The 272,559-nt window shown below is 45.7% G+C and overlaps 84 protein-coding genes across 84 annotated transcripts in view; 44 read left to right on the top strand and 40 right to left on the bottom strand.

Moving 5' to 3' along the window:
- Window positions 1–2,205, top strand: part of GLAREA_00590 (uncharacterized protein) — a gene marked incomplete at both ends in the record, with an annotated part of 3,241 nt that extends 1,036 nt beyond the window's left edge. Inside the window, one exon of the mRNA XM_008085348.1 lies at window positions 1–2,205. This exon is cut by the window's left edge and continues 954 nt beyond it. Within this exon, the coding sequence (XP_008083539.1) occupies window positions 1–2,205 (2,205 nt within the window).
- Window positions 2,206–2,714: 509 nt separating this feature from the next.
- Window positions 2,715–3,554, bottom strand: GLAREA_00589 (uncharacterized protein; the record flags this gene model as incomplete). The annotated part of the gene is made up of 1 exon (XM_008085347.1): window positions 2,715–3,554. One exon carries the CDS (start codon window positions 3,552–3,554, stop codon window positions 2,715–2,717), a length of 840 nt encoding a protein of 279 aa, XP_008083538.1.
- A 1,949-nt stretch (window positions 3,555–5,503) lies between these two features.
- GLAREA_00588 (uncharacterized protein) lies at window positions 5,504–6,471 on the bottom strand (the record flags this gene model as incomplete). Its single annotated transcript, XM_008085346.1, has 4 exons — window positions 5,504–5,743; window positions 5,799–6,172; window positions 6,231–6,333; window positions 6,385–6,471. 4 exons carry the CDS (start codon window positions 6,469–6,471, stop codon window positions 5,504–5,506), a joined length of 804 nt encoding a protein of 267 aa, XP_008083537.1.
- A 1,312-nt stretch (window positions 6,472–7,783) lies between these two features.
- On the bottom strand, window positions 7,784–8,264 carry GLAREA_00587 (Protein kinase-like (PK-like); the record flags this gene model as incomplete). The annotated part of the gene is made up of 2 exons (XM_008085345.1): window positions 7,784–8,080; window positions 8,154–8,264. 2 exons carry the CDS (start codon window positions 8,262–8,264, stop codon window positions 7,784–7,786), a joined length of 408 nt encoding a protein of 135 aa, XP_008083536.1.
- A 406-nt stretch (window positions 8,265–8,670) lies between these two features.
- Window positions 8,671–8,853, bottom strand: GLAREA_00586 (uncharacterized protein; the record flags this gene model as incomplete). The annotated part of the gene is made up of 1 exon (XM_008085344.1): window positions 8,671–8,853. One exon carries the CDS (start codon window positions 8,851–8,853, stop codon window positions 8,671–8,673), a length of 183 nt encoding a protein of 60 aa, XP_008083535.1.
- A 998-nt stretch (window positions 8,854–9,851) lies between these two features.
- Window positions 9,852–10,928, top strand: GLAREA_00585 (Calcium-dependent phosphotriesterase; the record flags this gene model as incomplete). Its single annotated transcript, XM_008085343.1, has 1 exon — window positions 9,852–10,928. One exon carries the CDS (start codon window positions 9,852–9,854, stop codon window positions 10,926–10,928), a length of 1,077 nt encoding a protein of 358 aa, XP_008083534.1.
- A 736-nt stretch (window positions 10,929–11,664) lies between these two features.
- GLAREA_00584 (P-loop containing nucleoside triphosphate hydrolase) lies at window positions 11,665–16,071 on the bottom strand (the record flags this gene model as incomplete). The annotated part of the gene is made up of 6 exons (XM_008085342.1): window positions 11,665–12,731; window positions 12,873–13,821; window positions 13,873–14,025; window positions 14,081–15,212; window positions 15,308–15,602; window positions 15,720–16,071. The coding sequence occupies 6 exons, from the start codon at window positions 16,069–16,071 to the stop codon at window positions 11,665–11,667; spliced, it is 3,948 nt and encodes a 1,315-aa protein (XP_008083533.1).
- A 1,585-nt stretch (window positions 16,072–17,656) lies between these two features.
- On the bottom strand, window positions 17,657–19,588 carry GLAREA_00583 (uncharacterized protein; the record flags this gene model as incomplete). The annotated part of the gene is made up of 2 exons (XM_008085341.1): window positions 17,657–18,892; window positions 18,953–19,588. 2 exons carry the CDS (start codon window positions 19,586–19,588, stop codon window positions 17,657–17,659), a joined length of 1,872 nt encoding a protein of 623 aa, XP_008083532.1.
- Window positions 19,589–21,442: 1,854 nt separating this feature from the next.
- GLAREA_00582 (uncharacterized protein) lies at window positions 21,443–23,383 on the top strand (the record flags this gene model as incomplete). Its single annotated transcript, XM_008085340.1, has 5 exons — window positions 21,443–21,801; window positions 21,855–22,149; window positions 22,205–22,362; window positions 22,417–23,124; window positions 23,182–23,383. 5 exons carry the CDS (start codon window positions 21,443–21,445, stop codon window positions 23,381–23,383), a joined length of 1,722 nt encoding a protein of 573 aa, XP_008083531.1.
- Window positions 23,384–24,938: 1,555 nt separating this feature from the next.
- On the top strand, window positions 24,939–27,282 carry GLAREA_00581 (Alkaline phosphatase-like protein; the record flags this gene model as incomplete). The annotated part of the gene is made up of 2 exons (XM_008085339.1): window positions 24,939–26,745; window positions 26,795–27,282. The coding sequence occupies 2 exons, from the start codon at window positions 24,939–24,941 to the stop codon at window positions 27,280–27,282; spliced, it is 2,295 nt and encodes a 764-aa protein (XP_008083530.1).
- Window positions 27,283–28,801: 1,519 nt separating this feature from the next.
- GLAREA_00580 (uncharacterized protein) lies at window positions 28,802–29,059 on the bottom strand (the record flags this gene model as incomplete). Its single annotated transcript, XM_008085338.1, has 2 exons — window positions 28,802–28,897; window positions 28,949–29,059. 2 exons carry the CDS (start codon window positions 29,057–29,059, stop codon window positions 28,802–28,804), a joined length of 207 nt encoding a protein of 68 aa, XP_008083529.1.
- Window positions 29,060–33,821: 4,762 nt separating this feature from the next.
- On the bottom strand, window positions 33,822–36,461 carry GLAREA_00579 (PLC-like phosphodiesterase; the record flags this gene model as incomplete). The annotated part of the gene is made up of 3 exons (XM_008085337.1): window positions 33,822–33,999; window positions 34,420–35,927; window positions 35,973–36,461. The coding sequence occupies 3 exons, from the start codon at window positions 36,459–36,461 to the stop codon at window positions 33,822–33,824; spliced, it is 2,175 nt and encodes a 724-aa protein (XP_008083528.1).
- Window positions 36,462–37,183: 722 nt separating this feature from the next.
- GLAREA_00578 (RmlC-like cupin) lies at window positions 37,184–37,541 on the top strand (the record flags this gene model as incomplete). Its single annotated transcript, XM_008085336.1, has 2 exons — window positions 37,184–37,266; window positions 37,340–37,541. The coding sequence occupies 2 exons, from the start codon at window positions 37,184–37,186 to the stop codon at window positions 37,539–37,541; spliced, it is 285 nt and encodes a 94-aa protein (XP_008083527.1).
- Window positions 37,542–38,268: 727 nt separating this feature from the next.
- On the top strand, window positions 38,269–40,895 carry GLAREA_00577 (uncharacterized protein; the record flags this gene model as incomplete). Its single annotated transcript, XM_008085335.1, has 2 exons — window positions 38,269–39,581; window positions 39,629–40,895. The coding sequence occupies 2 exons, from the start codon at window positions 38,269–38,271 to the stop codon at window positions 40,893–40,895; spliced, it is 2,580 nt and encodes an 859-aa protein (XP_008083526.1).
- A 5,715-nt stretch (window positions 40,896–46,610) lies between these two features.
- On the bottom strand, window positions 46,611–49,348 carry GLAREA_00576 (TPR-like protein; the record flags this gene model as incomplete). Its single annotated transcript, XM_008085334.1, has 2 exons — window positions 46,611–48,954; window positions 49,080–49,348. The coding sequence occupies 2 exons, from the start codon at window positions 49,346–49,348 to the stop codon at window positions 46,611–46,613; spliced, it is 2,613 nt and encodes an 870-aa protein (XP_008083525.1).
- Window positions 49,349–58,701: 9,353 nt separating this feature from the next.
- Window positions 58,702–60,551, top strand: GLAREA_00575 (Amidase signature (AS) enzyme; the record flags this gene model as incomplete). The annotated part of the gene is made up of 3 exons (XM_008085333.1): window positions 58,702–59,073; window positions 59,126–60,450; window positions 60,500–60,551. The coding sequence occupies 3 exons, from the start codon at window positions 58,702–58,704 to the stop codon at window positions 60,549–60,551; spliced, it is 1,749 nt and encodes a 582-aa protein (XP_008083524.1).
- A 4,540-nt stretch (window positions 60,552–65,091) lies between these two features.
- Window positions 65,092–65,775, top strand: GLAREA_00574 (Class I glutamine amidotransferase-like protein; the record flags this gene model as incomplete). Its single annotated transcript, XM_008085332.1, has 1 exon — window positions 65,092–65,775. One exon carries the CDS (start codon window positions 65,092–65,094, stop codon window positions 65,773–65,775), a length of 684 nt encoding a protein of 227 aa, XP_008083523.1.
- Window positions 65,776–66,117: 342 nt separating this feature from the next.
- GLAREA_00573 (WD40 repeat-like protein) lies at window positions 66,118–67,629 on the bottom strand (the record flags this gene model as incomplete). Its single annotated transcript, XM_008085331.1, has 1 exon — window positions 66,118–67,629. One exon carries the CDS (start codon window positions 67,627–67,629, stop codon window positions 66,118–66,120), a length of 1,512 nt encoding a protein of 503 aa, XP_008083522.1.
- A 492-nt stretch (window positions 67,630–68,121) lies between these two features.
- Window positions 68,122–70,319, bottom strand: GLAREA_00572 (Subtilisin-like protein; the record flags this gene model as incomplete). Its single annotated transcript, XM_008085330.1, has 4 exons — window positions 68,122–69,153; window positions 69,209–69,701; window positions 69,749–70,012; window positions 70,105–70,319. 4 exons carry the CDS (start codon window positions 70,317–70,319, stop codon window positions 68,122–68,124), a joined length of 2,004 nt encoding a protein of 667 aa, XP_008083521.1.
- A 1,233-nt stretch (window positions 70,320–71,552) lies between these two features.
- Window positions 71,553–73,458, bottom strand: GLAREA_00571 (alpha/beta-Hydrolase; the record flags this gene model as incomplete). Its single annotated transcript, XM_008085329.1, has 5 exons — window positions 71,553–71,774; window positions 71,838–71,898; window positions 71,947–72,022; window positions 72,080–73,253; window positions 73,387–73,458. 5 exons carry the CDS (start codon window positions 73,456–73,458, stop codon window positions 71,553–71,555), a joined length of 1,605 nt encoding a protein of 534 aa, XP_008083520.1.
- Window positions 73,459–74,620: 1,162 nt separating this feature from the next.
- Window positions 74,621–77,916, bottom strand: GLAREA_00570 (RNA-binding, RBD; the record flags this gene model as incomplete). The annotated part of the gene is made up of 9 exons (XM_008085328.1): window positions 74,621–74,657; window positions 74,822–74,874; window positions 75,370–75,840; window positions 75,959–76,583; window positions 76,788–76,801; window positions 77,003–77,223; window positions 77,279–77,506; window positions 77,561–77,666; window positions 77,716–77,916. The coding sequence occupies 9 exons, from the start codon at window positions 77,914–77,916 to the stop codon at window positions 74,621–74,623; spliced, it is 1,956 nt and encodes a 651-aa protein (XP_008083519.1).
- A 1,453-nt stretch (window positions 77,917–79,369) lies between these two features.
- Window positions 79,370–80,132, bottom strand: GLAREA_00569 (Zn-binding ribosomal protein; the record flags this gene model as incomplete). Its single annotated transcript, XM_008085327.1, has 4 exons — window positions 79,370–79,409; window positions 79,501–79,685; window positions 79,738–79,830; window positions 79,917–80,132. 4 exons carry the CDS (start codon window positions 80,130–80,132, stop codon window positions 79,370–79,372), a joined length of 534 nt encoding a protein of 177 aa, XP_008083518.1.
- Window positions 80,133–80,547: 415 nt separating this feature from the next.
- On the bottom strand, window positions 80,548–80,898 carry GLAREA_00568 (uncharacterized protein; the record flags this gene model as incomplete). Its single annotated transcript, XM_008085326.1, has 1 exon — window positions 80,548–80,898. One exon carries the CDS (start codon window positions 80,896–80,898, stop codon window positions 80,548–80,550), a length of 351 nt encoding a protein of 116 aa, XP_008083517.1.
- A 661-nt stretch (window positions 80,899–81,559) lies between these two features.
- Window positions 81,560–83,622, top strand: GLAREA_00567 (Cytochrome P450; the record flags this gene model as incomplete). The annotated part of the gene is made up of 4 exons (XM_008085325.1): window positions 81,560–81,683; window positions 81,743–81,839; window positions 81,886–82,478; window positions 82,526–83,622. 4 exons carry the CDS (start codon window positions 81,560–81,562, stop codon window positions 83,620–83,622), a joined length of 1,911 nt encoding a protein of 636 aa, XP_008083516.1.
- A 484-nt stretch (window positions 83,623–84,106) lies between these two features.
- GLAREA_00566 (P-loop containing nucleoside triphosphate hydrolase) lies at window positions 84,107–86,981 on the top strand (the record flags this gene model as incomplete). Its single annotated transcript, XM_008085324.1, has 7 exons — window positions 84,107–84,181; window positions 84,240–85,442; window positions 85,493–85,848; window positions 85,909–86,209; window positions 86,324–86,380; window positions 86,438–86,752; window positions 86,799–86,981. 7 exons carry the CDS (start codon window positions 84,107–84,109, stop codon window positions 86,979–86,981), a joined length of 2,490 nt encoding a protein of 829 aa, XP_008083515.1.
- A 593-nt stretch (window positions 86,982–87,574) lies between these two features.
- Window positions 87,575–91,612, top strand: GLAREA_00565 (uncharacterized protein; the record flags this gene model as incomplete). Its single annotated transcript, XM_008085323.1, has 1 exon — window positions 87,575–91,612. One exon carries the CDS (start codon window positions 87,575–87,577, stop codon window positions 91,610–91,612), a length of 4,038 nt encoding a protein of 1,345 aa, XP_008083514.1.
- A 395-nt stretch (window positions 91,613–92,007) lies between these two features.
- On the bottom strand, window positions 92,008–93,395 carry GLAREA_00564 (Winged helix DNA-binding protein; the record flags this gene model as incomplete). Its single annotated transcript, XM_008085322.1, has 3 exons — window positions 92,008–93,014; window positions 93,081–93,163; window positions 93,214–93,395. The coding sequence occupies 3 exons, from the start codon at window positions 93,393–93,395 to the stop codon at window positions 92,008–92,010; spliced, it is 1,272 nt and encodes a 423-aa protein (XP_008083513.1).
- Window positions 93,396–93,608: 213 nt separating this feature from the next.
- On the top strand, window positions 93,609–95,046 carry GLAREA_00563 (WD40 repeat-like protein; the record flags this gene model as incomplete). The annotated part of the gene is made up of 3 exons (XM_008085321.1): window positions 93,609–93,611; window positions 93,660–94,449; window positions 94,502–95,046. The coding sequence occupies 3 exons, from the start codon at window positions 93,609–93,611 to the stop codon at window positions 95,044–95,046; spliced, it is 1,338 nt and encodes a 445-aa protein (XP_008083512.1).
- An 847-nt stretch (window positions 95,047–95,893) lies between these two features.
- Window positions 95,894–96,475, bottom strand: GLAREA_00562 (IgE-binding protein; the record flags this gene model as incomplete). Its single annotated transcript, XM_008085320.1, has 1 exon — window positions 95,894–96,475. The coding sequence occupies one exon, from the start codon at window positions 96,473–96,475 to the stop codon at window positions 95,894–95,896; it is 582 nt and encodes a 193-aa protein (XP_008083511.1).
- A 1,891-nt stretch (window positions 96,476–98,366) lies between these two features.
- GLAREA_00561 (PRTase-like protein) lies at window positions 98,367–99,760 on the bottom strand (the record flags this gene model as incomplete). Its single annotated transcript, XM_008085319.1, has 2 exons — window positions 98,367–98,744; window positions 98,792–99,760. The coding sequence occupies 2 exons, from the start codon at window positions 99,758–99,760 to the stop codon at window positions 98,367–98,369; spliced, it is 1,347 nt and encodes a 448-aa protein (XP_008083510.1).
- Window positions 99,761–100,297: 537 nt separating this feature from the next.
- GLAREA_00560 (HRDC-like protein) lies at window positions 100,298–100,921 on the top strand (the record flags this gene model as incomplete). Its single annotated transcript, XM_008085318.1, has 2 exons — window positions 100,298–100,498; window positions 100,559–100,921. 2 exons carry the CDS (start codon window positions 100,298–100,300, stop codon window positions 100,919–100,921), a joined length of 564 nt encoding a protein of 187 aa, XP_008083509.1.
- Window positions 100,922–101,823: 902 nt separating this feature from the next.
- GLAREA_00559 (uncharacterized protein) lies at window positions 101,824–102,267 on the top strand (the record flags this gene model as incomplete). Its single annotated transcript, XM_008085317.1, has 1 exon — window positions 101,824–102,267. The coding sequence occupies one exon, from the start codon at window positions 101,824–101,826 to the stop codon at window positions 102,265–102,267; it is 444 nt and encodes a 147-aa protein (XP_008083508.1).
- A 1,019-nt stretch (window positions 102,268–103,286) lies between these two features.
- GLAREA_00558 (uncharacterized protein) lies at window positions 103,287–104,117 on the top strand (the record flags this gene model as incomplete). The annotated part of the gene is made up of 1 exon (XM_008085316.1): window positions 103,287–104,117. One exon carries the CDS (start codon window positions 103,287–103,289, stop codon window positions 104,115–104,117), a length of 831 nt encoding a protein of 276 aa, XP_008083507.1.
- Window positions 104,118–104,216: 99 nt separating this feature from the next.
- Window positions 104,217–106,129, bottom strand: GLAREA_00557 (P-loop containing nucleoside triphosphate hydrolase; the record flags this gene model as incomplete). The annotated part of the gene is made up of 2 exons (XM_008085315.1): window positions 104,217–105,914; window positions 105,959–106,129. The coding sequence occupies 2 exons, from the start codon at window positions 106,127–106,129 to the stop codon at window positions 104,217–104,219; spliced, it is 1,869 nt and encodes a 622-aa protein (XP_008083506.1).
- A 251-nt stretch (window positions 106,130–106,380) lies between these two features.
- Window positions 106,381–107,177, top strand: GLAREA_00556 (NADH-ubiquinone oxidoreductase; the record flags this gene model as incomplete). The annotated part of the gene is made up of 4 exons (XM_008085314.1): window positions 106,381–106,400; window positions 106,470–106,697; window positions 106,846–106,978; window positions 107,088–107,177. The coding sequence occupies 4 exons, from the start codon at window positions 106,381–106,383 to the stop codon at window positions 107,175–107,177; spliced, it is 471 nt and encodes a 156-aa protein (XP_008083505.1).
- Window positions 107,178–107,682: 505 nt separating this feature from the next.
- On the bottom strand, window positions 107,683–111,015 carry GLAREA_00555 (PLP-dependent transferase; the record flags this gene model as incomplete). Its single annotated transcript, XM_008085313.1, has 3 exons — window positions 107,683–107,783; window positions 107,835–108,341; window positions 108,390–111,015. 3 exons carry the CDS (start codon window positions 111,013–111,015, stop codon window positions 107,683–107,685), a joined length of 3,234 nt encoding a protein of 1,077 aa, XP_008083504.1.
- A 497-nt stretch (window positions 111,016–111,512) lies between these two features.
- GLAREA_00554 (uncharacterized protein) lies at window positions 111,513–111,835 on the top strand (the record flags this gene model as incomplete). The annotated part of the gene is made up of 4 exons (XM_008085312.1): window positions 111,513–111,525; window positions 111,576–111,601; window positions 111,668–111,740; window positions 111,798–111,835. 4 exons carry the CDS (start codon window positions 111,513–111,515, stop codon window positions 111,833–111,835), a joined length of 150 nt encoding a protein of 49 aa, XP_008083503.1.
- Window positions 111,836–113,348: 1,513 nt separating this feature from the next.
- GLAREA_00553 (P-loop containing nucleoside triphosphate hydrolase) lies at window positions 113,349–116,768 on the top strand (the record flags this gene model as incomplete). Its single annotated transcript, XM_008085311.1, has 7 exons — window positions 113,349–113,685; window positions 113,788–114,518; window positions 114,568–114,928; window positions 114,982–115,565; window positions 115,628–115,857; window positions 115,913–116,253; window positions 116,308–116,768. The coding sequence occupies 7 exons, from the start codon at window positions 113,349–113,351 to the stop codon at window positions 116,766–116,768; spliced, it is 3,045 nt and encodes a 1,014-aa protein (XP_008083502.1).
- Window positions 116,769–117,766: 998 nt separating this feature from the next.
- Window positions 117,767–121,160, top strand: GLAREA_00552 (uncharacterized protein; the record flags this gene model as incomplete). Its single annotated transcript, XM_008085310.1, has 5 exons — window positions 117,767–117,841; window positions 117,904–119,366; window positions 119,416–119,876; window positions 119,929–120,585; window positions 120,643–121,160. The coding sequence occupies 5 exons, from the start codon at window positions 117,767–117,769 to the stop codon at window positions 121,158–121,160; spliced, it is 3,174 nt and encodes a 1,057-aa protein (XP_008083501.1).
- A 494-nt stretch (window positions 121,161–121,654) lies between these two features.
- On the bottom strand, window positions 121,655–123,587 carry GLAREA_00551 (WD40 repeat-like protein; the record flags this gene model as incomplete). Its single annotated transcript, XM_008085309.1, has 3 exons — window positions 121,655–123,201; window positions 123,253–123,430; window positions 123,483–123,587. 3 exons carry the CDS (start codon window positions 123,585–123,587, stop codon window positions 121,655–121,657), a joined length of 1,830 nt encoding a protein of 609 aa, XP_008083500.1.
- Window positions 123,588–124,200: 613 nt separating this feature from the next.
- Window positions 124,201–125,707, bottom strand: GLAREA_00550 (uncharacterized protein; the record flags this gene model as incomplete). The annotated part of the gene is made up of 4 exons (XM_008085308.1): window positions 124,201–124,925; window positions 124,979–125,087; window positions 125,139–125,428; window positions 125,485–125,707. 4 exons carry the CDS (start codon window positions 125,705–125,707, stop codon window positions 124,201–124,203), a joined length of 1,347 nt encoding a protein of 448 aa, XP_008083499.1.
- Window positions 125,708–126,061: 354 nt separating this feature from the next.
- On the top strand, window positions 126,062–128,814 carry GLAREA_00549 (uncharacterized protein; the record flags this gene model as incomplete). Its single annotated transcript, XM_008085307.1, has 2 exons — window positions 126,062–126,204; window positions 126,255–128,814. The coding sequence occupies 2 exons, from the start codon at window positions 126,062–126,064 to the stop codon at window positions 128,812–128,814; spliced, it is 2,703 nt and encodes a 900-aa protein (XP_008083498.1).
- Window positions 128,815–129,110: 296 nt separating this feature from the next.
- GLAREA_00548 (S-adenosyl-L-methionine-dependent methyltransferase) lies at window positions 129,111–130,446 on the bottom strand (the record flags this gene model as incomplete). Its single annotated transcript, XM_008085306.1, has 2 exons — window positions 129,111–129,857; window positions 129,907–130,446. The coding sequence occupies 2 exons, from the start codon at window positions 130,444–130,446 to the stop codon at window positions 129,111–129,113; spliced, it is 1,287 nt and encodes a 428-aa protein (XP_008083497.1).
- Window positions 130,447–131,702: 1,256 nt separating this feature from the next.
- GLAREA_00547 (uncharacterized protein) lies at window positions 131,703–132,839 on the top strand (the record flags this gene model as incomplete). Its single annotated transcript, XM_008085305.1, has 1 exon — window positions 131,703–132,839. The coding sequence occupies one exon, from the start codon at window positions 131,703–131,705 to the stop codon at window positions 132,837–132,839; it is 1,137 nt and encodes a 378-aa protein (XP_008083496.1).
- Window positions 132,840–133,389: 550 nt separating this feature from the next.
- Window positions 133,390–135,391, top strand: GLAREA_00546 (MFS general substrate transporter; the record flags this gene model as incomplete). The annotated part of the gene is made up of 6 exons (XM_008085304.1): window positions 133,390–133,588; window positions 133,649–133,743; window positions 133,801–134,124; window positions 134,178–134,336; window positions 134,382–134,743; window positions 134,794–135,391. The coding sequence occupies 6 exons, from the start codon at window positions 133,390–133,392 to the stop codon at window positions 135,389–135,391; spliced, it is 1,737 nt and encodes a 578-aa protein (XP_008083495.1).
- Window positions 135,392–135,813: 422 nt separating this feature from the next.
- On the top strand, window positions 135,814–136,982 carry GLAREA_00545 (LigT-like protein; the record flags this gene model as incomplete). The annotated part of the gene is made up of 3 exons (XM_008085303.1): window positions 135,814–135,922; window positions 135,990–136,280; window positions 136,420–136,982. 3 exons carry the CDS (start codon window positions 135,814–135,816, stop codon window positions 136,980–136,982), a joined length of 963 nt encoding a protein of 320 aa, XP_008083494.1.
- Window positions 136,983–137,499: 517 nt separating this feature from the next.
- On the bottom strand, window positions 137,500–140,137 carry GLAREA_00544 (uncharacterized protein; the record flags this gene model as incomplete). Its single annotated transcript, XM_008085302.1, has 2 exons — window positions 137,500–139,165; window positions 139,215–140,137. 2 exons carry the CDS (start codon window positions 140,135–140,137, stop codon window positions 137,500–137,502), a joined length of 2,589 nt encoding a protein of 862 aa, XP_008083493.1.
- Window positions 140,138–140,220: 83 nt separating this feature from the next.
- Window positions 140,221–141,777, top strand: GLAREA_00543 (uncharacterized protein; the record flags this gene model as incomplete). The annotated part of the gene is made up of 4 exons (XM_008085301.1): window positions 140,221–140,727; window positions 140,777–140,994; window positions 141,048–141,411; window positions 141,460–141,777. The coding sequence occupies 4 exons, from the start codon at window positions 140,221–140,223 to the stop codon at window positions 141,775–141,777; spliced, it is 1,407 nt and encodes a 468-aa protein (XP_008083492.1).
- Window positions 141,778–142,377: 600 nt separating this feature from the next.
- On the bottom strand, window positions 142,378–144,487 carry GLAREA_00542 (Ypt/Rab-GAP of gyp1p; the record flags this gene model as incomplete). The annotated part of the gene is made up of 6 exons (XM_008085300.1): window positions 142,378–142,638; window positions 142,690–144,019; window positions 144,067–144,198; window positions 144,281–144,290; window positions 144,371–144,386; window positions 144,446–144,487. The coding sequence occupies 6 exons, from the start codon at window positions 144,485–144,487 to the stop codon at window positions 142,378–142,380; spliced, it is 1,791 nt and encodes a 596-aa protein (XP_008083491.1).
- Window positions 144,488–144,933: 446 nt separating this feature from the next.
- On the top strand, window positions 144,934–147,916 carry GLAREA_00541 (RNA-binding, RBD; the record flags this gene model as incomplete). The annotated part of the gene is made up of 5 exons (XM_008085299.1): window positions 144,934–144,977; window positions 145,091–145,336; window positions 146,362–146,402; window positions 146,458–146,621; window positions 146,714–147,916. 5 exons carry the CDS (start codon window positions 144,934–144,936, stop codon window positions 147,914–147,916), a joined length of 1,698 nt encoding a protein of 565 aa, XP_008083490.1.
- Window positions 147,917–149,145: 1,229 nt separating this feature from the next.
- Window positions 149,146–150,146, top strand: GLAREA_00540 (Clavaminate synthase-like protein; the record flags this gene model as incomplete). Its single annotated transcript, XM_008085298.1, has 2 exons — window positions 149,146–149,434; window positions 149,485–150,146. 2 exons carry the CDS (start codon window positions 149,146–149,148, stop codon window positions 150,144–150,146), a joined length of 951 nt encoding a protein of 316 aa, XP_008083489.1.
- A 764-nt stretch (window positions 150,147–150,910) lies between these two features.
- On the top strand, window positions 150,911–151,794 carry GLAREA_00539 (uncharacterized protein; the record flags this gene model as incomplete). The annotated part of the gene is made up of 2 exons (XM_008085297.1): window positions 150,911–151,115; window positions 151,169–151,794. 2 exons carry the CDS (start codon window positions 150,911–150,913, stop codon window positions 151,792–151,794), a joined length of 831 nt encoding a protein of 276 aa, XP_008083488.1.
- A 790-nt stretch (window positions 151,795–152,584) lies between these two features.
- GLAREA_00538 (NAD(P)-binding Rossmann-fold containing protein) lies at window positions 152,585–153,649 on the top strand (the record flags this gene model as incomplete). Its single annotated transcript, XM_008085296.1, has 1 exon — window positions 152,585–153,649. One exon carries the CDS (start codon window positions 152,585–152,587, stop codon window positions 153,647–153,649), a length of 1,065 nt encoding a protein of 354 aa, XP_008083487.1.
- Window positions 153,650–158,145: 4,496 nt separating this feature from the next.
- On the top strand, window positions 158,146–159,802 carry GLAREA_00537 (uncharacterized protein; the record flags this gene model as incomplete). The annotated part of the gene is made up of 2 exons (XM_008085295.1): window positions 158,146–158,791; window positions 158,838–159,802. 2 exons carry the CDS (start codon window positions 158,146–158,148, stop codon window positions 159,800–159,802), a joined length of 1,611 nt encoding a protein of 536 aa, XP_008083486.1.
- Window positions 159,803–162,881: 3,079 nt separating this feature from the next.
- GLAREA_00536 (uncharacterized protein) lies at window positions 162,882–164,192 on the top strand (the record flags this gene model as incomplete). Its single annotated transcript, XM_008085294.1, has 3 exons — window positions 162,882–163,183; window positions 163,231–163,592; window positions 163,642–164,192. 3 exons carry the CDS (start codon window positions 162,882–162,884, stop codon window positions 164,190–164,192), a joined length of 1,215 nt encoding a protein of 404 aa, XP_008083485.1.
- Window positions 164,193–164,891: 699 nt separating this feature from the next.
- Window positions 164,892–166,970, top strand: GLAREA_00535 (MFS general substrate transporter; the record flags this gene model as incomplete). Its single annotated transcript, XM_008085293.1, has 4 exons — window positions 164,892–165,206; window positions 165,348–165,664; window positions 165,709–165,928; window positions 165,978–166,970. 4 exons carry the CDS (start codon window positions 164,892–164,894, stop codon window positions 166,968–166,970), a joined length of 1,845 nt encoding a protein of 614 aa, XP_008083484.1.
- A 1,252-nt stretch (window positions 166,971–168,222) lies between these two features.
- Window positions 168,223–169,274, top strand: GLAREA_00534 (ADP-ribosylation; the record flags this gene model as incomplete). Its single annotated transcript, XM_008085292.1, has 2 exons — window positions 168,223–168,519; window positions 168,579–169,274. 2 exons carry the CDS (start codon window positions 168,223–168,225, stop codon window positions 169,272–169,274), a joined length of 993 nt encoding a protein of 330 aa, XP_008083483.1.
- Window positions 169,275–169,438: 164 nt separating this feature from the next.
- Window positions 169,439–172,986, bottom strand: GLAREA_00533 (P-loop containing nucleoside triphosphate hydrolase; the record flags this gene model as incomplete). Its single annotated transcript, XM_008085291.1, has 8 exons — window positions 169,439–170,121; window positions 170,221–170,670; window positions 170,738–170,804; window positions 170,938–170,969; window positions 171,016–171,220; window positions 171,270–171,576; window positions 171,626–172,829; window positions 172,881–172,986. The coding sequence occupies 8 exons, from the start codon at window positions 172,984–172,986 to the stop codon at window positions 169,439–169,441; spliced, it is 3,054 nt and encodes a 1,017-aa protein (XP_008083482.1).
- A 799-nt stretch (window positions 172,987–173,785) lies between these two features.
- GLAREA_00532 (Pseudouridine synthase) lies at window positions 173,786–175,337 on the bottom strand (the record flags this gene model as incomplete). The annotated part of the gene is made up of 3 exons (XM_008085290.1): window positions 173,786–173,868; window positions 173,975–175,016; window positions 175,068–175,337. The coding sequence occupies 3 exons, from the start codon at window positions 175,335–175,337 to the stop codon at window positions 173,786–173,788; spliced, it is 1,395 nt and encodes a 464-aa protein (XP_008083481.1).
- Window positions 175,338–175,684: 347 nt separating this feature from the next.
- Window positions 175,685–178,006, top strand: GLAREA_00531 (uncharacterized protein; the record flags this gene model as incomplete). The annotated part of the gene is made up of 1 exon (XM_008085289.1): window positions 175,685–178,006. The coding sequence occupies one exon, from the start codon at window positions 175,685–175,687 to the stop codon at window positions 178,004–178,006; it is 2,322 nt and encodes a 773-aa protein (XP_008083480.1).
- Window positions 178,007–179,505: 1,499 nt separating this feature from the next.
- On the top strand, window positions 179,506–182,233 carry GLAREA_00530 (S-adenosyl-L-methionine-dependent methyltransferase; the record flags this gene model as incomplete). Its single annotated transcript, XM_008085288.1, has 4 exons — window positions 179,506–179,886; window positions 179,944–180,267; window positions 180,320–182,070; window positions 182,119–182,233. 4 exons carry the CDS (start codon window positions 179,506–179,508, stop codon window positions 182,231–182,233), a joined length of 2,571 nt encoding a protein of 856 aa, XP_008083479.1.
- A 1,732-nt stretch (window positions 182,234–183,965) lies between these two features.
- GLAREA_00529 (uncharacterized protein) lies at window positions 183,966–185,294 on the bottom strand (the record flags this gene model as incomplete). The annotated part of the gene is made up of 3 exons (XM_008085287.1): window positions 183,966–184,301; window positions 184,351–185,166; window positions 185,268–185,294. 3 exons carry the CDS (start codon window positions 185,292–185,294, stop codon window positions 183,966–183,968), a joined length of 1,179 nt encoding a protein of 392 aa, XP_008083478.1.
- A 921-nt stretch (window positions 185,295–186,215) lies between these two features.
- On the top strand, window positions 186,216–187,308 carry GLAREA_00528 (uncharacterized protein; the record flags this gene model as incomplete). Its single annotated transcript, XM_008085286.1, has 3 exons — window positions 186,216–186,480; window positions 186,537–186,765; window positions 186,816–187,308. 3 exons carry the CDS (start codon window positions 186,216–186,218, stop codon window positions 187,306–187,308), a joined length of 987 nt encoding a protein of 328 aa, XP_008083477.1.
- An 824-nt stretch (window positions 187,309–188,132) lies between these two features.
- GLAREA_00527 (uncharacterized protein) lies at window positions 188,133–188,972 on the bottom strand (the record flags this gene model as incomplete). The annotated part of the gene is made up of 1 exon (XM_008085285.1): window positions 188,133–188,972. The coding sequence occupies one exon, from the start codon at window positions 188,970–188,972 to the stop codon at window positions 188,133–188,135; it is 840 nt and encodes a 279-aa protein (XP_008083476.1).
- Window positions 188,973–190,264: 1,292 nt separating this feature from the next.
- GLAREA_00526 (ITPase-like protein) lies at window positions 190,265–191,149 on the bottom strand (the record flags this gene model as incomplete). The annotated part of the gene is made up of 2 exons (XM_008085284.1): window positions 190,265–190,876; window positions 190,925–191,149. The coding sequence occupies 2 exons, from the start codon at window positions 191,147–191,149 to the stop codon at window positions 190,265–190,267; spliced, it is 837 nt and encodes a 278-aa protein (XP_008083475.1).
- Window positions 191,150–191,421: 272 nt separating this feature from the next.
- GLAREA_00525 (HLH, helix-loop-helix DNA-binding protein) lies at window positions 191,422–191,801 on the top strand (the record flags this gene model as incomplete). Its single annotated transcript, XM_008085283.1, has 2 exons — window positions 191,422–191,536; window positions 191,599–191,801. 2 exons carry the CDS (start codon window positions 191,422–191,424, stop codon window positions 191,799–191,801), a joined length of 318 nt encoding a protein of 105 aa, XP_008083474.1.
- A 497-nt stretch (window positions 191,802–192,298) lies between these two features.
- GLAREA_00524 (Class II aaRS and biotin synthetase) lies at window positions 192,299–194,080 on the bottom strand (the record flags this gene model as incomplete). The annotated part of the gene is made up of 1 exon (XM_008085282.1): window positions 192,299–194,080. One exon carries the CDS (start codon window positions 194,078–194,080, stop codon window positions 192,299–192,301), a length of 1,782 nt encoding a protein of 593 aa, XP_008083473.1.
- A 255-nt stretch (window positions 194,081–194,335) lies between these two features.
- Window positions 194,336–195,115, top strand: GLAREA_00523 (C2H2 and C2HC zinc finger; the record flags this gene model as incomplete). The annotated part of the gene is made up of 3 exons (XM_008085281.1): window positions 194,336–194,543; window positions 194,597–194,734; window positions 194,820–195,115. The coding sequence occupies 3 exons, from the start codon at window positions 194,336–194,338 to the stop codon at window positions 195,113–195,115; spliced, it is 642 nt and encodes a 213-aa protein (XP_008083472.1).
- A 5,073-nt stretch (window positions 195,116–200,188) lies between these two features.
- On the bottom strand, window positions 200,189–201,570 carry GLAREA_00522 (P-loop containing nucleoside triphosphate hydrolase; the record flags this gene model as incomplete). The annotated part of the gene is made up of 5 exons (XM_008085280.1): window positions 200,189–200,533; window positions 200,585–200,843; window positions 200,906–201,063; window positions 201,171–201,358; window positions 201,456–201,570. The coding sequence occupies 5 exons, from the start codon at window positions 201,568–201,570 to the stop codon at window positions 200,189–200,191; spliced, it is 1,065 nt and encodes a 354-aa protein (XP_008083471.1).
- Window positions 201,571–202,663: 1,093 nt separating this feature from the next.
- Window positions 202,664–202,849, bottom strand: GLAREA_00521 (uncharacterized protein; the record flags this gene model as incomplete). Its single annotated transcript, XM_008085279.1, has 1 exon — window positions 202,664–202,849. One exon carries the CDS (start codon window positions 202,847–202,849, stop codon window positions 202,664–202,666), a length of 186 nt encoding a protein of 61 aa, XP_008083470.1.
- A 990-nt stretch (window positions 202,850–203,839) lies between these two features.
- On the top strand, window positions 203,840–205,333 carry GLAREA_00520 (S-adenosyl-L-methionine-dependent methyltransferase; the record flags this gene model as incomplete). Its single annotated transcript, XM_008085278.1, has 4 exons — window positions 203,840–203,870; window positions 204,193–204,521; window positions 204,580–204,820; window positions 205,056–205,333. The coding sequence occupies 4 exons, from the start codon at window positions 203,840–203,842 to the stop codon at window positions 205,331–205,333; spliced, it is 879 nt and encodes a 292-aa protein (XP_008083469.1).
- Window positions 205,334–205,814: 481 nt separating this feature from the next.
- On the bottom strand, window positions 205,815–206,758 carry GLAREA_00519 (Carbon-nitrogen hydrolase; the record flags this gene model as incomplete). The annotated part of the gene is made up of 2 exons (XM_008085277.1): window positions 205,815–206,653; window positions 206,704–206,758. The coding sequence occupies 2 exons, from the start codon at window positions 206,756–206,758 to the stop codon at window positions 205,815–205,817; spliced, it is 894 nt and encodes a 297-aa protein (XP_008083468.1).
- Window positions 206,759–207,925: 1,167 nt separating this feature from the next.
- GLAREA_00518 (MFS general substrate transporter) lies at window positions 207,926–214,400 on the top strand (the record flags this gene model as incomplete). Its single annotated transcript, XM_008085276.1, has 3 exons — window positions 207,926–210,070; window positions 210,106–213,108; window positions 213,165–214,400. The coding sequence occupies 3 exons, from the start codon at window positions 207,926–207,928 to the stop codon at window positions 214,398–214,400; spliced, it is 6,384 nt and encodes a 2,127-aa protein (XP_008083467.1).
- A 717-nt stretch (window positions 214,401–215,117) lies between these two features.
- GLAREA_00517 (uncharacterized protein) lies at window positions 215,118–215,946 on the bottom strand (the record flags this gene model as incomplete). The annotated part of the gene is made up of 2 exons (XM_008085275.1): window positions 215,118–215,741; window positions 215,788–215,946. 2 exons carry the CDS (start codon window positions 215,944–215,946, stop codon window positions 215,118–215,120), a joined length of 783 nt encoding a protein of 260 aa, XP_008083466.1.
- Window positions 215,947–217,719: 1,773 nt separating this feature from the next.
- Window positions 217,720–219,735, top strand: GLAREA_00516 (uncharacterized protein; the record flags this gene model as incomplete). Its single annotated transcript, XM_008085274.1, has 2 exons — window positions 217,720–218,089; window positions 218,156–219,735. The coding sequence occupies 2 exons, from the start codon at window positions 217,720–217,722 to the stop codon at window positions 219,733–219,735; spliced, it is 1,950 nt and encodes a 649-aa protein (XP_008083465.1).
- Window positions 219,736–222,655: 2,920 nt separating this feature from the next.
- On the top strand, window positions 222,656–224,035 carry GLAREA_00515 (Glutamine synthetase/guanido kinase; the record flags this gene model as incomplete). The annotated part of the gene is made up of 6 exons (XM_008085273.1): window positions 222,656–222,691; window positions 222,749–222,795; window positions 222,848–222,893; window positions 222,961–223,477; window positions 223,528–223,949; window positions 223,997–224,035. 6 exons carry the CDS (start codon window positions 222,656–222,658, stop codon window positions 224,033–224,035), a joined length of 1,107 nt encoding a protein of 368 aa, XP_008083464.1.
- Window positions 224,036–224,544: 509 nt separating this feature from the next.
- On the top strand, window positions 224,545–225,399 carry GLAREA_00514 (uncharacterized protein; the record flags this gene model as incomplete). The annotated part of the gene is made up of 3 exons (XM_008085272.1): window positions 224,545–224,637; window positions 224,699–225,243; window positions 225,324–225,399. 3 exons carry the CDS (start codon window positions 224,545–224,547, stop codon window positions 225,397–225,399), a joined length of 714 nt encoding a protein of 237 aa, XP_008083463.1.
- A 775-nt stretch (window positions 225,400–226,174) lies between these two features.
- Window positions 226,175–228,754, top strand: GLAREA_00513 (Protein kinase-like (PK-like); the record flags this gene model as incomplete). Its single annotated transcript, XM_008085271.1, has 5 exons — window positions 226,175–226,539; window positions 226,597–227,507; window positions 227,553–228,195; window positions 228,242–228,411; window positions 228,462–228,754. 5 exons carry the CDS (start codon window positions 226,175–226,177, stop codon window positions 228,752–228,754), a joined length of 2,382 nt encoding a protein of 793 aa, XP_008083462.1.
- Window positions 228,755–230,461: 1,707 nt separating this feature from the next.
- GLAREA_00512 (uncharacterized protein) lies at window positions 230,462–233,068 on the bottom strand (the record flags this gene model as incomplete). The annotated part of the gene is made up of 3 exons (XM_008085270.1): window positions 230,462–232,484; window positions 232,535–232,941; window positions 233,003–233,068. 3 exons carry the CDS (start codon window positions 233,066–233,068, stop codon window positions 230,462–230,464), a joined length of 2,496 nt encoding a protein of 831 aa, XP_008083461.1.
- A 1,133-nt stretch (window positions 233,069–234,201) lies between these two features.
- Window positions 234,202–235,044, bottom strand: GLAREA_00511 (uncharacterized protein; the record flags this gene model as incomplete). The annotated part of the gene is made up of 3 exons (XM_008085269.1): window positions 234,202–234,463; window positions 234,526–234,795; window positions 234,848–235,044. The coding sequence occupies 3 exons, from the start codon at window positions 235,042–235,044 to the stop codon at window positions 234,202–234,204; spliced, it is 729 nt and encodes a 242-aa protein (XP_008083460.1).
- A 2,845-nt stretch (window positions 235,045–237,889) lies between these two features.
- GLAREA_00510 (uncharacterized protein) lies at window positions 237,890–238,356 on the bottom strand (the record flags this gene model as incomplete). Its single annotated transcript, XM_008085268.1, has 3 exons — window positions 237,890–237,946; window positions 238,013–238,295; window positions 238,331–238,356. 3 exons carry the CDS (start codon window positions 238,354–238,356, stop codon window positions 237,890–237,892), a joined length of 366 nt encoding a protein of 121 aa, XP_008083459.1.
- Window positions 238,357–239,226: 870 nt separating this feature from the next.
- GLAREA_00509 (Glutamine synthetase/guanido kinase) lies at window positions 239,227–241,621 on the bottom strand (the record flags this gene model as incomplete). Its single annotated transcript, XM_008085267.1, has 7 exons — window positions 239,227–240,300; window positions 240,346–240,931; window positions 240,979–241,098; window positions 241,146–241,288; window positions 241,339–241,404; window positions 241,476–241,548; window positions 241,611–241,621. The coding sequence occupies 7 exons, from the start codon at window positions 241,619–241,621 to the stop codon at window positions 239,227–239,229; spliced, it is 2,073 nt and encodes a 690-aa protein (XP_008083458.1).
- A 3,753-nt stretch (window positions 241,622–245,374) lies between these two features.
- GLAREA_00508 (Glucocorticoid receptor-like (DNA-binding)) lies at window positions 245,375–247,004 on the bottom strand (the record flags this gene model as incomplete). Its single annotated transcript, XM_008085266.1, has 4 exons — window positions 245,375–245,587; window positions 245,642–245,983; window positions 246,034–246,895; window positions 246,973–247,004. 4 exons carry the CDS (start codon window positions 247,002–247,004, stop codon window positions 245,375–245,377), a joined length of 1,449 nt encoding a protein of 482 aa, XP_008083457.1.
- A 4,916-nt stretch (window positions 247,005–251,920) lies between these two features.
- GLAREA_00507 (uncharacterized protein) lies at window positions 251,921–252,160 on the top strand (the record flags this gene model as incomplete). Its single annotated transcript, XM_008085265.1, has 1 exon — window positions 251,921–252,160. One exon carries the CDS (start codon window positions 251,921–251,923, stop codon window positions 252,158–252,160), a length of 240 nt encoding a protein of 79 aa, XP_008083456.1.
- Window positions 252,161–272,559: the final 20,399 nt, after the last annotated feature.

Here is a 272,559-nt window from a genome sequence, read left to right as displayed (position 1 = left end):
AGACTTGAGTCGAAGCTCGAAGAACGCGAGTTGAATGCCCAGCGTAAAATCCAAGCTGCTCGCCAAGACCAAGAAAGGCGGTTGGATGGGTTACAAGCGGTCCAGTCATTGAACGAGCGAAAGGCGAGTGCAATACAAGCTAATGTTGAACGAGTACAAGAGGCTATGGATGCAGTGAACGGGCTGGTGGCCCAGGGAATGGACTGGGTGGAGATCGGCAAGCTCATTGAAGTAGAGAAGAAGCGAAGTAATCCGGTTGCGTCCATGATTAAGCTTCCGTTAAAGCTTGAGGAGAACACAATCACCCTTCTGCTTGACGAGGAAGTTTTTGACGAAGACGAAGACTCTGCATATGAAACTGATGACGCGCCTTCCGACAGCGAGGATGAAGTCACAAAGCAGAAAGAGCCCAAAGAGAAAGGCGTTGAAAAACGACTAACTGTCGATATTGACTTGGGACTGACCCCTTGGAAGAACGCTCGAGAGTATTTTGACGAGAAACGCCAGGCTGCTACAAAAGAACAGAAGACTCTGGAATCTTCAACGAAAGCTCTTAAAAGTCAGGAGGCGAAGATTGCTCATGACCTGAAGAAGGGGCTTCAACAAGAGAAGGCTGTGCTGCGTCCTGTGCGAAGACTTATGTGGTTTGAGAAATTCATCTGGTTTATATCCTCAGATGGCTATCTTGTACTTGGCGGTAAAGATGCGCAGCAGAACGAGATGCTCTATAAGAAATACATGAAGAAGGGCGATGCGTTTCTTCATGCCGATATTCAAGGGGCAGCGACGGTAGTGGTTCGGAACGATCCAAGAACACCTGACGCCCCAATCCCACCTTCTACTCTTTCTCAGGCTGGTAGTTTGGTCGTATCGTGTTCAGTTGCGTGGGACTCAAAGGCAGGAATGTCAGCTTGGTGGGCTAGTGCTACACAGATATCAAAAGCTGCCCCTAGTGGGGACTTCCTTCCGCCCGGGAGTTTCTCTGTCAACGGCAAGAAAAACTTCTTGCCACCGTCGCAACTGCTCTTAGGTTTTGGAGTTATCTTTCGAATCAGTGAAAGCTCGAAGTCAAAGCACTTGAAGCATCGCGTGTCAGATGACAGAGATCAAAACCGTCATTCAGTTGAAGAACCGAACCAAGACACCCCTGAAATTGCCGAAAGTGAAGTAGCGTCGGAAAGCGCTGTTCCTGAAATAGATGATGGACAGGACAGTGACGATGGTACAAGTAACGCCTCTGATGCCGAAGAAGAAGAACAGAATACTCCGTCAAATCCTCTTCAAAGGCAATCAACTGCAACTGAGCCAAAAATTGCTGAAGTCAGTAATGACGACCTAACAGATGGGATAGAAGCTCTTGAAATAGACGATACTCCCAAGATACCCCACACAGCGACTCCTAACGATATCGACTCCAATTCAGAGAGCGATGATGATACCGACTTCAACCAAACGACAGGCACTCGAACACCAAACACTGTTGCTGACAATAGGAAAGGAGGTCCTGCCACCAAAAAGCGCGGGAAAAGGGGGAAGGCGAAGAAGATCGCGAACAAATACAAGGATCAGGATGAAGAGGACCGACTCGCGGCTCAACAGCTCATTGGCGCATCTGCGGGTGCAGAAAAGGCTCGAGTTGAAGCGGAAGCGAAAGCTCAACGTGAGGCCGAACTCGCTTTCCAGAAAGAACGGAGGAAGGCCCAACATCGACGGACACGAGAAGAGACGGCTGCACACGAGAAGCTAAGGAGAGAGAAGATGGAGCGGGGGACCGACGAAGTTGACGAGGCTGAAGAAGAACAAATGGCTGCAATCGACGCGCTTGTCGGTACTCCCCTTCGCGGTGACGAGATTCTCGAGGCTATTCCCTTTTGTGCTCCCTGGTCTGCTATGGCGAAGACAAAATACAAAGTCAAACTTCAACCCGGTACTCAGAAGAAAGGGAAAGCGATTAAAGAGATCATCGGAAGATGGTTAATTGCTTCACAAGCCAAAGGTGTACTCGACGAAAAGAGCGAAGATCCCGAGAGGATGTGGCCGCGCGAAGTTGAGCTTCTGAAGGGCTGGAAGGTCGAGGAGGTCACCAATACTATACCAGTGGGCAAGGTCCGCGTGATGATGGCTGGAGGTTCGACGAACTCTGCATCAAAGGGATCGGCATCGCAGAAGGGAAAGGCGGGTGGGAGGGGCTCAAAGAAGAGATAATGTGTATAGTATCATATAATTATGACCATTCTATCCCTAGCATATTTCTCCCTTTGACTTGCCAGTAAGAGTCAGTGTTAAACATCCGCCTCTACTTGAACACACTCATGTTTTAATAACGAAAACTCGGTCACTTTCGAAACGAAATCACTTCCATGCCATCACCATTTCCATCTCCATCAGCGATGACCAGCTATACGCTATCCAATATTCCAGCTATTCTCCAGATATACACGACACCTATTGATCAACAGTTCACTAAAGGTCCTTTCAAAACATTACAAGTCTTATTACATGGGTTCCTATTACCTAGTGCTTCCTATTACGATGAAGGTGTTTCTAGGTACAAACAGGCGCCTTTCGATTTCTTCGCCCAAAGTCCAGCCAGAAACCTTTTAAGCGCCAAAACCCAATATCCATATTCCCCTTACAAAAGCCGATTCCGATGCCCGACCTGAACACCTATGTCTCCTGCGTCAACCAAGACGTGTTATCCTTCCGTGTTGCCTTTACAGGTCGCGCTTCATTGCTGCGATCCACGCGGCCTCCAGCTCATCAATGTTCATGTTGTCGATATCTGGCTCAACCTGCTCGTCGAGGTCTTCGTATTGGCCTATCAGAGAAAGCGTCTGGAGCTTGCACTCTTCCAAGATCTTCATGTGGAACTCTGACATTCTGTGGAGTAATTTAGCATCAGGATGTTGCTCGTTGCGTGGCGATTGATCATGAGAGACGTCAAGGCCGGTGTCTGGAAGTGCACCGCGCCAGCAACTGTGGCGCCAAACAATCATTTGGGCTGGAGACTTCTTGAATTGGGCTGGTGGTTGGACGTAACCGGGCCCGTTTTGTGGCATACGAGCGTGAGAGGCATCGACTTTGGTGGCCAGAATCTGTGCTTGGGATCGATTGTGTCCGGGTCCGGCAGATTGGGCTTGCTCTGCGTTATCCGTCGACTTGTTTTCTTTGATTTGAAGCTCGCGTTCGTAGAGCTCGCGGTGAGTTGCAGTTATAGCGGTCTTTCCGTTGGCTGCACTCCTGAGGCGTTCGAGGTCCTCGTTATCAGAAATCGTGAGGCGGTCAAAGGAGAGATCTTCGGCGACGTTGTCGGGCATGATTCGAGATTGAGAGCTCCCCGAAATTCTCATATCCTCGCAGTGACAAACAAGCGTGTGGTGAGCTTGGAAAGAGCAGGTGGAGGAGCAAGTGGAGGAGGGAGAGGTCATGCTGTTAGGTCTGGAATATGGCGAAGAAGAAGGAGTGGAGGAGGACGGGTTGGTATACGTGTCCGTCGCTCCTTCCATTGTTGCAAGGGCTGAAAGCGTTGTGGCAAAGGCTGAAATCACGCTCATTGTGTTTAATGATTGAAAACCCGATGTTGAGTTACCGCGAGTTTGCACTGATTGAAAGCGAGCGACTGAAGAGAAAAGAACGTAACGTAACCTATCAGCGACTGTCGATGAACATATATATGACAGAAATTAGTGCAATCACGCCCCGTCTGGTGGGTCGACCTTCACGAGATGGATTTAGTGTATTTCAGTTGAACGTTTACACACCGGCTGGCTTGGCTCCGTGATGAACCGCAGTTATGACTTCAGAACTTTTGACGGCCAGACGCGTCGCAAGCAATGGTTTGATACTGCTCATCAAGGTGTAAATCGATCACTTCATTTCCATCAGCCATGTGACCATGTTCGCGCGGCCTGCGTATAGGCATCATAACTGTTCCGAAGCTACCTTTTGATAAGTGAGTCTTGCAGATATAAATAGTCTCCTCTCAGCCTTTATCACAGGTGATGCTGTCAGCGGATATAGCCTTTGACACGCCATCCACATTCTCCCAACTGCTGTATCGTCCGACGACCCTACATGTCTGAACAACTGACCTCGGAATAGTATAGATTCGTGTAGTTCCTCGGTGATATCATATCCTCATGATCCATAGATATTACTCTTTACAGCTCTGGTGTTTAACTTTGGTGCAGTTGTGGAGCTCGCGACTTGGCTTTCTGCTGAGTTATTGATCCATGGATCAGTGCCAAGTTTAGAAACCAACTATCTCATCATACAGGGATGGTTGCAGGAAAACTTTTGTAGCCATAAATGAGCAAAGAATATAGGGTTTTCGGCAAGAATAGCTGGCATTTGAATGCTCCTCAGAGTACTATACTAGTATTCTATACCAAAACTGTTTCTACAGGTTTTGAAAAGGCTGTCGAAGAACAAGATCCAACTGTCATGTTCAGATGAATATGCTGGTGAGACCTTTGAGTATTCCTAAGGACTGTCCTGACCATCGCATAAAAGTTATGGCGTCATGTCGGCTTAGTGGTGTGGCAGAGAAACATCTTGAAGAAAAACTGCATGCAGCTGGAAATACAATATATGCCTGGTAAATAGGTATATTGTCATTCTCAGTTGTGTCTATACTGTTTTACGCGGGCAAAATGCGTGTTATTCGTGAATTGTTGGGAAGGTGCAACTCCCTGAGATTTCGCGCGCGTCGTCATCACTTCATAAGTTGCCCTGGCCTCATAATCTACTATGTCCATAACTATCTACCACTCTGAGACGACACCCTCGCGTGGCACAATAATGAATGGTAAACCGTATCTCCAAGCGATGAAGTAAATCTTGTTGTAGACATAAGTACGCTTTATTGTTGATAAAAGTTTCTATAGCTTGAACGTTGTAAATAAGCGAGAGCGTCGCCAGACCGACACCACTGCACGTGATCTACACGGACCCCTCTGGTCGGCGCCCAGACCCCAGCGCGGCCCCGACAAAAACAAACTCTATTAGAATTCGTTTCACGATGGTCAATTTCCAACAACAACAACCATTTGACATGAGCTGTTAATGGCGATGCAGCTCACGTTTAGCGCCAAATGAAGCCAATAATTTGGAGGAGAACCTTCTTTTCCTCCAGTATGGTACAAAAATCACCAGCTGGCTATTTTTGATTCGGCGCTTTCGAAGGCCAATTCTCTTTGCGTTCCTGGTAAGTTAACTATCATGTCACAAAATTAACACCTTCATAGGAATATAGTCCACTGACTTCAACCCGGTTGTTCATTCCTTTGGGCGTACAATCGTAGACTTAGCTTGCGGTATCTTATCAAGTTCTTGACAACATTGATTTACAACATCACTGGTATTAGTAGCAACAAAATGAAGAGCCAATCAAATGCAGAAGAGTCTCCATTCAATTATATCTATTCTGGAAGCAAGATTCTAGGTCTTTGCTAGCTTTGGAACTCGAAACTCCAAAATCCAAGAGAGTCTCAGCGGAAGATCCTCAAATGATCAGAGCCGCAACACCAGCACATAACAACAATAACTTAACCGCATGCGGAGGTAGCATTGAAGCTCCTAAATTGGTACCCGTCACACCAGCCGTCGCCTCTGCAACCCTTACTGCAAAACTGGTCCCTGTTACGACGCTACCACTCGTGGTGGTAGTATAAGTTGAGCTACCCGTCGTTGTTGCGGTACAAGCACTCCAGGTAGTCCAAGGTGCGTTTGTTGACCAGGGTCCCTGACAATTGTTAATACATGATGGTCTAACGTCGAAGGCAGAGCTTGAGTCTTACGCTAGTCCAACCACTCCACGTCCCAGACGGGCAACCGTTGTTACCCTCCCACCACGAAGTCCATGGGTTGCTTGTCCATGCTCCAGTTGAGCCCCAAGGACCCCAACCACCGCCAAATGGGCCATGGCCAGGCCCTGGACGTCCACCTGGGCCTCCTCTGGAATATGGTCCGGTCGTTGGCCATGGCCCCGTCCCAGTCCAGCTCGACCACGGACCAGAACCTGTCCAGCTTGACCACGGACCATCAGTACCTGTCCAAGGTCCCCAAGCTCTTTTCATTTCCTCGTGACTGAGTTCCGTTGGAACACTTGGGGGCGTCGTTGTCATTGGAGGTTGAACCACTTCACAGCCCTTTTGGACTATTTGATAGATGTCTAGTAGAACCCATCAGTAAGTTTACTGATTGGGCCCTCCTTTCAGAGCAGCATTTACCATTTTTCTGTCGTTCAGAACAGCTTGTCTTGTCCAGACATGTCTCAAAATCTTTCACGGCCTCTTGTCCACAGCTTATTTTTGTTATATCAACACATGATTTCTGTAGTTACCGTCAGTTTCGATTTGGATATGTAGCATGAGGAGATCCTACTGCACAACTGTATGCCTCCACTTTATCCTGAATACTGCTAGCGAGTGCTGTCGCAGCAAACGCTGAAAGAAATAAAGAGCTCTTCATAATGTATGTTCGAAATTGAGAATAGCTCTCTGGTTGATCTAGTCGTATGATTTATGTTCCAAGACGGTAGACACTCGAGCATATATACCCTCAGGTTGACGGACACTTAAGAGCCCGGCATGTCTGAGTATGGAAAGCTTCACGCGCGGCCCTTGACGTATTGCGGCGTGGTAAGCATCGCGCCAAAGGGGTCTCATTAAGCTCCACGAATCTGAAATACATTTCGTACAAGCGAGTCATTTTTAATCGGTTCTTGATTGGGTACTCCCGAGTTGGTTCGTAATCGCCGAGGAATTCACTTCCGACGTTTTCGTAGTTCATAGGAGTTCATGCTGACGGCAGATAGTATCTCGAATTGATCGCCCGGGGTCTACGGATCACACTTGGAGACACCGACCATGTCGGTGTTCATTGTTGGGTACAATGAGCAACTAGAAACATTCTACGTATCATTGAACCCTTCCACAAGCCTTCCTTTTGTCGTCATCGAATGTTAAGGTGATAGTGGTTACACCGAGTGGTGTGATATACCCCGCAAAAAGGGTCCCACACTAGAAATAATGCCCGTCTCGGCGAGGCTTACGCTAGTCTACTCGTGACACCAGTATTATCCAACAACAGACACGTCAGAGAACGAGAAAACAATTTTTCGCGAAGCAAATAATAATTTCTGATTCGTCAAGACTATCAGGTCCTTGGTGATCCGGGTCTCTGAGTCTGATATCCAATGAAAGGACGCCCAGAGACATCCACTGTGTCGCTGCGTCGTTTGGCTAGTATTAATCTCGGAATTCATTCAAAACTCATCTGCCCCAATAACCATTATGGGTTTGCTCTCGAAACTAAAATTCTAACGACCCTTGATGTTCAAAAGTCATCACGAGCTTGTTTCGTGAATGAACTTGAAAGCAATCAAGTTATGCTAGACGTAGCACACGCGAGGACGTTGGCGGTTTTAAGTTGTATCGTTGTTTCATTATCAGTTTGAATGTTGTCTCGTAAATACGAAGCTTCATTTTTCTAGATACAGCAGGAGTTTAAAAAGATTCTATCCTAAAAGACGGCTAAACTCCTGCGCTCCCCATCAACCCCTCCCCGATAACCCGTTTCTACACATCGTGATCTTCTCAGTGCATAGGACTTGGAGTACTAATATTAACCGATTCGCACTGATCGTCAGCCCATGCAGCACATGAGGTAGCCAAATAATAGATGAGAACCCGGCCACGGACCTATCTCGAGGCAGTTCATTAAGGTTTCGTTCACTTATCGTCAAACTATGTTGATAGTGTCATATCTGAGTTCCTCGGCATCAGAGTGGAAGACAGTTGGCATTCATGATACTTAACAACTCGTCCTCGTCATGTGCCTCATCTCCTAAAGCTACGGACGGGCCTGGTCTCCTGAAGTACATGCCTTCGAATTCTTGGGGAAAGAATCCTGCGTACTCCCAGTCAAGTATGGCATTGACTTTGAGAGTTTTTGGGTCAACCAAGACATTGTGAGTCGAGAAGTCGTTGTGACAAAAGACAAGGTCTTCAGAGTCACGTATCTTCATACTCCACAATGGACGGGCACTGTTGTTCAACACTCGATAGGGCGGGACCACCTAAATTACAACATCAGACTCCTGCGTTTTAAAGAAGTTATACTAGGCACTAGAATCTTTTGATTTTACTTACAATACCAGAAGGTCCTCCCCAATGACGAGATTTCAGATTCCGCATCGTAGCTAGATGGCCCTCAAGTTCCTTCTCCACGATCTGACGCTCTTCTAACTCTAGCTCGTCCATAGTGACTCCCTCGACAAATTCCATGACCAACTAAGCAGCTTCATCGTCTTCGAAGCAGCTGTAGAATTTCGGCACAGGAATGTTTGTATGTTGGGCGATGAACTCCAACGATGCACCCTCATTTCTAATTCGCTCCATACCGAACCGTGGAACGAGTAATGTTCCGCTCATAGGGTTAACCTGCCACTCCTTGGCTTCTCTTGATCCAAGACTTTCCAACCTTGAAGTATTTTCGCTCCGTGGTGATGCCACGACAATCGTCTTCGTGCCTTGCGTTTATCATCTGGTTGGTGACTGGAGGCATGGTGAAAGTATGAACTGCTATAGAATGAAGATGGTTCTCTCAGTATGAATGTTAAAGACGGGATTCAATGACTCTGGAGCAATATCTAAGCGGTGACCAGAATTAATGCAGGAGACTTATAGCTGTGGGTGGTAGGCTTCCACCTCTGCGCCTCACTCGTCTAACCTCGCCAGTGGCGAGACCTTCAAGGGTAAGCTCCCCAATGTGGTATTGGAGCATTTCGGGCATATAGTTGTGCAATTCTTTTGGAGCACTCTCTATAGCATAAGGAGTTGCCGAAGACATTAATGACGAGGCATTCCTAGTAATTCAAGCAGTGCTACCCAAGTGCGTAAAGTTATGGTTTTAATTGCACGCTTACGAAATCATGGCATCAGAAATTAGAGGATGATAATGGAATTTTCTTTCATTTCAGGTTGTAGAAGTGAGTTTCCTGCTGTGCCGAGTCCGGTGATGAAGATACTTGGAGCCACGAATTGGTGATATGTACTTGATTCTTGGTAAAAGTGGTGGCAGCTAGCATTGTATAATAAGCAATCGAACGCTGCAATTATGGTTGACCCCATGAAGTATGAGGTCCCTCTTTCAGATCAAAACTTTACTCAATTCACATCCCTTGTCACTTAGCAGTCTGCAGCGTTCAAATTGATGTAGTTCGTCCCTGTATTATTCTTATTCCGGTATCCCTTCATTCCGTCATCAATTACGGGCTTCGAATTTTTACAAGGTCAATACCCAAAAGCTAATGCAGCTGCGCTGACTAACAAGATTTTCGTATAACATAATCCCAGTTAGCTGGACTGGCTAATCTCAAATATTCGCTATCAGCTAGTTACTAATCACATACGAGACACAAGTACTTCATTATCTCATGAAAACCATATCCGTATACCCCGCAGGTTGTATGCAGGTCCGCAAAACTTTAATCTGACATCGCAGATTTGAGAAGGGTCGAGTGTAATACTGTGATTACAAAGACTGAGTATAATCATGGGACAGGAATTTGGGACATTTGAGCAGGCATATCCTTCCACATCGACCAATGAGAAATCCACTTTACGAAGATCATTTCTACACCGCTGAAGCTTTCCCTCCCGGATGTTTCAAGGGATATGTACGCGGGTCTCTTTTCGAAAGAAGACATAGATACTCACTTGTCTAGAAAGCCAAGAAACACACATATATATATATAAGACTTCATTCCCGTGGATTTTGGATTGCAAAGTTGTCAGTTGAACTCTGAGATTCTTGTCGTGCGAGCTCGTGAGCAGTGATTTTTCAAAATGCGTTTCTCCATTTCCATCATAGCATCTCTGCTGCTGCTAACATCAACGTACGCATTCCCAACTATCAACAAACCAAAACAACACCCAACACGATCCACTCCAATAACAACCCACACCCTCCCACCAACCCTCCTCTACCAATTCCCGAACAACACTTGGCTCGAAAACTTCGCCATCCGTCCCAATGGCCAACTCCTCATAACCCTAATCACCACACCCGAAATCTACCTCTGGGACCCCCTTTCCCCTTCAGAGGTAACACACATCACAACCCTCCCCTCCTACGTCTCCCTCCTAGGCATCGCCTCCCCAATCCCAGACATCTATTACTTCGTAGCCGGGAACTGGACATCAGCAGCCGGCACCGTGCCCGGAACCTACGCCATCTGGAAACTAGACATGCGCGTCTCTAGTCCAAAAGTAGTCAAAATTCTCGATATGCCAAAAGCACAGTTCCTCAACGGTCTCGATGTCTTGAGTCCCTCAGACGGCACACTCCTAGTCGCCGACTCAGTCCTGGGACTTGTCTGGAAAATCAACATCTTCACACGCACCTACGACGTCTTCATCGACGTCCCGGAGATGAAAATAGCTGTAAACTCAACTTTACAACTCGGGATCAATGGTATCCACATCTTCCAAAATGCACTGTATTTCACATCCATGACGCAAGAGCTTTACTGCCGCATCTCCCTAAACCCAACACACAATTCCTCCCACGGCGCGGTAGAAACATTAGCCACCGGTATTTTCGGCGACGACTTCACGATCGATCGATTTGGGAATTCGTGGATCACGCAGGATCCGATGGATTTGATGACGCTTGTGATTGGCGAGGGGAGTCGAAAGGGAGAAGTGTTTACGCTGGCTGGGAGAGAAGGTACGAAAGTGACGCAAAGTGGTGTGCCGTATGTGGTTGGAGCTACCAGAGCTGCTTTTGGTGTGCTGGAGGAGGATGAGGATGTGCTTTATGTGGTGACCAATGGTGGGATTGCTGCTGCTAAAAATGGGGTTGTGGGTGGTGAGATTTTGAGTTTTGATACTGCTGGGTTTTTGAATCAGATATTGGGATGAGGAGGTCTGGGAGGTCTCGATATAGACTCGATTGTAATTTCTACATAGATAAGAAGTTAGTCAAAGTACACATATAACTAAAAGTTGGATACAAGTGAAGCAATCCTCAATGCGCTATTATACAAAGCCATTCAACTACCCTAAAAAAGGGTTTCAAGTCTGCTTCCATCGCACGTCAAATATGAAGGTTGGAAATTGGAGCCCAACATCCCACTTCAACCGTCCATCGCTTTCAACACATCAGAAACAAGTACAGAAACAACAATAACAAGTCATCAAGTTCGTAAATTACTCTAATAGTATATATAACGGTACAAATAAGGTCTCTTAGTCCCATACATACATTATAGCATCCCAGAGCGTGAGCTCAAACAGTTTAGTAGATCTAGTGCAAACAACCTCCGAACCAATCCCAAGCCAGCCGGCCAGCCAGCCCAAAACAATCCTTCTGAAAATGCTCCAGGTATCTTGCTTTGATATGGCGTTACCGACGCATACCATTTCCCAACTTTTTTTTTGGCGCCGTGTCGTAAAAAAGACCAAGTAAACAGCCAAACATTAGTCTTCCGTAATGGTTGGTCTATTGCAACCATGACAGTGATCTGGCAATAATCGATGATTCCAATACCAAAGAACAAACCAAAAGCCCCCCAAAACTCCAGATCAACTTGAGAACAACAATATACTATACAGTATAGTACGAAGATGTAACTGAATATCGATATTTTGAGCGTCCTCAACGACCACCGACACCAAAGAGGAATGCTAATTCACGTGCCCCGAGTCGGCCAAGTTGTTTGTTAGCGGCCTCATCAAGAGCAGCGTTGACAAGCGTTCGTTTCTTCTCTTGAAGTTCAACAATCCGGTCTTCAACAGTGGACTGAATCAGGATGCGATGAACCTCGACAGCGTTTTGTTGACCAATACGGTATGCGCGATCAACGGCTTGCATTTCGATGAAGGGGTTCCAGAATGGGTCGAGAATGATAACCCTGGACGCCGCAACCAAATTAAGACCGGCATTACCCGCTTTTAATGAGATAAGCATGATTTTGCAATCAGGCTTGTCCGTAAACCTGTTGATAGCATCATTGCGTTCTTCTCCACTCATAGCCCCGTCATATCTTTCGAATTTCCAGCCATTTTCCTCAAGGGGAACTTGGAGAAGGTCGAGTAGTGAGACGAATTGACTGAAGATAATCGTCTTTCTACCTTCTCTCTGAAATTGATCCAGTAGCTCCACGCATTTGGTCGTTTTCGCCGACGGTTCCCATCGCTTGCGAAGAAATCTCATATACTTTTTCCGCCCTGCTTTGGTCTTGGACAGCTTCTTTAGATAAGCTATTCCGACTCCCTTGGGGCCTTTCTCCTCCTTTTTCTCCTTGCCTTTGCCCTTTCTGTGTTTCTTTCCATGCTTTGCTTTGCCTTTGGATTTCTTCTTAGATGGCTTTGATGCAATATTGTCCACCCCGGGCAAGTCATCTAAGCCAGAACTCGCCTTACTATCCTCAGCCTCGTCTATACCATCTGGGACAATGAAGTCCCGAAGATCACCATCGCTATTAGCGTCATCCTCAGATTCCGATTCGATGTCGGACTCGGTTTCGGAGTCGGTGTCAGAATCACTTTCCCCATCGCTGTCAAAAAGACCGTTCGCATCATTATCTGTAGCTTCGCTAGGTAGGTGGACTTTCTTGAAGGTGTTGTAGTCGATAATTTTGTTCATGTCCACTTTACCTCGACATGTAGGACATTTACATCCACCACCGCCTTCATCGCCGTTCATGACTCCTGCCTGAGCAGCTTGATCGTTAATCTTAGTTAAACACTCGGCACAAGTATCATGTCCACATGGAATAACAATACTAGGGTTGGATACACCATCATAACAAACAGGGCACTACTTATGATTAGAGTGTGCTAAACACGCGAAAAGACATTTACTTGCCTCAAACGCAGCATCTTCAACGGCGAGCAAACGGCGCACGACTGCGGGATCCAGGCTTTTTGCAAGCTCTACCATAGTCTCGTTGGAAATGTCTGCCCCAGCAGGTGCTTCTTCGTAATCCGTTATGAGGTGGGGATGGCAACAACATTGTCTAAGACGTAGAAGTAAGACTAAAATGTTGGAATAGTTCTTTCCGATTGTATTCGCCTTCATATACTTGTTGAACTGGATTTGTGTCTTGGTTTCAAGAGCGCTGTAAAATGCTTGTTCGTCCTCGTTGAAAACTACATGCTGAATCTCCTCGGTTTTTGGTGGAAGTGAAATGATCGGCTGTCCGTCGATCTTGGATTGCTTAGTACGCCGAAGGAGAATAGCTTTCAGCACAGCTTGGAGCTTTTTCATGGCTCTTTGAGCTTCGCTGTTAGTTGCATCCCCTCTGCTGAGGCATTTGAATTCGGTTTGGAAGGTATTAAAAACGTTGTAAGGCCCGATTCTAAGGAAATGTATTAACGAGTAGAGCTCCCCAACATTGTTCATCATTGGTGTGCCTGTGAGACATAGTCTGTAAGTGCCATTTATTTGACAACAAGCTCTAGCGGACTGCGTATTTTTGTTTTTTATGCATTGCGCCTCGTCGAGAATAACACGATGAAAGATACTCCTGGGGCCAAGAAGGGGGAAAAGCTTCTGCATAGGAGCTTCGTCATAATTTCGCCCGTATCGAGTGGCTTGTTCCGACTGCCATTTTATCATGCGCTTATACTCTGCGCCAAGGGTTCCGTAAGTGGTAAGGACGACATCGAAATTACGTATAGTACTCCAGTCATGCTTTTTGTTCCCGCCGTGTACCATCAGAGTACTAAGCTTGTGACTTGCCTTAACCTTGCTGCGGATCTCACGCTCCCATTGTCGTACCAAAGCAACAGGTCCAACGATTAACGTGGTCTATAAAGGATTAGATCACATTGAGAATGCTGTCATCAGTACGAGACTTACCTTTTTGCGAGCATCTACAGAAGACCGAGTAAGAATAAGGGCTAGAGAGCTGATAGTCTTTCCCAAACCCATATCGTCAGCCAAGATACCGCCCTTATTGGTTCCATCCTCCATTTGCTTGAGCCACGTAAGCGCAACTTTTTGATGCTCGTACTGTAGCTCAATTAGCGACCCGCAAAGACAGAGAATAAAGAATTTATAGGCTTACAAGGGGGTACTTAAGGCCGTCTGGAGTTCCTTCTCTATTCTCTTTTGCCAAATCTACGTCTGGCTGAATGTTTTCTAACAAAGATTTGATCTCATCATTAGTCTTCCGAGGATCGTTCATGATGTAATCATACTGCTCAGCCATGTGGCCGGTATAGGCCGATGGATCGCCCAAACCCCCGTATCCGGGGAAATTGGCCATCTTGTTGATATCTGTGAAAGGGCTATTCCCATTTGAACCAGCAGATAGAGCATTGAAGTCCGAATATGGATAACTAAGCGAATGGCCGAAGGAACTAGCCGTACTAAAGGGGAAATGATTTAGTCCAGGTCTTGTGTTTTCATTTTTAAGTCCAGTATGGGCGACCCCGTTCCCACGAGGAGATTGAAACGTCAAGGTAGGATCGGGGACATAGGCACCAAATACATCAGGCATGTGATCGAAATAAGATCCAGGGTATACGTACTGTCCCGCGGCTTGAGGCCCCTGGGAGGAGTCCATCCATGGGGGCTGCTTTGACTGTCCGCCCCATAACGCGTGTGAAAGAGCAGATGACTCTGTTTTCATGTTGGGAGATGGCCCTAGCCCACCAGCTTGGTAACCAAGGTTTCGTGCACGGGAAGTTGGTTGATGGCGGCCATTACTACGAAAATCAGTCGGTGCAATAATCTCTACGTCCGAATCACTATCATCCAACAAGCTGACCTCACTGCGCGCTTGACTAGTACTTGAAACAGCAGTATTCGATCTGAAGCCAGTTTGGGGGGCTGCTTCGCGCTTGATATTGTTTTGATTTGGGATAGGCCTGCTATTGAAAGTAGGAGGAAGCGTTCGTTTGAAAGAGCCAGCTGGAGGACCGCTCGACATAACATGGGCGTTGGAGTGTGGTTGAGAAGGTCGAACTCCCGACATTCGTTGGAAAGCATTCGGTCCTGAGTTCGGTAATGACGATTGACCTTGATTGTATGAGGATCCAGTGTTTGACGCCTGTGGTCTCTGGGATGGATGGCTCTCTTGTGATAGTAGCCGCCGAACGAATTCTTCGTCGTCCCGCTGAGCACGTTTCCTCTCTTCAGCCGCCTGTTGTATGGCTTTTTGTTGCTGTAATACTAAATCATCGGAGTCATCATCACTAAACACAAATGTTAGCTTCCGCGAACAAATTGTGTCATTTTCTTGAGACAAATAGGATCATTCAGAGGGGGCAAAGTGAAGTTATTGACAAACAAAGCGAGGCTGAAATAACCATCACTAAACGCGGGGTCTGCGTACTCGGAACTTATCCCCGCCGGGGTTGCTGGATTTGTTCCGTAGGAGTTCACGTATGGACTCGGCGATGCTCGTCTTGATTTCGCAGGACCGTCACCGGAAGTTCGTAAAACCCCATCGAGATGCTTGCTATAGCTTCGCTTTCTAGTTGGGAGGTTCATCGAGGAAGGGCTTAGTAGATCGGGAAAGGAATCCAGGGAGTTCGGCGTCGAGGCAGAGGAAGACATGCCGGGCTGCTTTTGAGAATTCGACGCTGCCATGTAGGTTAGTTGGCGTTTGCAAGACGGAGACTTTGAGTGAATTGGACGCGGATGCAGCACAAGACATGCGGCTCAACGCAGATAGGAAAAAGCAATGCAACACGACATACCTGGAAGTCGGTTCATATTTGGGGGAGACAACCCACTAGCGCCACTGCGATTCCTACTTGGGCCAGCCTCAGTCGTAACGTCCGCAGGCCAACTCCCGGGCACTGAAGACGTTGGCGGACTAGGCTGCGATGACTGCGAATGCGAATGTAACTGTGAGGCTGAAGAGCCCGCTCTCGTCCTTTGCAAAGCCTTCAACTTTCTCTTCAATGCTTTGATCTCTTCTTGCACTTCTTGTTCCGCTTGGTCTCTGTTGAGAACTGAATTGTCGATAGAGGCAAGAATAACTCTCTGGAAGGCCAGCTCCTCCTGGATCTCGGAAATGGCCTCATCTTGGGTGGCCGTGGACGCCATTATGTTGTACCGTTGTGCCGTGGCAAGGCTGGAAATCGGTAGGTTTTGGGTGGAACGAGGAACGAGGAAAAGATCGCACTCCTCGCTGATTGTGGTGTGCCAATGGTGGTATTACAGTCGGTAGTAGCACAGAGGGAACTGGATGCATTCAATACATCCGGAAGTGTACATATCAGGTGCAGGGGAGAGGCGATGAAAAAGATGTCAGTCGGTCGTAGGATGCGATGCGATGCGATCGATTCTGGACGCGCGGGGAAGTCGCGCTCGACTTTTATCCTTGCGCTCTTTGCCAAGAAGGCACCGTCACCCAGCTAAACAGGGCTGTCGAACCCTTCCACCAGCACTTTCTTTTGGCCGTGAGACAGAACTGAATTATCATCTCGACCAAATTTTCATGCGAGTCTGTATTGTCGCAATGCTGCCTCTGTGAACGCTACTTGTGAAGCTACATCCTCAAGCCTCAGAGTGAATGGCGTACGCAGATTCTAAATATAACCATGTCCAGGTGCTGCCGAAACCCTGCGCTGCTGCAGCTTTGGTGGCGTTCCTACCCCAGACCCACCCAAAATTCCAGAACTTTGGAATCCGACAAAATAGTGAACGATGACGATGCTGCGATTCGTATGTCGAACAAGAATAATGTTTCCAAATTATTGCTTCTCAGATTTGTTTTCCTGCAATTTCCAAAGATTCCACAACCTATGTCCGCCTCGCTCTACGGAAGAAGCACTTTCATGGAAGCGAAGAAGAAAATAATTAATCGATTCCATTCGCTAAAGTCACCATAACACCAACGGTAGTGTCACTGTACTAGTGGGCGACCTATGGATTATGAGGGCCAATATGCTATGGGACCTGACCACTACCCAACAACAAACTATACCCAATTCACCAATCCCATTCATTGCTCCTATATCTTGCGTCAAAAAGCATATAACCCTACTGGGTCACCGAATTCGTTGAGGCTATACACGGCATGATTCCATGTAGCGAAAATCGCCAACCAACCAAGAGCCCAACAAAACTTGTCGAATAAAACAGGTGGGAAAAGTTCAGGTACTCTTGAAATATGTGATTTTACGTACACTTAGTCGCTTGTAACTTCCAGCTTACATGAGTTACGCATAATCAGCCTAAGAAGTTTCGAAAGGTATACGAGGTAGTCCTGGGGCGAGGTTGCAGGTCGTTCTCGAGGAAACCAATGAAGTTGTAACCGTCCACTGTTGCTTTGATAAAGCATGCAGATACGCCAACCTGCATTCTGTACTGTGCCAACCTAGAGGAGGATCTAGCCCAAGTGACATGTTTCACCAGTGTCGTTGCATTGTGGTGAGAAAGAACTATGCGGACCGGCGGATCCTACTCAGACAGCAGCTGCGGCCGCTCTTACGTTAAGTCATTTTCAGCCCTTTATGAGCGAGACATTATCGTATGTCGACTGTGATGGCGACCTTTCCGAGCCTCAAAGCCTCTCCTTGATGTCTAACTCTGTGACTGTTTCAGCACGCCAATTGCTTAAACAGCCTGTGGAACCTTTTAGCCTTCTAGGCAACGAAAATCTTTTGTCAACGAACCCCAAATTGCTTCAATGGATTTCGAAAATTTCCTTCAACAGTCTGCCATCATCTGCTGCTTGTAGCGCCTTGCCATCCATATATCCATCAACATAGGCTTCGCCGATCAGTTTGTAGTATCCATTAATTTCTCTCAGGATAACAGGTTGCCGGCAACCCAGAAGCACCACTATCATGTCACCCTCCGTAGCGTCCCAAGGCGCCAATCCAACGACACCATCGCTCGACACAAAGAATCGTCTCCTATTCATAAATGTACTTGCTTGGATAGCAACTGCGATTTGCTCCTTGTCACCAACATCAATCTGGTCATCATCGCTCTCATCAACTAGCGAAACAACAGAGCTAGCAAGTGAAGTATGTGGCGGTGTGTCTATCCTTAGAACGTCATCTCCCGCAAGCAAAGCCTCTGAAAGATTGAATATGCTTCGTAATTTCTCTTCGTAAGTTCCATCTTCCTCTTCAAATGCCCAATGACCACAAGATATAGACCTCGCAAACGTAGCCTGAGCACTCACAGATTGCGGATGAGATAAAGATGCCGCAAATAAGTTCCACCAATCGTGGAAGACGTGAAGAGCCGGTTCAACACTTGTAGCTGCGCCTTTGTGTTTATATATCATTCCTACAGTTGATATGATGTCCACCTTGAAGCCTACTGCTTGTAAAATATATCCATCTTTCAGGAATTCGTATTCTGCAATGCTATCACCAGCTGCAGTAAACTTTGGCTCTCGATGATGCAACCCGAGTGGTAGTCTTATTCCACCCAGGGTGCTCAAAGGCCGGGCCCAATCAGGCACCCAAGTTGGCAAGCTTTCTCGTACATAATCATTCTGCTTTACACATATGACATCAAGCTTTTGTGAAGAGGTAATAATATGTCGGGCTGTATGGGTGTAAATTTGCTGCACGGATTGCGAATAGTCGATAGGTCCAAACGATTCGCGAGATTGAGAGATCCCAACTAATGCAATGACCTTGTCTTTCGGATCAGTTGACTTTTTACTCTTATGGGTAAGTAGTAGCTCCAACAAAGGAGGAGCTTGGAGATGTGGAGAGTAACGTGATAATTGAAGACCTCGAGGACCTCCATAGATTAGAGTGCGAACAAAACTCGGCCGCTTGTAGAACAGATCGAGGAGGAACTCTTCTTCTTCTTTGAAGATATCACAAATTCGGTCAAGCTGAGACCAAGTGATAGCTTCAATCCCACAGTAGACCACAGCTTTCTTAGCAACAGAGACCTAGATTTTTCTTTAGCGAGTGTGACGGTATGAGTGGATGGAAGGCTTCTCTTCTCTTACTTCCTGAATGACCCATATACGCCACCAGTACTGTCGTCGAAACAAGGTAACAAGCGCTACTAACGCCGACTTTTTGTCCGGGTCTCTAATCAGCCGGCTGGCTTCCTCTTTATTACACAAATCCAGCCGTCTTGCAAAATGCAACGCTAGCTTGGTGTCAGAGCCACCTAGGCCAACCCAGACAGCCACACTCTCAGCATTCTGATAAATGGTCCGCATCCTCGACGTCTGGACGCTTCTTTCGGCAACATCTGTCTGATTGATGCATATCGCATCTACCCATAATATCAAGGGCTCTCCGCTTCGTGGGCGTATCCGTTGCAAAGCATGCCACAAATTTGATTTCACAGGTGCCACCTTATCTCGCACAAGTATTTGTTTCAAGCCTGAGTGATCACCCCAGGTATAAGATAGGGCAATGTAAGGAGGTGCTTGGTCCAGTGTAGTATGAAAAATGTCACACTCCATCAGATAATCATCGCCTTTAGACGGGAAAAGTCGCAGCAGGCGTATGGATTGGGTAGAAGGGTCTAGCGGGCTATATTCGTACCGCGGAAGAAAATTGTTGAATGAATTTTGACCAGGCTGGGCTCTCATGTCTGCTATTTCTGAGGGCAGTAAGCTACTGGAAGCCATCGCTTGCGCGGGACGGACAACTGATTCATACACCGGTGTTGGACTGAACAAACGAATGCTCTGGCGGACGATGATGCACCCTCTTGGAAGGCTTGTCGTGCGCCATTTGGCCGCGACGCGAATGAGCATTGATCTCTTTACCACAAGCCTCCTCAGGTACCGTATTGTGGGGAGGCGGGGTAGCTATAGTCCCTGATCAACTTCATCTCTGCTCATTTTCATGTTATCGTGAGGTTGGAACAAAACACGTGATATACTCAGGCAGCAGCAGTTGTCGAAATGTTTGAAAAGTGGTCGCAGAAAGAAGGCCACTTCCATACACCGCAACTCGATCATAGAGGGTTATCGAGTCAGCCAGAATAGTGGGTCATTCAACAATTGTTTGTCACGTGGATATTGGACAAGTGATTGTCAGAACGTCAATGCAGAAAGATAATTCAATAGAAAATCAAATTTCGCAGGATCGTGCGATTCCAAGGTTGTCTTTTGTTTTGCTTTGCCACGGTTCCAATATATTCCCGGATGGTGAAAATATTTTCTCTATCGGAAACTTTTTGATCCATAAGGTTATATCTCCAGAAGACAAGCTATCAGCTTATTCAAGTGAGAAAGGAGACCTAGGAGAACATCCCAGGGCTCACAATGATGATTTAGTCTTTTGTTGAACAGAAATTCTAAATGATTTACTGAGCGGGTGTTGCAAAAGCAGTTAAAATCACGTGCATCAAACCCAACACTGCTTAGTAGATTCTCATAAAATATCCTGTCATGAACATTATGAAACAACCAAACACAGTCTTTAGCCACGAATTTGAGACTATAAGTTGTACACTAAAGCCTCACTATCAACGGTCTCAATATTACCCCAAAGAAGCAGAGCCCCGCTTGAAACGCGTCTTGAATGGACCCCTCCTAAATTAATCCCCGTAAACAAGCCAAGCCAAGGAACTTTGATGTCTTATCCGTCATAACGTAAGAGAAACTTCCCCACATTCTAATATTCTGATTAGGTATGTGCACGCGACATGAGAGCGTTGAAAAATACTTTCTATGAACGCACTTGTAATTCTTTTCGACCAGCATTTTGCTACTTGTAACGTGGTAATGTGCCTCGATTTGGAACACATGACGTACGGTGCACTCAAGTAATGCCATGCAGAACACATACCTACAGTACCCAGGTAGTCATATACCTGTAACAACGCTTCAAGCTTTCACAAAGTCTCAAATTACCATAAGATGGCAATCTTCATTGGCCCACTTAAACATCAAGCTTGCAGGCTGCGCAGGACGGTTCGTCATAGGCGAGAGATAAGCGTATCTTTACGTTGACGGAATGAATCCCGAAGGGTCTTGAAAGGTATAGACCAATCAAAAGCCATAGAACTCCAGGTTTGCACGCCTATCATACAGCCATAGCTTGAAGCTGTTTAAGATGTGGCGGATGAAGAGGAATTGAGAGATGAAAAGGTGGTAATAAAAGAAGAGGCCAAGATGAAGTGATTGTAAGCTTAATAACACAACGAAGCTCCCGCGTCAAAACTGTTTTGCTCAAAAACCTAACCTTTCCCTCTTGTTCTCATCAACAAATGAGCAAGGTGGTAGAGGTTATACTTTCCCAAAGAAGAGATAGACCCTGATAGCTGCCGCTGTCCACCCTTGTAGCTCCACGATTTGATGGTAGCACCACGAGGCGATCCGCAACCCTACACCCGATAACTGTCGCACCTCACATTGCGATCCTCGAACGAATCGTATAAGTAGACGACGACGTCCACCTCGTTCCCAAGAAGCCGCCAAGCTGGTGAGACCAGACCACAATACATCCAGAACCGGAGAGGAACACAGCACAACATGTCTCTCCTTCAGGAACGCAAGGCGAGCGGTACCCCGCAGTATGACCCTCGCAAGCCTTCAGTAACTTCGATATTGCCAAATGGGGATATTCCAAATTTCGAGGGCCTCACAGCGGACGAGGCTGCGCTCGTTGCGCTTGGTTATAAGCAGGAGTTCAAACGAGAGTTTTCGTTGTGGACAACATTTTGTGTATCCTTCGCTGTTCTGGGACTGTTGCCGAGTTTCGCGAGCACCTTGTACTATGGAATGGGGTACGCTGGACCGGGAGGTATGGTTTGGGGTTGGCTCATCTCATGGTTCTTTATTCAGTGTGTTGCTATGAGTATGGCCGAGTTGTGCTCAAGTATGCCAACAAGGTATGTTGAATGCGAGCCGTTATGGATAACTTTCCTGACTGGGTGACGAACAGTGGTGGATTGTACTATGCGGCAGCGGTTCTTGCTCCTCCAGGATATGGCCCTTTTGTGGCGTGGATCACCGGGTGGTCGAACTGGATGGTTCAAGTGACGGGTGCGCCTTCTGTCGATTATGCTCTTTCTGCGATGATCTTAGCCGCAGCATCTATCACTCATCCTTCTTACGTGCCAACGGACTACCAAACCTTCCTGTTAACGGTGTTTGTGATGTGTATCCATGGGTGTATCTCGAGTATGCCTACGCTTTGGATCGCGAGGTTCAACTCTGTCGGGTCAACTCTAAATATCGTGAGTCTACCTGCTTCCAACCCTCCCACACATGAACTTACTGGTCCATTCCTAGATCGCTCTTTTAGTGGTCATTATCATGATTCCGGCGTCTGTAACTGGATCGGACACTCATCCCAAATTCTTTCCCTCAAAGGAAGTCTGGTCAGTTCAAAATGGGACGGACTGGCCTGATGGAATTGCAGTTCTCATGAGTTTTATTGCAATAATTTGGTAAGCACTCTTTGGATGTTTATGTTTGATTGTCTATTTATTCATACATCGCAGGACAATGTCAGGCTATGACGCGCCATTCCATCTCTCAGAGGAGTGTAGTAACGCAGCAATAGCAGCACCCCGTGCCATTGTGCTGACTTCTGGCATCGGAGGTCTTGCTGGGTGGGCTCTTCAACTGGTAGTTGCCTATACTGTGGCAGATATCCCAGCAGTTCTAGAATCGGATCTCGGCCAGCCCTGGGCCTCTTACCTCGTCCAGGTCATGGGTCAAAAGACGGCGCTAGCAATATTGTCGCTCACAATCATGTGCGGTTTCTTCATGGGCCAAGGGTGTATGGTTGCAGCCTCTCGAGTTACGTTCGCGTATGCAAGAGACGATTGCTTCCCATTCTCCTCTTGGATCAAGCAGGTAAACATGCACACGTTTACACCTGTCAATGCCGTCTGGTTCAACACGGTTATCGGTTGTGCTTTACTACTCCTTATCTTCGGTGGATCTGTGGCCATTGGAGCAATATTCTCGGTGGGGGCCATTGCGGCCTTTGTCGCCTTTACCATCCCGATCTTCATTCGAGTATTTTTCGTCGGCGACCGTTTCCGAAGAGGACCATGGCACCTAGGCAAATTCAGCAAGCCAATCGGTTCGATGGCCTGTGCTTTCATTCTTGTGATGATGCCCATACTCTGCTTTCCGTCTGTTAGAGGAAACAATTTGACCGCCGAGTTGATGAACTGGACTATTGTGGTGTATGGTGTTCCGTAAGTACTACTTGTTCGTGCTATTGCAGGAGTGTTTGACTAATCTCTGTCTTTCAGGATGTTCTTTGTTATTGTCTGGTGGTTCGTGTCGGCGCACAAATGGTTCAAAGGCCCGAAGGTAAACGTTGAACACGCCATTCATGAAAGGGAGGTGGTGGAGGGTATCGAGCACTCTTCAACGAGTGATGATCACAGCATTCCCGACAAGAAAGCCGACTTAGCATCGGGTTCGGCACCGGCCCCGATGGAGCTGAGATAATACAACCTGTAGGATGTATAATTAGCATTGGCTTAATATCGGAATTGGATAATGTTTTTGTTACGGGCTGAATTGAGACGTTATAGTAGTATAAGCGGCCTCGGATGGACAATGGCCTACCCTCCTTACAAACTTTGCCGTCAGTAAGCCTCTCCAGAACAGGGTTCTTCGCAATTATCGCCCGCGACTCATAGTCCTTTTTCATGGGAGATGTTCTTGCATTACAAAAACTGAGTCATGATCATGCTGACGACTAGTGATACCCCCATCTATAGTTCGTCAAGAAGTATTTTGAGCGTGGTTTTGAACATGCATGTGTGTTGTAGGGATACTATCGGAATGCAGAAGCAATGAGATATGACGACTTACAATGAAGCAAGAGATAATCTCCATTGTGACTTTGACACAATATGTAAGGTCTGGGCGAGAGCTTGGAGCGGGCCCTTTGGTAGCAGAATGCTCAAGTGTAAAGATACGGTTGCCTATCAACGGAGCTTGAACGCTGGAATCTGAAGTATCTGCAAGAAGGGTTCATTCTACTGTATGAATCCATGGGAAGACGAGGGTTTTGTAGTGCCCAGAACAGCTGGAAGTGGGGTTGAGACATTTTCCCATGGCCGGTGCAATAATACCTCAGGTGCTATCAGGGGTCGTACCAGGCAGCAATAAGATAGGCTGGAAGATACTCATAAGTTACTTATTGTTGTGATATGTAGTGCAATGTTGACCAATATACTTCGTATACCCATGAATAAACACCAGTGGGTCTTCTAGAACTTACGGTAAACAAGGATTTCTTGCCAATAAGGAGTTGATGATTCGACTTATCATTACTATAAAAGGTAAAGTCGAGTGTAAAGCACAGACGCCCCACCGGTGTTTATTCATGGTTATACGAAGTAGAAATGAGATACGTCCGGGGTTGCAGTCGCAAATTTTGTCACACATCGATCCCTCAGGTGCCGTGGGACGAGAAAGACATCCACGATGCTCGGTAAGCCATATACGTAAGAAATGAAGATCAACAGGTAAATTGCTTCACGGTGGTGGTTGATTGCAATATTACAAGATACGCATGATGCGTAAGTGTGCGAGTTGTCGTAACCGTGGATATATCGATGTTCAACCTGTTCGGCGAATCGAGTTGGAACTTGGTGGTGAAGGAATGATGTTGAGAGCCTAACATGGCAAATTTTAAATAAAAAGCAACCTTGCCATGATGCAAATTTTTAGAAGAGAGTGGATGAAACCCCGGTAGCCTGCCTTCTTTTACCTCGAATTGAAAAGGATGGAATAAGATTACATTCGTAGAAACGAAGAGTCGCTAACAAGACGTAGCTCGGCTCGCTTGTGACAGAAGAATGGCGGTGCCACATTTATTTTTAGCAAGGATCATTGTGGGGTTGACACCGCAAATGTGAGTGGCACTACTTCCTGCAGTCGTCCAGCCCATAACCATATTACCACGAGGCTTGAAACTATCCATCCAGACACAAAGACATTTGAATCTCACATCAAGAAAGAAGTGTGACTAATGTCGCAAACATAGCCCGATATGCCGCCTCCTCGAGACACATCTTCCGCTTTTCTTGCGCCGCAAAACTACGACGACGATGCATCCAGCATACACAGTGAGCGTAGTGACCAGGACACCGACAGCGAGGATGACGGTCTGGTAGGAGCACGTAGCAGTGCTGACATTCGCGCTCACGATCGGGGACTGTTGATTGAAGAGGAAGAGCGAGATAAGTTGCTAGAAGATAGCAGAAGACGTGGGAGAAGGGGGAGCGCGATCGCAATTACCGGTCCACTCAAAAAGCTCTTCTCCAAAAGCTACAGTGAACTGCCGATGCCCGAAGGCCAGAGCGAAGTTGGAGAAAAGGAAGCGGAAAAGAAGCACCGTCGTACCCGCAGAAGACAGAGGAGAGCGAAGAGAAAGGGCCAATTGATGGCCGATGCACAAAACGGAGAGGATGGTCAGCTCATGTACGAAATGGAAGAAGGCAGCATGAAAGAAGGCAGCGCAACTGGAGATAGCAGCGAGACAGAAGGAAGCGATGAGATTGACCGTCGCGGTCTACGTGGTCTCCACGACGATAAGGTACAAACGCACAGGAAGTGGAGGATGTGGTGCTTTCTCCATCTATTAATCGCAGTTGGTTTCTCGATACTGGTGCTTGTGGCTTGGAAGTTGTCCATGAGACGTAATGGAATCAAAATGAATCAAAAACTGATTAGCAATGGGACAGCTCTGTTTGCTCCAACGACGATATTGATCAGTCTAGATGGCTTTCGAGCCGATTTCTTGAATCGAGGAATTACACCTAGACTTAATTCATTCATCGCAGAAGGAGTATCACCAACATATATGAACCCGAGTTTCCCGTCTGTTACATTTCCCAATCACTACACGCTGGTGACGGGGCTATATCCAGAGTCTCACGGGATTGTTGGAAACACTTTTTGGGATGTAGAGTTACAGGAAGAGTTCTTTTACACAAATCCTTTGGCTATGTTACCAAAATGGTGGGGAGGGGAACCGCTCTGGGTTACAGCAGAGAACCAAGGGATTCGAACAGCTATACACATGTGGCCCGGGAGTGAAGCCCATATAATGGACGTGGAACCAGCGTTCCTTGATAAATTCAACCCAAAGGAGCCGTTGTCAAACAAGGTGGACAGGATTTTGGAATTGCTTGACAAACCTGGCGAGGAGAGCGAAATGGCAGAGGTTATTGATATGCGACCTCAATTGATTGCTGCGTACGTTCCCAACGTTGATCAAGACGGCCATCTCTACGGCCCAAACAGCACAGAAATCCGCACAACCATTGCCGAAGTCGATAGCATGCTGGACAGTCTCTTTAAAGCTCTTGAAGCGAGAAATCTGACAAAAATTGCCAATGTCGTTGTTGTGAGCGATCATGGAATGGCCACGGTATCCAATTTTATACAACTCGAGGATATTATCGATACGAGCTTGATTGAGCACACAGACGGTTGGCCACTCTATGGACTTCGTCCTAAGGATTCAGCGCACTTGCAGGGAATATATGACAGTCTGAAAGCAGCTTCTTCTGGCAACGACAACTATGAGGTATACCTTCGCGACAAAGATATGCCGGAGCGTTATCATTTTTCGAAAAACGAGCGTATTGCGCCCTTGTGGATAATTCCCAAGGCGGGCTGGGCCATTGTCACGAAAGGCGAGTTTAACGTCGTGGAAGCGAAAGAGAAAAACCTTGTGTACCATCCCAGAGGACTTCATGGCTATGACCATGAGCATCCACTGATGAGGGCTATTTTTGTTGCGAGAGGTCCAGCATTTCCCCATGCGCCCAACAGTCGCGTAGAATCTTTCCGTATGTTCTGATTCGTACTGTCATAAGTTTTATGCTAACGTATGCAAAGAAAACATTGAAGTTTACAATATCGTTTGCGATTCTTTAGGCATCGACCCAAAACCCAATAATGGTACTTTGCGACTGCCTCTCAACACCATTGGTCTGCATTCTCCAGAAACAACCCCAGCTGAACCTATCGACCCACAGGTTCCGGAGCCAGAAAGCGTTGCTTCCCCCGTTCAGATTTTTACACAGTCTGCACCTCCAGCCACTTCGGCGTCCGAGATCTCTAGTGCCGACCCAGTCATCGAAATATCTCCTATCGAAGCCAGTTCTGCGGCCGACCCGAATGTTGTACCGCCCACAATGGTTGGCGTTGATACTCCTGAGGATGCAAACGTCGATCGTCCTGTTGTAGGGGATGATAGTGTTGTCTCTGAAGAAGAGAAGAATTTTTGGTCATGGTTCACCGACGAAATTAATAAAGCTAAAGGTTGGTTTTCGGATATTGTTGGCCATGGTGAAGTCAACGAAAACGATGAGAAGAAGTTTTAGTGTTTCGCGTGGTCACTGTAGACTTTCGGGTCGTCTGCGATTTGGGAGTTTGGCGCTAGGACCTTCCTCTTAGGTGTTATTTTACATTAAGGAAGCTATGTTGGAATGTACCATTAATATATACCCTCTTGTTATGTTGCCAAGAGATCTTTCTGTAGAAGATTTTAGCCTGAAGGTACAAGTCCTCGCGCCGTCCTCCTACAGCCACCTCAGGTACCAAAAACCGCAAACTACGAAGGTTGACATGCCTGAGGATTGCTTAGCAAATTCTGGCTGAGACATACATCGGAGTCGACAGAACGTGATTTCGCTGGTCGATCCTTCCTGCGCTGCTCTCTAGCAACAGTCATCAACTCCAAAATTGAGTCGGTAGATCTTGGTGTGAACATGACACACCTGCTTTGATTGAATTACGAATATCAAATCGATATATCTCAATTCGCAAGCCGTTGCAGCTGCTCCCCGTGGATTGGTCGAATCGGTTAGCCGCATTGCCAGTTATGAACAACACCGAGCGAAACTCCTTGACGCCACCAGGGTCAGCAAAGGACCCTGCATAAAGGAGGCAATTCGTTCACATGCCTAGAATTCCTGTTCCAAAACCACAAAAACGACGAACACCATTCTTTTCACGGAGGTATGTCCGGGCATGATCTGAGCTGTCAGAAACGGCCCTTGTTGATCGAGACTTGTACCACCGCACTCTCTCTAGAATTGGCTCGGGGATTCGTGTTCGCAAGAAAGAAGATGGAATTGGTCAATCTTGCACCAGATTCGTCGCACAGGTCTCGACTTTACCAACTTCAAATAAACAGGGGTAAGCCATTCTCATTATCAAAAGAGTTTACTCGCGCTAACATCTTTACCATAGTCACCGAGATAGGATTGTGCCTATAAGACAGTTTTATCCTCGATTTAACCGCTTCACTCCTCTAATACTTAAAGACTCATTCCCACAATCCAGGACCATGGAACCTGGTATTGTGGGTACTGCCGCTGCAGTACGACGTTTATCTTTGTTGTCATATTAGGTGCAAAAACTCATTTCTATTCATCAAATACCAATCGTGCCTACTCACGAGCAGAGACTATTGTCGTTTGCATTCCATTACACTACATGCTCGTTCATGATCACACCTCCGGCAATCCAGGCGACATTACATCGACTATCGATCGTGAACGCGTGAGGGCTCCTGTATGTGTAGTCTGGTTGAGCATTTGGTTTACCATTCCATATGAAATATTGTCTACTAATGTTTATTACACAGACACACCGAAACCGCAACTTTTCCATGGATTCAAAATTTAAACGCCAAATCCCTTCTGAACCATCACGCCTGAAAACGTTTATCATCTATGGTGCGATTCGTAGAGCATGATCAATGTTGTCTTGGACATCCAAACTACAAGCTGAGCACTTGTTATGCAGTTCAAACTACTGGCCGACTACCTCTCGCGTGTCCTGCTGTCGGTCAGTCACATACACAGTCGTGCGGGTCGTTTCAATTCTTACCTGCGCTCAACAGTTGGTACCACAATAGCCACATGCGCGTCCTGGAATGACCCAACTCTCTTGTCCGTTGGCGGTGCAGGTTGGGCATCTTACTCCGGTCATCTACGTATCAATTAGCTGGTGAATACCTTTACGCTAACGATGATGGCTCACAGGGACGACTTTGATCTCTGGATTCAACGGACCAGCTGCGGCCTGGCGGGTATTGGCGAGACAAGAGGTCTTGTCGTTTCCGGCTCTACACGAGACTGAGTTGCAGACCATGATGAATTCGAGTGGCGTATCCGTTTCTTTGAGCTTTGCGAAATGAGGAGATGTCACGCTACGGTGGATTGTTGAAGTGAAGTGTTGGTTTATTGTCGATGAGTATTGGACATGGAACTGATGAATGATAAGTCTGAGATCTGTCGGTACATTGTGGGAGATAGCACCAACTTTATACCCGAACGATTGACAGTGACAGCAGCAAGGCTATAAGTCAAATGGATACTAGAAACTCTATCCGGACGATCTGCCAGCATCCGTTTTGCAATTCACTCAGCGGCCTGAGTACGACCTACTGGTGCGGGCAAGCACAGTCAATTTTCTTTGTCTGTGGTGAGTGATTTGGAGGGATCCCTGAGTGAAACCTGACGAGGGTCACAAGAATTTATGGGTATTTATTTTCTAGGTGAGAACTCAGGAATTGTGGTTTTAGATGGGCATGACTTGTTGGACTTGAACTAACCGATGTAGGCGGGACAGAGGTCATATCGGCACCACGGGAGCCTACAGAAGACGAGCAAGCCGATTCGATAGAGCCACACGGACTTACAATTCATGGCCCTGAAGAGCAGATGATTCTTGGACTTGTCATAATTTGCTTTTGGTCCCACTGCTACGGGACCTGCTATCGCAAGCGAAGATCTTCGTTGACGCCTCATAGGGCTTGTTCAACATATCGGATTACTCGTTTTGAGATATCCCTAATTATGCGGTATCAGAATCATAAGACCTCTGCTATATAATCTCGGTCATGTTGTGATGGCGGCACAATCCAGTAAGTCACTTTAGAGTCTTCATCGGGAACCCTCCTGATAGCTTCATTAGATAGGCGGAAGCTAAATACCTCCTGCCTGCATTGAGGATTATGTTTGCATTGCAAACACTCAATCTCGGCTTCTACAGGCAAGGATTTGTTTTTCTTCCCCGGAAGAATAATAATGAAGCCTCGAAAATGTTTGTTTGAGGTGCTTCCCCTCCCGCATCCGGGGGTCGTCGTCAATTCGCCAACGCTTTGGCCGCCACTTCTCTCAGGTCAATTTCGTAAACTCCACGACTCCTAGCTCTATTGCCTTTCACCGACTACTACTGACTTCCAAGCGCAACGCCGCGCATTATCAATTGATCATCGGAAATAATCAACAATGCAACATCGAGAGTTCAACAGGGATGCTGGCATTTGTTAGTCGGCGCAAGTTCGAGCTAGCCAAAAACGCGGTTGAGGTTCTGTACTTGAAAAGCGGACCGTGCAAAGAAATCCATCTTTGTTATAGTTTACCTGCTAAACCGTCAAAGTTTCCACTCTAAACCGCTAAGTTCAGCTGCAATGGGAATCGTCCAGAGGCTTTACATCAAATCCACGACCGTATTCGGCAACTCACGCTTTGCGGGCCCGAGAAGATCATCATATCTCCGCATCCCCCCAATAAATGTCCACGCAAGCGGCGCGTCTACGCGAACGCTTTTTGGAGCAGTAATACAACTTCATCCAATGGCCGACCGCAGTAGAATTAGCATCGTCAATAGCGAACAAACATTCTCAACATACAAAATGTGAGAAGTGAGTAAGTTTGCCCCGACGAAACGGATCTGATCCATTGTGGGCCCATATTGACCAAATTGTTGATGCGGACAATAGGATCTACTGGATTTCAGCTATCCACTCGACAAAAAACAAATACTTTGTACTTCATACAGCTGAAGCTTCGAGACCGAACAGTCCCCAATTGGTCCATAGAAATCACATCAGACCACCTTATCGACGGAATATCAGCTGCTTTGAATGCCTGCATATCAAGCCATGTCTACGAGATGAAATTCAAAGGTTGTTACGAAATGTTCACTGCTGAACACGAGACTGACGGGACCTTATATTCACACAGAAAGTGGTCGCAAACACCTTTCATATCACAAAGGAAAGATATCTCGGGCCTGAATTACTTTGTGTTTCATCCAAAACTAAACGAAAGTACTATCATAATCGATTAGTCGAAGGAGCTTCAATTGCCGCGATGTCACCTATATTGGATTCAAAAACTCATATTCGCTGCTGTATCACGGCCAAACATCGAACAGATCACTCAATACCTTGTCACAAAAGCAGGCCTCGACACATTTATTTTTACGTCCCTTGACGTCGAAAAGCCACAAGAAGATCTAATGGTCAGCCGTTCCCAGCATCGCGGAAGCAACCCCGGGTGCCATGCCGAAACCTTGCCCTGAAGCTAGTCAGTGCAACGCTGTACCCTTGACGGAGCCCCGAGGAAAGGGAAGCCCTTGCGAAAATGATCGACCCTAAGGGGCTTTTTCAAAGGTTAGTGTGCTGAAATTGATTAATTAGAAAGGTTCCTGGGTCGACAAAAAAATATGGACGGCGGGCGCAACCTGGTTTGCACCTTGGAAGGAGCGACAAGCGAACTCGAGATGCGGATATCTCAACGTTCCCCAAGTTCTCGTACGACGTAGCTTTGTACCTCTGTACAGCTTACTCTTTTTCGGAGATTTCGCAGATTATTGCGGTAGTCTATATTGCCCTTCGTCAAGGGAGTTTGGACCGTTTCTGTGAATGCATGAGTCTACCAAACGACTTCCCTCTCAAAAGTTGATGCTTGTTGTTCCATACTGCCTTACCTTCGACAAACTATCACGAGCATACGAAAATGCGACAAATAAAGAGAACTCGCAATCCCAGATGATCCATCGACTGCTACCTCGACAGTTACATTTTCGATGACAGCTAGATCTATGCTTACCGGGTCCATACTGTCGGAAATCGATACTACTGTCGATCTCAGATCTCAACCAGCAATTTGACTGGCTAGAAACATACGTTGCAACAAGTGGCGTCGATGCGGGAGACTTGAATTCAAGTGGTCAATGTCCTTCACAAACATCTAATTGCTTTTGTTGCTCACATATTCGACGCCGTGGTCACACGAGACCACTGAGTGCGACCCTACCGCTCATGTCTCAGAAACGTCGCCAGCGGCTGGCTTCAAATCACCATCTGCAATCATCCACCTGTGTCATCGGAGTAATTCAAAGCACGCCAGTATCTCCACGATGTTTGTTGGCATTCTAATACTATGAGCTGTGCAAGTCGAATATGACCATCTGCGCTTTCGGCCATAGACATGTATGCGATCAAATCGCCCGGTAAGCGACAGCCACAACCGCATTGTTTCGACAACTTCCCGTAATTCCATGTCGGCCGCAGGACAACCACTCAGGCGAGTACGGGAAGATTCCTTGCGCCATTTCTGCACATCCAGGGCCGAATTGCACTTTGAGATAGGCCTCTTGTCGGACACCTTGCTTGGTATAAATGAATCTAGATAATCACGATATCTACAGTCGGAATCCGGATGCACTGTTCCACACGGCTTGACAGTTTATGAGGCTTATATCGAATACACGGGTGCGTTCTGTAGCACAAACCTCTCTTGAAATTCAAGTCTGGCGGCTACTTGAATACTCATTTATTCATTCAAGTCATTCTTTTCTTTTCTTTTGCTTCGAGAGTGCTTTCTCTCACCGAGTATATGCAAGCAGGTTCCCATGAGAAGTTTCTTTTCCTGCATCAAACGACGTGCATACTTATCGATGTTGAACCTCTTGACTCGCAAAATGGACTGACTTATATGGTCCGCGTCTTTTTTACTGGTGCAAGACTCCACATCCATTGGCGAGGTAAGTCATGAGGATCGGATATTGTATTCGGAGGCCTGAATGGTTTGACATTCACTAAACGCAGCATCTAGAAGGCAGCTGTCATTCTTGAGAGAACCTAGGAGATATAACAACCAAACCATATGAGATATTGTCTTGTCTATCCAGGACCACTCATCATCATTCCCCTAAACTCCTCATACCTCTCACCTCACACGCTCCGTCATAGCCTGGTCCGACCCAGAAATCACACCACTACCCAAATCCCTACACAAAGAATGGCAAACACGTTTTTATCCCTCCTCACACAACCACAACATCCGATCACGTTTCACAATTTTTCGTGCTCTGTGCTCCCTTCTCCAGAAGCCTCATTCATGTCCTTCGTTTCTGTCTTGTCCTCCCAGAAAAATCTTTCCCGTCTCTCTTTCTGTAGTACAGAAAACATCTTGGTGTAACCAAATAGGCGTGGGGAAGTGGCACATTGACTGGCTTGGGCGTGTATGTTGTGGTCAGGCTCTCGTGGTGATGAGGTATGTCGTCCCACTGGGTCTTGTTGTACTATCGATCAAGGCAAGAGATTTTATTGTAGTAGTGTCTTTGCGACTATTTTGGCTAAATGAGCATTCATGACGAAGAGAAATCTAGCATATGTCCCTTGCCAATGCAAAGGTAGCAAGCACTAAGCGCTGGAAAGTATCACATGTTGATCATAGGAGCCAGCGAATAAGTAGGGTCAGGCTAGAGTAACAGCATCAGAGTACTGTTTGATATCTAGCGTTCGGGAGATCTACACCGCCTCGTCATTTCATGAACACAAGCAATTTCTAAGTTGAAGACGGAATAATAATCTCAAATATTGCTAAACCCGTGCTAAAATGATAAAGACTTCCTGCACTACCATGAACTTTTAGTGCCTCGTCTATATTATAACTCCGGGGCAGCCTCTTGCTATGCTGCCAAACGCCGCCCAAAAAGGGGTATCCTTCCATTGCTCAGGGAAACATCTTTCACAGCACAATCCCTCCCGTCCATGCAAAACGCTCCCACGTCCAATAAACGCTAACAAAAATACGCGTTTCCACACTCATAGACCTCAGTATTCGGAAGGCCTCAGCCGTTTATCAATTTTGACGAAGATCATACCAGGCGTCATGCTACCCTTCACATCAAACAAATGGATGAAGCGGTAACCCTGCTGTAGACGATCTAGCCGAATGCAAGCCCATGCAACTAATTCGTCTTTGGTGTAATTTGCATCTTCGACTTTGAATCTAAACAAAAAGGTTAGCCGCAGCTCCAAATATGTAAATCGCAAATGTCAAAATGGGGTTCAAGAAATAGGTTCCGCTAATAAAAGTTTTCTCAGAAACAGTTCAGATGTAGCGCCGGCGGCACCCGCTCATGTGCACCCGGATTAACACAACACTGATTCAGTTCGAAGCTACCAACACGGGCCGTTGCGCTGAACCGCAGGTTGCCAGCGCACCCCGGAAAAGTAATAGAGAAGTAAATCTTCCATACGAGATTCGGACCCGGTGGTCGGATTTGAAGCGGTGATGAGGTGGCATGATTGAACGTTGATTTTTTCCTGCTGTCGTGTAGGCCAAGGCAACTAAAGAAAGTGACCTTGGCACACTTGGCATTGAAAAAAAGGGGTCAAAGGAAATCCATTGGGAATACGGATAACGTACCTGACAAAACTAAGTTCTTCGACAACGTTTGGTATGTCCCGAAACGTCAAATGAACGCCCTCAGGTCCAAAGTCCGGGTGGTCTCCCTTGAGGTGATCAGTCTTTTCTTTGTAATCGCCTTCTTTCGCTCGACTCTCGCGGACTTTTGGTTTATCATCCGAGATGGCTGAATCCTCAGGTTTTTCTATATGCAGCTCGCATTTGATATATGGATGTAGACTTTTAGCCGTCGTCCCTGACGGAAGTGGAATATGCTGCCCAGCGTAGACAATTATGTCCAGATCCAACGTCTTAATCTGGATCGGCTCTGCTGGATCACTGCGATATCCAGGAGGCTTCAACACCCATCCATGCTCACCAGCAAACATTCCTTCATTAAGCATCATGCCTTCGTCGAGTTTCTGCCAATTCAAAGCGACCATTTGAATGCCTTTCCGCCAAAACACAGAAGGATCAAGATTTGAAGAGTCGATACGGAACCCAGCCGGATAAGCTCGCATAAAATAATCTCGGTTGTGATTAAACATGTCGGATTTCCTAGTCGAGTGCAGGTCCATGATTTGGTTTTCACCAATTGAGAAAACGTGTGGTGGACTCTTGGCTGATAGAGTGTCGAAGCTCTTAAAATGCTCACTATGTGTGTAGATTCCCAGATTGCTGAGTTTCTCACAGATTTTAGCTCTCTTTTTGATCGCCTTTTCATCCTCGGAGCCCGACTGGTACGAATCCACATCGCTTTTTGTAATGGATGGAGATAACGTAGAGCTTGTATCGACCTTTTCCGGTGCAGCTTTCTTGACTTTGATCAAAATCTTGTTCTGAAGTTCCTCGAGACGCGGAAGTCTCTCTTGAGGATCACACGTTTCGTGGGCTTCGTCGATAAGGTATCCCGCCCATTCTTCCATCATTATATCAACCATCTTCTCCTGTTGTTCCATATCTGCATGAACTTCTAGGCTGACGATGATGGGGAGACTGCTAGTGAGAAATGCGCTCTCGCGTATCGATTTACATACAGCCCGGAACCCTACCGGAGCAGTCAAAGTCCAGCCATGTAGGACGAGAGGCTCGCCATTCCTCATGGATCTTACTGAAACGGGCCGTTCTGTAATATGTCCAGTCTGCAAAGTCGACGAACGCCCACGCTGCTCTTCTGAAGCCACTTCCTGGGACACTTCTCGGTCCTTAGTGTTTTCTTGCTCTATTTCCTTCTCCCTTGATTTCACTTTGCGTACCCCTTTCCCTTTATCTTTATCCTTCTCCGACATCTCCGATAGCTTCTGTTTTGCAGTAGCATATTTCTCGCTTGCCTTTTCAAGCGCAGCAGCAGCTCGACTTGACAGAGTACTCCCAGATATGTGACGTTTATGCTCCGATTTCGTGGGGGATTGGAGAGAGGATTTAATAGGGGAGCGGCTACCATCAGGAGCAGGGCTTGGGCTCTTTTGTTCCGGTAGCTCCCCGTTGTGGACATCAATCTCTATGCAGCGACATCCACGGATGAGGACCTGGTTGATTAATTAAAGATGAATAAAAACGATCGTGATGCTTACATTTTTGTAGGCTTCGGTAGAACTTTTGGAGGAAAGTTGGTTTCCCATAAGATATGTGTTGTGGCTACTGCTGATATAGTAGTTACTGATAGGTCTGGTGAGGTCCTTCTCTGCCGGGTTGGAGTGTTTGATGGATTCGAGCCCGTAACTGTAATAGATAGCTTCTAGGAATAGCTCAAACGTGTACGAGTCCTTGTCGAGATTCTGGATTGTATGGTGCTGGACCTCTTTCAGCCACACGAGGAATTTGTCGCGCGAGAGATTCGCATCTTTGCCCCGCAACCCGTCGTAAACTCTTCGAAGATGTTCCTGCACATCGTGTGAAAGGTACAATTGATGCAATGGAATATCGGATTCAGCATCTCCTCCGCCGGCCTGAATCAAGGGTCGAAAATGTGTATTATGGGTTGGGGATAGCATCGTCGACATGGCCATCAGTTTGTGGAGAGAAAATTGATTGCCCGAGGGCGCCAGAAGACCTGGAGGCATTGCGCTTGAGATCGCAGTCTTATACGACTACAAACAGGGTCAGTGACTCACGTCCACAAGGCTGTACGAGTGGCATTTGGAAGAATGAATGTGGTTGCGGGCCTGCCAACGAAGCCCAGCAGAGATGGTGAATCGCCTTGATTTGAGGGCCGCTGACGTGGGTTGATGCGGGGGAATACCGTGAAGATGGGTTTATATGCGGGTATATTGTGTATGTGTGTACGCACCTTCGAACCAGATCAGACGTGACATGCGGACCAGAGCGAGGAAAGGCTCCTCTGCGGATGAAGTTATATTTCGCAGATGTCTGGAAAGAAAGGGTTGAGGCTGTGAGATGGCCGTTGGGTACAAGGCTCCATTTTGCATTCAGCTGTTCGCTGACGGTCGTCGTGGGGGCCGAAGATCATTCCAAGGGTCTGCCAAACATCGAGACAATTCGAAACACATGTCGATGCAGGAATAGGCGGTGAGATTATTGGATAAAGTACGGTAAATACAAAAGTATGGAAATGGTCAATTTTCTCTGGATATTGTAAATAGAGTGTAATGTTTTGTTTGGTTTGGTTGGTTGAGTGCCTGAAAGAAGAAGCTGGAGGGAAATGTTTTTAGTTTGCCGAGGTGTTGCCAGTTGGAGCTATGTCATCGGCGCAACCTTCTTTCCTCTACATCTCCACTCAATCTTTCCAATAAATACATTGACACCCTGAATAAAGATCACCATCATGGCAACCAAATCGCAACGCGACTATGAAAAGGAAGTCCGCTCGTGGGGTTTTTCTCACGTCTTCACTTGGAGTGACAGCCCGTGAGTGTGCCTCCATCCATAGGGGGCACTCAAAATGGGACGACCACCGTTCGAGGCTGACAATTTGCCACAGACAGGCCCATTACAGTCCGCACTCTCACCGGGGTCTCACCACCCATTTGATCCTCAAAGGGCAGCTCACAATTACATATCCAAAGGACAAAGATTCGCAAAAGACAACCTACGGGGTGGGAGATCGCATCGACGTCGATGCTGGGAAAATCCATGAAGTTTGGATAGGGAACGAGGGGTGTACCTATGTCATTGGGGAGTGAAATAGTTCGTCGACAAAGTGCCATCATCTTGGCTCACATTGCCATGCAAATAAGTTGCAGTTATATGTTCGCCGCCGCCGCCGTTTTGCTAAGGTCCGCATTTGAAGCTCTGCCTTGAAGTCCCAACTATTGTGTTCATTTCCTTGATCCAAAATGCCGTGGTAGCTCTGGAAGTCCTCATCCCGCGCTCCCAATTGGCGAATATCTACTAGCTTAGAGAATATCCGGATCCATTTATTAAGCACTTCCTTCAATCCAGATCTGTTTATTCCGAGTAAAACGACTCAGGGCAATCGAAAGACATTAGTGACCGGGCCGGACCGGTCGGGGATATGTCCGGAGAGGACGGACCATGCATTCTACCGGTTGGACATTTCAGGGTTCTTGCCGGTCATCGGATAATTAATAAGAAGCTTACTCCGTAGCTGAGGCTGATCCCGATTCCGAATGGGGGTTATTTAGAAATCATCCCTCTACCTCTCCCTCGAATATCCATCCGTCTACGAAGAGCGCTGTCCTTAGTGCTGTCATACACTTTCACGCCCGACTCGCAGTGCTTGGCATCAGCGAGGCTGAATCTTTTGCATCTGGCAGACTCCTCGTTATTGATGGCTAGAGATCACTAACACCCTCAAACTCCCATGAAATTGCCTCATTGTTCGCAATACTACTTGTCGGCTTCATTCTTCTTACTTGGAGCTTCGGTTCACAGGTTGAAACGCTAGTGATGGCTCCCACTGCGACTGAGCAACTTTTGCCCGAACTTGAAACTCTTCTCGTCGACCTGTATGATGCCTTAGATGATCTGGAAAATTACAGTCATGCTACACGACTCACTGCTGGTGCCGGCACAAGTACCGCTGTTGTTTTTGAAGCTGAATTATTGCGCGACAAAATCGAGATATTCTTAACTAGAACAGAAGAACATATGGCGGATCGTCTTCTCACGAGGACCTGGCGGAACTTCTGGGGAAAGACTCCGGTACAAGTCAAACGTCCCGGAGAGATTTCTGAGTTTAGAGCAATGAAAATGCCGTTGACACGACTTGTTGATGGCATGAAAAAAATTTCGTCCAAATATCTTAAAGGCTCCCGTCCAAACATTTTACGCCAACACAGTTGGATATTTGTTGACGAGCTTATCGACCCACCACAATTGAGACGTAATACAATCCTCACTCAAATGAAACGCCATTTATGGGTGTCCGATCGTCACAATCAAGAATTCACACGGCATAGTCCTTCGCCGCCGCTGAGAATTCACGCAAATGTAGATTCGGAAGACTCTGAATTATCGATGGATAGTAGCAGCGAAACAGGGAGCTCAACAACGAGCAACTCAGCGGAGGAAACACGCGTCTTAGATACATCATCAGACGAAGACAAGCATGGAGAAAACCGATTGTATATGCCCGGTGTGCAGCGGAAACTGATTGATCCTGCCTGGATTGATATTGAGATGTTGGGACATTGGCTTCGAACCTGTGACTCTGAGCACGGTGAAATGTGCAGTCGACCTCTGGGGGTTGATTCGTCGACCCTTGCACGGCCTGCTCTTCTCATAGATGTTAAAAAAAAATGCTTGACATGGACTGAGTCTAGTTTCCGCTATGCATGTCTAAGCTACGTTTGGGGGGGTTCCGCAACTCTCAAGACAGTGAAGGATAATCTACAATGTCTTCTGGAGCTGAACTCCTTGAAAGATCGTCAAGACGAAATTCCAAGGACAATAAGAGATACTATTGGACTTGTGGAGCAGCTCAACATTCAGTACCTTTGGGTCGACGCTCTGTGTGTTGTACAAGATGATGTAGAATCCAAACATACTCAGATCCAGGCGATGGCCGGAATATACGCGAATGCTTATTTGACAATCGTCGCAGCAAGTGGTTGGGATGCTGATCATGGTTTGCGTGGAATACAAGGTGTTACGGAACCACGTCAAGTGTCTTCCTTCTCGAAGGGTGATTTTCAAGAGAATCTTCAGCCTTTTGACAGCATATGGTATTCTAGAGGATGGACCTTCCAGGAATTAGCTTTGTAAATCATACTTCTGAGTCTGATCTGACTGGTGCTGACTATAGTAGATCTCCTCGAAAGCTTATGTTCCAATACAAAGTAGCCATCTGGGAGTGCAATAAGTCTGCTTGGAATGAAGCTTCGCTATTAGCCAACCAGGCTAGGCACTCAGGTTCACACATAGCTCAATCTAGAATAAGTCCTTGGAAACCTATGTCCCTGACAGAATTTCCGGACATTGCTCTCTATATTCGGCTTGTATCTCGTTACGTAACCAGGAAACTGACCTACCCCTCTGACGGGTTGCACGCTATCACGGGCCTTTTGTCACTGCTCAGTTCATCATTTCCAGGTAGATTCATCAGTGGTTTACCAGAAATGTTTTTTGATGCGGCTCTACTCTGGCAGCCTGAAGAAGTTATGCAACGACGTCGTGCGCCATCACTGGTTGAAAGTCCGCCCAGCTGGTCGTGGGTAGCTTGGGAGGGGAAGATAGACAATTCCGCGTGGCTCCGTCACTTCGTCCACCGGGAAATACATTTGAATTTTAACGAAGATCGGAAGCAAGGCCGGGATCTCTTGAGGGCTACCCAAGTTCTTCCACTAGTACAATGGTACGCTGGTGATACACTCGAAAACGCAACCCGAATAAAGACTGCTCCTTGTTCATGGGAGAAGTTTGATGCGTTTCCGAAGGGCATGGATCTGCCCGGCTATCTGCACTGGAAAAAGTATTTCAACAACAATTACGTCTATAAGGAAACTAAAGTAGGGAATACATCGACGTCAGTGGGCTGTAGCACTTATCCACTTCCCTTATCCGAAAGTGAGACAGAACCACCTATATCTGCGCGATACCTTTTTGGCCACGTCAAGAGGTGTTTGCTCAAGGTCGGTCGAAAATTGGGTGCCACAGATCATTTACTTCCTCATTATATGACAGTCGCGTTAAATAATGGCAAGGGTGAAAGATGTGGCGCATTGAACCTGCTACTTAGTCCAGACGACATTGGAGGCGATCTCGCTGGAAAGACCTTTGAGATGGTAGCGATATCAAGAGGCGAGCTCTTGTGTCCTAAAAGGTTGGACCCAGAAGATTGGGAAATGCGGTCTCGGGAATTGCTTGATTGGGGTAACTTTCGTGAAGCTAAGTCCTGGGAACACGACCGACTTACTTCGTACGAAAAGGCTCGACGCTTCACGATTATTGAGTTTTATTATGTTCTCTGGATCGAGTGGGAAGATGGCATAGCCTACCGAAAAGGACTAGGCCGTGTTCTAAAGGAAGCTTGGGATGGAGAGGGTGGGGATGAGATTGATCTAGTTCTTGGTTGAAGTTGGCTATGCGTTGATGTACTATTTTTATTGAGTCTCTCATCACTTTATTGGGGCGAGGGACCGGAACACAAGAGTTGTAGTCTCAGTCAGAAGGAGAAAGGAATTGAGGGTGTACTAACAAGGGCTAGAAGTGGATTTCATAGGGTGTTAAGATACTCAAGTTCCTGGCATTGATGAGGTGTACTTGTGGCTGAACCGCTTGAACATCTCAATGGGTATCGAAATTTTCCTAGAAAAATTCTTGTGCTGGCATTCGCTCATAGAGCCCAAGCAATCTCTTACGCTTTACACCACTAGTGTTCAAAAACGAAACCCAATATAGTTCTAGCTCTACTACAAGCTGAGAATGCTCGCAATGACAACTGCACTTTTAGTAGTAGCGAGAACTCTGTCTTGTCAATTAACTCTCTCGGTTGGTGAAGTCTTCCCACGAGGGACGACGGTTTCCAAGAAAGACAAAAGGTAACCCCTCCAGTGGTTAATTCGGAAGTTCTCTTTTTGAAGGTACACATCGTGGTAATATGCCGTGTTGAAGTTAGAGTACTGCCACTCGTCCTATTCGCTGCGAGCCTCGAGGTCATGTCGATGCGGATCACGGTATGCCGACGGAGAAGCTTTGTGACAACAAAGAAAAAAACCCCGAATGACATGAAACATGACGGGCGCTTGACGTGAGATATACTCACTTCCCGAACGACCGACCCCCTTCGTCTCTACCGATCACCGTTTACAAGCCATCGCCTGAACTGCCCACATCCTGCGCCTATTCCGAGAACGAACGACTTCCTCCTCCCTCCTCCCCCCCTCCATCAAAGAACTTACCTACTTTTCCGTTCGCATACAATAACGTCCGTATTCGAGTTCCCTGTCTACTACACGTCACTACGCCGGTTCAGATCACTTGTGAGCTAGCCTCAGGCTCGAATCGAGGGCCCGACCGACAGCATCATGTACAGCACTTCGGCTCTATCTGGCATGAAAACACTCTGATAGGTTAAGAACGGGTGTCTAGATTGTGGCGAGGTAGCTACGCCCGGTTTCTGTCAGTAACGACACCTCCAACAGTTTGCTGCAGGTCAGAGCCAGGTGTACAAGGCATACTTGGTAAAATTCCGAGTATCTGAAGAATTGTCCAAGTCTTGGATCTCCCTCGTCACGGTGTTCGATTTTTACTACAAGAAAGTATGTTGAAAGTGTGACTTAAAGGGCTCACTCAAACATAAATCATATAGCTTAAAATGCAGCTGCTTTCTTTTCTCAAGCGGTCAGAACAGCACTCACCCAAAGAAAGTCAGCCAAGAGCCATAAGCCACTGCAATATGCAGCGTTATAGTATTTTGCCGAATGTGGGCAGAGAGGCGTCTTACATCTGTTGAAATCACTTTCTGATTGGTCGTCAGTTTTACCACTGTTCTTGATTGGATGAAGCCGCTCGGTGCACTTTGCCCATTTATTGCCTTATCCCGCTTGAAATGCTGAGTGTGGGGAGAGAAGGGGTGAGCTTCAGTGTAAGGTTTGTTGCTCACAAAGATGCGAACCGTTGCCTTATCGATGCAACCCACAACGCAGAGCCTCATATTTTCTTCTCATATACGATGTTTTTCGCACTATGAAAAGCTGTTTTGAAAATGGCCAAAACATTCCTATAATTCCAAACAAGTCTACATCCAGCAACCACCCACCTTTCTAATAGAAGTCTGCTCATTAATACAACCCTCCTTCGGAAGTCGCATTGGCATTCGAAGCAGTACCATTTATTTATATCACGTGTTTATACATTGACCAATCTGTCTTGTCACAACATACATCTGGATTACACATTCTCCTTACAAAAGACTGTTCTCAAATGCAAGAAGTCATCTCTCGAATTCGATACTATCACAGCCTCCGAATCTAATTGTAGCGTTACCAATTCTTCTCATCGGCCAGTCCTTCTTCCTCGCTTGTAGAGCAAATCTATTCCTGCCCTATCACTTGTTACATATTATAAGTCAGTACAACTCTTCTCCCGCCTTTACAAGACTTTCTTACAAAGTACTTATAACATTCTAGTATTCATATCCCACAACTCATCTCATCAGGACACATGGCAGGAGAATTCGCCGCAAACATTGTTATTGGGACGATACAGGTGGTCATCGGAGTACTAGCATTGATGCAGCGGGGTGGTATTTTTCGGAGGTTTCGTCTTCGTCGCTTTAATCGCCGTCGCAGTAAGTACTCTTGCCTGTATCAAATGTACGATGAGAATGGTTTGCCTAATTGCTGAATAGGAATTGAACATAGAGGCGTAGTTTATATCCCAATTGAGGTGCTACATTTATAGCTGGGGTATACGGGGTTGCATCCTTGTATTGCCTTGTATTTTCGGACCAAAGGGGTTTAGTGAACATCGTTGGATATATTGTGACATGACGGAGCAGACTGGTAAATTTTGCTCAATTAAGCGCTTGGAAATAGTCTCCAGAGATTTTGATCCTTCATGTCGATCTTTCTTCACGCGAAAAAAATTCTTTAGTCGTAAACACCTAGGTCACATGTTTTCTCGCTTAGACAAAAAGGGGGGTGGGCCGCCCGCCCAGGGACAGAAATGGTCCATTTTGTGTACACAAGATCAAGAATTTCTAACCTGATACATCTGGTCGTATATTTAATATTTACGTTTTAGATGTCAGAATTATACTAGCATTTAATTTCTGAATTTGCGATGACTTGGTCGACTACTTGGTGACGGATGCAGCTGCCTTTCAGTTGCCTGAATAATATAAACGAAGGAGGATTGGAACACTTCAAAAAGTTTCGTTATACCATAAAACACATATATGATACTAATCTGCAAAGTGGTATGATTAACCATCACCGAATATTGAGGTCGTGTACAAGAAGTGATATTGACATGGAGCTGAAGCGGGCTTACGCAAGTGACTCTACAGCGAACACTTTCAGGTCTAATCTTATGACATACTATCAAATAAGAACCCACATAACCAATATGAGTTTCTCATACATATGAGTATCTGCCTCATCAAAACCTTAATAAATGACATTGTTATCTTACTGCGGCGGTTTCAGAGAAACTAATACCTGAAATAGTGCTTGTACCGCTAAGAAGCGACCTTTTCCGGTTCTTCTACATGAATTCTATTGAATATTGTATTCATAATAAGTCACATGGACCACAAGTACTTATCATTTATAATCCTAAGTTACAGATCGAGATTACGTATGACTAAATCAGGCAAGTGCATCAGGAAAATCAATTAAGAGTGAACCGAGAAATATCTGGCTTTGATTGTGTGTTTTGTGGGTTTAAAATGGCTCCACGAAACATCGGAATAACCCCGCGCCTACTCCTGATGTTGCTGTAAGCTACCTCGAGCTTTTTTGTCCGCGTTCCCACAAGTCATGGATGGCGTTCGTCGAGAAGCTCAGCACCAACCGTTCCCCACATCCGCATACGTTGCAACCCCCAGTTCATTTCTCGGCCGCCCATCCAGGCCGCATCAGTATAGCCTTCCCCAACTTCGGGTCAGACAAATATCACTTTTCACCAATGATAACTTCTTTTCGGAGGTAGTGTTACCACAACTCACCAGCGAGTTGCATCCAGTTGATATTCTAAGGTTACGAAGCAAGCCACCAACCGCCTGAACAGCTTCTGATTCGTTACGACTCAGATTCCACAATAACCTCTGCGTCGCAGCCAGATCCCATCCCATGATAGCCGGTGGCAGGTTTGAGTGCCGCGTTGCATGGCTACCGAGTACGACGAGTACTACTACTACCCACCCAGTCACGACAACCTGAAGCGGCTGGCAGGGGCGTGGGCTGATGTACGAAACGGCCACTCCCCAAGAGGATCTTTAAACAGGTCCATTGCTGGCCCGCTGGCCAGATGCATGCTCTGCTCTTATTCTGCCCCTATTGGCTGAATTTCAGACCCTCGCTGCGGGAGGGAGGAGTGGCGCTTTATGATTGTCAAACGAAGTAACCCCCAATCTGAACCTGTCCTTCTACCGTACAAACGTACTGTACAGTCCGTGCCAGCAACCATGATAACATGACGGTGCTAAACAAATTCGACCAATCCGAGAAGCCTCAAGCAGCCATATCTTCAATTGTGCGTAAGGCTTACTCGCTGTAAATGTGAAAGTGATCGCAAGACATATTCCCTGCTTCCCGATCAAGGTCCCTCTTCCGTAGAGGCTCACAATGTTTCTATATATGCTCGAAGGCCCACTTTGTATCTTTAAGATTGAACTCCAAATACTTCAGAGTTCACTTGGCGGGATGATTCGGTATATGTGATAAGAACTACATGAGCTACTTTATACTTTATGCTTTCACAATCTCATCACCTACCCAATCTAAATCCGGAAACTTCACCATAGTTTCTCCACTATCGTCGCAGACAAAGACTTTGTGCATCCAGAAGACTTTATCATCTTACTGGAAAATATCGGCTCATCCCAAACTTCGATCCTATACCAAACCATCGACTTCGACGAGAACATGGCAGGTGAACTAGCCGCAAACGTCGTCATAGGAACTCTACAAGTAGTAATTGGAATCCTAGCACTCATGCAAAGAGGAGGCATATTTCGTCGGTACCGACTTCGTGGCGTAGCTCGTCGACGTAGTAAGTCATTTTACCTTACCATGCTAGTTGCTGCAATGAAGTGTCTATTGACAGTTGATCAGGACGAGAACACGGGAGAAGGGTGTAAAGTTTGATACCTACATGAAGAGCCTGTTCAGAGTTCAAGTCAATATGGATAAATCTTAAACGGGGTCGTGGTTGTTTCCGAGTGTCAAGAGATTTTGACGCATGTTGTTATGATATAAGAAGAATACAGACCTGAAAACATTCGAGAAAGGAAAGACAGTCTCGGTAATGAAGTGAAAGCAGCTTGTCTCGCTCTCCTTCGCAGTTTGTAGCGAGTAACGAGGGGTCAGGAGTGTAAAGTGTACATATGTTTTGACAAATACGAGTTTGAAGATCTGCTCGTTCAACAATGAGAAGGGGGGGTTCAATTCGGCCGGAAGATTTTTCGACTGTATAGAGCATGAGTACGATAATCTATTAGTGCGTTGCTATGCGAAAGGCTTGAAGATAATAGTCTCACCAGCAAACAGTGAAATCAACATTACTGGAGTGGCCTCCTATTTCTTCAGATATTAAGTATTCATTGTCATATATGGTACAGTTTGTTCCCCAAGTCCCAACGAGGCGAGCACAGCCTGAAGTGAAGGAATGGTGGAAATAGACGTAAAGGGAGTCGTACTCCAGACGGGGCCGCCCCCAACGTTGTGATGAAAGAAACTCGTAGAAACATTAAAATATGGCTCTGGGCCAAGCCAGATTAAGGGATAGATGACATGAAGCCATGGAATCCAACGTAGAATATTTACAACAACTGCCGCCTTTTCTGGCTGCCAGCTGGAATAGCATTCATATTGCCGCGAATTGGTGCGACAAGTCTTGCCGACAAAGCAGATTTTCAATTTTGTTGACTCTTGTACGAGCTTATTTTCGTCCATAGGATCTGATGGCCTGTTAGTGGTTACAATGAGGCACGATGAGAAGAGTTCTTACATTGAGAGCTCCCATATTTGGGAACAAATATTGTGAGGAGTTGAATCCACAAATGCATTCCGTCAGAGTTAAATCTGTCCCTACTTGCAGTACCTGTAATCTTTGACAGCACAGACTCAATCATGCGCAGTAAGTTCTGTCGCATGCTCCGTGGTTGGGGAAGACATGTCTTTTTCGACGTCAGACTTTTCACCATCTTGAGATTCCCAAGTGCCAGTTCTATCAAAAGTTCCCGACGTAGCGACAGAAGTGAAGGTAGAGACTCTTGAAGGTACCAAGTCATCCTCTTCACCACTCGACGGCACGGAAAACCTCTTGCCATCATAGATAAGCCACGTCCCAAGAGAAGCAATACGACAAGCCAGCCAGAGTATTCGCTCTTTGCGTTGAGATGTCATGGATGCTCGTTCATGATACTTTTCTTCCTCGTCGATCTTCTTCTTAGTGAAAAAGTCTGCTGGGAAGTAGCCTTCAGTCCACAGAAGCCCGCGGACAGCAAAGTCTTCTGGAAATGGACGAGGATCATCTTTCTCAAGCACAGGAAAAGAATCATCTGCAATACGGTCGGGTTTCGGGAATGACCCCAAGATTGTGTTTAGCATAATTGCCAAAGACCGCCATGGAAATTCTGCTTCTAAGAGATTCATAGCCGCGGGGTGCCGTGCCATGAAGAACATAAAGACAAGAGTAACATGAATGAATGGTAGAACATTAGGATCCCCAACACGTTCTAAGACGATTTCTGTAGTGGCATTACTGAGACGCTGCGCATTCTTGAACGTCATCATGGATTGAGATACCGCGTCTGAAGTATTTGCCATCGAAATATCTTCAGTATCATGATCAGACGAGATCGCTTTCATCAAAACATTATCTTTAGCGGCAAACCCAACCATAGCTACGCTGTTAGCAACTGAAATATGGTATCCTTGTTCCATAAATTTTCTCGTAACGCGTCCGATTTGAGTGTCAAGTAAGCCGAGAAATTCTCTCACTGCAGGATCAAACTTCTCGAGGTCTCGATTCGTAAATAGCAAACCATGTGCTTTGACAAATGCAGTGTCAAGTGGTGGAAGTCTGTATTGCCCTTGACCATTATCTGCATTTAAAACCGGTTCGAATAACGTCAAGATCGACTCTCGGGCTGAGGTAAAGGGTATCGCGACGCATAAGGATTTGGCGTAAAAGAACAGCTGTTGGAGAGCATTCGGTCGGGCCAAAATGGCTAAATGATGATATAGACGACCCGTGGTAGGAGAATTGTCCGAAGCAATGGAATACCAATGTCTCGCGACTCCAGTCCAGACTTCACGATCCCTGATATCATCGTCTTCTATTGCCATTCTGTATCTGCCTAGATCCCCCAGACATTCGACCCATGTGTCCTTGAAAGCTGAGACCGTTTCGTACAAAAGGGCCATCATAGAATAGGCCAAATAGATAAATGCCAGCATATGGTCAAGAGAAGCTGGTAGACGATGCCTTAAGAGTTCAAGAAAGGAATGAATACCGTGTCGCCACATTCTAGCTGGCATCGCATATTTGGAGGCTAATCGCCGCAAAGCAGGACTCGCAGAAGGATGCTGGGAAGCTAAGAAAAAGTCGTGATGTTCGTGAAGGAGCGTTCTGTGAAGAGCGATCAGAGCCTGCCATTGCTCATTATTTAGCTTTGGCGGGTTTCCAGCATCAGCTTGAGCAAGAGCTGCTTGTTTGTTATCGACTTCGATACATTTGGCTTCAACCATTACGAGCCCGGCGTAGATACCCTTGACCTCCGCCACGAGCTGCTCTTGAGAGATTGGCCTCGTTTCTGGCTGTAGCATAATGTCCAGAGAGTCTTCGCGCATCGAGCCTTGAAGCCCCTGCGATGATCTTCCGACCGTCTTTGGGGGCGATGACGCGGTTTGCGCCAGGGTAGGTGTCTTCGAGGCGGTTTGGGTCGCTGGAAAGGACTTTCGATGCTTGTTCGGTTGAAGGACTTGGGCTCTAGATCGTTGTGCCTGAATCGAAGCAATGTTGGAGGGGTCGAACGAGGATCGGGATAGAGGTGCATCTTGTGGGGTCCACAGTTGTTTCTTCTCAACATGCGGTCGTTGCGTTTCGAACATATTCTTTTGTTTGCTCTCTGATCCTGGAGCCGACGTTGGCCGGTCTCTTGTACTCTCTGGAGGAGGCGACAGCGACGAGTCGCGGAAAGGTGAGGCGGAGCCGGCGCTGATGCCTTCTCCAACCGCAGGTCTCTTTCTAGGCTGCTCGGGGGTCTGACTGTCCTCCGAAAGATCTTGCATGCCATCTTGTTCACTGCCTCCAGGTGTGCGTATTTTTAACTCTTTGAGAAGCGACAGGCTTCTACTGTTGCCGGCAACAGCATCGCCGCTCAAAGGACGCTTCGAGGGTGGGGGTTCTGCGGAATCTTGTAGTTCGTTCAGAACGGGGTTTCTTTGCTGCCACTCATCCTTTCTGCAGGCACAATCAGATTCAAGCCCGAACGAGAGATGCTGTGGATGATGGTAGTCTCGCGGGAAAGGCAGTCAATCGGCGACAGCCTTATCTACGGTTTTCTTGGAGGATTTTCAACAACTAACCGTTTCGACGGACTCTCAGCGTTCCGTTTTGAAAGTGCTTCTGCCTCAAATCTTGAGCGGTATCTCCTCCTTTCGCTTTCGTCTTGTGGAATTTTGTCCGAATGCCGCTGCAAACAGTGCTCCCATAGCACATCAGTATTCGTGAAAATTGGATGTTCCGCGCAATGCGTACACGCCCAGGACTGCGAGGATTTGTTTATGAGCCTCTGGTGCTGCGTCCACCGCTGGTCCAAGGCCATCGGCGTAGTTTTGGGTTGCTTAGAGCTCATTGCTGCTCTCGGATTAGACACGTTTCCTGGTTCTGCTTTTGGGGGCGGAAGTGCTCACTGGGACGACTTCTCGCGCCGAAGTCTGATACCACGTTGGACTGGCGAGAGGAGGAACAAAATCTGGGACTTCAATGGCTCTGGCAGCAACCGGACCGTGAATCAAGCCGTGAATGGCAAGGAGGGCGAGTCAACGGCGATGTATTCACCCCAAAATGGTGCGAAAGACATTGTATTTGGGAAGAAAAATGAGGCTCTGCGTTGTGGGTTGCCAGAACAAGGCAACAGGTCGCGTCTATGCGGACTACAAAAGGGTATAGGAACCCATCCCCGCCTCTGATTTCCAGTATTCCCTTCTTTCTCACCGAATGCCCACACGTCCCGTGGTGGCCTCGCACAGTCGACGCGGGCGCCTTAGGCATTCACACGAAAGTGAGGCTGCCGACGGCCTAGCCTTCCTTCATAAATGGCTGTCTCCGTCCAGGGCTGTCCACGACCTCTTCTAGCCTTCTAGGCAGCAAACAGCATACCTAGGTCGTGCGAGTAGCAGCTAGCTGCCAGATCTGGACACCGAACCTGCGGAGTAGTCGTTCAGCAGCACCCGAAAAGAGTCAAAGGACTGCCCATATCAGACCTGGAACAGTGGAACACGATTGGAGCACAGGACGTCTTATACTTGAACCTTAAACATCTCCGGGTCTCTGCTCACGTTTTAGCAGAATTGCGACCAAGCCAACGACTCTGAGTCTGCTTATATTGTTGACAGGAGAGCCGGGCTGGGCCGGTGACAGCTGGAGCAGACGCAGTGGCACATGTGCTACGACTCCGAGCGATCAGACCGGAAGAAAAACAACATTCGCATTGACAATATTGCAGTGTCAGGCGCGGATCCAATTCCTCAATTTCACGTCTATTAATAACACAGTTTCAGTCAAGTACAGCCAGCTTCAGCCTAAGGTCCCAAGCCGTACTATCATAACCGCAGTACGGAGTTACATGCATCCAGGTTAGACAGTGTCTGCCCAGACAGTGTTCGTGTCGATAACTATTATGTACATGGCGTGAAATGTGGAATTGCAGAGCCTCATGCATTCTTCCCCGAAGAATGTCTTCCGCCGCTGGAATCCGAACCACGTATTAAGGCTTCGATGCCTTTGTTTCTTTTCCCTGACTTGGTTTCTATAGCCTTTGTCAATTCAGGTTCTGTCGCCCGAAACTCCTCAAAACGCCTGGACAGCTTGACACTTGAATTCTCTTCTCTTATCTGCCCAACTCTGTCTGCGGCTGCCTCACAGAATCCTCCAGTGCAATCAATTTGGGGCATGAATCTCTAGTTGAAACGTTTACGCGCCACCAACATCCATTCAAGTGTGTCTGATTATTTAGGTTTTTTGTCGATATCTTCTATGGACTCAGCAAAGATGATGCTGACTAACACCTCAATCGCTTCAACTTCTTGCAAAGCAAATTAGTGAGCTGGAAAGACTGATTAAACGTTTAGTCATTTCTAGCTGGAGGATACCATACCAATTATGAGAAGAGCGCCTTCTGACGGCCCGAGCATTCCCGATTACGAAGAAGGCTGATGGATTGGCTGAGGGTGAGCCCTGACGGAACTCCCTACATATATCTCATATGTATGAATACCCGTCAAAGTTTCAGTCCCAATAGGATTTAGGGAATATCAGCCTGGATATTACTCTCTTACGAGAAATGACGGGCTCAAAGGTTAGTCAGTATTCAGCAATTTACAACGGTGACAATGTCAAATATGAGGTGACCAATGACTTTCACCTTCCTTATTACGCTGTCCAGGTACGAAATACTGTATAGAACGTAGCTTTCAAGGGGACTCAGGGCTGATCTTGTCAACAGCTGTTTTAATTCCACTAAGCGAGCTCTTGGAGTTGGCTCGCTTCAGTCCAGACAGCTTTTTATCAGGGCTGCAATCAACTCATCCATGCTCCGAATATCTTGAATCTGGCTATAATGTCCGATCATATAGGAGAAAAGGAAATGGGGAGTGCATGAATCTAGGCAGGATATTTAACGACCCGCTTTCGACTGAATGGATTATGAATGGCTCTCATTTTCAAAAGGAAGTCTTTCAAGTGTATTTGATGCATTTGAAAGCCGGAGAAATCTCAAACAGGTCGAGTTAACAGATAACAAGCACATGCAGTTGACCCCTTCAAAAAAGGCGCAGCATTTTGGGTTGAATCGTAGTCCAGGCAGTGCCATTGCATTGTCTAAAAGATGTCTGTCAGCTTGCGCAAGTGATTACGATCACTAGGAGATGCGCTTCCAGAAGAAGCTCGAAGATTTCTAAGAAATGTGCCAAGCTAGCAACACATTCTTCTTCCCTTTGAATGAAGTTTCGCAGCCGAGCTTAGAGCGAGTACACAGAAGCTGCATATATTCCTCGAACGTCACAGTTGTCCTATAATGAAGCCACAGCCAGTCGCGGGGTCTTTGCTGTCTCGCACGTCACACCTCATTGAATGAACCAGATACGGACTCGTCCCCATTCATTACTGACGCTGTTAGCAGAGACTTGGAAACCTAGTCACCACTCGTCGGCATCTCAGCTCCTCGTCACTAGCAACACAGAGGCAACACTGATGATCTGCCATAGATGGCCACAAGCAAGAGTATTGCGTTTTGGTTGACCCTGAATAGGCGGTGACTTAAAGGTAAGTCTCCTTGCATTGGTGAATAGCTCAAAGCAAGTATGGTTCGTCAGCCACTTTATGCGACCTCACTGCCAATCATTGTTCTAACGTCTATCACTGAATGAATCGTTACAATATCTTTATTGAGTTCTCGATAGGAAAGAATTACGTACCGCTCGCAAGCGCCAGATCTCTCTATGTTTGTAAGCAGTCACGGCGGCCTACAATACTTTCGGTAAATTTAATCGTGATAAAGCACGAGACCGTATCTTCAAGCCTGCCTAGGCACATCAATTTATTCTCGATCTGATTCAATACTTTGCTCGGATTAAAGAATGAATTAAGCCGACTCGATATCGTTGTGCTTTCAATCGGTGCCTGACCGTTGACCGGGGCGTTCCTCTCATATCAAACCCGAGTTGGAATTCATTTTCATGTTTATTTTCGTTCCATAGATTATATCCACCAATCTTTAAAGTATTGTACATGCTCCGTGATTGGACTTTTTGGTACAGTATCAGCAGGTTTTATGACGGTAGCTACCTACGGGTACCTAGGTACTGTCATACGAGTTAAGCGAGCCAACGGCTCCCCCGAGTGGCTGTGCTCAAGAAACGTTGCGCGTCGAGCAACGTATGGATTACTACTCCTGGATGATTTGTCGACATTCAAGGAAAGATTAATTCAGCTCGTATTGTTTTATTTTCTGCTGCCGTTAACAAGCTTACCTACTGCTAAGACCGGCATCCATGGGACAACAAGTACTAAGCGAGCACGAGAAGAAGTTCTACGAAAGGTACAAAACGAAGTATATCGCCACATGATTCTTTCCAAGGTTGGTTCTTGCCACAAACATGCCATTCGCTGGAGTACGGAGCGTTCTTCTTAAACATATGGTCAGACGATATGCAATGATAAGTCTTACAGTCGTGAGTCGCACTACATCGTCGCAATTATTTCATCAGACCGCTAATCTAAGCCAGTAGAAGAACCTGTTGGCACCAAGCCTCAATATTTACCTCCTGAGAACTAATATATATTAGAACTCCGAGCTCAATTCGCCCCCATTGTCAGGCGGACAGGCCTCGTTGTCCTCTCTTTCCGAATACTTGGGCAACGTCTCCAATGTAAGAGCTCACTTTCTACGACCAGGCAGCCGTCCTCACGTAACACCTCTGAGCTATCTGCTTATCGATTACTCTCCTGTTTGGGGCAAAATTTTCAGGCGAAATCAAAGCTGCAATGCAACGCACAAGTCATTGAAGATTTAGTGGCCAGGAGTCATTCAACTCAAGCTGACCGCGACAAAGGGTACAGTGCCAATACCAAACATTGAAATGTGGTTGGACAAATCATGATGGACTTGTAGGGCAAAATATGGAGAAATCCCTGTCAAATCCACAAGCCTAGATATGGCGGCTCCGTTGAAGTTCTCTTCATGTCGATAGGCCCTGGTCGACGATGGGTTAGCACCACATTTTTCGTAGCCTTGGGAAAGACGGTGAGTCAAACACCCTTGATCAAGTTCTCTTGAAGAACATTGATGATCCAGGAGTTGTCTTCTGATCGATAGCGGTGCCACCTTTCAGTTGTGCAAGGTCACTTATCTATTTTCTAAAGACGACACCTGCGGAGAGTCAGTTGCCTCGTTTCGTTACTACAGCTGTATTTCAGCTTTCCTCGTTGCCTGCCTCCCTTTGCATGGCTCTGCTTATAACGGAGACTCTCGGGCGTATTATTGTGTCGGCCCAAGATGGAAGCTCCCGTCGCTTCCCCTTACTTTTTCTATTCAGGGGAGAGCCAAGCGAAGATAGTGAGAAATAGTGCGTGGGGTTTTCCAGTCACTCACATTAATGACTACTGATATGCAGAAGCAAGTGTTTTCTGGATCATAATCTTATCCTATGGCCAACGATGGACGGCAAGATGACGGTAGTCGGCGAACTCAACTCTGGGGCTTTTATTCTCGCTTAATTCCTCAATAGTTGAGGCAATTTTGTAAGATTGACTCACTCTCCCGCGAACGACTGACATCACAATATTGCACCTTCAAATAGTACACAACATCGTGGTCTACAGCACAAATTTCTTGCGCTACTCGACGACGTCGAGCCGAGTCGGGGATAAGTAACTCGCCGATGACTGGGCCAAGCTCGCTTAACCCAAGCCGTATTCAGGGGCGACCAGGCTGCCTTCACCAAGTCACTATTCACACTTCTTCACACAAGTCTAACGCGACAGCATTATTCAACCAACAGAAAATTCTACTTTCGCCTTCACTGTGTATGACTCTCTCATGCATCATTACTGATGACGCATCCTACAATCTATCTTTCTAGGAAGGTGAAGTGGACGGGTGGCGCCGATGTGGCAAGGGAGGCGAGAAACCCGGCCGCAGCACGTGACGTTGAAAAACTCAAGGAATATCTGGTCTTTACGAACGGAAACATAAATCTGTCAACTTCCTAAACTGTCAAAAAGATCATGAGGCGTTTGGTATGGAAGTTGGGTTTCCGATACTATGAAACCGGAAGGATCACGTGTAGTATATCCCCTATATTAACCGAAATTAATTATAAATCCTTTCAGCGTCTACATTCCAAGCACCACATAAATCGGTCTCTTAGGCGCCCTATGTGAAGGGCAATGGTATACAGCGGCTGTCTTTCGGGTCTCATAGGGTCTTGTGTCCGATTTTATGTCCAATATTGCCCGCCCTAGATTTGCCTCGTCTGCTTTGAGAGACAGGTATGTTAATCAGTACACCACGGGTCTATCGTCTTCGTTTGATCATAATTCTCGGTAGGGCTGTTACTGTTGATCAAATGGTCTTGGTTGGACGTCGGATCGATGTCGGGTGCGGCTGAGATTGGCAAATGTGGTTCAATGGCGGTCGCATAACCCGAGGCCATGGTCGGCAATGTTGATCGTGGTTTGTTTATCTTGAATTTGAACCAATTAATAATGAGGCAACGAGAATATTTTAGTTGGCAATTTCGGTGTGCTCTGTTGTGAACAGGAGTTGAGGCGTCAATTTTGCTCGCTGAGTAGTGTTGACCCAGTGATGAATTGATTAACTTTAATTTGGAACCTAACCGTATGTTGGCTCGCGCTCGGCCCAGGTGATTGGTTTGATATGACATATGGGCTTCACCGAAAACTAAGCTTAAGGATCATACATTTGTTGGTAACATAGGACTTGCAGCACTCCGTTCAATTACGGCTACGTTGGGCCACGCCGACTATACGTACATAGTCATTCGTGTTTGTTTTCGTTTTGCCTTATTTTTGAGTGAAGCTATTGGTACTTGAACGTACAGGTGATGATATTCGGTGACTGCCCGACTTTATTACATAGCGGCCGCGACAACGAAGAACGAGTTTCTGATGCAAGGCTGTAGAAGAAATATGCTAGATCCACAATCTGGGAAAACATAACATGCTTTGGCATTATCAGTCCAATAAGTTGTTGGTAAGGATTTGTGGATATTACTTAGCGGAATGTGTGAGTCTTGAGATTGGCTTGGGCACCAACAGACTTTGCAACTCACATACTAGGCGGGAGATCCACAACCTCATTGGAAAAGTGAGTATGCTTTGCAGCTCACGAATATTGCCTTGAATGAAGGAGAACTTGTATACAGTTAATTGGAAGCCTTGCTGTTGTCTAACTGACTTGCGCGAAGATTGTAAGCACGTAGGGTCCCATTTCAATGCGTTGTTCTGAATCACAATGCATATCACGAGTTTGCAATACCATACAAGGACCGCCCTGCTCCTCTGAAATATTTGTTAGGCCGCAATGACAGCAAGTTGAGGCTGCGGACATATGGAAGGTATCCCCGGATGCTGCAGCATCACTTCTTAGTTTCTGGTCGAAATATGTTGCTAACCCCTGTACAAAGTACCATCCGAACCGGCGCTAGAAATGTAAAAACGTGAAGCTAATTTATGTGCATCGTACTTATGTGGCAGTGAAAAGCTTTGAGTTGCTGGAACCGACAAATTCGAGCTTGTCAGAGGCTAGCCAAGCATGCAGAATAAACGGCAGTCTCTTACAGCGGGTATGCGAGTTCGAGTCCGTGTAGCGGTGTGATTGGTAGTGTACAGGGGCAACCATTAGCGCGCTACTTTCAATCGACGATTCAGCACTGTTGTTTGTGGATATGGAAATGGGTGTAAGTGCCAATGGGAGCGGTGAAGTGCAGCCAATTGCAGCCGCGAGGCACAAATGCTAGACACCAAGAAACAGTAAGTTTCAACTTTTTGACCAGATATTAAAAGTGATTTCTTTTGTATAAGGAAGAGTGCGATCGTGAAAGTATGTGATGATATCTATGTTAGTACATTGTTGTAAATAGGGTCCAATGCTGTGCTGCGTCGCTAAGGTATATATTAGCACCACAAACTACGATTCGCCCATTCGAGTAACACGGAGTCGTGTCGCCGGAGATATCTCCTTCTCTATCTCACGGTAAAAATTCCACCGCAGCAATTGAGATCCAATATTCGTCGCCATTTAAAGTGTGGTATTGCAGAACAAGGATGGAGAAAGGACATGTACAACAGACCCCGCCTCATCATTACCCACCTCCTCCATATTGGACCGTCGTCGTTAGACGAGGCTGAAATGGTTGAGGCTATAAGATTCAGCAGACCCAGATGATGATGGTCACGGAATGGATGTGTTGTTGTGCTGTGTTGAAATATGACAGAAATGCTGACAGAATACTTGGGGGATCCTCAAAGATTTGAGATTCTTTTTGGAGACTTCTGCTGAGAGGAGAATGCTAAAAGAGATACAAAGAACAAACAAGTTCTAAGAGATAGAGTTGGAGAGTATTGAAGTAGATGCATGCTAGGCGATATGCGTGAGAATGACGGTTATCTAGGATATAATCTCAGGGTAGACACCTCCCAAATGCTAAAGAAGGGTCACCACAGATCTTTATTCGTCGGAATGCTTTCCCGAATACCGGGCCGTGAGAAGAGTCTACTATGCCTGTGCCACGTACCACAATCTGCCCTCTGAGCAAATTATAGGAGGATGATGACTTTGGGAGGCTCCCAGTGGTAAATTTAGCCGAAATATCTTCAACACGCCTCGCAAGATACCGAAGATTGTGCCCAACAGAAACGTGATTAGAGATACACACTCTACTGGTAAGAGTTCGCGATAAAGGCTTCAATTAAAAATCTGAATGAGATGTGGGTCGACTTTGTATAGCCAGTCGGCAAGCCTCAAATTTTCTGATGTGGACAAAGTTCGAAACCCTATAGAAAACGGAAAGTCTCATTAAAAAGGGTATTCAGGCAATTAATGCTAACAAAAAATATCAGCTGATCAAGAAGGTCCTCAGACCATCGTATATCAAACGTTCCTGCTGCAAGCTTCAGTTTCTGATCTGCTTTGTAACGGCAGCGGAAGCAACAATATCCATGTGTGACGAGCCACACGTCAACCCTGGTTCAGACAAAGCTTCGCTGTTCGGGAAAGCGCCAAACAGTATCAGTCAGATGAGACTCGGTAGTTCTAACCGCTACTGCGAGCCCCAGACTGCGACACAGATAGGGATCATGATATCTGAAGCATAAGCTAATGTAGATTAGTGCTGGAGACAGCCATGGTAGCAGTACCGCAACTGAGGAGAGGGAGGGGAAGCAATATCTAGAGTATAAGTCGTCTATCCTTCGCCAGCCTTCCAACTGTACATATTACGAATGAACCAGCGGCACTTTCCCCATTGTGTTGCATTTCTTTCGGAAACGCTATTTTCGTCGTTCCGAGATATTCTCGTTCATGGCGAGTAAACATGGCAGCTGAGTAGCGGATTAGAGATTCAAGACACAGAAGGCTGATACTGTTGTCGTATGAGCGATTGCCTTGCCAAAGTCGAGTCTCAATGGCTCATATATGTGTTTGCTAAACGTTGCGCGGGTGCCATTTTGGGACAGCTGCTGATGGTGAGTAATCTCATTCGGAGCGACAGATCCTCCATTACTGTCACTGTCATGAGAATCGACGTGTGTTAAAAGTACGTGTTTCGGCTAACAGTGTGTCAGTATTCCAAGTCGGGAATGTCGAGCGAAATCTTGCGAAGTGATGTCGAATTTGAATTGGAAGTGGAGCTGCATGGGTGGAGATGAAGCCCTTCATCCTCAGGCATTTATTCGCCGTCGCTTCAATGCTTCTCACATCACATGACCAAGTTATCAAGGAGAAATTTCGCGACGACGCGTTTCTTTCGTCTCATGAATATAGACCCATACATATATTTACACCTGATTGCCACCCGCAACATGCAGTCGTGTATTGAATCTCCTCCTGATAATACATAAAGAGGCCTGTAGATTTATCTAATTGTTTAGAAAGCAATGTTGGGACCTGCTTTTTCCGGTTTAGCTCTGCGCTGGCGTAGTTCGATGACCCTGATGCTCATCTGCGAAAGATGAGGAGATATCCTCATCATTTTACACCTCATTCATATTAATTTATGAATTGCTAATAATATTCAGTTTCATCTTTGACCACCGCTCCATTTCTCCCACAAATATCTTGATCCGCTGCTTGAGAGTTTCCAAAATTTTGTCGCAGTGGGGTGCGTCAATCTATATTCATCAAGGTGGCGTGAATCGGAGCTCGTTTGAGCAAGATTGAGTATAGTAAAGGTTTTCTGATAAAGGATGGCGACTGCTGGCAATCCAGACGGTGGCTCTTCGCGAATATGTTCAAAATCCCTTGCTTCAAAGCAGCTGCCTCACGCCACTCCTGAGAATTTCCGCAATCCCGATAGGCATAAAGGCCACGGCTCAGGACGTGAGAATTCATCTTTCAAGCGCTTTTCTAATATTTCAGGGCTTAAAATGTCATTCTTTTTTGCAATGCTTGTCGCTTTGTTTGCGTTGTGCTGGCTCCCTCAATCTTTAGGCTTGCCATATGCCAACTTTCCCAAATCAGCAATTCATGCTTCCTATCCAGATCTCCTTGATGCCTCCGCTGAAGAGCTGGTGGAAGGGCTGGAACGCCGACGTTGGAATAGTGTCGATCTAACCAAGGTATGTATTGTCTCCCATGATTCTTTATAGAAAGTTACTAATCGACTACGAGGCTTACATACTCCGTATCAAAGAAGTCAATCCGACTCTCAACGTCGTCAACGATATTAATCCTATTGCCCTGTCTATTGCAGCTGATCTTGATGCCGAACGGGCTAGTGGAAAAGTCCGTAGTAGGCTGCACGGCCTACCAATGCTTCTCAAAGACAACATTGCCACGATGGACCAGATGAATAATACGGCAGGTTCCTACGCCCTTGTCGGTGCTACGATACCCCGGGATTCAACGGTTGCTAAGAAGCTACGGGACGCTGGTGTTATTCTCCTCGGGAAAGCCAACATGTCCCAATGGGCTTATTTCAGATCATTCAACACTTCAAGTGGATGGTCTGCATATGGAGGTCAGGTGACTGGCGCATATTACCCCGATATGGATCCCAGTGGAAGCTCTTCTGGGAGTAGTGTAGGAAGCTCCATTGGTCTTGCATGGGCTTCTTTAGGTACTGAGACCAGTGGAAGTATTGTGTCTCCAGCCAGTGCCAACAATGTTGTCGGTATCAAGCCTACGGTTGGATTGACTTCGAGATCGCTGGTCATTCCCATCAGTGAGCGTCAGGATACAGTTGGACCCATGGCCCGTTCGGTCACTGATGCTGCCATGCTTCTGTCGATAATTGCTGGTAAGGACCCGGACGACAACTACACTCTTGCGCAGCCCTTCGACAGTCCTCCAGACTACAGCAAGGGACTGAAACTTTCTAGTCTTAAGGGTGCACGCATCGGCATTGCAAGGAACGCGATCGGAACCCTTGGCGTGGTGGATAGCTCCGCAAAACCAATTCTGGACGCCTTCGAAAAAGCTATTCGGGTTATGAAGAAAGCCGGCGCTATCATTATAGACAACGCCAATTATACGGCACAGCAAGAACAGATAGACGACCAGGATCGCGTCTTACTTACTGTTCTTGGAGCGGACCTCGTGTCCGGGCTTCCAAAATATCTCTCAGAACTTACCAACAACCCCAACAACATAACTTTACTGAATGATTTGCTCAACTTTACACAGCATTCTCCAGCTGAACATTATCCTGAGAGAGACACACTCATATGGCAGGCGGCTCTTGCCGGGCCGAAACAGTCAGATCCTGAATTTTGGGAAGCCTATCAGAAAGGACTTCGTTGGAGCGGAGAGGGCGGGATTACAGGCGCTCTGGCACGGTTCAACCTTGATGCATTAATTTTGCCGACGAACTATGCGCCAGATATGGCCGCCTACGGAGGTCTACCAGTAATTACAGTCCCAATGGGCTCCTACCCACAGAGCAGCATAGTCCAAAAGTCCGTATGGAATCTGGCGGAGACAGCACCAAATATACCGTAAGGACTATCCCCTGACGTCCTCTTGACAGATTTCTTTGCTAACAAGCCAAGTTTCGGTCTGTCGTTCTTGGGACCGAAATGGAGTGAGCAGACATTGATATCCTTTGCGTTCGCGTATGAGCAGCTCACTCGCTCGCGGTCAAAAGTAAAGCCATACATCACCCCGAGAACGCAATTGAAAGATGTTATTTCAAAATGACAGTGGGTAAAAAACGCCTTCGCTCTCTGTCAAGATGACTTGAAAGAGGTCGAGGCGTAATTTATATGTTCTATATATAGTAATTATCAGCAGGAATGGGTTCTTAGTAGCACAAGGAAATCTCAATTTCCTCCTCTCAGGATTCAAACCCAACTTAACATATCAGAGGTTTTTGCTGCTTGTCAGTGCATAATTGCAGCCAGTGCAATACTTCCATTATGAAGTACAAATGCTATGTCGCATCAATTTTTCCACAGTCCTCCAATCATTCACTGAAGTAAGTATTGAGTATTGAAACTGTCGGAGTACCGGTAGATAATGCTCTATTTGCAACATCAAAGTAGTCGGTTGATAGACTTTTAGACCAGGACTCCAGATAGATGGCCTATCTCTGACCCATGATCTGGTAGGGAACGTGGGGCTTGATAAGGCTAAACCTGGCACTTCACCCCTCTCTCATTAGCCGTCAAAAGAAATGCTATCAATATTCAAGATGTTGCATCTCAATGCGTATCAATCTAAAAGTGGTATGGGAAGAAGCTCCGCACTCATATTAGGTTGTCGTTCTCGTTAAGCGAGTACGCTCTGGTTGCCTCACTTCTTGAAGTTCTTGCCTTGTCCAGCTGGGGGCCACATACCCTAATTAATTATCATACATAATGATGTGATACCACTGCATATATCTCAAAGAGGAGCTTCATTCTCCACATCTGCGGGGTTAATACCACCCTCCATAACTGAATTCACATTGCAGATGTATTCCGCCAGCAACTGAACAGTGCTCACTGTTTCAGACTGTGGATGGATCGCATTCATTTTCTATATAATAATCACCCACCCCCCCTTCAATTCTAATACTGTCTGTTCAAAAAAATCAGTTCCGCTTGATTGAAGTCGCTACCGTCGGTAATTTCGGATCCAAAACAAAACAGGCTATGAATTGTCGTACATCTCTCTCTTTGTTAGGCGAGCAAGGCAACCAAACCCACCTGAACTGCAGAAATTCATTTTGGTCGCCACGACTAATTGGCTCACCGGACTGAAATGATGGTGGGGCACACCTTCCACACAGTGGCTTCCAGAAAAACCGAAAGTCCGGACCAGATAGCTGTCTACCCGGCCTTGCTATAGCTATTTCAAAGTACGTGTACTGTTCTTATCTCTGTCAATTGACTCCAGTGATTGGCAGATACGCCGGGCTCCGAGCCTCGCATGAAGGAAGATGCAACACCCCAGGGTAGCTCTTTCCTCTCCTGTTCCACCCCCTCTACGGCACGTGTGAGGCTGTGTGTCTCGTGTCAAAAGTGTGTTTCCCACGTTCTGCTGGCTCACATCTCCTTGGATATACGAAAATCATGTTTCAAGTTCCTTTTTCTGGGCGATCAGCAATGCGGCTGATGTCAGTCATTTTTCCATCGTTATCTCTTCATATCAGACAAAATGACACATAGCAGAGAATTTCTTGGTTCGGCCATTTATTGATGATGGTGATGTGCCCAAATGTTTTATTGGCCAGGCAATATCTTGCAGGAAGACGTGGGATACTACATCTGCTAGGAAGATGGCCTTCCAGAAGGCATCCAGTAGTGTCCTTCAAACACAACCATCGATTCACGAAGGCAAGAATACGCGAGGGTCATCGAGATCTAATTACTTGCATCGCTCAGAGCCTTCAAATCTCGATGGCCTGTTTGCTTCACCGCGTGTAGCCAACCGTAAGGCTGCTGAAATATCAGGTGATGCATAAGGCTGAGTGTGAACTCTAAATAATGGTGTATGAGAATGATATAAATCTGCTATCTTGAAGAAGGACTGGCTCTCCTATCTTGTAGGCAAACAACAGCATGACCTGGGTGTTTGAGATGCCCTGTCCGCCTTTATAGGCAGAGGTGAGCTGGGAGGGTTTGAGACAGCCCTACGAACCTCTGATGCGCGAGAGCTGAGCTTATATATGTCGGTAGTCGGGCACACTTCGAATAAGCGTATACGACTAAGATTACGTCCTGCGACTCTAGAGAAGTGATTGGGAGCACAAAGTGGCCCGTACGACTCAATAGCCACCCAGTCTGGACAGCCAAAGAACTGTTATCTCTTACATCCGTGTAATGTTCCATCAATTGATCAATCATATACTTTCTGTCGGATTTACTGGATCCAGTTTAGTGGGATGCAACCCTAGTCTAACCTCAGGATTCCGCTGACTGAAAAGTATCGACGCCCACATGCAACAGTGTAGTTGACTCTCACCAGAAGCATCATCTGACAAGTTGACCAGTACACATTATATGTACTAATGCACATCACTGCAGCCTCATCTTTTCGGATTTCTTTTTCCAAGTCAAAAGGCTGCTTGCCTAAGCGTCTAGACGTCACAGTGGCTTACATTCGGGGGCCGAACGGCATATTCAATACTAACAGATTCTCCGTTTTCGGACGTATGGATGACGGGGTTTCGGCTACATTGTGTTCAATAAGCACCTCGCGACTCGCCCCACCTTTTTGGGAAAGCGAGATTACTTATAAAGTGCTTTACTAAAATTCGAAGAGCTATTCCTATACTCGGACGATGACAAACTTCAATAGTAGGAAGTTTGCCTTGTCCGCCTCGCCGTATTCATTCGTGGACTCGCTGTTATCAATCCTCCGTTTCACCGAGGAAAGTAACAGTGAGTTATTATTCACATCAGCCTTGAAAGCCTCAATGATTGTGGCTATTTGTAACTACTTAGTAATACTCTCATGGGATGAGGTAGTAACAAGATATGTTTAGGGGTTTTACATGCCAATATCTCGCTATGTCTAAAAATGAACACGTTGTCTCACATGACAAGTTAGAATAGAGAAATTGATGAGAATGTGATGACAAGAAGCAATGATTTCAGCCATCATGCTATCTATTAGTACTCAGGGGTCCTGTCTCTGTGACATAGATCCTATTGCTGAGATGTTGCCAGTGTCCGAAGTATATTTGAAATTAATGAATTGAAATGTTTTCCAGAAAAGTGCTGCCGTAATTTAAAACACAACCCAATGGAATACTTAAGACGCATAAAAGAGACTTCATCATAAATGGAATCAAGTTTGAATTAAACCAAAATAAATTAACTCAGGTCCTGATAGAGAGATTTATTTAACTCACTAGTGACTCAGTTCAACAAAATCCAACATTTTGTTCCGGCCAATTTTAACACTTCACGAAATAGGGGAAAGAAAATGGGTCTGCACTATCCATTTTAACAAAGAGTTAATACAACAGATTATTACCATCTTTCAATACAATCCTAGCTTAAAGAGGGCAAGTGTATTGTAAGTCAAACGTACACTATAATATGTAGACTCGCTTAAGCGCATGTTCTTGAAATATCGAGATTTACTAACATAAACCGAATTCAGACGTTTCAATATTGTTTTTTTAGAAGTACTAATGAGAAATTGACCGTAAATCACGATGGACTCCAAGCACTTAAAAGTTACATTAGTGCCTTAAATACATGATTGTTGCAGTGCTCTCCATGCTCTTTCTCCGGCAAAACGCAATTCGATTGCAATTTTCGTCAAGTTGGGTCCATTATCTGACCAAATGTGATACGCAATTCATATCTCCATGATGCCGAAAATGATAACCTCATTCTTCTAGATTTACTGCAGTGTCAGAACGAAGATAATAGTCCACGTTCCATAAATAAAATTGTATATATGTGCTGTTTGGAACATCTCTGTCACATGCGGCCACAGACTAAGGAGAATTGGGCATCCCGTCCGCTCTGCCATACACAAGCCTTAGATCGGCAGATTAGTAGTTGGGTGGGTGACCACCAGCGAATACCTGCTGTTGTATTGTTTTGGTTTTCTTTTGCTTATTCCAACATCCGCTGCTAGGTCTAGAGACATGAATTCGAGAACATAGTCGAGCTAAATACACATTTAGTTTGTTCTTGTCAAGACGTTATCTAATGTCGCGTTGTGTGGGGAAAATTTCATTATTTATTTGCAAGGAACCCCCAGAAGAGTTTACCCGCTGTCATAAATGGGTGGCAATCTCAGAGTAAAATCTTTAGTTGAGAAGCACATTTAGCGAAACTTGTTGCAACTACGAATAAGGAGATAGCAACATGAATGTGGCATGTTTGAACTTTTCCCCAGCATTTCTAAAAATTTATCTCCGTATATCCGATTCGGGATAATTCAGTCCGGGTGAGAATTCATATATTTACATCCGTTGGTCTAGGTGTTGTGCCGGTCAACAAATGTCTGGAAAGGGCGTATAGAAGAACGCATGGGATGTGTGACTCACATTGATTGCTGCAATGTAGAAGTGCTTGATGGAGTAAGACTATGTTGGATATTTACTATATAAGCAATTGAACGGCCATCGAAACCACAACGACCCACACTCTCTAACCACTTCAAACATCAACTTCGTTGACCTCTTCGCAAAGATGACAACTCCAAGAGTTCTTAAAGTCCTCTGCCATGTTCATCCCTCATTCGACCCAATGGACCTAATCGGCCCCTACGAAATCTTCTCCTGGGGCCGTCACGGTCCAGACTCCAACCCAGAGCTCCGAACGCCCGCGTTCGAGAACTTTATCACAAGCGGCGAACCCAATATCATCGCTCACTCCAAACTATCCATCAACATAGACCTCACGCTCGAAGAGGCATACGAAAAATTAGCCGAGTTCGACATCCTCTTGATTCCCGGCGGCGGAAGCCAGAACGTGTTGCCTACAAGAGCGGAACCCATTTCTCTTATCAAAACTTTCAGTGAGCTGCCCAAAAGAGAGGATGGCGGTGTGAGGACTTTGATGAGTGTGTGTACTGGATCGTTGTTTCTTGCTGAGTCTGGTGTGTTGGCTGGGAAGAGCGCTACTACTCATCCGCTTTACACCGAGAAATTGAAAACTATCTTGGAACCGCAAGGTGGGAAGGTGTATCATGAAGAGAGATTCGTGGCGAATCCGATTGATGAGGAGAAGGGCTTGAGGATTGTGACTGGAGGAGGTATCAGTGCTGGCATGGATGCGGCGTTGTTTGTGATTGGGGAAGTACTTGGGAAAGAGAAGATGGAGAAGGCGGCTTGGACTGTGCAGTACAATCGAAGAGAAGGGGTTGTATTGTGAAGTAACATGGAAGTGAGTTTCTTGGACGAGGCCAACCGTGGTATGGCTGATCTGATGAAGAAGATAATATGATTGGATTTTCATCATTCTCAATCTGAATTTGACGATACTATGGCCATGTAGCGAGAAAGTTATCGTTGAACGCCCGAGAAAAGATTAGCGGAGGGTTTAGATGCTTAGCAGATGTACGTCAGAATCGTGTAGCGAGCTTATTTCCATGATTTCCGAGTAGAAGCTGAAATTAACAAGCCATATTATGCGCAACGATCGGGTATTCCAATTTTTACTTTCTATAAACAAATAAGTCTTTCTCACATTTAACCAACAAATAGCTCATACACCTCAAGCGACAGGTGAATCAAACACCAAGCTAATTCCATCATCACCAGCGGTGATAATTCTATTGCCATCTCCTTGAACAAATCCTAAAACACCACCACCCTCTCCATCTCCTCTATGGCCTTTCCATTCAGCAACAAAGCCCGAATTTGCCATACCAGTTCCACCTCGTGTATCCCATCTCCTTACAACGCCATCCATACCACAACTTGTGAGGAGCCAGCCTCCTGTCCGCTGATTTTTCACGAAGTCGACCTTCACGATAGAGTGTTCTTCATGAGCTTCTTTGATATGTCTTCTCACTGCCCAGCGATGCGCCGAGTCGAAAAGAGCAATTGACCCATCAACACTACCCGCCGCGAGCAGAGTAAGAGGCGGGGGAGCAAACGAGAGAGTCTCAATTCCATCGGTTTGTGCTTGAATATCAGCAAGAATTTGGCCAGCTTGTCCCGCTGATGCGGAAGCATTTCCAGCGGCCTTGCCTCCCTTTCCTTTCGCCTTCGAGCTAGATGCGGCGTTTCCAGAAGTAAGCCGAGGCAGTCCGACTACTTTGATAGCTCCTCCCGCACCACCCACAACAACGAATGCTCCTTGCGGTGCGATTGCAACACTAAATAATCCTCCTTCGACAGCAAATCTCTGATCTAATGCTGTGAGACCAACCACAGTCTGCCCATTGTCTTGAGTCAATCCTGCAGCGGATGCTTCTCCGAACACATCCCATACATAAAGCGAGCCGTCTTCGCTAACAGTCGCCAGAAGCTTGCCGTCCGCAGACCAAGTTCCAGCTGTACATGATTCGGTATGTAAAAAGTATGATTGGACAATCTGCAGAGGCGCTGAAGGATCTGACGAGATAGTATAAACCCAAACAGAGCCATCGTTTGCTCCAAGCGCTACAGTGTTAGCATAAGTCGGACTTGGACATGGCGCCAACCAATTAATTTCTTCAACTTCCTGTGCCTCGGACAGGAACGACCAGTTTCCCTTCTGCTCAGCATATGCTCTTAGCTTCCCATCTAGCCCCCCTGAAACCAGAAATTCGCCCGCAGGAAATGTGAAGGCAAGCGCATTGATCGAATCCGTATGTCCCTCTAATGTAAATATCGGCTCGAGCCCTTTTCTCTCCACCCTTTCGTTTGGATTACTTTGATATGAAGCTGGCAACACCGGTGAAGGCTCAGGCGTCGAATCGAAGATATAACCAATACCACCAGCATCTTCACCTTCACTTCCACCAACAGCCACTATATTTTGTAATTTGGGGTGTTGTGCAATGGTGAAAATGCTATCTTTAAATTTGTCGAAGTGCGCGGCGGAATCGTTTTGTAAATGAATTTCCTGCATTATCTCGTCCTCCCCGCCATCTTCCGAGCCAGAGTCCATAGCAGCGTCCCCATCGTCAACAATTTCCTCGGCAGCATCGTTTGGGTCGAGCATTGCCTCCTCTTCTTCATCATTCTCGTCGACCCCGCGGTGGGGATCTTCATCTTGGTGGGGGTGGGACGAAGACATTGCGATGAGGTTTGGAGGGAGTGCGACGTCTGCTATAGGTTGCAGACAGAAGATTGACAAACTGGATTTCTGTGTGGATTTCTGTGCTTCTTATGGAGATCTTTGAGTCGGCGGTTCGCGTCGATTTGTTCCCTTGTCTTCGACTTTGATTTGAAATCGTTGTTGATGTTCAAGGAACCTTGGAACTTTTTTTGGCTGACAAAACCGGAGTTCTTCCGTGGCGAAGACTTTGTTCTTGGCGACAATCACTCAATAACAAGCCGGACAACATTTGCTCACATGTTCGAGATAATGCTACACCCTCCTGAAGGATGCTCATTATGGTCAAGGACATGTATTTCGAGGTTTTTCCCTCGATAGCCTAACTTGAAACTCGACTTCCTTGCAAGAAGATTGAAGAGATTTTAGGTCTACGAAGTAAATTTCAAACAGGGGGCATCACGTTCTTCATAAATCATGGAATTTCTTGCTAATTGTTTACATCTACAAGGATTATGGCAAGCTCAAGAACAGCTTCAGTAGAGATGGGTATGCTGGTGTTCCAAGACCCGTCACAGGATCCCATCCATCAACCGCTTTGAAACCAGAACTACCACATCCCGGGTTGCTACCATTCTTGATATCGTTAAAGGCCCACGGATTAGCATAAAGTACCGGATTAATGAATCCAACTGGACCTTTTCCAATAGCTGTTCTCTCTTCATTGATCAACGTCACGATACTACCCCAGATTGGAGCCGCAAGACTGGTGCCGTAGAAATGTAGATCTGAAAGATCATTGAATGCGCGGAAGAGCGCCCCGTTGGCAGAGACATCTGGGAATCCACGACCGGCTCTGTTGTAGACCCCACCACCTTCACCAATGTTTGTGGCATCAGCATTCGCGACGTACGATGGAAGCCCTGGGTTGTGGTATTTCAAGTAGTTCCCAACTGCTACCTTCTGGTACGACGGAACTGGGAAATAGTTCGCAAATCCACCAGCCGATGCGAATAGAGAAGCAGACCCTCCAAGGTTTGCTTGAAGTGCAGATTCTGGATCCAAAACTGTCTGATTCTCGTAGAGTCGAGTGGCACCAACATTTGTGACGTATGGACAGGTAGGGAAACTGGGATTGTAGACCTTTGAATCGGTACCAAGACATCCGTTGTCGTTGTCATCTCCGGGGAATGAAGCAACTCCATAATCTCCAGATGCCCAGAGGAAAGTCACACCTTGAAGACCTAACTTGAGAAGCTCGTTACATTGGCGCTTTGTGTAGGCCACCGGAGCGTCGAATTCAGAGACTCCGTACGAGACACTGATTACTCGGGTAGGTTTAAAGGCACCGCATTGAAGAGGGCCTTTGTAACCTCCTGGCGCTGGGTCCGGGTAGACTGCATCTACACCAGGCGAATTTCCGGTGATATTGTATGCAGTGTATGTGCAGTACGAACCATCGAGCGCATCGAGGAAAGTATTGAAACCACCATCTGTGAAAGCTTCAACACTGTCATCCACTTGGTAAAGGGTGATCTTTTGTGGCTATTCGAACTGATTAGTCTCATTTGAACTCTTACGACTACAGGACGAGACTCACATAGATCAGAGAGTAGGCGATATCCATATCAATATCACTTTCTCCAGTGTTGAAATCGCTGTTAGGTGCGACCGGAGCTTGACCTCCATCAATGGAGTCCAACTTTGGGTGAGTTCCTTGTGGTACATTTGGGGCGTATTTGGCGAAGAACAAATTCAGATCCTCCTGCGAATAGGTATCACCACTTTCGTAAAGTCCCATAACATTTGCTGGATCACTCCGATGGGCATCTGGGATTTTGTATAATGCTTTCAGACAAGCTGGGGTAACATTTCTATCACAACCTTGCAGATTGAGGGGCAGCGAACCTGCTCCTGGTGGTTTTGGCCACGGGTGGCCTGTCCATTTCGGAGGTTGCTTTTTGAACGGACCTGGTTTGTAATGTCCCTTGTGCACGTCGCGCTTTACTTTACTCTTTGTCAAGGGAGCGGATAGTTTGACACCGGGGGTGACATAGTCGATATGTTCTCGAATATGTTCGGGAATATAGTAACTTTGGCAAATTAGCATTGTCCTTCTTGTTGTTGGTTTGTCACTTACTCGTCGCTACCAACAGTGACCTTGCCAGATGCAGAATGAAAATGCTCATGGTACTCGGTGTGGAAGAGCTCCTCCGCCTTCCATGCTGGAATATCGAAAGCTAGCCATCCTTTATTCTCGGAGTGAACGATCACAGTATCTGCTACACCAGATGATACGAGCCAATCGCGAACCTCTTGGACAACGCTCGTAGATGGAGCAAACATGTCATGGACTTCCTCTTGCGTCCAGTGCTTGCCGTATTTTGGGGATGATGGATGCGAACTGTCTATTAGTTAGTCTCCAGACCCATCTCAATTGGAACGTTTCCGATAAAAGGAGGCTCCATGCTGGATAGGTACAAAAGGTAGACTTACACTTCCATCAGTAGATCCTCACCAATCTCAAGATTGTTTTGCATTAGTCCGACCCGTACTGGGAGAATTGCATCTCTTTCAACACGATTACTTCTGACCCACGGTCTAGGCAATGACGTTCTCTTTTCGTGTAACACATGGTTTGAAGGAGTAGGAATTGCATTGCCAGATGCCACGAGGACAGCAGCCACAACGGCGAAAAGAGCGGTCTTCATTTTGACACACTTGGAAGTTGTACAACAAGCAATTGACCAAAAGCCAAACCCCGGGGCCGCTCATCCTTTTGTAGGCCAATTCCTCGACAACATACCCATCGCAGATCCGTCATTTGGCCCATAGCTATGGTTAATCAACACACATCTGCATGATAAGATGCAGCAGGACGGTACCCCCTGTACGAACTCCTTGATCAAGCAATATAAGCGAGATCGGCATCGAACTTGTGCAGATATTTTTGAGAAAAGAAACACTTAGTGCGGGGACTTGTCAGGTACAGCGTCGTATCTGGCTCATAAGCTTTGCCGAGGAGGGAGACTGAAGCTTGGTGAAGCTTGTTTCCCCGTTGACTGGCCCCGGGTAATGTGGCGACCCATGATTGCTAGACCGCTTTAGGAAGCTTCTCAACTGTCACCTTATCATGAAGAAACCATTATTTTGAACGAGTAATTGAGTGCTCAGATAATTATCGGCATTTAGATTTCGGGTTTAGGCAAAGATGGGGTTGTAAGTGGAGGCGTTAGATGTCTGGCTTTCTTTCGCTGTCTAATGAGCGCATCGTTCATAACTGGTTTCAAAAAAACGCACTTCTACAGTAAGCAGTTTTGGGAATCAAAACAGTATGCAGCAAACCGCGGGTATGAATATTTATTGAAAAATGAGTACATTTTGATCAAGTCCTACCTGCACGGCAACCCGCACGGTGATTGAGACATGGTACTTCTTTTTTTTTTTTTTTTTTTTTAGATACAAGACATAAGAAACATCACATCAAACTCTCCCCGAAATTAAGCTCATTCTAGATTTTCCTCGCTTTTCATTTGCCATTAAGTCATAAAAGGGGATTTCAGAGAAATGTTTTTGTTTTCTCAGGCAATACAAACAAATAAGCTTTTCGTATCTTACCAGGCGAATCCATTACACTATCCCTGTTGGTAATTGAATCAAATTGAAAGTCGAGTTTAGTTTGAAGTTGTAGAAGGTAGCTATTTCAAACCATTACGGACTTCATGGTCACCCCGGACCGAATGTGGGATTAGAGAATATGTCTTCCCGATCTTTAAGTCATTAAATCGTCTAAATTCTAGTACAAAAGCCACTCCATCTCTGATGATTACAGCCCATGATTTCCAAATCAAAACAGAGTACATTTAAGCCACACCAAATACTTTCCATTTTGCTCCAAGGTACTTTTACAACTCCAAACCCACTTTTCGATCGCGCATGCTCAACTAAGAGAAGTCGAGCGCTCTGTAAGTCTTCAATCTTAGCGCCCTCAATCTACCCAAGATGCTTCGATACGCTCCATTATCCTCCATTCTCATAGTGAGTGTTGTATCAAAGGGCCCATTCCCTTCTTCAAGTCCAACACAGAAATTGTCTGCACCAGGCATCGTGCCTTCTTGAAAGTAAGCGCGAGTTTTGGCTTCAGAACATTTGTTAGCAGTGCAATGCTGAAGAGAAATTAGCTCAACTGTTGCACGATGACTTCTGTTAAAGTTTCTTGGAGAGCTCACCCCTGGTTCATTTACTATTAAAACCTCTGACTTGCTGAAAAGTGTTGTTCCTTTTAGTGCGCTGTTACAAGTTAGAGGATTTCGAAGTCTAATGACCGCTATAACGTACTTCATAAGAGGTGTGATGACATCCCAGGAGTTGCCGATGAATAGAATTGGTGTCGCTGTTTTACCGCCCCACGCACCTGCAGAAGAGTTAGACATCAGATCGGTTTGCTGTGCGGGTCGGTCGAATGACTTACCAGTGAATGTCTCAACAGCCTTGATAGACCAGCCTACGCATTGGTACCAGTTGGCCACGTAGACCTCTCCACCAATATAACTTTGTTGCATCAAAAGATTCATGTATTGAATGAACTCTTGGTCAGTCACGTTATAAGCAGTATTGGAATTGTCCGTGCAAGTAACACCCGACATCCACGAATCGTCTCCCTGTATGACCCGCGGCGGCCTTCCCGCGCCGCTCAAATCTTGGGCCACCGCACTGAGGTTATGGGCTTTCAAGTGAGTTTCCATGTCAAGCAAAAGAGTCGCAAGACCTGGAAATAATGCTTTGGGGCTGTATAGCGCGTCAAAAATTGATCTTTTCAACATGTATAGATCATTTTCAATCTCTGTCGCGTTCGCCCAGTCCAATGCGTTGGCAATGTTGGTGTCCAGTCGAGAAAGAATCCACTCAAAGCGTAAGAAAATGTCCCCCGGGTTGCTATCTGTGTAGAAGGCGCACTTGTCAGGACCCGCGAGGTGACAGTAGATGAAGAAAGTTGCAAATGCATCATCGGTCGACACCAAGGCCCGAAGTGGTAGACCGACAGCACTATCCTCTATATCGACAACTCCATCAAGTACCATGCGTCCCACTCTGTCCGGGTACATAGATGCGAAATTTTGCCCAATCACTGTTCCATAGCTGTATCCGATGTAATTAAGCAGTGCTGCATTTTCAACGTTCGCAGCTTCGGGAGACGCTGCGTATGCCTCGAGTATTGAATGCAAATCGTGAGCAACGGTTGCTGTACTCATGTGCTGGCCAGCCTGATCCTCCCCACCAATAACAGACTGACAGACTTCGCCAATCAAGGCCGTGGACTCCCTAATATACCTATTGTCGAAAGGAACTAACGGACCATGAGGTAATTCATATCTCCGCCCTACCGCGTTGGGATCGGTTTGGTTGCAGTTTGCTGATGGAATGCTGTATCCGATTCCCCGCGGATCAAAAGCGACGATATCATAATTCTCACCCACCCTTCTCTGCATCTCTTTTCCCATCCCAGTAAACCAATCCACACCCGATTTACCGGGCCCCCCGGGATTCAGCAAGACCATTCCTTTCGTAGGTGCCGCCGTAGACTTGAACCTCAATAAGGGAACGTAAGCTCGATATCCGTCAGGCTTGTTATGATTTAGAGGAACCTGTAAATCGGAATCAGTCGCGAATCATGGAAACGATAGACCATAGAGAATTTATTATAGAAAGGAATGAACAAGGAGAAATATCCAGCGTGTTGTGACCAGCATCATATTAGAGGGTCTACAAATTACTTACATCGAACATCATGCAATCATGTCCATCAGTGTGGCACGGCTTAAATGCTGCAAACGAGGTAGAGGGATGCATCTGTAACACTTATTAGTAAGACAACATTCGTAAAGTGTCCTGGGGAATGCTTGCATCAGAAAATGGTATCCATTTCGAAACTTCTGCCTCTTGTCGTGACTGAAGGGGAGGAAGTCGAACACAGGCTGCCAGGGACGGCAAGAGAAGTAACAAAAGAGGTTCCGGAAGTAACATGATTGCCGTTTGTTCAAGTAAAACCAAGCAGCGGAATAGGCTTTTCGAGGAAGCTTATAACTCCATAGGAACACACTGTGGCCCTAACGCTACAAGAGACTGGCGGATTCCTAGATATTTATCACAACGCCAAGAGTAACATCACCAACAATTTGAGATGAATTGGCTGAAGCGAAATTTCCAACAGGTCGTCGTTCAGCCCTGAGCTCCCTGAATTTGCTTCAGAACTGCGCCGGAGAAGTCAGCCCCCGTTGCTGTACATATGTTGGTACGAATACCATAGCTCGGCTCGTACAGAAGCTGTTGGTTACTGCACCGTTCGATGTATTGGATAGTTGCATAAATTTTCCTCATGGTCGCCCTCCAAATCTTAATTGCAGAAGCCAGAAGACCCAAAACACCTGATCTTTATTGAGTGTAATTGCCCCTTCGATATCACGTATACAAATGTATGAAACTTCGTGAGGTCCAGACCACGTGTGAGACGAACCAACATCCCAGGCCAATTGGTTATGAAGCTTCAAATGATAATCGATGTGGCGCATGGTACCTGACAGCGCATCTGCGGCGTTGTATATTAGGCACATGTTATGGTCTCGGAGTAGGTAGAGAGAGAAGGCATAGGGGGTCAGATGTATTGAGGTACTGAAACTAAAGAAGGAGAGGAAAGAGCTAAGTGAGTACAAGAAGTCCCTGACTATATAACCCTTATCCCCGACGCGTCTCTTATCTCCGATCATGTGCTCTTAACAGCACAGCAACATCGATGCCGAATGGGTACTTAAGCGCGATGGGGCTTATATCTTGGCAATTGTGAGACTGTTGGTCTCAGGGAAGTAATGGTACCTACGTACAATATGTTAGAGGCTTGATGCCAACAAGCATGCATAGTATGATACCGTTGATGATGCAAACGCGTAAATCACCTACGATTGTCCTTTATAATACTCAAAAAAAGTAGTATATGAAATGTGAATGTTATTGATGGTCAAATAACCCATTCATCGAGCAGGAAAATAGCGTTTCTGTTAGTCATTTGGGGGTCATACTAAACATTTGGAGCTCAGACTGGTGGGTCACGTCGTGGACTCAACGACAGCTCACCTGCTCTAGAGGTGTAATTAACCAATTTAACAAGTAACCAGCTACATAGAAAAATGAGTGAAGCGAATGACACAGGTGGACTAACCTTGTATTAAATGCATGAGACACTGGGTTCAACGTGCTCGCGAACTTCTTTGTCTGGATATAATTTATTAGGATTCTGTTCTACCGATTTTACCATATCCTAACAGAGTTTCATCGATCAAAGTATTTGTGCCACGACAAGTCTCTTCTACACATGGATAATCTTAGCGCCGATGGTGTGATGTGCTGGTATGTTTATAAACTCAATTGCAATATGGCGTCCGATCGAGAGGCATTTCAGCCAGGCTCGGGGTCGTTCGCAGCGATGTTCAATAGGACCTCTGCGAAGTATTTGATGAGGGACCTCGTCACAAGGTACCACTGAGCTCCATTTCGGATATCCTCTCTGGTCCATAGAATCGAAATCAGGCTGGTAAAATGCCTTTCTCTTGGGGTGGGCATAATGTTCTTGGTGTTGCCGGCACCGCCATCTGTCATAATAGAGGTGTTTCTGCCGGGGTCAAGTATTAGTGAGGTGATAGGATGGACGACGGGTATGAAATTTCTCGGAATTAGGGGCATGAAATGCTACCCGAAACATTTGCTTACTGAGGGCGGCCACCTATCAACTCTGTCAATTTTAGCCATCTTTTTGAAATCCCATGGCTCATTATCCACGGGCAACTTGTCCTCGGCCATTTTCTTTAGAAGAGATCTTTCTGCTGCTGCTGATTGCTTGTCCCATTGGAGCCAACCTCTTTGTTCATAGAGTGTCTTGTTGTCGACGACGGTGAGAGGATCCAGCACAATCCTGGTGCCTCGAAACATCTTCTCACGAACTCTTGCAAGATCTTTGAGTTGGCCTCGCTTCATGACGCCCTTATGGCCCTTTCCGATAAGACTCTGGCCAACATTATATGTTTTCCTGTTGCGTATACCCTCGTAATACAAGTCCATGAAGTCAAGACCGAATTTCTCCTCGCCTGGCATGTCAATTCTCATAATTAAGCCTTTTCTGCGAAAGTATTGCTGATCCCATACAGCCGCTATATCACAGATGCAATCTACCGAATAGCCAATCTAATACGCGGAACAAAGTCAGCAGTGGCGCTCAAATTATTGCTGCTGTTGGTACATCATCGTGCTAACGCAAGATTCGAACGGGGCTGGAAAGGCAACAATCTCGCGGAAAACTTACACCCACTCCATGGCCGCGCCATCGCAACAAAGGACTGATAAGCTCATATTGAAACATTCTCCAATCAGCCCTTCGTATTCCATGGGAAGCCAGAACTTTAGGATATGGAAACCCCTGGGAAAGGTCGTCCGTGCAGTATGCCCTTACCTGTAGTCCGCGAGTGATACCGTTTCTTGATTTGCTGGCTCTTTTGTGGTCGAGCGAGGGGAACGTTGCTCTCCTCTTCATGGCAGGCTTTCTGGCAGATGGGCCATCATGATTAAGGCCCCCATTATTTATTGCTTCTAGCTGAAAAGATTTGGAAGCCTTGAGTGGTTTTGCGGTTTTGACTTGCCTGGTTATATTTGGCTCAAATTGTATCCTAGAGGTATTGATTTTGGGTGCTTCAAGTGCAGAACGTTTTGGAGTTTTCGGGCTTGTCGATGCAGGTGGCAGGGCCTTCTGCCGAGATTTCTTGCTTTCGCTTTTTTGCTCCTGTTTTCTGTTCTTCTTCAAATCTTTCAAATAGCCGCTATGTATGCATCTCTTGCTATTCGGATCTTCCCATAATCTACCACAGCCAGTAGAATCTTGAGGCAGTGGCTTGAGGAGATTATCAAATAAGCCTGCAGGTGTTGTCATTCTTCTGTTTAACAGTTAGAAGCGTAATGTAATTAAACTTAAGTGGAGGTGTGTACTTTGGTAAGTGTTTCACAGTGCGATTTTGTGTTTTGACAATCTGGATATAGGTATTCGTGATAAAGATGTTTTTGGCAGAAGGAAAAGAAGGGGAACAGGGAATATTGGCCTACATGGGTTGTCTGAGTCAGAAAAACGCTGTACAACGTACCTTCCAAAACTATGCTGGATATATCAAGACAAAATGTCTATCAGGATCCACAAAAGAGTAAGTAAAATTAGCAATGCTTTCAATTCTTCGGAAGCTTTTGATTTAGACGGACATTTCGTCGCATGACCCGGATACGTAATACTCATACAATTTTCCTTCCCCAAACGCCTGCGCTTATATCAATTTCGACACATCCATTTATCGGCGGTTTCTACCTCCACGGCCTCGACTCCTGCTTCTACTTCTATCATCATAGCTGCTGTAACTGCTATAGCTCGGACTTCGTCGTCTCCTGGTGCCACCAGCATTACGTCCTGGGCTATCGCGCCGACCACCCCCTCCACGCCTTCTTGGCGGCGATCGAGATCTGGATGAGAATGACCGCGATCGAGTTCTGTGGCGCCTAGGGGACCGTGAGCGCGAAATTGATCGTGGTCTGTATGTATCGGTATTGCGTTCTGGTCTTCCATAACTTGGAGGTGGTGATCGACGACGATGAGCTGGTGGCCCACGGAAACTTGCTGAAGGCGGGCCCCTAGGATCAATATTTGCGCCTCGTCTCGCAAGTGGCGGTGATGGAGAAAACTTGCGACGAGGAAGAACAATTGAGACATTTATGACAGCCCCATCTATCTGCGATTCGTGCATATGAGCAATTGCTGCTTCGGCGTCGGCTTCAGATGTATATAATATATAAGCTGTACCACGATTCGTATTGACTGTGCGAATTAGCGACGGTACGACTGAAAATGGCAAGTCCAGAGAAGACTTACATTGTCTATTCAAAGGCATATCCAGATCTCGTATCTGACCATATGAGCCAAATATTTCTCGGAGATGGTCTTCATTTACATTCTTGGTAAGCTTCTCCACCACAACCTGTAGAAGGTTAGATCATCGTCTCTCACTACCGGGTGGCTCATCTAACCTTTGTGCTTCTGATAGGGCTCGGGCTTCTTCCACGACTAACACTTCGACTTTCGCTTCTATATCTGCCATTCCTTCTTGGACTGCGACTCGCAGATCTGGGAGAAATCGATCGTCGTGCATCAGAATATGGTGACCTTGACTGGGGTCTTCCTCTTGACGGTGATCTGGTCGGTGATCTGGATCTTGAGGGGGATGGCATATTGAGGGTTGGGGATTGTGATGGTGGATGCGAAAGTGTTTGACGATGCGTCTGTCGCGTCGCAATTCGCGACCAGAAGAATAGTTGTGCCGGCTATAATTCGGATAAAATAAGTCACATCTATTGCCAGGGAGAATCTAAAATTTAGTTTTATATTTATGCACAGTATAATTCTAGACGTTCATTGTATATGTAAGGTAGTCAAGTGTCTCTGAAACTGGAAGTACAGATACATGTTTGATCAGCACAAAATAACAGCATTTGCAAAGGAAATGTTCTGAATCGAGATCTTTGTGTTATTGAAGTCCTCCCCATGGGATGTTCAGGGTCCATGCACGGTCACGTTACTGAATCTCTTGCTCGGCAAAGCCCGAACAATGAACAAAAATTTATTAGATATTAGAGACTGGAAAGAGCCAAAATATATGAATTGTAAGAACAAAAGATGCAAAAACAAATGCCCTCGGACGGAATCGAACCGGCAACCTCGTCATTACATAATCTTCAAGATTACTAGTGACGCGCTCTACCATTGAGCTACGAGGGCGTTGATGCTGATTTGATGAAAGTATTTTTGGTTTTCAAAATTATATTGTGCGCAAAATTTCTATTTAGGTTCCCAAAGTCCCGAGGCCACTACGAACCCCACCTCCGCTGCAGTGGGGCCAGGAACTAGAGACCATCAGCTCTGTATCCGTTCTCCCTTCGACTCTACAAAATTCACAGATATTGTTGAGAATATTAAGTCTTGCATATACTAGCTAGTTAGAAGTATTGGTCATACATTAAGAGGCTTCACTAGTAAATAAAAGCATGTACTATCAGCAAATGGATTATTGCAAAACCTATAGTCGTGCTTCTTATGCTAGGTCTTGCTAAATCAAAAGCTAACCATTTGACAGCTGAAAATGATTTCTTGTCTACAACAATTATGGATATTTGACGTTTCAAACACATCACCGTAAATACCACTTTCAATTACATGCCGCGTTTTACTCTTTGGGCTTAGAGCATGCAATGCTCTATTTTTTGTAGGTACCAAAGTAGATACCGCCATGTCTTAAAATACTCATTTATGAAATGCTCATTTGTCTAATATTGTTCATCTACGATCTAGAACAGGTACGGTTCGCGAAATTGATGTTATTGTGTGATGGCAACCCCATAAATCATATATTTAATAGATGGAAACGAATAACATGGTACCATTAGAGTCACAGTCTACCTGCCACTCGACCACCACAAACTCATCGATCAAATCTCACAGTATCATTCAAAACGTTTGCTCATGATGTTCAGCGAAGTTTGCTATGTTTCCGCGGCCATGGAGAATAAGTTACAAGGACCCTGTCTATGCTGTCCCTTGCCATTTCGTCTCGGCCATTCCAAGCACGCAAAATCCACCGTGCCACGCCATGCCCATATGAAGAAGGAAGTCGTTGCAAGAGAACATCTAGAAAACAAGCGCAGCACCCTTGGTCTTCTTGTCACCACTGTAATAATTGTATTAGTCCACATGAAATAAATGACGGGATCGATTTCCCTCCCGGCCTAGAAGAGGCCCGTATAAAAATGGAAACGTACCCAAGTTCGAAATGCTTGCATCGCTTCAACGCCAATTGTGCCTTTGTCTTGCAGGATGTGCATTCTAATCTCAACACGACCTTCTTCGTTGTCTTCGCCTTCTTGTGGAACACGGGTTTTGTCTGACCACCATAACCGGATTGTTTACGATCATAACGACGCTTTCCTTGGGCGAAAAGGGAGGCCTGGCGAGTCGAGTCAGAATGATTCTTAAATTCTGGGGGAACCTTGATGTACCTTTCCTGCTTTGTACTGAGTGACCTTGTGTTGTGTGTGCTTTCTGCAGTCCTTGCCCTTGCAGTAGGTGCGTCTAGTCTTAGGAACGTTGACCTGCGGAGAGTATGAGGTTAGCTTTCATCCTGGTCTTGAATCTTGAGCCGCCCAAATCTTCTCCTGCCCAGGCGTTCATTTTCAACCATCCTCTGGTCTGCGTATGGTGACGTGTGCCAATCGCACAACTCGATTCTTGTAGGTGTATATTTCGAGTCGATTTCGTGGTCGGATTCGCCGCAGTGATCGAAAGCATTCGTGATTTCGCCGCAGTATGCCTCGCAGGTAAACCCATCAGATCCGACATCAACCTTCTCCTCTCGCATTTCCGCACAACTTCTAGGAAAGACATTGCCTACCATTTTGACTGTTCTTCGTCCGGTGGTCGTGTGGAAAAGTTGTCGTGATGTTGGTCGTCTCGCCGCTAAAAGGTCCTGGAATTTCGATGCGGATTTCAGAGTGCGCTCGCTTAGGCCGCAGAAGCCATGCGCTAAACCTGGCAACACGTGACAGTTGCCATCCACCTTCTAAAGATTCTAGAGTTTGGATAATATTTACCACTGTAGGCTCTGTTTGAAAGACCATCCACTCAAAATGTTGTTGCGATGGTGAGATGTGGAACGTACAATCACTGGCAGGACTAGCCAAGCAAAAAGATTACATCGAACAGCTTCTCTCATACCTCGAAGTAAGTCAATGTCCACCAGAGGCTGACTTGTATGCACAACAGAAGGGCTCCACCCGACTATTAGGTGCAACTTGGTTAGATTTCGATCATCAACTTTGAAGCACCTGCTCTGTCTGCTCTGTTCTTCCCGAATGAGACATTACAATAGCAATAGCAGTCTTGGCCCTCCTCAATTGCTCGAACTCGATGCGCCCGTCGCCACTTCGTATTCGTGTCGATGAATTCACATGAGAGCCAAAATCTCCAGCATAATATTTTCGACCCAGCGTGGAAATGATACGGACTGTATTGGCATTTCCTTCACGGAGAAAGCTTGGTCTTATTAGCAACCACCTGCGCGACTCTAATTCCCGAACAGCACAAGACCTTACGGCAATTGACCTGGCCGGTGGTGACTTCAAATATCGCTTGCGGTACGCAAAGTTGGCTTTGTTATACATCGGTCCCTAGCGAGGAGGCCAGTCCATGAACGTGTCATTGAAAGAGCCATTCTGCAGAAGCGGAAGATGAGGAATGAGGAACACTAAATAGGAGGGTTGTGCTTTCTTCAGAAACAATTCAATGTTTCGACACCAAATTGTGCGGCAACTTGGGCAACCTTATCGCGTTGGGATCCACGATAAAGCCGCCTTGACGTCGTATTCGAGTACCCGTTTGATCTGCCAGGGGGATGTGCGAAGGAATTCGGCGCACGGAAGTGTCGTTTTCATCTGCTCTTGATTGGCCGCATCACCATGGTTAAAACGCGGGTGGTCGTCTTTGCGTTGCCGAGGACGTGGAGGGGTCCTTTCTGGGCTCGAACTGTCGAGTCCACTGTTTACCCACCGAACCAACTGTGGCAGCGTACCCGTCATCACTTTCGGAACGAACCACCTGCAGTCGTCGCAAAGAATCGTCCATCGGATAAATGTATCAGCTCCTCAATAGAAAATGCATGTGCATTCCAATCGTCTCCTCTTTCACTTCTTCTCCTCTGCGTAGTCGCATGTTGAGCTCTCCTACCGCGTAGTTAGGTAGTTCCAACATCTTCCCATCTTCTTCCTCAGTCCCACCCATTCACCATCCACATTCGCCCAACCTCTTTGCGTTGGCACAGCCAGAATGGTTTCAGTCCTTGTCTTGGCCTTGACGGCCGCGGCGGTTTACTTTGTATATGGGAATTTGTCTGCTTTGAGGAAGAATATTGCACACGCGAAAAGGTCTGGCATACCATACATCGTAACACGTAAGTTTAGTACTTCACCATTCTGAGTCCGAGGGAATCGCTGACAGAACGGGATCCAGCTTTTGCGACATACAACTTAATTTGGCTTCTCACACAAAAGATTCTAAAACCGTTGCTTGATCAACTGCCCCAAAGATGGACGGAGTCCTGGTTGCCGTAAGTTGACTTAGCCATTTCCTGTACGCTGCTAAACCGTATATAGTTTCCTTACAGCCGACTGGGTGTACGAGCTATGCTACGCGCCCATGAAGAAAACAGGAGATGTCTTTATGACAGTGTCTCCTGGCGCAATGAATCTCTGGGTTTCCGACGCAGAAGCCGCTCATCAAATCACCTCTCGACGCGAGAACTTCCCAAAACCTCTGGAAAGCTACAAGATCTTGACCATCTTCGGAGAAAATATCATCACCACGGAAGGAAACGAGTGGAGAAAGCACAGGAAGGTTTCTGCGCCTGGATTCAATGAGAAAAATAACGTCATGGTATTTGCGGAATCATGCAAGCAAACGCAGGGGATGTTGAAGGGATGGCTTGGGCCAGATGGTAAAGGAAACAGAACCTTGAAAGACGTACCGGGCGATGCGTTGAGATTGACTTTACACATTATTTCCTTGGTCGGTTTTGGCGTTCATTTACTTTGGCCGGGAGAAACACCTGATTCGAAGCATGGCAAAGAAGAAGCCATCTTCAGTAGCAACGAGCCAAGTGGTGGGCACACAATGAGTTTCGAGCACTCTTTGGAGAAGTTGCTTGAGCGGATGATTATTGTTTTGCTACTCCCAGAATGGGCAATGAGTAAGATTCCGAAGCTCGTTAACCATTTGCTACGCTAACTTAGTCAGAGCTTGTTCCGATCAAAGTATTCAAAGACTCGTACGAATCACTTATCAACTGGCGCCAGTATATGAAGGAACTTATGGCACTAAAGATTGAAGAGGCTCGCGCTGGTGAGAAGAGTGCAGGTCTTGACATTTTAGGGAATCTAGTCAAAAGCTCCTACGGCAAGGGGAAGGAGATTGATGCCGAGAAAGCGCATACTGGAGCTAAACTCTCAGACTCGGACATTTTAGGCAACGCATTTGTCATGATTGTCGCAGGACACGAAACTACAGCTAACTCGATTCATTTCTCTCTCATACAACTCGCAATAAACCCACGTTCTCAGCGCTTGGCTCAGCAAGAAGTTGAAAATATTTTTGGAGACGCCGAGCCAGAGACTTGGGACTACGACTCGACAATCAACACCCTCTTGGGCGGCATTCTGGGTGCAATTTTGAACGAGGAGCTCCGACTCATGCCTCCCGTCATTGCCATTCCCAAGTCAGTCGCAGAAGATGCCGACCAGGAATTGGTTGTTGGTGGAAAGAAATTCATGGTGCCAGCAGGCTGCCGAATTGCGTTGAACACAATTGGATTGTCTAGGAATCCTAAATATTGGCCTTCACAGCCGTCTAAGATTTCCGAGAAAGACGAAGACTTGGACGATTTTGTCCCTGAAAGATGGCTTGTCAATGATCGAAAGAGTGCCAAAGGTGGAGCAGAAGACTCGGATCATGATGAAGATGAGTTTGGAGGGTTTACTGGCAACAACTCCTCCGGAAAATTATTTCATCCACCTCGAGGTGCTTTCCTTCCATTCTCCGATGGCCCACGATCGTGTATCGGACGCAGATTAGCACAGGTGAAGGTCATGGCTGCGCTAGCGACCATTTTCCAAAAGTACTCCATCGAATTGGCAGTAGACGAATGGGCAACGGACGAGGAGGTGGCAAAGATGTCACAAGAGGAGAGAAAAACACTTTACAGAAAAGCACAGGACAAAGCCAACGCAACATTGAGAAGTGCAACCACAAGGATTACATTGAAGCTGCACGAAGGTCATATTCCAGTCCGACTTGTCATGAATGGGGAAGAGCGCTTTGTCAATTTCATAGAATAAGATACCCACACACGATAGATGATGTATTCGCAGGAAGATATTCAGGATTTTCCGGTACTGTAGGAAGGTCATATCACTCGATTTAGTTCTAACGAATGTCTGGCTCTCTTTACTCCAACCTACTGCCTGACAACTATCTCGTCGCACCCCTTTCCAACGTAATTCTATTTCAAGTTATGTTATCTTTTTGTTGACTTTTCGAAGCAAAGACATGGACTGATATTCACACTGCTTTCCAATCATTGCGGTAAATCCTTGTCTCGAACCTTTTTGGGATGGTAGCAAGCCACAGCGCTTAACAGGTTGCGCCTTACACACATAGAGCAAACCTGCTCCTGCTCGCTTATTCCAGTAACTCCAGTCCAGCCTCACTTTGCTTTCAGCCTCAATAGTCTTCTAACCCCAGCCTTGTAGTTGAGAACGTCTAGGCCCCCCGGAACCCACAATGCTTTAGCATGTAGATTGCCATCCAACTGATGTAGTAATGGCTGGTATGGTCCTATACAAACTGGTCGTGTTAGGGGATGGAGGCGTTGGTAAATCGGCATTGACCATCCAGGTAATTAGACTTCCGCTGAGATTCCAAATAGCGAAGCAATTAGCTCACCTATACATAGCTCACCTTAGAACACTTTGTTGAAACATACGAACCGACTATTGAAGACTCTTATCGTAAACAGGTCATAATCGACGGAAAACCCTGCATGCTCGAAATATTGGACACTGCCGGTCAAGAAGAGTATACGGCTCTGCGAGATGCATGGATCAGTGATGGTGATGGCTTTGTGCTTGTTTACTCTATCACGAGTCGATCCTCATTCACAAGAATAAAGAAATTCCATCATCAAATCAAGAGCGTGAAGGAGAGGGACGCACATCCAAACCTCACGATCACAAGTCCAGTATGCCTGGTGGGAAACAAATGTGACCGCGTCACAGAGAGAGAAGTTTCGGTGCAAGAAGGGCTTGCACTAGCCAACGAGCTTGGATGTAGCTTTGTGGAGGCATCGGCGAAGAATAATTTCAACACTGAGAAAATGTTTTACGATACCGCCCGTGTGATAAGAAGCGAAAGGATTAAAGTGGCCTCCAGCCAGGCCCGGTCGGGACAATCAACATCTCCGCGAAGTTCCCATGGGACATCATATCAAGTCAGGCGAAGTTGGTGGAGAAAGAGCATTTTCATAGAACCCAACGAAGGCCAGACCGAGGCAGGCCGGAAGAGACTGACGTATTCGCTCGTTGATGCAGCTAAGTCGAACCTTGAGCGAGAAGTACTTGCTTTTCTTGACGCTGGGGCAGATATTGACGGTCAGCCTGGACCAGATGGAGCTGCCATACATGCGGCATCCGTATCTGGGCATGCAAACATTGTCAATATCCTAATCAAACGAGGAACAGCTATCAATGCTAAAGGTCCTCCCGGAACATCGCCGCTCCAGATTGCGGCAGCAGAAGGCCATTTGCCTGTAGTTAGATTACTGATTCATAAAGGTACTCAAATCGATCAAACAAGTCAACTCCATGGCCGCGCACTTTCTGCTGCGTCGTCTCGCGGACGGCTCGAAGTGGTACGGTACCTCCTCAAAAAGAAAGCTGATGTCAATGTTGACGGGGGACCATATGGTAACGCTCTACAAGCAGCTGCTTGGGCTGGAAAAGCACCTATAGTAGAGCTCTTACTCGGATCTGGTGCGGACATCAATGCCAGAGGTGCGGGAGGGTGTACTGCATTACAAATCGCTGCTTTTGGAGGCCACTCAAGCGTGATTCGCAGCTTGCTCAAGCTCGGAGGTGCAATTAATATAAATGCGCAAGGGGTAAGTATGGATGTGCGTGGAAGGCGGCAAATGATCATGGCCACTTTGAGGCCCTCATGATTCTGATTGAATCCGGAGCTCGTGATCCTTTGAAGTCTGTGGAGGATAAACTCGGCCAAGAGAGGAGTGATAGTGAAGCCAGAAAGTCATTACAGGCTAGTAACAACTCAGCAGTGCTTAGACAGATTTCTGGAACTAAGGACTATACACATGAGGAAGTTGTCTCTGTGGCACCGTTGATCGAGGCAAACGATATTACTATTCCCGTCGTTGAAGTACTTGCAAAGTCTATGACCAGATCAACGGCAATTGCAAAAGACCCAACTTCCCAACCTTCGGTACGGCGGCCGCATATTAACTCGACTGGCTTTTCACATATCTTCGATCCTGGGGACGCCGTGGTTGAGTAAGTCTTCACCAAGCCCGCTGTGATATTATAATGTGTGCTTACCTATACACCAATAAGTATTATATTCGTTCATGGTCTTCAGGGACATCCTGAGCAGACATGGACCTACCAGCCACAGTTGTTGAAGAAACGGTTCTCCCTATCATCAACCTCGAGACTAACATTCGGCAACCAGCAAAATGTGTTTTGGCCATATGATCTTCTCGCTCATGAAGACTCTTTTGCTAAGGCGCGAATCTTGACTTGGGGTTATGACAGTAAGGTCATTACCGAATTTTTCGGGACAAGCAACCAACACAACATATCACAGCATGGAAATGATCTTATGATTGCGTTGCAACAAGAACGTAAACACAATGTAAGTATTGACCGGCATTGCTGCCTTCAATTCGATGTTTGATAGATCATTGCACTCGTCAGCTCCAATCACTTTGTTAGATACTACCAAGTGTCAAGGACTAACTCATCGTAGCCATCTCGTCCCCTTATTTTCGTGGCACACAGTTTGGGGGGTATCCTGGTCAAAGTGGTAAGACCTCTAGGAGGGTTGATAGCTTCCCTAACAACTAATTCAACGTCCTTGTAGGCCTTAGATAGCTCGAAGCGATCAGTACATCAACCTCAATATTTGCCAATATATACCTCTACCAAAGCGATTCTGTTTCTCGGAACTCCTCATGGCGGAAGTACCTCAACAAGCTGGGGGCTTTTAGCAAGTAATCTGACCAAATTTGCGCTCCAGAGCCCGTCTGAGAAGGTCTTAAAAGGCTTAAACGCAAACAGCGAACTGCTCGAGAATTTAAGAAAGGTCTTTTTACAGATGCTCGAGGACAACAAGTTCATGATCCACTCATTTTTCGAGACGAAGCCCATGTCAGGACTGTATGGGCTTCAAGATAGGGTATGCTATATTGCAATGATGTAAGACGGCGCTCACACTGTTCCAGGTTGTACCCTATGAATCAGCCCTAGTAGGTCATGCGAGACAGGAGATTGTACGAGGAATTAATGGGAACCATTCCGAAATTTGTAAGTTCAAGGACGCAACCGACCCTGGATATAAAGCCGTTTCTGGCGCTCTCGAGGACTATATTTTGGCGCTTAGGCAGGAGGTAGGATTGGTTGTGTGATACCCAACAGAAAGACCTCATTTTTGGGGCCATATTCGTATACTATGTTCGTGAAGGACAGGTCAGATCTTTTCGGCCAAAAAGAATTTGAATCTGTGTAGAATTTGATGTCAAGAAATTAAATAAGGGGTTCGCTTGTCCGAAATGATTGAAAAATTTCTGGCAGTGTCTGCCTGAACAATTTTTTTTGGTTGCATAGGCTCAGCTAGCTTCTAAGATCACCTCCAAATCACCGAATTTTTTTCCGGAGAGTCATTTAAATACCAAGGAGATTCAGCAGAGTCCACAGAACGTTTGTTTCCGTCGAGCAAGTGAGGACACGCTTTTAGCGTGGCCGTTGCCGAGACAAGTCCAAGCTTCAAGCTAACCCGCATAGGGCAATTCAAAATAAACAGTCAGGTTTCAAACACAACTTTATTCAATGTGGGTTATTATGCAGCACTTGAATACACAAACGCACTCATCGTCCCCTCATTAACATACGCGTTGACGCGTTCATACACTGTCTTCACGGCGATTGCTGCTCTATTTATCAAAGATATTTTTATTGTAACTCCCGGGAAATACGGCTCGCGGTTCTTCCTCTGGACGCGATGTCTTCTTCTCCCGATCCCCTCAATGATTCTCCAACTTTTCACGGCCATCTAATAGCGCGACGCACGTCACTGAATGCTCGTAGAGGTTCTATATCGCCCTCCAAACAACATAATAGTTCGCAAAGACCAATACGGCACTCATCCCAGTTAGAGTTGCTGGGGAGTTCGCCCAAGAAACAAACATTCGAGTTGGATGTTGGGGACCGCATCACTCCTCATAAGATCAGGGTCACGGTCGAAGCTGGGAGCTCTGATGGAGAAAACGGGCGACCTGAAGATGTCTCGCCAATGCCAACAAGAAGGGTCAGAACCACAACTACGAGGGTTCCAGTCAAAGGGCTCGAGGACGAGGATGAAAATGCTGCCACGCCCAAAAGAGGGCGGGGAAGGCCAAGGAAGTCAATGGGAACACCGATTCCGGTAAAAGCGCGAGGGCGAGCAGGCACTCCGAAGGGGAAAAGAGCAAGGAAAACGTTTGGGGGAGGAAACGAGGAGGATGGTAGCGCAATGCTCGAGATTGGAGGCAATGTCGAGGTTGGAAGGGGACAATCGAGATCGGTGTCTCGAGCGAGGAAAGCGCCGCATCGCAAGGCTGGCCCTTTTTCAGATGACATCTCAACTACGATACCGAGACCACGGCGGACCAGGAGGAAGAGCATATCCAAGGACCACGACGTGATATCAGAAAAGAATGGGTCGAGCTCGCGTAGTAGTGTTGACGAAGCTGTCTCGCGGTCAACACGTGATACCGACCGTTCGACATATCCTGTTGTAGGCTCATCCGCCATAGAAGATGCTGAAGTTGGTGATGTTGTGATCGCCAGATTTCACCCTGGCGACGAGACACCCCGGCGGACTGGATGGTCAAGTCCAAGGATAGCTGATCAGTCGAATATACCCTCTCAGTCAAACGATCAACATATTTCGAATCTTTCGAACGACATATATGAACAGAACGAAGAAGAATCAACTGCCGCTTCGTCGCGGCGTGGCTCAATTTCATTGCACTCAATCGTTGATCAAGGTATGGATGATGGGTACGAGAAGGAACTAGAGGTCGAGGAAGAGGCTGATGATGAAGCGCCACGCGAATTTGATACTATCATGGAGAGCGAAGGCTTCAGCATGATATCTGTGGACTCTGTACAATCCTTGCAAGAGATTCGTAGCAGCCCTTGGATTCAAGCCGACGTGCAGCAACCGGAGAATCTAATAAGAAATAAGAGCCTGCTTTCTATAGTAGAGACGCATGTCGTCGAGGAGAATTCATTCAGCATAATCCCCGAAGAAATTTTAGAGGCAGCAAGTCCAAAGAAGACCCAGAAAACCAGGGTACAGAACACCACCCATGAGATGAGGAATCTTCAGTCAACGCGTGAGCCGGACAATTCGACGCGCAAATCCCATGTTTCCAGATTACTGGCAAAGAAGGCCACCCGTATGGAAGATTCTTTCTCTAGCATTGCGCCAGAAATTCTCGAAGCAGCTACTCCAAAGAGAGTAGTTCAAAAAAAGGCATCAATGTCATCAACTATCAAAAACGACCCATTATACGAAGACTCTTTCTCTGCAATCCCAGGCTCCATCCTTGAAGCTGCCACACCTGCAGCCAAACGAACGACAATCTTCGAGAAGAACGGCTCGACACAAAAAACAGTGGCATCTAGTAATCTTATTGTCACTGGTTCAAAGAAGAGTTTGTTTCCTTCCCAGGTTGTCAATGCGACGAGTCCGCGACTACTAACTCCAGAAGAAACTCCATCGCCGACGTCCGATTCAATGCCTAGTAAGGTTGTTGGCTCAGCTACCGAAGTTTCTATTCCGGATCAAGAGCTTTCGGCCCACGGAAATCCCTCTGGAGAGGAAGCACCGCCCGCAGACTCATATATGGCATCGTCACCTCCGTCAGTAGCACCGAGAAGATATACATACACTGCGCATCTTCGCCAACATCGAAATATGGACCGCGAAATGGCTGAGACACCAGCTATTACTTTCTCCTCCCCCTCTTTACCGCCACCGATCCAGCTTCCTAAACTTCAGACTGGACTTGCCCATGGTCTCCCAGAAAGCAGGCGCCCAACGTTGTCTCCCATCGCTAGGACTGGTCAGATTCTCCAAGATGTAATTGTTCCACTTTCGTCCCCACGATCACGGTCGCAAAGCTTGGGAAGCCCATTCAAAAGTCCAGCAGCAAGCAGGACATCTTCAAGTGCCACTCGTGGTTCACAAAATTCCCCATCTCAACAAGAAAGAGATCGGCCAAAAGTATCGCTATCCGCAAATATTGCTACACTTTCGTCACACAACTCAAATTGGACCCGTTCTAGCAGTCACGAAGATCCATTTAGTAACTCGACCCGCGCCCATCGATCCCCGTCGCTTCACGACAAAGAGCAATACACCCTCGAATTGCCATGTAATAGAGTTCCTCGGGATCAAACCGGTGGGAGTCAAAAATCAAGATTCGAATCTCTACGGAGTGAGGACGCGATGAGCTGGCAACCAGAGGAAGAGATCGATCTATCGAACAGATCTGCTGCAGCCATGAGCAAGCTGACTTCGGAGCAAAGATGGGCAGCTGAGAGAGCGGAAGTGAGCAAGCAAATATCTTCTGCCGATAGGAGGAACGTAATTGTGATAGGTTCTGACGTGGACGACGGACTAGTTTCAGGCCACGATGAGGATGAGGACTTTGATCTATTATTAGAGACAATGGGCTCTTCTTCGCCTCATCAATCACCGGATCCCCCCCAGGAGACTGTGCCACACGCTCCTGAGAATCTAGAGAAGCCAAGAAGAAGTAAGATACCCAGCCCGTGGAGGAAAAATAGTAAAAGGCTAGTGTATAGCGACGAGGTGTCGCAGTTTTCAGAACTTGTTGAGAAGGAACACGCCATCGCTGGGAACGTCATTGAGGATGCCGACATGAGACCTGTGACAGCTCGCCGTACTATCATTCGTGATCAACCCGTTGAAGATTCGGATCTTGATCTCTCAGGATGGCAGATCCCTCAAAAGTCAAACTTCAAACCTCGAGGTCGCTCCGACAGCGGCGCACCTAACCTTTCTGTTCTGCTTGGGGGTGATTCACCACCAAAGTTGCCTGTTATTTCTACGCGGTCCTCTCAGGTAGAGAGGAAACCGAGCAGTTCTTACAACAAGAGTGGCAACGATGATACTGTCGAAGCGGAAACTAACCAGCAAAGAGACAAGGCATCGTTCACTCCAATACCTCAAAAGATGGGTTTCGCACCTAAAACTCGAATTGAAGCTTCAGCCGTTCAGGAGTCCTCGCCTAGAAAGTCAGTTCTGTTTGGTGATGTTGCTCAAAAAGAGGCAAACCCTTTGTTCCAAAGCAGAGCCAACATCCCAGTGGTAAATGCCACAATCTCGGGCATAGCTTCATCCTCACAAGGACCATACGACGGAAGTTCTTCATTAAGATCATCTGTCGAGAAGGAAAATCGAGAGATCGGTAAAAGGACACTCAAATGGACCGAGACCATCCAGCTACCATCCAACCGAGTGACTTGCGCAACCTCACCATCTAAATCATGTCTTCGCTCCCCTCTTAAAACACCCACCGCGAGCCGCCCTTCACCCTTCGAGTCTCCATCAAAAGCTGTAGCATTCGTGTCGTCATCTCCAGCCCCGCGATCGCCGAAACAGCCTCTCTCTGCGACAACATGGTCCAAAGACCACTGGCTGCTCTTAGAATCGATCATGAAAACCCATAAGCCAAGTAAATCTCCCAATTCGGGCTCTGGCTCATCAGATGTTTCCAATCAGAGTCGGAGAAGGAACTCAACTAGAGTCATCTCAAAACTGCTCGGCAGAACAGTGAGGTCTGAAGGCGAGAGCTTGGTTTTGGAACAGTGGCATCTCGAGGTTGTTGACGAGTTTAGGGGTCTTGTGGCTGGCTGGGAGGAGAAGGTCGTTGCTATGCGGGTCTTTGCGCTGATTAAAGGTGGCGAGAGGAGAGACAGGACGACAGAGGGGGAAGTTAGAGGGTCGAGGAGGGTAGTTGTTTGAAGTCTTTGGACAATTAAGATCTTGGAAAGTTGAATAAACGAGGTCTTGGAGTACCACGAAGGTGTAGGAATTAGGAAGCGAGTGGGGAATTGCAGGAGGTATGGACTGTTAACGGTATTTGTGGCATCTCAAGTTGTACATTTGAAGTAAAGATAGTTTTTTGGCTTAGGGTTGGTTGTCTAAAGACGTTGTCAGTCTTATGTTGAGTTTTCCAGTAGGATAGCGAATACCCAAATTGTTCATTTTCACCAATATCATGTTTTGGAACTCATTATTATACTTGCTAGAAAATTCTCATTGATATCACATTCCTTGACCCCAAATAGGCGCCTCTATGTTACAATTGGACCTTTGCCAGTCACCATAATTGCTTTTGTTTAGCCACCGAACCCGCTTTACTCAAGCATAGATGCCTGGTTGGTATACAATACATCCACCACACTGCTCAGCTTCTCGATTGTGGCAAGCGCAGCATCATAACCCTCATCCCTCTCGGTCTCATCAAAAATGATGAGACACCCAGCACCTTGATCCAGAACTCCAATAATTACTTTGTCGAGAATCATCTGTGATAATTTACGTTCAACCTGTTGGGTATCTAAACCGACCATCTTGGCGATATGGTCAATTTCCACCCGCGAGAAAGGTTCAATCACCTTGATTAGATTCTGCTCCAACATAGCATCGTACAGTCTTCGAAGATGGTTCCTGATGAAAGGATCGCTGCCCAGCTCATGGCGATAGTCTCCAAGCGCTTTCTCGTATTCTTCCAAGGATCGATTGGAGTGGGCGCGAGCTACAGCCTTCATGGCTTCGAGGTTCTTGCCGGCGTACTTCAGAGCTTGCTTTGAAGTCATAAGCTGGTTTACATCGTCGGCTAAGTTAAGCATGATTTTACATAGTAACATGTACTGTAATGCTGCTGTCGCCTTTTCTGGCTCGTCCTGGGTATGGTATCCGTCCAATGCCTCAATGAAGTAAGAGAAAGCAGTGTTGAAATCCTTGTCCTCGGCATGGAGTTTTCCTGATTGCATATCTAATCCAGCTTGTAGAAGAGGAGGTGTATAAACAGATGCTGCACTCGTTCGGGCACTGGTGAGTGCCGCTCGACCCTTTGCGACATTCCCTAATGCGTGGTACACGCGCGACTCCAAAAGCTGGACTTCGACCAATACGAGCTTGTCATCAAGACGCTTCAGTTCTTTGAGTAGATTGTTGATGAGGGTCAACGCATCATAGTACGATTGTTTGACCATGTAAAGCGCGACGAGGCGGGTCTCGAGGTTTTGCCGTAAGAATCCTCGTCGTTCGGAGGTCGCCCATTCGATACATGACTTCGTAACGGATATCTGGGTGTCTGTGGTTTCGGGAATTGCGTGGAAGAGATCGAGAAGCTGTCGAACTGAAGGAATATCATCATTAGCACGGGATTACCAGCGCTGATAATTAGGTGCTCGCAGAACCATACCTAGCTTCGCAGTCTTCGCTTTAGCAAATGACGATAACACTGTCCGGCTTTTCGTAATCAGATCTACTAGATCATCTACCCTCCTGTATAGAGGTCAATAAGCGCTGATGTATGTCCCAATGAGTTATCTCACTTCTGATCTCGATATAATTCTCCCAAACTGACCAGCGCAGTCTCATATTCCCGTACTGCAGCGTCCGATGTTACTGAAGGTGGCTTCGAAATGATTTCATTGTATTGTGATTCCGCCTTTTTTGGTTCTGTCTTTTCCAGCTTCTTCGCCTCTACAATTCTTGCTGAATCTGCCGGTGCCATTGTTTCGGATGGGGATATTCGAGGAACTCTGGAATTGGTATGTTTACTGAGAGCAGCTTGCGCTTGCGTGTTGAGCAACGCCTGAAGCTCACATCCACCCCGGTTGGCGCTAGGGTAATACTTGATCCGGCCGACAACTTTTTTTATGGTTCCGCCTCGCGACTTTATTCTGCAGATTTTCTAGAAAGAATATCACAATAAAATGAGCGCATAATGGTAAGAAGGTTTCCCGAATTGTTTTTGCAATAACTAAATGCTAAACAGAAAATCAAAGCTCTCAGTCGGCCGGTCGCATCTGCGCAAGCTCCCGGGTCTGATGTCGCAAGACAACCCCGCAACCTCGATCCAGCGCTTCATCCTTTCGAAAGAGCGAGAGAATATACTAGAGCACTCAATGCCACGAAAATTGAGCGCATGTTTGCTGCGCCGTTTATAGCGCAGCTTGGAAAGGGTCATGTCGACGGAGTTTATACTTTAGCGAAAGATCCAAATTCTTTACAGAGATTTGCCAGTGGAAGTGGTGATGGAATTGTGAAAGTCTGGGATTTGACTACTCGAGAGGAGATATGGAATACCAGCGCACACGAAAACATTGTGAAGGGGATGTGTTGGACAAGAGACAAGAGGCTTTTAACATGTGCGAGCGATCGCTCAATTAAGCTATGGGAACCATACAACTCGACCGCTGGCGCGCCACCGACTGCTACATGGCTAGGAGAAAACGCTTTCACAAGCTTGTCGCATCATCGATCGAAGAACGCTTTTGCAGCATCATCCGGAGTTATTTCAATATACGACTTGGAGAAGAGCTCGGCACCCCCAGATGTTATAAAATGGCCCAATGCTACAGATACGATCACTTCTGTCTCTTTCAATCAGACTGAAACTTCTATATTGGCTTCGACTGCGACAGACAGATCAATTGTGCTTTATGATTTACGAACATCCATGCCTTTGGCCAAGACTGTATTAAATTTTGCTTCGAACTCGATCTCTTGGAATCCAATGGAGGCCTTCAATTTTGCTGTGGCCAATGAAGACCACAACATTTATAGTAAGATTCTTACCTTAAAGCTTACTATACTTCAAGTACTAACATACTCTAGTTTTCGATATGAGAAAGATGAATAGAGCGTTGAACGTATTAAAAGACCATGTTGCAGCGGTTATGGATGTAGAATTCAGTCCCACCGGAGAAGAACTTGTCAGTGCATCGTATGACCGTACTGTAAGACTGTGGAGCCGAATGAAAGGGCACTCGCGGGATATCTATCACACGAAGCGAATGCAGAGGGTCTTCTCCGCCAAATGGACACCAGATAACAAGTACATTCTTTCCGGATCAGACGATGGAAACATTCGATTATGGAGAGCTCAAGCTTCGAAAAGAGAGGGCATCAAGTCAGCCAAGCAGCGACAATCCCTAGAGTACAATGAAGCGCTGTCGGAACGATACGCTCATATGCCTGAAATCAGGCGGATCAAGCGACACCGACATATTCCAAAGGTGGTCAAGAAGGCCGGCGAAATTAAGAATGAAGAACTCAAGGCGATTAAGAGAAAGGAAGAGAACGAAAGGAAACATACCAAGGCCCAATTCAAGAAGCGAAGGAATGAGAGGGAGAAGATGGTTTTGGCGGCTGAAAAATAGGGGTGGCTATGATTTGCAAATGTTGGCGTATATGATAGGAAAAGGGCGTTTAAAGGATGCAAGCATTACTGTGGCGTTTGGTAATCAGATCAAGTCGGATGGGTGCTTAGTAAATATACCAAAATGACATGTAGAAATACATGTACGAATTGCAAAATCCAACACATGATCCAATTCAGCTGTGTATGTCTCGCATATCTGACGTTATCTTAGAGATATTTAGGAAAGCACAGACAGAAAGTCTCCTTCAGCCTCCTTGCTCTATAAATTTATTGAAGTTTTATCAGGTATGGAGAATTTGGTAAGTCGACTCTCTTCTCCTGGACTCAACGTTTCAATCCAATTTTTTGTAGACTATTATACTACCATAACTTAAATTGGCCATCCTTAGTAATGAATACAAAGTCTTAGGTTTAACTCACTGTTTGTAGTTTCTTTAAGAGACATGTCACTAGCAAAAAGGAACTTATTGATTTCGGGTTCTTGATTCATGAGTCGTGACACTGGTGCCAAAGTGGTACATGATTCTTAGATATCATACCTTACCAGATTCATTGATCAAAACATCACATTCTCGAAACTAGAGCGTATTTGTAACAAAGTTATAACCATTTCATTATCTATTAAGGAAAGTCGTAGGGTATTTGTAATATACACATGCAGAAATATGGAATAATCCCAAAACCCAAAGTCGCTACTCATGCTGTCCAGAAACATTAAGGAAAGTCGTATCATAGTCTCCTTTAAACCCGAGACCAAGCATGCTCGCTATAAAACTTCAAAGCATCCCATTATCCTCCTCGATATCATACAGCCGGTGGTGTGTTGACCGTGAAGTGAGAGTCGCTTAGATGTATTGCCAGACTGGAGCAGAGTCAATGACAGAGGTCGCGAGTCCAACACCGATGCATCCCTCAGGAGCGACGAAGCCTGGATATCCAGCGGCGAAGATCTGGTAGACGCTCGCTTCTGCGGATGGGCAGGCGAGGAATCCGTTTCCGTTGAAGGAAAGTTGGCCAACGGTGCCTTCGGAGGCGGCTGGGGTGTATGAGAATGGACCGCGGAGTCCGTTTGTGCCAGTTGAGCCGGAGTGTGCTTGGGTGACGGAGAGAGAACCGTCGTTGGCGACGTATGCTTGTTGACCTCCTGGAACCTCAACGTTCATGGAGATGCCTTCGCTGTCGGTAGAGGCGATGAGCTGAGTGAAGGTGCCGTTAGGGCAGTTGGTTACAACTTCGGATGGGCAGTATGTTGTAGTTGGTTTTCCGATCCAGAACTTGAGACCGTTCTCGTTGATGCTTCGGAGGTGAACGTTGATATCACCGCTGTGAGTTGCAATGAGACCGAGGACATCGGCTGTGCTTCTGGCTGTTGGAGCAGCAGCGGCGAGAGTAGCGAAAGCTGCAACGAGGATGTTCTTGGTATACATTTTGAAGGTTGTTTTTGAAGTAAGAGAGTTAAAGTTGACTGTTTGATTTGTGTTGATTGAAATGTGGTAATGAAGTGTTGTAGTTGTTGTTCTTGTTCTTGTTGTAGAATGAAGATGAAGATGGGTGAGTTGATGATGATGATGAGAGACCTAATGGGGGATATTCCACAACCATATATACCCTTTTCAACAAAAGATCAACGTCAACAAATGTTCGTATTCTACATCGTAGCCCCGGCCCTTCTCATTTCGACATACTTTGGTACCCGCCGTCTCCAGAGTAAAGTGTAAGTCTTGGCATACGTCTGAAAGCTCAATACGAGAAGAGTACAAGCAGAGCAAAACTTTTAGCTCTGAACCCCTACTTTTGGGCGGCTACGACCGAGTGGCACTGCACACTGCATAGGTACGATGGGGCTCTACCTACGCTTCGGATCGGCATCTCTAAAAGGTAAAGAGTACAAATCTCAACCACTGCCTCGGATCAAACCTCGAAACCTAAACGTTATTGATTTATTAGCGAACCAACTGGCAACCTTCCACGTACATCTTGTGTAGCATGTTTCCAAAAACAAACAACCTCTAGAAGAAACGAAGAACTCACCATTGGAATTGTCGTGACGATCCTCAGCCATACAATCATACACCGACACCTCCCGTATACTAACCCACTCGCTAAGCCTCCAAATCGGCACTTTGCTGCATTTTAGCCTAGGGATCACCTCTCGTATATGCTTCCGATCTTCAAGAGGAATGCCGCATCCGTTATGCGCCCAAATCCGGGGTTCCCTTACCATCACCAAAAAGGCAATCAGTTTAAACCCATCGCTTGCAACAAGGAGGCTCCTTTCCTCTCCGGACAGACCGAAATAGAAGTCACACTCACCACCTTCCAGTCAAAGCTTTGCACATCGTGTTTAAGCGAGACCTATACGATGACGGAAAGCGTAAATGGTGTGCATATGCTCTGCAAACCGGGCAATTTCTTTTTGGAAAACCCACGCAGCGGATAAACTTCGTTTTCGTGCAGTATTGCATTGGATAGACTGACGCTTGGCGTGGACTTGAAGGTGATCGGCATCTATACGTTTCATGGTAATAGTCGCATATACCCCCATTTATCGTCTATTTGGGACTCAGAAGACAGGACTCGGGCTCTTGAGATGATCCACGTGAAGAAAAGCGTCTTTTGCGATGCTGAATACGAGATCGGACGTCATACTAACTCCCGGTATCGAAAATGGAGATGGAAACCGTCGTGTTAACAATGCACGAACTGCAAAGCAAGCGGTCAGAGAGTGTGATGAGAAATACGATACTACTTACCATGCTGTTGCATCAGGTGGCAAATTGTAACGTGGTAGTAGACTAATATATACCGGCTGACAATTGCGCGACTAATGTCGTACCAATAGCCGCGAGAATTCCGATCTGACGGTGGATTTGAAAATAGACAGCTTTGACCAACAAGACGTCATGTTGTCACTACGATCACAAAAATCACAGTTCACAGGTAAGCGAACGCATGAATCCAGGAGAACAATTACTCGGTATTTTGAGCAGTAGTTGCCAACTGAGACCTTCTATTCTAACAACTCTCTACAATCAAACAATATATCGCAAACACGCCTTGATCCAGCACTTGGGAAAGCGTTCAGTGGGAAACCATATAGAACTTACTCTATGTCTCCCATAGATCATTGAAATCAGTATGATCCGCAGAGCAGTTTATGGGTATAGCAATTGTATCTGGCATAGCGGTAGGCAAGGCATAGCGCAGAGCTTACTACCACAGATAACCAACACCCATCTATTCCATTGAACGCCAGAATGAATGCAGCCCTCTCCAAAACATAACGAAATCCCGTAAGAAACGCCTACAGCCTACCACCTAGTCCCAAAAGAGGGCGCTGATAGATTCTCCATGATGGACTCGGCGGATCGCCTCAGCAAAGACACTACCAACCTCCAAAACTTCCAGCTTGGGGCACAAGCGAAGGTGCTCCTCTTGTGGTACGCTATTAGTCACAACAACTTTGTCGAGAGCAGAGGCATTGATTCGGGCGATAGCATCTCCACTGAATATGCCGTGGGTGAGCAAAGCATAGACGTGTGTCGCGCCCTCTTTTTTCAGCAGCTTAGCGGCCCTGGTAATTGTGTTTGATGTATCGGCCAAATCATCCACGAGAATGCAAACACGGTTTGCGACATTTCCCACCAGCATCATGGTAGCATTTTGGCGGTCGGTGATACGAGTAGGTCGACGTTCCTAGTGGATATGAGTTTGCGCAGGCAGAGGGTTCTAGGAAGTATTACCTTATGGATCAATGCAAACTCAACATTGAGATCATCTGCGATTGCGGTCGCTCGCTTTGCGCCTCCGGCGTCGGGACTCACAATGACCGCATCTCTGAAATTGGGAATATTAACCTGAATATATCTCTTCAAAATGCTTTTGCCGTATAGATTGTCCACTGGAATGTCGAAATATCCTTGATATTGAGGATCATGGAGATCCATGGTGATGATGTGGTCTGCCCCAGCACAGGTCAAAAGATCGGCAACAAGCGTTCCAGCCTGTGCAACCCATTGTTTGTATCCTGGCTTGGGATTGAACATGTTCCTGGCAACCATTGCTTGATTCTCATAGTCATGAGTTGTGAAAGTCGGTTGACCAGAGCTATACCCGTTTTGCGAGCTTGTAGACCCATCACGCTCTCGACCATTTGTCAGTGACTGAAGGGAATCAGTCGTATCCGATCGTCTGGGGGTTATTCCATTGGTGTAGGTGTGTCCGTTCTGTTGGTCCATTGAGGTCTTCGCCAACTTCTTATGTAGTGCCTCGGAGCCATTGCCATTAGCAAGGCCTTGACTTTGTGGATGGCCAGGGCCTGGTGTTGGTGGTCGACTCTCGAAAGTAAAATCGTTTCTGTTGACATCGGTGGGAGCTTTGGACAGGGGAGCTCCAGCCTTGTTGTAAGGTACATCCGGTTGTCGAGAGTACGGGAAAAGAGGTAGAACTGCTGTGACGCGCTTCGCGGATCCGGTTTTGCATGCAGATATCATAATGCACAGATCGATGAAGTTATCGTTTACCTTCCCACCTCCAGATTGGATTATGTAGACGTCCTTGCCGCGTACGGAATCTTGAATCTCCAAGCGGCTTTCTCCGACCGAAAATTTCTTGAGGATGCGATTGCAGGGGCTGACCCCGAGTATGTCGGAAACGGTTTGAATGAGCTGAGGGTGGGAGTTGCCCCCAAGGACGACAATGTTGCGAACCATGATGGTGTTTGAATGGAATTGACCTTACGATTGACCTGAGGAATGGATAAAAAATGGTGAGGGTGCGGGATTTCGTTAAGTGGGCGGACAAGAGCCGCGGCCGTGACGAAAGCGAGAGCAATGGCGTGCGCAAGAGAGGCTCTGCGGCTCGAATGATCGCGAACGTGCGGTGAGAGAAAAGGGGAGGTAAGATGCCGGGTCTTATAATATAGGGAGGAGAGTAACGAGCTGGCCCTGAATTGTATACTCCATTTGAGTTGTGGTGTTGCGAATGTACAAAGAACTGAAAATCGTTTGTGTCGTCGAGAGCTTCAGAAAAAAAAGGTTCAAAGCGGGCGAGCTTAGGCTAAACCCGGCTGGTATTAGCGGCATGGTGGGGTAGTTTCGGTTCTGCAAGGCTACGAATATTTTCTCTTCGCGACGTCGCGTGCAGCTTTGGCAGGCCAGCAATATTTCGAAAATCGCTGAGGTTTAAGCATTGCTGACAACCAACATCGGCAACATCCTGTCGAGAGTGCGCAGCCCGAGCTTATCAGCATGAAGATTCTGGAGGCTCAATCAGCAGTATTGACAAATTATGAGGTGTACTGCCATCTGGTCGAACAAGAGGAGCGTTATGAGCGTCGAAAAAATGAAAGAATTGAGCGATTAAAAGAAAAGAAAGGGAAAGGAGGCAAACTAGTAAAGTTCGATCCATCGGACAGGCGGCCTGGAAATCTTGCGACGCTATCAATTGAGGTATCAAGATCTTGGACCATCAAACAATCTTGCAACGACGTATTTCTAACTTCTGTCCAGCTCCTCGAATACCTTCGCGCGCCGCCATCACCGCTTGGCTCAAGTCCTTTGCCATATGATCAAGGAACTATTAAAAGACTTCTCGAAGGGTTGCGACCTTGGGACTTCACAAAAGGAGAGATTATAATGATCTTAAATCTGCGACCTACAACAGCAGCCAATTTGAATACAATCGTCGAGGAAATGGTTGACCGTTTCCCTGACGAGGCAGATCAAGAGGCTATACTGAATGTCATAATAGATGTGCTCGGCCAACCAGACCAGAAAGCGGAACGAGAAGCCATGGACGAGAGTAAGGATAAGAACAAGCAAGCAGAAGAAGCTCATGAGGCGGCTAAAGATGAGATGGACGTTGGCGAATAGCTTTCGGAGCTGTACGTACGACATACTGTCTTCGTTCCTGTTTTAGGAGTTTGGGCAGGGTTATATCCGGCGTTTACATAGGACCGATATCCACAGGAACGCAGGCCACGACTTCCTCCGTTCTTGATTAAGAAATGTCTGGACCATTGCAGCAGCAAGAAGACTGTAGAGTGCCCCAGATCTTTTGATGTTTACCTTTACCGTTTTTTTGCATGGTCGCACTATTATTTGCAATGCATGCGTCATAATTATGATGGACATGTGGTTGACCGTAGAGTCAGTGGGCCATGAGCAGCCGAGAATTCTATTTCCATACCCAGTGGATGTCGAATGAGTGCCCATTTATGCATACTCAAGCAGTTAGGAACAATTAGTATTGTTACGCATTGCACGTGACGAGGGCTGATCATTCTCATAGTATCTGTGCGTAAACCACTATTTTACTTTCCAAATCGAGACAAGTGGCTCTATCTATGTGAAAACAGTTCTGCTTCGAATCACCTTTGATGTCAACGCTAACGTTCGCCTGAGCATCAGCTACACGCTTAGCTCTTGAGGGGAGTAATATCGGCACAGCGATGTTTTCTATTGGTCTTTCGAAGCTTTCTAGCGCTCGCGGATCGTCCCAGGCTAGTTAACAAACTTTGTTGTTTCTTTGGAACTGCTATTATAGACACAAACAGCATCAATGACGTTTCTCGTCGTTCGGGATGCCCAGTTAGGAAATCCCCTGCTCAAAGTTTTACAAGTATCTTCAAATGATGTATAAATCCACCCTCTCTCGGAGTATCTAGGTGGCAGCATCTTCATTAAAACAATCAATCAGTCAGAGCGGCTTCCGGAATTCACACTCAGTCGGAATAGTTAAAGGTTCAAAAGCAAATTACCAACATTTCACAACCATGTTTTCTCTACTTTCTACTCTATCATTTTTCCTCACTCTAACCACCGCACTTCCAACCACTACCCCAGCCTCACCAGTTTCCGCAAGGTTCGCCATTTCTGTCGTCACCCCGAACCTCCCCAATCTCTCTCTCAACGTCGATCCGTCTGGTACCGTGGGCATCTACAAGTTCATTCTTCAACGTCCGACTGCGTATCCCGGTACGCCGGCCTATTTCCAGGGTACATACCTTGACTTCGACACCGGTGAAGATTCTCCATACTACATGCACATTGAAGATGGCGAAGGAGTAAGAGACGTCCTTGCCATCTTTGGGGCTGGCAGTGGTTCTACTGAGTACGGTCTTGTTGGCACAAAAGTCAACGTGACTGGGGAAGCCGCTGGTGAGAACTTTCTGGCCTGCGAAACGACAGCATACGAGGGTTATAGCATTCTGGGTTGAAATGGGGACCTGCCACGGGTGCAGAAGGTTGTGTTACTGCAGAATTGGTACAGAATTTTGTCTACTAAGTAGAGAAAGGACAAAAGAATCCTACGCGACGCCCTGAAATTGAGTAGAATCTCAAGCTCTTGCTGTAGTATTTCGCGGGCAGTAAACAGTCGATGTTGAAGATAATATTGGTAGCCAGAAGTATCTTTCTTGTTCATAATGTAATGTAAGATTCCAAATTATAGTCGCTTTCATGGACTCACAGGATTTACGTCTTTGACTTCTCTTTTTTTACTCGCGAGATGGACAGAGGTAAAGTGCCCATGAGAGTGAGGAAATTGAGTTATGTCGTAGTCGTGGAGACGAAAAATGCAGTATTTCTACATGGTTTGTACCATGTTCTCAAGCTTCATGTATACAGGCAATTTGCAAACAAAATTTTCGATATTGCATTCCAATTTCTAGTAAATGTAATATCGATAAAGAGGCCCTTAAAGGAGGGCTATACCCGAGTTATGTCTCAACCAATCATTGCGGCGAACGTCTAAAATGTATAGAACAAGAGAGATCTTACAAACGCCTTACCAAGATCATACAACATTTTATACTCGCAAATATCTTACATAGATCTTTACAATAAATACGGCGTAGAACTTCTGAATCAGTGAATTGTAACTTACGTCACTACAAATAGTTGTGGTGGACTTGTGATCGTCCCTCTGAGGCTAGACTCCGACCTCACAGAGTTTGTACCTCCAACACCTACCTTTTAGCCATAATAATTTGAGACCGCGGCAACTTTCAGCACTACAGATATAAGCAGAGGTATTGCGACGCCTTTAGAGTATACTTATATTCCTCAATTATTGCCCAGTATTGTGCCCCAATCAGCTGCATCTCGCGGTTTATTAAACCTTCCTCAACCTTGCACCCTAGACCCCTCCTTGATACTATCCATACGAGCTCCAGCCCCCAACGTCCAGCACGGCATTGGCATGCGAACTCTGCATACTCTAATTCGATCTGTCGAAATGTCTGAACCGGGTTCAGACGACGAAGCAGCCGCAATGGCTGCGGCAATGGGGTTCTCGTCGTTCGGCGCAAGCAAGCAACCACACAAAAAACGCAAGTTCAACGCCGCGACAGATGCATTCGTAGACGGACAGGAGTTGCAGAAGATAGATCGCGGAGGAAAGAAGGGGAAAGGCAGCGGTGGAAATGATATCCCATTAGGGAAGAGCAGAGTTCTGGGGCAGAAGCCCGCATTTGTCCCACTAAGGAGTAATGATGCGGAAATACTGCTCGACGACGACGAGGAGGAGGAACAAGGTGGCGGCGTTTATCTAGGCTCTAGGCCTGATCAGGATATTCCGGTCGAGGGAAGGGAGATTGAGCTTGAGGATGATGAGGATGGGCCGCGGTATTTGGATACTTCACAGCCTGCGCCGGTGGAGGTACAGATACAATCGAGCGAAAACAAGGAGGCACAAACACAGATTGACGCAATACTGGATTCAATACAGCCTCCGCCTTCAAATACTATATCATTGCCACCAGAGCTACCGTCTTTTCCACCTCCAGCTTCACTTCCGCCCGGTGTTGCGTCACCCCACATCTCGAATCTTCCACAGAGACCTCCGCCTGGTTATAATGATTTTGGTCGAGGAGGCTTTGTGGGGAATAGAGGGGGTCGTGGGGGTGGTAATCATGGAGGGCAGAGGAATCCAACGTGGTATATTGATTATTATGATCCTACTTTCAATGAGAACCCGTGGGCGGATTTAGAAGAGAAGCATGGGCTTAAAAGCATAGGGACTTGGCTGGAAAAGGGACATTGGCAGAAGGGGAGAGGCGGCCATTGAAATTTAAAGGAAATCAAAGCCAAACTCGAGGCGAACAAGATCAAAATCACACAGAGGCGAGGTAGCAAGTCATTAGATACCCATTTTGACATTATTAATTTACTCATCAAAGCCATTCCACTCCTCATGAGCCTCATCGTCAATCCTTTTCCTTTTCACCTCCTCGATTAAAGCTTGCAGTTCTTCCTCCTTCTTCCTCTCTTCGGGTGTCATCTTCTCCAACCGCTCCGCCTCTCTCTTCCTTTTCTTTTTATCCCTTCTCATTTCTTTGACATCCTGCTGTTCGTGCTTGTGGCTCCAGGCCTCTCTCTCCTTCCTCTTCTTAAGCATTTCTTCGCTTGGCACAAATGGTGCCTTAGTTTTCTCTTCTTCCATAGCTAACCTTCTCGCCTTCTCGCGCGCTTTATCCTTATACGCGTATTCTGACATACTAATCTTCACACCCAGAGATTTATCTCCTTCCCACTTTTTCAGCTCTGGCATTTTTGGAAGTTTAATAAGTCCCCAGGCGTTGCCAAGATCTGTCCAGTCAAGAGACGAAACTTGGAATATACTGCTGGCTTGATGCTTCGAATAAGCCTGTACCCAGCTGACAAAAGCCCGTTGACCTTTATCATAAAGGGCCCGGTCGGTTAGAACTTCAGATCTGATCTTTGAAGTCGTCGATTTAGCGTCTTCGTCGGTTACATGTATTACTGGCTTGGTAAGAGGTGTAATCGGCGTCTTACGGATATCCAGAAACGGAATGTAATCCTCTTCGTCTCCAGGTTGAAGAAATATAACACTTAGACCACGGCGACCAGCTCGACCGGCTCGACCGCAGCGATGGAGAAAGACTTTTGGATCAGAAGGAGGATCGATTTGAACAACGAGATCAACTTGGGGAATATCCAATCCTCGTGCTGCAACATCTGTCGTAAGGAGAATTGTAGGTGTGGTAGCTTGGACATATCTCGAAAAGTTCTTCTGGCGAACATTCGGAGGGTGTTTCCCGTGTAGTGGTATTAATGAAAAGTTTTGTGGTAATAACGCGGAGAGTATGTGCTGAAAGTAGTCGACAGCAGCACACGTCGAAAGATATATGATGCTTTTCTGGGGTGTCGGGTCTAATTGTTCTAAGAGAGAAAGAAGCGCTGGAAATTTATGGCTCGCAGGTGTTAAAAGATAAGACATCTGTAAACTCGCTGGCGTCCTCTTGTCATCTCCGGAAGCACTTTTCACTTTTACAGCGATTTTGACTGGGTTCCTCAATCCAACCCTTACAATTTCCCCTACAGCTTCACTAACACTCGCACTGAACAAACCAGTCCTTCGCTGTTTTGGTAATCGTCCTATTATCTTTTGCAAATCATCCTTGAATCCTAAATCCAAAAGTCGATCCGCTTCGTCTAGAACCAATACTTCAAAAGACGACTGAGGGCAATGGACATGAGGAGAAGACAGAAGCTCGAGCAGCCGCCCAGGCGTCGATATGAGTATGTTTGGACTGTTTTTTAAGAATCGACTAAGATCTTGCGCAGGTGTTGTCGTGCCGCCGAGAAGAAGTTGGGGTAAGACAGTAAGTGCAGACGTCGGTCGTCTCTTTTCGCCATCTTCCAATGGTTTCAGCGCCTCTGCCGAAGGTTCGTGGAATGCTAATAAGGAGAGTAAGACGGTATGTATCTGCGTTGCCAGTTCACGTGTAGGCGAAACAATAATCGCGCCGACATGATGCTTTTTGAGTGGTTCTTCCAGTCGCAGCAATTTTTCCACAACCGGTATTAGGAATGCCAAAGTCTTTCCACTACCGGTAACAGCCTACTTCTATCAGCGTAAGTCGGGCGCTTTGAGGTTTTTCATACCTCGACGACAACGTCTTTATTCCCCATAAAGAGGGGAATTGTCGAAGCCTGGACGGGTGTCATTTTCGCAAACCCCATTGCAGCAATTGCATCTAGAATCCACTCCGCCAATGAAGGCGTAAGAGCATCCCAAGCCCTTGGGTCCTTCTTTTGTTCCGGCACAGGAACCATCGTGTATGGTCGCAGATGGGTTCAATGGTCGTAGGTTGTCGCAAGTTTTCGATTGTCCAAAAACTTTTATCGCGATAAGGTTGATCTAATCGCCGATGGTTCTTTTATCGCCGAGTGTTTGGCATTTGTCGATTTGCAGCCTCAGGCCCAACGGGAGCTTGTTCCTGCAGGTCCAACCTCACGTCGAAGCTCCAGTATCCCAAATCCAATTGAACACCCCACAGCCTCCTAAACCCCTCTAAAACTCCATCATGGCAGGCCGCGAAGCCAGGTAGGTCTTCTAAGTCACATCTCATTTGGCTTATCTCCTGTGGCCATTCCCAATACTAACTGCCCGCAGGTTCAATCAAACCACCCTCGTAGACACCACTCCCCTCCCAGCTTCGATCCCAGCGGTGACAGAGATTGGAGCGAGTTCCGCCCCGTTATTAAGTGCAAGTTTCTTCATCGGAGCGAGGTGCAAGGCATATAACGATGATTTCATGCAATGCAAGACCGAGAAGCCGGGAAGAGGAGAATTGGACTGCCTGAAGGAGGGCAGGAGGGTGACTCGCTGCGCGAAGAGTGTGTAAGTAAAATACTCGCTCCTGCGCGTTATTGCGTGTAGGGAATCTATCGTCAGAATAGGGGGCTTTTGATGGGGGGATGGACGCAACCTCGTTCTATGGAGCGAAGTCACAGGTTGGATAGGATTATGCTAATCGTGAGATGAATAGCATCGAGGATATAAACACACATTGTCTTGCTGAATTTCGAAAGCACTGGACATGCTTAGACAACAACAACCAGCAGTTATGGCAATGTCGGCCAGCAGAATGGAAATTAAACAAATGTGTATTCGATAACCTGGTAAGTCTATCCCAACCAAAATAAATACCTCTTCTTTTGTAGCACTTTCTGAAAAACTCTTTTTCATGTCACCTTCAAATTGATTCTGCTAACATCATCTGACCCTCAGAAACTTGAAAAAACTATCCCAGATGCACCTAAAGACGAGGTTCCGGTACACCTCCGGAAGAAGCAGCAATACTCACATCACGGGCCATAGAGGTCCTTGTTTGTGGAAAGGAAATGCTGGTAGGAAAATGGTAATTGAGATGGTGTACATAGTTTGTCAAAATGGAGTATTTCTACTTCAAGCGAATTTCATTTCACGTGTTAAGGGTACAGCGTATATATGGAAACATGTAACACATATTTATTGTTGTAAATGCGCATAAACCCCCGCGGTACGCATGTGTCTTTCCAGTATTGAAAGCTTGCAGCAACAAGATGAACGAAAAAACAAGAAGTGTGTCTTCGTAGGTCATAAGCCTCAAAGGACCATCTCTGATTTGTCATTTATATCATCTAAACTGTCTAAAATTTTGGCAGTTGAAGCCATTTCCAATATCTAAATCTCAAACGCCATGCAAGAAATCTCCAAGCCACCTTGCCTCGATTCGAGGACTTATTCACAAAACGCCCTCGCTAGAATAGTCTAATGTTGAAATTATTTAAACTCAGCAAGCGCCCACTTTTTGTGTGTCCGCCGAATCTATAGTGCAATTACATTATGTAGGGTTCGGAGCCGAAGCACCGGTGATGCCGTCTTCGGACTCGTCAACTGGCTCTACAGGCCCACAGGTACAGAAGAGATTGAGATCTCCATAAGCTGATACAATGTTAGAGTGGTCAAAGCAGCAGTTACTTAGAAGAGACTTACCATCGTCCAGTCTGGTGACAGTTGGCCAGAATTTCTTTTCTTTCAGCCAAGGGAGCGGGTATGCAGCTTGTTCGCGAGTGTATGAACGATCCCATTGACCGATGAGTAGATCTTTCTGTGAATGAGGCGAATTTTTGAGAACATTGCCAGACCTCTCAACCTTTCCGTCTTCAACAGCCTGGATCTCACCGCGGATTGAGATCAAAGCATCAATGAATCGGTCGAGCTCCTCCTTACTCTCGGATTCCGTAGGTTCAATCATGAGAGTATTAGCAACTGGCCAACTCATGGTTGGTGCATGGAAACCATAATCTTGGAGACGCTTTGCAACATCAATGGCTTCAATTCCAGCAGTTTCTTTGAATCCTCGAACGTCCAAGATGAATTCGTGCGCGCAACGAGAATTCGAGTTGGTATATAAGATCGGATAGTGTGGGCGGAGCCGAGACATGATATAGTTGGCGTTGAGCAAGGTTATCTTGGTTGCATGTGTCAATCCTCGACCACCTAATAAATGTAAGCATTATACTTGTCCACTAGTAGAGTCTTACTTACCCATCATTTTCACGTAGGCCCAACTGATAGGCAAAATACTGGCACTACCCCACGGGGCAGCGCTCACAGGTGAAATCCCCTTGTCCCCTCCAGTTGCTACCAATGGATGCCCAGGAAGGAATGGCGCGAGATGTGATTTCACTCCTATGGGTCCAACACCTGGCCCGCCACCACCATGAGGAATACAGAAAGTCTTGTGCAAGTTGAGATGACACACGTCCGCTCCAATTTCTCCTGGTGAGCACAATCCAATTTGGGCGTTCATGTTCGCGCCATCCATGTAGACTTGCCCTCCATGTTGATGAACCACTTCGCATACTGCCTTGATTTCAGGTTCAAATACCCCAAAAGTGCTAGGATATGTGATCATAATGGCGCCCAATTCTTCGCTGTATTTCTCGCACTTTGACTTGAGATCCGCCATATCAAGGTTACCAGATTTAGTATCACACTTGACGGTTACAACACGCATTCCAGCCATGGCTGCAGAGGCAGGATTTGTTCCATGTGCAGAGACAGGAATCAAACAGATATCTCGTTTCTTCCCTGGCTGTTGTTCTTGGAACTTACGAATGACTCGCAAACCCGTGAATTCGCCTTGCGCACCAGAGTTTGGCTGTAATGAAACGGCATCAAAGCCTGTGATCTTGGCTAGGTCCATCTCCAACTCATCGATCATAGTTTTGTAGCCTCCAGCTTGTGCAACAGGGGCAAACGGATGTATAGATGCAAACTCTGGCCAAGTCACGGGCGCCATCTCGGTGGTCGCGTTAAGCTTCATCGTACATGATCCTAGCGGAATCATTGAATGAGTAAGAGAAAGATCTTTGGATTGTAAGTGATGGATATATCGCAGAAGCTCGGTCTCGGAGTGGTGAGAGTTGAACACTGGATGATCAAGATAACGTGAAGTTCTCTTGAATACTTCCGGGATGTCAACTTTTCCTTTTCCAGGTAGTGACTCCACAAGCTGATCAACAGTAATGCTTTGCTGCGAACTGTTTGAATGCGAGCTGAAGAGTGCGAGGATGTCATGAAGATCTTGGTAGTCTACAGTCTCGTCAATGGTGACACCAACTCTCCCATCCTCAAAGTTTCGTAGGTTGATGTTGTGCTCCTGCTCCGCACTCTCCAAAAAGGCGGCCACCTTGTCCTCTCCAACCGTGACTACTACCGTATCAAACAGAACTCTTCCGTTTTCATCTTTGCCTCGTGTTCCCGTTTCGTAGCCAAGCTTGTTAACGCCCTCTTGAATGATTCTCGCGCCAAGTATTGCTCGCTCTGCAATATTCTTTAGACCTTGAGGCCCATGGTACACAGCGTAGAAAGCACTCATGTTCGCAAGCAAAGCTTGGGCTGTGCATACATTGCTCGTTGCCTTCTCTCGCCTAATATGTTGCTCGCGAGTTTGCAATGCCAATCTCATAGCTTTGTCACCCAATCTGTCCTTCGATACACCTATAAGACGGCCTGGAATCTTCCGCTTATATTTTTCGCTGACAGCAAAGAAAGCAGCGTGAGGCCCTCCGTATCCGAAGGGTACTCCGAAGCGCTGAGCATTTCCAAATGCAATATCTGCACCAAATTCACCTGGTGGGCTGAGCACAGTCAGAGCGAGCAAGTCCGTCGCAACGCTGAAAGTTGCTCCTTGCTTATGAATGGTTTCCCCAAGTGCCTTGAAGTCCTCAACACCACCTTCAGTATCTGGGTATTGCACAAGCACGCCTATTAAATCATTCCCTAGCTCCTTGATCCGTTGCCCTCCGTCGGCAAGTACATCTCCAATCTCAATCTTGATGTCAAAACCATCTGCTCGACTTTGCAAAACAGCTTTAGTCTGTGGGTGAACCAAGTGGCTAACAAAAAAGGTCTTGTTCTTGCTCTTCTGTCGAGCCATTGGAAGTGCGTTCATAGATAAAGTCATGGCCTCTGCAGCAGCAGTACCTTCGTCGAGTAACGACGCATTCGATATTGGTAAAGCCGTGAGGTCGCACACCAGTGTCTGAAAGTTTAACAATGACTCCAGTCGACCTTGACTGATCTCTGGCTGGTATGGTGTGTAGCTGGTATACCATCCTGGGCCTTCCAAAACATTTCGTTTTATGACCTCCGGAACTCGAGTTCCCGCATATCCACATCCAATGTAGCTTCTAACAATTTTGTTCTGAGAAGCAATTGCGCGTAGTCGTGCTAGTAATTGCGACTCTGTGAAGCCCTCCTCGCTACCATTATTTGTTGAATCGATGTCAAGATCGGAGGAGGACAAAATGTCGCTAGGTAAGACCTGCTTGACAAATTCATCTAAACTGCTGACTGGTGGGTCTAAAGCTTTCAACATCTGCTCCGTAGCATCTGGCGTAGGGCCAATATGTCGGCGAGCGAAGGTGTCTAAAGGCGGATAGGCTCCTCGTGCATCCACCACACTTTTCTCTATATTTGACCCATCCTTGGTAGAGCTTGACCAGAAAGTCCTTGCACCATTATTCTTAGATATGTAGGTCGGCGGTGGGCATCGACACGGATTCGCAAGAAGAGTTCGGTGGGAGCTATTTCGAAATGTCGTAGAGGTTTTCTGGGATGCAACTCGTCGAATCTGCGTTCGAACGGCAGAGCTAGAGATTAACATTGTAATAACATGCAGTCGTGTCGAATTCAGAGAAACGTATGAATTGGCAGTCGCGTGTTAATTCTTTGACCGTCGTTGGTGGGGGTTGGCGCAGGAGGGTAGGCGGTCAGCGTCCCATCATAATGTGATTGATAACCTGTCAATCGTGGAGCTCCAAGAGCAAAGAGCAAATTGGGCAAAGAAAATATTTTATCTGAAGTTTTGATTTCAATCAAAGATGTCGGGCAATTAGGTCGGAAGATACTGTACTCGGTCCAGAATCGAGATAGAAATATAAATTTAAAGCTCGGCAGCTTTCCCTCTTACGGAGGGGCGATAACGGAACCGAGCTATCTGCATGCATAATTGGGGTCATCTCGGTGGAATGATTTTCCGATTTGCCCGAGCCGAGATGGCTTGCGCTGTATTTTCAGTTATTCCCGTCACCTCACAAGCCTGTCAAGCCTCATTTGCAACGACAAAACCAAAAATAATCCTATTCTTACCCGACTGCCATCATGTTTGGAGGACGTAAGTAAATCTACTCTGCTGAGACTAGACGAATGCTGACATCTGTTAAGCACCACCGTCTTTAAGTGCTGCCGAGGTTTGTGACGGCAATTCTTGATTATTTTCTTTGCTGGATCTGTTGACTGACTGAGGTGAAATTCAGCTGAAGGCGCAGGAGGATGAAGCGATCGTGACAGTGCAAAGAGTTATTGTTGGAGCCGTTCTGCTGTACTTGTGTAAGTCGAAGATACACAGCAGCCTTGAATGCAGTCTTGCTAACAAGTGATCTGCAGCACCCTTTGCGATCGATGCAATCAAGAAACTGGTGTAAAGTCGAGAGTTCACGAATCCAGAATACCGCTGGCTAGTCACGTCTATCTTACGATCGTGAATGTACGATAAAGCATTGTCTATATTTGGAGTTTACTGGTAGAGGAATTGTGCAAGGAGCAATGTATAATTAGGGGGAGATTGGAAACAACTAGGTACTCAGCACAAACGTATAAATCGAAACTTTGCGCCGCTCATTCGAGTTCTACAACCTTGCCGGTGCGCAGAATGTGGCATGAAACCTAGTCGTTAGGCTTTCGAGACGTCTATATCATTGGGGTGCTCCTATTAGGACGCAGAAACCTCCATTTACTAATCATTTTCTAGACTAGCACGTCCTGATAATCTCTGGGGATCGTGGGTTATACTAATCTATCTCAGGACATTCGGAGTTGCTGCTCGGCAGTTTAAGCTGTGTCAAACCTGTCATTCGGCTGTTAAGCAACAGGAGCTTAAAACTGATTTGCGTGGGCGTCTATAATCTACGGGTCCTCAAGAGTAAGTGTGATTGTGTCTTCCCACCGATGATAGTTTGACGCTTCCTGAATTCGACGTTCTATACAAAAAGTCGCTAATCTATAATGCGGTCCTCAGTTGTACTTAATGAAGACCAGCCATCGATGATTCATTTCAGTAGGATGAAAAACTGGGCGATCGTGTTCTGACGTGTTTTGGTTGTGTTCTATCATAAGGAGCAGCAGGCACATTCCAATGTCGCATCGGGCATTGGCTGTATCTCTCTGTTTCCCCAGATTATCCCATGTCATTCTGCGATCTTCCTCTCGTCTTCGCTTTCTTTTAACATGGTGGTTATCTTTGCTCGCCCACTACTTAAGATCCAGACCTAAGAGCTATCAGCAGCTCACCTTCGTAGAATCGATTCAAGCAGTGTCAATTACATCACATCCTGACGCTTAGTTTGAATCGAATAGTCCCGCGATACTACACTTACCTTCCTATATTTCTTCCTCAACCCAACGCTCAATTGATCAGTCCTGCGTCTCGGCAAATATTCGACATCCCTTATTTATCATCTCCAAGGTGTTATCTTCTCAAGTCTCCTTAGCCTCATTGATTTGTCCATATTTAGCACCTCGAACACGATTTACAAGCGTTCGCCGTTTCAGCTTTGGAGATAGAATCTAGCACTCAGTTCACATATCCTCGCCTTCACTATTCAAATTGCTTATTCGCCGCTTCTACCTTGCGGACCATACGCACTCCTTATCGATCTGGGAATACATACTTTTTCTTTTCTATATTTGAGATATACTCTATAGTAGCTTTGGGGAAGCTCCGCAATTCAAGGTTGGGGCCCTTTCTACCATTATTTAAACTTCCAGCTATATCACAACAATCTAGCAATTCGAATACGGATTTGGGAGTATGCCCTCACCTTCATTCTTCCCTTAACATCCCACCTGACTTACGCATGGAAGACGTCAAGAAGCTAAGATCGGCCCATCGTCAGAACTCATCCAATATCCCGCGAAACTCCGACTTACGTTACAAAAATGGCAAACTGCAAGATCAAGGAAGAATTCAATTCGGCACATGCCGCTGAATTGAATGAACCAGGAACATTCGATCAAACTGTCAACTGTGAATCAAACATGCTCCCCAACACAGCTCCAGATCTGCTTGTCAATGCCGATCTTGGACAAGAACAACTTTCCAACCGAGAGGTCAACAAACCATTGTGGCAAAATTGCGAGGATCTCGAGCGGCTTCAACAAATTGAGGTGAAAGAAAGAGCTGTTGATGATAGCTTAGCCTGTATGGATCGTATTGAAAAGATTCTTCATAGCACTACTGGTATCAAAAGCCTTGCTAGGCACATCGCAGCAATTGGTAAGTCTGAGACGAGAAAATTTCTCAACCCAGTCTGCGTTCCTCCCATGCCCTTTACAGATCAAAATCGGTTCATTGACCAGAACTAACACTCTGTGGTAGAGAAGATCAGAGAGAATCACAAGAAATGCAGATTACTCGTTGGATTTTTAGGGGTGTCCGGTGCCGGCAAATCATCTCTCATCAACGTCTTACTAGAGCACGAAGATTTACTCCCAGCAGATGATGAAAAAGCTTGCACCGCCAGCGTGGTCGAAATTTCATTCAATGCAGAATTAGAGTATGAGGCTGTCGTGGAACGCATCGACAAAGAAGACTGGCAAAGTGAGTTGAATCAACTTTTTAAAGATCTGGATGACCGAGAAAAAGTTGCCACTTGCGAAGACGAAGAACCAGATCTCGAGCGAGAATATCGAATCAAGACAGCATTTTCGAAAATCAAGTGTGTATATCCAGAGATCAAGAATCCAAAGGACTTGCAAGACTACACTGCGAAAGGTCTCTTATCTCACCCCAACGTCAAAGGTATTCTAGGGAAGGACCACCAAATAATTCACAAAAACAGAGATAAGTTTGCAGCAGAAATCAGGCCATTTATTGCCAGCGGTGCTACGAATGGTGGACTTGGTAAAACTTATGCGCAATGGCCATTAGTGAAGCTTGTACGCCTGCGAATCCCCGCACCACTCCTCGAGCATGGCTTAGTACTTGTGGATCTGCCTGGATCTGCCGACTCGAATGTAGCACGAGGTATCATCGCTGAAAAATACCAAAAGAATCTTAAAGTCACTTGTGTTGTGGCACCTGCAACAAGAGCAGCAACAGACAAACCGGTAGGTATTGCCAAATGTACCTTAATTTACACGTACTAATTATTTGCAGGCTCAAGATCTGCTGGGGAAAGCTCTACAGCTAAGTTTGCAGCTCGATAATCGCTTTTCTACCGAGAACTTGTGCTTTATCGTTACCAAAACCGACGCTTCGATAAACGTCAAACGTTATCTTCAGCAAAATCCTGATGTTGAAGCGGCCATTGCGGGCGAGCTCCAGTTACACAAAGATTATTCCGAAAATCTGAACACATGGAAGATATATTTTGGCGAAGCACAAGCAACATCAAGGTCTGAGACAGAACTAGGAAAGTCGCTCCGTAAAGAGCATAAGCAAGCCTCACGGGCGTTGGGTGCTCTGCGAGGAAAATCTTCAAAGAAACGCAAGCGCAATGATGAAGCCGAAGCATCAGGTAAGATGGTTCTCTTTATCGCTTTGACTTTCAATTCTAATACTATATTATAGCTGTAACCTTACACGGGGTACCGGGGAAACCAGAAGAACAAGCTATGCGAAACAATCTGATGGAGTTGGAGGCAAGAATAGCTGCACATGAGAAGCAGGCCGCTAGAACTGCCAGATTTCTTGTGAAGTCGAATGAGCATATAGAAACACTCCAATATAACCTCGAAGTTTTAGAAAGCAGACAGAAAGGAGCTTGCATCAACAAGCGTAACGAAACATCGACGTTTGAGCTCAGGCAAGACTTCGAATCTGTCCCTAATCCGCTTTCGCCGGCTGCTGGTAGTTTGCTTCAAGTATTTTGCGTGTCTTCCACCGCACACTCACTGTGGCGTACCAGCTCGGATCTTGTCCCAGGATTTCCCAAGAGGAGCGATACGGGGATCAGTAAACTTCGCCGATGGATGACAAAGACAACACTAGACACCCGCAATGACAATGCAGTGGCTTTCTTGGAAAGCTTCAAGCATTTTCAGATCTCTATGGGACCTTGGCTATCGGACAGTTCAATCGATTCGAAACTGAATGGAGCTGAGAAAGAAGCCATATGCAGAGACTTTGAGTCAGCCTTACAGGATTTGATCAAGGTATGTATTCTGATGGATCATTAGAAATGTTGGGGAGTGCGTTTTCTAATCTTCGCGGCCAGCATTTCCAAATTGTTTTACAAGATCTTATCGACTCATGCGAGGAGCTGATTGCTGGTGATTTCTCTGACGCTATGGAAGAGATTGAGCGCAAGGGAGTATCAACTGTTCAACTCACCGTCAATAGATGGGCACAGAAGCCTGTCCACTGGGCAAGCCATAGAGCGTGCAATCGCGCACTGGGAACTTGGACTACTAGTGGGGGTCTGCAACTCAGCTGGTGCGACGATCTGTAAGTTTTGATTGCCCCTCTGTAATTTGGTTACGTACGATAATAATTGTATTAGAGTTGGGATTTATCTTGAACCTTTGACAAATCAATGGTTGAAAACAATTCATAAAGCAATTCCCGCACTGAAAGGGGGTTACGATAGTAAAGTCGCCGAATGCATTGAATCGTTTGTTACTGCCCTTCAACAACGAATTCTTGTTCCTTATCCTCAGCTGTATGATGCTTTTCAAGACTTGAAGGAGAGCACGCTGAGAACGCCAGCCGCTCTTGAGAAGAACAGTGCGAGAATATTCGCTGAAACAATACAAGAAGGTGCTCGGGAAGCTCATCGTAAAGTCAAACCTGTTGTCAGAACAGTTTGGGATAATACATTCGTTCTGTGCGGTGAGCAATATGGTAAGCTACAACTAAAACGTTAATACTTGAGACTTTCTGATTCCCGACTTATAGGAAGAGGTCATTTCAAACGGAATATAGATACTCATAACGAGCATGCGAAACAATCAAGCGACCGTATGCTTAAAAAGTGTAGCTTGGCAATCAGAGAAGATTTATCTCAAGTCTGGGCTTCTCTTCCCGACGAGTTTGCCAAAGGTACAGACCCAGTGATTGAACAGGCGCGGGCGGAGTTCGAAGAACTTACGCTCAACTGCACTAAAGAAGAATGCAAGAGCGAAGAGGAGCGGCTCAGAAGCCATCTGGAGGTAGAAGTAAAACGGAATGTTAGGAGGTGTTTTGAAGAGCTCATGATTGCTTGGGAAGCACCACTTGATGGTCCAGAGGAAGAGGAAGACGAAGTCGAGCTGATACCTCGGCAATACGAAATGCCCGACGACCCGACTAAAATCGATGACACTAGTGACGAGGACTACTCTGACGGTAGCGGTGTTGGGGACGACAGTGATGGCTAATCAAATCCGAGGCTCTTTTCAATCGAAGATCCTCTCTTCACTGTTAACTGGCCTTTGGACTCTTGACTCCAATTACAAGATTGGCAGAGAGCAATATTCCAAGGGCGCTTTCAAGTATGAAAGAGCTACAGTTATACAACTCCGAAGGACTTAAACTAGCATATCATACTTGGCTAATTAGTCTGAATTTTTCGGTGATTCGAGCAGGAAATTCTATTCGCATAACTGTTTTGTCGACTCGGTGGAATTGGTACACATTGCATCGTGGAGCAGATGGGATGCAAATACTATTGAGCACCAGTGTTTAAAAAGGTACCTGGCATTGAAATCATTTTAAGAAATCGGGAGCAGAGCCAGGACGACTTATATCATGGCACTAGGGGAAGCATATTAAAAGAGGTCCTAATATCGGTCAATCTTGTCAGATAACTATACTTCAGCGATCGACGCCCCAACAGAATTCATCCCGTACTTCTCATTGCATGTTAAAAAATTGCTACTTAATCCTAAATTTAGGTGTGTTGGCCACATGCTTTTGTTAGTGGGATATTAAGTCAAAAACACCTTCGTTTTCTCTCACGTTTGTAAGTGACTGCTTTCATATGCCCGTATGTGACGTTCCCTTAGATGAAGTGATCCGTCTCCACATTGAGAAGTAGAAAGAAATCACGTCTAGCCACTTTGATTAAATTCTTCCAAGTCGCTATAGCATCGAACAAATAGCTGAAACATGACAATGTTCAGAACCTGCTTCGTTTCTCCCATCATGTCGATGTTAGGCGAGTGGATTAGGTTGGTAGATTGCCAAGACATAGATGATGACAGGGGAGCTCTTGCAGCCGCCAGAATCCGGGGAAAAGCATGGTTGTCATTGACCACGCATGTCCAAGATCAACAACACCAGAGCTATTTTATGTAAAACCTGCGACCCCCATCATCGTCATCAACAACAACACGCTCATTTACAGCGCGAAGTAGAAGAATATGCGAAAACAGAAATGAGCTCCCCGTCAGCTCTAGACGGCCCATCGCCTCCCACAGGGCGAAGATTAAGTCGTTGGTCACGACGAAACGTTAGTTCCAGCTTCGATCAAGAGTACAACCGCTACGGCTAACACATTGGTGGGATACACAGAAGCCTAGGAACGGTACATTCATACTACCTGCGACTGGTGAGCGAGTGCGACGGCAAATAACATTGCGAAACCCAGCGAACTATTCGGGACCGTCCTCGATCGACGAAAACGATGGCGAAAGCCACTTTCCACCTCTGCGCCGGACTTACTCGAGAGCTGGGACGTACAGAAACGCCGTAGAAAACACTACGGCTTCCGTGAAAGAATTTTGGCAATGGCTTCAAACTCCTGTCGCGAAAGGCGTCCTGAAATGCTCTTTGGCATATTTGATCGGAAGCATGGCAACATTTGTGCCTTTCATTGCTAGCTTTCTGGGTAAACAAGATGGCAAACACATCGTAGCGACCATCACTGTCTACTTCCATCCTGCAAGGTCTGCTGGCTCCATGGAGGAGGGGGCTCTACTCGGAATAGCTGCCTTTTTGTATGCGACATTCATATCTATTTCCAGTATGGCGACTTCAGTGTTCTTCGAAACCCAGTTAAATCAAATCGAAGTCGCATACGCCCTGGTAATTGTGGTATTTTGTGGCGGAGGTCTCGGCTTGGTGGGATGGCTGAAGCAGAGGTTCAACTCGCCTTTGGTAAATGTTGCTGCGAGCTTGGCTAGTATTGCCATCATCACCGTATTGACGAAGGAGAATGCCATCGTGACTGGCGTGTTTTCTGATGACAAGATAGTTCAGGTTCTAAAGATGGTGATAATGGGCTTGTCTACATCTTTTGTGGTTTGTCTCTTGGTATGGCCAGTCTCAGCGCGGACTGAGCTTCGCGAGACCATGATCAAGACGACCGACTCACTTTCATCTATGCTCACGATGATCACCAGGGGATTTCTCAGCGGATCTGAAAGCGACCTACGATCATCATCCTTCAACAAAGCTTTGGGTCAGTATAAAGCAGTCTTTACACAAATGACCAAAAATCTCAGGGAAGCTAAGTTTGAGCATTATTTTCTGGGCAGAGAAGAACAGTATAAACTGGAAACTAAGCTTGTAAACTGCCTGCAAACTCTTGCACAATCTATAGGTGGCCTTCGCAGCGCTGCAACAACCCAATTTGCACTACTACGAGAATCCGGGAACGGGGGCAACACACCCTATGAGAACTCCTTCTCGATTCCAAAAATGCAAGGCTCGGTCTCCTCTACAGTCAAGCAAGATCGTTTTGCCATATTGACAGCTATCGAAGAGGCATCTGAGGAAGGCAGTGGTGCCGAAGATCAAGGGGAGCAGCCGCGTCCCCAGCAGGTGCGTAGGCAAGGGAGTACAACCAGTAGTCTATTGCCAACTGTACGAACACCTTCCGAAATATTCTCTCAATTTATCATGCAGCTAGGCCCTTCTATGAAATCCTTGGCTTATACCCTCTCACAAATCCTCGACGAACTACCGTTTGGAGAAGGGCCAGCGTACGAAATAGCTATCAATGACAATTTCCAAACCAGTTTGACGGAAGCTTTGTAGGTCTGAGTTTTTGTCGTATGTCTCCAATGTTCTGATATCTTCTAGGAAACTCTATAGTAGTGCTCGCTCCGAAGCGCTAAAAGAACTCTACAAATCTAAGGAGATGGACCGTGATAGACCGGCCAGCGTTGAAGCAGATTTTGAGGAAGTAGCTGCTAGTTGTGGGCATTTCAGTTTTTCACTTGAATCTTTCGCCGAGGAAATGCAAAATTTCCTTGGAATTCTTGAGGAGTTGAAAGATGTTATTAAAAACCGACCGCAAAGGTCGTGGAAATGGGTGCGATTTTGGCAAAATAGTCAACCGAGCAAAAATCATCAAGATCCAGAGCAAGAGAATCTTATAGATCAGAATGCTGAGACCTCAGTACCAAAGGACTTGCCTAACTTGGTTCTTCAACGACGGCAATCAAGATCTTGGAAATCTGATACCGAGGGACAAGAGAGTAGCACAATAGGGATTTACCAGTGGCTGCTGTCTATTGTAAGATTCTTAGAGAGAGATGACAGTGAGTGTTGCTCCCATTTTGTACGCGTTCGCCGTCACTGACACATAATAAGTACGTTTCGCTATGAAGGTTGGCATTGGCGCCTCACTATGGGCACTCTTCGCATTCATTCCCGAGACGCGGCCTATATATCGACACTGGAGAGGAGAATGGGGACTGCTATCTTTTATGTTGGTGTGCAGTATGACTATTGGAGCATCAAATACTACAGGATTCGCTCGTTTTGGTGGTACCTTTATTGGTGCTATTGTTGCTGCTATAGTTTGGGCCAGCTGCCAAGCAAATCCATTTGCACTCGCAATTTGTGGATGGCTCGTCAGCATGCCTTGCTTCTACCTTATCGTCGCGAAAGGTAAAGGACCTCTCGGTCGATTTCTCCTCCTGACTTATAACCTCTCGTGCTTGTACGCTTACAGTCTTTCTGCACGAGAAGCTGAATACGACGACGATGAGGGTGGAGAGACTCCCGCGATCGTAGAAATCGCGGCGCATAGAGTTGTGTCTGTTCTGCTAGGAGTGGTGTGGGGTTTGATCATATCAAGAGTCATCTGGCCGATCTCAGCGAGGCAAAAGTTTAAGGATGGGTTATCTTTACTTTGGTTACGCATGGGTCTTATTTGGAAAAGAGATCCTTTATCTGCTCTCATCGACGGAGAGTCTGCAGAAAGCTATATGAATCTTCGGGAGGAGTTTGCACTGCAGAGATACGGTAGGCTCTCGCTATTCTTTCTCCTGATTTTCAACTCTCAATTCTAATTGTGTATAGTTCTACGGCTCGAAAATCTCAAAAACTCCGCGGCAAGCGAATTTGAACTTCGGGGACCCTTTCCGCTCAAAGCATATGGGAGAATATTAGACTCTACAAACAAAATGCTTGACGCATTCCACGCTATGAATGTTGTCATGCAAAAGGATCCAAACCCTTCGCCAGGCGAAACGATATTGCTCAAGTATACGGTTGAAGAACGTACCCAACTCTGCGCTCGAATCTCTCATCTCTTCCAGGTTCTTGCCTCGTCCCTCAAACTCGAATACCCTATGAACGATGCTCTTCCTAGCGCTGCCAATCCTCGCGATCGCCTTCTAACCAAGATATTCCATTACAGGAAATCTGCATCTAGCAGTGAAGATCCGAGCGTTGTGGTAGCGAAAGACGAAGATTACGAGTTGATATATGCGTACGCGCTCGTCACAGGCCAACTTGCAGAAGAGATTGGCAAAGTAGAAAAAGAAGTTGAGATGCTATTTGGGGCTGTGGATGAAGAATTGTTGAAATTGCAGTAACATTAGACACGTTTTCGGCATAGAATACGAAATGCTGCACATGATGTAGGATACCTAAGTACACGAAGAAGACATATCCCTTAAAGTAGCATAAGAACGAGTGGCGTTTAAGTTTAGGAGAGCGTTGACATTTTTATACCACCAATCAATTCGATGAAACACGAATTACTTTACTCACTTCTGATGTGCTTTGTGTGCTTGTGCTTCCCTGGTAAGGAGGTCGTTCTGTGTTTGTGGTTGATGAAGCGATCTTTTCCAAAATTACGCTTGCTGAATTTTGCGCAATCTGCTGAGCCCTAATAATTACAGTACTTGATGGGATGCATATATCATATTATAGACCAGATTCTGCTTTTCATGTTGATTTTACCTACAGATGCAAGATTCTTGCATGCGTGCCAAATCCTCAAATACGTTGCTTAACCCAAAAAAAACCTTCTAATCATAACTTTTGATATTTTGAAGCCACAGATCTAGCAAATAACTTCTAAAGTCTATTCTAAGCCCGCAACCTTCCAAATCTTCAAAGCCGCATCACCACCACTGCTAGCTACCTTCCCAGAGCCGACCCAGACAACACCATTGACACCATCCTTATGGGCATTCGCTGCCTTGACTCTCTTTCCAGGCGCTTTCAGACTCCATACGAAGACGTTGGTATCGAGACCACCGCTAACCGCGTGCGTCTCCTCGTCATTCCAGGCTATGCAGGTTACCCTAGCAGTGTGGGCGGACCAGCGATCAGTCTTCACTTTCCATGAGCCGCTGTCGAAGACGTAGATCTTGCCCGCGGAATTACCTGCAGCGAGAAAAGAGCCTGACGAGGTAAAAGAGAGGGTGGTTATCTGAGAGGTGGAAACTGTAAGTTTCTCCTTCTCTGTCAACTTATTGCTGGAATCCACTGAGTAAATATGGATAACATTCTGATCGTCGCCGACAGCTACAGTAGTTCCTGAAGCGGCAATTGCGGTAGGTGTGAAGTCTTTCGTCAGTAGAGAGCCCACTGCCTTGTCATTCGAGAATATTTCGATTCCTGATGTTGTGGCTATGAATATTCGTCCATCGGCGGACGAAACACCCTTCGGCTGGCCAGAAAGCTTTGAGGCATCTCCGAGGAATGTATTATTTGACGTATCAGCGATTCTCAACGTGTCGTCCCAGCCAACGCTATAAGCTCTACCGTTAGTTGTTGTAAATGACGATACTTGGTTGGAGTGGGTTTGGCCGTCAACAGCAGAACCAACACCCGTTTCGCTGTCCCATGAGCAGACCCGACCCTCGAAACTGCCTGTCCAGAAAGTCTGACTTTTTCCATCCTGACTGCTCCCAAATGCGGTCACACTCTTGTTATGGCCTTGAACGACCTTTGTAGGAGTAGGGGTTCCTTCCGCAAGATAGTTGAGATCACCAGCTAGATTCAGACTCACAACCATACCGTCGCTACGTCCCGCTGGCCAGACCACACCAACCTGATGATCTGGAATACTGACATTTCCATCTCCACCAAACCTCCAAGTCTGAACAGCCTTTCCGGCTTCCACATCCCAGAGTTTCACTGTCTGATCGGCACTGGCGGTGACAAATCTTTTGGAGTCTTTGGCCCAAGACACTCCAAATATGCTTCCCTTATGCTCACCCTCTCCTATCTGCGTTGTCGGTTCACCGCTCTTCCCATCATAAAGTTGAATTCTCCTGTCCGCACCTACACTAACAAGTTGACTTCCATCCGGTGAGAACCCGACACCATAAAGATACCCTTTGTGTAAACCTCCCAACTTGTTTTGGTATTTGAAAGGTGCTCCATGGAGGAAGACCATGCTACTATCATCCGCACCCGTAGCAGCTCTGAGAGGGCGTTGTTGGCGGATGGAAACGGAGTTGATGATAGCTGAGTGACCACTGATTTCACCGACAGAATTCCCGCTGTCTGCTGTTATGCAGTGGCCGAATCTTTCTCGTCCATCACCTACTGCGATTATACGTTGGGAGTCTCCGTCCCATGCGATATCGTTTATCCGGCCGGATATGATATGGTATTCCCCTACGATTGCAATCAGTATTTGCACGATTCTTACTACGGGAAAGAATTTACCTTTTGTGTTGACACCCTCAACTGCGTCCCATACTTTGACGGCCCCGGAGACATCGCCAGACGCGATATAGAACCCAGAAGGTGAGAATCGCGCAACTGTCGTTTGGGCAGTGTGAGTTGTGTACTGCTTGCTGAGAGAGGGATCATCAAGAGACCGCAGGAATACTGATTTCCCAGACTTTTCAACATGTCAACAAAAGTTAATGATGCTTAGCTGTGCTGACACTTACGGCGTATGCTATACGCTCTCCCTTAGGATCCGTGGAGAGCTGCGTTGGACGACCCCGCTCTGTGTTGGGCGAAGCTGCGAGGATTTTCTCAATCGTGACAGACATGATGCTTTGAAGTACTTATCAATCAGCGTTTCTAAAAACAATGTTCCTGCGCCTTTGTTGGATACAAGTAAAAGGGTAGTTTCGTCCTCAAACCAAGGCTGACACAAATAGCGAGGCTGAGGTGGGATGTTTGGGTGTTCGGGGTTGCAGCATGCCCCACTTCAGGGATGCTCTGTACAAGGGTGCGAGGATGCGAAGTTCGTAGGAGGTCCCCAGGCCCAGGTCTGCTCGAGATCTACCTACCTACGTACCTAGGTAACGACTGAGCTAAGTAATTACCTGGCTAAGTAGCTAATCCCTCAGAAACTATGTCTAGACTAAGCGAGTAAGATGATATACCTATATATATGTTGTATCTTTTTGAGTGTATATCTCTTTGTTAGCTATATAATATGGTAAGATTACTATCGATTCGCTTTGAAAGAACCTGCCAGGGTATCGTCCTCCATAAGAATCCCGATTCCCAGACGCCCTGCTCCGTATGCACCTGTTTATACAAATAAAACCGAAGTGTAAAACATCAGAGTACCGCGTACGCCATGCATGCCATGCAATGCAGCCTGTCCAAAATGCAATATCTCAACGCCTACGGAACGTGTACAAGAGCTTACTGTTAAGCTCCAATAGCAAGACATGAATCAAGAAGATCGTCAAGCTCAGCCTTGTCTTCAAATTCGCCACCGACCCATCCTGAATCGCTTTCAGCATCGTAATCATGGTTGACGCCGTTCGTACCGCTGACACCATTTGTGCCCCCCATTGTAGTGTCTCCGTCGATGTCTTGGATTGGAGGAATAGAATATCCCTCAAGGTAAGAATAGTCATCCCACGCCTCCAGCTCCCCTTCTCGGTAACCAAACACTATCTGCTCCATAACAACAGGCATCTGACCTAGACCACAATCACCTAGCTCGAGAGCAGTTCGAACATCTGCCATCCCCAGTGGCGCTCGGTCACTGGCTGCTTTGGCTTCAACCGGTAACAGTCCGACTTTATCTCTCTGTATCTCTCCTCGCAACCAAGCTTCTTCCTCCTTTTCGAGTTGAACACGATATTTCTGGGTTTGAATCCAAGCAGCACCACCACCTGTACCAGCGCTTCCAGCTGTTCCAGGGCCATTACTCCTCGTCTTGCTAAAAATTGAGGAAAGCACTTCCTTCAAAAATGTTTCGGTTGCAACAGACATAAATTGGGCAGCATCCGGAACGTGTCCAGAAGTAAGGCCGCCTTCATAACAGATGGGCAACATCCGCGACTCAATACCTTGCATGTCCGGAAACTCGCCTGACTCAACCGCAAGTGTCTGTGCGTATCTTTTACGAATCTCTAGGTCCCAGTCTGAAATATGTTAACATTCAGAACCTTGATGATGGGTTGAGATGATGTCTTACTTGTTTTGTTGAGCCCCCCAGCGCTGGCGGGAACTGTATCTGTGATTCTAGCAACCTTCGGTCGGCGATGTTCGCCAAAAACGATTGTAAAGGCATCCTGGGGATCAGTCTACAGGACCCATCAGTGGAGGATCAATATTCTGGGGACAAGCTGCCATACCTCGTTTAAACTAAGGTCTTTTATCCTTCTTCGATCTCTACTAGGCAATTGCATGACCTCCGTTTTCAGTCTTTGTTCGGCCGCATCGCCAGTAACTGGCTTGCTTCCCGTTCCCACCGTAGGCTTATCATTGGCGCTGACCCAACTAGCCACGCCCGCATCTGGAATTTCCCTAGTAACATTTGCATATATTGCTGCAATGAGCTGGTTATGACAATGCTCGATCTCCCCAGCTGGAGTAATCAGAAACCAATCAATTCGCTTAGATAATTCTGACTGGTCAAGTTTGCCTGCAAAACTACAGGTCAGTAGGAGCCTATAATTCAATGAGCGAGGGTCTACAAACCCAACATGAAAAGACCCAATGCTTCCTTATACGTCTTCCAATTCTCCCCAATCGCAGCTTTGAGCGCGGTATAGAGCGGTTCCAGGTCAATCCGAGGAGGGACATGATTGGATTTCGCAACCTTCGGAGGGGGAATAATTGATGCGCTGAGAGTTTTCGGAGGCAGGATGGGAGTTGTCGAGATTGGCGGCCTGCTCAGGGCCGCTGGATCTATGTCAGGCATTTTATTCAGTCGCGCCTTTGCGGCCGGCGAAGCGCGACTTGCGAAAATTTCAAGGGCCCATGAAAGGTATGGTTCAAGCCGCGCCTATAGATGTAAGATGGCGATGATCCGACGCAATGTTGGGTCGTGAGAGATGGCGCGACAGGAGCACTTTCCTACGGTTTGGTCGAAGTGACGTTCAGAAGCCCCAATGGATGCCTAAGGTTGAAGCGAGCTTCGAGGGTCGTGGGGGAAAAGCGGATCACTTGTATGGATGCTGCGCGTCAGTCGCGTATCCCACATGTACAAGGAGTATTGTGACAACAAAAATCGCAGCAAGACTGATGCTAATACACAGACTTCGAAGATGCGATTATGTCCTCCCAAGAGGCGCGAATAAATAAAGGCATCAATGGCCTAGTTCAGAAATTGCTTGTGGCTATACCTGGCGAAGATCCCGATGCGACTCACGAGAGGAGAAATAACGCGGTGGAATTCGCAAGAGAATTACTTGAGAGGTACAGTCGGAGGCATCCTAACTTTTGTTTCCTTAACTGATGTTTTCAAGCAATGCGAGGGAGCCGGCGATTGTTGCAGATGTAAACCAGGCCTCGGACTTAATTAAAAAACGACTTATACAAACAAATCCAAGCCCTGAGAAAGCACTTCGCTTTACGAACTTATACAGCAGACTTCTTTCGATCCCAGCGATCAATCAGAAATGGGCCGTGTTATACTTCTTATACCAGCTTGGGGGTGACCAACCGAGGACGACCCCAGTCCTGACGAGTCCATTCAAAAGCCCGGTGAAGAACCCCCGAGAATCAAGAAATCCCGAATTTCGGGCGCCTAGGTCACCTGGATATGGATCTCAGGTAGATGGCCGCCCATTTGAAGAGGCTTTTGCTCCAGGTGGTCTCAAGAAGCTCCCAGCGCGAGAGGGTGGCCAGAGGGACAGAAAAGAGGAGGAGCAAACATTTGCCAAAACACCAGCTTCGCAGCGTGAAGACCTGGCTCTGAAAACTGCTTTGTTAGCTGAGAACTATGTTGAGATCAACCCACCCGAAACTGCGCTTTTACGAGATTTGCCATTTACGCTGCAAGGCTTATCTTCAACAAACCTACCGTTCTCTTCCAGTGCGACCTTGAAGTTACCACCAAGCTTACCTGTACCTATCATATCAATTCTCCATACCTTGGCAGAGCCGTCATTATTGTACAGGGGACTTTCGGAATTTGTGAAGACTGCGGACGGTGGACTTCTTGGACAAAGTTTGCGTGCTGCCATATCCGGTGAACTTCGTTCATACCTTGGCTTGGTAGCGACTCTAGAAGGACAGATCCGTAGAGCATTGTCTTCGCTAGATGAAAACCAACCCCGTGGCGGAATTGGAAAGGCTGGTGTGACTCTCAAACGATGCGTAGTCTGGACCCGTGAAGCGACGATGGGTCTCCGTTTGATGAGTTTGATTAGTGAAGAGTCGAAAAGCAAAAGAGGGGGCCAATTAATTTCCTTGATCCATGGGTTCTCCTCGTCACATGGTGACCCAATGGTTGGTGCATTCGCAGAACGCTTACTGACACATGTTACGCGCCCGTTCTACGACATGCTACGACAATGGATTTACGACGGAGAGTTGTCAGATCCTTACTATGAATTCTTTGTTTCTGAGCAGGATCCCAATGTGGTGAGTAATGAAGCGCAAGATGGTAGAAGTCGTGGAGCAGCTAGTAGTGTCTGGGAGGCCAAATACAAGCTAGATGAAGATATGGTTCCAAGCATCATTACGCAAGATTTTGCTCAAAAGGTGTTTCTTATTGGGAAGTCTTTAAACTTCATTCGATACGGATGTGGTGATTCTCAGTGGGTGGAAGATTATTCAAAGGGCGCCTCGAAAGAACTACGATACGGCGATACAGCTACATTGGAAACATGGATTGACGAAGCCTATAAGACGACCATGGCTCGGCTTATACATCTAATGTCCGAGAAATTTCACTTGTTCGACCACCTGAAAGCTCTTAAAAACTACATCCTTCTTGGTCAGGGAGACTTCATTGCTCTACTGATGGAGTCACTTTCCTCCAACCTCGATCGGCCAGCAGGAGCGCAGTATCGCCACACCCTTACCGCGCAGCTGGAACACGCCATCAGAGGCTCGAATGCACAATACGATTCCCCAGAAGTGCTTCGGAGACTTGACGCTAGAATGCTTCAGTTGTCCCACGGAGACATAGGTTGGGACTGCTTCACGTTGGAGTATAAAATCGATGCCCCCGTTGATGTGGTAGTGACAGAATGGGGCAACCGACAATATCTGAAAGTCTTCAACTTCTTGTGGCGTATCAAACGTGTAGAGTTCGCCATATCAACGACCTGGCGAAAATGCATGACGGGAGCTCGAGGTGTCCTCCAAGGGGAGGACGCAAACGTCGCACAGACCTGGAAGCTCACCAGAGGGGTATTGGCTGAGATGATCCACTTTATAGGTCAACTTCAGTATTATATCCTCTTCGAAGTCATCGAGTCCTCTTGGGATGAATTACAGACTGCCATTCACAAAGAAGGCTGCACACTTGACGATCTTATCAAAGCACACACCAAGTACCTCAACGCCATTACCCACAAAGGTCTCCTGGGCGCAAAGAAGAAGACAAGCAGTGGCGACGACGATAACACATTCATGGTCCAACTCGGCGAAATTCTTCGTCTAATGCTTAGTTATCGCGACGCAGTAGATGGTCTATACAGCTGGTCAGTATCGGACTTCACAGTCAGGCAAGGTATTTCAGTTCGTGCCGATCGTCATGACGATGACGACCTTTCTACCAACGCAACGTCCCGTCGTGGCGAGTCTAGTCTGCCGGAATCTATACTGGCAAGTGATGATTCTATAACTGATGAGTTTCCGGTTCTACAAGAACGACTTCAATCGTTAGGTGGTCACTTCAAGCAGCGAGTCTGTATCTTACTCGGTGACTTGGCATACCAGCAAGATGTGGATATGAGGTTTTTAGGTGTAGTCATGAATTTTAATGATGTTTACCAGCTCAGCAGACGAAAGGTTGCAAGGCCGGCGGGCAGAAGTGAGCAGAGTCGGACTTCGAAGGATCCGAGCAGACCTTGATTTCGGCATAGCAGTATTTGAGGCGTTGAGGGTTAAGGGCGTTAGCATTTAAGATACCGGGCTGGGCGAGTGATTTTAGATTATGAAATGATGACAGTGTAAGCAATCAAGCTGGTTTGTGGTTCCACGTTACGGCTGTTTCTTTCTTCTCTAAATATCCTTGATACTTGGTAAATACCACAGTTCGAATTTTCCGTAAATCTCCCCAGCTCTCCCCTGAGCCTCCAAAACTCCAAACACCATGCTAACAATTACACTGTGAAAAAGGCTCGCCTTTTCCGTCTTAGATGAACCTATCAAGCAAAATGCAGCCCCTCTTCGTTAAATGCACTCAGCAACCGCAGAAAATCATTCTCATCACACTTTCCAGCTCGCTTATCAGCCAAGTCCGTGACATCTTCCAACACTTTTCTGATCTTCTCTTTTATGAGCTCAGCAACCCTCGTCTTCTTCTTCTTCCCTACTGTCTTAGGAAAGTTGGTTTGTTTCGCATTCAGCTCCTTGAAAAATGCTGGAGTATCATCATCGGCTTCATGGTCAGAGAATCCTTGGAACTCTTCATCATCGTCTGCCGCTGGGGTGTCGATTTCCATTTCGTCGGCACCGTTCGTAAGATCAAGCGGAGTATCATCTAGTGGGATATTATTCATCGCGCACCAGACTCTGTAATTCCGCTCACACAACCCTAACACCTCTCTGCTTCCTAACCAAGACGCTCTCATCGTCCTCCCTCTCCGTACGAAGCATATTCTCAACATGCCGTCCCACTCATCCCAGCTCACACCAGGGCGCTCGCTACCCATTTTCGGTTCTATACGCACAACGCTCGATTCGACTTGTGGCGGGGGTTTAAAGTTGTTTTTTCCAACTTTCATGATGTGCGTTATCTTGGCCCAGAATTGCGCATTCACACTCAGACGACAGTATAAGGAATCTCCAGGACGAGCGGTTAAACGGAGGGCAAATTCACGTTGGAACATGAGTACGCTGACCCGAGGTGGATTAGGTAGAGACAAAAGCTTGAATACTAATGGGGATGAAATCTAGCTAAATGTTAGCTTCGTACAGACGCACTGGAGTAGGAAGAAGTACCTGATACGGAGTATTGCTAATACAAACATCAAACTGTGGTAGCGTCTCCATCTTGATCACATCCCCAAGCAATACCTCCAACCGCTTCTGTTCTGGCTTCCCCTGCACACGTTTGGTCACTTCCGCCGCCATTCGAGGATCTAATTCGACCGCAATAACTTTCTTCGCTTTTTCAAGTATTCTGACTGTCAAGTTTCCTGTTCCCGGTCCGACTTCAAGCACTGTGTCGGAGGGTTTGAGGAAAGCTTTTGCGACTATGGCTTCTGCCACTCCGGGGTTTTTGAGGATATGTTGACCGACATTGGTGTTGAACTTGAACACATTATTGGTAGCTTTTTCGGCTTTGGCGTACGGGGAAGAAGAAGCTGCGCTGTTGCGCTTTGGGTTCTTGAGTTTCCCCATTGCTGTGGTGGTTTGAAGCGGCAATTCTCGTTGTCGATACCAGGATGCGATTTCGAAGTGGGGAGGAACTTTTTTCTGGATTATTGCAATCTTATCGCCGAACCAAAGGCCACCTGCAGGCTGCAACCAATGTGACATTTTTACCGAGGTTCACCCGGCACGAAGCACCGTACGGCACAGACGAAGGCTTCTTCTCACCTCGCTCACTCACCTCCTCTGGCTGCACCATTGCATCGAGAAAGAGTAAGAATGCATTTTACTTTCACGAGGCATTCTCAAAACCAGAGTCTTTTGGCTAGGTATCCATCATGGACTTTACACTTCTGGATATCGCGTACGATTTAGGAATCTTTCTAATCCAATTGATCCTGGCGATCCACCCGGGACGTCCACCACTGGGTTCGAAGGATGGCATCCGTAAAAATTTCTGGAAATCTTTGAAATAGGTATGCGAACTCACTTCCGGATCTTGGTTAGACAGTACAGGAAATGTTGCTGTACCTCTACCTCGTTGGCATCGTTTCTTGGCAACGTACAATGACGGCTCTCTTGCCTTGGGTGGTCGTAACAGACGACTTGCACAAGGCCAGGAAACCACGATAATGTTCTACCAAATGTCTCTAACCGACGGCAACTTCGTCAACATCCAGCTCATTGTGGGCCAACATTGCAGATCTCTCGGTAGATTTCAGGAACAGATCTAATGACGGCTCTTGTCGACTTGGTTTTCTCAGCTTCATCGTACAACTCACCTGCATTTATCCAGGTTCCCCGCAGGATGGTTTTTCAGGGCACCAAAACGATCAAGATCAACATCACCTGCCACTTGGTACCCGCTGTTCAGCAAGAATACGAGTTTCAGGGAAGTACGACTAAATTCAGGAAACAAATCTTCTAGCAAGAAGAAATGATAAGTACGTTGGTACTGCATGACAGATCAGTCCCGTGTTTTCTCACCGTATTCCAATGTTTGTTTGTGCTTTCTATTACGAATTTCTTATTACAATGTGCGCATAGGCTCATATACTCAATCGAGTCGTCTCTTGTCAGAGCGAAGATAAAAAGAGCTTCTCCAGCCTTTGCTCTCGATCCCAACAGCCCAGCAAAGTACGCTACCTGCTCCTGCTTCGAAAAGTTTTAAAGTTCCGGCTATTGCTACAATAGACCCTTCCTTTGCTCTCCAGGCGTCGTTGGACGACTGCTCATCATCATTCGCAGAATTGATCGAGAACCCCGCGGCCCACGACAACTTTTGGAATCAAGAAGAGGACGAAGATCACGGTGTCCGCTAAAAGAAAGGATTTTGGGTTCCATTTTCATCGACCTAGCGCTCTGCATCTACTCAGGAGAAAAATATACTTTCAATTCGGGACGCTCTTCTTCCATCAAGCAAAATGGGTTTGAAGTCCGTGGCTCTTCTAAGCTTGGCCTGCGACGTGCTTGCTATCGCTGTACCAAGAGAAGCCGTTCCATGTACTTTTTCTCTGACGGCAGTTGGCATGGAGAATGGCAGTATCAGGCAAGACACAATCGGTCAACCCCGAATCGGTGGCATGTATCCTAAGAACACCTACATTATCGAAAATGGTTCGCTCAAGGACTCACGCGGGCACACATGCATTATTGCTGAAGGATCATCACAACTCCAGTGCACTGCAGGACTTCCAAATAATACGCCTTTCTCTTTGTCCGACAACAACTATGTCGAACATGACCGCAACTCAAATTGGCTGGCATGCCCAGCAGACGGCCCCAGCAATGATGGCAGCAGCATTATTTTTAGTGATGCAAAGCAAGATAAAACTGGGTGTTATGCCGTGGAAATACTCGCTGGAGGCTTCGCATGCGCTGCACTTGGCCGTCCTTCCAGTCCTGGAGTATCTTCTACGTCTTCGGTGGACTCACCGGGATCGACAACCACAATCCAGGGCCAAATAACGACCCACACTACCGTCACAGTCACAACAGCACCATACCCGACCGTCGAGACAGTGGTGCGGGCTGAAGCATCATGCCCTAATGATATTCGTTCTGGCATATTTCAGTATCCACATCTTATCGTCCCAACGTCCCCTCAGAGTCCTGATCACGCCTTTGGAAATAGTTATAAGGCTTATATCTCCCCCACCAACACCACTTTATTCAATTTTGATATTCCAGACCAAGCTCCGTATCTTGGTACGTGTGGTTTGGTCTTCCAATTCCCATACCGGTCTCAGCTCGCTTGGCACAATGAGCCAACCTTTTACTTCTCTGGGCTTGAGCAGGAGGTTGGTTCAAATGGCGGTCTAAACTTTGCTCTTCTCTCGGGAGTTGCGGATTCCAGCACTACTTACAATGATATCGCCCCAGTTGATACAAATTACGGCAAGACAAAGATTGTACCTGGCAACAATTACACGATTGCAACTTTTCCTTGCAGAGCTGGAACTTTCACCTATGAAGTTTCAAGCGTTGGTGGGGTTGAATTTAATTTCTACCAAGACTCGCGACCGTATGCCGTGGGGTTGTATATTGTTCCGTGCTCGTGAACTGCTTGTTGAGAGGGTAGTGTGGAATTCCTGTATTAAACACAAGGTGGAGTTATGATTGACTGCGCAGTTGTCAATTAGAATAAGTCAAATAAGATGGAAGTTCAAAGAAATAACAATCTGATTTTTGCTTCATTTTGGAAGGTTAGAAAATACACCACAACCACCTCGCACCACCAGCTCAAGGTGGGGTGACGTCTTTCTGCAAGTGGCTGAACCGTTGACATGCAGGAACGGCCCCCACATCTGTATCTTCTAGCCAATGAACGATGACTTCGGCGGACGAATAAATCCACCGGTAATGATTATCAATCGGACGGAGGAGCTAAAACGGCATTTAGTTAGTTGTCTTATTGTCAAATAGCAACATCATCCCACTCCGTCAGACACATATTCTGACATCTAAACATGTATTCCAGACTTTGTATCAATTGCTAAAATCCACGAATTTCCTCTTTACATTGCAAAAACCTTTGGCATCCGAAGTGGGTAGCTTAGTAGGAAACTTGGCAAAAGTGGTGACATAGAGTCACGACATCACCAACTAAATATGGTTACACGCGACGCTACACCCGCGGCTGGTGAGGAAAGCCCGCTGCTGAGGGACGATGATAGAAGCTCGGGCACTTTAAGAGACTCCCAAGATGAAGATGAGGAATTGGCAGATCCGGATAAAGCGAATCAGTATGTTGGAACGGGGAGGGGAGTGCTGATTTGTCTGAGTGTTTGGGGATTGATCTTTTTGCAAGGTATTATCATTCTTATTTAACATGATTTAATTCTTGGAATATGCTGATATTGAATTGTAGCTTCAAATATGTCGGGGATAACGACTACACAATCAAAGATTGCCGAAGACCTTGATGCTTTTGCGAGTGCATCGTGGTTTACTTCCGCTTATCTAGTAAATTACTTGACTCTATCTTAATATTTTATGTTCAATGAATTAACCGAATTGTAGATAGCAATGTCCTCTATGTCTCCCTTGACAGCTCGCCTCGCTCAAATCTTCTCTCCGAGAAACTGTATTTTCATTGCGTCTCTCCTCTTCTCGCTTGGAGGAATAGTCACTTCTCAAGCTCCTAATCTTAGAGTCTTCTTGCTCGGAAGGGCAATCAGTGGTATGGCAGGTGCTGGCATCATGACCATTTCATTTATCTTAGTCTTGGAGTTGAGTGGCAAAAAGAGGAGAGGTTTGTTTATTGGGTTGGTAAATACAGGATTTACCACTGGTGTCAGTCTTGGAGCTGTTATTGCAGGTGGGCTTTTGGATGTTACTGGCTGGGTGAGTTGACTGAAACCTCGTGTGAAGTGGTGCGTGAGCTGATGTGTTGTTAGAGGTTTCTGTTTTGGATTCAGAGTCCCCTGGCTGTCATCGCGGGGGTAGGAATCTTCTTCAGCATACCAAAAACTTTCACTTCAGGACAGAAGGATATTGGCGATTTATCTGTCTCTCAAAAGTTGGCGAAGATCGACTATCTAGGTGCTGCTCTTCTAGTAAGCATTCTTAGACTCATCGTGTACACATGCTAATCAAAATAGTCGAGCACGATTTGCCTTTTCCTTTACGGCATGTCCTTCGCTAAAATACTATATATTCCAATCGTCGTTTCTGTCGCTCTCCTTGCTCTCTTTGTGGCTGTTGAGCTACGATTCGCCAAGGATCCTATCATTCCCATCTCCGTGCTCAAATCTAGAGGCGCACTTTTTTCCTGCATTGCTCAGCTCGGGATCATGGCTGCTAGATGGATGGTCTTGTTTTACACGCCAGCTTACGCGATTGCGGTGTTAGAATGGTCTCCAGCTTCAGCAGGCACGATTCTTATCCCAACAAATCTGGGATTCGCAGTTGGCGGTGTTCTTGTAGGATGGTTGCACATCAAGCGCGGAGGTTCATTCTGGCTGTAAGATTTATCCCCACCATCTTCATCCTTTTTCTCACTGACAATACCAGTCCTTGTGTACTGTCATACATTTGTTTCGCTGCCACTCTGCTTCTGCTAGCTTCAATCTCTGTTCCAACAACGGCACCAGCTCTCTACTTCCTCACGGTCTTCCTTAATGGCCTATCCACTGGCGCAGCATTGAATTACACTTTGGCTCATCTTCTTCATTTGACTCCGCCATCAACGCACTTTATCTCTACATCGTTACTCACCACTTTTCGCGGGTTTGCTGGATCTTTTGGCTCTGCAATTGGCGGCGGTCTTTTCGTTCGAGTTCTAAAGAGCGGGCTCGAAGAAGGTTTCGAGAAAAATGGAGGCCTAGCTGGTAGACAGAATTTAGTTAGAAGACTTTTGGGTAGCCCGGCTCTCGTCAGGACATTAGAAGGCGTCGAGAAGACTGTGGCAATTTTTGGGTACACAGGTGCGTTTCGAGCACTGTTTTTGTCCGGAGTAGGGTTAGCTCTTGTGATGGTGCTTGTACAAGCTGGGACAGGTTGGGCTGAGCCTGAAGAACTTCTCAAGGAGCAGACACCTAGAGAAGATGGTGGTCTCTTAGGAGTTGTTGAAGATGAGGAATGGGAGGAAGGTATGGAGAGGGGAGCTTGAAGACAATAGGCATTACGTGACCGCTGATGATTGATGGTAAGGCTAACCTTGTATAATTTTTTAGACGATAGAATTGTATTCCTTTATTAGTCCTTTTGCGAGTGTTTTGTTTTAACAAATCGAGCTGGCAGTAACTCGCGACTCGGTCAAGTATTTCAGAGTAGACTTCGCAAATATTTATTGCATGTTCAATTAGCCATCAGTCAAGTTATTCTGGATTGGAACAAGAGATCTTATATTAAACATACCCAAGAGTGAGTTTTCCTTTTCACGACAGTCATTCGAATCGCTGAAGGTCGAAGTGGATTCAGCCCTTTGAACTCGCTACCCCACCTTGCTGTACCCCACAGGGCCTCGTATTTTCTTAGATCAACTACATCTCAACTATACATAACCTCACCCAAAGACAAATAACCTGAGAAATGGTCGCCACACTCCCAGATTCTGTAGATGCAAAGAACAAGTTTGAGGATTTGTCAGGAGTGGATATCACTAAATATGAAAATCCATACGATGCTCTGATCGAAGCTTGTAAGAATGATCCGGTGAGTCAAACACTTTAGAAACATCTTCATCCTAATCATCAATCTTCACACAGCCAGACAATTGACTCAATTCATTGTGCTCATAATAACATACATCCAGGCTCAAATCCAAGCACGCTATGAAACCCACCGTGTAACCCGTAATGCACAACAGAAAGCCAAGATCATAGCTCCTGATTTCGAGGACTTGCTTATAGACCCTATCTTGAAGAAGCTTGAGGATCCAAGCATTGAACCAGGGTTTATGGACCCGAGGAATTGCCTGGTGTTCTGGGCAAGACCGCCAGGTCATATCAGGGATCTTGTGGGGAGGGCGCAGCAGGAACTTAGGAAGGTCGCGCCACGTGAGTGTTGCATCTTTTGGGAGTTAATTCTTCTTGAGGTTCATGAAATGAATTCTAGATGATGCTCGATCATAGAACGACTCACAAGACAACATGTTGCTGCAGAATGCTTGAACCCGTTGCACTAACAAGTCCCCAGACCTCTGGCTAATGCCCCTCCAAAACCTCCACCTCACAGCCCTCGAACTCTGCCATTCTCTCACGTTCCCCGAGACGGAAGCCATAGTCTCCTCTCTCGGCTCACCCGCCTACACAGAAATGACAGACTACACACTGACCCATCGTGCCCGTCTCATCAAACCAACACTCTCCTACGACACCGCAGCAATTGCACTCTCCTTCCTCCCTGCCGCCGGGAAGGAAGAAGATAACTTCACATATCATCATCTCCGTCGCGATCTCTTCAGTATAGCGAAGAGAGCAGGTGTGCAAGTAGATAGCCGATACGTGGTTCCGAGTTCGCACATCACTATTGGGCGGTTCTTGGGACAGGGTGATCATGATTCAATTGAGAAGCGAAAGGCTTGGATGGAGAAGATAGAGGAGGTTAATGTGTGGTTGGAAAAGGAGTTTTGGCCGAGTAATGGGGAAGATGAGGAGGGATTCGAGTGGGTTGTGGGTATGGAGAAGGGGCTGGATTTTAGACAGGGGACACTTTGGTATGGTGGTGGAGAGACTATTAGGTTAGGAAAGGGGTTTTGAGGACTTGGTAAAGCGTAAACAATTAAGTATTCTCATAGATTACGTTTGGATTTCTTTTACCGCTAAAACTGCTACTTTCTTCAGCTTTATATTCGGCTTCTTCTACCGACATGGTTGTTCGGTCAAACTACTGACTGTTTGAGACCGAACTTGGTGTTCTAAAACTAAATATAAATGCAAGGGGGTTATATCAGAAGACAATGCATAAATGTCTTATTGCCGGCACATATCTGGGCGGTTTGGCTCTGTTAGCACGTCTACTTTGACTTTGCCAAAACAATACATTGAAAGTGTCAAATGTGCTTTGATAAGCGTGGGTACTATAAGTTTCGATGCGGTTGTGAACTCAGAATCATATCTCGAGGCCAATTCTAGTAATTTCATAAGGGTAAAAGATCTCATGTAATTGCAATGATGACAGCAGTAATCGTTTACCCATTCCTAACCATTATACCAAGCTGTATCAGCTATCCAAACTCCTTCCCGAACCATATTCCGAATCCATTTACATCCAACCTTAAAATGTACATTCCCTAACCTTCCCCACCCCCCGACTAATCCCATACTCCACCCATTTAGCCACACCCCTCCTTCCAGGAGCAATAACAGACCCAGGATTTATAACATGACACCCCTCATAAGTGACACAGAAGGCTGGCGCATCTGGGTCCGCTAGTACCATCGCGGTAGGTAGCGGGTAGATCTGAAGCGCAGATGTGTAGTCCCAAAGGACTGGACGATGAGTAAGAGGGAATGGCGTTAGTGTTCCTTGATCTAGTAGAGTTTTGACCAATTTGCGAGATGTGAGAAGATCCGGATCCGTCAACGGCGTGATAACTTCTGGAGGAGTGTTGTCGGGGGGCGGTGAAGATGCTGAATCGACTTCCGGTTCTGGTGGTGGTGAGGCCGTAGGTGGTGGGATGTTTCCCATTTCTACGTCTTCTTCTGTTGTTTCTGGCTGTGAAGAGGAGAATTTGATGGCGGTTCGGCGGAGCCTGCTTGTCATGTTGTCTCTGAAAAGGATTATCTCGTGAGTAGGTCCAAAGAGTGACAAGCGCGACGGATTCGTCGTCCAGATTGCCTCTCCATCACCTTTCACCCCTTTCTCCTTTTCTGCTTCCGCATTTGCCGTTGTGAAGGCACGTTTTATCCTTGACGTGAACATCTCTGGTACTGCTTTCCTCGGTAAGGCGGTAGCGGCGCCAGCCGAGAATGAAGATGCCCAACCGTCATTGTCTCCAGGCACAAAGATGAAGGTGGAAGACTGGAGGAGTGTAGGATACTCGCTTAATGTTGAAGCAAGTCCGTCAAAGTATTCCTTATACTCGATACTTCCGCCACTCCCACCACGTGCCATAATAGCATGCTGGACGAAATTGCCGGTCAGTATAAACGTCATAGGTGTATCCTCTTCTGATTCTGCAGCATAGAGACCGAATAGCTTCTTCAGAGCTTGCAAAGTTCGTGGCTGATCAAGATTGACTTCTCCAATGATCACCAGTCGACCTCGTCCTCCACCATCGAGCGAGTCGATTGGGGCCCTTATTAGTCGTTGCTCGATCTTTCGCATTTTCGATCCAACAGCACGCTCACTCCCTACCCCCAAGAAATCGACCCAGCCAAACCCTCCACCAGCTGCGATATCTCCGTCACCACCCTTTCCTGTCAGGCCTAAAGTAGTTTGCCTCCGCTCGCAAGGTGGCCCTCCAATGAAGAACCCAATGAACTTGCCGCCAATAGTGCCTCCAATGCCTCCGCTTCCTCCAAGGCCACCTGCGTTATTATCATCTTCCTCATAGGTTCCATCTACCAATACGATCATACCAGGTGCGAACCATGCCCCGTCTTCAGGGATGGGTTTGGCATGAGTTAAATCTAAAGCAATACTTCCTGTTAAATCGTTGATTGCTAGATTTCCGGTTGGAGATATTGTGAGGAGGCCAAGCAGCATATGGGTTGTCCCATTACGACCAAGTAAATTAGCGATAGGGGTCAGTTTGTATGCTTGCTGTGGTGTTTCCAGGCTTGACGAAGAGCGTTTTTGTGACGTTTTGGTTGTTTCAAACGTTGGCGCCTGAAAAGACTCATTCCGTAAGAGACGTTGTTGGATGAGGTTATATCGATTCCGAAAAAGCTGTGTCTTATGTGAAGGCTGAGGAAGCAGCGAAGGTTTCGATGGATCTCTACCGGAAATGTAAGCAGAACTCTTTAAGGCTGTCACGTCCTTCATACCGATCAAAATGCTTCTTGCCAACATTATACAATAACCGGGGTTGCTCAAATGCATCTATAACTTTGAGCCATTTTCTGGGATCTTTCAAATCATCTTCGTCCTCCCCGTCTTCAACTTCGAGATGGCTCAACCCTAAGCTTGACTGGCTATCTTCTCTCCCCAGGGATATCGGACGTAGTCCCAATCTCGTGTGTGACACCTCTCCACCCTGTGAGGATCCGAGAACCAGACTATTCTGCCGACTCAATTCCCTAGAAGAAACTATTCTGCCACCTACCATACTACCCTCCAGATTCTTTAGGATATCCTTTAATTCGCTTCGGTCTCCATCGACGATGACTCCTCCATTCCGACTCTTCCAACTTTTTGCAACCTCCTCTAGCACCTTCTCGGCCAGTCCCTCTTCCCGCCATCCTGTCCCACAATGCCTTCCTATAAACGTTGCGATTATCTGGAGGGCGGAGGAGGTGATCGTTAAACTGTGCTTCTTCGTGAAGGTCCGAAATGCAAGAGGCCTCAGTGTCGCAGGTGGGAGCAGAACTGGCAAAATGCTAGCCTTTGGCGCAATCGCAGCCGGATTGAACGGTCTGATGGGATGCACTGGAGTTGCGAAAGCTGGAGATGAGGATGGAATTGGGTTGTTTGAAGCTGGAGTTTCTGGTAATTTGAAAATAGCAGCCGCGCGAGGCTTTCCATTTGGCTGTGCTTTGCTCATGATTTCGTTTCTCATAAAGTCGTTATTCGTGTTTTGTTGACGTCCAAATATTTCAGATCCGACTCGGCTGGAAGACGCGTCTTTTCGCGTTCTGGCGTAGAGTGCATCTACCACCCCTGCCAACCAAGCTTGGAGAGCTCCAAGTCTGTCGCAAACACGCTCGCTCTCCTCACGCTTCTCAAACAAATGCCCATCGTATGATTTCATAGCTGAATACTCAATTCCATCGCATATAATCCATATCCCCATCAGATTCTTCCTACAAACTATTTCCTTTCCCACCATCAACAATGGCGGAACCTATTGAACCACCCGTTACTTTCTCTGAGGTTGCGACTCCAGACGAATCATCCACCGCCACAGAAGTCTTCAATTCCGTCAAAGTATCGCTCGCCGACTTGTGCGCGAAAGGGACAGCTCAATATGCGCACAAGAATTACGATGAAGCTTCAGACCTCTTTGCGCGAGCTTCGGAGTTACAGGCTGAGCTGAATGGAGACATGTCACCCGACAATGCTGAGATTCTGTTTCTATACGGTCGCTCCCTATTCAAAGTTGGGCAAAGCAAAAGCGACGTTCTAGGTGGTAAAGCGTCGGGGGAGAAGAAGAAAAGCAGTGGAAGCGCGAAACCAAAGAAGACGGAGGAGTCAGAGCGCCAGAAGATCACCGAAGCAGGCGTAGGAATTGTAGCGGAGCAAAATGGTGGTGCGAAAACCGAGGATGTCGATGCTAAGAAGCCACTGTTCCAGTTTACAGGCGACGAAAACTTCGAGGATTCTGATGATGATGATGCAGAAGTGAGACATTCACACGATGGGCATTTCATACCGACTAATACTCTTGTAGGAAGCGGGTGACGATGAGGAAGAGGAAGAGGATGATCTTGCCGCGGCATTCGAGGTCCTAGACCTTGCTCGCGTGCTTTTCGAAAAGCGATTAGAAGCGCCAGAAGATGGTGAAGGAAAAGGGAAAGAGACTGGAGATCCGCCAATGACACGGCATCTTAAGGAAAGAATTGCAGATACTCATGATCTACTAGCGGAGATCTCTCTGGAGAATGAGAGGTAATGTGTCCCAAGCAATTTCATTCTTCGACGTGTCTAACTATATCATGCAGATTCCCAGCGGCAGTATCTGATTCTCGAGCCTCCCTTCTTTACAAGCAGCAACTTTATCCTGAAGAATCAGAAATTATAGCTGAAGCACATTTTAAGCTCTCGCTTGCCTTAGAATTTGCATCAACGACAAATGAAAAAAAAGAAGGTGACGAGGAACAAAATTCGACCGAGGATGAAGTCGCAGCTGGTCAAGCACTTCGAGATGAGGCAGTCAAAGAATTGCAAGCCGCTATCAACAGTACAAATCTCAAACTACAGGCAAAGGAAGTTGAATTGGCAACTTGTCATTCACCAGATGACAATGAAATCACGAGAGCTCAAATTGTGGATGTCAAGGAAATCGTTGCTGATATGGAGAACCGAGTATGTTGTAACCCCACCTCAAAGAGTTTCATTAACATTCTTTCTTAGCTCGCCGAATTGAAGGGAGGTCCGGTTGATGTAGATGGTCTCAAATCCGCTCTTGGAATGTCAGGTGGTAACTCAATGGGTGGAATTCTGGGAGCGACAATCGGAGAATCTCCATCGGAAGCAGCAGCTCGAATTGAAGAAGCAAAGAAGGGTGCTAATGATCTCTCGAGCCTTGTAAGAAAGAAGGACAAGAAGGATACAGTTGAGGATGACGCGACTGAGGTGATGAATACGAACGGAAAGAGAAAGGCCGAAGATGAACCTGAAGAGGACTCCGAGTCATCCAAAAAGGCCAAGGTTGAGGATGCTGCTGAATAGACCAAATTAATGGCTTCAAAATTGTAGCCTACCGGCAACTTATGGGAAGGGTTTCTGCTAAAAGTACATTTCTTGGCGTTATGATTACTGGATACCATGGGAGCATTAATGGTTTTATGGTTGAATTAGCTTGGCTCTAGCTTGGCTGAGCTTCGTACGATACTCATGGGAATAATGCAAACTTCACACAGTAAATCATTGAGGCGCATAGTGTGTATGGATTTGACCATCTTCCGAAAGCTTGATATCATCCCATTCTGTCGGCAAAAACAGCGTTTGATTATCTCACTGATGACTAGTACGATTCCGTTCTAGGTACCCATGCGGCATCGAGCGTTTACATGTAAGCTGCGGGACCGAATCCCACGGAAGCGCAAGCCAAAGGCTTTTTTATCCTCCTTTTCTTCAGTCGCTTGGAGGAGCGCGGTGTAGTGTTTTTGCCGCTTGCAAGATTGGCTCAAGGAGCTCGATCATGCTTGGTGTTCGTGCTTGAGCACTGAATGCGGTACGGTAGCGAGCGTCGTAGCTCTGGGAGTACCTAGTCGAGATGTGTTGAGGGGCAGCTTAGTTAGGCCAAGCCCATGCGTGGTTTAACCCTTCTCAGGTACCAATAGAAGTGTTCGAAGGAGTTTTATCTGAACCGCCTCTCAGGTGAGAAGCTGAGCCCTTAAACAGGGACTGCCAAATGAAAGCTTCGCTAAGCAGAAGCTCGATGTCCTTTTCAGTCCAATCTCGGGTTGGGAGGGCTTGTAAGAACATCATTACTTCTTGAAAATCCATTTTCCGTAGCTTGTCCGACCATTTTACAAGGAAGGCAACACAAACATATAGGTGGAATTCAGAAAAGCCTTGCTCCTCGGCCTGTTTGCGTTGTTAGTACTGAGCAAACAATGTACAAAGCAAAGAACTAACCATGTAGGTGTCCCACATTCTGATGGTGTTTTGAACACTTATTTCTCGCATGAGCAGGCAATTCATCCAGCGGAAGCTGAACTGTATGAACTCAACACCTTCCTGCTCAAGATGCTTCGCCAGAGCTTGGTCAATACGTGCCGTAAGATCATGGAGAGCTGCGACCTGCCGTTGTATTCCTGGCTGAGCAAATATATAGTTATCCTGGATGCCATCCAAAAGCTTGGTTAGACACCAAAACGAATCTGCTTCAACGGCATCAAGAACTGCTTTGGGTAGCTGGCCTGGATCCATTCCACTTTCCACATCTGAATCTGTTATGTAACTCGCGAGGAAGACTTGCCAAAATGGCGTTACCAGGTCATTAATCCCCTGGACATAGCCGCTTGCGGGATGCCGCACTGCCCATACATATAATATTCGTTCTAAAGACCGCTGCGTCGCTTCATATCCATATAACTCTAAGTGAGGATTTGTTCGAGGGACGTCAATGCTAATTTGATGCCAAACTGCTTCATCTAGGCCTCTGATTTTACCTGCAGGGGTGGAATTGCCCCCTCTCTCGAAAGCTTGTCGGACACCGTCCAGATACTCTTTTCTTTTTCTTTCAAGTGTGCTAACTCGTCTCTCACTGCTTGTGGGCAGATAGCCTAGGAGCAATTGCCATGTCATAGCTCGAACTTCTTCGGGCACACCAGACCACGCAGCAGAACGTAGATCCGTTAATGATATTGACGTGGCTTGCAAGATTCGCTTGAACTTGTTGATTCGGGAGATCCGCGCGCCATGTACATCAATTTCCTTAGACGTGGCGCCTAGTGGTATCGGAGGATGGTTGATGAGATGTAAAGAATTTGCAGGGTCTCTCAATATCTCTTTGTATTGAGGCCTCAAGATCTTCCCTTCGCTTTTCTTGGCCACAGGATAACTTGGCGCAGGTCTCTCTATTGCAATATCTGCACTGTTCGACATACGCCTGGGACCAAATCCTCCAAATCCTCCCTGTAAAGCTGAGCCAAATGGTGTGGTGCCACTTCCAGCCTCCAAGCTACCACCCATCGACTTCTTCTTTGTTTTACGTTTCATACTTGACATACTTGGTAACCCAAAATCGTCGCCGTCATCATTATAATAATCATCCTCATCCTCGTCGTCATCCGCTGCCATTTTCCAATCATTATTCGTGTGGGATAAAAAGTCTGTATATGTTCGCCGCGGCGGAGAGGATAGACCAGAAGCTCCTCTGTTGAGCGGCGGAGTATCGCTGCGGGTTTTCTGGGATGTAGATGTAGGTGGTGTCCGTGGCCGGGTAGAATTCGAAGATAGGTTCCTCGAAAGTACGTTAGCACCGTCAAGTAAAAGTGTGTAAGAACATACAAATTGTCAATCTTTAAGATATCGGTGTGCGAGTATGAAGCGCCCACTACGATTCCAGCTTGTGGTTGTATTTTCTTTGGGGAGGCATCCCGATGGCCAGAACTTCGTCCTCTCCAAAACGGGGATGCGGATCTGAAGTATATTGTCAGTCCAAAGCTTTCCAATCGTCTACTCTAAGCCATGCTGCTAGCTTCCTGCCTGTTATACAACGTACTCAGATCTCTCTATAGAAAGTCAGCACCATGGCGTTTAATACATAGCGACAAGGAAGCTGGCCGGAGTCTTGGGAGGGGTATCGACTGACCAACTTGGACCATCTCCTATGGAAGAGATAAATGTCAGCTGTGTCGCTGTCCAGAATAAGAAACATCTAGCGTACCTGTTGTGCCGGTTTTTTGCTACCATTCGATGAAGAAAACATGCTGGCAACCTCAGTTCCAGACTTGTTTCCTCATCCAAAGCTCTCTTTCAGTTGTGTTGCTAACTGCGGTCCCATGCTCACGTGTTTTGCAGGTGGAAGTCGCTATTATGTAAGCGTGGGCGCGACTGAAGAGCCTGAGATTCGCGCCGCCTCTGCCTGAACGAACAACCTCTCAACGAACGTATTTTCGTACGACTCCTCAAGTCCACTTCCTTCACTCTCATCTTCATTTTCATCCGCTCATTTATTTGCCATTTTCTGACAAACGACGAGACAGCTACGCATTGTACACTTGTGACTAACCAGACTGCACATTAATCAACTGCCCAGGTGCCCTCAGAGAACCCGACACGCCAACCTCCGCACATCCTTCAGCTTCAGCTCGTGCGTGGAATTAGTCTGTTACATCGTCTACACAAGCTTGAACAAAATCGGTTGCCAGCACAATGGCTGACGGTGAAGCTTTTGAGGATGATCTGTTCGCAGATCTGTACGTATTCCAAATCCACAGCATCCTTTTTGTTGGGGTTCCTTATTATCTTAACGGCTTTCTCATCCGTCAGACCAACGTCCAAAACATCAAGCAGGCTGATAAATCTACAGGTATACCGAAGACGATGTCGCGCCAAAGGTCGAGCCTACCCATGTGAAGGAAGATCCACCTGCTGTTGTTGAGCCAAAGCTGGAAGACGCTGTGGAACAACATGACCCAAATGGGAATATGGAGGTACAGACTTACGATGCTGAGCCGGACGAGGATGATGATATAGACTTCAATCTTGGTAATGGTAATGGATACGATTCCCCAGCAAACCATGACGCCCATGGGCCTGGAATCAAAGAAGACGGGTAAGACGGTTTTCCATTTTTTCTCTCACACTACAGTTTGCGCGTCAATTCGGCTTTGAAATAATGATTATCACGATGGTGCGATTCACGAACTATGCTTTTCGAGCTTTAAAGTTCATGTTTGGGCGGCTATGTTTCATAGTCGTGTTCTGGTTAGAAAGGAATCGAAAGCGTGAAAGGGGATAGGGATCTTGAATGTGTCCCAATCAGTAAGAGAAGCCTCGGAGCTAGGTTGATGCTTGGGTATCGAAATCTACATTGCCTACAGATTCGTCAAGTTTAGGTTGGGAGACGTTCATCCGGGAGATATCATTCAAGTCAAGATTGGTTGGGTGCAAGTTGGCGATAATCGGGTACAAACATGGGCGGAGCGAAGAACGGGGGTGTTTCAGAGCTAGGCATACACATTTACTGCAGAATCAGTGGCGCCAAAGTAATGAGGGAGCTGGTCAGGGAACTAGGAGTTCACCATGCACTCGACAACCACAGCAGCCATAGTCAAGAAGCCTACATAGCCTATTGTTGAGATATCTTCATAGAGCTTCAAACTTTGCCAGAACAGGCATAGAAGAGAAAGCAGCGTCTAGCGCACGACATCAGTACCTAGCATGACGATAGCAAAACATACGATTGATCTTGGATCTTCTGGTGTCAGCCTTCATTTCATGACTTCCCTGGCTTTCAATTGAATGACAACTTTGTTGTGTCATGTAGTAATTGGATGGATTGAAGCCGCGACATTGAAGTTCATCAACCAGAGCTCGTCCTCACAATAGCACGAAAAGCTTCAAATTTCACGGATATGCCCAGCTTGCTTGCTCTGAGTAATGAATCCTTGACGCTCTGGAATTGCTGGAGCGAGGACCTAAGCGAGGAGTTGGGCCATTGAAGAGCAAGGGATCATGAGCGGGCAGCAACGTAGCTGAGGAGTTGCAGCTAGCACCACTGTCATTATAGTAGAGCGAACTGTGGCTTTTTTGGGAATGCTTTAGAATTTTCGGTTGCTGACTAGTTGTTTCTTATAGGAAGATGTTCATTGGTGGATTGAACTGGGAGACCACGGATGGTAAGCATATAGGAATTCATGATACAATAGTAGAAACTGACTTGACAACTCTCAGAGTCATTGAAGGAATACTTTTCACAGTTTGGTGAGGTCTTGGAGTGCACAGTAATGCGAGATGGCGCCTCAGGTCGATCACGAGGATTTGGATTCCTCACATTTAAAGATGCTCGCACCGTCAACATTGTGATGGTAAAGGAGCATTACCTTGATGGCAAGATCGTAAGTTAGGTGTTCATAACATACATTTTGTTTATTTTGAGACATTTGTTTCATTTGTTTCTCATAAAGCCATGCTAATGTGAAATTTCAAGATCGACCCTAAAAGAGCGATTCCTCGAGATGAGCAAGAACGCACGAGCAAGATTTTTGTCGGTGGTGTTAGCCAGGAAGCGACAGAACAAGATTTCAAGCAGTACTTTATGCAATTTGGTCGGGTTGTAGACGCAACGCTTATGATGGACAAAGATACTGGCAGACCTCGAGGCTTCGGGTTCGTTACATTCGACAGCGAAGCGGCTGTTGAGGCATGTCTCGAAGGTCCTCTTGAAATCCTTGGGAAACCGATTGAAGTTAAGAAAGCTCAGCCACGTGGCAATATGCGCGAAGAAGAAGAAGCCCGTGGGAACAGAGGAGGAGGAGGTGTAGGGGGCCGTTTCCGTAAAGGTGGTAACGAGGAGGTACAACATCAACAGCAAGCGCCGCAGAATGGCGGGGGACAGATGGGCGGTGCGGGTGGTATGACTCCGCAACTAATGGCACAGTACTGGCAGCGAATGCAACAATATTTTGCAATGATGCAATCACAAATGGCTATGGGTAGAGGCATGCCTGGGATGCCTAATGGGATGAACCCTCAGATGATGCAGCAAATGATGCAAATGCAACAGATGCAGCAGATGCAGCAGCAAATGCAAGGCGGTGCCGCTGCCGGTGCTGGTGCCGGTGCTCGAAGTCAGAGCCCTCAGAGTCCTGGGGGCGCTATGGCAGGCATGCAAGGCATGAACCCTCAGATGATGGCACAAATGCAGCAAATGCAACAAATGGGGATGCAAGGTATGGGTGGAGGTGCGAATATGGGATCTGGAAATGCTGCTGGAACTAATCCTGGAGGTCGGATGGGTACGCCTGGTTACAACGCCTATGAGCAACAGATGTTCGAGCAGCAGAAATACGAACAGCAACAACAGATGAGACGAGGTGGTCGTGATCAACAGTATGGTGGTGGAGGATATGGTATGGGAGGCGCAGGTGGTCCAACTTCATGGGAGGGCATGTATGATGATGTCCCGCAACCAGCAGTCCCAAGTGGAGGGGCTAGTCGAGGAGGATTTCAGGGTGGCAGGGGAGGATCAAGTGGAAGCAATCGCGGCTCTGCACCTCCACAAAGTGGCCCAGCCAGTACCCCACCAGCTGGTGCTCCAACCGGTCCAAAGAATGCTGGTAAACCAGGTGCGAATTATCGTGGTGGCGGCAGGGGCGGACAGCGAGGATTCCACCCTTACGCTAGGGGTTAAGCAAGTGTTCTTGTTTGCAAACATGGTGTATTCAGGGGATTTGATGGCAGCCGACGAAATTATTGAGCTGCGAATGGTAAAAATTGAATCTTTGGGAAAAGCGGTTCCCCTTTTGTGAGATAATCTCACCGGTTCACGAAGCATAGGGGATACGCGTCTCTCCGGACGGGCTTCTAATCATACATTCAGTTCTCTACCGCTGTTTGTTAGTAGGAACCAATAGTGATATCTATAGCTCGTTCACGGTTCCAATACGTTTTGTAGTTAATATATAGTCATAAATCTGCAATAAGTGCATTGCAAAATTCGGACCTTGTTTGTTGAACTTCTGGTATTGTAGCATCAAAATTTACCAGCCTCATGCCCCTTTGAATAATCAGTGCCTAAGGTAGCTGGACAACAGATTCCTCTGAAATTAGTGAGATGAATTATTATTGGCCGACAGGAAGAGGAGGCTATTGTTCTAGAGCTATTCCGTGCTGCAGAAAAATCTGATTGAATATAGTGACTAGTGGTCTTGTAGCCATTTTTGATTAATACTAGCAACAAATCCCAGCCCTTTGGGATGTAGACGATAAGACGAATTTTCGAACAACGAACAAGATATCCATAAATGTGCTTATGAAGTGGGGTGGGGTTTTACGAATTAGGATTATATATTAAAGAATACAAAGTTCTTAGCCAATCAAAAGCTGATTTGGCCGAGTGGTCTAAGGCGGCGGTTTTAAGTCATCTGGATTTCGCGAGAAATTTAGCAATCTGAACACCGCTTCGGAAACGAGCCAGGGTTCGAACCCCTGAGTCAGCATCATTACTTTTTTGCATTTCACATGTGTTTGTTCCGTTTGCCCGTGGTTCTTTTTTGGTAAACGTTTTGTTTGCTACCTGCAATGCCAGATTCCAGATTGCTGTCTATTCAAGTAGGTAAGAGCCAAAATTGGCTGAAAGCTTGCGAAATGAAGCAAGCAATCACATGAGCCCAGATATGATGGCATACCAAATAGACTCCCAGGTCACGTCTCAAGTTGTTCAATTCCCCGTCAACCTCTTCCATAAAAAGGTAAGACGATACAAAATATATCTGAATACAGCGCGGGGGCTTATAGGGCTGAGTTATCAACCGAAAAGTTGCTACCGTACAACACAGCAGTACCCCACCTTTTGACTACCTTGTTACCCAGGTACAGCGTACTGCTCTATCGCCTCGTCTTGCATACAAATATATTATTATGGCTCCTTCTCGCATTTCTCCAGGCCCTCAATCTGAAGTCTCCCAAGGGCTTTCTAAAGAGCAGCTTGCAACTTTCGATAAAGATGGTTATCTACTCATTCCCGACGCTTTAGGCCCGTCGACTGTTGCCTCTCTTCTAGAAGAAACACATTCTATGCTTGACAACTTCTCACTTGATGACCATCCCATGACGAAATTCTCCACTGGAGAAGGAAAAGATGGCGAACATGTCGGCGACGATTATTTCTTGAGTAGTGGTGACAAGATCCGATTCTTCTTCGAAGAAGGTACCGCTCCATAGTCTCCCCTTACCTCTACAGACTCTAACGATGTTCAGATGCATTCGATGCCTCCGGCAAACTGACCAAACCCAAATCCCGCGCGATAAACAAAATAGGCCATTATCTTCATGTCCTCTCCCCGCCATTCGCCTCCCTACTTTCTCCCTCTTCGACGCATTCTCCCAGTGCCATTGCCCGGTCCTTGGGCTTTCGAGACCCTAGATGTCTGCAAAGTATGATTATTTGCAAACAACCTGAAATCGGTGGTGCTGTACCGCCGCATCAAGACTCGACATTTTTGTATACAGATCCGCCTTCAGCTGTTGGTTTTTGGTATGCTCTGGAGGATGCGACCGTAGAGAATGGGTGTCTTAGCTTCCTACCGGGAAGCCACAGGGGCGCAGCCATCGAGAAAAGATTTGTGAGAAAGGGAGATGGATCTGGGACGGAGTTTATTGATACGACCGGCAAGAAATTCCCGCCAGGGGAAAAATACCGGACGGCAGAAGCCGCGGAAGCCGATGGAGAATATAAACTTGGAGAGGTGAAGGCTGGAACTCTCGTGTTGATACACGGGAACTTACTGCATAAGAGTGAGAAGAATGTTAGCCAGAAGGGGAGAATTATTTACACATTTCATGTCATTGAAGGAGATGGAGCGGATTACGATGCGAGGAATTGGCTACAGCCACCGAAAGAGGGATTTACGAAGTTATAATCATAGTTAGCATGGTTCACATAACGCCGTTAGTCACCCTGGTGTCCTCTTCTCCTCTTCTCAGTAGAACGTTAGCTTTGGGGATGTAGAGCACACATCTCAGAATAAGGACGAGAACCAACACAGGAGCCAGCAACAAGCCGCCAAAGAGTATATACGGATTTAGTGACACAAAAAGCAACTTTAGGTGCGACCTTCTGAAATTTTCTGCTTCATACAGTATTGAGAGCTGGTTTCCAACACAGGTCGTAGCTTCCGGCAGAAAACCTATCTTGGGAAGTACACCTCGTGCCTGGGAACATGGTCGATATTCATGAGAGCAAAACTTGCTCCCGATCCTTGGTGTATGAAGACATCTACTGTTCGTCCTAGTGAATACTTTTGTTGTCATCGGAGTATCTGCCATTGAATTATGTTCGTTGCAGGAGAAAAGCTGGATATGTCTTCGAATTCGTTATGCGATAATTTACAAGTTCACTTGTTTGATGATTAGGATTAGTAGACGTGAATGTCTATGCTTTCACCTTTGAAATAGGGCACATCGACTTTATTGGAAAACAATCTAGTCACTGGTGAATTATCGGAGCGCTACAGACCTATCTAACAAAACCGATCTACGGAGCCTCTCCTGTCCTCTGCGCATTCAAGAACCCTCGAGTCAACCGTAGTTCTTCAGTGCATTCCCGAGATCCTGCATTCTAAATCTCAAGAAATCCATTCAGAACGTCTTCTTGAGTCAAACCGCACCACGCTCAAAAATCATAATGGAGAATTTTGACCCTAAGAATCTAGACAGTGTCCTCCACAACGCTCCATACCGCAAAGACCGAAATGGCTTGCTGTTGGGCGAATACCTCTTTATATACAACCATCATCTTCGGTATACAGAATTTCTTGTCGCTTATCCTGGATCCGAATTCGTTGGAGTTGGCTTCTTAAAAGATTGGGAATGGCATCTGAACATTCTTGGTACTCACCCTCCACCCACCCCCCCAATTCTATGGAAATGCTAATTATACCAGATCAACCAAATATTCGTCCAATCCAAAGGCGTGACCCCCATGATTTCTGCGTCTTCGGTTATATTTTCCGTGTTAATGCCAAAATCGATCTTGATTATTATGACGCTCTCAACATGCACGCGCCGCGTCTTCGAACTTGCCAGCCAGTTATGATTATACTCCCGGGTGTACGAGTTGATCCTCTGGAGGCAATCGTCTATTATGACCCTGCCAACATAGTCAGTGCCAATATGGGTGCCAAGCATACGAACGCCGAGAAACTCAAATACTTCAAGGGATTGGATGAGCTCCTGAGTATGGGCGTACCGGATTACATCCTGGAGAGGGTTTATCAAGAACTATACGGCCGCAATATCAAAGATGTTGGTGTCAATGCCGCTGGAGGTTTGCTCTCCATGGATATGATCTGTCCTGAGGATACATTGAAACTGCACAAAGATGATCAAAGGAGGATTGGCTCAATGGGGTATGATATCAAAGGAGCAAAGAATCTTGAAGTAGCCAAAGTGAAGGCATGGGTGGATGGGACGGGGAAGGATAAGTCGATGCGATCGAAGCCTACTCAAGCACAGAATACGGGAAGCGCATCAAGAGATGCAGTGAATGACAATGGAGGAGATAAGTGATGGCTGGAAAGGACGAAAGGTTTTGGCTTTGGAGAGGCGCTAAAAAAGGCGTTGGGAGTTCTGGGTTATACCACGTAGTATTAACATTCGTCCATTATGGGTTGGATGTCGAAGGGGTTGGCGCTTGATCTGGCGTTTAATGAGTTAGGGCAAGTTGTCTAGAATACCAGATATCCTGCAATGCAATTGATAAATACCTGCTGTTTTGTTTTGTGTGTCCAAAGAGACGAGGAGGGGACATGCATCCTTTCTTGGCTTGTTACATGGGGAAAGGTGTTCTGGTTGTTTTGCAGCAACTTCATAAATACACAACTACTATATAAAGCACGCGGTGTACCTCCTCCTAAATCTACCTCCATCAGCTTCCTACAACTGTAATACCCGAATTTCTTTCGAAAACTTGGGAAGGGAATAAAGCTGGGGAAAGATCTCACCGAATGTTTGGGGTGATATAATCCCTGGCCAAGAAGCACGCTAGATCGTCATTCTACAGCGTTGATAACAAGCACTGCATCTCCCGAGATCTTTTGCTTCGAAAGCCACGTTGTGAAGAAATACCGAGTAACTTGAACATAATCTGAACGGCACTAGAACGTCACTTTATACAAATTTGGCTTGTTACAACCTTGGCGTGGTATAAGGCTAGATCGTCATTGTGAGGCATATGCTAATATTATTTATATCTTGAAGGGAAGCCCTAGGTCTGTTTCGATCCCCAGAGAACTATACTTTGTGCTAATCCACCAACTTGACTTAGCTTTACTATTGTACGGACGAGCAAACTTTCGCCATGTCCAACGATCCAACCAGCAAAAGCGTCCTGGTGACCGGAGCAAATGGCTACATTGGAGGAGCAGTAGCACGCTCGTTCGCACGTAAAGGCTGGAATACATACGGTCTTGTTCGTTCAGACCGACACACGCTAGCTCTTGCACGAGACGAAGTCATGCCTGTAGTTGGGAACTTTTGCGATCAAACCTTTCCATTCCTCCACAAGCTCGCTTCTCAGGGCGTGACATTCGAAGCGGTCGTCTCAACTACAGAGCAGCTTGACAACTACGTCGCTCATTACGAGGATACCGTAAAGCTTTTGCGGAAGGCAGCTGAGTTGTCAGTCTCAGCTGGAAAGGAGAAACCTCTGGTCATATTTACGAGCGGTTGTAAGGATTATGGCTGGATGGAGGGTGTTAATGCTGAGACTCCCAACTTGCAACCTCACACGGAGACATCACCACTCAATCCGCCACCCGTTCTAGCCAATCGCACGAATTATGCTCTCAGAATCTTCGACTGTTTTGAGAGTTTCGATGCGGCGGTTGTTCGCCCGACTAATGTGTACGGCTTAGGCTCGAGTTATTACTCCGTTTTCTTCAAGAAGGCCGTCGAGGCCAAGGAGAAAGGTGTCCTCGAGTTCGATGAGGATCCAAAAACTATTCTCCATGCGATGCATGTCGACGATTGCGGCGATGCATATGTCGCTCTGGTAGAGCTGGGCTTGAAAGAACGATCCAAGTTTCGGGGAGAATGTTTCAATATTTCTTCGTACCGCTATGAGACACTTGAAGAGACTGCCGATGGTCTGGTCAGAGAGTACGGGATCGAAGGTGGTGCGATCTTCAAACCAGATGTCTGGCCAGAGGGCGATCGTCCGGATGTCAACTTTGCTCGTGTGATATTTGGGTTTGGTCAGTGGGTTGGGAGTGAGAAGTTGAGGAATCTCACGGGTTGGAAAGAGAGCAGACCGTTGTTTTCGAGGGCATTGGAGAGGTATAGACTGGCATATGAAGCGGCGCTGGTAGCTGGCGGGGCAGGCGATGAGAGTGTGAGATTGTTGAAGACGCGATTTTCTGATTAGGCTGCTGTGCAGTCAAGTCTCGAATCCTGAAAATTCTGGTCAGATTATGCTTGAAAGGGAAGGAAATATAAATTGCATGCCATAATAATTTTGGAGATCGAACTAGTCGTCTCTTCAGTTCTGTAACAATCCTTTTTTAGCAACACATACCATCAAAGCGTTCAATGATGAGGATCACTATCAATAGCCTCAAGCCATTCGATGCCCAATTCAGTAGAATCCTCCTCATGTACAGCCTAGCGTCGTCAACCAAACGTTCCAGGTTATCAAATACTCTTCTCCACTGCCGTCAATATCCGGACGGTGTCTTGTGGTTGAAAAGCGGACCTTATTCGGGGCAACGAAAGGTGAAATGGAAGCGCATGAGAGTAATATGATATGAATAGTGCCATGGTAGTACTTTTCCTTATTCCAAGGTCCTACTTATCTTGATTATCTGCCGGCGATTTGTACAAGTTAATTTTCAACAGACCTAATCTGATTTTGGAGCCTTGCGTTTTATATGTTTGTTTCGCATGTTCTATAACAACTGGAGCGCGAAAGAATTTGCCCTCAAGAGTCGGAAATATATTGATGGCTAAGAGTTGGTGCCAAAACCTCCAATGTCCCTAACAAATTCGCCATCATTTCCCTAACCTCATCCGCCATGTATGCCTCCTCATCAATCACTCGTCCAGTGCAATGTGTTCCTTCCCTTGTAGCTTATACGAATAAGAATCGCAGATCCTGTCTTCGTTCAAGCATGGAGCGTGAAGATGAGGACCAGGAGAAGGGCAATGACAACCCTAGGTCGCGAAGTTCGTGGAGAAGAGGGGTATTTGCTTCGCGTTTGGTGCTCGAAGGGAGGGTTTTTAGTAGCAGACTGTACTCCGCGCATTTATCGTCGCGTTGCTGGCAGAGCCGAAGCGTCCTCGCAGAGGACCATTTGAGGGGCAAATTTCCCAGTCTATTCTGTCAGCTTGAAGTTGGATTTGGAGCGCGCGAGTTAATTTAAAAAAATAGACTCTAAATTGCTGAAATCCTATTTACTGAAAATAATCGAAGAAATATCGTGTTTCGACTGGCACTTATCTTGCCCACCTGAGGGATCCTCGTTCGGAAGGTTTATATTCAACCATCTGGGCAGAGCTGGTAGCATGACTGTCATATATCGAGCCCACTATCGAGGAGAGGTACACATCTTAATATTCCATTGTAGCAAGAGACAAGATCAGATCGGAAGTGATGCCCTTTGTACCTAAATAGAGTGCGACGCCTCGACCGGCATAATGACGACGACGATCAGCTCTGTCCTTACTGCGAGATGCTCGTGTCCTTATTTCTATATTTTAATCGCGTCCAGGTACATCTTGATTCGGAGCCAGCTGCTGTTGGTTTCGTCGTGATCCAGGATTTCTAGATCGCGGCAGTACCTCGGTGGATGGTGAAAATTTTCAAATTGCTGCTGCTCAACACGCGGAATGATGGTGCATTCTCATCGATGGGAAGATAATACTGTGCTACTCGTAAATTATCATTCGCTTGCTCATTAGATGCTACTTGCTCCATAGGTGCCAACCGAGAACGAGATCGATTCAACGATGGCGCGCGGTGATGAAAATTCGCTGGATTTGACAAAGTTGAATCTCTCGATCTACCTCGACCAGCACATTCTTTTAAAATGGTGAAAAATACCAGCATAGAAAGAAAGGAACGCTCTTTCATGTAGTCTAGTCTCGATAATATGTAGGGTTTCGTTGTTGAGTTATTCTAACTACAAGGTCGCGAATCCGACGAATCCAACGAATCCTTTCCATAACGATAAGACCCAAATATCTCGCAGAACATCCACAGTTTCTGATTACTGAAAATTAAATCGACCAAGGGACATGACAATCAGTAGTATTCTGGAGACCAGCGTACTCTTCTGTCATTTCCTCCCCTTCATCTCAACATCTTCTTCACGATCCTGACAAGCAGAAGGCGTAATGAAAATGGGTCGCGTTACTTGGAGGCAGTGTAAGACCAAGAACACAGTGGCGAGGAACACAGGCAAGCCTGGCGGTTCTTCTCCGAGGTACAAAAATAAGTATAATCTTTGTGTTGACCGTAGTCAACTTTCAGAGATTAAACTGAAAAGAACAGATACTACACTTGATCTAAGCCAATAGGCAAAGAGAGCTAAAGAAGAAAGAAGAAAAGAAAAGGAAATGGACAGAGGGGAGCGAGATCTTTATACTTCATGGGAGGTGGATTTGGCGCTAGTGGTTTGGAGCGTCGAGGTGAATTGGGGCTTTCCATTGGACTTTGTGGACTTCGATGGGATTCGGTGGAGACTCTGATTCATTTTTGATGACATCCTAGGCCGGCGAATAGCGCGATCTTAAATGTACATTCACCTAAAATGTTTGTATTATATACACTATCCTGAAAAATGTGCTGGCGTCACTTCAGCACAGCCAATGGTACAGCACGGATGAAGGCTTTTTATGGAGTACAAACAGGCCGAAAGTCTTGGAAATACACGGTCTCAGTTAGTGGCTTGATCCACAACCAAAATAATTATTCGTTTTCGTCACCCATTCACGCGCTGGACGGATTTTACACACTCGAGATACCTCGACAACGGCAATACCTATGGCATCCAAATTAATTTACAAAACACTAGAGTACACTGGGGGGGTTCTGGTAATTTTTCCTATTTTTTTCCGATTTTCCTGGTACGTATTCACGAAATCAGAACTTTTTTATTTAACCAGGAGGTTGGTCATGCCTCGCTTAGGTAGCGAGTCATAATAGGGGCGGCTGTAACGACGAGCTGCGCACGTGCCTCACTCGTGACACTTTTCCTCACGGAGGACAAAATAGTGATTTCGATAATAAGTGGCAGTCGAACCACGACATTTCTTCAATTACGTTGACGAAATATCGTATATTTAGTGTATTAACTTGGAACATTATTACTATTTCGTCAATTGTTTTAAGAAAACAAGACTTTTAAGCTCTACTCGAAGTCGACTTATCATTCAGTTCAAGATTCGTGGGTAGGCGACTGACATACTTATTTTGTCCTCCGCGAAACCGCTCAGTATCGCCAAATCTGTTTGCGCATGCCTGATTAGAACGGCGAAGGAGACATCTCGAATCCCCTCGAAATCCTCACTTTAACTCTAAAATGAGGGGCACTTGTTCGGCAGAGCACTATGCCTACAAAAACAAACGGTCGTTCGAGCAAGGCACGTGAGTACATGTGACTGAAGAGGTCTTCAAACGACATGCAAGTCATATTGCTAAATTAGGTACATTGCCTAGGTTTGGATAGTATATGCTTTGGGGAAGGAAACTAAAAAGATACTTATTCACTCGACAGGTTTAAGAGTTGAAGTCTGTTAATTCGTGAGCGACCTACCTTCGTCGCGGAAAAGAGCCAGCCATCTTGAGACTGAATAAGTCGACTTCGAATAGAGCTTGAGCACGTAATTCATACATTTGAAATGATGGACGGATTATGTGATGGGTATACGATACTTCCTCAACTCCCATACAGCGAAGCTATCGTGTTTCGACTGCCACTTATTTTGTCCACTGCAAGCTCCGCACCAAATGATTGATGAATTAGGATTTACTGGTACACTGGCGATAAGAAATAACCTTCGATAGATTTGGAATACTTAGACCATGGATAGGGACTAAAGGCATAATTTCAACATCTAATTACATATTCCATTATCAATCCAGATTGAATTCGAATTTGACGTATGAACATCTCGTGATTAAGACCCCTGCTATGGACAAAACCCCGAGTCCCCCAGCTGCCCAGCTAAAATCCATCTCCAGTCTCTCATCAACAACAATCTCTCTCCGCATCCTATCGATAGCGACCTCCATTTATGAAATTCGGCCATCCCATCTTTGCGATTTATCTCCATATTATGTGTAAAAGCAAGGACTCAGCTTTATGTAAGTATTCCTCCATCCTCACGTGCAGCACGCTTCAACTATTACGACACGCTATTCGTCAAAGATACATGTCATCTCGCTCAGCCAGAGATAAGGTAACTTTTTCATCCAACAATTGCCTTTCAACTTACAAATATGCAGCATAGCGTCCGCTTAGGCTGCACTCGGCCGAGTCTTCTGTCCACAAAACATCGTCGTTTCCTCCATCATTTATATCATTGACCAATTTCCGTGATTCCATTCGCGGATGCGTGCCATGGTGCCGAACCACTGGGGCAAGCTTTCTTCGATGGCGAATGCAACTGCCTCCCAATTGCAGATCTTACTGGTCCTTATGGTGCGAGTATTCGTTGTTCATACCTTTACGTCTTTGTTACTACTTTTCCCTTGTCCATATTACCAAAAGTTCTGTCATGCAATCTGAGATATCATGTCCGCTGGCGGATAATCAAGATCTTCAAAAGAGACAAAGGGTGGTGAGAGTCGTAATTGTTCTACTTCCCTACAACTTCACCTTCAATTGCCATCTCAATTGATCTTGAGATCCTCCTGCAAACATGGATAACCCAAACGACTCCAAGTCATGGCTGCCAAAGTTTCTTCAGGCCAAATCCTCACCTACTTCTACCCCACCAAACGAGCGGGAACCCCTCATTCCCAAACCGGCAAACAGTCAATCAGTATCCTCCTCAGCCACCGAAGGAGAAACATACGAAGTTGATGAAGAGACATCAAAGACGAAACAATGGCTATCAGAATTCCTTCTCTTGCTTCGAGGGTCACTTCCTGTGATCCTCGCATATACCTTGCAGAACTCGCTACAAACAATATCAGTCTTGATAGTGGGTAGATTGAGTCCGGAGGCTCTTGCTACAGCTGCATTTAGTTATATGTTCGCCATGTCAACAGCTTGGTTGATTGCGTTAGGAGGATCCACCGCCCTCGATACACTAGCATCGTCGACGTTCACAGGAAGCAAAAACCCTCACGATCTTGGGGTATTGTTACAGCGATCTTTCATTGTTCTTACAGCTTTCTATGTTCCAGTTGCGATTTTGTGGGCGTGCTCCGCCCCAGTTTTTCGACTACTTGGCCAAGAAGAATATATTTGTGTTGATAGCGCCAAGTTCTTGACAGCTCTGATCCCAGGTGGGCTGGGATACGTATACTTTGAAACCATGAAGAAGTATCTTCAAGCACAAGGTATGAGACTCATTCCGTCAGTCTGATCAACGCTAACTCATATCAGAGATCATGCGGCCCGGTACGTACGTACTTCTACTTACCTCGCCCCTCAGCGCCGGTCTCAACTACCTCTTTGTCTACACATTCAAGCTCCATCTCATTGGTGCTCCTCTCGCGACAGGACTTTCTTACTGGATCTCCTTTCTCTTGCTGGTCGCCTATGCGCGCTTCGTTGCGGGGTCTCGATGCTGGGGTGGTTGGTCCCGAGCGTGCCTCCAAAACATGAGCACGTTTGCTAGGTTGGCCATTCTCGGAGTCGTACACGTTGGTACCGAATGGTGGGCTTTCGAGATTGTTGCACTAGCTGCCGGCCGGTTAGGCACAATCCCTCTCGCTGCTCAGAGCGTTATCATGACAACAGATCAGGTCATGAATACCATACCGTTCGGCATTGGTGTTGCAGCTTCTGCCCGAGTCGGAAACCTTCTCGGTGCTAGAAACGCCAAAGGAGCAGCCAGAGCCGCAAATGTTGCTGCGTGGTTAAGCATGTTCATGGGTCTGTTGGTGCTTATTGTTCTCATGGCAGTGAAAGACTTCTATGCTAAAATCTTCAATGATGATGTCAATGTTGTGCGACTTACAGCAGAGGTCATGCCATACGTCGCACTCTTCCAAATTGCAGACGGTCTCAACGGCAGCTGTGGTGGAAGTCTGCGAGGAATGGGAAGACAACATATTGGTGCCGCGGTCAATCTTGTCAGTTACTACATGGGAGCCCTTCCACTTGGAATCTGGCTTGCGTTCCATGGTTGGGGTCTTGCTGGTCTCTGGGTTGGACAATGTATCGCACTCTATCTCGTCGGTGCTCTCGAATGGATCGTCGTTGCATGGAGTGATTGGGACCACCAAGTTGACATGGCCTTCAAGCGAATGGACTGCGCTGAACAAGTTGAAGCTGGTATCGGAGAGTACCTGCCTGAGGGACAGACAAATGGCGGCGTGGGATCAACGGAGAGGCCAGCTGTTTGATACCAGAGCTTTACAAGCTCGCAGATAGTAACATATTTGGCGACGCCATGCGAAGGAGGGACTGTAACGATGCGATGACTGATGTACGAGTTTCCTTTCTCACTCATAGATTAGCAAAATTCGCATAGATGTTAAAAATTGGCGGACTTTCGGCTGATTGTCAAGTGAGTGTCGTGTCCTGCTTCAACGCTTCATGAATAGCATTGAATTGACAGCTACCTTGGGTAGCTTCTCGCTTGCAACTTTTACACTCTCCCCTTTCATCAGAAACTTCACGTACCTTATCGACTTTTAGTGCCTTAGCAGCGCATCGTATCAATGCCGCTCGTTGTGGCCGCGACACGTATACTCATGGGTACGTACTTATTTTCCGAGTCCTTCGTACCCAGCAGGCACACCACGATAACTGCCTCTCGGGGAAGAAGTATCTTCGGCGTCTAGTAAGTACCTTATGCATTTTATCACGCTAATTCGAGCCAAGAGATACTTCGCAACCAGAAATCGTTACATTGGCAATGTGCATAGGGCTATATGCAACGCAGGCGGCAGCTGAAACGGTACACAGCACTCTTTCATTGCATTCCCAATAATATGCAACCGCGGACCCCGAACGTGTTGAGGTTTGATTCCCTCAGCCAGACGCATCTAGTCTTTGGCCGATAACAACGGTCCCAAAGAAGGCTTTGAGGCTTTTCACTCTGGCGCTGAAACACTGGAAAGAATAGTGTTGTTAACTTCCCGGCTGAAAGCATGGGATTGTTCGAGGCCCGGAAAAACTGCCCTCTTCTCCAGCAAACGGAATGGGACAGGGCTAGACATACATACTGCATTGTGCTCGCTACCCCGTACGAACACGGTAGGTGCTCAAGTGCCTTGACAATTTTGGGAAGCTGGGCTTAGCACGTGGTTCGAGATGAGAGGGTGTTGGCTAGAACTAGAGGTCTTGAGATGCTAGAGATGGGGGGGCTATTTCGTGTTGGACGAGGTACGGAGGTACGGGAGCGGAGGACGAAGTGCTGTCAACCAGACAATACTCGTGCTTGTACCTTGGTACTGCCTAGTACTGCCATGTTAGGACAGTCCGATATCTGCCCGGACTTTGTGTCCAACCGGAGGCTCACCAAACTGGGGCTCAGCTAAATATGGACGTGCAATTGCTCCGTGGCCCGTGCGTTTTCCAGCAAGCGAGGAAAATCGTCAACCTCCGATCTGATCTCCAACCTCATCTCTCGCCAGCACCCTTCATCTCCAACCCCGAACGGTGATTCATCAACGCGGACCACCTGTTAGGTACAGGAGTAGCTCTGGCAGCCCAGCACATCGACAAGCGGTCAGGTTATAATGCACGAGATCGTAGACGCTGCTTGCTGGAGCTTCACCGGTGCGTTGTAAGTGTTGGTGCAATCTCTGGCCCAACCTGGATCTGGTTAAAGCTGCGGCCAGGGCTATGTGCTATCGAGTCACTAAACAACACTATTGCAGCGCTTCTGCAGGGGATCTCAGCAATATCCACTGGCATCCAGGCTATTCAGCAGGTCGGGTCAAAACAATATCCCAGCCCAGCTTCCCAATTCCAAAGTCATGGACGGGAGATCGACTGATGCGAGCAGATGTTATCCCAGATCACCAGACTTTTGCTTTCAGTTCCACTCTTCCAGAACCTGGGGCTCACGGAGTCAGGCTTTTACTGTATACGAGCTGAACACAACCGTGTTACACAACTCGGCGAAGTAACCTATAAGGAAAAGAAAAGAAAATATCTAGCCGCGAGATCTGAGGACATGGAAATCTTCGAGAATACCATGTTGCGCCCTTTTCGGACCTCTCACCCTTTTTTGGAAGCCTTGGACGGTGTTCAGCTCCTTGGGCCCTTGAAAGCCCGTGAAAAGGCGTAAGTGTTGCGAACTGCACCACATACGAGTACATACCTGGGCATGGGATGCTTTACTTATTGAACCTCGCCGATGTGTTGTGTCGGTTCCTCTGTTGCTATAGCTCGACTTGGATGACTCGTCGACTTGTTCTGCTATACGGAACCGGAATTTATCATTGGCTCTTAAATCATATATGCAGACCAAAACACCGGGGTACCGGCGCAAGCCACAGTAGCAGTAGACCTCAGAGGCTCCAGTGCAGCTGTCTAAATGTACATCGTGATCATAGGAGGGGTTAGAGTAAACTCAAACTTCAGATACGAGGTTGATGGGGAGGCACTTGGCAAAATCATGTTTGTGAGCTGCTCTCAAGCCACAACTATCTTCTTTTCACCACGGAGTCCGCGTTTTGATAGCAGCACTTGCGTTACTCTTTTCCGGCAGTCGCTGAGCATTCGGAGAATTAATGCGAAATACTTCTGATGCTTCACAGATTGACAGAGCTCGGTAACTAGGTGGCTCAAATCGGCCAAGCGTGCCGCTTTGTTGATGGCTAGCCTGCTTTCAAACACTTAGTCTTGGCTGTCGAAGCGTATGATTCCCATTTTGGCACAAATTGTCGAACACCGAATTGTTGTTGATAGAAAAGACGGTCTCTCTTGGCACTTGTTCCAAATTTAGTCGTTCCTAGCAGGGTGTTGACTTCGTAGATGAAAGCCAAATCCCAGCTAATGTCATTCAGCTGCCATGTGGACTTGACGTGGGATGCTTGCAGGTCGATTGCAACCAATCTGCTGCTGTACTTGGGTACACAATCGAACTGTATCAATAGTTACGCCAAAATGCACATTTACAGTTTTGGCTCTTACCTCTTTCGTTGGGTCGGGTTTCCTGGACATGCTTCTCAGACCACTTCTTTATCGTGTGGCAGCTTTCAGAGCCGTGTGAAGCCAGACCTGCCACGAGAACGCAGCCTCACCCGCTCTTCACGTTTCTAGACGGACCCATAGATTTTTTGTGTAAATGAGGCGCTTGCAGTGCCATTGTGGCTTTAGCTAGACCAGGGAGCAGCTCACTGACTTTCTAGGGAGTGTTTACATTTCTATAAGTGTCGGTTGCCCCCCCCTCAGTTCTCCTAATCCAGCAACGATCAACCTCATCTCGTCCCTCACCATCCATCTTAGAATACCCTCGCTACAGCTAACATGCGTTCCACCATCATCGTTTCCGCTTTTGCGGCTCTTGCTCTTGCAGCTCCTCGTCCTCAGGAGATCGAGTTCGACCAAATCGACGCAGTTCCTGACAGCACCCCGGTCGTCGTTCCAGTTGATGTCAGCGTTGACACTGTTGACATTCTCCCCAAGGCTGCTGTTGTAGCTGCTGCTGAAGCCGCAGTCACCGAGGTTGCGACGACTGTGAAACGATCTTTTTTAGATGAGGGTGATAACCTCTCCAAGAGAGGCCAAATCTGCTCTGTTCAGCCAGCGGGAACAGGTCCAGCTGTCTCGTAAGTAGCAATGCTCATTGAGAGTAAAACTCGGCTAATTGTAATAGTCCGGATGATGCCCAGACCTTCAAGGACTACCAGCTGTTTTCCGATAAGGCAAACTTCTATGCTCTACCAGCAAACGTTCCTCAAGGATACACTCTTGGTTTCAGCAACCTCAAGGCATCGACCTCAATGCTCCCATACCTAGGATTCAAGACCCTCGACAAGTATGATCCAATCGCATGTCAAGTCTACTGTGATCAGCAAGAAGGTTGCACCGCCTTCAACCTCTACTACGAACGTGATCCAACCGTGGACCCCAATGACGCTAGCTGCGACAACCCACCTTCATTGACTAACATTAAGTGTGTCCGATGGGGAGCTGCAGTTTCCACTGCAACTGTTGTCAATAAGGGTCAAACCAGAGGTATGTAACTCTCCCGGTCCACTGATCAACCCAACTAACGAAATTCCAGGAAACTTCTCGGTTGTCATTGCCGGCTCAAACGGTTACAATAAGATTGCCCCACCAGGGCCACAAGACGGCTTCAACGGTCCATCTGTTCTTGGTGGCGCTCTCAACGCACCCCTTGATCCAAAGACCAAGACCAACACCTATATGGGATACAAGTTTTTCTCTTTCACCGATTACCCGGCTTTCTCCCAGGGTGTTCTCGCCTGTACCACTGCTTGCAAGGCGCAAACCGCTTACAATGGCCGTCACCCACCTGCCACTGGAAAGCCATCCGTCTGCAACCAAGTCAACGTGTATGTTCTCTCCAAGAACAACCAACCCGAGGGAATGTACTGCTCCATGTACAGCGAGTCGTGGGCCTCTGATTATGCCACCAACCTCGGTCAATACAGAGGATCAGACTTCTACTCTGTCAGCCAGAGTTACACCTACGAGCTGGCCAGCTACGCTGCTACTTATGGCAAGATCTGTGCTGTTGGTGGATGTCCCAACGGTAGCTTCAAGGGTGGAAGCTGTGGTGGTTATGGTGCTAACGCTGATGGAACTTGCTAAGTGAGCTGTGTGGGGGACATATTTTGGATTTTGCTGGTCTACGAAATGAAGGAATGTTAATAGAAGGGGAGTAATGTAATTAATGCTTTTTACAGTATACCCAAAAGATCTCAGAGGTCAGGGATTCGAATGCTTATCGATTTTATGAACTATTAGCACGATTGCCGAGTCAAGTTATTACTTCTTTTATGCCGTTCTATATTAGCGTCATAAACAATTTAGCTTCTCACCATGCCCTCATGATGGTTTTAGATGCTAGCGCTATGTACTCTGAAGTTGTTAACAGGTTTCTCGCTTCCGCGTCGGCCCAGCCCTTGGCCCGTGCCGCTCATTCGCTCATTGAGCTCTGAAATATTTTGTACGCCGTCGCTGTCACTCCCGTTGTCTCTCACTTCCATTGACAGGCGCATGTCACATAGTGCAATTGACCGAACCCGTCCTGGAAGGCGTTGCAGTCTTCGTCAGAAATACATCGTATCATGTTACCCGTGGACAGCATATCATGTACCTGCCGACTCCATGCCGACGCCGGCCAACTCGATTGACAGGGGCATACCAACGATTCCTCATTGCGTCAAGTGGCGGCGATAATGAAGCATCCAGTTCCGTTACGCCCGTGATGGGCATCAAACAGCCGAGTTGACGTTTATTACATCTTGAAGACCGCAACGAGCTCCGTTGCTATCTCTTCTATGAGCTATGTCAAGCTCTCATCGTATGGACCGTCACCAGTCGACCGTTTCGGATAGCGGCAGTGACCGATTTGCCTCAACGCCAAACGCGGAGGGCAATGCTCAATTGTTACGACAAAAGAATGCCGAACAGGCAGGAAGCCTGCCGGGAAGTCCTCCGGATCAAAGAAACAACAATTTGTTGGTGCTCGAGATCCCACCATCGACGCAGGCTGTAGATGAGGGACAAATCGTCACATGGATGTCTCTTCCTCATAAGGGTCAACTTGCACTCCTGACGTTTGCGAGATTATCAGAGCCGTTGGTGCAGTCATCTTTAAGGGTTAGTGATGCCTGCTGCTACAAAAAACCCTGTGTCTTATAGATTGGGGTCTCGTTTGTGAGAGAATGTCAGACACGATGGCTTTACAAAATGATTACCGAGACAATAACCATTTATGTGTATCGGTCTAACATGCTACAGTCGTACATATTTTACCAACTAAAATCGTTTGACAAGACTCTGCCAGATTCGACAATTGCTACCCAGGCCGGGATTATCACTGGAGCCTTTGCTGCGGCCCAGTTGTGTACTGCAATATTATGGGGTCAGATGTCAGATCGAAGAGGAAGAAAGAGTGTGATTCTCTTGGGTCTTGCTGGCGCAACTTTGTCCTGTATTGGCTTCGGCTTCTCTACCACATTCTACCAGGCGTTGATATTTCGCAGTCTAGGTGGAGCTCTGAACGGTAACGTGGGTGTAATGAGAACCATGGTGTCTGAGATCATCAAGGAAAAGAAGTGAGTTTCTTATGAAGAAGTTGTGTCCATACTAATGATGAAAGGTTCCAGTCAAGGGCGTTCTTGATACTTCCGATGACTGCTAACATTGGCGTAATCATTGGGCCAATGCTAGGTGGGCTAACGAGTGATCCAGTGGCTGCATATCCTGGTCTCTTCGGCGGTGTTAAATGGCTTGAAAAATATCCATATTCTCCACCGAATATTTTGAGCGCCATGATACTTGCGGCTGCGTCACTTGCTGTGTGGCTTGGCATGGAAGAGGTGAGCTTTGTGTACATCCTAGCACATGGTATCCAATTGACAAGTGTAGACTCACGCAAATTTCACTCACCAGGAGGATTACGGAGTCATTTCCAGTCGCAAAATTGCGTCTCTCTGGAGAAGCCTGCTCGGCAAGCGCGGAAATGGGAAACATGAATATATGCCTATCAACGGCGACGATTCAAATACTCCTGTTGTCGAACTATCACCACTCTCTGCGAATTCAACAAAAAGAGTCTCTCCCAAATATTCGAACACTTTGTCACTTCGACGGATATTTACATATAATGTCACAAGCACACTCATAAGTCATGCTTTACTTGCGCTCGGCATGGGGACTTTTCAAAGTGTCTTCTATACCTTTCTCTCGACTCCAGTCTACGACTCGCAATCACGTCCAGATTACACACAACACCTGCCATTTGTCTTTACAGGCGGCACAGGTCTCTCACCTCGGGAAATCGGGTTTTCGATGGCAGTTTTAGGCCTTGTCGGTATAGCTCTTCAGCTTGTTGTGTATCCAGCAGTGAACACAAGACTAGGGACAGTGCGGTCCTGGCGTATATTCTTATATTGCTTTCCGATCTGTTACGCTCTGACTCCGTTCCTGGCTCTCATTCCATCAACCTCTGCACCGCCAGCGGAAAAGACAGGCTTTATTTTTTGGTTTACTCTTACCTCTCTAATACTTTTGTTTGTTCTTGGGAGAACGTTTGCAGCTCCCGCTGCTCAGATCCTGCTTAACAACTGCTGTCCGCACCCCACTGTTCTTGGGACAGTGCATGGAATCGGGCAAAGTGCATCAGCAGCGGCTAGAACCGTCGGACCAGCCCTTAGTGGATGGGTATATGGAGTGGGTCTCAAAAATGGAGTGGTTGGAATTACCTTTTGGGTGCTTGCTGGATTCGGTTTTCTCAGCTGTTTTGCTAGCAACTTTGTCAAGGATGGAGACGGCCACGAGGTTCGGCTTGACGGCGATGATGAAGCAGAGGCAGAGGCAGACAAGACAAACCGGTCGCAAATACAGGAACACGTGCGGTAGCTACTGACGACCCCACCCATGCTTTACGCATTCTATCCAAAGTCGACGGGATAGCTGATAGGCCACCTTGTACTTGGGTACAGTTAGGCAGTGTAACTTGTACTGCTGTGACTGGACTATCGATCGTGAAACGGCAGGAGCTAGAAACGGCTGAAGAAGTTCCTCGAATTGTCTGTACAGGACACGTCAAGAGCCACTCACATTCTATGTGAGCAAGTCTACAATGGGTAACTCGTCACGGGGGAGGGGTCAATGATCACGGGTGAGGGGTAGCTACATGCAGCTTGACAAGTCAAATTCATGGAAGTTGGTACCTCGCAGCTCAGCCCAACCTCGTCTCGCTCGAGTAAACAACGACAACACACCTTTGCTGCTACTGCGCTTTCAAATGCCTCAAATTAGTCAACACATAATAGAGTTTGCCACTCTGGGATTACCCGTCAATGTTGGACCCAAACAAATACCGCCAGAAGCGCTCCAGGAGGCAAAGCACGTGATTCATATCGCCTAAACGGTCTGTACACCGCTCCTTCCCCCTCCTCTTAGTTTCACATCATTCGCTCGGCCAGGCCCCATAGGATCTCTATGAACGGAGAAGAAGGTCGCACGCATCTCAGAGCGGGTCGAGCCGCGGACATTTCGAGGTCTAACTGGACCGTGGTTCATGTATGATATGCCTTCAGGCGCTTTCGCAGCATCAGTATTGCTTTGTTGTTCACGCAGACCGACCGATAATGGATCCACACCGCTTTAATAATGTATGTCTGAGTTTAAATTCTCTGGGTTTCTGAACGCGAGCAGCGCTTTACAGGATCGAAGACTCCATGTCTCCACAAGGATGTTCGAACAGAGCAAGCAGGTGCCTATGACTTGGTGCATCTTCGATGCATCTCGAGCTGGGTAAATGCATTATCTTGTTAGTTTGCTCCAAAACCCCCGTCTTGGCGCTGCTTAGGACATGGGAACAATGGTCTAAGCCAGATGAGATGGCGTTGCTTTCCTGTCTTCATCGAATTATACGGAGACAGCGGGTAGCCAACGTGTCTCGGCGTTTCCTATATATGTTGATCTTTTCTCTGCCCACTTCTGAGTACCTTTCTCTCACGGTTTTTGTGAGTTTAACTTCTTCGTTCGCACTTATTCCACTCTACCATCTCACTCTCTTCTATTCATTCGATACCCAATACCCAATATTCCAGTTTGTACACCAATTCTATACCAACGTACCGCCCCATTTACCCTCTTTTGAAAAATGGCAGCAGCAGTTATGACTCCAATGCAAGGTCTTTCTTTGGATGGCGGAATCATGGCCCCATCTCCTGTTTCTGGAAACTCTTCTCGCCATGGTAGAAGCAAGCACGGTGGCAGTGTTGCTAAGAAGGGAGGACGTGGTCGTGGATACTCAGTTGTCGAGGACCGAGAGGCTCTCATCTCTAAAGCTCTTACCTTTGTCCTGAAGAGGACTATCAAGGAAGGCGAGAAACAAGAAGAGGGTACCGAGGAGAAACTTGTAGCCGATGCAGATGGCTGGGTTGACTGCGAGGATGTCGTATGTTTACTTTGGACCCCCATGAAAAATAGCATCCCACTAACGGATTCTCTTCACAGCTCGAGAAAGAAAACCTCAAATCTCTCGAAGTAACATTCGAGGAGCTCCACTCAGTTGTAACATCACCTAAATCCCGCTTCGCTGTAAAGCTCAAGTCCGACTCCGACGCAGAAGAAGCAGACGAGTCAGACTACCTGATCCGCATGATTGCCTCCGCCATTCCTTCTACCACCCCCTCCGCCACAACCCAAAAGCTTACACCTCTCAGCACCACAACTGAGGACCTGCCAGACTTGATTGTGTATGAGACTTCCTACGCTAATTACCCTCTCATCCTACAATCTGGCGGTATCAAGCGAGCCGGTGGACAACCCCATTTGCAATTCGCAAGTATCCAAATAAATGAGGACGGAACCGAGGAGAGGAAATCCAGCGACGCCGATGTATCAATCTACATCGACCTCCGCGCCGTGATGGAAAAAGAGCCTAAAATCGCCTGGGCGAAAACAGAGAGTGGAAACGTCGTTACAGTAGGTAACGCCGAAGGTGTCCTAGAGAAAAAGTACTGGAAGAAAGCAGTTGGTCGACGAGCAGACATTGGTGTATTGTACGAAGATGGTGTTGTAAAGAAAGAAGTCCCAATCGGACTGAGAGGAAAAGGAGCAAAGGGGAAGAAGGGACTCAAGGGCAAGGGAGCCGGCGTGCAAAAGAAGGAAATGAAGGCTACTAGTGAAGATGACTCTGCTAGTGAGTAGATGTCTTGTTGTACTATTCAGGGAGGAGATTTGGTGATACCCCAAGCATTCATTATACCATGAGATGAAAGCAAGAGTCTTTGCATAGATAGCATTGGTGGCTTGAACAAATAGCATATTTGTACACACTCCCGCACTTTACCGCCTTAATTCCGGGTATATCCCTAAAGTTCATCATCTTCGTCTGATTCGGTTTCGCTTCCGATGTCAGGTCCAGCTGCGACATCGGGCGGAGTATCTGGGACTCTCGTGTCCATATCAACAATGGATACAACCCCACTTCTGTTTTCGGCTTGCGTCTCGATGCCAGCACGAGGAGGGCTGGCTGCCCGCGACCTTGACGCGCTGCCAAAAGAATCGCCAGTAACATCCGCATTATTTTCTTTCATATCCATCCCTAGATCTGTCAACCTCGCCCTCCTCCTGATATAGAATCGCTCCAAGCAATCTCTTCGTTGCTTCTGCGTCCATCCCTCCACGACCAGCGCGAACTCAGTAGCATTATCGAACCCAAAGGTCTTAGCCATTGTACAAAACTGTCTTGTCATAACATCTTCCGGTGGATGAAACTCGTATTGAATCCTGTTTGGGTCATCCCTCTGCGATTGTGATTCCGAGAAGAGTCTTTGCTCGCCGTAATCGACATCGTTACCTGCCTCTTGAGCTCGTCGACTTAATTCCTCTTCGACTTTTGAGCTCCCTACCACTTCTGAATTCTCGTGGGTGTATTGAACTCCTGCCGATGCTAGAATTGCTGCTATCGGGTCGACCTTGGTCTTACTTTTGCTAGGGACCGTCTTCAGGTCTTCGCCTTTTTCGATGAGAGCGGCGAGTTGGCTCATTGCGCCTAATGCCGGGTTAGTATACTTTACATACTTGAAATTCGAACGGGTATTCAAAAAGAATTGCCACAAGGCAGTGACAAAGCTGAGAAATGAACATTTACCATTTCCGTCGTCGTTGTCAACTTTCAAAGGATCATCATCGTCGTCTAAAAGTTCATCTGTATTGAGCTCTATCATCTCGATACCGCGCTTGGCTTCTGCAACGTTGGTTTTGTTGACGATGTCTCGCAGCACAACATCATCACCGTGGAAGGTGAGGAGATTGATCAATCCAAAGATCTCCCCCTTCTGAGTTGCATTGTTCTGAACCCCTTTAAAGTATCGCCGTTCCATTGACGCTTTGTAGCCGATATTGGCTTGTTGTTGTTTGTAAATTTGGCGTGCATATACAATTTCCTCCACTGTCCCGGCAGATACCAATCTGTATACTTCCACATCTCGAAGTTGTCCTATGCGATAGGCGCGATCTTGCGCTTGGAGATCATAACTCGGATTCCAATTTGGATCAAAAATTACTACTTTGTTTGCACTAGTAATATTCAGGCCAACGCCTGTGTAAAGCACGTTAGAGCGAGTTCTGCAGGTTATTACAATAGAAGTTAGTCGAACATGACTTACCTCCAGCTTTGGTTGATATTAGGAAAACGAATTGGTTTGGATCGGAATTAAAATCATCCACTGTTTGCTGACGATCGTTAATATTCATTTCGCCGCTGAGAAAGCTAACGTTATAGCTTGTGTTATTGAAGAGATGGTGTAGCATCTTAAGCAATCTGACACTGTGGGAGAAAATAAGAACTTTATCCCCGCTGTCGTACCATTGCTTCAGCAGCTTCTTCAATAATTTCCACTGCTTGAGTCAGCCGAAGGATTGAGCCATGGCTATAAGGGCTGACTTGCCTTTCCGCAGAAATCAGGGTTAGCTAGATTGAATAGAGATTCTCGGTTGGCGTACAACTCTCTCCAACGATCTGGTACCATCTTTTTGAGAAACTCTAGATCTCGCTCCTGCTTGTCCATTGGGTCTTTGGCGTTAGGGATTAAGAGCGCGAGATGATTTGCTAGCTTTTGGAGATTGGTGATCACTGGAAACACCAAAGCCTTGCAATGATTAGCTATAAACAATATTTCCAAAGAGCAAGAGGCATACCTTCCAACTTGTGTTACTCCCTTCAGCGGTAGTGTAGCAGCACCACCCTCGTCGTTTCCCCGAATTGCAATCACATAATTCAGTGGAGTATTTAACTAGCTCGACCAAATCGCTGTCAAGAAAACGTTCGTATGCAATCTTTTGTATTTCTGTAAGAGGGCAGAATACTACACGATCCGTCTTTTTCGGAAGCTGATGAGCGATTAAGCTCTTCATTCGTCGCAAGAAGAATTCCGGAAGTAAATTATTGACCAGCTTATCTGCTGTCTCTCTCGCCATTTTCAGTTGATGGAAAGTAGCTTCGTGGCTGTGCGATGTCAACATCATACGCATGTTAAAATTAGTGGATGACTTACGACTGCCCTCGCTTTAGCGGCCAACTTATACTATTCTCCCAGGTTGAGATCGGACCCAGTCTGCCGGGAGAGCACCAATTTAGCAAAGTCCATAGTTCTGAATACTTATTCTGAATTGCAGTGCCCGTTAGCCCAATCCGACACAGTGCATTAACTTCATTCATTGCTTGGGTTGTAGCAGACGATCGTTCTTTGATTTGATGGCATTCATCTGCTATGACACAATCCCACGGTATGAGATTAAGTTGTCCCATATGATTCCTGTAAGTAGTATAGGTTGTGACAACGGTTTCTAACCGCCCTGAAGCTGCCGCATCAAGAACCCCTTCTCTTTCTTTGGGAGTACCGTGGTATTTGTCAACATGCCACCATCCCCAGCGGTTCAATTCGTTGATCCAATTTTGAATAAGAGATCCAGGGCATACTATTAGGACTCGAGGATACCAGAGATTGCCGGCAGCTCTTCTCATCTTCCTCATTCGCTTGTTATCCCTCTCATCCCCAGTCTTGCCGAATGCCGCTATCAGAAACGCAGCCACTTGGACGGTCTTCCCCAAACCCATATCGTCACCCAATATCCCACCCTTTTGAAACACAAATAGATGGTGAAGGAACTTTACGCCTTCAATTTGATAGTCTCTTAGGTACTGTGAAATAGATGCAGGTATCACACCCAGCGAATTAGGGAGCACAACATCCTCGTAAGGTTGCGATCGCTCCAGGCTGGGAGGGAAATCCGGTCTTTCCTCAAGTTCCTCCAGTCGCTCATCGTCGGAAAATTCAATGCTATCGTAAGATGGCGGAAGCCAAAGACCAGCGCTTCCAAGCTTCTCTTGGCCCTTGTCAAACTTTCTTCTTCTATCGAGGATGTATTCGGGGATATCATCATCCAGTGGATCATCATCGGAGGCATCCCCATATACCCTCTGCTTCTTCTTCACTGGCTCTCCTGTCTGCTTTGCCTTCTTCCTATCAAGAGCGGCAGTTTTGGCTATGGCTGTGAGCTTTTTCTTTGTGGCTGCAACCTTCTTTCGCTTGGTAGTCTTTCGAGACTTAAATTTCTCGTAAACATTATCGCTATCATCATCAGACCATCCGACTTTTTCCCCAAGCAGAGACTCTGCACTTTCCCGCCTTTTCGCTCTCACTTCTGTGATTTCGACGTCTGAGTTAGTAAGATCATCGTCACGAGGGCCCACCACTCCTGGAAATCATTAGCTGAGTGATCAGAGAGATAGCTGCGGCCGTGACAAACTTTCGATATACTGGTCAGCATTCATCAATCCGCCCCCTCTACCATGTCTGTCCTCAAACGCATCATCGTCGCTCAGCTCCTCCTCTAAACCGGCTGCGCGAGCCATATGTATTGCTGTCGTTACCATGCGATTGATATGGATTGTGGGGTTGACGCGATCCCAAACGCGAGGACACACACGAAGTCACGTTACCTGCCTCGCATTTCATCGTAAGAAAAAGGTTGTTTGCTGCCTCCTTGTATGACCTTGTTAGTTATGGACTATGGACTCGTTTACACTTTGAAATTTATGTTTAAAATAGACGACTAAGGTCCTTGTGGCATAAGTCGTGACATAGCTTAAAAATAACTCAATAGCATACACTGGTGATATGTAAGAGGCACCAGCGACTAATTACTCTATGCTAGCGCAGGAGTCTTATTGCACAATATGTTAGACTACTGACTGGAAGGGTTCCTTTGAAGCCCAAAGAATAAATTCCATGTATGAAATTCTTCTATGTTTTACGAAAATTATTTAGTTACATGAAGGGACTTCCCGGGAGACTATCTCGACTCGAAAGTAATGCTTGGCTACACTCTGTTGAATCTCATATTGTACTGTGAGAGCATTTCATCGCTGCTTCGGTGCGCTCGCTAACGCTCGACACCTCGCAGCGCTTCACGCGTACCCGAATTGCCCGAACAGACACAAATCCCCGAGTGCTGTACTTCATCCATTCACATAATTTCCTTACTCAGCACCCGATTTTGTGTACACAAGTTGAGCTTCTCGTCAACAGTCGTGGAGAACTTGAACCGCTTGCGATTAAGTGCGATCATGGATCGAAGATTCGAAATCTAGCATCATAGGATTATTACATATGAAGCAGGACTAGTCAGAGTTCACCAGTCGCATATCTGTATTATGCGATTTCGGGGTTTTCCTCTTTCACGGCTATCACCAGTTCGTCCATGCCTCCAACCTCTGTCGGTCCCTCCATGCCGTCTATGTATATTGTTAGCAGTTTTCTCGATCAATAGTGTCTTTGGGTCGCAGCTTGGTTTGCAGTTTTTGGAAACAATGCTATGAGGAAGGTTTTGTTCTGACTGACCTGGAGGCATAGCCCACGTTGGTAGAGGGCTGACGTAGCTCCACGAACCGCCAGCATCTTCGTAGCGAAGGCTATGGAGCCATAGAGTAAGTTCCTGCTGCCCGGGGTCGGTGTAGAGAGGTGTCTGGCATACGTCGCAGAGCTCGCCCGACATTTTTTCAGCTTTCTTCTTTTCATACTCTTCAACCATCTCATCATGGTACGCTACAGCATCTGCGACTTCACTCTTTCCCATACGAGAAAGACGAGTTATTATGTCCTCATCGGTGTCCTGCGAGCCATCGCGATCGTTCGCTCCTAGACTCGACCCCCAAACTCTTCGATTGGCATAGATAGGATCGTTCGCGATCGGATGACCCAAGAATTGCAAGTGAACCCTTAACTGATGAGTTCGTCCGGTCACGGGAAGACATCTGACGATAGTGTACCCTTGGTCTTTAGACAGCTCGCTGTCTGGGACACGTTGGCCAGCTTTCTCGGCGATGGTGTCTATGTTCTGGACGGGCCTAGGTGGATAGTACGCCAGCTTTTTGAAAACGGTTCGAGCAGCTTTCCCGTTTGCACGTACTCTATTCAAACCCAGTTTCGGCGATATTTGTAGAATTGGCATATCACAAACGATTTCACCATCTGGAAATTCGCCTTGGACTCGCGCTATATACTCCTTTCGGACGGTTCGCGCTTGTATTTCAAGACTGAGCTTCTCTGCAGCCTTGGGGTGCTTACCAATAAACATAATCCCACTAGTCAACCTGTCAAGCCTGTTACAAGGCAATGGGTTCCAGCCATACCCTCGCTCGGCGCGCATGATTTCGACCACGGAATTATAATTATACCGGCCAGCAGGATGAACGGGCACTCCGGTCGGTTTATTGATGACTATCATATCATCATCTTCATGTATTATACCAATTGGGAGTGCGGTGACAGGAGGCTCGTGTCGGTGAAGAGTATGGGAAATAACGTCGCCATTTTTGACAATATGGCTCGTCGGGACTTGTTTTCCATTCACGACTACAACTCCGCGCTCGATTGCATCTTTCTAAAACTGTTAGCTTTTGCATATTTCCGTCCATATGAAGAGGGATCATACATAATATTCTTGCGGCCTATCACGAAATTCGCTGGAGAATACATTCAGAAGCTCACGTCCTCTCCATCTTTCTTTGCAGTATGTATTGTATGTAAAATGATACGGCGCAACACGTCGCAGACCGTTTTCAAGATAGTAGGGTCTTGGCCATGGGTCACAAGGTGTGACCAGTACTGACGAAGGTCTAGTATTCGCGGATTCGGGTTGCTTCTCTTCGACCGTTGGGGAACTTTGCGACAAGGTCGGTTGCTTGATCTCGACAAGTGCCATAGCAGATATTGAGCTCCTAGCTCGCTTTGCGAGTAGCGCAAGTACTCGAATTGAGGGAGCCAGTGGGAAGTTTAGACTCAAGGAAACCTCACAACATTTAGGAAAACGCAAACAGGTTGTGCTCTTCCACAGTGGCTTCGAACAATGGTCACTTTTTTTCCGAGTAAAGGCGGTGAGAACTGGCAGAAATTATTGTTATCACGATACGACCCCAGGGTCATTGGTCCGAGCTCAGCCCCACCTGTTACCATCAAGTCCAAAAATTTCCCAAAAAAAAAGCTGGAGAGCAGAGTTGCAGCGATCGCAACCGCAATCGCATTCATTTCTGTCATACTTACCGCTTCAGAATGGCTAAAAGCACCAAGAAATCCACTCGGAAATTCGAGAAGAATCATCTTAAAGATGTTCTTGAGAAAAGAAAAGCTGGTGCGAAAATCAAGCAGCGACAGCAAGTCAAAGCCAAACGACAGGCGCGAAATGCAAAAGATGCCGAGTTCTTGGGGGGTAAAGATGGGGAAGGAGATCAGAAGCCGATCGTACCGGCGAAGGAGGATCCGTTTGGGAAAATGAATGTTGATGACTTCTTTCAAGGCGGGTTTGAGATTCCTGAAAAGCCAAAGTCGAAATCGAAGTCAAAATCTACCAACGAGAAACTTGGCAAACGCAAACGTTCAGCAGAAGCTGAGGAACACAGCGACGCTGAAGAGTCAGACGTTTCAATCGAGGAAGCGCCTGTTTTGAGCGACAGCGAGGGCGGGAGTGATTCGCAGGACGAGACTGGTATGAGTAAAGGAGCTATGGATGCACTTGCCAAGAACGATCCAGCATTCTACAAATACCTGAAGGAGAATGACCCAGAAGCTTTGGAATTTGACGAAGATGCAGATTTGGCCGAGGTCGACGGGTTAAGTGCCAGTGAAGCTGATGAACCTCCTAAGAAGAAGAAGCAGAAGAAATCGAAAAAGAAGGAGGCCCAGGCTGAGGAGGACGATGAGACTTCGGAAGAGGATGAGACAGATTCGGCAGAGGTATCCGCAGCAATGGTTGCAAAGTGGACGAAATCCATGACTGAGCAGCATTCATTACGAGCTATGCGACAAGTGGTGCTCGCATTCAGAGCAGCCGCGCATGTAAATGAGGATGAAGGGAAGGAGTACAAGTACACCATATCAGACCCTAATGTCTACCACGAACTTCTCTTGTCGACACTTACGAATGTTCCCAAAGTTCTTGGCCATCATTTGCCAGTGAAGGAAAGTGCCGCTGGCAAAGTCAGAGTCTCCACCGACTCGAAGAAATTCAAGACGCTCACACCACTCCTAAAATCACACACTTCGTCTGTCCATCATCTCCTCACAACACTCTCGGACGCAGCCACTCTAAAGCTCACTCTTTCTTCTATAACTCCTCTACTTCCTTATCTTCTATCCTTCAAGAAAGTTCTTAAAAACATCGTCAAGACAGTTGTTGATATATGGTCCGACGCCTCGAGCTCTGAAGCCACAAAGATCACAGCCTTCCTTGTGCTGCGGAGATTGGCGGTGATTGGGGATCCAGGCCTCCGGGAAGCCGTATTGAAGACAGTTTACCAAGGGTTGATTAAGGGAAGTCGGACGACGTCTGTGCACACGGTCCAAGGAATCAATTTGATGAAAAACTCTGCCGCTGAGTTATGGGGGATCGACCAAGATGTAGGATATGCTACTGGCTTTACCTTTATCCGACAACTCGCTATACATCTTCGAAGTAGTATCACAAACAACCAGAAAGAGAGCTACAAAACTGTATACAATTGGCAATATGTTCACTCACTAGACTTCTGGTCATGTGTACTTTCCGAACATTGTAGCCCAGTAAAGGAAGCTGAGAGTGGCAAAGAGTCGCAACTAAGGCTGTTGATATATCCTACCGTACAGGTTACCCTGGGAGCGATGCGTCTTATTCCAACTGCAACATACTTTCCGTTACGCTTTCAGTTAATTCGTTCACTTTTACGTTTGTCTCGAGCTACGGGCACATACATACCCTTAGCGTCTGCTCTCTTGGAAGTTTTGAACTCGGCAGAAATGAAGAAGCCCCCTAAGGCAAGCACATTGAAGAGTTTAGATTTCGCATCGAATTACAAAGCACCCAAGTCTTATTTGCGGACGCGGGTGTATCAAGATGGAGTTGGGGAGCAGATTATGGAATTATTAGCCGAGTTTTTCGTGCTTTGGTCTACCAGTATCGCGTTTCCAGAATTGTCCCTACCAGTGATAGTCATGATTAAGCGATGGTTAAAAGATGCAGGAAACAAGAGTTCTGGGAATAAAAACAACAAGATAAATTCAGGGCTGGTTCTTCTTGTCCAGAAAATAGAGGCAAATGGGAAGTGGATAGAGGAGAAGCGAGCAAAGGTTGATTTTGCGCCAAACAATCGCGCTGGGGTGGAAGGCTTCTTGAAAGGATTCGAATGGGAGAAGACGCCTCTGGGCGCTTTTGTCGTGGGTCAAAGGAAGCAGAGAGAGGAGAAAGCTAAAGTCCTCGAAGAAAGTCGCAGAGAAGAGGAAAGAAAAAGGCAGCTTGATCGCGAAAAGGGAAAAGCCGCTCCTGAAAGTGACGGTGAGAGTATGGATGATGCAGAGGAGGAAGAAGACTCGGAGGCTGGGTTCTCGGATGATGATGATTGATTAATCATCTTCCCATGAATTGGTCGGAGTTTGGCGTAAAAGAATCATGACTGAGGCATTCCCCTCGCGGGTTTCAGGTAGGAAAGATAGCTCATGAATACCACCTGCTGTTGTACCACATTCTAGGGCATTGGTTGGCGCATCCAGGTATGGCAGACATGTGTGGATCCTGTATCAAGTCCAGTGGCCCAGATCTTGTCGACATCGATATTCTCTAAAGCAGCTCAATGATCTTATGTTAGTACCAGCGTGGGCAACTGATCCGTGGAAGTCAAATTCACATGGCATTGCTCTTGGCCCACTCTTCCTTCTTGAGTCTTCTGCTCGCGCTTCGACTCTCAATTTCTAAGCCGTAGCTCCACAGCATTGGATACCTCAACTGTCTAAAACATCAAGGACTACACAAGAGACGTATCGGTAATATGTTCCATTGTAACGGGGCAAATCTTGCAGTTTATTGCCCACTTCGAACCTATAAGACCAGGTTTAAGCTACCATCAAAAAAATAAAAGAATCAGCATAGTTGCTTGAGATACCTAGCTCGACTTTCATCCTCTCGTTAGTCTTAATGCACCACCAGGGGGGGTCCATCACGTGACACTGTATATGCCTCAACCTACATAAATCTTGCTCGTTTGATATGGCATGTTACTCGAAATATCCTCACCGGAAAAGGAATGGACGCTAATACACAATACAGAGCTTTATTTCTCGACAGATTAGCCTGATCATCATCTTGGCTGTGATACCGTCTTGGCCAATCAGTGACCGCCTACTCGGATCGTGGTCCGTATGAGTGGTCAATGAGCTCAAGCGAGATCGCTTCGTTACAACCTCATTTTGTTCAAGTCTCGACTTCAAGTCTCAATATCTCAACGTCAAACATGCGTACGATGATGTTCCACATGTTCGGTGCAGCTTCAAGATGAGCAAATGTGGGACTCAACCGAGCTGCTCAGGATCCCGTCATTCAACCACGCAGAATCTTGAATTATTGGTTGAAGACGAGAAACACAAAAACACGCACTCAAATCTTACATTTTCTCGGTACGCTGTTGGGTCTGTCGTTTCAGGTTGAACATCACCAAACAATAACTCTTTGCTCTTTTTCAAGATTTTCCGTCATGGCCTCGGATCGATCTATCGGTAGGTAACAATTCCCGATGTCGTGTCAGATGCCCCTTATTCGGCGCGAAGCTTTTCCTGGTTGAGCCAGCGGGATATTTACTTGCAGGTCCCTGCTTCCTCGAGAGACATGTGGGCTTATGACAGGCCAGAACTCAATCAACCCCGAGTCCGGCCGCTAAAAAAAAATGGAGGGGCAATGCCATAGAGATGGAGGGGTCGTTTGCACTAACTCTGGCAGCATATACTTTCTTGTGATATACTATCCATCTACTTCCTCCTGTCTTGTATTCTGTTTCAATCCACTGAATCTCATGCAAGTTTCAACCTCCTCGAATCTCCATTCCCTTTTCTCATAGCAATGAGAGAGTATCATGGATTCTCTTACCCTTAACATACTTCTGGGGCCTCATGTTCAGATTTTTTTAGTTGGAGCAACGTTGTTCATTCTCATTGGCATTATATTTGCTCGTACATTTCCGCGAACCAAGCAAGTCGAAGAAGACCATAACACCTTCACATCATTTCTACGATTCTTCTATGCATCATTCTTGAAGCCGCATACTGGTGACGAAACAGGAAATGGGCAACAAGACGCTTTGGAGAGCTTCTATCAGGCACAAGCCGGCGTGTATGATGCCACGAGAAAAAGGCTTTTACGCGGCCGCGAAGACATGCTAGAGTTGGTGGCTGCTCAACTCGTCAATAAGGCCTCAAATGAGAGAACACACGATAGCAAGCGTATATGGGTAGATGTATGGAACATCACTTCCAAAGCTCTATCTAGATAACTACTGACCCTTTTCTGACAGATTGGTGGTGGAACGGGATGGAACATTGAGGCTATGTCTGCCTTTGTTTCTGTGCCAGACTTCTTCTCCAGTGTATACCTGGTCGACTTTTCTCCATCTCTTTGCGAGGTAGCTCGCAAGCGCTTCGCTCGTTTAGGCTGGAGTAATGTCAAAGTAATTTGCCAAGATGCTAGAACCTTTCGCTTGGAGGATCACGAGCATGGCTCTGAGAGCTATGAAGCTGCTATCCCTTCACCAACCTCGAATTACTTTGGAACCCAGCGTGACGAAGGCAGTGTGGGAGGCGCAGAACTTCTCACACTTTCCTACAGTCTTTCTATGATAGTAAGAAATCTTCGCAAAACTCCTCCGTTTTCCATAGCTCATTCAAGTGTAGCCAGACTTCTATTCGGTAATCGATTCCTTGAGTAGTCTACTCGCTCCAGCTGGCGTTATTGGGGTTGTGGACTTCTACGTTCAATCAATTGTTGATCTCAGTTGCAGAAACTATACCGGGGGTGCTATCAATCGCCACGTCAATTGGTTTGCACGTCATTTCTGGCGGGCGTGGTTTGACATAGACCGTGTTGGTCTGGAGGCTGGACGGAGAGATTACCTTGAGTATCGATTCGGCTCGGTTCTCAGCGCGGATTCCCGCAACTATCTTTTGGGCTCTATCCCGTATTACGTTTGGATAGGATGCTCCAAACGTCCAAGCTCCTTTTTAGCTACACCAAGTTATCCTCACGAGATAGTAGAGCGACTTGACGCTGCCGTCACCGAATCTCCCTACCTGTCACCAATCAACCACACGAAAGCAATATCGACTTACGTCGAGCGATCAACACCTCCAGAGCTTAGATCCAAAGCATTTGATGCGGCCGTCGTTAATTTGTCTGCAAATTTACCGTTACCTTCATTCTTCTACCAAAATCACCATTGGCGGATTTACTATGACGATACTTTGAAGAAGCATGCGCAATTCAAGCATGAATACATCTATGCTTTCACCTGGGAAGACTCTCGTGTAGATCATCGGTTGCTAAAACTTGATTCACACGACGTTGTCCTTGCAATCACGAGTGCCGGGGATAATATCCTTTCCTACGCCTTATCATCGCCAGCGCGAATTCATGCTGTGGATCTCAATCCAAATCAGAACCATCTTCTCGAACTTAAAGTTGCCTCATATACCGCCCTATCATATGTAGACTTCTGGAAATTATTCGGAGAGGGTAAGCATGCGAATTTTCGCTCGCTTCTTCATTCTCGTTTATCGCCTCACCTGTCATCTCGCGCCTTCCAATATTGGGTCAACAATGCTCACATTTTCGAATCCAAGCAAGGTAGAGGTCTCTATGATACTGGCGGCTCCCGTCATGCAATTCGCGTCGTAAGACTTCTCGCCGTTGCTCTGGGTTTCCGATCGCAGATAAAGAAACTTCTCCAGGCTAAGACACTCAACGAGCAGCGAGAGATATGGCACAGCAAAATCCGTCCTCTCCTGATGTCTCGTTTACTTTCATACTTCATAGTATCCTCAGAGAAGTTTTTATGGGCTGCTCTTGGTGTCCCTCATAACCAGCTTGCCATGTTGGAAGCAGATTACCTCACCTCTGAGTCAATTACAAACACTTCGTCGTCAAGTTTGCCGCTTGGACATTCTGAAAAAGAATTGAATTCCAGCAGGGGTCAGGCCGTGTGGGAATATATGGTTCAAACTCTTGATCCAGTCATCGAGACTTCATTGATTGGCGACGACAATCCTTACTATCTCGTCTGCCTCCAGGGATCATACTCTCAACGCTGCCATCCCGATTATCTCAAACCAAAGTCACACCAAAAACTCTCTCGCGGTAGTGCTTTTGATGGTCTTCGTGTCCATACTGACGAGATCAATGAGGTGGTCAATCGACTTGCTCCTGGCACGCTTACAGTTGCAGTGATTATGGATTCGATGGATTGGTTCGATCCTGGAGCAGAAGCGGCAAATGTTCAAATATCCAAATTGAACCGGGCTCTCAAGTTAGGAGGTCGCGTTCTGCTTAGATCTGCGGCACTGAAACCTTGGTACATCGCCCACTTTGAGTCACTTGGTTTTGTCGCAAAAAGGGTTGGAGCTAGGATTGGAAACACGTGTATTGATCGGTATTTTATTACCTCGTGCATAAACAGAAACCAGCTAACAATCTCCAGAGTCAATATGTACGCCTCATGTTATCTGCTTACTAAGGTCGAGAACATCACTCCACTCACGCCAAAATTGCCAACTCGCGAGAACTCAGTTGACCTGGATCAACTTGAAATTTGACCAATCCCTAGGCTTCTACATTCTCGAATGACATGTACTGCGGGAATTCATTGGGGGGAGCAGCAAGTCATGATGAGAACTTTGTACATCGAGAGATTAACGTTTTCGATCAGATAAGCAACACAAGTAGATATGGGATATCCTATTGCTTTCCAAGATTTTATTCTGGGTTCGGCAATTGCATTAAGACGCAGGAGAATGAAACCACTTTAACCTAAGTTATGTATAGATGGAAATAGCTTGAATAGCTCTTCGCCAAAGCAAGATACTATTTCTAGACATGTGCTTTGCCACCTAGAGAACTCCCAAACAAGTATCACTTCATTGCAATGACTTCGAAACCATAAATAAATGTCAAAACACTACACGTGTCGGTACTTAAAACGAGATGAATAATTGCTATTGGTTTCAATACCAACATTGTATCCAATACAGCTTAGCGAATGTCGAGAGATGCTGGGCATAGCAGCGCCTTACACTCATGAAGTTTCGACTAAATCCATACTTGACATATCACACATATCAAATTTGTTCAGAGAGAGTTACGATAACCTCACAAATAGTATCTGATAGTTTGCTACTCGTAAATAAGCCACTAACAGATAGTCGTACATAAGAGTGTCATAAAGAACGCCAATGGCGCGGTGATATCAGTGATGTAAAATCCTGCGGTCTTCCGGTTGACATGCTTCGAGAGAGATCTTCGAGAGAAATTCAAATTCAGCTGGGCACTATAAATTTTTATTCAACACGAATCCCTTTACCTTCTCACCCCCCTTGATGAAGTCCTCCTCTTTCTTTCTCGAGAAGACAGATTACAAGGGCATCTCGTACACTAGCACACATATTTACAAAGCCATTTGGCCAGGCTTTGTGGTCTACCGACCAATTAAAGAGAGGAGGAAAGAGAAGAAGAAGAAGAAGGGCTGTCGAAAGCGCGTTCACTCCTAATCTATGAAATAGCGTTACGATTTGGAGGAGCCGATTAACGCAACCTGGCTAAGCTCGGTGATCTGTGAAAATGGTACATCATATATGTATTTGAATGATGCAGTGCGACAACCTTAGAAAATAGTTGGACACTAAGCGAGAATAAAGGGGTTAGGACTTCTCAATTGCTGACCCCATTGTCTTGCTTTGTATGCTAATTACTAGATCATTCAAGTAATTTTCTCCAGGGCTCAGTTCATTCATGTAAGAGATGCTCACTCTAGTTTCAACCTCATATGTGCTCATGTACCACAGAAGACGTTTAGTGCTTAACTCCGACTCAAGTAATAGCCAACCACAGAAAATATGGGCCGCCTTCCTGGAGGTAAGACCAGGATATCAACGTTCTATGCCCGACCTGTTATACAGAACTTGAACATGGCTAATAGTGTCATTCTGCACATAGCAGGAAGAGGCGATGTTCCATAGAGGTGGAGCAGGTCAAGCGAGCTTGGGGGTCTGTAGTTCAGGGGGGAGAAGTACATGTCACGTTAAAAAATCAAAAGCATGATGTCCCAAACAGCTGATCGCTGAAGAACTCACAGCGTACTGTCTATAACCCATTATTCATATTATACAGTTACCATGCAAAGCCATGTGCCGATTTCCCAATTCCTTCTATTATAAATACAGTAGTAATTTCATTCCCATCCCATTATTATGCCCATCACTGCAAAAATCTTGAACCATCAAGTCCTTTATCCCCCCTCTTCCGGCCCCCTCTTCCGAACCCAGAGATTATTTAAACTTCAGCAGCGGCTTTTTTGCTTCTCCTCAGACTGCCAAATCTCTTTTTTAACCCTTCTCCAACACGACGACCAGTCGTGTTACTCCGCTGGACGTTCATATCGGTTTGAGGCACGTTCAATGAGGAGCTTGTGGATTGTGCGTATTCATGGACGTTATTTCCGCTCATACTTCGCTGGTGAGCAATCTCAGGTCTCCGACGTTGAGGCTGCATCTCGTAGCCTTGACCTTCGGAGACGTTTCGTCGGTGGGAGTGTTTGTGGTCTTTAAGTGCTTTCTCAATAGAGTAAGAAGGCTCTCCTTTGCCTTTCAAGTCTTCTGGAAGATATTTCTTTCCGGATATTAGTTTGCGGCAATTTCATAAAGGAACAATTACTTACAACATGCTCCCACCTCTTATAGGCCCCACCTTGAGCGTCAGGCTCCCGCATTAAGTCGGCGCCTTCTTTGTAATTCATCACTTTCCCATCCAATCCGGCCATTCCTGGGGGAATAACGGCAACACCGGAGAGTGGAACCCTTTTAACCAGCGAGTCTTGAATCTTTTCCCTCGGGGTGGCTCTCAAGGCTTCTTCATTCGACTCTCTTACTGCCGCAACTGGAGAGCTTTGGTAGCTAGTATTTCGTGCAAGCAAAGTGGCATCATATGGTCCTTCATGGTGATAGGCACCGCCGAAGACGGAACGGTCAAGCGAGTCAATGGTATCAGCGCCTGGAATGTGCTTCTTTCGCAAATGCGGTGCTCGGTTTGCTGCTTTGTTTTGACTGCGTATTTGATCGAGTGGCCTATGTGACATATCACCCGGGAAACGTTCTCCTAGAGAACTGCCTCTTCTTCTTCCAGGGCCTTGCGCAAGTGGTTCCTCTCCGCTCAAGCGGCTAGGGCCTGGTTTGGCATAGCCACCGAAAGCAGATTGCCGATGGGACGACGACGAAGCGGAGGAATAAGGGTTTGTTGGATGGAAGGTACTTCTTGTTGGGCTTGCCGAAGATGGCGGCGTAGGATAGGCCGAAGTAGACGGTGTTATGACACCTTTTGAGGATGTGGAAACGCTTGGTGACTTTGAATCTTTCTCGTGGGCAACTGAGGTTGCAAACCCTTTGGTTACCGACGGATCTCTAGTAAAATTTGAACCAGGCCCCGTCTCGTCACTGGGTTCGGGCGCATTCAAGGGATCGAGTAGATACTTTTGCGCCTGCGAATCGTACGTATTAGCGTCTGATTCGCAACCGCATATTTATGGCCGGAATTGCGATTTGTAGCCTCGAAAAGTGTGCGAGACAAAAGGCGACTTACCCAATGCTTATCCGAAGAGGACTCCATAGTGGATGGAAATTGTTTGTTTTATATATCACGGTTCTCGACGACGAATAGAGAACGGCTTCAAGGGACAATTGATACTCTGTAGTGTACTGATACGGAGTATTGGTGAAAATGGAGTAAAGTGAAGCAGGAAGCAGGTTGAGAGAGATACCTCATGGGGGGATGCAGAGATATGAACGCCGTCAAGCAGTCGAGAGTCCGGGTGTGCTGTCAAGCAGCACAGCATCGGCAAGGGCCTTCAACGGCACGGACGAGCGTCGACTGCTGCATGACAAGGGGGGGGGGAGGGTACGTCATTCGCTGATGAAAATGCTGGGTCTTTTCCATCGCTGCCTGAACCGTTTGTATGTACAGATGAGCGTCAGACCTTAATAACCAGGCACCACTCTTCCACATCATCTCGGCAGTCTCGGGGAAGATATGGTGGTGGCATCGAGACTCGAAAGATGTCTAATAATAACTCCACTATGCGCACATCGTGCGGACTGAGCAGTACGAAGTACGAATACAGAAAACTCTAAATTGGTGTTCTTCATGTACCGAATCGCACGAGGCATTTATATGAGTTACAGCTATACTCCAAACTCAGACTGCGCTGTCAAGTGCATCCTTTACGGAGTTCCTGGCTTAGTACGGGGCTCCAAGGCCCAAGGTCGGCGTTAACAGGGCGCTCCCTCGTTGCCGGTCGTGACGTTTGCGCGTCCTTTTGCGTTGTCCCCGCCGTCCCGTGACTTGGCCCGGTCCGTGCCTAGACATTAGATCGATCTGAATTCTATCAACGGTGCCGCCGTTCTTGGCGCTAAAACGACCTCGATGCCGTTGTTGAAAATAGCAAGCGAAGTACACGTCCACGTCAAACTGGACGTCCAATAACGTGACTTGCATCTTTCATTCAAATCTCATGACCATCGTTCGAACAGCATGGCACTCGTTGATTATACTTCTTCTTCCAGCGATGAAGACAACCCCAAAAACTCAACCGCATCTAAGGACCAAGTCATAGGAGGAAAACGCAAACATGACACCAAAGAATTTGAGAATCTCCCTCCATTGCCTTCGAAATTCCATGATCTTTATGCGTCCACGACGAGGGCTAGTACGAGAGATGACCCGAGTTTACATAGTGGCCGAAAAAGAGGGACACCTCACATTGAGGGAAATTGGCCGACACATCTCTACATCGAGTGTACGTTCTCCGTCATAACCTCGCCAGATCAGGGGAGCTTCACTAACCCATGTGAGGGTGTCCTCCGACGACAGAACATATAGTAGTGAGCGACTTTTTAGCAAAGCTCATAGAAGCCACTGCCACTCAAAACGACTTCGCCATATGTTCTTTCCTGTCCAGTGACCTCGGGGCACCTTTGCCTCTTCACATCAGTCTTTCTCGACCCATAGGCTTGGTTACTGCGGACAAAGAAAACTTTGTTGAGCTGTTGGAGCGGGTGATCCGTACATGTGGAATTCGGCCGTAAGTCAATGTTCTTCCCGCAGTGTTTAGTGCTATCACTAACCCCTTAGCTTCGACGTCACCATCTCAGGCGTAGATTGGGTTTCGAATTTTGATAACACGCGCTGGTTTCTTGTTCTAAGGTTGCTGAAACCTCCTCACGACGGTTTGAACAAACTTCTTCATTTGTGTAACGATGCCGTCGGAATATTTGGCCAGCCCCCGCTGTATGCAAGAAAGCTGCCACAAGACACTCCAAGCCCAAAGAGACTCCGGAGGCCAGATGGCAAGAGCACAAGTTCGAGTAAGGCACCAACGATTGCATCCGATTGGACAGGCCTTGGGGATCCTTCAAGCGCATTCCATATCAGCATAGCTTGGGCGTTGAAAGCTCCTTCTCAGGAAACGAAGGATATCACAAGCGATCTGTTCCAAAAACACAACAGTCAATTATCCCAAATTCATGTTCCCATCAACGAAATAAAAGCTAAGGTGGGTAACGTCGTAACGAACCTGACATTAAGAGCAGGCGGGGGAGAGGGAACCAGTCTCTTTGGGATCTGAATGCTAAACGTTTATTGACTATGGCTGGTGAAAACCAATATCTAAGAACAGTCATCACATTGATAAGCGAAGGGGCTTCCTAATCATTCACGATCTCAGCCTAGCAGGCTATATCAGACGCCATATTTAAGTTAAGTTGATGGCTTTCACTTGAATATTGATCCATCTTTCGATACTACCTGGAGCAATTATGTATCTGAAGTCGCGGCATACCAATCACTTACTGTGATGATGTCGCTCGTCACAATCGACGCTGTCCTGACTCCAAATAGATAGTTTTGCTTCATGGAGGAATGGTATTAGACAGGCACTTGAGTGTTACTATTGCCTGAGCCAATACAAGCACGAGAATACTGTAGTTCAGAAGTTCTAGATGGCATCAGGGGCCTGTCGTCATAACAATTGAGTACAAAGTATGAAAATGCTCATCAGTTCAAGGCCTAGCGAACATGTTGGCACCACATTCGCCCAAGGTCTTGATAGCAGTCTTAGCACCCATAGCCATACCTCTTATGAGGTCCCAAAACCGTGTACATCGTCTCCGTCACGATGCATGCTACATTGCTGCCAGGGCTATCCTACCGAGGGATATCAATTTTATCGCTCGCTATGTTCAAAACCAGACCTTATGATCGCTTAGTACAGTCACTCATAGCCGCTTGACCTCAAAAGAAGTTTAAGTGATGATGCCCGGGCTAGAGTGCTAGAAATGGTGCTCGGCTTTGTACTATGCAGTATATTCTCCGTGCCCGTTTATGTAAGATCACGACGGAGAAGCAAAATGACATTATCAAAGCTTAAATTGTTTGGAGGATATCAAGCCGCTAACTACCTTCCTGTCGAGTGACAATCTTTTCAATTTCCAGCACCGCTGCTTCCAAAGTCTCCACAAACATTGTACTCTTCGCCGCAATCGGATTCGAATCCGTTGCCTGACCGGAATAATTCTTCACACGTTTCGGATAGTTGTCCCAATTAATACTATAATTCTCCGAACACTCCGTCTCTTTCCGTAACACAAACAGTACGTCCACCTGAGAGAAATACAGTCTCGAGCGTGGGCATTGCCAAAGCCAACCATCGAGATCTGGTAATGAGATGGCTAGATATCGTATCCCTTCGAATCTTTGAACAAGCTCGTCGTCTGAGATGATTCGTGTTGAAAACTCGGTGCCGTCACGTAATCTGTCGTCAAATGGTAAGAAGTGGATGAGGTCGTCACTGGAACATAAGATATGTGATTTGCGTCTTGATGTCGTTGGATGAGGCACTTGATGATGAAAGATAACATCAAGTGTTGCATCGCCCTTAACCGGCTGCTGCTGTTTCTCAACATAGGGGATAAGTGAGGTGTCGTTTAATTCCCAGCCTCGCTCATGGGCGATGTAATGTCGTCGGCTGAGTCTGCGTGCCTCTTGGCAGGTTTGATATATGCCAGGCGTGGAGCGTCTTGGGATCTGTAGGATATTCCACAAATCGCCCAGATATCCCTCTGGAAGAGCCCACTCATCTATCTCGTCGTCCAGCGCTGCAGCTGCGTAGAAATTCGCTGCATACATGCTAAGTTCGTAAACTTGTGATGGCGGCGGCAAGGCGTGATGCCATATTTGAAGCCGAAGCTCGAGTGGGAGCTGAGAGAACAGGGGAAATGAATTTTGTGCCATCTTGAGCGTGTAACGGGGGAATGGTTTCCAAGATCGTGTATAAGGTTGATGACAAAAGCAGATTGCGCTCTTCATATATCGTCTTCCTGTGGCTGTCTACCAAGATATGTTGTCCCCTCTTTGATCTGTTTTCTGGCTCGCTTCGCGACCCCTGCGCGGCACATCCTACTCCTCGGTACTGTGCAACCTCGAGTTTGGACGGAGATAAGTGGAATTGGGCTGTTGGCACACGACATCTTGTTACAAAGGGGTTGCTGCGGTTTGTAAATTTACGTGTCAATTGTGGCAAGCAGTATGGAGTGCATGTTCGAACGGGACAACTCGAGGCCGTTGAGACTTCAATTGGACCGCTGACCGGCCAACAACAAGCGATTGATCATAGCCGAGGGGTTTAGGGGGAAGCTCTTGTGCTTGAGATCGATGACTGAGTAAGGTGCGTAATGCGCTATGAAAGGGTTGCAGAAGACATGCTGGTACATTGTGAAGAGAACATCCGGAAAAATGCGAGAGTACACTCTATTCTATCTTTTGTCAGCTCTTTTCGACTTAGTTCGTTCGGCGTTTGCGTTTAATCCTACTTTGCTCGGCCATGGCGAGACTAAACCGATAGAAGTTGATCCTCTTCATCTCGTCTACCATCTACTTTCAGACATTACCCACTCTTAAGGCATGTACAATATCTCAAGCGCATCACCAGACTTGGCCGACTGCAAAATCTAATGCACAACATCAAACCTCCAAAGTCCGCGCTCATTACGGCCGATAAAAGATCACGTGCCATTCATTTCTCATAACTTTTCGCACCATATCGAGTCCTACACTCTTAATAGGAGCGATCTCCGGGTGACAGATACACCATTTTCCCAAGTTCTCGAGTCTCATGCACCGTTGGCGCTGAAGATTGGAGACGATGGCTTGGGCTGTTGCAACGAGATACGAACGAACGAAAGACAATGAAGATAGCCATAAGCGACCTTAGTAGCACCGGACGGTGGAGAAAGGCGACTTTCTTACCGACGAGGCTAAAGGATTCTGAGTACCTAGGTATGTTCCAGACGAAATGGAGGGAGCTCTAAAGGTTAACAGGTTGAAGGAAGAGTTTTGCCGAGTCACAACTGAGTTTCGATGAAGCGCTCATAGCCGACATAACGACATACCAAGAAAGGTTCCTCTATCCGGCCTGCAGGAAGGCCGCCACGATCAGGATGGTTGCACATTGACGCTCCTACCTTGGTCGAAAAACAAACAATTTGCCCCAACGCCAGAGAATGCAAGGCTTAGTATTATTTCGCCTATTCATCATCCGCATCTCCGGCTTCGTCCTCCTCGTCGCCTGTGTTCAAGACCGCTTTCTCAATCAAGCCTAGAGTGACCCTTAGAGGTAATCCCACAACGTTATCTGAGCTCCCCTCGATCTTCTCTACCAATAGGCTTCCCATGCCCTGCAATCCGTAGCCCCCAGCTTTGTCTACTCCTTCCCTTGTCCTAACATACGCCTCGATCAACTCATCGCTGACACTTTCGTCAAAGAACACTTTCGTCTCCTCCACCGATGTCTCGAAGTTGTATCCTGGATCTCTGGCATCCTCTCTCGGGGCTAATACTACAACGGCCGTATTGACCTTGTGTGACTTTTGATCTCTAAGCATCTTCAACATCGCAATATGATCTGCTTGACTACGAGGCTTCTCAAGTATCCGACCAGAGTTGGTAACTATAATGGTGTCCGCCGATATGACAAGTGAAGGATCCGGTATCGACTTCATAGAATTTTCCAGCGCCAATTCGTACACATCCAAGCACTTCTGTTCTGCCGTTTTCAAGACATATTGGAGAGGTCCTAAGTCTTCTTTGGAAAGGTTTTCTGGCTTTTTTGAAGGAGTGACTTCGAAATTTAACCCAAGCTAGATGTGATCAGCTTCAAATTAGGTACGACAGACACTTGGAGCTACCGGTGCGAGTATCTGTTTTCGCCGTGGACTCTGTGATGCCAGTATGCATCTCTTGCCTCTCAATTGGTTTAAAACGGGTATATCGAGGAAAAAGGGGCCGCGTTGCAAGGTGCCTCTGCGCTCTACGGATCCATTTCGTGTAGGTAATGCACCGTGTTGTACGGCTGCCGCATCATAGGAAGGCGCAGCTGTCGAGGCGTCTTTTTCTACTATCTTATCAGACATTTTCTCGGGTCGTAGACTGGTTAGGTGAATGTCTAATATTTCAGTACGGCATTCGAAACCTCGCGAAGTTGTAAAGCCTCTCCCCATAAATTAACCGTGGTTCACCCGACAAGGCTGAGAGCTGCAATTCCGTCAAGCGCATGTGATCGAAGACATCTCTGACCTAGCAGAACCACCCTCATATCGTTCGGAATTGTTCTCGTCTTGAAAAGAATGATTCGCTCACGACGGTAATCCTCAGATGATAGACGTTTACCTGAAAACGAGACATTATGTCTGCATCACCCACCCGCGAGGGATCTGCTAATGCCGGTTCTTCAAACGGCAATCTGGATGAGAAACCAAGACTTTCTGAACACGAGAAGAAGGCAAACCACATTGCATCTGGTATACACGTCTTTCCCTCGCCCTGTGGGTCCACTTGAAATTGAAGCTAAATCATATTCTAGAACAAAAGCGCCGACAAGCGATTCGCGAAGGCTTTGATCGTCTGACCGAGCTGGTTCCTGGCTTAGAGGGGCAGGGCCGTAGTGAAAGCGTGGTTCTGAAGAAAACGGTTGATTTCATGCGAGCCCAGTTGGATGAGAGACGGAGGTTGGTGGCCAAAATTGAAGAATTGGGAGGTCAGGTTGATGACGGAATGAGGCGATGACAACAAAAATTGGTGGGAGCTGTCATGGTCGGTTGTCAAGTTCGGAAGATAGACATACTACTGCGGGTTTCTTACTTTGCCAGTTGTTTAGAACATCAACGACGCAGCATACGGAGCAAACACTTGCCGATTGTACTATCAGCTGAGCGTATATGTATCAGATTAGATAATGATCGAGTTTCGACTCATTTCGCATACCCACTCAGACGTCAATGGATCACTTTAGGTACAACCTAACAGCATTGATGTGAGCTGGAGTAACAGCTTTACTAGTCTTCAATTGGCAGATTTTGAGAATACACATTTATGCTAGGTTAACATGCTATCTCTTACAATTTAGTGGCAACCTGATTCGAGACACTGATGGAGGAAAACGAGCAATCCAAACATGTACAACCCGATGTAAGTACATAAGAATTATCGAGTTAAGGTTTTCCGTCTAGACATGGTATCTTACATGTAATCTATAGTACATTGTTTTACAACTTTGGGTTTTCCTATACGTAAGCGGCTCGCAAGTCTTCAAGTATCACCCTTAAATTTGCCGGGCTTAAGTCGACATTTCTCAACTGCTTTGTGGTGAGAGGATTTGGTGGCTTACTATTTTCCGCGACACTCTTGCCGCCGTCTGATTCTAATGTTCTCTCAAGAATTTCGGATTCAGGCTTGGCCTTTGTGACCTCAAGGATTTGTTCTGTGGTTGAAGGTTCATGTGTGACTTGGGCGGACTTGATAGCCGTGCCTGATGATTTGGGTTTCGACTGTCCCTCGAGCCAAGTTTGCAATATGGGGTGGTTTGCAACATCATATTGGCTCTTGCTCAAACCTGCGAAATCGACGTTGATGTTTTGCTGATCGATATTCTTATTACCAACAACAACTATGATCCCAAATTTCTTAGACTTTGCATCAGCTATCTTCTTTTTCAATGGCTCAGGATTATTGTCTATCGCCACAGAAAGCCCGTTCACTTGAGGAAGGTTGCTATATGGAAATCCAGCGGTTGTTCGGTTGTCAGCACTTTGTATCGTTTTCTTGACTTTTAGCGCATATTCGACCAATTCAGGGGTATCGTTCAACGTTACAATGACAACCTGATTAGGGTTTAGCCAGAACGGCCAGGAAGTGTCATATCGCTCTATCATCAACGCCATCATTCTTTCAACAGACCCCAATACAGCTCGGTGTATCATGACTGGAGTCACCGATCCCTCAACTGCCAGCAGTTCCGAATCATTGGTTGTCATACCCCTCTGTTCGAGTTCCGGCGCTGGAGCTTGATATTCGAGTTCGAATCGCTTAGGAAGTTGAAAATCAAGTTGGATTGTGGCAGTTTGGTGCTCTTTTCCATCTGAGTCTTTTAAAATGATGTCAATTTTTGGCCCGTAAAAGGCACCATCCCCTTCATTGAGTGTCCAAGGAAGCTGTGTTGAATTGAGGGACTCTCGCAGAGCAGCCTCGGCGTTGTCCCACTCTGCAATTGTTCCAATGAAATGATCAGCCGGTCTTGTTGACAAAGCGAGCCTGTACGAGCCCAGGCCTAAAACGCCGTAAGCTTGTCGCACGAAGTCTAAAGATTTTGATATCTCGTCTCGGATTTGCGAAGGTCGACAGAAGATGTGTCCATCATCCTGATGAAACCTTCTACCGCGAGTTAGCCCACTCAGGGCGCCAGTCAATTCGTTACGGTGCAGCGGGCTGAAGTCTGCATAACGGATGGGCAAGTCTCGATAGCTTCGTTTCTTAGAAGCAAATATCAGACAATGTCCAGGACAATTCATAGGCTTTAAACCATACTCTTCATCCTCCCCAACCTGGCGATCTTCTTTTTTCCCCTCAGCTCCATGGCCGCTCACTGAGTACATATCCTCTGCATAATTCTCCCAATGACCCGACTTTTCCCACAACGATTTCTTGTAGATGGTTGGACTGATAACCTCCTGGAACCCGTAATGCTCATATTGCGAGCGCAGAAAGTTTGTGAGCCTATTGAATATCTTTGTACCATTCGGAAGGAAAATCGCGGATCCAGGGCTGTATTTGGATGTTGTGAACAATTCCCGTTGAACACCTATAATCCTGTGGTCTGCTGGGGGGGGTTCGAGGGGTTTTAATGTCGGAGTACTTTTTTTGGCTTTTGGCGAATCTGGTAAGCCAGCAGCGTCGCAAGCAGAGCAATACCCATAGCGATTGTTCGGTCGTCTCCATCTAAGATTCGGTTTTAATCTCGTCCGCGTAACATGTGTTTTTATTGTTCCTGAAACTCTCGAGGAGTTCATCACGGCGCAAATTCGCTTTGCGGAGGTGTTACTTGGAGTCGTGGAGCTCCATTCCAAAAAGGGAAACCAGGATCTAGGCGTTTGCACGTGATGGTCTAAATCGCGCGCCGCGGCGCAACCTAGAATTCGCGAACCTCACCGAACATCAGAAAAGAATATATCGCAATTCTATCAATCAACCAACTTCCCTAGATCTGCGAACATGCCAAAATGTAAGCCCACCGCCCGCCACGTGGTTGCGATATCTACTAACATATGACTAGTCTTTTGTACGTTTCTGTCCCTCCACAAACTCGGTCGCAATTCTATAGCTCTACCAAGCTTAAGCACGAAACGGAGGAATGTCAACTAACGATACCAGGCGATTACTGCGATGTCTATCTCACCCATGACTCGATGAGTGTTAGGAAAGCACACAACAGTGGAAGGAATCATCTGCGTAATGTTGTGGATTACTACCAGCGTACGTTTTTGTCTTCGCTACGTCGTCAAGGCCTTGTTAACGAGAGTTTTTAGAGATTGGCCATGAGAAAGCTCAATCTGTTATCGACTCGATAACATCTTCATATGCTGCCGAGGGGCAGTCTTCATCAAATCCCATGCTTGGCCAAAATCCTGGAGTCCACCCACCTCCCCCATTCGCATTTCCAGGAGGTATGTCCCCTGTTTTATTTCCGTCTTCCTTACTCGTCTTCACTGTCCATCAAACTGGCGAGATTAAACTCTAACATACTGCTAGGTGCACCTCCCCCATTTCCCATGCCGGGCATGCCGCTGCCACCACCTGGAGCTTTACCACCCGGAATGATACCACCTCCTGGAGGCCGCGGTATGCCAATGCCCCCATTTCCTGGCGGGCCAGGAGCTCCACCGTTTCCAATACCAGGCATGCCATTTCCACCACCAGGTGGCCTTCCCCCAAATTTTCAAATGCCACCTCTACCAGGAGGCTTTCAGCCACCGCCTGGGTTTCCCCCAATGCCTGGAGCGCCTCCTGGTTTCCCGGGTCAAGATCAGGGACCAGACCGGAGGTAATTGCTTGGTAAACGTGGATCGTGAAGGATAGATCTTGGTATTACCTGAAGCAATGCGTCTACATCATTATGGCAACGTACCAAAAGAAATTAGGGCTCGGCTATTGGATGGATGGAGCATTTCTCACTGGTCATGGCGTTTAAGGATGGAGTTATTGGTGAAAATGTACTCTACAATCAGTTGCAAATTTCCCGCACCCAGCTTAAGGCTTATTAGCGACTGACCTTGCTACAGCGCTTGTAATAAATTGTTCCACCACCCCAATTTCAACCATTCGCGCGAGAGCAGGTCTGACGTGAAACTCTTTAAGTCCTAATCGGAATCCTGTTGTAGTTAAGGAACTTCCTAGAACGCCACAATTTACTTTTATTTGCTTGCACGACTCATTATCATTGGCTCCCGGCCCCGTTAGGAATCCAGCGCTTGCTAATGAACGACCAGCATGTCATATTTTCCAAAAGTCGTTCAGCTCTAGACGTTGCGAACGGGGCGGTTATTGGGTTCTTTTGCTTGATGGCTTCCACAAGAACATGTTCGTAATACTGTTCTGTCCAAAATACAATCCTCTTGAAGTGTGGTTGGGGCTCAATTCTGTTACTTGAAAAGAACTAATATGCCTTAGTGAGTTGGGAATCCAGAATTATAAACTTGAGTATGTATTTCCCAGCTGGAATGAGGTATATGTTATTAGCTTTAGTGCTGAAAGTACATTCTTCGTTCCTTGCTTAGAAGGCAAGATTGTGGTCTTTTCCGATGTTTGGTACGAACCCAACGCATCTTTATTTCTCAAAAAGTCTTTCATTTTTGTTCAATTTTGTTACGATTCTTCATTGTTATAGCAGTTTCTCCACATTCATTTATATCTCCGAAAGCACTTTTTTCCTTTAATTCCTGACAATTTCTATCCTATGTGGAACGCGCTCTATGTCACCAATCAGCAATCTGAAAAATCACAGATGAAAGAACAAGAGTCGCCGCAAAGAGGCTTATGCGTAATTTGTCTTGGTTAGAATTTGACATCAGGAAATAGCATTTGATCAAGTTTCAAGTTATTTTTAAGCTCAAAATATCCCGTTGAAAGAACATGACTAGTGTGGCCACTCATATGCTTGTGCGTAGTTCACTGTGGATTAATTACGAAAGTACAAGAACTCTCTCCCAAGCATCGAGAGAAGCTCAAGTTGGAAACTTTCTGTAAAGGGAAAATGGTGGGGGTTCCATACGTGTTGCTGTAACGCAAATTCTGAGTGCCTTGGGTTGGCGCGCTTTTTTCGAGTTGTTTTTTGGGGGGCATAATTCCTCGTTGCACAAAATCATGACATGAAAACATCCTTGCATTTGGTATCTTCTTTCTAAATTGCTTTCATCTCATTGTCCAGTATAGTTATGAACTGCTTGCGGAGCTTTTTGTTTACTTCAGCTGATCAACTCCACGAATTTCATTCAACCATATCCCAAAAAACCATGACTTCACCGCTGTTTGCAGAAATACTGTGCAAATGATATCTTGTCGATGAAGGCTAAAATGATACTCTTTCTTCCTTGTTCATTTGCACAATGTCGAGTTGCTCATATTTCAATATTCTATAATGTATTAAGTGTTTGTCGGTGGAGGAAAACCCCTGATCCTCCATCTAAAAGTCATAATCATAAGCATGAATTGACTTTGAACTCCTAACCAACTATCTAGAATCTCAATTAGCGTTAATTACAGTCATGTTTGGTCTTGAACTCCTACGCGGTGTATAGAATTAGACTAGAGCCATCTTGCAACCCGCCTCATCTCATAGAATCAAATCTACCCGTCGGTCGAAAAGCATCCTGTGCTGGGCAGTGATTGTAGACACTCCTACTCATGGAATATCGGGTTGACCTGCTTCTACAATAAACAGCCTCACTTCTCCATTAGTGCATCGTATAAAAGAGCCGCATTGTTGCCATCACCCATACGAATTGTAAACGATCTTTCGGCCCAAGTCATTAGGGTAGCAATGCCCGCGGGACGAGTATAAGTAGGTTGCCTATGTAGTGGCAAGGCAAGTGTGCCAAATGGGATGACATCCCTTTAATAATCTTTCTTTCCCCTATGGATGGTATTGTCACCCTGGAGCATGATCCGCATTCTTTGCAGTCAGATGGATTGCTAAATCTACAAAACCAGCATATCAAATGGTGCAGGGGAGAGCCCGAAGACATGTTTCGGGGATATTGTGCGCCGATGCAATCACTGCTGAAAGTACCGAAGTTTGTGGTTGAGATAAGAAATATGTTAAGTCTGCGATTGGTTGTTGCTGAAGGGAATGAAGTTGGTGGTCAAGGTATTATAGATGACTGTGTTTAGGTACCAAGGATGGCTCGTTGGCGTTTTCTGGTCCTCTATATAGGACCATGTGGCTCTCTCTCTATATTTCAATTTCCTCTTTCAGAGACTGTTCCGCAGTATCGTATGCTTCTTGCTTGTGAATTTCGCTTTGTTCAAGTCTCAACTTAAGCTAAATTCCAGAGGTCATAGGATCACAAGGTGACCCGTTGTTTCATGTTTCAGATACCTGGAAACGATTTCTTTATACAAAGTATAATCTTTACTCATGTCTCAAACTAGCACTTGAGCCACCAAGGATGTCAGCAAAGGTTTCGATTAGCTGTTTCTCTGCGTTGCAGCTGGAGTGTAGACGTTACCCGCTTAGCACAATGCCACAATTTTGACGAGCAAAACTGATTTGGTATGAAAGTTGGTTTTTAGATAGCACATTCTAAAAACACGAGTTGTGATGGAATATTAACCTGAGTACCTCGAACATTCTCAAAATTTAATGCATAAGCTTCAATAGAACCATTAGTAAAATCTGCATCACAATAATTAGAATAGTAGGTTTTCCAGTTTCATAAGTTTCCCCACCCACAGTATCATTCGATCATGACACATGAAACGACAGAGTTTGAAGCGGTCAGTCTTCAAATAGAAATATCCTCCGAAAAGCTTTGACAAACACATGGCTTGCGAATGAAATAATGGAAACCAACGTCGGAATTTAAGCGAAAAATTGTCTTCGACAAACGGGCACACCCGCTCCCGCTGATCTCTTCCGCTTCTCCATCCACCTCCTCCATCTCCACCACCGACAATTCGGCGACAACAGTCCAATATGGAGTCCTCCGGCGCTTCGACGGCCGAACTGCCGCACGATGCACACCTTTGTTGGTCGTACATGCACAAAGTTGCTTTTTGCCATGGAGGATGGTTATTTGATTCCAGATAACCAAACACAAAGTCTTACCTCGTCTCCAGACGAAGCGTGGTGATCTTGCCTCTTTGGCTCGATGTATTGGTTGCGTACAGTATGGTCGAGAATCGAGATATCGCAGAGTCGATCCCCTCTTCTCCATCTCCAGTCAGCATCCCTTTGTGCACAAGCTGCTGCTGCATACCTGCGGCACAGCTGGCTGGCCCTAATCACGGTACTGAGTCTGATTGCGCCATCTTCATACATGTACCATTGAAGATCCATACCAATATTCTCTTCATTTCCTAGGATTATGTGTTGCTGCTCTTGGTTGATGTAGTCCGGCCGCTCTTCTGTTGCTAAAGACTTGAAGAGGAGTGTGAACGAAATGCCCTCACCGAAGCAACTAATATTAAGGTTACTTATGCTTGATTTAAGAAAAGTAGCACCACATCTAAAACTAGAACTACCGACGTGACCAGTCGGAGAAAACACGAGATCCATCGTTCTATTGGCTATGTCCTAGTTATAGCACGCTTTTATTATACGAAAGCATGTCTTATCTCTTCCGCACGTGGCCCGACACGTTTTCCACCGTTGAAGATCTAATGATTGGAACATCGATGCGCTCATTAGTCCGCGTTGGATAGCTGCATATTTCTTGTAAGCGATCGAGAGAAAAGCGCGCTTGAACTTGAAAATGTTAGACGTCCAAATGAAGTACCAAATAATACACAAGGATAACGTTTTCATCCCAACAAACAAACGCAATCCTTTCGGCATTATCCAGACGGTGCAGACGCCCTGCCCGACATCCCAATCGCTTGCAAATGCCATGTCCATCTCATCTCGCATGCTCGTCGCATCCCCGGACCCCAACTCACACGAAGGAATCCTTTGCTCGCTCGTACCAAGAGCGAATTAAAGCGAAATTGGACCACTAACCAACTCAACATGGCAGATGAACCCGCAGAATGGTGGCGGGGTATGACCGACCTTCTTCTTTGGGCATTGGGAAAGGGAACCATGTGTAATACATGTGTGCGGGTTCATTTAGGCAAGAACCGTTTCTTTTTTTTTCTGCAGCCTCGCGATTGGCTCCCTATCAAATGTGCAGCTGTGTTCATGCGAGTGTAAGATCTCAAGTGTGTGCTACGTTCTGCGGATGTTTCTTTAAAACATGCGGGGTTTTCCCACTCCGTCAAAAATGAGGTTTCATAAATGGGATGATTGGAAAGGGACATCGGTGAAACGTTGAATCAATTCGAGGTTCAGAATACAAGCAATTCTTTGCTCTATCTACATATGTGTGATGGGAGTTTGAAGCATTCTTTCCTTCTAAAACTATTCCTACCTCATTCATAGGAAAGACCGCCGTCTCTAAAATGTGCTCGACGTAGGGGAATTATAGCTCAAAGGATCATATCCTGAAGGGCGTTGAGCGGTAGCCTGTGCCAGCCCAACCACGTTGGAGGGAGAAAAGTGAATCCCAAATACACAGAAATCCAAAGTATGCCTCCAGTCGCTAGAAATTCGAGAAAATTGGTGGTGGTCTTTTAAACTCAAGCAGATCGCCTTGATGTACAGTATCGAGGGGAAATATTCAAATGTGGCCAAAACCTTGGTCCATCCTCTCCTCCATATCGAAATCCAAACATGTTGCATCGGGGTATTGTAAATGGCTGGTTGATGCGCCTCCAAGATTCGTGAGATGTGAGAAACGGTGCGCCACGACACAGCCGGATAGATTTTCGCGTGGGCGGGATGGTTTCGCACATGATACCCAGAAACAGGGTCAATATCTTTAAAGATATTAGAAAGCAATATATCCAAAATGATCTGGGCGTACTCAAAGTATAAGTTTTTGCAAATTCTTCTGAATGATCATATCCTGAACCGAATTCATCGTGACCTTGAGAAGATCCGTATCGGTCGCATTGGTAAAGTGTCCGTAGACATCTCTGGCCGGGTTCCGGTTTAGCGCCGTGAATTTATCCATAAAGTATTTGCTGGTTTGCTGCCAGCTGGTTGGGTCTCCCGTGAAGTCAGAGAAGCCAAAGTCGGTGATAGGGCTGGCAGATATTTTTTGCTTGAAAAGATCAATCTTGTTCATGAAGAGGATGAGCGCAGAATTCTTAAACCAGTGAGAATTCGCGATCGATTCCCATAACATCAGAGCCTCCTGCATTTGATTCTAGATGGATCGTTAGCGGTGTGCGTTCTCACCCATCGGATTCTTGCTTACGCCGTCCTTGTCTTCCGCGAGACATTGATCGTAACCGCTGATTGCTACCAAGAACAGTAGTGCGTTGACATTTTCGAAGCAATGAATCCACTTCTTTCTTTCCGATCGCTGTCCACCCACATCAAACATGCGATATTGTAAGGATCCCAGGTCAAACACGGTTTCTGTGATTCCCGTCGTTCGTAATCTCGCTCGGAGGACATCTTGGTCGGTTGGCACGAAATCTTTGTTAAACAATCGGTCGAGGTCTTCGAAGAAACTAATCCCATGCGAATCAGCATCCCGCCTGAAACATATCGAGGCTGGTGGGGGTTGTCTTACTATCCCAGATTATCGTGAAGTGCATACTCATTTCCCCTCGCCACGGCCTTTTTCATTCCCGGGTCCTTCCATAAATCCTTAAATGCTCGAAGATATTCGGTGGGTATTGGCTCGAACGGTCGCAGGTCCTTTTCTTGAATGATCACTGGTAGATGCACCTACATCGGACAAATAGTTAGCAGGCGTTAGTGGCTGGCTGTCAAGTCAAGCACGGCACGACCGTCCACAACACCGACGACATGTCTCGCATCCTGTCCTCACTCACCGTCGTGTTATCGTATTGGAAATCGATACCCATATCCTCCATGGCATCGATAATCATCCGTAGTCCATCGAGCAGGTTGTTGAAGATGATGACTCGCCATTCCTCCTTTTCGCTCTTGGAGATGCCCTCTTTGGTGTAGATCAATTTCATCTGCTTCAGGATGGTCGATTTCCCGCTTTCTCCAGCACCTGCAGCGAATTAATCAGGTAATTAGCCATGTGTTCGTCGTTGCGACTGCCAACAAAATGGCGCGTTAGGTATTGCTGTGGGAAAGCGGTGGCTCACCCAATAATAAGAGCTTGACGACCTTTGCCATCTCCTTCTCGTCCCGATGGATCATTGCATCGATTTCCCGACTCTTCTTGTACTCATCCTCACCCCTCCTTCCCCCGAAACACATCTTGATTGATTGAGGCGTGGTGAAGGTATTGGGAGCGAATGCGGGGGGAAATGGTGGTATTTCGCAAACGGTGGTGGTGGTGGTGGTGGTGATGGTTGTTGGAGGAGGATGGCAGGCTGGTTGCTGCGACGGTGATAGCGACCAGAGGCTCGAATGGGATGTTTGTGCTCGAGTCACGGCAGCGTAGAGGGTTCCAGCCGTTAATGTATCAAAGGCGACGGGGGGGCATGGGGCATATGCAGTCGAAGGGGGAGTGGAAGGGGGGGGAAGACGCCAAAATGCCTGTCAGCAGTTGCTCATCAGGTCCAAAGAATCATCATGGCCGTCCAGCGAGAATAAATATACGGAGTACCCAGGGAAGCTCTACAACACATGGACTGGGCGCGCAAGTGTCAGTGCGTTAAGACACCTTTTTATTCCGGGTTCAGGGGATCGAGCACGGTAGATGGACCCCAAGTCACCAAGTGGGACGGCTCAGTATGATATTCAGGGCAGCAGATTCGGACGAGGACGAGGCAGCGTTAGGCACTCGAATCATGGATTTCATTCATGCGAAGTAAGGCTATCCCAGACGGCGATAATTATTAACAGTATTTGGACGGCTATAGAAGAAGAAAATTTGCACTGCGTTTGCTTGTATTCACCGGGCAGAGCTGCAAGATCTCGAGCACTCTCTTCTCGCAGCTGGTGTAGTGTCGTGTCTCGGGTAGCGACGTGCGTATCCGTCCGTTGTGGCGATGAGATGGTTGTCTCCCTCCACTCCTCCTCCCAAGCACCAGCGCCGGCTATCCAGTTCAGAACTTCAGCCCGCGAAGTACCTCTGGGACTGGTGTGACGGGGGAGCCATGTATCTGATGTGTTGCGTACCACGATGTCTCGCGAGGCTCACGAGCACACTGGTTTGGCAAACAGGCTGGACGACGAAGCAAATGGCCCGCCGAAACAGCGCAGCAGGATTGCCGGTAGGCGAAGGTGGATATTACTGTAGAAATATATATATGTGTATTTATATAGAAGTAGGTATATAGGTATATATGTATTATTATATGTATTCACTATGTATATGTATTTATTACTGTATTCACGTATTGTATCAAGGAGTAGTATTACCATCAACAACTGCGTATTCATATTCAACAACTGCCTCATCCCAGGTATCAGCACTCTCATCTTCCCGTGTCGGAGGCACGCAACATAAGCTCTTGCGTCGTGCAACAGTCACTTTGGTTCTGCCGATTTCGCGGTGCAGCGCATCGACTGGACGACGGCTGGTGAGCATGAAGAAGACGCCCAGGAGGGCTGCGAAGAGCTGCGAGTCTGCGAGAGCTCAGAGCTGCAACAGATGGGCATGGCAGTGGTGGCACCCGTAAGAGACCCTGGATGTTCTGGAAAAAACACGCGGTGCTGGGGTGGGAGCACGTTGAAGGCTCGTGGGCTGCATCACTGATTGGCGCAAAGGATGCGGAGGGGTGGCAGTAGCCCGTACTGCTGCACCTTGTCTGCTTTGGACCTTTGGGGAGCTCTGCTTTGGTGAGCAGAGACAAATCTCTTCCGCGTCGTTTGCGCCATCGCCGCCATGAAAAAATGTCCTTCTCGCAGTCACTTCTCCCCAGAGACAGGGCGTCGATGCCGGTGTCAGGCTGTCAGCGCCTCACCTGTAAGCTTTTTCAACCTCCGTGCACGACTCTGATACCTCCCCATCAGTAGCTCTGCAACGGATAAAGCAGTCTGCTGTCCAACCCGCCCTATACAGTAGTACGAGGGACTCACGTAGCTTAGTCGAAGAATAAAGTGATTCGAGGCCATACTAAAAGTACGTCCCTGGTTTGGTTAGTCGCAGATAGCTGCTGGGTGCTGTAGTGCCATTAACTGGAGCTCGATTGTGGAGGTGGAGTGAACGAAGAAGGGAAGCTGCCGCTGACGGGACACGGAATTTCGATGCTGCTGCTGCTGCGTAGCTAAAAATTCTCGCGTGGGGCATGAAAATTATTCATTTTCGCAACTTTTAAAAAACACCCCACACCTCAAAAACACAACAATAATACAAAAACCTATCTTCCTCTCTCAGTCGCCGTTCTTCTCCTCGACGGTCAATTCCCTCAATCCGCTTTCGAGCCTACCCACCATTCACCCCCATCTCTTCGCTCGTGCCCCGCGCTCGTTCGCATCTGTACGCTGCTCACTTCGTCCATCATCAAGACCCCGCATCTCACTCTTCCACCACCACTCGTCAGTGCCATCACCAAAAGTTACACAAACCGCCGTCAAAATGTCAGACATCACCCACCCAACAATCAAGGGTAAGTCGAGATCGTCTTCCATTTCCCTTTCAATGCCCTAGAAAGAAGCAGTTCGTTGTGCTCTCGCCGCTCAATATTTACTTGCTTCCGCCATACGTTCGTCCTACTTTCGGCTCTCTTGCAACAACTGCCTGATCGACTGGCCGAGGGGCAATTTGGCAGCTCGCTACGGAGCAAGGCATCATCTCGAGTACCTCTTTTGCTCCCGATCTTTGCGCCGTTCCCTGGCATCTGCACCTCCCTCCACCACTTTATCCGGCATTGATTAACTTCTACACCTGAAGCCTCCCTGTATTCAAAGCTGACAAACGGTAACCCACAGATGGCTGGTTCCGTGAGATCTCTGAGATGTGGCCGGGCCAGGCCATGACTCTCAAGGTCAAGAACATCATCCACCACGAGAAATCCAAATACCAAGATGTCCTCATCTTTGAGTCCACCGACTATGGAACCGTGTTGGTTTTGGACAACGTGATACAATGCACCGAGCGCGACGAGTTTGCCTACCAAGAAATGATTACCCATTTGGCTATGAACTCGCACCCAGACCCAAAGAAAGTCCTTGTCATTGGAGGAGGCGACGGAGGTGTGTTGCGTGAAGTCATTAAGCATGACTGTGTCGAGGAGGCCATCCTGTGCGACATCGATGAGGTGGGTTGTGTTGCTTATGCCTCGTGATTGCCATGCATATCTGACATTATCCAATTAGGCTGTTATTCGATTGTCCAAGAAGTACCTCCCAGGAATGGCTGTGGGCTTCCAACACCCAAAAGTGAAGGTCCACGTTGGAGATGGATTTAAGTTTTTGGATGACTACAAAAATGAGTTCGATGTCATTATCACCGACTCATCGGACCCAGAAGGCCCGGCAGAGTCTCTCTTCCAAAAGCCCTACTTCGAGCTCCTATTCGGCGCACTCAAGGAAGGTGGCGTGATTACCACACAAGGTTGTACGTTCTCCTATATCAGCGTGGATTTGGTGATTTCTTTGTATATATATTTCTTTGCTGCTGTATTGCAACTTCGGGCTTCATGTTTTCTCGCATTATTTGAATTTCAATCGTGGCGTTGTATTGCGTTTTGTTGGAAGCGTTTGCGATCAAGCGAGGGGTATTTGGGTGCTTCGTTAAACCATCTGTCTCCTTTTTGTCCTCTCACATGTTCAGCACATGCTAACTTGCGCAGCTGAGAATCAATGGCTTCACTTGCCACTGATCACCAAGTTGAAGAAGGACTGCAAGGAAGTATTCCCAACGGTCGAGTATGCTTACACTACCATTCCGACCTACCCATCTGGCCAAATTGGCTTCATGGTCTGCTGCAAAGACGCCAACCGTGATGTTACGAAGCCATTAAGAAGCTGGACCGCAGAGGAAGAAGAGAAGGTCAACCGCTATTACAATGCCGATATTCACAAAGCTTCCTTCATTCTCCCAACCTTCGCTCGTAATGCGTTGAGATGAGAAGTCGTTACACACGTTAGCGCAGTTTGTCAAGATATATGCGAGAGCACGTTCTTATAAATGTGGCTTTGTGATACATGGTTATGAGACAGCAGGAAATTTGTGTTGGCTTTCTCCGGCCGGGAAAAAGCAACGAAATGTCTTGCTTTTTTGCTTTTGATACCATGGTTTTCGGCTGGGTGGGAGAGAGCAGCTGTGCTACGACACAGGCACATGGCAATATCCAAAAGTTATTTGCTTTTTTAGAGAGTGTCATGTTTCATTTCATGATTCTTGGGTAACCTAGCATAGAATTCCATTGAAGATCACTTCAAATCATGCCTTCCTCAACTGTGAACACATTAAGATATCTGGAGACTGGTTTTATTTTTTATTTTGGTAAATGGTACGTAATTGGTTACATATTACACTGCATCTACATCTACACCGGATTACACTGTGTTACATGCTTGAGGTTTGGATATCATCATCTTGGCGACATCTATTCTTCGAACCTGACGCCCTCCTTACTCACATCAGGATAAACATCCCACCTCCTCTGATCATAAATCGGAATCCCCTTCCTCGCACTATCAATTTCCCCACCCTCCAAATCCGCATACACGATCTCCTCACTCTCCCCGGCCTCCACCAATACCTTCGCCATGGGATCAACCACCAAACTATGTCCATACGCATGATAAGTCGCCGTCGTATCTCGCGCCGGACTGCACAAGGCCACATAAACCTGATTATCCATCGCGCGCGCCTGTCCTTGAAGCCTCCAATGTAACGGCCCCGTCGTCGTGTTAAAGGCACCTGGATATATCAGGGCGAATGCTCCGTGTCGCGCACCGATCATGGCGAGTTCTGGGAAGCGGATATCGTAACATATTGCTATCGCTACTTTTCCGTACTCGGGTAAGTCTACGACCGTTACTTTATTCCCCGGACTTAGGATGTCTGATTCCTTGAATTTGATCTTCCCTGGGATATCGATGTCGAAGAGATGGACTTTGCGATGTGTAGCGATGAGCTCGCCTTGCGGATTAAACGTCAGGTTTGTGTTATAGTATTTTTTCGTCTCCGGTTCGATCTCGGGTATTGAGCCGCCGATTAGATATGTGCCCGTTTCTTTGGCTATGGATGATAGGGCGTGGAAGGAGGGTGATTGTTCTGCGCTTGGGGGTGAGGGGAGGAGGGTTTCCGCGTACGACGGGAAGTAGTCGCAGCCGTAGGGACTGTTGAAACATTCTGGGAGGACGATTATTCTGGCACCGGCTTTGGATGCTTCGAGGACTTTGGAGCGGGCGTGGGTTAGGTTTTTGGATTTGTCTGCGCCTGGGAATGGTGTTAGATGGAGATGTGCAGAGGGAAGGAGGGGCAGTCACCAGATGCTAATTGGATTAATCCAAGCTTTACTGGTTTTTTGAGTAGATTTGCCATGCTTGTGATTGTTCTGTGGGCGTATTTACGTATTTGAGATTGAACTTGTAAGGGTGTGAATATTGCTCGAAAAGTTCGTAGTGTTCTGTACATTTCTTGGGTATGTTGTGATTATGAAGCTCACAGCCCACTATCGGTAGAGTGGGAGGTGACAAGCTCTCCGGGCCGGGACTTGGAACTGAGCTTCCCTTGCGAGATCTGCCCGTCGGCCCCGCTACGGCTGCACCCCTTGTTGGTTTTTCGGGGCAAGTGGCCGATGCAATGTTGGAGATGGTAAGCTTTTGTAAGGCTCTTGAGAAGACAAAATACTCTACACATCCTGTATAATTACTATATAATTCAATTTCTCAAGGTACTCAGTGGTGCAAGGTAACTGGAGATTTTCAGAGACCTCATTACAGATATACATTTTGATTTCGGACTGGAACATGAAAAGCAACTTTAGGCTGGGGTCTAGAACTAATGGCTTTCCGTACTTCGAAGCCCATTCGTGGGGAACTGTAATAGAAAAGGATTGTGATTTACAGACACATTTGGGCAAAGGTTTCCGAAGTGTGTTTAAACTGCATGAAATCTATATTGTAGTCCTCTGACCTCAAGCTCGTTAAGAATGTTTATCCGAACCAAGAACACCTTTCGAACCTGTCAGTTAACACTGTGCGAGCTGGGCGCTGAGCAGCCCAGAAATCCTTATATGGTATAAATCATTAAAACGTAAATCGCAATAATTTATTGATCTGAGAGAGCTCTTTACCGTTTACAAGTTTCCTTATAACATGCAGAGAATTAATTATGCTCACTTATTCGACGGCAGGAAACGTCAATCAATAGAAATGTATGCTCTGCCTCAATCATCGATGGGGTTGCGGTGAGGAGAGGTATGATCATTTCTTCCTGCCATGTCGATTACCTTAAGTGACATAATCGTCGCCTTCCAAAGATGCTCCTGCCTCACGATGTGTGTCGGCTCTCCCTTGCACGCTGTGGTATCTTTCCTTCTCCCAAGCTGTTTCTTCCACTTCATATCTATAGATAGCTTATCAGCTTCAGTCCATTCGTCTCGCTACATTCATTATTTTCCTTCTGTGCCGTCCAGTAGTTTGAATACTACGGGCGTCCACATCCGATCTCACCATCCTAAAATCCTCTTCTTCTCTCCTATGTTTAATGTTCAATCCAGCTGAGGGACCGCTCGGAGGGAGTCCCACTCCAAGAGCAGCTTCAGCAATCCCCTCGACACCATTAAGTACTCCAACTATCCGCCGAGTCGACGGCGATATCCTGTCTCGAATTCGATCTCTACTCCTAGCTCGCAACGGGCCCGAGATACCAAGAACTCCTTTCCCCTCGGATGAAACACCAGATCGTAGCTCAGAGGACTCGACCCTGAATCTCGTGGTCACTAGGAAGCTTGCTATTGCCGCTCGAAGAGAAAAGAGGTTGAGTCTCCCAGATTCGCAGAGAGCTTCCACAACCAGTGCTAGCCCTAGTATGGACATATTTGGCACGCAGAAAAATCAAGACCCGGAACCACCAGTTCTTGGATTTCCGTTCTCGTCCCTCCGATCTTCGGGTTCGGCAAATGACGTTCGAGAAGCTTTCAACCAAGACGTAACAGTCGATGTCTCGAATCTCACAGATGGACCTTCTTCGTTACCAGGCCAGAAAAAGCCACGACTGAAATTGGTTCTAGCAGATAAAGCCAAAAATAAAGATCCAGAGCTGGTATCATGTGTTGAAATCAGCTCCAACATACCCGAGAATGATGCAGAAATTCACGAGGAGGAGTTGACGTGCTGCCCACCATGTTCTCCTCCAGAATCATTGCCTTCGAAATATATAATCAGTGATGGCGAGTGGCCAAAGACGATTGAAGCTGAGAGATCCGATCTTGCTTGTTTCCTTGCCGGGTGTCCTCCAGGCGAGACCAATTGCGCAAGACATCCAAGTCCGCGTCGTGCACAATCAACATCACTTTTGGATCACCGAAGCAGACCTCAAGATCTGGTAGCGATTGGTAAGGACCCGACGTCTGACCTCGATCGCATTATTGCCGAAAATAGCAATAGAAGAAGCAAGAAATCCAGGACAGACGATAACTTTTCGGCGCCGAAAAGTAAGTCCGGGGGCAGCGGTACTTCTAGCGATGCGTTTCCACATGTTACCCAGTCCCAGAGACTCGCGGCGAGGAAGTCAAGTCAGCCAACCTTCTCGACAACCATCTTCACAAATTTCAATCTCCCGGGTCCAAAGAACAAAAGACCATCAAAATTTAGAGAGGAGCGCAAATCCGCACAAATTCCCCCGCAAGAGCTTACAGGAGAACTTGCTGATATCAAGCCTCTGGAAATGAAAACTCTTCCTGACGTGAAACCGTACAAGAAAGAACCGAAGACGGACGACCGACCTATTTTCCCTCGAAAGCGATCGGAAGTTTCAATCAAGCCAAAAAATTACACAGAATCCCTATTTTCTGTTACTTCTAAAGCGTCCAGCAAGCGTCACGCTTTACTTAAACCATCAGCGTCGGAAGTTGGGCCAGCTGATTTAGGAGCTCCGACCCCACCAGTATTGTCGACAATACCTAGCATTGGAGACCAACTAGACACTTTTATACCGGATCCAGAGCCGGAGCCAGAAGCAGACCAACTTGCTAATACCGACATTCCAGGGACAACAGCGATCGACCCTGACCGGGAGCTAAGTGCAAAAATCGATAAAACACTTCGGGAGGTAGGCCCAGGTGCGGTTGCGGGCCACTTGACCAATCTACAGAAGACCATCGAATTAGTCGACAACGTGAGTCAGAGAGTTCAAGATGCTAAGCAAAATGTCCAAAACGGAGGTGCAAACGTAGGCAAGCGAGATATAAATTCTCCACCATCTGAAGCCAACCCGGTGGATGCAGCTTACTGGGGTTTCAGTCCGGCAGTGAAGGGAGCTGTCGAGGATGCAGTCCAGGTCGCAGTGCGCAACGCAGTTCAGGAGGCCAAGGTTCCACATGGGATGCCAAAAAATCAGGCAGCAGAGGTTTACCGCTTGCTTATGGCGGATTCGCTCTCCCACGCTGCGAAAAACGCTGATGATTATCTGAAGCGGCCCTCTCTTTGGAACAGCCCAGATTCATCTCAAGCTGCCCAACAAACATTGACGCCGATAGCGAGCACGAACAAGATCGATATAATTCAAAGACCAAAGAATGCTTTCCAACCAGGAAATGATTTGGAAACTATACCACTCGACCTCAACTCAATAGTGTCACCAGAGAACCAAAAGCTAGGTCAACCAAACCCCCGAAAGTCATTCCAGATCGTGGGTCGTCTAAGAACCGTGTACTGAGCACGAAGCTGGGATCCGGTAATCCACCACGTATAAATCCAGACGCAACGCTTGGGGGTCGCAAGCATTCATTTGACCTTCTTGTCCCACAAGAAAGACTCAATCTCCAATCTGTAGCATCATCGGAATCTCCACGTGCCAGGTATCCTCTAGCAGAGTCGGCCATCAGTGCCCTCCCTTCTCGGAAGGCTTTAGACCCACTTGATGATAGAAGTACCGTCTCAAACATACCTCCCGGAAGACAGCTTGCGCGGAAGAATACGGTTCATTGGCTTCGAGAATTACTCTCCAGCAAAGGCCCCTATGAGCCGCGCTTGACTGCTCTGCCGCCGAGAACAAGAAGAGCTAATAACAATTCATCCAGTCGTGCGAGATCGCAAACAGTCCCATCAGGAAATGCGCACACAGCCAACTTAGAACGAGGGCAAGATTTTGAGGCTGAAACAACGATTGTTCCTGAGAATTTCACGAGGACAATTGATGACCTCGAGCAGCTGCTCAACGAAGCGCTCATCATCGCTCAACTAGCTGCACAAAAAGATGACGCCAAGGGAATGCCAAAGATTTTGGAGCACGCAGCGAAGATCCTGAAGAATGGCCGTAAGGGTCTTTCCGAAGGTTACCAGCCACGAAGGAATAACGTACGCTCAAGACGTACCGACACATACTCTGGCGAGGACTCCGAGCTTGGAAGCATGCACGAGAGTTTGAGAAGCTATTCTGTTGTGACAGATTCGGATATAGAAAGTGATGTCGACCGATATGCAGATCGTGCACCGATTCTATACCACGACCAGCATGGCAGAAGCATTGAGATACCACCTAAGAAACCTACACGCAAACAGACCGGAAGGGCGACACCTTACAGGCCTTACAAGGAGAGGAACTCGCTCTCACGGGATTCAGTGAATGCAGATGTTCCGCTGATGGCCAGTGACGAGAACTTCCAGAAGTTCAAACCCACTGAACCAAAGGCATCAGCAAAACAATCTAATTTTCGCCGCTCCGATACGAAATCTGTAGTAACTAATGATGATCTGGATCCTCCGGAAGCCCTTGGGTTGCTGATTGGTTCTGGGCCAGCGCCCGAGTTTTATAATCCTGAGCCGTTCAGATCACCCACGAGTACCGGAACGGCCCGGAGATTTGAGCCTGAGCGGTCTCCAAGACGTCTCAGCCCTACAAAGCAGCAGGTGCCTACGATAGTCACGGACGATCAATGCCCAATTCCTTTGCCTCATAGCAGAAACCTCTCGGGGCCATGCCCTAGTCAAGGGCACTCGGATGATGACCACGAGGCTGTCAGGTCAAGACTTGCGGCGAACGAGGTTCCTAACAAGCGAGAGGTACGTGAACATATTGAAACCTTCCGTAACCCACCGATACATCCCAGGGAAAGCTCCTTAGCTCTCAATAAAAAAGCTGAACAAGCACAGAACGAGGCCGAGGGCTATCAGTTGAGACCGGGTCAAACGTACGATTGGCAGGATGTCGATCAAGCGTTCGTTCAACCGTGCAAATTGAAGGACAAGAGGACGTCAACTCTGGAACGATCCGTGCCGTGTACATCCAGTATGGACGGCTCTGAAGATTCAAGTGGACAGGTAGATTTCTCTGTTGGCTATGTCGCCCGTGGTGCCTCTGCAAAGGCGAAGATAGGTTCGCGCCAATTACAGCAGAATCAATATGTCCACCAGGCAGCCGGAGGCTCATATGACAACCGGGGCTATTCCAGAGCACCATACGACAACCGACAGGACGATTCGAGACAGACAGATGAATATCGTGAGTACCCGTCTAGAGATTTAAATGACAATGGAGGCTATCAGACTGGGGGTGGTGGCGCTGGAGGAGGAGGTGGGAACGGAGGTGGAAATAGAGGCGGTGGGTATCCTCCAAACTCTGATGACAATGGAGGCGATCCGGGCGAGGAAAGGCCACAAGCTGGGTACGAGTTGAGGGACGAGCCAGATCGAAATCTCCCGCAAACTCAGAAAGCTCGACGGCGTAAGCATGGCAATTCCACCGAGTTCGTACTCAAAGGTAAGAACCATCTAAGTCTGCGATCCAATCAACACAAAGGATTCAGCTTTGCGAAGTCCCACAAGAAGCCTAAGATTGCTAGAGACTGGCAACTCACTCGAAAAAGATTCTGCGCTACTGTAGCTTGTATCAGTACAGCGTTGGTCGGAATTCTTGTTGGAATATATGCCGGAGAGGTCCCTGCAATTCAGTACTACATTGTCGATTTCCATCACTATACCGTACTGGGGAATGTCTTCTTCTACCTCGGCCTAGCTATACCAACCTTCTTCTGCTGGCCGCTACCCTTGCTTCATGGTAGGAAACCATATATTCTCGGTTCCATGGCTCTGGCGATGCCTCTGCTGTTTCCACAAGCTGTTGCAGTGGGCTCTATCCGGTCGCCCTATGTCAGATATTGGAGAATCGGGTTGATAGCTCCTCGAGCTCTAATGGGCTTTTGCCTGGGTTTCGCAAACATAAACTTCAAATCAACTCTCACGGATCTCTTCGGCGCCTCTCTACAATCTGAAAACCCGCATCAAGAAATCGTCGATGAGAACGACGTGCGACGCCATGGCGGTGGCTTAGGAGTATGGCTAGGTTTGTGGACGTGGTCCGCGATGGGGTCGATCGGACTCGGTTTTATGATCGGTGCTGTAATCATCAATCACATGCCACCGGCCTGGGGGTTCTATGTGAGCATCTTCATCATTGCCTGCGTATTGTTTCTTAATATCATCACACCCGAAGTCAGACGTTCTGCATTCAGAAGATCTGTTGCCGAAGTCAAGAATGGCGAAAAGGTCTCTCGCCGGCTAGCGCGAGGTGAGGTCAAAATGCACATGGTTCAAACAGGACCCAAATGGTGGGGTGAAGAGTTTCATTACGGGATAATTCTCTCCATGCGCATGATGACTCAGCCTGGTTTTCTCATTATGGCTGTATATGTGGGTTGGATGTATGCACAAATTGTGCTAATCATTATCGTAAGTACTTATGTAGCGTGTGATACAGATACAAAGAAGCTAACGCGTCGGACTAGCTCTTGGGTTCTCTGATGTCCAACAAGTACAAGTTCATATCTCCCCTTGTTGGTCTGAGTGTGATGGTCGTACCAGTAGGGGCCATGCTTGCTATCCCCTTTCAGAAAGCCTCGATTTTCAGTCGATCACGGTCTAAAGATGACACTGCCGACGACGATACGTATAAGAAGCAGAAGCTGTCATGGTCTGATCATATGGTTCGGCGTGCAATCTTTGTCTTGACTCTGCCATTCGCTGGTCTTGCATACACCCTCTCATCAACAGGTCCCCCCGTATATTTTCTTGTGCCTATTTTGTTCGCTGGATTGATAGGATTTCTTTCGAACCTGGCCATGGCAGAATGTCATGGAATTCTTATGGAAACATTCGATACCTCGGATCTCTCTCCTGGGATGGCTGGTCGTGCTCGAGGATCCGCCGGAGACAAAGCGAAAGGAAAAAGAACCAATTACTCGTCATTCCCTCGCGTGCAATCTGCATTTGCGATCACGCAAGCTATTGGTTACATTTTCTCAGCGATCTCCATTGGGATTGGAGGTTCCGTAACAAGACAGCTTGGACAACAAGCAGCAACCGGGGTATTTGCCGGAATTCTCTTGATACTTTCAATCTTGCTTTTGCTTGTTTTGGTACGCATCAAAGATGTACAAATCATCCCCGATGCGAAAAAAGATGACATGTCGAGATGGAAGAACGCTCGAAAGACCTCTGCCTTCATGCGTGCCCAGGGGGCTGAGGTGGAGGAACCATGGCGACCAATCATCATTGGAAACCCGACACATCATACAAGAAGAGTGAACATTTTGGAAATGGGAAGCCTGACCCGATGGGAAGAAATCCGTAGGAAGAATCGATTGGTGGACGCAAATAGTCTCGAGGCTATGCATCCAAATCTCGTAGTGATTGAGGATGTTGAGGAAAGATTCTTTGGCAAAAAACCACCGCCGCCACCACGTCAGATGAGCCAACAACCACCACCACTACAGGCTCAGGACGACCCAAGACCAAGTCGGGGATACCAAAGGGGTCCCAGTGACAATCAAGGTTATGTTTTGAACCCCGACAACGATCGCTACGCCCACCCAGATATTCAGCGGAGCTACTCCAGAAATCCAGAGGATCAGTTAATGTTTACGGGCAATGATCTAGGAGACCGACGTGATAGCCGCCGACTGCCCATTGAGCCTCCGGCGGGAAACGACGTGGCGCGGAGAAGGGCGACGAGAAGAGAGTAACTTTTCCTTTGCTGTTTAACGAAGTAGACGTCACACGCATGGCTCGACGCCAAGATTCGATCAGAATGGCTATGATAATGACGGATAATCTATGGAAGACGATCGGCGCAAGACATGGTGTGCAGGAAGTCGAAGATGTTGGCGAAGGCTTTAGTGGGTGGGCGTGGAGGAGCAAAAGTTCAAATTAGGGTGGATAGGTGATACTCGTATATGAGCTGCTTTCATAGACGTAAATTGAAGATTGAAAACAGTATTTCACTAAGCTTTTCAGATTTGTTGACGAGTTTCCCCAAACAACAAACTGCCTGACAGCCCCTGCTCCTCATTCTCGCGGCCTGTTATCCCTAATTTCACTGCAAGCAAAATGCACCGGGAGCTCTTGACGCGGGTAAAACGATGTTACCATGGGCATTTTGGTTCGGGGCACGAAAGTTCAACTCGTCAAATGAGTGCATCACTAGTCTCCCCCCGCAGTACGCAAGTGTTGCTCACGGAGGAGGGTACGGGACCCCAGGTTGAGAGTCTATTTGAGCGCGATCATGAGTTGCAATCTCAAGAGGTTTCCACTTCCAACAGCCGGGTTTTAAAACAAGCCGTATCCCGCTGGAGCCAGTGGAACATGCCACTAACGGAGCTTGCGTTATCGCGATTGCTATTGTGGCTCGCTTTGTTTGCATGGCATTTTCTTTGTTGTGATGTCGATGAGAGTTGGGGTGTTCATGGTGATGAGTTGGTAGGATTCATGGTCGCCTTGTCTTGATCTTCGTGCTTCTGCTGTTTGGCCTCCCACTCGTTTCTCAAGGGTTTTAATCCCTTCATTATCCACGACATACCCTTCTCTTTCCTCTTCCTCTCGCGTTGATTGACCCTCCACTCAATACTACTCTTTGAAGCGCGTTCTCCTATTTCAACCTCGTCTCTCAGATTCGAGCCATCAGTTTCCCAATCTCTCAGACCGGGAGCCCAGAGGCTTGGTTGTATAATCTGATTGAGACTGGACGCAATATATGATCGGGTGTGAGAGACAGGCACAAAGGGCCCATAGAGGGGATTGGTGGAGGGAGATGTGATATGTTTCTCATGATCGTAATTTGTGGAGGAGATGTGGAGTTCGAAGATTTTCTCGATCGGTTCTTTTTGTGGTGGAGGGGCGTTTGCAGGATCCGACGGATCCAGGGGAGCAACGGACGCTTCGATTTCTTGGGAGGGTGTTAGAGGTGGTGGATTAGGAGTTATGGTGAGGCGGTAGCGGAGCGTGGAGGAGTTTTGTGCGGCAATGGCTGCGGACTCGTCGACGAACATGGCAAGAAAGGCATTTGGAATTGGAGTTTTAGGGAAGTACTATTAGGTATTAGCTACAGATGCGAGTGATACGGGAATGCTTTACTTTGAGAGAGCGAAACATGGTAACTTCTCCGAATTGCTCGAGAACGCGCAGAACCTCGCGTCGTTCAGCAAACGTCCTGGCAGTTGGGTACATTTTTACATGGACAGTACGTTTGGCCAAAGCATGGGCAGATCTGCTAGCTTCAAGAGTTCGCTGCATTGCGGCTGTCTTTCTCGTAGCCAGGGCGCCTTGTATAGAGAACCAAACTTCGTTCCCCTTGGGTTGTTGAATGACAATATTGCAGGTGAGATTTGTCTTTTGTGTATTTTTACGGCAGGCTTTAGTCGCCAACAGCGAAGTCAATATCAGCTACCGACATCAATCATTTAGCAGGAGTCAAACGTCCCGGAAATTTACGGCCAGCAGAACAATACTCTGGCTATGAGGGATATCGCAATAGCAGCAGAGATATCAACAACGCTTCGCAAACGCGACAAGGATAGGAATATTTCCTCCTACTTTCCAAGTCTTTGGTAAATTTTGAAAATGGTGCGCTTTCTTCTTCTTCTTCCATGTCACCTTTTTCCAACTTCTCCTGTATCATTAACAGAGATGGCCCCAACTTTAGACGCTCACAGTTTCAAGACTTGTTGTCAACAACGTCTCGCATCTAGCGAGCTCTGACGCAAGACCTTTTCTCAGTTCTGTCGGCACATTGACTTTCACGTTATCTTGTCCCAATTCAGAGACAGTTCTCGGTTCCAGTGTTTGGGGATGGTGGGGGCTTGCATCTCCAAGGTTGCCAATGCCTCCCAGCCTGTGGAAATAGCCACTCCAAGATCTTTATCTTTGTTGATTCTTATCGACCGAGAACTCACTGGCTATGAGCCGCTGGGCGAATGTCCATTCTCTCGAAACGGATGAGGTTGCTTTTGGTGAAGATGTGAAGCAAGAAACGCAATGACCGATCATCAACAGTCTTCTACCTGATAATCTGAGCAAGAGCCCCTCTGTTGGTCTCTGGGACATCAGATCTGGATGTAACCACGACTTGTCGTCAAGGGCCGACGTACTCGAGTAGATGATTTCATGTTATAGATTACCAGGGATGGAATTTTTCATCTCTTTGGGTTGATGTTTTTGGGTATTTTCCCTTCAACGGACCGCCCGAGGAGGATCATGCTCCACTCGTCCTTGCACCCAATCACGGGCAAACGATTTCCCCGCAAAACACGAAATGGCATCGAGTAAACCGGCAAGCTTATCTTCGTCGAGCGCAGGCCACACATCTCCACCACAACGCGGCTCCTCAGGTCCTCAGCTTCTCAGCTCCTCAGATGGTGCAGCCTTGTCATTCGCAGACATCGTCAAGATAGCGAGCCTCCTGTCTCCCAGACGCCATGCCTCGCAGACACGGCCGCGGCGACAGGAACGGCCAGCCGCTTGCCGCATAGCTGGTGAGGTCGCGAGGTCGCGGTCGCCTGTGACGAGATCACGGCCGTACTGTTCTGAGCGTCCTAGATGGTGATACCCCACGCGAGTCTCACAGGACGACGACAAGGAAGGTCAAAGTCACGCTCCTTGGGCATGGGTACAAGACGAGGTAACCCGTAACCGTTGATGCTGCTGAGCTACTCGTCTAGGTATCCTCTGGCGGTGCAGTCCTCTCAGATTCTTGCTTCCAGCACCCTTAGAAGTCTAGAACGGCATTTACTCGTAGTTCTAGTCTCAACCTTAAAAAACCGCGTCCGGAAATGCCCCTTCAAAGATAAGCAAGCGCAACCAGCCAAGCAGACACCCAGATTGCATTCCTATCAAGCTCGTGTCGAAAGTCAATATTCGTTGCCATCCACCATCGAGCGCTGATATCGCAGATTTTTCAACAGATACCGAGTTAGTGGCTGCATGCAAGCTGGGGCCCGCTGCACACCCTGAGAAGATCTTCTTCCCCCTCTGCTTGGGACGACCCACGCCAGCTATTTATGAGTGGTCATGTCCCCACGAGAATTGGGAGGAACCAGCAAGTCAATCGCAGACAAGTTCGACATTACTACTACTGGGCCAGCTCAAGAAAGCGAAACTGCACCTCTCCTTGCGAGTTCGTCGAGGCCATCCAACCTCCATTCTCCGAGACGTCATAGTACAAATACTCTCAAGCGAGCTCCAGCGAGTCGCCAATTCATCGACGCTCAAAGGACAACACATTCCCACGACGTCCTTCATTTTCACTCCTCAGACGAACCTACGTATTTCGATTTCATCATGGAGAAGGTCAAAAACACCAAGTTGGCCTACTATGTAGACAAACTCGCCGTGGAGAGCGAGCCGGGTCTCACCAATGCCCAGCTGATGTTAAACAACCGTATGTACTGCACCAGCGTCATATGACCAAACTGCCAAACCCACAGTACTGATCTTTGCCTTCCAGACGATTTGAAACCGGTAGAGCCAGCTCGACGACTATGGGGTCCCTGGAATTTTGTGGGCTTCTGGGTGGCCGATTCCTTCAACATCAACACCTGGATGATTTCGTCGTCCATGATTGTTTCTTCCGGTCTCTCGTGGTGGCAGTCGTGGATCTGTGTCTGGCTAGGCTACTCCATTGCAGCTTGCTTTATTGTGATGACGGGACGTATCGGTGCGACCTACCACATCTCCTTTCCCGTGGTCGCTCGTTCCTCGTTTGGAATCTGGGGTGCTCTGTGGCCGGTGTTCAATCGAGCAGCGATGGCTTGTATCTGGTACGGTGTGCAGGCATGGATTGGAGGCAATTGTGTCAAGCTCATGATCTCTTCCATTTGGCCATCGTTCGAAAAGATTCCAAACGGTATTCCAAACTCGGGTACGACGACGATGGATTTCGTTGCCTTCTTCCTGTTCTGGGCTGGATCCTTACCCGCGATCTGGTTTCCAGTCCACCAAATCCGCCATTTGTTTACTGCTAAAGCAATCGTGGTCCCTACTGCCGGATTGGCCTTCTTTATTTGGGCTATCGTTCGGGCTCATGGTCTGGGACCCATCGTCCATCAACCTGCGGAGGCCAGCGGCTCCAAGTTGGGCTGGGGGATGGTAATGGGAATCATGTCTTCAATTGCCAATTTCGCAACCCTCATCGTTAACGACCCCGATTTCGCTCGTTTCGCTAAGAAACCAAAGGATGCCTTCTGGTCGCAATTGTTCACAATTCCTCTCGGTTTCGCCATTACCTCTTTCATCGGCATTATTGTGTCTTCGTCCTCTACCGTTATTTTCAAAGGCGACCCAATCTGGAACCCTCTTGAGCTCCTTCAGTCATTCCTGAACGAGGGCGGATCCAAGAATCGCGCCGGTGTGTTCTTTATTGCTAGCGCATTCTGTCTTGCCCAACTTGGCACCAATATTGCAGCCAATTCTGTTTCAGCGGGAACCGACATGACAGCCCTCCTCCCACGGTACCTCAACATTCGACGCGGCGGTTATGTCTGTGCTCTTGTCGGTCTTGTGATGTGCCCATGGAATCTTCTCTCCTCGGCGAACAACTTTACTACTTACCTGTCTGCTTATTCCGTATTCCTTTCCTCCATTGCTGGTGTCATCATTTGTGACTACTATATTGTGCGAAAAGGCTACCTCGAGGTCAAGGAACTGTACTCTGCCAGAGCCAACTCACCGTACTACTTTACCTTTGGGTTCCACTGGCGCGGTTACACTGCTTATATTTGCGGCATTCTCATCAACATCGTTGGCTTTGTCGGTGCGATCGGTAAACCAGTACCTATGGGTGCAACGTACATCTATCGTCTGAACTTCTTCTGTGGATTCATTGTTGCTTCTGGTAGCTATTGGGCACTATGCAAATTCTTCCCGGTCCCTGCCACGAGCGATGTATGGATGGAGGTTGGGGAAGATATTACCGAAGTCAGCATGGCTTACGACAACGACTCCGGGGAAGTGTACAGGGAGGGAAGCAGAGACAGTGGAGCTAAGGGATTTTCTGCCGGAGAAGCGAAGATGGATTTGGAACGATAAACAGGATGGACACGAGTTGTGAATGATGAGAATTGATTTAGCGGGAATTTTTGAAATTGGTGTTTCGTTATGATATGGAAATGGAGGTTATACCACTATGCGTACTTTTGAGCATGGCTAGAATGAGTTAGAACTGGCTATATGAATGAACTTATATCGATGAGCTAGACAGGTTTTTCTCCCACCTGCACTGTTAAGGTTTCTCACTCTTCCATGCCGCTTGGTCGATTGTTGGAAGTTGGTGGTTAGGGCCGTCTGTCACACCAGACCATCTCGTGTCAGATGAGTATGTCTCATCGCTTGAGTAGTCGCTTAGTCTATTGACCGTGGATTTTCTTCTCTGTGCTCAATGTTCGTAGGAAATACACTTTATAACAGAGGGTGACTGGAATATGAAAAGCGTCCTTGAAGTGATATGATAGGTATGCTCAATCCGGTATTGACAGAAGGTTACAGGAAAGACGGGAAAGTCCAAACCTCGATGAAGCTTTCTTGCTCCGACATTTTGTTCGGAAAGCGATCAGATGTTGGAATAGCCTTTACTCTCATCCAACAGTTCGCGACATCAGCACGTCAATACCATTCTGGACGCTCAAAATCCCAATGACTAAATTTGATCCTCTGATCTAACGGACCACTCTGCGAAAGTGACAGGTCTAATTCATCGAATGGGTATAGGTCTGGCAAAGCGGAGGTCCAACACAAAGTTTCGGACAGAATGGCTTCAAGAGTTATAAATGCAGGCATCCTCCCCAGTGTCAACCACATTCAAGCGGCGCATCCTCAACTGAACCACATTGGCGCGCTCTGGACGTTCACCGCTGCCTCAACAACTGACGAGGGCCACCGACTGTTGGTCCCACGAAGTACGACTCATCTGACGAGGTGAAACTTCTAGAACACGGGTAGTCATGTCAAAGCCGAATGTTGCACTTTTGGTGGCCTCTTTCTCGGGGAATTTTCATCTCTGTATGACTTCAATTTGCGTGTGCGCTAGCGAAGGTCCAAAACGGTAAGACAAGACAGCGACTAACATTTTTCTTACGATCGGTCGACGAAAATTGGTTCATCTCGTGTAATGTATAATAACACAAAGGAGGACGGTTCAAATGGAGTCAAGGAAACCGACACGTGATCATACGGGAACGTCCGCCAAGTCTAGACTAGCTCCTCTTTGGCTCCTCGGACACCCCGCCGTCAGGCAGAGTGGCAGAATTTAAAAACTTCGCCAGGGGCCTCACTGCCTCCCGTCCCCATTCACGGCGGCTTGACACCGACAGCTTACTTCACAGCCAATCAGCTTGTTGGTAAAGCTCTTATCGCAGCGTGGCTTACGACCCCGCTGATTGTGACGGATGGGAAGCCGAACCGATAGCTTCGCGACAGCGAATGAGACCCGTTCGGATTACCAAATATGGAGGTAATTCGATGAGGTATGAGTTGGATTATTTAGGGGGATAGTTTGGGTTATGAGTCGTAGAGTGTGGTAACTTTGGCCATGCTATGATTGAAAGGGTTGGGAAAATAATGAAGGCACGAAAAGTGGTTGGGTCGGGAGAATACTGCTTGCGTTTCGCGTGGTACAATTCGAGTGCGAGTGGAGTGGTAGGTAAGGGTAAGGGAGGAGATGCAGGAGAGGGAGGTTTTGATACGTACAGTTACTACAGTATGTTCCAACAAAGACATGGTATATAGTTTAAGGGGATTCCGGGGAGGTGTTTATTGCAGCGTGCTACTAAGAGGTTGACGTGGTTGCCATCAAAACAAAGTATCGCTACGTGGGAGTGGGGGCTCCTCTTCAACACCTGCAACCGCGATCATGTCGCAGCGTTGCGATTTTGCTACTATCGCGCTCAAATTATCATCGACTCGGGGGATGGAAATGATGCTGATGACGATGTCGGAGAGGAGGATCTTCCAACAGCACCAATAGAAAATCCTCGCGGGAAGCACAGCGACGTCGCTATTCCAAAATAGCTGTTGCTTTCCATGTACTTCGAAGTACTAGTGTCCGGTGCGCCTGGCCCCTCGATGGCTATGGCTTCTTCCCGAGCTACGAGTACATGCCCTTTGATCAATTGCTCCATTCGTCCTCCTCTCGCACGCTGCTTGCACTTCTCTTGCACCCCCTCATGGGAGAGAAGCAACGCGAAGCATGTACGGACCCCCTATCGTGGATTGTCGACGATGTATCACTGGAAACCCCATCTGCCCCCAAATATTACGCTCGGTGGCTGGGGCCCTGCATGGGAGGGTTTTTTAGTTGTGCAGAAAAGGCTCATATAAACTTCTGTACGGAGGTAATTGCCGCATGGCATCTTCCTCAACGAGGTCGTGTGCGCCGGAAAACTTTGCAAAGCTGATTCAGAGGGAAAGGTTGAGGAGAGAAGAGAAGAGTTTTCTGGTCAGCTCCCTAGGTAATAATCCATCATATGTGCCTCATCTGGTTGCGACCGAATCATTGACCTATTGCTTCTTTGACAGTGCTGCTGGTGGAACCGTGATTGGCGGCGCCATCCATTTCGTATCTAGTTTACCCTAGCGGGACCCTACAAACAGCGTCCCGATCCCACGCATCTGGACCGGGTTTTGTTGTCTCTCCACGCCGCCGCTTAATCGGTCGTCTTGACGCTTCACGAATCACACTTTAATTAGAAGTATTATTGTTGTCGTTTGTTCCTAACCTGGAATCTACCTAGCTCAACCGACGACTCGCCAAGGTCACACCACCCCTGTCGCGGAAAAAGCGGGTCCCTTATCGTAGATGGGGTGACTGCCCTTTCGCTTGATATAAACAGTCTGTCGCCGCTCAACAACTTTCCATTTCCTCTTTCAAACATCCCCCTCACAGCTTCGTCTGTATTCCCTCGCACCGTCACACACCCAGACTTCAAATTGACTCTCGCGTCAAACCGCAATCATGGCGACCTCAACCACCGTTTCCTACACGCAGAATGTAAGTTCACTCACCCCTCAGCCTGACCCCGCGGTGCAGCGACTGATGTTGGGATAGCTCCTCAAATACATGAAGCTCGACCAGAAGGGAAGCGCCATGGCCGAGTAAGTCTTTTCGCACGCGGAAATTGCCATTGCGACTAATTAGTTCGTCAAGGTACATCTGGATTGATTCTCAAGGAGGTGTTCGATCTAAGTCAAAGGTGAGTACACGATCCAACTCTCACCAAACTCGCATGGAAACCATCGCTGACCACTCGCCCGAACCAGACTCTTCTCAAGGTCCCAGAATCTGGTGAATTCGCTCTCGAAGATCTCCCAGAGTGGAATTTCGATGGATCCTCCACCGGTCAAGCTCCCGGCGAAGACTCTGATGTTTACCTCCGACCTGTCGCCATCTTCCCAGATCCATTCCGCGGTGCTCCAAACATCTTGGTCTTGACCGAATGTTGGGACCCCGATGGAACCCCAAACAAGTTCAACTACCGCGCCGAGTGTGCCAAGCTGATGAACGCCCACAAAGTTCACGAGCCATGGTTCGGTCTCGAGCAAGAGTACACGCTCCTCGACTTCTCCGATAGGCCTTACGGATGGCCAACCAACGGTTTCCCCGGTCCTCAAGGTCCATACTACTGCGGTGTAGGCGCCGGCAAAGTCTTCTGCAGAGATATTGTTGAGGCTCACTACAAAGCTTGCCTCAATGCTGGTGTCAAGATCTCTGGTACCAATGCCGAGGTCATGCCGGCTCAATGGGAATTTCAGGTCGGCCCTTGCACAGGCATCGAGAGTCAGTATTTGCCTTTCTGTTAGTCATAAATTCACTAACCGCAATTATAGTGGGTGACCACCTCTGGGTAGCCCGTTTCCTCCTACACCGTATTGCGGAGGAGTTCGGTGCCAAGATCTCCTTCCACCCCAAGCCAATCCCAGGTGACTGGAACGGAGCTGGTCTTCACAGCAACTTCTCCTCCAAGGAGATGCGTGTCGAGGGTGGTATGAAGCACATTGAGGCAGCCATCAAGAAACTTGAGGGTCGCCACAAGGAGCACATTGCTGTCTACGGAGAGGACAACACCATGCGTCTCACTGGTAAACACGAGACTGGTAGCATCGATACCTTCACTTATGGTGTTGCCAACCGTGGTGCATCCATCCGTATTCCAAGAGAGTGTGGAGCCAAGGGTTACGGTTACTTCGAGGATAGACGACCAGCTTCCAATGCTGATCCATATCAAATCACTGGTATTATGATGGAGACGGTATGTCAGCCCAGTCCTTCTAGCTGATTTTCGCTAATTTGTTCCAGATCTATGGTGGACTTGACGGTACCGAGTTGAAGAAGTAAATTGCATAAACGCCACAGGGCTTGTACACAATTGTGGTGATGGAATGGCGAATGGTCCTTTTTCTTGCAAGCGACACTTTGTTACATGGTCTTCTATATCCAGGAGTTACCTTGTAAATTCACGAGATGAAGTCAGATGGCGAATGAATGAATCGTTTTGAAATTTAGATTGACGTCTGTTCCCCACGTTTTGGCGTCATTTGAGATCGATGTTCCACCCCAATCATCGGACTCTCATCACAAGACATGACAACCCCCACCATGCTGACCCCACGAAACCGCTATTCTCTGCACACGCATCCTATAAGCACTTTGTATTTGCAAACCACGTTTCTTTCTCGTGTGTCTTCCCAGAAGTTGCTTTCAGCCTTGCGGTTCCTGAATAACTGTCAGAATGACGTGCATGTGAAGCTCATTGCCTGATCGGGAGTCCAAGCTCTGGGCTCTTCCCCAGAAATCTGAAATATTCCGTGCTGAATCATCGAATCTCTACCCGGATACACAACACTATGATCTGTTCGACATTTCGCAGAGCGGTTACTGCATCGCCGTTGCGGCAGGCCATTCGGTCAATTTCTACCTTGCAGTCAAATCCTCATATTGTATGCTAGGCACTCTTTCCCAGGATCCCTATCTCTGGTATGCCTGCTAATCAGATTGCAGTATGTATTTCCCAAATCCAGTAATTCGCATATCCTCTCTCTTCTGCCTACCAACCCTCCCACCGAAAGCCTATCTATAGGTGTTACCACAAAAGTCCCTCCAACGACCGACTCCCTAACCGAAAACCCTAAATTCCTTGCAATTCTCAACGAAGTCATGAAAGAACATTCAGCACAGGACCCAATAGTCCAAGGCCAAGCAGCAGCGTTTGCCTCGACCTCTGGATCTGCTCTGGGCTCTGGTGGGATGTTCTTCCCTCAGCAACGAAAGAAGAAGACACCTCGCGCTGGTGGTGGCGGTGGTAGTGGCGGCGACGGTGCTGGTGGAGCGAGTGCGCAAGGCGGTGCGGGCGGGGGTGGGCGAGGAGGATGGTTACATGTCAGTGATATGAGAGCGCCGCCAGACTATGGGCGAATTGCGTTTCCTGAGGACATATTTGGGAGTTTAGAGGTTGATGGGACGGGACAATTCGTCCAAGGTGAGGATGGCAGTGTAGGGAATTGGCAAAGCAGCGGGAGCTATCGGATTATCACACGGGAAGGGATGTAAGTTGAGCTTTGGAGTGTTCTTGGTGGCCGTGAGAATTCGTGCTCCTCGAGACCTATTTTGCTAACTATCATGGCAGATTGGGATTGAGCGACTACTTGAGGGAAAAGCTCATTTCGAGATTACGGGAAGAGGAAAAGAAGGGAGGTCTCTGATGAGCTCCCTCTCACTGTTGTCTATTCTCCGCAGATTGCTGGGGACACATCAGCAGCAAAGCTTGGTTCCCTTACACACCCATCAAGGTACCTTGTTCTCACCACAAGCCATACTTAGAAGATCGTAATAAGCGTAACTTACAGAGCTTGGATCGTGATGCTGGAGCAGCTTGCATATGAATTGACCAAAGAAATTACTCGTATACGTTATACAGGGCGGACTTCAACTGTACTCGTGTTTACGTTGTGTAAATAATTGTAATTAATGTACTCGAATTTGGGAAGGACATACCGCCTTCCGTCTCTACACGTGTAATTTGGGGAAGATAGGAAGACAAATGCTCAATCATCATGCTCAATAGTTTTCAAGACAGACAATACACAGTTTCCATGCACCTCAAGACAGTCAGAAACGGAGATTGATCCGTGACCTCACTCACCCCACAGTTCGGAATTTGTTAGTTGAATTCGGTTCGTGTACCGCCCGAATCGAGAAGAGGGTGAGTTTCGCAACCAAACAACCCAAGCTCTCTTTTTCCCACAAACTTGAAAGCGATTCAAAAGTAACCTATGCCACCTTCAGCAGCTATCGCATAACGTTAGCTACCACTTTGTAGGTACTCTGATCAGCGATCGCAACGCTTGAGTCCATAGGATTAGCTCGCACACGCAGACGCACGTCTTTTGGTGGGGCAGCGCATCACCTCAGGCTCAGGGACGCACCCCCTCCCTTGTGCTCAACCGCCAAACCAACTTCTACATCAACCACCCTATGATGCCTCACGGGGCTTACGATGATGGCGAGCTGGAGATCTCTCTGGCTTCGTCTGCCAACCGACGCGCGAACAATAAGCCTCCCGATGCCAGCACTCGTCGAGTCCCGAATGGCATCAACCACGGATCCGTTGAGCCCGTCCCTCAGAAGAAGGCGGAACAACGCATTGGTGCCTATCATATCATCAGAACTCTAGGGGAGGGATCTTTTGGCAAGGTCAAATTGGCGACCCATCGGATTACGAACCAACAGGTGGCGTTGAAGATTATTGCCAGGAAGAAGCTCATTAGTCGCGATATGGCAGGTCGGGTGGAGCGGGAAATAGAATATCTTCAGTTACTCCGACATCCTCATATTATTAAGCTGTAGGGCTTCACTTCAGGCCCATCCTATATTTGCGAAGGCTAACCTTCGATCTGCAGATATACAGTGATCAAGACACCCACTGAAATCATCATGGTTCTCGAATATGCAGGCGGTGAATTATTCGATTACATTGTTCAGAATGGGAAGATGAAGGAAGATGAGGCGAGAAGATTCTTCCAGCAGATCATTTGTGCGGTGGAATATTGCCATAGACACAAGATTGTCCACCGAGATTTGAAACCCGAAAATCTGCTTCTGGACGAAAATCTAAATGTCAAAATCGCCGATTTCGGATTGAGCAACATTATGACTGATGGAAATTTCTTGAAGACCAGCTGTGGAAGCCCAAATTATGCGGCACCAGAGGTCATCAATGGGAAATTATATGCAGGCCCCGAAGTGGATGTGTGGAGTTGCGGAGTCATCTTGTACGTGCTTCTCGTCGGAAGATTGCCCTTCGACGATGAGCATATTCCGTCTCTCTTCGCAAAGATTGCCAAAGGTCAATACGTGGTCCCCAATTATATGAGCTCTGGCGCAGCTGCGCTGATCAAGAAAATGCTGGCTGTGAACCCTGTCCATCGCGCCACCATTGATGAGATTCGAATGGATCCGTGGTTTGTCAAGAACCTGCCAGCTTATTTGCAACCACCTGTTGAGGAGTTTATTGATACCGGCGTGGATCCTTCCAAGGCCATTATCCCGAAGAACATTGCTCCCCACGCCAGTCCCGCCGTGCAAGAGCAGCTCCACGTTCAGGTGACGGAAAAGATCAGTAAAACCATGGGCTATGGGATCAAAGATGTTCAAGAAGCATTAGCTGCCGATGAACCATCTGCGATTAAAGATGCATATTTGATTGTCAGAGAGAACAAGCTAATGCAGGCAAATCGTAAGCATGACTCTGTTTCTTCTAAAGAATCGGACCTGAACACTCTTAAACATCCTCAGAACCTTGATTCAGATGGTTTGCGCACCAAGGCCTTGCGCAACAGTGCTAACAAAAAAACAGCAAATTTGGCTGATGAAAACGGCAAGTTACTATTTCAGGTTCCATCTCCACCAGCCTGGAATGATGGCATTAAACTTGAGGGCGTCAATTCAGCGGCATCCGGGTCCACAGCTGCGAAGGCATCAACCCAAATAGAAGAGAAGTCCCAACGAACATCACGACCAAGTCCTCTTCTGGATGCAGTGTCGCCACGTTCGTCGAGCTCAATTGGGACAGATAGGTCTGCACGTTCTTACGTTAGCAAAATCGGAATTCTTCCCAGCAGTCTCCCTTCGTATCATCGTGATTACATGGAGGCTCGAAAGAATGGAAGAGAGATTGGAGAGGGACTCTCAACAACGCACGCTGAAGTCAACGAGCCTCACGAACAAACTGAAGCCGAGAAAGTTGAGACGGCTAGGAGACTTAATCCTCACTCTAGAAGTCAGCTCAAGCTTGATGAAGCTAGTAAAAGACCTGCTGGCATGACTCCGGTCCCCCAAAAGAAAGCAAAACCAACAAAGTGGCAATTCGGTATCCGCTCGCGTAACCAGCCATTGGAGGCTATCGGTTGTATATATCGTGCGTTGCAGAAGCTTGGCGCCGAGTGGATTGTGGATGAAGATTGGGAGAAAAGCCAGAGAGAAGCTCTAGAGACCACACAGTAAGTCGTTCTGTAGTTTGGTTTAGCAAGTCACTCACCCGTTTAGCTCCAATAACGACAGCTTCGTTTCAAATGGAAGTGGCGCGTCTCTGCATCGCGAAGAGTCATTGCCCACACATGAGGCCTCCAATCTGAGGTTTAGCAAGCTAGATTCAAGCTCAAAATATAACCTTCCGGCGGATCCCTGGGTTCTTCGTGTTAGATGGCGAAAAGATGGTAAGATTTTCGATAGTGCTTACCCTAGGTTCAATGCTCATGCTCCGCAGATCTTCGACGTCAATCAGTTGCTTCTCTTAGCGGCGCCGGCGGCTCACTCCCCTCGGATCTTCCATCGCCAATTACGAATGCAGCTTCAAAATCAGATCCGAGTGGTGGCGTTATTATGCATCTGGACATTCAGCTCTACGAGATGGAACCTGGAGTTTACCTCGTTGATTTCAAATGCGCCGGCTATGAGACTCCTGATGGCATGTTGTTTGAAGAGAAAGACGTCACATCGCCATTTCCTTTCCTCGACCTTGCCTCGAAGCTTATTATTCAGCTTGCTGAAGCTGACTAAAGTCATATGGCAGATACGTGGATGGACAACAATTGCGACTCTATGTAACGGCGTTAATCGGACGATATTTATCCCGGGAATATCTCAACTTATTGATGGTTGTCTCTCACCAGGGTCTGCGGGAGGGGAACTTCTTTTTTTACCAATGTGCATCATGAAGCATGGGACAGGAAAGGAGTCTGCTCTGAGAGCGTAGGCGCTACATTGACATTTGCTTACTTGTTACCCATTTTGCCTAATTGAAATGTTTGTATACCCAGCAGATGGAAACATTGACACCTTTTGATGTCTCAAGAATTGAGGATTCTCAAAGTTTAGCATATATTTGTGGCGGTAGAAGTATAGCGAGGAAGGATAAACATATTTTTGCATAATTAATCAGACCTACCGAAATTTTGGATGTGTAGCGGTATGTGTATGTAAGGGCAAATTGTTGTACAAACGACTAGTCTACTTATCTATCTTCTATACGTCTCCAAACATTGTTGTATCGAGTGAGAATAATTTCAATCTGTTTCAGAAGTAACCCATCTCCGGATATTCGAAAATAGTGACACATAGATGAATTTCGATCAGTGCATAAGGAATCAGCTAACTACTATGACTTGTACCTGTTATCTTTCGACCAGGTCAAGACATCTTATGAGGTACAACGAACTGTGTTTGTCGACTGGGAAAACTGTGGTTGCCGTCCTATTACTTGAACAAATAGTCAATGATTAAGCGGAGGACTTTTAACAGGTTAATCTGCACATGACTCCATCGAAAGAAGTGAAGGGAAGTGCACGGATAACCAAGCCGACTCACGGCCCCCAGAGAGACAAGTAGTCAAAAGGCGTAAAGAAACAGTAAAGCACCTTTGGCTGGATTAAGTTCTAGCTCTGTCAATCGATACTTGCTCGCGCGGTTTTTTTTTTCTTTTTTTTTTCTTGGATCAGCTTGGAGATGCCTCAACGACCACAACTTTTACTAGCCCACAAACTTGAATATCAGCTGAAACATTGCTCCAGCATGCGTTACTTGGTTGATGCAAACTAACTCCTTTTTTAAATTCAACTCGGCACCGGCTGGGTTATCTACTCCATAGGACATTTATCTCGCTTAGATACAAGGGGGGAAAGGGGGGAGCGTGCGTGACCAGGTTGAGCCAGTATACACTTAGCGAAGCCGACAAGGTTCCGATGTAGGTTGTTGGAAGCCAAAAGATCGTCCATGATATTTACTAATTCAGTGATACGAGTTTGTTAGGTCGCAAACGGGGCAGTAAATGGAAATGGTTAAGTTCAGCTAAAGTCGCAAGTTCGCAATGGTACCCCCCAAAATAATATGTGAAAGAGTTCCCTAACAAAGACAAGAAACTTGAATTGTCGACCAGGTACAATGACTTAACTGTAGATATCTTTAGTTATCTAGAAAGCAAATAATAAAGTCACTTTTAGCCGATCCACTCTTGTCTTGCTGCTAATTTCTCGATGAGATTGAATTCTTCCGTTTTGAACAAAACTTTATGATATGTATACATATACCAAGCTCCCAATCAAATTGCCGAAAACCTTTGATGAAGCCCACGGAAATGACAGATGTACAAGAAGACAACTTTATACGCCACGTAATTGTGAGAAGAAACCCAATAACCCTTTGTAATCCCTACTCCAGCCTAGCCCCATCCCAGCCTTCCGGTCCTGGTATTATATCCAATACTACATATCACAGCCCTGCATCAAGATTCATGCTCTCGATCTCTCCCCTTTCGTCCGGTTCTTTCTTTTCCACTCCATTCCCATCGGAGTAATAGCCCCCAGCATTGCCTTCCCGTTCTGCGCCAACGAGCCGATATGTATGATCGTCTCTCCTCTCAATAATACCGTTCTCGTACGCCCATCGCGCAAGCAGCTTGTCGACACCTAGGCGGCCAGCCTCGCCCTTTTCCATGTGGCGGCCGACATGCTCTGTCCAGTCATCCCAACTGCCAGCACCCTCAAATAGATTCGCGCAATCAGGCTTTGGACAAGCGGAACGCTGCGGTGGTTGACGACGAATGACTAGGCAGGACGCCTGCATGTCCTTTACATGTGTTTCCCACTCAACTTGCAACTTGCTGTCGCCTTTCGCAATTGCTTTTTTGATGGCAAACGGCGCATGCATGCGGCGAAGGTGCTGAGTGAAAAGATCTTTCCGGTTGAACTCGTTGCCCTTCCCTTCCACAGTACTTTGAGGGCACGAAGAGCACCGGTAGTATGTCAAACAAAGATGCTGCGAGGCAATGTGTCGCTTCCACTCGTTTTTAGAGCCGAATGTACTCGTACAACCTGCGAATGAAAAGGCGCAAGGGAAAGGTCGAGTATGAGCGGCGGCGATATGTTTCCTAAGCGATGAAGAGTCTTTAAATGGAGCGTGACTGCAAAGGGAGCATCTGGTGTCTTGCTTAGGCCCTTGTTTCTGGACAGATCGCCGAGGCTTGGGTCGTGACGCGGGAGAATTGTATTCAGAACTGTACATCTGGTCTTCGGGGCCCGACTCTCCATGGTCCTGAGACGATACTGACTCGTCGCGAGCAGATCTCATTCCGGGCGATTCCTCTAACGGCATGTGAGAATGATTCCTTTCGTTGGCAAGGTTATCGTGACTAACATGGCGAACATGACTCAGTGCTTTAAGCTGCTCAGCAGCTTCGTGCATTTCAACCGAGTCCTCAACCTCATCTTTTCCTTCGGGAAGTGTCCCAGACCCCGATTCTGGGTAGACAACCTGGGAGGCCGTGCTCGGAGTAGCCAATGTTCTTGATTGTTCATGGCGAAGCATGACTGGTGTGGAAGAAGCTGCCTCACGCGCTTCTAGAAGTATTTTTCCATCTTCAAGCTCTTTGAATGTTGCCGCCTTTCCAATCGGTGAAATTCCCCCTATCCCGCCCACTAAATGCTGGTATTCCGTTGACATGTTATGAGAATTCACATAACCAAGAAAAGCGCAAGTTCGATCAGCAGCGACCACATTCCATACTGCGATAGGCATGGAAACAAGCAGTACTGTCGGGGGCCCGTGAAACATGCCTTCCACAGCAATCTTCGAAGCAGCAAGAGGGGTATTATGTAGCCATTGCTTAAAAGATGCCATGTCCTGGCTGGGCTCTCCGAGAAATGTTGTACATACCAAAGCCCGCATTTCCTCGAACGTAAGATCCGAGTTCGAATTGACCTTGATTCCATGTTGGCTACTAAGATTATTCTGCAATATTTGAGCTTCATTGTCCGGAGAGCCGATTGGGGATATGCCCGAGCCACCGCCCTGTTGCATGCCTTGCTGCATGCCTATAGGAGAAAGGGTAATGCTTTGTAGAGTACCAGGTGTTAACGAGAAGCAGACTGGCATTCGATCGTGAGGCGACGAAGGCTTGCTCGTTCCGTTCGGCAGCAGTGGCTGTTGCATGAGGAGCATGTTGTGTTTTTGGGAGATTATCTCCTCATGCAGACGCTGGATGCTAAACGGCCGACCGCTTCCAAGTTTGTTTAAGCCTTCTATTAGATTGTATGTGAAAGACTGAGAACCTGGTTCACGTGCCGCTTGATCAGGAGTATACGCTGCGATTACTTGCTTGACGCCATGGTTGCCAGCAGTGGGTGCATCCGCTACCGCACAAGTGTCCAGAAGTAGCAGTATATCAGACTGTGCGTCTTCCAGTAGACATCTCACACCCTCCCACTTCAGTCTGGCCGAATCCTCGCGAGAATTACTGCTCGGTAATTAGCGTTAGTCTACAAGGTCATTTACACCTGCTCCTACCAAGCCCAATAAAGGTTGTGATCAGAACCTATAAAGCTATGTCCAGCATAGTATACAATTAGGAGGTGGTCCGGTCGAGCGTATTCAATGTGCTGTGCCATTTGCATGGTGAGTTTCACGCTGGGGTTTGGACAGCTCGGGATACTCCATGTCTCTGTTCGATAATTGAAGCGCTCGCGGAACATTTTTTCTAACGACGAAAGGTCTGGCTCAACGCTCATTTCATCCTCCCACCGGAGTAGGAGTACCGTGGCACTTGTGTATGGGGATCGATTGGCTTGAGCATATATGAGCATGGCTGCGTCCTGTAAATGACGCGCAAAGGACTCGAAGTCGGTACGCTCTGGCGGGGGTGCTGCGTCTTGCACTGGTGGCATCGCCTTGTAATCATACCGCATCTGGGGAGACTACACAATTCGTTAGCATGAGAATATTGGGGTGAAAACGTCGTTTCCCTGACGGACTCACCTGCTCCTGGAGTGGCTTTTCTGCCAGTTTGGGCGCAAGGCGGCGCTTTTTACTTGAAGGTTCCATAGCTAACAATTAATTGAGAGAACCACACACGGGCGACACTCTTCTGGCGGCAATAAGGTGCTCTCACGATGCCCAAGGGCGAGGTTGTGGTGTTGAGGATGGGAAAAGAGGTTAATCGATGAGGCTGTAGCCGGATCCAAGTGGAAGGCTGCGCCGAGCCCTGAGCCTTCTCCAGCAAAACCGCCTAACTGGTTTTGGGCTGCAGTTACGGTCGCCGGGGACAACCTTTGTTGCTGAAGTGCCAGCCCGACCACGACAACCATGGCAAGGTCGACACGAGCCCCGAGTCGATAGACCATGAGTATGGGCGTTCAAAAATCTCACACACAACATATACACGATATAACATCCGCATTGCTTTGGTAGAGTCTCCTTTTTAGAAAAGTCCGGCCATCTCGAGCGAATAATGTCGGAGAGCGGCGGCTCGACAACCGTAGCAGTCGGCCTCAGGTGTGAACCTCGATGTCGTGTCGCAGGAGGGGCAAGGATGCCTTATGCCTCAGGTTCCCTCGGTTGTCGTTGTCACTTCTTCTGTTTTCTTGCGACACGAATCAGAAGAGATGGCTCCGTCCCTGGGTGCGGAAGGTACGACTGATTCGAGCAGTTAGTTACCACTTCACTCAATTGTTACATTGGACAGAGCGTCATATCTTACGGTCTCCAACAATCAGAGAGTACCTAGGTATACATAGCGGAAAAGGGCAATGTACCTACCACCGCGACTCTCTCTCGTTTCCTGTTACCATTCGTTGTAATATTCCTGTTATATCTATTATGACATTCACGTTGTGGCTTATGCTTAGGCTCACGAGAGTCCCGTTGCCTTGTGAATTGATTGACCATTTGATACGTTTTTGAGCCACTGGCGGAGACATATGGATATCTACTACACCAATTCAATCCAATTGAGAAAGTGAAACACTTCTTCTGGTATCATAGAAATTCATTGGGTATTATTATTAAAAGCGTCAGAAGAAATAAGCGTCCAATGGTATCTCCTAATGCAAGCGCCCGCTCAAAAATCAATCATGTACTAAATTGTAAAAGTCTTCCCACAAACCCCCTACACCCGATGTTTTTGCTCATCCAACTCAGTGCTATCAATGCTATGCATTATCCTGTGCATGGGCGATTTAGTACCGAGTGCGTCGGGAGCTTCTTTGCCAGAAATGTCTCTTGGTGACGGTGGTGCCATTGGCGTAGCCGGTCTCTGCATGCTTCGTAGAGGTGTGGTTTTGTCTGTGCATTCTGGAGGAGCAGCAAGTAAAGAAAACGACGATAGTGCCCAAGAATAAACAGGCCATGGCAGCCACCAACGTCCACATTCCGGTCGAGAATTGAGCGCGTGCTCCAGATCCGTCATCATTGACATGGCTCTTTATGATACCAAACAGCCTGCAAAGAGGTATCAGTAACAAGCACAATTTGTTTCAGAGCTGAAAATAAATCAAACTTACACAAAGTCGGTCGCCATCACAACAACGGTAATGATGAATGCGACTGAGGCAGTTATCGCTCCAACCAAGGCACCGCATATTCCAGAAGAAGCTGCACTAAGGAAGGCGATGAATGCCAGAGCGCAAGCAACAGGATGGAGGACCATCACGCGAGTGAGGCCCTTGCTTGTGTTGACTTGAGCGCCATTGAAGTCGGTATCATAAATGTTCTCCAAGAAAGATGCCGGGTTGTATCCGATGTGCTTTCCGGTGCAGTAGTCTCGACCATCACTAGTAACTCTGTTAGTATTCAACCATAAGTTCTTTAGGTGCCAAGACTTACGCAGCATCGAGCAGACAGTAACCAAATGTGCCCATGGTAACGTGGGTGTCGTGAGTGTTGGTCCCATTTGCCAGCTTCACGTTCATGATAGCAATATGATCCACAATCGGGCTCGAGATGGTGGTGATTACAAGCAGAACGGTGCCAATGAAGAGCAGGAAAGTACCAATATGGTGGAAGAAGCCAGTCTTCGCCATCTTGGGCAATAGGGGTGAAGGCTGGAGGCGCTTCGTGAAAGGATGGAGAGAGTTTTGCTTCGGGGGGGTGTAGTTTTGCGAGTATTTTGCGATGAACAATGTCTGGGGAGCAAAGCAAAAGATAGCAGAGTACCGTGGTCGGGGAGATGGAGAGATTTATTCAAAAGCAAGCCAGTGTCAGTTCATTGCTCTTGAAAGGCCAGGGCGAACAGCTGTTGCCGTCCAAAACAAGGAAGTGTCCCAATAAAAGGGTATGATAGCATCTGATTCGCTGCCTACCTCGTTTTCATCCTTTTCTTCGCCGATGACATACGCCCATGTCGACGAGAATCAAGGGTAGATTGCGTTCAGCGAGGAACAGGAAGATGTGTATGGGTTGCGGTTACCAGCCCAGCCAACAGAACCAGAGACAGCCAACGCATCTGTCCACGCCTAGCCTGCATCCGAGCCCAGGTGTGCGCCGACTCCATATCCATTACCGACGCGCATTGGCTCTGTGAGGTTATTCCCAGGGGTCAAAGGGGTCAAAGGGGTCAAATGGCTGTGACAGGGCTGTCAGGAGAGCACCTTAAAAGTTTAATGGCGTTAAGATTATCATGGGCAATTTCAGGGTTTTCAGGGTTCGCCAAGGTTTCTGGGGAAGCGAAGTTGGCAGTTGCAGGCCGGGTGTGCCAAGTCCTGTCTGACGTATATATGTGGCTGGTGCGCTGTGTGGCTATGCATCCCGAGGTCGGCTCCCGAGGTCCCGATTGCCCAAGTGCAAGTCGTTCGGTCAGGTGCTCACCCAACCCAGACTACCCCGTACTCCCTTTATTCTTATCTATGTCCGGTGGATCAAATTCTGGCCTATAGCATGATACGGATTCGATGAGATTGTAGGGCTTAAATTGGTGATCTACTGTTTTAAAATGAGGTTTTCGAGACTTCTTGTGCTCGGTCTTCAAAATCTGTGGAGGCCGACCAGTGAAGGAGCTTCAATAAGCCTCCGAAATGAGAATTCTATAGTTCTCACACCTCCGACCAATCCAACCCTTAACCGGACATAGATAAGGATATAGTGAGTACCCGTACAATACCTAATAGTTCCTATACAACAAGATTACTCGGTCAGTTGGGCTCCATATAACGACTAGAACAACCAATAAAAACCCAACAGCCTGCGAGAAGTGTTTCGAGATTCTCACGCATTGTCGGTCGAGTCGAGAGTTATTAGTTGACCCGAACGAGATTCGAAACCTTCCCCTTACTGTCCTAAAACTCTTCTAAATGAATTTGAAGAGGGTGTGCCTATTGAGGTAGTCTTCAACTAATTTACCTCCTCTCGGATTGATGGCTTATTAAACTGCTGGTTGCTTTGAAGGGCGGCTTGAAGTAGTTCCGTCAGAGCTTATCTAGAAACATTTAGTTCAAATGCTTACAAAGTACCAGTTGTTTTTTCTACGGTATAAATAGCACTCACGCGTAGTGTACAAGAAATAGAAAGCGTGAAAATAATTTATGAGATTTCTCAGGATAGTACAACATATATCTCCCCGGTCCTCGCAGCAGCCGGCGGCTCTCCAACAAACCTCTGGCTCCACATAGCAAGCACCAATAAGCCGGCACTTCAGGGGCGTTCCGACCACCAATTCTGCACTGGCCTCACTATAACAGGAACTGAACAGCCTTTCAGTATCCACAGCTCGTCGTCGACTTCTGCCTCTAGAAGTACCCCTCTCTTAAAAGCACCAGTTTAATGGAACTACCTAATACTCGAGCAACGTCATGAGTGTACTCGGCAACATCGACTGGCAATGCTTCCTGAATCTAGAATAAGCTTCTGCGTAATCAAGAGGGGCATTGGGATGGATGCTATTGCCTGCGTAAGTTGCGACTTGATAGCGATTCTCGACTTGTTCTGCAGATCCCACGCCGATACCTTCCACAATACCCTCGAGATGAGGTTCCAAATTCTTGGACCCAATTAACATCGTCTTATTTTCCTGAAACCATCGAGAGACAGACGATGTCTCCTCGCTGTCATTGAATTCCTGAAGAATCTGGCCAAGAAATTCATAGATGGAACTTCGATGTATGTCATTATCTGGACTCCACCGATCACCTCTGGCATACCCAACTTTTCGACCCAAGATAAGGCAGTATCCGAGGGTAAGACGGTCGAGGCTTCTCCGAAAAAACGAGTAGGTTTGAACTCCGGCCAGCACCCTTTGTCTTTGACGTTTTGTTTTAGTCCATGGGGAGGGAGTGTAACCGGAGAAGAGAGAGCAAGGGTTTTACTACAGCTGAGTATTTTGCCAAGATACTCACCACGGCAGCAGAGTTCGTCGTCGTTTGCATGTTGCAGGAGTGGATGTTCTGAGCATGCGCTCTTTTCCATGGACCTATAGATATCCACTTCTAGGGCTGTGGTACCTTGAGTCCAAAGCACTTCCCAGTTAGGAATCCAAGAAGCTGTACTTGTTGGGCGAACAAGATCAGTGGAAACCATTCTCTTCAGGCAGATCAGGTTCAAAGACTTTTGAGCCTTGGTCAGATCCTTAGTCAATTTCCTGAGAACATCCCCAATGGGTATTGTGTAATTAGGCACAGGTATCAGTCTTGACCCGGCAGATTTTATCCCGAGGAGAGCAAATATCTTACCGAGGGGGTCACTTGCAAGACATGAGTGACTCGCCTGCAGGGCCGAAAGGAGGGTTCTTCCCTTGCCATTGCGGAATTGATCGCGAAATTGTACCAACTCTACAGCGTGGTGATAACACCTTTTTGTATAAGCACGGATACTATTTATGTGCTCGTGATGTCTGACAAAAGACCTCACTTGGCGAAGAATTTCTGCTACATAATCCTAGGAGAATTCAACATCGCCATAAACGACAGCTACGTCTACTGCTGCAGATATCTCCTGGATGATACTGTAAAGCGATGGTGTATTAGTCACCGGTATCTTGTCGACACAACATTTACATACCACACTCTTTTCCAATAAGGCTGTCCGAAGAGATTCTGAAGAATGTTCCTGGTTCCGCAGCCGTATGACTTCCTTCTCCCGCCTGGGGTATTCGGTAGTTTCCAGCAGTCCATTCTCGTCATGATCAGTATTTATTGCCTGAAATACTGGAATCTTCTCTCCCCCCCAGTCGCTTATCTCATCATCCGGTTGGGTCAGACTCAGAGGTAGAATATCTTTTAACATATAGTCCAGGACCTTCGCATCATCGTGGCTGGCTTCGCCTACCCAGCAAACAACCTTGCTAGCCTGTAAGTGTATGGTTCTCAAGCTGCGTACTTGCAGGCTTTGCTCTTCTGTGTCATTCTGATTGATACACAGCGCGTCGGCCCATACGCGTATATATCCAGCTCTGCAAAAATATCTGGGTGCTGATGCCAAATTCCTTGTGACTGGGATCTTGGTACCATCGACAATGATGTTGCGTGTATCTTCTTGATTGTCCCAGCAGTAGGACAGTGCAAAATATGTGCTGCGCGATGTTAAGCTGCTATGCCCTAGCTTGCACTCTACCCTCCTGTTTTTTTCCCCAACAACTTGAGTATGCGTATTTCATGTTTGACGGCTGATAATAATCGATACTGGAGTTTGGTGAACTCGTTGCTCTACGGGTTATCATTTTTGATATTCTTTCTTTAAGGCACCATGGTTGAGTGGGGATGTGTCGACGACGAAGATAGATCTCAGCTGCATCGTCGAAGTGTTTGTATTCTCAGCCCACCGAGCATCCTATGGTGTCATGGGGGAGGCTGAGTACTGCAGCTGAGCCACACCAGAGACGGCTGTAGGATGGTTAATTAATATGGGATTCAATATATGTACTACAATGGTTCAGAATATGTTCGCTCTGAGTGATAAGATATACTACTTACTACCAGTTCATCAATCGTCAGGTGTCAAGACTAGGGGATTTGTTAGCTGACGACAGAGATTAGAGAACATTCATATAGACAATCATTGTGGAGCAAAATACATAGAAGGTTAGCTGAAGCGTGATATGGTAAATTTGCACCTTGTCTCTTTTTACGAAACATGAAATACTGACGAATGTAGGAGCATACTGTCAAAGGTAAAAGGTTCACTTCATTGGGATTTATACGAGGTAATTCATTCTAATAGTTTCAAACCTTGCCTGCCGGACGAGACTCGTGTGCGGAAGAGCCAGATGCCTCACGCTAAGGCCCTGAACTGGTTTGATCAACTATCGGAGGCCGCGCCAAGGCCATAATGCCCTCCTTGCATGGCGAAAACCCTTTTCCTAGAAGCTTCCCAGCATCCCGGATGTTCCATTCACCTTTGCCTTCCATGTCGATAACAGCGCCAATCAAATCATGATTAATCTTCTCACTAACAACGCTATCATGTTTATATTCTTCATGGCCTCGTACATAACTGCGAATCCACCTCGCAGCTGTCCAAAGAGTACCGTCAGAGCGCTTACGAATCAGGTTCAGATACGCAGTCAGCTCGCATCGCGTCTCCACATCGACATTCATGCTATCAAGGTAGCTCTCTACAATAGGGATAAGACCGGGAAACTCATTATTGGAACCGTCTTTACTTCCGTTCATGATCTCGTCAATTCCCATAAGAGCGTATTCGTCCTCCACAGGTCCTGTAGGGGTAGGAGGTCGGCTAAGTACAGAAGGTGTTGATGTTCCTGTAGGGGTGGACCTTCCATTTGCCGAATATGGTCTCGGTGCTCTTGTGGGAAACGGGTTTTTTCTAAAGTAGAATTTATCGTTCAAGACTGCATCGCGTCTGTGGGCGGTTTCCATGTTTTCGTCTGTCTTAGTAACAGGTATGTAGAAGTTGAGATCAAAGCTGAGAATTGCTCGCGTGATGAGAACAATGAAGACCGAAAATGCGGCATTTTCGAAATCCGTAATTTGAATTTCCATCGGCCTGAATTCCACACGCCACCCGATATCACTACCAGTTGGTGGGGGCTTGAAACGTATGTGCTGCCAATTGGTTGATTGCAGGTTCTCAAAGTGGTCGCTTTTCGAAAGGTCGAGCTCCTTCAAATCCTCGGCAAAAATGACAATAGGATCTCGTATGAAAAGATGGGCGAAATGAGTAGCCAGGAGCGAGTCCATGCCGCCATCCATGAGCTGTTGTTTGACATCAGCATCAACGATAAGATCTGGGTCCATGTACTCTTTTCTCAATCTAGGGTCGTTAGAGATATATGTCGAGTTTGCCGCATATCGAGATTTAGGTATTCTCCAGCGGTTGTTCCTCAAAGGCTACGGAGGTTAGCATGTCTCCCCGAGAGGTACGAGGGATATTACCTCTTCTCCTAACTCCTCTGGCGTTCTATCGTCCACAGCCGCACTTATTTGATTCCACCGAACATCCGTGTCAGCCAGAAAACCCTTATATATTGGGGTAGCTGCCGTGAGAGCCAAGAGGATGGGACCTAATGGACTCAGTTGATCGTACATGCGACGGCCTTCTGCGATACTCTTGGCTTGGAAGGTAATTTGTAAACAGCAGCTTCCCATACCAAAGGCCATCGCATCCATGTGTATAAAGTTATCAGGTGCAGCACCGTTCCGTACGTCAGCATCCTCAGGCCATTTTGTCAGGTCGTAGTTGACTGTTGGGTCTTTCCAAGGCCACGACGTGTTTGTATCCCTATACACTGGAACGTTGACCTGTACCTTGCGGCCCCTTCTAGATCTGATATTGGCCGCTAAGGTGGGGAAACGGATGTGTGGATTGGCTATTTCGTCTGGTACGAACTGTGACCGCAGCTTCTCTCCAGAGGGTGGGTAGTAAGGTGAAGTAAATATGCCAGGGCTTCCGAGGCGCGGGTAAGTTGTTAGAGTTATTGGATACTCCTCTGGGTTCATATGTTCTTTGGCTATCCTCCGTCTACGGACGATGAGATAAGAAACGGAAAACAAACAAGCCGCACTTACCTCAGTTTCATGTCCTTTTCAACATCAAGGAGATCTTTAAATCCAATGCCCCATGGCTGACCAGGGGTAGCTTCGAGCATGAATCGTCCGAACTCCGGGTGAAATATGGGGAGAGAACCGCTGCAAATCATCAGTCAGAACCATAGCCATGAATGACTTTTACACACCCTACGTCCTGTAATTCAGGTACGCAGCCTCCGTCGTGGCATAGCTTATCGTCCTGAGCAAGTGCAGTCAAGATGTCTGCCTGCCGCAGGGACAGTGTGACGTTTGGTTCTTGCTCCTTGAAGTTCACAACAAGGTACTCGATCTACACCACATACTTAGGAGTTGTCTCGCCCACGTAACTAGAGTACCAACTTCATCTCCCCAGAGTAAGGCGTCTCTTTCTTTGCCCTTGGCTCTGTTCCACACGGACAACAATTGCTGGAATCGATGTTAGCACGAAACAAGCGAAATAGCGTTTTGAGTTTTTTTTGCTCGGACAAAGGTCTTACCTTAACTCCCCATTCCCTCACATGGTTTGCATTATGCTTTGCGTCTGGCCAATCTAGCGGGGTTCCCAGCGCCCTACACCCCCGAACAGTCAGATCCTGCATTCCATTTAAGCCATACCCAAGCTGGCAACTCACAGTAGACCCATCTTGTGTCACCTTTCGCAAACGCGGTTATTCTCCCAATCGTAGCCAGATGGTCTGCTGCCAGTCATAAAGGTAAGCGTTCGATTCGCGGAAGCGCACGTCGATCTGATGGCGTGCCAGTGTAATATCTATCGCCACTGAACTGCGATCAAGTTGGTACAAGTATGAATACTGGAGGCGACGCGCGCCTGGAATTGGTAATTTACCAGTGACAAAATTATTCGCCCGCCCCCTCGCTGCAAATCCTGGTCAGTAGTTATAAACACACTTTCTGGATGCAGGCCTTGCTATTAATGCCCACGCCTGCCGCGTTGTCGATGCTAACGAGAACCCCCACCTCTGCAACCTCTCAATTCGCCATATCGGCAGCCACAACAAGGTCTGTGAAGAGAAGCACGTAATATGTACTGGCGTTTACTGACGTCTGAGGCCTGGTAGATGAAGTAGCAATATTGGGGGCAAAAAACGTGCTCCAAAAGCAATGACAGTGGTTTCAATAGGCAATAATGATACTGTGCAGCTCGGTTTTTAGGATGGAAGAGGTTTATTGAAATGATAGAATGATAGAATGATAGAGACGATCGTTGATACTGAATCGTGGAGTAGTGGGGTGAATTTTTTCTTATGCTTACAAATTTCCATGGCGCCCGGCGTCATCCATGCTCCTGCCCAAATTCCGAGGAGGGGTCGAAGTAAGGTTTGTGGTGGATCATCATGCGTTAAGCCGGATTGGGAATATCAACACCATGACAGGGCCTCGGTGGTCATTTTGAATTATGAATCCACAACCAGGCCCTACAAGCACATAGGTGCTGCATAGTGCAAAACTGCAATCTTATCTCCATCAACAAGAAGGCATGATACTGTGTCAAATCTCTTGTAATCGGATAGACAAACCGGATGATGTAACTTCAATGTGAACGATAAAGTTGAGATACAAAATTGTTCACTGTGTTCATATGGATCTTGCATCAAGAGTATTCCGACCGGATCGTTCTGCACATTCTTGAGCCCCTTCGCTGGTTGATGTTTGCTCGGGGCAACGGTATTCAAGGCAGGTTTGCCCATACAACTTCTCACATCACTCAACAAGCCTCAAGTAGTGATTTTTCAGACTTCAAGATATAACAATCAACGATAAGCCCTAGAATCTCACTTGCTCTATCTCTACCCTTCATCACATGCCCATTCCTATCCTCCTGTTCCCGTCCTCGTCCTACGAAAAAGAAAAGAGGACACGCAAGTATCCATCGGCCCCCCTCAAATGAGCTCCTATCGGCCCCTCGCATGAACCCCTCATTCTTTGTTCCCCCACACCTGGCACACCGATCCCCACGATCCTGCAACCTACCTGGGCCTGTACTTTGAGGTGTCTCTCGCTTCGCCAAGCACAAGCAACACCGTACCTACATGATCGACCCATTGCCACATCACATCTCACGTGGTATGGTTTATGGAATAGATGCGAGGTGGTCACTGGCGCTTCAAGCCGGCGGCGATGTGTTGGTTACCATTTGCTGCATGTCGTCGATGAGTTGAGACACACACATGTGTTGGAAGAAGACACGGCAGCTCCTGTAGAACGTAAGTGTATATGTTTCCTATTACGTCCGTCTAGTTGTATAGTCATCAGTGATCCTGTTCCACCCGTTGTAACACAGGCCTTGTGCTCTGTAGCGTTCAATCCAAGCAGACGCACACAATCTGCGACAACAATGTGAAAGCCGAGCAAGCTTCCTCGATCTGAACACTAAATCGCTATTCCCCTCATCGGTACCACGCCTTTGCATTGCACCTGGGTGCTCAACCGCTTGTGTTGTGTCATCGTTGTCTCCCTCCCTTACCCAGCAAACACCTGCCACGTACTTAAGGGCACGACATGACCCCTTTGTATTTCCCAGTAAAGGAGACCCTCGCTCATCCATGTCGAAACGAGAGCTGATTGTAACGAAAGAGACAGCCAGTCTGGGACGATGGTAGAACACAGGTCCGGTCAAGGAAAATCTCGAGAAACATTGCCACCTAATAACCATTCAGAGAGTCGGCAATTGACACGCAGTCGGCGTGAGAAACAAGCAATTGAAAAAGAAACCCTCGTTTCCAAAACCTCCCAAGCGTCATGTGCAACCCACCACATCGGATCTCGCGCTCGGAATCTTCAGGTGCTCGATCTCGACCGAACTGTTACACAGATCCGCCTCACTCACCCAGCCAACTCCCTTACTGTGCGACTCAACTCGCTTTGGTCTCCGTCGAGTCTCGAGCCCCGCCTCAAATGAGCACCAAGTTCTTCTCATCACACGTAGAGTCGTGCCACATTAACTGACCATTACCACAACGTCGCTCAGCGACATGCTGAAAGAAAGGTGCTATAAGACCCAGTGGTCAACACCATGTCCACCCGGGGAGTGCTCAGCCAAAGAATATCATTCCTTCAGTTCCAGCAAGCTTGTATAATGTCAACCCATGCGCATCACGCAAAGTGACCATGTACTGGACCGTATCATAGTTCACACCCGCATGTGTAATGGGTCATTTGAATCTACTCTGACATTGGATTCCAGAAGACCGCAGAAGTGTGATTGCAAGAATGGAACAGTGACACCCACTTTGCAAGTGGATCTTCACAAATGTAAAATACTGAGAGCAGATCGAGCTGTGTGCTCACACCAGCCTTGAATAATCTTCAAAAAAAGAAAAAAAAATTCTATGGCAGAAGGACGGAAGGATGAATGTCATTGTCTCGGCACCGAGGTGGCAAACAGCTTTCTAGTCTTCTGCAGTAGTTAGTACCAGTGACCGGCCGGAAGTTGGCTCTCATGAGGATGGAAATACATCAGATTGCTGCAAAATAATTTGCCCAACACCGCATGCCATTGAAAGCCTGACACAAGTGAATCTGAACCATATTTTATTCTTAGTTTCTAATGCCCGTGAGCTAAGTATTCCTTCCTTGTCTGCTTGCCTTTCCTAGCCGTTCTGTTCATTCAAAACTAGATTCCATTCCTTTGTAGCACCCCAGACGACTCGCTTCCGATACCGTTGAACACGCCCTCCATTACACAGATCGAGAAAATAACTCGGGCTCTAGGTCTGCTGGTGACATACTATGCCCCGCCCTTGAGAAGTGTATGATGCCGCCCTTGAAGCATGAACTGCGATGGTGCAGGTAGTGGAGTCGTCTGGCATAATACGGGACAAACTCAGCCTTATGCGAAACCGTCACTCTTGTGTATGCGTGGAAGATCGAGGCGGATGACCAGAAGGGAAAAGCGAAATTTTGCGAGGTCAGTAAAGCGTAAATTTTGAAATAACGCCGTTCAATGCATGGCAATCGTGCCAGAAATTCATTGACTCCCATGCCACGTCCTAAAATCAGCACAACTCTGAGTTGCGATCGAATGGTCCATAACGCCTAAAAGCGGAGCCAGAGCTCTCTCGAATACTGTTCTCTCAACACCCGTGAGATCGGCGAAAGCCGATAAACCAAGCATGAGACATCTATCAGCCCTGATGCCCAAAAAAACACAATGCTCCCTGTGTATGCCATTGTCCCCTGAAAGGGAGTCTATAAATGACGCCATAAAAGGCGTGCCAAACATGTACCAAGTTGAAATTCCTCTTCAACTCTCCGAACTTTCCGACCAATCTACTCGACCGTCCTCCGAAGTAATTTTAGTATCATCGAGTTTCGGTACAAGACATTATCTATTATACAAAGAATTTGTTGTTGAAAATTCTCGCAATCGGCGTTCTCACAGTGGTCGAGGAGAAACACCGTCCATGGACTTGGGGCGTATAGAAGAGCCGTTAGCCATCTGCGACTGCTTCATGGTGTTTTTCCTTGTCAGCTTGGCGTAGTGCAGACCGCACGCATTACAGAGCGTTCGCGCGCCATCTGGACCTCGTCTCCATTCCGGAGTTTCTGCTCTGTTGCAGCTATGACATCGACCGGGAGGGGCCGCTCTCTATCTGCGCGTTAGAACTGATCTATTCTTTGGATTCCTTTCGTATGCACATACCCCGCGACGCTTCTTGCTTTCTGGTCCCCCAAACACCTCACCCTTAGGATCATGCATGTACACGTTATTCTGCGCTTCATGGTCGTAGTAGGCTGCACTTTTACCAGTATTTTCTCGATGTTGCACTTCGAGCATGGCCGTCTGCTCATTTTGCTGAGATATCATATCTCTCATCTTTTCCAGAAAGATTCGGATCGTTTCTTGATTCTCAAGCATTTCATTACAAGAATCCAAGGAAGGCATACGATCGGGAACAGCCGGATGATCCCGAGGTTGTTGCTCTTGTGTTATGGTGTGAAAATGATGTGACCAGCTCTGTATGTTGCCCGAGGAAACATTGATCTACTCAGATCGTTAGCAAAAAATCCAAGACGCCGCAGCAGTTTACGTACAGCAGAGAGGTAGTTTTCAAAGTCCCAGACCATGTACCGACGTTTCAACCCTTGTTTAAATGGAGAGATTTTGGTCCTATCATCTTCAGTATTTCCTTTCCACCCCTCATCAACCGGTCGAGGGTCATGAGGATATCGAGGCTGATTATAAGAGGCATCGTGGGGACCGGACATCTGGTTCGAGTTAGGAGGATAGCTATAAGGACCCGTCTGAGGCTGATGAGAATAGCTGTTAAGGGGTCTTTCTGACGCCTGACTGTCTGGGTCGTACCGAGGAGGATCATGTCGGTGACTTGGGTATTGAGCGTGAGAAGAGGGAGCCGCCGGTGCGGTGGCTGCCGGATGTCGCTGCGACTCCTGGTAGTTATTTTGCGGCGGATCAACGTGAGAGAAGGCATGGGCTTGTTGTGGATGAATCGGGCGAGGTGGAGAAGGATGCCTTGTCTGCGATAAGCATATATGAGTCGAATACGGCGCGTGATCTGAAGGGGGGTATGTTCGGGGAATCACAGGGCCCTGGGAATATGGAGCGGGGTGGTGCGCTGGTGGCAGAGAAGCGGATACAGGAGACGTATAAGATTTCGTATTGAGAGCTTCGTGTATTGATGGTAGCGACTGTCGATGGGGTGGGATGGTTTGAAGAGGCGGGGGAGCATCTGCCTTGTTGTCCGAGGTTCGCCGCGACTCCGGCGGGGAAACTAGACCAGCTGCTGGCGCTGGCCAGTTTGAATATGGAGGAGGGGGACCATTCGAATATATCGAGGCGGGACTCACAAGTGTGGCCATTGTGGGAGCGGAGGTATATGTTCGATCAGTGTTGAATCGGTCAGCACTCTCGCGGTTGGTAATTGATAGAATCCCACTAGTGATTCAGTGATAGTTAGCATCAGCATCTCAAACTCGTTGGCCATGGATTGGACTCTTGTTGGGGGAACAAACCTTTGCCTGTTGGCAGAATCTGCTGCCTCCATAGTAGAATCTGGAGGCTGGTACTCAATCGTTAGATTCGGAACGCATGCGTGGTCGGCGGACAGATATCGTGCTGTTCCCCGTTCCGAAGTGTGTGTCCCCGTCACACTATTCACCTCACCATCTGGGACCCTCCTCAGCTCAATCGAGTATGGTCTCCAGATGGGTACGATGGGGAAGTTGATTATCGGATCAACGAAGAGAATCGAGGGAGACGCGCTGAGCAGAGGTCGGTGTAGATTTGTAGAGTATGGAATCCATCCACCAGCGTACTGATTATCGTCAGCTCGAATTATATGAACCTGTGTGGCGTCTGGAGGAATCCGTACGCTTCCGCTCCGAAGGTCAGATCTCGAGTCGATTGTGGCGATCGGTTTCGCTAAGTCAAGAGGAGCGAGTTTCCCGCACAACAAGGATGCGACGAGAGTGATCTCTTCTGCTAGGGAAGCCTGTGTTCACTGCTCCAAGTGATCGAACACGCCGCCAGGAGACTGGTGGCTCCAGGAGAAGGGGAATGATGGTATCACAATTGACCTGTCCAAGAGGGCAACGTGCTGGACAATGAAGGACAGAGTCCTGTTCTCCCTCAAGGCGTCCTCCTCTACGCTCCCTCGTCTGTCGACAATCGAGGATTCCGTTGTAAGGGCAGCGTTGTTGGAGGTGAGACCGCTGGCACAGGCAGGCGGAGAAAGCAGGGCAGCACCGAACGAAGCAAAAGAGAACAGCTGAAGAATTTGGCGACGAGGACAGTCGGCGCGGCTCAGATGTCGTCTAATAACAAGGGATTGCTAATCTTCTCGTACGGAATACGCTCGTGGCCGATGAGTTGTGTGTGGTGGTGGCAGTTGGTGGTGCAGCGAAGCAAAGGGTTTGGTGGTTTGAGGTCGTACCAAGTCGCGGCACAAGGCTGTCCAGCGGATCAGACGGTGGGTGCAAAACACTAGTTTCCCGCGGTCAAAGGCAAATTCCAGATCCTGTGGTGGGAGTGCCAGATTTGGCTGACGCTTTTGATGGAAGCAACAAAGGCTGGATTGTTGCAAAGGTGTAAGGTTACGAGAATAATCGTGAACAATGACAACCAAGCATCAAGGCATCTTGCGTCCGCTCTGCTTCTGCTTACTCGATCTCAAGCTTGCGCTAAGTCGATGGATGGGATGATGGTACGGGGCGCGGAGCTGGACCAGATGGCCGTAGTGGATCTCTGACGGTCGGGTTGGCTGAGGACCGTGAGGACTCAGGAGGGAGGGGAGGAGATGGTGGTGAGAAGGCGAGGGGGGTTGAGGATGATGGAGGTCCCGCAGAAAGAACTACAGTAGCCGCGTGGAGATGTTTTGCGGCAACATTCAGGATAGGTTCGTAGACCTACGGAGTACCTTTTTTTTTTTGAGAACATTGTCACCGTACAGTACAGTACTCTGTACTTTTACTCGGTTTACTGCACCATCTGGCGACTCTGCGCCGTCTGCCGTAGATGCAAGCACCGATGCTCCCGACCAACATCACTCAACAGGGGATTTATGGTGTGGACAGGCCTCCGTGCTTGGGGCCCTGGTCTCAGTGGTCTGGCTCTCTAGGTACTCTACGGCGAGGTATCGATATGAGTGCGAGCCTGCGAGGGTGGCAGGCACAGGTATGTAGGTTTACGGCGGCCGTGGCTTCTAAACTTTCGAAGATCTTTCCAGTTCTCGGTTTAGTTCTCCGTACTCGTACCGTACATTGTTCCTCATCACCGCTCGAAGCAGTTTGGCAGATCACCGAGCAATATTCATTACGCCGCTACAGCTTTTTATTGTTATTATGATCATCGTTATTATTGCTAAGTATTCTTCTTCCTCTTCTTCCTCTTCTTCCTCTTCTTCCTCTTCTTCCTCCTCCTCCTCCTCCGAATATTTCTCGTCTTCAATAATACTCGGTGCACACAATGATCAATGGCATGCGGTAATCGATCCTACATCAGCCCTCGGTTCCGACCCCGCCCCGCCCATCGTGAAGCTCTGCGCCATGGTGACAGCTGCGGCTTGGCGATTTGATTGCTTCTTGAATGGGATGGGGATCGATGCCAAGAGTATCGAGCCACCCAAGGGGATTAAGCGTGTGCGATATCTGCTAGGTTCCAACGTAACACAAAAGGAGAATAGCTACCATACACCAGTTTGCCCGAAGGCGGTACACATTTGTCTATTCTATAATATATACCCTTGTACCAAGAGTCTACCAACAGTAACAGTACTACTTACTGTACTTTGGCACTTCGCGGTACAGTACCTAGTAGGTACCTAGGTATTTTGCATGGCTGAATCCGCCATCGATTCCGTCTCCGTCTCCCGCTGTCGCTGCCAATCCGTAAGCGAGAGAGAGCAAGAGTGTTCAGAATACCACCACCAGGCCACCTGCACACTCCGCAGTCCCTGACTCCCAGACTCCTAGCCCACGTCTCCACCAGTCCACTCCACAGATCCTCGGAACTCATGACATCTCGGTCCAGTAATGTGCTGGTCACCATGAGATCATCAGATCTGGGTGCACTTCGTACAAACGACAGGTCAGCGTACTCCGTATTCCGTGGGGTATCTCGCCTTCGCTTTCTCTGAGCGAGCTCTCGAGCTCTCCTCTCGAACTCTCCTCTCGAACGAGTCTGATCTCCGCGCTGGAAGAGAATGATCTAGCCCCAAAGGAATTCGCTAGGTCGTACCGGTCGGTGGTGCTCCTTTTACATATCGCTGTAACGACTACCTAGGTACCTAGCACGTGCCTAGAGACGATTCTCGACTGTCCAGCACCCAGCCTAGGGACGGAGAACACGTTTCGAGCACGCCGACCCGTAGGTCGTTTTAGTCGTTTTAGCTCTAGTTCTAGGACTAACGTCTACCTCCGTCGGTGGGGATGAGATCAAGTAAGGTTGAAGATGATCGTCCCCATAATAAGCATCCAAGCAAGAGCGATGGACGGCGATGCTGAATCTCGATGACCCGTGTGTCGGACGGCATGATTTCCACCCTTGCGAGCTGCCCTCCCTGCACTTGCATTGGGCGGCCACGACCCAGCACCGCTGCCAGTAAGGGAGAAACAGGGGAGCGGGATGGATCATGACCCATGGACGACGCGGGACGCGGATGTGCCACATTTGGATGTGGGTCCCTTGTGCAGTGAAGTGTGTTCATCTCACGAAGATGCTCGGTGGGGGAGACGATGTGGGTCCGTCTATCTGGTCAGGAGATGGGGATCTGACGAACAATCTAAGCAGCGGAAGATGAAAGAATAACAATAATCGTGGAGATGAAAACGAAGAATAATAGATACGATATGATTATGTCCCGGTACAAGTATCAATTCACCGGTATTTTTTTTGGGGAAAGTGGAACACAAGACGAGGCCAGTTGCGCTGAAGGAAAAGGGGTGCTCTGCCGAGCATGCTCAGGTTCATGTGAACTAGAACACATTATTGGTCTGTAATCCAACCTCGAGGATCCTGAGGTCGACCCGATTTTCCTTCGATACATCGTAAAACCACTTATGTGTATGATTGTATGAACTCACTAAAATTCGTATGTTTCGCACCCACATCAAGACGAATCCCAGCGTTCAAGTCATCCGCGACCCTCGTGATGATGAGGATATAGGAGATATATTTCGGTTCGGAAACCGTTACATTTGCCACGTGCGAAGTCTTACGCTTTTCTAGCTCGAGGATAGCTTTTTCCTATCTGGCGCCAAACTTTTGCAAGTTCGAGGTTAGATGCGGCAGGTCTCTCGTGTTGCAAAAAACTTGCAGAACTGCTGTACTACTAGCATCACTGCGCCGTTCTTTTTGAACACCAACGGAGGCTAAATTTACACCTACGGCACGCCCACAGAGGATCGTACACTACTGTTTCCTGGATCATGTTAGAGCGGTGAAGAACGGAAAGTTACTGTTATTGTGTTGGTAACGAAATAAAAGTTGGAAGAGCAGCGTCACTTGACTGACGTGCCGTAAGTGCAATCCCCTATGGATATACGGGTAGAAAAGTTATCTCAATCATCCCCTGCGTGAGAATCTGGGAATCGAAATGAAGCGAAGATGTTGTGTTCACACACAATACTATAATAATGATGTTGAACGCCTGCACGTGAGCGACCAGGTCGTTTCCCAGTGTGGGGCCCGTGGAGGATGATTCGAGTCAGGTTACGAGTATGTTGCTCAAGTTTTGGGTGGGAGACTCAGAGAGTGACGATGCTGTTCTTGTGTACTGCTCAATAAGTATCGCTGTTACTTCGCACTGCATGATGTGGGAACGGGGAGAATGGTAATCATGTACCGAGCGCTTTTATATTGAATAATGTAGCCGCAGCCCACCATTGCGTTGCAACGATAAAGCACTCTCGATCACCACTATCGACGCCGGCAGCGGATCAAATATCGAAGAACGTTTGGCATCCGGGTGCCGAACATATCGCACGTGGGGATCTGGGAGAGGTTGACCCAAGCCTGCAAAGGCTGTACCACCACAATCTACGACATATATTTATGATATCTGCCATTATATTAATTATATATCACCCGCGCGCTTGTCACTTCACAAGTCAATACATCTTGCAAGCTTAATAAGTGGAGTAAATGAATACAGATCTGGAGATGAGCGAGTTAGAATTAGCTATTATTATCTTGAAAGAACATGTGTGTAACGCTCATCCAATTATTTTGAAAATAATCCGGGCCCTGGTTTGGATGTTTGGATTTTTGGATTGCAGATCTGTGAAATTCGCCGTTCCACATCTAACTTCTCCCATGCAGTAGGGGGCCAAGGTTCCCGGATTCGTCGACTTTCGGGCGCCCTCACCAGTATTAAATGTTGGTAACACGAATGTGCCGTCGGCATGCGACTCACAATCCGTGGATATCACTCCACACCCCTTGCAATTACAAAAAGCAACCAGCATGTCGTATTTTCTCAAACCGGTAATCACTGAACAAGCTGTAGAAAATATTGACCAAACGCGGGAAGATGGCGAGTCACAAATCTCATTGACCCCCGGGCCTGTATGTAGAGAAGTCAACGACACCTTACCTTCCCTCCTAACCGCGGTTTTGCGAAGTCTTTCGCATGTACCAAGTACCAACACCAATGATCTAGCTTTGGCGCTCTGCCTTGTAATGATACTTCGTATAATTGTCTAGATGATTCAAAATAGCAATCCAATGACGGCGTTTGAATACAGATCTGTGCAATCGATAAGGGACGCAGGGCTTTGCACGTCTACGAATTGGATGTGTCCATTCATATCCTCATTAGTATTGTCCTTCTCCTTGTGATTTTTGAAGGACCAGCCCGAGCACCTGCCCATATCGTACGATGTCGAATCCCGCACAAGGCCTGTCCAGATCTAGAATCTCCTTTTGCTTTGGCCAATGCACTCCCGTGTGAACATTGGTAAAACCAGCAGCAAGATCAACAGTGGAAAATGACCTGGCCTGTAGCTTAGATTCAAGTCCCGTCATTGTAAGATCTTACTATCGTTGCGCCCTCAATTCTTCTGATGCGTTTTGTCCGCGGTAGAGCTCAACCTTATGCCTTCCTACCCTCTGTACAAATGGGCATTATTCGCAGCTATTTCTATTCCATACATTTATAGCACGTTTGATTGGCTTTGATTACTTGTGTGTTTCGAAAATTTAACTGTCTCAGCAAATAAGGAACAATTCGCATTATTTGCAGCCCTACAAGTTGTGCCTCGGCCATTATTCCCCAGGCCCCAGGCATGCTACCAAAAAGGGAACTCCAATCGCCCGATCGTATGCATATTAAAACCCTGATCCCTACGATGCAGATTTCTCCTAACCCATGCACACTCCCCTGAGCCCCTATAAATCTGAATCTCTTACTATTCCCCCCCTTATTAAAGTAGTAGTAGTAGTAGTTATTTTCGACTCGTCGGGCAGCCAGAGGCTGGACCCTTAAAGACCTCCTAGGGGGTACTGGAGTCGTGCCAAGCTCTGGAATTATATATAATATTCTAAAAGAGAGCCTAAAAACAGCTCGTCTAGAAGGACTCCTTAGGGTACCTCTCTAGAGCTTTAAAAAGAGCTTCCTAAATAGACCCGGGTCCCCAATCCCGCGATGTTACAGTACTATTAACAACCTAAAGAGAAGACATTTCGAGTAAGAAAGCAAAATAGTATACCGCCGGTCTTCCGCCGGTTAAGGTCCGACTATAGACAACTTAGAATCACCTCCTCCTTAACTAAGTAATAGCCTTTCCTCCCCGAACCTCTAGACGGCTAGCGAAGCTCCCTCCCCCCTTCTTTAAGGCTATCCTCGAGCGTTAGGTAGTATAGAAGGGTTGCCCCTTATACCGAAGGTATAAATCGTCGTAATCGTACTAAAAGTAGGATTAAAAAGGTAGCCCAAAAAGCGAAATCCTCCCCCTTTTTCTTCCCCCTTTATCTCTAAGTATATCCTTAAAGCTCTTTAGATAGGTCGGTCTCTCGAATAGAGGTAGTGTTCGGAAGAGTATTCGTCGTTATCTCGAAGGGCCCGAGTTACGTCGAAAAGACTACGTTAAAGTATCGGTTCTCGATCGTAGCTAATCGTTAGCCGTAAAGTACGGTACGACAATAATAGCTAGTTAAACTACGTATTTCTTTAGCTCTATAGAAGTAGTTAAGTAGTTCTATAGGTTCGTAGCTAGTACCGCGTATAGGTAGGAATTCGTCTTCGCTAGCCCCTCTCTTATAAAAGATAATATAGTAGGTAATATAGAGCTTAATAGATAGGTAGAATTTATTAAATCGAGAGAGACTTATATATAGTTTATATAGTAAAGACAAAAATTTAGTATAGATTCTATAATTATATAGCTCTCTAGCTAGTTAAATTATAAGTCTACTATATAACCTTTAATAAGAGAAGAGAATAGTACTCTCTCTAATTGTTAGTCTATATTTACTCTTAAAACTTATCTTTAAAGAGAATAACTTCTATATATTTTTAAGAATTATTAAAACTACCTTTTTTATTAGTATATAATATTATTTACTTAAATAAATAGCTAATTTCTTTTAATATATATTTATAGTTTCTTATAATAGTAATTTTTATTAAAACTATCTTAATATTAACTTATTATATCTTAATTTCTTATATAGTATAGTATAAATATTATAATATATTATATAATTATAATAATATAAGTTTATAAATACTAAGATAGAAATAAATAGTTATATATATTTAGTATTTTATTAAATTATACTAGATTTAATATTAAGAATATAAAAAGATAAAAAGAATATATTAAGAGAAATATACTAGCTATATACTTAAGATTTTAACTTAAAATTAATTTAAACTATATTTAACTCTAGTACTTTTAAGTTTTATTTATATAAACTCTAGACTCTCTTTCTATATAAATATATAATAGTATACTATTATATTTCTCTTTCTTTAAAGTAAAAGTTTACTTTAAACTTTTTAGAATTAATTTAAAAGAGTATTAGTTTATATTATAATAGTTATAATATTAAAAGTAAAGTAAAACTAATAAAGAGAAAGTTAATAATAAAAAGTAAGTCTATTTATACTTATTACTATATTAGATTTAATAAATAATATTATTTAGAGTTTACTATTATATAGTTATCTTTTTAATAAAGTAAAGTTATTATATAATAAACTTAACTAAAAATAGTAAAACTATTTAAATTATTATATAATAATTCGGTTCTACTCGGGGTAGACTAGGGTTATTATAAGGTTAGTATATTAAGAAGTAGGCGTAAGATTATTACTTATAGATTTAGAGATCTATTCGTTATAATAAGAGTAAGTTAAACCGATAATATACTATTACTATAAGTAGTTAAGTACGAAGCTCCTATCTAAGGAAATTACAATTATTATATAGAACCTTTATAGTAGGTCGGTCGACTTAGTCGCTAGTCGACCTAGTCGATAATCGCTCGAGTCGCTAGTCGACCTAGTCGACTATAATACGTAACTTTTCTTCCTAACTAAGAAACCGGGGGTTAACTAACTATCTTACTATTTACCCCTATAACCCGCGTAATAAATAAGTAACTTATAGTCCCTAAAACCTAGTAGTATCTAGGAGGACGCTCCTAAGAACTCTCTCGCCCTAGGACACTTATTCTAGGCTAGGCCGAGTCCTAAAGGCTTTATCCTAGATCTAATTACGTCCTAGACGTAACACTCTAGGGTTCTCTCGACTCTAGAGTTATAAGGCTCCTAGATACCGTACACGTAACACTACCTTCTATTCGGACTAGCGTGTCCTTACGCTTAAGTATAACTAAGAATCGGATTATATAGTAGCTATAGACTTTCTTCCTTTCTATTATACTACCTAAGAGAATAAACGATCGTCGCTATATTTCCCTAGGAAATTTAATCGAAAAGACTAGTAAAAGAAATATAGCTCCCTACTCCCGTTATAAGAAGAGTAAACGCCCTTACGTCGCGCCTCGCGATACGAAACTATCCCGATATACTAAGTATACTCGTTAAAGTAAGACTTATAATATCTATTAAGTTAACCGAATACCCGAGGTGTTTAAGTAGGAATCTCTAGAGGATAAGCGGCGGAAGGTATATACTTTAAAGAGGTAGAAGATAGTCCGTCTATAAGAGGCGTCTACCTAATTATAGCGGCTTAAAAAGGAAGAGAATACTCTAGACGAGAAAGAGTAGAGAATAATTACGGCTAGTCTTAACTTACTAGACGAGTTAGACGAGTTAGAAAAAAGAGAGTAAGAAGAGGAGAAGAAGAGAGAGAAGGAGGAGAGGAAGGTAGAAGTAGAACGACTACTAACCTACTCTACCCCGCCCGACGACTTCTCCGCTTACGACCCTTCGCTACTCGACCTAAATTTCGATCCTAGGTCTTTCTAGGAGGCCCTAGATACTAGTAGTAGAACTTCTTAAGCTACCTAGGGTAGTTAAGGTTATTTATTAGTTCCTATATATTTTCTAATTATAGGTAGTCCTTCTACTTTATTAGATAATATAGTTTTTCTCTAATAAGTTTATAGTCTAAGATTTCTTCGACTTTATACTTAGTGTTAGAGTTTACTAGTTCTATTTCTATAACTAGAGCTAGTAGTACTCCTAGTAGTACTAGTTCGAGAAGAGATATATAGAATACTAGAAAGATATTTATACTCTTTAGTAAAGCTAGTTTATAATTTAAAGGTCCTTTATACGTTTTAATTTTAAATAGTCCTAGTTTCTTATTATCTAGTTTATCGCTTAGTCGTTTTATTTAGATATTTCGTCTAATTAAATAAACTCTATCCCCCTCTCTTAGTATAGGCTCCTAACTACGTTTCTTATTATAGTAGAACGCGTTTCGTTCTAAGATAAACTTAAGTTCTTTAACGAGTTATCTATAAAGAGAGAAAAGGTTATTAATAAGGATCCTTTCTACCTAATTGTCGATAGATATATTATAGAGTTCTTAGAACGTAGTTTTCTTATAGCTAAAGTTAGCTTTAAATAGTAATACTTATATTATTTCTATAGCTATACTATTATACGAGAACTAGGCTATTAGTAATAAGGCGACCTAATTATCTTACTTATAGTTTATATAATATCTTAAGTATACTTTAACTACTTAGTTTATTCTTTTATTACCTCTATTTATTTATAGATAGAATAATATTAATAGCTTTCTTTTTATTTCTATATAGATAGTTATAGCCGTCTAGAATTTAGATATAAATAGCTTATCTCGGTCTAAGACTATTTCTTCTAGAGTACTATAGTCTATAACTACGTACTAGATAAAAGCGTATACTAACTCCTTAGTAGTACTTAACTCCTTATATAGTATTAGGATTATATATTTAGTAAGTCTCTCTATTATAACTAAGATCGTATTATATTTAACTTCTATTATTAGATCTCTTAAGAGTAGAAGTTTAATAATAAAGTCCTATAATATTATTTTCTATAGTTTCTTTAGAATAGGTATCTATTCTATAAGTCTATAAGGTATATAGTATATAGATTTATTTCGAATATAGGTATTATATTTAGTTACTACTTTCTTAACTAAAGCTCGTAGCTTATTAATATAGTATTACTATTAGATTCTCTAGAAGGTTCTTCTAATTTCTTAATAACTATATTCTAGGGCTTTATAGAATTTCTAGATAAACTCTAAGGTATATAAGCTTAGTACTTTAAGTTTTCTATCTTTATATAGCGCGTTTCCCTTAGAAACTACTAGTTTTTTATTCTAGGCGACTATAATATTATTATACTATAGGCCTCGGATTTTAGTAAGGGCGGCAATTACCTTAGTATTAGGAATAAGATTTCTATCCTTATCTTCTTTAAGAATAGCTTATTTTTTATAGATCTTATCTTCTTTATATTCTAGTTATTAGCTTAAAGTGTTAGCTTAGAGATTATTTATTCTCTTTACGTATTTAATTATAATATTAAAATAAGCGAGTTCTTTAGCCTATTATACTATTTGTCGATTATCTAGTTTCTTTATTATTAAGAATATTTATAGGTTCTTATAATCTATAAGGATAATAATAGGGAATTTAGCTCTTTAAAGATAAATCTTCTAATATCTTAGTACTTTAACTATAGCTATAAGTTTCTTCTTATAGATATTATAGTTCTATTTAGCCGGCGAGTATTTCTTAGAGTAATATATAATAGGGTATATTTTTCTATTCTCGTCTAGTTATAGGTAAATAGTACCTATAGTAGTATCTAAGGTATTAGTCTCGACTATACTTAGTTTATTAATACTAAAGCTTCTAATAACTAGTTTCTTAGTAAACCGATTCTTAAGTTCTTATATAGCCGCTCTTTCTTTTTCTTCTATAAGAAAGGGTACGTCCTTTCGGGTAAGATTAGTAAGCGGTCCTATAATCTTTAAATATTCTTCTATAAATTATCTATAGAAGTTTCTAAAACCGAGAAATAACTAGACGTCTTTAATATTTTCTAATTCTAGCTAGTTCTTTATTTATTAAATCTTCTCTAGGTCGATATTTATTTTTTCTAGTTTAATAATAAACCCTAGGAATTTAGTTTTCTAAGTACTAAACTCGTACTTTTCTAGTTTTAGTCTAGAGTCTACCCTTACTAGGGCTTCTAGGACTAAATAGACGTATTCCTTATACTTATTCTTATTTTCTAAATAAACGAGAATATTATCGAGGTAATAGATAATAAACTTATCGAGATAGTCTTATAGAATATTATTATTTTATCTTTAGTATATTATAAGGGCGTTAGTTAACCCGAATAGTATAATAGTATATTTATATTAGCTAGAAGGTATAATAAATATAGTTATCTACTTATATTCTTCCTTAATTCTAATAAGGTTAAAGGTATTTCTCTAGTCGAGTTTCGTAAATATTTTTACTTTAGCTAGTCTGTCCCGTAGATACTACGTATTCGGTAAAGGGTATTAGTCTCTAATAGTAATATTGTTTAGTCTTTAAAAGTCTCTATAAGGTCTACTTTTATTATTACTAGTCTTTACTATTACTAGTATATTTAAAGTAGCTAGCGATTTAGATAGCCTAATCTATCTTTTCTTAAGTATTATATCGACGTATTTCTCTAACGTCTTAGAGACGTCGAACTAGTATTATCTTAATTTCTCGAAAGGCGACTTTCTTTCTTCTTTTAGATTAATCTCGTAATCTTATAGTTAATATTTAGGTAAGGCTTAAAAGTCTTCTAGGTTTTCGAATAACTTCTTAAATTTTCTATACTATATAGGTATTTGTTTTTCTTTACTTTCGTCGGTAACCTATAGAGAACTCTCTATTTCTTCGAGGTGTCCGGGCGCTTTAGAGAAGGCGGCGTAAACCTCTCTCCGGCCTTCTAGTTAAACCTATATACCCTCGTAGGTATATCTCCTATAGACTATAGTGTTAGTATACTAGTCTATTTCGGGGTTATACTCTTAGATCTAGGTTATTCTTAATATAGCCTTAAGATCTCCGATTTCGGTAATATTAAATTAGATATTAGCTTTATATCTATCTAGTAAGAATAACTTAGACAAAATAGTTACTTTATTAATTTGTCTATTACTATAGTCTAATCTATCTACTAGTTATAGAGTATATAGGTAAATACTAGTTATAGAGATATTTAATTTTTTTACTATATAGGGTAAGATATAGTTTCTACTAGCTTCTAAATTAATTATAACCTTAATTAACTTTCTTTTAATTTTTATTTCGACTATAATTTATTTTTCTCCTTCTATAGTATATAGCTCGTAAGGGTCTAATAATATCTCTATAACTTCTATATCTTAAAGTAGGTCGGTCTATATATAGTATTATACTATCTATTCTTATAAACGATAGAGTATACTAAGGCGTAAGGTATAGGTATTAAGGACTAGGGCTTCTTACTAAGTAAACTCGCTAGTTTGTCCTTTAACGAAGGAGACCCGCTCCTAGATATACTTCCCTAGAGCTTTACTAATAATTTCCTATATATCTCCTAGTTTAAGGAGATTATTTAAGTAGAGTAACTACCTAATTAGTTTAAGTAGTTTAATAGTTATCTTTTAGGTACGTTCTTATTAGAATACTACTCTTTTTATATCTATAAAAAACACCTCGTAACGTATATTAGTTATAGGTTTCTCTTCTTATATTAAATAGTTAGTAGTAAACTTTTAGCTATCCCTAGTCTTCTAGATATTTTCTTCTTCTATTATCTCTTAGAAGTACTAGTATTCCCTATATTTTAGAATTACTTTCTTGGGTTTATAGGCCGAGAGGCTATTAGGTTCTAAGTCTACCTAGTATAAGGAGTCTTCGATCCGGTATTTCTTAGTTATTAGAGGTATCTTAGATCTTACCTAGACTACCGAACTAAGTTTAGTAGTATCTTACTTACCCTAATTACCTTCTAGTAGGGTAGCTTTATTTATAATAGCTAGTTATCTAGTATTACTAGACTATTTTTTCTAGCCTTTCTATAGCTTTCCCTTATAATAAAAACTAGCTATATAACCCTCTTCTCTATACTTAAAATAAAGTCCTTTCTCCTAATAGTAGTTTCTTTCCCTATTAGAGAGCTTTAGTTTAGAGTAGGTAGTATTAAGTTGTTTAGACGAGAAATTATTTTAATAGTATAGCTTCTTTTCCTTATAGTAATATTAAGTAATATATTTCTAGTTTTTTTCTCTATAGAACTTATAAAGGCGGTTATTAAGCTAGATAACTTTCTTAATTAAGGTTACTATATTAGTAAAAACTATTTCTTACCTTACTATTTCTTCTCTAAGGTACCCCTTAAGGCCCCTCTAGAAGATTTCTATTAATACCGCGAAATCCTAGCCCGATTTATTCTTATAACGTTAGAACTTAGTAGTATAACTAACTACTAACCCGGTCTAGGTTAGGTTTAAGAGTTTACAAATAGTAGTACGTTTTACGTCGACGTCGCCGAATATTTGTCGAATTTTAAACTTAAAACCTTAGAAACTACTAAATATCTTTCTTATAGTCTATATTATATTTCTACCTTCCTTATTTAGAAAGTAATCTTCTAAGAATAGTTAAATCTATTAGTATACTTCTCCCTTAAGGTATAAGGTAGCCTATAGGCTCTTTTCGCGTCCCGAGTTAAACTTGTCTTTGTTAAAAGCGAAGTAGAGTTCGACCTAAAGTAGAAATATTTCTAACTTAGTTCTTTTTCCTTTATACCTCTCTAGTAAGGCGACCTTAAGAGTTTTAGTATTTTCTATAGTAATATTTCGGGCGTTAGGTATACTAATGTTATTATTGTCGTTATTATCGTTTACGTCTATAGAACTACTATTCTAGGCGTCTAGAAGGTTAGTTACTAGGGTAAGGTTAATACGGCTAGTAGTTAGGCTACTAGTCGTCGCCTAGGCTAGTCCGGCTATTATTAATAATCTAGTACTTACTAAGAACTAGTACTTAAAGTATAACGATTTAGTTCTACTCGGGGTAGACTAGGGTTATTATAAGGTTAGTATATTAAGAAGTAGGTATAAGATTATTACTTATAGATTTAGAGATCTATTCGTTATAATAAGAGTAAGTTAAACCGATAATATACTATTACTATAAGTAGTTAAGTATAAAGCTCTTATCTAAGGAAATTACAATTATTATATAGAACCTTTATAGTAGGTCGGTCGACTTAGTCGCTAGTCGACCTAGTCGATAATCGCTCGAGTCGCTAGTCGACCTAGTCGACTATAATACGTGACTTTTCTTTTTAACTAAGAAACTAAGGGTTAACTAACTATCTTACTATTTACCCCTATAACCCGCGTAATAAATAAGTAACTTATAGTCCCTAAAACCTAGTAGTATCTAGGAGGACGCTCCTAAGAACTCCCTCGCCCTAGGATACTTGTTCTAGGCTAGACTAAGTCCTAAAGGCTTTATCCTAGATCCGATTACGTCCTAGACGTAATACTCTAGAGTTCTCTCGACTCTAGAGTCGTAAGGCTCCTAGATACCGCGTACGTAATATATTAGTATTAAGTTATCTTATTAGAGATTTATTATTATATCTTTTCTTCTCTTTATAGTAGCTCTAACTTTTCTATCTATAATATTTTTCTTTTCTAAACTTATAGAGTTAGTTATCTAGTTTAATAACTTCTTCTACTAGACTAACTATATTATTATAGACTAGTCCTTACTAGGCTAGTTTCTCTTTAAGGTAGTTCTCTAAGTCTTTCTTAAAAAGAGTTGTTAGAGCTATAGTATCTTAATCTATTTTATTTCTATATCTTTAGAATTTAGTTATATAGATAATAGTAGACTCTATTTAATAAAGAGCTAGAAGCTTTCTTTCTATAGTTTATTTAGTATCTACGTTACTAAATATATAGTAGATTTTTATTTTAAATCTATTTATTTCTTTAAAGATTCTTTAGATTATTACTATTTATTCTTAAGTAGATTATATAATAATTCGGTTCTACCTAGAGTAGACTAGAGTTATTATAAGGTTAGTATATTAAGAAGTAGACGTAAGATTATTACTTATAGATTCGGAGATCTATTTATTATAATAAGAGTAAGTTAAATAGATAATATACTATTACTATAATAAGTCGAGTATAAAGCTTCTATCTAAGGAAATTATAATTATTATATAGAACTTTCTTTCCTTAAGTTCGATAGATTTACTAGTCGAACTTATTAAACTTCTAGCTAGTTTAATAGGTTCGCCTAGCGAACTTATCGAACTTCTATTATTACGTAACAGTACCCTAAACCGGGGCCTATCCGCTAATATAAACTTTACTAATATTAACCTAATTAACCTATTAGATAATAGTTCTAGAAACTACTTAATTCTTATAACCTTACTTAATTCTAGAACTTTTAGTCCTAGGAGTATTACGACGCTAAGGCCGACGCTACTTATAATACTATTCTCTATTCGAACTAGCGGGTCTATACGCTTAAGTATAACTAAGAAATACGTCGGTTAAAGACTATAGACTTTTCTTCTTTCTAATATACTACCTAACTATATAACTAAACGTTCTAATATTATAGCCTTTAGTAAATAGATTAATCTAACTAGAAAGAAGATAGTACCTTACTCTTACTATAAAAAGGTAGGAAAAGAGTATATAGTCTCTTAAGACCTAAAATATAGTCGCTATAGTACTTATATATCTACTAGAAAGTCGTATAATATTAAAGAGATAAATTAAATACTCTTAGTTTATAACTAGAAGAGTATTAAGGTTTAAGAAGAGAAACTTTTCTTAGAGAATAAGTAGACTAAGGCCTAGATCTAAGAGATACTAGCTCGTTATACTCGTATCTACTAGTAGTAGAAGTTCTTTTAAGAATAGAAATAAAAGATAATTTTAGTAGGTCTTAACTCGCTAGATAAGTTAGATAAGTTAGAGAGAAAAGAGTAGTAGGACAAAGAGGAGAAGAAGAAGAAGAAGAAGAGAGAAGTAGAAGTAGAGCGACTACTAGTCTACCCTACCCTACCCGACGACTTCTCTACTTATAATCTATTACTACTCGATCTAAATTTCGATCTTAAGTTTTTCTAAGAAGCCCTAGATACTAGTAGTAGAACTTCTTAAGCTACTTAGAGTAGTTAAGGTTATTTACTAGTTCTTATATATTTTCTAATTATAAGTAGTCCTTCTATTTTATTAGATAATATAGTTTTCCTCTAACGAGCGTATAGTCTAAGATTTTCTTAACTTTATATTTAGTATTAGGGTTTACTAGTTCTATTTCTATAACTAGGCCTAGTAGCGCTCTAGGTAGTACTAGCTTAAGAAGAGATATATAGAATACTAGGAAAATATTTATACTCTTAGGTAGAGCTAATTTATAGTTTAAGTACTCTTTAAGTACTTTAATTTTAAATAGTTCTAATTTCTTATTATCTAGTTTATCGCTTAGTTATTTTATTTAAACGTTACGTCTAATTAAATAAACTCTATTCTTCTTCTATAGTATAGGCTCTTAACTACGGCCTTTATTATAGTAGTATACGTTCTTTTTAGCGATAAATTTAAGTTCTTTAATAAGTTTCTTATAAAGAGAGGAAAGATTATCTACGAGGATCCTTCTTACCTAGTTATCGACTTTTATATTATAGAGTTCTTAGAATATAGTCTTCTTATAGCTAAAGTTAGCTTTAAATAGTAATACTTATATTATTTCTATAAGTATACTATTATATATAAACTAGACTATAGGTAGTAGTACGACCTAATTATTCTATTTATAGTTTATATAATACCTTAAGTATACCTTAACTACTTAGTTTATTCTCTTATTACCTCTATTTATCTATAGACGAAACGAGGTAGATAGCTTTTACTTTATTTCTATATATACTATTACGGCCGTCTAGAGTTTAGATATAAATAGTTTATCTTAGTTAGAGATTATTCTCTCTAGAGTACTATAATCTATAAATACGTATTAGATAAAGGCGTAGGCTAATTCTTTAGTAGTACTAGACTCCTTATATAGTATTAGGATTATATACTTAGTAAGCCTTTCTATTATAACTATAATTAAGTTATACTTAACTCTAGTTATTAGGTCTCTTAATAGTAGAAGTTTAATAATAAAGTTCTATAATATTATTTTCTATAGTTATTTAGAAATTAGTATTCTTTCTATAAGTCTATAAGGGCTATAGTACGCTAGTTTATTCTAAATATAGATATTATAGCCGGTTACTACGTCTTTTACTAGAGATCGAAGCTTATTAATATAGTATTACTATTAGATTCTCTAGAGAGTTCTTCTTATTTCTTAGTAGCCGTATTCCGAGGCCTTATAGAATCTCTAGATAAATTCCGTAGTATATAAATTAGGTATTCTTAGTTTACTATCCTTATATCTAGACGTTTCCTCTAAAACGTTAGGTTCTTTATCCTAAGTAGTTATAATTTCGTTATACTATAGGCTATAAATCTTTATAAGGGCGGTAATTACCTTAGTATTAGGGATAAGGTTTCTATTCTTATCTTCTTTTAAAATAGCTTACTTCTTATATACCTTATTATCCTTATACCCGGGTTATCGACTTAGAGTATTAGCTCTAGAGTTATCTTTTCTAGTAATATATTTAATAATAAGGTCGTAATAGGCGAGCTCCTTAGTCTATCTTACTATTCTCTAGTTATCTAGTTTCTTTAAAGTAAGAAATATACGTAGGTTCTTATAGTCTATATAGACTTTAACCGGGTATCTAGCTCCTAAGAGGTAGATTTTCTAATACTTTAACGACTTAACTATAGCTATAAGTTCCTTCTTATAAATATCGTAGTTCTATTCTATAGGCGAATACTTTTTGGAGTAATAAGTAATAGAGTACTACTTTCCGGATTTGTCTAGTTATAGATAAATAGCGCTAATAATAGTATCTAAGGTATTAGTCTTAATTCTACTTAGTTTATCTTCGTTAAAGCTTTTTATTACTAGGTTACTAGTAAACCTATCTTTTAGCTACTAGAAAGCGGCTTTTTTAGGTTCTCCTATAAAGAATAGTATATCTTTTCGTATAAGTCGCGTTAGTAGAGTTACTATATTAGAGTATCTCTTAATAAACTATTAGTAGAAATTACTAAAACTAAGGAATAATTAGACGTCTTTAATATAAGTTAACTCTAGCTAATTCGCGACTCGTTAGATTTTTTCTAGTTTAATACTTATCTTCTCTAGTTTAATAATATAACTAAGAAACGTTATTCTCTAAACTCTAAACTTATATTTACTTAGTTTTAACCTAGAGTCTACCTTTATTAAGGCCTTTAGGACTAAATAGACGTATTCTTTATAATCGTCTTTATCTTCTAAGTAGATAAGAAGGTTATTAAGGTAGTAGATAATAAACTTACTAAGGTATTCTTATAAGATATTATTATTCTACCTTTAGTATATCGCTAGTATATTTTTTACTCTAAACAGTATAACTAAGGGTTTATAAAGTCTAAAGAGTACTAGAAAGGTAAACTTCTATTCTTTACTCTTCTTAATCTATATTAAGTTAAAGGCGTTCCTCTAGTCTACTTTTATAAATATCTTAGCCTTAGCTAGCTTATCCTATAAGTACTAGACGTTAGGTAATAGATATTTATTAGTAATAGTAATATTATTAACTTATTAGAGGTTAATATAAGGCCTTCTATTATTATTACCTAGTTTTACAATAATTAGTATATTTAATACTATTAGTAATTTAGATTCTCTAATCTATTCTTTCTTAAGTACTACTTTAATATATTCCTCTAGCGTCCTAGTAGTATCGAAATAGTAGTATCTTAAGGTTTTTAAAGGGTATTTCGATCCTTCTTTAAAATTAATTTTATAGTTCTATAGTTAATATTTAGGTAAGACTTAAAAGTCTTTCGGGTTTTCGAATAGCTTCTTAAATCTTCTATACTATATAGGTATTTATTTTTCTTTACCCTTATTAATAGTAACCTATAGAGGACCCTTAGTTTTTTTAAGGTGTCTAGGCGCTTTAGAGAAGGTAGCGTAAACCTCTTTCTAGCCTTATAGTTAAACCTACGTACCCTTATAGACGTATCTCTTATAGGTTATAGTATTAGTATACTAGTCTATTTCGGGGTTATACTCTCGGATCTAGGCTATTCCTAATATAGCCTCGTAGTTTCTAATTTCGGTAATATTAAACTAGATATTAGCTTTATATCTATCTAGTAAGAATAATTTAGATAGAATAGTTACTTTATTAACTTATCTATTAATATAATCTAACTTATCTATAAGTTTTAGAGAGTATAGTTAAATACTAACTATAGAAATATTTAACTTCTTTACTACGCGAGGTAAGATATAGTTTCTATTAGCTTCTAAGTTAATTATAACTCTAATTAGTTTTCCTCTAATCTTTATATTAACTATAATTTGTCCCTATTCTTTAGTAGTATAGAGCTTATAGAGGTCTAATAATATCTCTATAACTTCTACGTCTTAAAGTAGATTAGTCTATATATAGTATTACGTTACCTATTCTTATAGATAATAAGGTATACTAAGGTATAGAGTATACGTATCTAGAATCGAGGCCTCCTATTAGGTAAACTTATTAGTTTATTCTCTAATAAAGAAGACTTATTTCTAGATATATTTTTCTAGAGATCTACTAATAATTTCCTATATATCTTCTAGCTTAAAAATATTATTTAAGTAGAGTAACTACCTAATTAGTCTAAGTAGTTCGATAGTTATCTTCTAGTTACGTTCTTATTAGAATACTACCCTTTTTATATTTATAAAAGATACTTTATAACGTATATCGATTACGGGTTTCTCTCTCTATATTTATTAGTCGGCGGTAAACTTCTAGCCCTTCTTAGTTATCTAAATATTTCTCTCTTCTATTATTTCCTAGAAGTACTAGTATTCTCTAGGTTTCGGGACTACTTTCTTAGGTTAGTAGGTAGAGGGGCTATTAGGCTCTAAGTCTGTCTAGTATAAGAAGTCTTCGACCTAGTATTCTTTAGTTAATAGAGGTGTCTTAGACCTTACCTAGACTACCGAACTTAATTCGGTAGCCTCTTACTTACTCTAATTACCTTTTAGCGGGGTAGCTTTATCTATTACCGCTAGTTATCTAGTAGAGCCGAACTATTTTTTCTAGCCCTTCTATAGCTTTCTTTTATAACAGAAGCTAGCTAGGTAACCTTCTTTCTTATACTTAAAGTAGAGTCCTTTCTCTCTTTAACGTATTCTTTTCTTATTTAAAAGTTTCTTTCTATTCTTTTTTAAGATATTAAGTTCTCTTCTACCGATTATATTAAGTTCTATTAGGTTATAGTAGTAGTTCTTTACTAGTCGTATATAATAAGAATAGACTTCTTTCTTTTCTATACGACGCTTATACGTTTAGTTATTAATCTTAATAGCGGCTTTACTTAGCTTATAAAGGGTCTTAAGAGGATCTATACGTAATAATTCGTCCTTTACGAATTCCTTTAATTCTCTATAGAATAATATTCTTAAGGCCTCGTCGCCTAGTCCTAACCTAGCTAAGGTTTACTAGAAGTCGACGTTATAATAGATAGCTAACCCTATCTAGGTAAGCTTAAGTAGAGCTAACTCCGATTTTTTCTTAATATTAATATCTCTAAAAGCTTTTTATACCGGCTATAAAGTCTTTTAGTAACTTAAAATAATCTTTAATAAACTAAGAGTAAACTATAGATACTAAGCCTATCTAGGTCTTATTCTTCTAGTAATCGCTAATATAAGGTTTAATCTAGTTATAAGCCCTTCCCTTAAAGCGCGAGATTAAGAATAAAACCTTATCTATTTCGTTTCTAAATTTATCTCTATAAAAACCTATATAGAGTTAAGTCTTTATAATAAACTACTCTAGGTTAGCTAGAGTTCTATTATACTTATCTAGCGAAGGGATTTGTAGGCCCTCCTTAGCTTCGATTATAGTAGGGGTTAGTAGTAGTAGTACCGGGGTTCCTACGACGCTTCCGGCTAGACTAGTAACGTTTAGAGCTATTATTAATAATCTAGTACTTACTAAGAGTAGGTACTTAAAGTATAACGATTTAGTTCTACCTAGGGTAGACTAGAGTTATTATAAGGTTAGTATATTAAGAAGTAGGCACAAGATTATTACTTATAGATTTAGAGATTTATTTATTATAATAAGAGTAAGTTAAATAGATAATATACTATTACTATAATAAGTCGAGTATAAAGCTCCTATCTAAGGAAATTATAATTATTATATAGAACTTTCTTTTCTTAAGTTTAATAGGTTCGCTAGTTAAACTCGTTAAACTTCTAGCTAGTTCGATAGGTTCGCCTAGCGAACTTATCGAACTTCTATTATTACGTAACAGTACCCTAAACCGGGGCCTATCCGCTAATATAAACTTTACTAATATTAACCTAATTAACCTATTAGACAGTAGTCCTAAGAACTACTTAATTCCCGTAACCTCGCCTAATCCTAGGACTTTTAGTCTTAGGAGTATTACGACGCCGAGGCCGACGCTACTTGTAACAGATTAGTATATAAGAAAGTCTTTAAAAAATAGTTAAATCTATTTCTAGGCCTTCTCTTTTAAATAAGAGGCTATATATATACTTTATTTAGTTATTAATTTAAACTTATCTTTATTAAATATAAGATAAACTTTAATCTAGTAAAGAAAGGTTTCTAGCTCGCTTTACTTACTATTAAATTTATCTAGAAGAGTAACTTTAAGAGATTTATTATTCTTAATAGTATTCTTAACTATAACTAGTAGTAGAGTATTAAGTATACTAACGTTATCTCTCTTATTATTATTACCTTAAGTGGGTTACTTCTCTTTTTCGGTATTCTCTAGTAGACTAGTTATTAGAGTAAGGTTAATATAACTAGCGGTTAGACTAATAGTTTCTTTAGTTAAAGAGACTATATTAATAGTTTATAATACTACTTAGAATAGATACTTAAAGTATAATAATTCGATTTTTTTACTTAGTAGTAAACTAGAGTATTATAAGGTTAGTATATAGTAAGTAGTAGTATAAATTATTACTTATAGATTTAGAGATCTATTTATTATAATAAGAGTAAGTTATATTATAAATAGCGTTGTTCTTAGTATTGTAATACTTCTAGAACTAAAGGTTCTAAGATTAAATAAAGTTATAAGAATCGAGTAGTTTCTAGAACTACTATCTAGTAGTTTTATTAGTTAAGAATTATAGTAGTTACGTTAGTAGAGTAGTCTCGAGTTTAGAGGGGGCGTTACGTAATAAAGAAAGTTTAATAGGTTTACTAAGTAAACTTAATAAACTAAGTAGAAGTTTAATAAGGTTTAACCTATAAACTTATTAAACTTAAAAGAAAGAAGTTCTATATAATAATTATAATTTTCTTAGATAGAAGCTTTATACTTAACTTACTATAGTAATAGTATCTTATCTATTTTACTTACTCTTATTATAATAAATATACCTTTAAGTATATAACTCGATAATTCTATATATACTTATCTATATACTAACTCGACAAAACCTCTATCTATAGTATATAGAATAAACAAATTATTATAAGTTAAACCGATAATATACTATTACTATAGTAAGTTAAGTATAAAGCTTCTATTTAAGAGAATTATAATTATTATATAGAACTTTCTTTCTCTAAGTTTAATAAGTTCGCTAGTCGAACTTATTAAACTTCTACCTAGTTTAATAAGTTTACCTAGTAAACTTATCGAACTTTTATTATTACGTAATAGTACCCTAAAACTAAGGCCTACTCGCTAACCTAAATATAGCTAATATTAACTAAATAAAACTACTTATTATAAGTAGTATTATTCTCGGCGCTATAATACTTATAAGACTAAGAGTCCTAGAACTAGATAAGGTTATAGAAATTAAGTAGTTTCTAGAACTACTATCTAGTAGTTTTATTTAGTTAAATATTAGTTATATTTAGATTAGTAGATAGACCCTAGTTTTAGGCCCTATTACGTAAATAGAGAAGTTCGCTAGTTCGACTAGCGAACTAGTAAACCTAAGAGTAAGAAGTTCTATATAATAATTATAATTTCCTTAAATAGAAGCTTTGTCGCAGACTAGGTCAGTTACGTGGGCAATATAGTTTAGGTACGCCACAAGGGAGTGGCTTAGGCTACTTACTAGTACGTGCTAAGCACAGGACTATATATATTAGATGCTCAGCTATCCTAAACCTAAGGAGTTAGACTTATTTCAATATACTAAACCTCTACCCTGCCTGTATACTACGTAATAAGCTTTATACTTAACTTACTATAGTAATAGTATATTATCTACTTAACTTACTCTTATTATAATAAATAGGTCTTCGAATCTATAAGTAATACTTTATACCGCCGCTTACTATATACTAACCTTATAATACTCTAGTCTACTATTAGGTAGAGAACCGAATTATTATACTTTAAGTACTAGTTCTAAGTAGTATTACGAATTATTAATATAGCCCTCTAACTAAAAGAAACTATTAGTCTTACTACTAGTCGCGTTAACCTTACCCTAATAACTAGTCTACTAAAGAATACTAAAAAGAGAAAGTAACTATTTCGAGATAATAATAATAAGAGAGATAACGTTAGTATACTTAACGCTCTACTACCTATTATAGTTAAAAATACTATTAAGAATAATAAATCTCTTAAAGTTACTCTCTTAGATAAGTTTAATAGTAAATAAAGCGAGTTAGAAACCTTTCTTTACTAGGTTAAGGTTTACTTTATATTTAATAAAGATAAGTTTAAATTAACTACTAAATAAAGTATATATACAGCCTTATACTTAAAAGGAAAAGTCTAGAAGTAGGTTTAACTATTTTTAAAGAACTTTCTTATATATTAATCTACTTAAAAATAAATAGTAATAATCTAAAGAATCTTTAAAGAAATAAATAGATTTAAAGTAGAAATCCGCTATATATTTAGCGACGTAGACGCTAGATAAACTATAGAAAGAAAGCTTTTAGCTCTTTATTAAATAGAGTCTACTATTATCTATATAACTAAGTTCTAAAGATATAGAAATAAAATAGGTTAGAATACTATAGCTCTAACGGCTCTTTTTAAGAAAGGCTTAAAAGACTACCTTAGAGAGAAACTAGCCCGATAGAGACTAGTCTACGACGATATAGTTAGTTTAGTAGAGAGAGTTATTAAACTAGATAACTAACTTTATAAGTTTAGAAAGAAAAAATATTATAGATAAGAAGGTCGAAGCTACTATAAGAGAAAGAAATATAAGTATAATAAATTCCCGATAAGATAACTTAATATAATAGAATAATAACTAAAACTCTCTAATAGCGAAAGAAATTACTATTAAGAAAAGAGACTTTATTATAAGTATAGATAATCTAGTTACCTAGCTAGCTTCTACTATAAGGGCCCTAGAAAATAGCTTAATACTACGCGCTAATTAGTAATAATATACTATATAGCTTAAACTATACTAATATTAGTATACTCTAGTACTAATACTCTACCTCTCTATATAGAAACCTAAGACGATACGTAACTACTAGTAACCTAGAAATATTACCTAGAGAATAGTTATTACTCTATAGCTAACCTCGAGAATAGTAACTCGTCGTATTTCGAATAGAGAGAGGTTAAACTAGAATAGAGAGAATACTAGTACTTTAGTAAAGTTACTAAAGAAGAGAATCTTTAGAAGACAAGATATAGTTACTACTTTATAGTAACTAATTAGACTCTTAAAGAAAGACTTAAGACTAGTATTCGCTATAAAGCTACGTACGTCGACACTAAAAGAGTAGTATTTACTTAGTAAGAAACTAATAAGATAACTACTAAGCTATTAAATCTATCTACCCGATTACTTTAGCTAGCGGACTTACTCGAACCTAGAGATATCTAGGAGATTATTAGTAAATACCCCGGAAAACGACTATAGAAATAAGCCTTCTTTATAGAAGAATAGATACCTATCTTCGCTTAATAAGAAGCCCTAATACTCGATATAAATACTTTATACTTAGATATACTATACCGCCTAAAGGCTTAGAAAGCTTATTATTAAGTCTAGGTCGACTTAATAAGAGACGTAGAAGTTATAGAATTCCTCTTAAACCTATATAAGATTTATATAACTAATAAATAAAGACAAATTATAGTAGAGATAAAGATCTATAGTAAGTGTAAAAGGTAAAATTTGGGATAAAGCGTAATAAAGACTAGATAACTTAATAACATATAAAAAGTATATATTTTTACTTAAAGAACTTAAAACTATAGAGGGGATTTCTAACTATATATAAACTTTAGAATAAGTTATTAGTAAGCTTTAAAGCTAAACTATTAACCTATAGTATAATTGCCGATATCTTAAGGGATTTAATTAACCTATAGTATAACTACCGATATCTTTAGATATCTAACTAGCCTATAGTATAAGTGCCTATATCTATACTATATAAAGTAGCCTATTAGATTAAATAGCGCTATACACACCTATATACCGGTTAAATTACTAAGGCTTACTATATT

This window comes from Glarea lozoyensis (genome assembly GCF_000409485.1).
Source record: "Glarea lozoyensis ATCC 20868 chromosome Unknown GLAREA3, whole genome shotgun sequence".
NCBI lineage: Eukaryota > Fungi > Ascomycota > Leotiomycetes > Helotiales > Helotiaceae > Glarea > Glarea lozoyensis.
Note: the sequence above shows the minus strand (reverse complement) of the source record. Positions and strands in the feature narration are given on the sequence as shown.